The sequence below is a fragment of the Numida meleagris genome, chromosome 6 (assembly GCF_002078875.1).
Source record: "Numida meleagris isolate 19003 breed g44 Domestic line chromosome 6, NumMel1.0, whole genome shotgun sequence".
Lineage (NCBI taxonomy): Eukaryota > Metazoa > Chordata > Aves > Galliformes > Numididae > Numida > Numida meleagris.
In genome coordinates, this window is record NC_034414.1 from 45,843,340 (window position 1) to 46,068,987 (window position 225,648).

A 225,648-nucleotide genomic window follows, 5' to 3' on the forward strand; every position below is an offset into this window, starting at 1 on the left:
TGCGTCCGACTCGCCGGGAGCTGCTTCTACCCCTGTGCTGCACTCGTTGCACTGTGACCCCGTGTCAGGGCTCCGTGGAACGCCCGGACCCGGCTTCCCGAAAAGCTTTTATTTGTTACCATTTTTTCCTTTTTCCTCTATCCAACGTAGCTGAGAACCAAGAGTTAAACAGCTTTTGGCTGAGCGGCTGTTGGACCTCTACCGGCAGGAATAGGCTGTAACCATTACAATAACAAATAGAAGCTGTTGAGTCTCTGGTTCTGCTGCTGCTGCCAGCGTCCAAGTGTATGTCTGACAGATTGCCCTGTGGAGGGCAAATCCGGGCTGGCAGTATGCACAAACAGGAGTGCGTTTTGGGCCCTGCCTACGTACCTCTGCAGCAGAGTCCATTTAAGATTTTATATTGGGTATGCTACATACAATGCCCTCTCTTGAGGGTAGGGAGTCCTTGCAGAGGGATCTTGACAAATTGGAGGACTGGGCAGTCACCAACCGCGTGAATTTTAACGAGCCAATGCCAGACCCTGTGCCTGGGATGGGCCTACTTTGGCATGCTGGGGGATGTGAGACTGGAAAAGTGACCTGGTCATTCTGGTAGATGGAAGCTGAACATGAGCCAGCAGTGTACCTTTGCAGCCATAGGGCCAACTGTACCCTGGGGTGCACCAGGCCCACCACTGCCAGCGGGCGAGGGGAGGGGTTGTCATGTGCCGATCTGTGTTGTGCAGCCTCACCTACAGCACTGGGTGCAGTTCTGGGTGCTACAGTGCAAGAAGGACATAAAAGTATTAGTGTCCAAAGGACGGCTACGAAGATGGGGAAGATATATGAAGAGTGGCTGTGACCCCTTGGTTTTTTCAGCCTGGAGCAGAGCAGGCTGAGGGGAGGCCTCATGGCAGCCTGCATCTCCTCACAAGGAGTGGAGGGGCAGCACTGAGCTCTGCTTTCTGGTGACAGCTGCAGTGTCTGAGAAGGGTCAAATTGGGAGTTCAGAAAAGGTTCTGCACAAGGGGGTTGTAGGCATGGAACAGGCTCCCCAGGGCAATGGCCATGCCCCAAGCTGCCAGAGTTCAAGGACCATTTGAACAGTGCTCTCAGACATTGAGTTTGAATGTTGGGTGGTCCTATATGGAGCCAGGGGTTGGACTTGGTGATCCTTGTGGGTCCCTTCCAACTCAGGATATTCTATGATAAACTTCAAGAATATTGTTCAGACATCCATAACGTGGCTGAAGGCAAGTTGTCTTCAGTTCTTCTTGGTGCGGTGCTGTTGGCTAAGACAGTAAATGGTTTGGAAAGACCCAGCTGTGTGAGAAGGTGAAGTAAAGCACTGCACTCATTGCTGCTGCCACCACAGGGCCCCAGGTGGGCACTCTGGGAAATGCTGTGCCAGGGCCCCTCTAAGGCACATCTGCAGGTGAATTCCTGTGACTTCAAACAACACTGATGTCAGTGAGAGAAACCTCCATGGGACTGTAACATTTGTTCACAATTTACAAATTGTACCCTCTTGTGGGCACCAGATTAAGCACAGACCGTGGTTTGCTGTAGTTATGATTCTTAAGTGGTTTTTTTTTTTAGGTGAATTGAGAACAAGAAGTTTGATCAGATTTCAATTTGCATAGCTTTCTTTGTGAAAATTTTCAGTTTAGCTTCTTTTAATTGTCCTTGTATTATTTTCATATTAGTCTAAATAATACTTTGTCCATCTGTAGTGCCCACTTGTCAGGTTTTAACCAAATTCTCATTGTATTTGGCAAGCAGTTTCATTTTTTTTCAGATGTTTCCACCCCAGTGACTCCAGAAGAAAAGCTGGTCATTCAGTGCATCTTCCCATTCTTGAAGGCAGAGAATGCAAAAGAAAAAGACATGTTGTTTGTTTTTCTTAGGGTCATGATTTAGAAGGCAAAAGCATGCCAGGTTACATCTCAATTCCTTCTCCATTTCCAGAGGTCTGAAGGATTGTGAAATATCTTCGGGGATGGTGAGAGGTCATTAACTGAGTTAAAAGCTCAGGCTCCCTTAGTTCAAGGACCTTGTCCTGACAGAGACTTTGGCTCACCAGGAACTGAGTAATGTACAAGGAAATGGAGGACTGAATACAGTTTTAAACTTACCGTATCTATAGAAAAGTAAATTCACATGGATCAATATACTAAGGAATAAGCCTAAGAGGAGTATTGGAGTGAGGGCTTCTTGTATGTCAGTCAAGTCTAAAGAACACCTTTCAACACCCGCTAGTAATTTTAGCAAGGAAAATTACATTGTTATTATGAGGAACTTCAGACATACAACTTGGAGCTACGCAATAAAGAATTACTAGAGCTCTTAAAAATCATAGCCCATGATTTTCTGACAAAAAGAAAAAAAAAATGTCCTATTGGAGAAATTATCAGCTTCAGACTTTATTTTGGTAAAGATAAGGTAATTACTAGCCTGAAAGAGCTCCCCTGAGCATGTAGATAACATGCACGTGGACACTGGCTATGTCTTACTTCTAAGGCATGTATTTTTGTTTGTTCCCCATAAAGCTGCAGAAAATGAATGACTGAGTGAGAAGAAAAACTAGACAGAAAACAATGTGTCAAAGTAGGGGGAGTAAAAATGAAGTTGAGTGATTTAAGCCAAGATATTGTCATGAAGAGGGGAGATTCAGCAAAATGCATTTCTAGTTTTGTGGGGAAGCAAATGTAGCAGTCTGAAGTGAATATGTACAAGTAGAAAAGACAGCAATCATTATAAGAAAAGTTATAAAGCAGAGAAAAATGGATGAGAACAAGTGTGATTGATAATTTTAGGAATAACTCTAGTTTTCCAAATATTAACAGTATTGTAGGCCAAGATATCTAAATAGATACAGACAACAGTTTTATCCTATCATTGAAAAAATGTATGATGGACTTACAGCATATCAAAATGACTGAGTACCTTCCTCGTCATTATTAGTATGGGCACTGAACAACATTACATAAAGAGAAACATTCTAAAGCATATGAATCCTAAAGAACTTCAATTTGAGAGTGTTAAAAGAGCTTGCATGTGGTCTCCCAGGAAGTATGAATTCATATACATTTTTAACAAAGCTCTAATTATTGTAGAAATTCTGCAAGTCATGAAAACTGACCTGAAAGAGTTACAAATACTGTTGAGGACCGAGTGGTCAGAATCAGACAGGTTTGCCTACTGAATGCAGTCACCACTGCATTTTTAAGGAAAACAGTGACACTTCACCTTAAAACTCAGAGCTGCAGTCAGATTCAAGAGCTGATGGATGAACTATGGTCAGTTAGGGATGTCTTGGATATGCTGTGATGTACACCTTCTAAATAGGACCATTCAGATAGTCTAATATGAGATCACGCCTACAGGTAGACATGCAAAGGCAGCTCTGAAAGAAGCTAGGCTGCACAGTGAAGAAGCAACCCAAAACAAACTTCTTACATCATGCTCTGTGTGTAAAATCTAGTACTCTTCAGGTATATTGTAAGCTTGCAAGCCATGCAAGAATGTAACATCAGGACTAAAAGTAGCTTTAATGCCATGTTCTTTAATTCTGGAGTCCTCACTGTTAAAAGATTTGGAGAAATTGAAAAGGGGCAGAAAGGAGCAGCCTAAGTAACTATTTCTTTGCAGATCCAGGGCTAGCTCACTCCAACATCTCAGATTCCTGCAGCATGCACCATTTTGCAGCATGCCCTATGAATCATGTCTCAGATGCTACTGCTCAGTTTTCACATCCCACCACCGAACCCCTAGAAGCAGTAGCCCTGTTTTTGTGCCTGAACCACAAATCTGAGCCTGGGTATGTCAGCAGTTAAAATTCTGTAACTCTTTCTCCTACATCATGTGTATATGAATCCCCTCAAAAGAAATGTCATCTCTTTTCTTTCAACCCCTACTAACATCTTAATTTTGCACAGTACTGGAAAGGCCCTGGTCTTGCAAGCAGCTTCCTTTTAAGAATTCTCTGCAATTGCATAGTCATGCAAAGACTGTATCTGTTTTGAATTCCTGCATGCCCCTCTGGAAAAATGCTACACTTATCTAAACATGTAGGCCTGATCATCAAAAACTGAAGAATTTCAAAGCACTGCTGAAGCTGTTGGAAGCAGAGGTGTGTTTGGGCCATTTATTTATCTGATAGTGAAAATTCCCCTTTTTCTGAAGGGGAAATGGAGACATCTGAATTATGTTAGCTGTCTCTATGCAGTGCACTGTTTGGTTTTTATGGTTATTATTGTGCCTGTTAGCTGTATTTCTAAACCTCATTAGTAAGATATTATGGCATATTTTTTTTCCTTTTTCTGTGGCAGAATTCTTAGTGCTAACTTTTTCTCCCATGTACACCCCTCCTTATTTTCTTTTCGTACAAGATTTCCACTACTTTATCTGTAACTCAAACTACAACGGTTGGTTAGACTACAACTCTTAGACTTGACAGTTGGTGGTCTTTTGAGAAAATGATGGATAGAGTGGCAGAAGTTGAGATCAGAGAATCACAAAATTACAGAATCGCAGGGGTTGAAAAGGGACCTCTGAAGATCATCTAGTCCAACCCCACTGCGAATGATCTACGTCAGAAAACTTATTCCCAAGAAGCTCTGAAAGACCACCAGAAAAAAAAAAAATCTCTATTTTCTTATTAGGTATCTTCCTAATCACCTAAAAACTAGTAACTAGTGCAATACTTTTTAAAAAATTAAAATAACTTTTTATTAAAATAACATCATCATTCCCATCCTGGAATGGGAGTGGGAACTGTTGAAACTCTTTCCAGTTTATGTGAAGAAGAAATACGTAGGTGGATTTGGAGCAAAAGGAAGAAAGGGGAGGAGAAGGGACATGGTCAGAGCAAGAGCAAGAGCGAGACAGAGGTACATGGAAAGAGGCACATAGACACCTGTGTGTAAACATGCATACAGAGTCTCAGTAGCTTGATACTTTAATTACAGTAGTTCTCTGAGATGACTGGACCAGAACTGTGTAAATTTATGCTCAGTTTCCTGGATAAAAAGCTGGTGGAACTAACAGTACTTCTGCACATAAGTAATAAAATGTCAGAAACCTGAAAAAATGTTCAGGACAAAAAAAAAAAAAAAAAAAAAAAAAGCTTTTTGAAGGAAGCATTTCAGAATCAGCCATTATACTGACAGCAACTCAAATGTTTAAAAAATTATGAGTCACTTCAATGTTCATGACAATAATGGCCTTAAAATGCAAATAATTCCAGACTTGCACAGATCAAGAATGATTGTACAAGCTGCAACTAGGTAATGTAAATAGCAGGCAGATCAGGAGTACATCCTGCTCCGAGAAAGGCTACTTTACTCATCATCCAAGTCTGCATTGGCACTTTCCATTTTGCATATGAAGCTACCGAGCAGAGGCAAGAACCTGGCACCCAGCTCTATAATCTGTGGATGAGCTCTGTTGTAACAGAGGCTGGTATTTAGGGCAGGAAATGCACATTGTCTTCACACTGCATCTCTTCTCTACCAAGAAGTGAAGATAATTAGGCAAAATGCAAAAACAAAGTTTTGCTTTTATTGCCACCTAGAAATAACAACCCAAGTTGTTTTGGCACGCCTCATTAGTAACACTGAAGTTCTCCTGACTATACATTCCCTGCCTATTTCCCTGATTTTTTGTACACATTGGCTCCGTTCTGGCTCATGCCAGGGATAGGGTGTCACAGATGTCCGTAACTTCCTCAAAGGCATGACAAGTGTCAGCAAGCGTCAGTTGTTAAATGCCTTCTCCAGTACATGAACTGAGGAACAATAATTCCAGCTGGTGAGCGGTATGGTCAGAAGAAGCAAAAGGAGGTCTTCATACCTCCTTGAAGGAAGCGATAGAAATCTCTGCTGCAAGGTGAGAGGGATACTGAAGTCAAACATACCAGCCCTATGTGCAAATCTACTATCAGGCTCTTTGCAGAGAGCATGGGTAACTTCAAAGCAGAAGTCAGTCTGAGACCTTCTGTGACTAATGGGCAAAGGCATTACTGGCATGTGGGGATTACCAGCAGATGGACAGGAGGAAGGGGGCTGGGAATGGTGTGCATGCTAGTAAGGTCTGCTTTGGCAGCTTTCATGCCCCACTACATGATGGTAGAAGTGTGGTGTGAATGTAGTTATATGTGCTGCAGGCCCTAAGGCCTCTATGGTGTGGCTGTATAGTGCACACCAATAGGAGTAGGAGCTCAAATGCACACTTGAACATTGCTATCAAAGACAGCGTGGATGTAATTAGAAGTGCATACCATTTCATTAATCATCAATGCAGCTTATCACCATATAGAAACTGCTTAATAATTATTAAATATTTAGGCACAATTGTCTAACCTAATTGACATGCAGAATTTATTTATAAGGTTTTATGGTTTTAATTGGTGATTGAAGCTGAGAAAATAAACATCAGAGAATCTATGAGACTATACCTCAGTCCTATCTCTTTATTACCATGTGTTTAGTACTGACTAGAAGCAGTTAAGGTGAGAATTCTTTACATTTTCTTTTACCGTCTGCATAAAACATCTTGTAAACGTACACTTTCTGGAGACTTCAAAAACAGTTTTGAAGTGGTAACTAAGTTCTAATGGAAAAAATGCATACATTAAAACCTGAGAGGATTATTAATGTGTCGTTAACAAACCAGGAACTAGTTTTAAAATAACATAAAGCATCTTCAAGAGGCTCAATGTACATGCAGGGAAAGAAATTATTTATCTTTTAGGTAACTTCTTGTAATTCATTTGAAAGCACTGCTCCTCCAGGTGGGCAGAAGTAGTAGTTGCAGTATTTGAAATGTATAATGGTGATACTTTGTTGCTCCTCCTGACTTTATATTTCTTTGTTCTATAGGTTTCCACTATAAAGTTGTCTCAGAAGTGCTGCAAAGATGATAGTCCCTATTGTAAAAAATACTAATGATCCAACAGTACTTATAAGTTGTTCCTAAAGGAACGGAGTACCTCCAAAATAAATCTGAAACAGAAAGCATTTGAAATATCTGTTAGTACTGAAATATTATATCAAAGTTTCAAAGCTTTGAATTTGTTATTTCTAATACAAATTTAAATTATTCTCTACACAGAAGTAAAAGACTATGGTCATTTTCTCTTGGAAACAAACAGTCTGGGGACTCAGCAGAAATTTTGTCTTGTTTCTATATTTCAGAACAAAATAGCTGGGTTGCAAGCTAGAAGGTGGATGGTCATCATAGGAAAGTAATTTCAGCTATGGAATTTCAAGAAATATATTTTTATGTAGTATATATCAATTGTGCTATGGCAACATGGTATTTTATAAATAAAAAGCTGAGTTAGAATTATATACATTTCAGGATTTTTTTATCCTATCTTTTCTATTCTCTTTGACTATAGGTATTTTGGGCCACAGAGTGTTTCTATGTCCATTTTTTCAAAAAACAGAATTATAAAGTCCCAAACCACAGTTTGCATCTTTGTGCATTATAGTATCCCAACTGAGAAACAAAACTAATGATAATGACCTTTTTTTAAAGCACTTCATGGCTGTGTTCTGACTATCAGTGAACAACATCTTAAGAAATAGTCCATGCTGATGAAGGTTCTCTGCATGCAAATCTCTGTGGGGTTACAAGGGCTGCAGGCCAGCAACACCTTTTAGTGGAAACACTTGTGCAGGCAGGCATAGGGCTGGAGTGGGAGTTACTGCACAGTGCCTGTGCTGATAGTCTCCTACTAAAGTTACACGCAGGGCCCAGGTGGAACCACGTCAGGAACAGCAATGGGTCCTCAGGAAAAGACCAGAGCTGCAAGACTTCCAGATCTCTGTGTAACTGGCAGGCACAGTCTAGATGGAGTTTGAATTTGACTAAAATGGCTTTGGCTTACCGTGTTTAGAAAGTTATAATGCAATATTCAAGGGAAAATGATTCTGCAAATGACCGAATGTGCAGTCAGGACACTGTTGCACAAAAGAGTTCAAGCTTGACTTGCACAAGTAAAATTTTTGATGCAGACCATTTCTTTGCATATGAAATATGGTAATAATTATTTTTAAATAAAATTCAACTACAGTGAAGCAGTGAGACTATAAATGACACAAATTAAAGTCTATTTCTGGTACCTGAAATTCATTGGATAGTTGACAATGGGAAAGATCAGGAGTTGTTGATACTCTGAAATGGAAGAGCTCTAATCCCTTTGAAAAAAATTGTCATTAATTGATTATTTGTTTTGCAAAAAAAAAAAAAAACAAACGAAAAACAAAGAAACCCCACACAATTAAACAAAATGAAGGCTTTCTTGAGCAGAAGCATTTAACACCATAATCAATCAGTTCCATAAGAATTGCTGAATTTTGAATATAAAAATCAAGAACAAAGTAAGGCTAGAAAGGAACTTACCTGTGCTGCTCTTCAAAGCAATCAAACGGGATTTAAAAAAGGACCTTGATCTGACTAACAGTTTTGTCTAGTTGTGTCTTTTGCATTCTGGTGCTCAAAAAAGGTCTGACAATGGCTATGAAGCAGACCAAAAATTGGGTACCCATTTCCTCTACATATTTTGTTTCTTTTTGATTGATAAGAAAAGTTTCCATTTAAGTCAGATTGAAATAAATGAGTAATTTTCTAGTTTGGGCAGCAGGTCCACGTTCTGTGTCAGAAAATGTAGTCTTCTCATCACAGCCCACGTCTAGAGCACTTGCGTGGGCCTAGACTGCAATTCCAGTAAGACAATGCATGAGGAGAAGCCAGCTTTCCTAAGAGGCTTTTAGGGGGCTCAAAATCAGTTAATATTGTTTGAAATATTCAAATAAGGTATGCTTATTCTTCTAAAATCTAAATGTCAAATACAGTCACCCAGATTAATGAGTGGTATTTTTAAGGCAAAACATTTAATTGACAGCATCTAGAATAAATGGTTGGGCTGAAAAAGACAAGTTTTTTAGCAAGATGTCTGAAACAACTTATTCCAAAAGACTCATATACAAAAGATTTATCAAAAGTTTCCTTCATGGGCTCTGAGACCACTACCTTTAAAGATTACATGATACGCAAAATATAAACTCTCAAATTACCCCATCTGGATATGGGCCCAAAGCATAAATTATGTTATTTTGTATCAAAACTGCCTCAAAGGCAAATGGTGTTTAGATCTGGAAGTGTGGTTTATACCCATTTCTGCTCAGAAGAATTATTTTTAATTTGAAATTATAAAACTTACATATATGTTTAAGAACATTGACTCTGGATTATATACTGTAGTTTGGAGCATTTTTGTTAAATAAAGTCTTATATTTATAATGCTTGATGCTTCATTGATGCCTGTAAAATTATAAACAAAAATCCCTTAAAAATATATTTAACTTCTTCTTTTTCTCAGATGTATTAAGTGCACTTAATATAGCTTTTGATTTTCACAGACAGATAGGGAATTAGTATTTTTTTTTTCCCTGTTTCCTGCAAGGCACTGAGTTTTGTCTTCCACTAGCAGACTTACATTCACCACAGGCAGAGGGATTGTTTGGAATCCTGTCTCTAATACAGTGCTAGAGAATGACCAGAGCATGCTCCTGACTGTAAGAGACTGCCCAAATATATAAAGTGAAATTTCACAAGAAAGAGAATTGAAAAAACACCATGTCATGCATGGTCCATGCTATTCATAAGCTCCAGCTCAATTTGATCTTGCATCATCAGTGCTGGACAGTCTTGAGACCCACTACCAAACAAGCTCATCCCTTGCAGGCAGCTGTAGGTGCTGCCCATACAGGCATTTCAGTAGCCATACAATCATAGAATCATCAAGGTTGGAAAAGACCTCCAAGATCATGCAGTCCAACCGTCCACCTGCCACCAATATTTTGCCACTAAATCACATCCCTTAGTACAACACCTAAACGTTTCTTGTACACGTTCAGGGATGCTGACTCAATCACCCCCCTGCACCCCCCAGCCATGGACATCTCTGGGTCAGTAGCTGCCTCAGAATGCCAAGAAAGTTATGTGGACTCTAGGGAGTCCAGGATTTTAAGGTAAGCTGGATAAACAAGCCACCCCCCCTTCATGTGGTGAATGTAGTATATTAACAGGAGGAGGAGTGTCAGATGCATTCTTCACATATGTGCAGCAGAACATGGAAAATTTGTGAGGCTAATTTTTTCCTCACATTTGGTGCATGTTACACTTTTGGTGTTTTCTGATTTTTATTAGCCTCCATATATGCTTGAGGTTCACTGATTTCAATACATTTTCTAGTATTTCAAATATGTCTTACCACAGCCAGTTTAGTGCCTATACATGAGGCCAAAAGAATTGTCTGCTGCAAACCAGCATTTGTTGGAGGCACTGCCACCCTAGAGAACTGATCACCTAAAGATCTCACAGTGTTTAGCAGATTTATAAGGACTCTAGGGCAACTGAAAACAAAAGAAAGCAAGACTAATTCAATTCAGTAAAGCTGCAGCCTTGATCTCTTCCTGTTTTCCTCTGTTCCTCTCACTTCTCCTAATCCTAATAATGTGGGATGCTTTCCTGTTAACGTTTATATACCACATGAATCAGCACTAAATCCCTTCCCCAATCTTGTCACCTAGGAAACAATCCAAACATAATCATCTCCCTGTTCCACTTATGCAGCTTCCACTTTTCTAACTTTACTGCATTTTTCCTGATTCCCTTCAGCACAAACAAATTAGGTTATATTCTCACCTGTCATTCTGCTTGTACCCACCACTTGTCTGAATTTTCTGCTATACTGTATCCCCTGCTATAGGACTAAAACACACCTGCAAGATCCTACACAACTAGTTTCCCTTCTCAAGCCAATTGCTTTCTCCTTGTTTTTAGTATCCTTCTCTTCTGTGCCTGATACAGCCTTGTAAGCCATTCCTATCAACCAGCATGTATCAGCCTATGGTTTGTCCCCAGAGTTTATGCCCTTTCTTCACACTGCAAACACTGTTTTGAGTTTTCCCAGCAAGTGACTTTTGGAGGGATTCCTGCACACAGTTGTGTCATTTCATCAAGTCTAGCCTCTGTAGGCATGAGGGGGAAGTGGGAAATGATTCCAGCAAAATAACCGTATAAAGAATCCACTACAGCCACAAACCATAGTGAAGGTAGTAAACAGGATCATGCCATTCATGTTGTGCATATTTTCATGAATGTCATGTGTTTCTCTCTGCAGCCTGCCATGTATGTATACATACATACACACACATATACGTACGTAAGCGTATACGTATGTATGTATGTAGGTATACATATATATGATTTTATGCATTTATGTATAATTATATATATATAGTGTTCATGTGTGCACATACATTTATTGAGAATGTATTATGCTAAGCCTTGCAGCTTGCTGGACATGGGGACAGAGACACAGAAGCTTCACATCGTTGCACTGAGCAACTTCTGACAGCTTCTAGCTATTCTATTGAAATATATTCCCTAAACTAAATAATTTGTCTATTGTTTACTAGTTGATTCAGTACACTAATTATTTTAGAAACATTAATTGTCATTATCATATTGTTTTTCATGACATTCCTCTTTTCTAATGTCACTTTTTTTTCTATACTGAGATTACAGCAGCATCTACTGTGAGTAGGAATCTTTGAAGCTTGTACAAAGCAGATGGATATGAGACAATGTCCTCACCATGAGTATCTGCATGATCTTCTAAGATCATCATTCCCAATTTCACTGATATCACAGGGTTTTGCCACGGACTCAGTGGTGTCAGAATTGTTCTATAATATCAAATTTACCTTATCCTGACCTTTGACTTCCCAGCCTGTCCTGTAATCTACTTCAGTAATTGTGACAAAATGAGGAGATGTCAGATTTGTATTAAACTTGAAATACTTAAATGTGAAGTTGATTGGAAATATAATTAGATGCTTCATTCGTGGAACCTGAAATTTAATATATATATTGTTATACGGATACATGTGAAGGAAAAAATGACTTTGTTATTTCAGACATTCATTAAGCCTTTCAAGCCTCGTAAATGGTGGTTTGGAATGTCTCCTTTACAGTCCAATTAAAACACATTTTTCATGTGCAGTTCTTTCTCAAATACTGGTTGGGTATCTGGCTAAGGACCACAATTTAAAAGACAATCATTATGATATTTTGGCTTTATTTCTTACCTTCTCTCTACAGTCTGGGAAGGCTGACAGTGAAGATATTTTCTCAGCCAGGGTACAGCTGCATTCAGCTTGAGATGACTCGTTAGCACATTTTTATAAAGTTTAAGAATCTGTGGAAAGGCCATGATAGCTGATTCTTGCTCAGTTTCCTCACTGAATTCTGAATACAAAACTTTGCAGAAGAAGCTATGAGTAAATTAATGACACTATCCTTACACGGTATAGGGGAATTCAAAATAAAATTTGCTACAAGCCAGATACCAGATCTATACCTAGCATTTTTGTCCCACAGTAAATTACAAGAGTGGGGAATTTTATTTCATTTCTGATATTAAGAAAAAAATAGAAAGATTTTCAGGCTTCTTAAAAAATGCTTTTGTTAAGATTCAAAAATTTGTCAGCATTTTATAATTTCCACTAATATTTCTACAGTCCCCAAATTCTAAACTTTTGAAATTGGAGTAATTTTCTGTAAAAGCATTGACAGCATTCTTTGCTTTGACAAGAAAGCATTATCCAGTGGAAAACTGTTCCACTAGAAAAGAAAAATTAACTGTTCGAAATTTCTAAAAGACTCTTTGGAAACCAAAAAGACCAGCACTGGAGGGACACAACTTCATTGCTCACACTAAGATACCATCACAATCCAAGGAGAAGAAACAAAGGGAATGGGAGAAACAAAGCTTTATTGCCAGCTTCATACATTTCATTTCTGGACAGAATAACTTTGCTTGCATGAGCCTTTCTTTTCAACAGCATGGAAGCAGGAATAAAGGCAGATGCATACTAGGGCCAGGCGCAGAAGCAGGTGAGTCCAGAGCCAAGGGACTACGGGAGCTTTCCGAGGAGGATGATTCTTGGGAAGTGACTCCGCTGCCCCTATGAGTTTCTGGCCTAAGCAACTTCCTTTTGCACTTAGGCCTGAATGACCGAGCTGCTCACCCAAGAATTCCTTTAGTCTGTCCCCGCTGATTTCATAGCCTACGTTCCTAATTCTTTAGACTCAGAATATGGTGAAAAATATTTGAAAATTCTTGATTAAAAAAATCTTTTTTTTTTCCTCCCACATGTTTTGCAATTTCAGAATGATCATGGCTGGCACACTACACCAGTTATTTTAACAACAGTGTTTTGGGAGGGAAAGAGGTAGGTGTAAAGATATCCTCTCTTGCCTTTCTATTTTAACTCATGACATCTTATCAGTACTTCTGGCAGCGGTGATAAGAATAGATTTGAAGTGGAAACTCTGACACTGGTGCTTTCCTCACTAATGACTATGATTTAAATGTTTACACTGAAGTTAGTTGATTTTATATTTTAATTCCTGATCTGTCTCACTGTCCATATCTCCATTAACATAATATTCAGATTTTTACATCAGCCCATCATTCAGAACTTGATATAAAAGTACGTATCTTCTAATGACGTGTAACCAGAAGGTCTTAATTGAAAGAAAGGCTCCAGCAAACACACCAGTGAACAGTTCTGTCTGCACAGTCTGCTTTTCAAAACATTGATTATTAAAGTAAGTTACCGAAAAACAAACAAGTATGAAATAAATGATGCTAATATCATTCATTTTAGAGTATGCTCAGTAACCGAGGAATGATTACAGAAGACTTACTTTTAAATCCTTAGGATAATGTAGTTTGCTGGGATCTGCATTATTAACATTTTCACTGAATTAACTATCTCCTCTCCCCTCAGATGGAGGTCTGTAGTTTACCTGCATACAAATACACCATAAAATAGAGGGATATAGATTAAGTGCACGTTAATTGTGCAGAGAGGACGATAAAGTTATTCTTAGTGTCAGGATAGTACAGCAGAAGAAATACTATGTAGTTAGAAAAAAAACATACAAAGGAAAGCAATTGATTCATCTACATTAAATATTTCAGTTCACATTCCCAGAAAGTCCTTCAGAAAAAAATTAATGATTTTTTTTTTTCATTCTTAGCCACCACTTCAGCAGTGATAACTGAGCTGTGTTTACAACTCTTGTGTTTACAACTTATACGGATTATGTGATTTAATATTTGGCCATCGTTTCTTGACAGAATCTTTTAGTGTCAAGATTTTCTGGCTATCTCTCCCTATATGCCACTGCTCAGAAACCATGATCAGATGACATCAGTAGCTTTCAGTCCACTGTGATGGAAATTTAGAGGTCTTTGACATTCATATTACTTTTACAGGCTCGTGTTAACTTTTAATCAAACAGAGCATATGTCTTACTTAGGTAAAAAACTCAGAAATATGAGTTTAATATTAGATGCAAGTTCTGTTATTCACTGGCATTTTAAACAGAGAACAGATTATGCCATTTTATAATAGTTTAAACTCTAATGAAACAAAAGCTTGTTAGCCAGTGAAATCTGCAGTCCTTTCAAAAGGAGGTGTATACAGAATGGCAATTAAATGATACTTTTGTAACAGTAGGGCAGTGAACTGCTCTTTCATGGAAGAATAACATAGTGATCCTAAGGGAAATATTTTATTTTATTTTATTTGCAAAGCATTGTAATGAGAAAATAAAAGCCCTGGAAGGTCGTAATGTTACATGGAAAGTAGTAGTTAAATTTATTCAATCTAAACAACACAAGTCTTATTTTAACATATGTAAAAAAATATACTCGCTTTATGCACTTTTTCAGTCTAGCATCTGATTTTGTGAGTTGATCTACTTCTGCACTGTGCACTCTCACCACATGAACCAATAGACTGTTGTTGACAACTTCTTCAGCTAAGTAAGTATATCCAAGCTCCTGGTTATCCTGCAAGTATGCATGTACAAGGTACAAAGAGTCTCCCTTTCTGTACCAAATCTTGGCATCACGTAATGGCTGCTTAGCTTTCTTAATGGCAATTGTTTTAGAAGACGAAAATATTATTCATCATTCGCATCTTTTAATATCCAAAGTTCCTCAGTCCTTGGAACTGGAGAAATGTAATGAAATGATTTCCCACATATGCTGCCACTCTTCAGTGTTATAGTAAATGCTGCATTATCACAAATTCATGATGCTTGTGGGATAGTCACAACTATCACAGATTTACCCTACAGGTAAACATTGTGAAAATAAATTAGTTCTTTCAAAGCAAAGACAGCCATAGAAATAAATGCAGTAAGTAAGTTGGCACTGGAAGATGTGTCTGCACTGCAAAGTTTACTCCTCCTGCCTACTAACCTAGTACAAGGAGAAAGAAAGGCTGGTTTTAATTTGTATATTTTGAATTTGCTGATTTCAAAACCATCTTTCTCTCTTTGTAGAGCTTCTACACTAATGACCAGGAGACCATTCAATCGATCTCTCTTTTCATTAGGCATGGACTCAGAAGAGAATGTGAGGCTTATTTGAAGAACTGAGAGTTTTACTTTTAGTCTAATGAAGCCTGACTTTGCTGGTTTTCAGTACTTGTGGCGCTGCCTTACAGTTACCAGAGTACTTGGAGGGAGCAGCTGCAAATTATGAACTGGTAAAATGGATCAACAGAAGTGATGTGTACAACTATGGTACAAGCAGATCACAGCCACACATAATTGGTCCTGATGTTATTTATGGACCGGTGTATTTTTAGCTGCTGGCATGCTTGCCACACTAGAGAGAGGTGGTAGATAAAAATGGAAAGAATACTTTGAAAAGGGTGTTATTTTTACACTGAACTTCTCATATTGCTCAACTGATGTTGTCTCAGCATGATACTGAACACCCTCAAAGAAAAAGTTTCATCAAAAGGCTGTAAGAACTGGTCAGACCAAAGGTCCATCTGTTTCAGCCTTTTGCATGGTGGCCGGTTGTGACTGTTCTGAGAGAGTGTAAGAAACAGGATGATAAAAAGTGATCCTGACAAACAGTTGTGAAAGCATTTTAGGCCACAGACTTCAATGGCAAACGATGGATGTTTTCCCTAAATATTTGTGTAATCTTTTTTAAAATCTCTCTCTACTTTTGGTTTCCTAAGTTCCCTCCAGCAATGAGTTCAGCAATTCAATTAAGCAACATGCAAAAAAAGCGTTTCCTTGGTTTGTTTCAAATTATTATATAGCTTTTGCACTTCTGAGAAACAATGAATCACCATCTTCGTATTACTAATTTTATGCTATGTTCACCTTTAATAGACTCTTTTGAAAGAAGGCGTGTCTTATTCAGTTTCTTTCTTGTATGGAAACTGTTACTTGTTTTTAATCACTATTGTTCACATTTTCTGTGTTTTCACTAATGCTACTGCATTAGTTTTTGAAACAAATGACCACACAAATGTCTATTTGCGATTTAAGCTTCATGAAATAGCATCACCATGTTTTCATAAGGAAATAACTGTAATATTCAATTTGTCTCTTCTTGTTACAGACAATGGAGTTGCCTATACAAATATCATCCAAATCTCTTTTATGATTAGCAACAATTTAATTTAAAGTTCTCTGATTAGTGTTTTCATTTCAGGAAACCTCCAGAGGTTTTATTTTCTAGCTGCTCAGCTCTGGCTAAAACTTTCTTCTTTCCTTTCCCATCTGCTTGTGATTTTGCTGTGTAGATTTTCATCTTTTGTAAGCTTTCCTGCCTCAGTAGTTACTTCCTTTTCACAGGATTTAGATCTCTGTAGATCCAGTGGTACCTCACTTTTTTTTTTTTTAACTTGCAAAAACTGATAAGTTATTTGGATCTCATAATCAGTTGCTAGTCCATGGATGATCTTCCCACCTCCTGACAGTTTAGCTTCTTCAAGAGCTTTCAGTAAGGTGCCTTGCACAAAGCATTTTACAAGTCCAAACATTTTATACTCACACTCACTACGTTTGTCACATAACTTCCACTCTCAAAGTCCATGCTGATTCTTTCCTCCATTTTTTTGATTTATCCAAATGTCTACTAATTCTATTTTATATTAATTTCAATCAGTTTGCCACTTTGGGTTTTGTAGTTCCTCAGATAACCCCTACATTCATTTTTAAAAAAAACTTATGATGTTTATATTATCTTCTGCTGTCCTTTCATTTTTCCTAACTACATCTCATGTGAGATTTATAATAAAATGAAGGCAAACATGAAATCAAATAGGTAAAGGACTCTGAATTCAGAAGGTTCTGAAAGAAACCATCTGTTTAGAGGATGATATAAAGCAACTGCAAAAAGTAGTAATAAATAGAATGAACCAGAAACAGAAGATGAAGGATACTCTTACCTGAATTTTTATATCATACCATAATATGTTTTTGAACAATGTTCATTATGTAAAGGAATACTTGCTTGTCATATATGAATGCTCTATCTAAAGACTGAGAAAAGGTGATTAAGAAACATCAGTAGAATTTTACATAATTATATTTCCCACTATATAAATCAATCATTACTTCTTCAGACTCAGTCTAAACATAATCTTCCTTTCACCAAAACTATTCAGAATAAAAGAATGCTTTACTGTGGAAGCACAGCTATTGCTATGAACAACTTGTCTTTCCTTACTGGATTATAAGTTTTTCTGGAAGCAGAGAATTCCAGTGTGTAACTATCATTTTCATCCCAGCCCTCTGTTGCAACCACTTCCAGAAGTGATGGATTGCCAATAACAAGGCTTATTAATTACCTTTCTAATACTGAATAGGCTATGAAATTGAGGGAAAAAAAAAAAAAAGTGAAGGTATGTATTCAGTACTCCGTTCTTGATAGTTAAAGAAAATTGCAAGGAAAGAAAAAAAAAATTAAATACAAGCTCTAGATCTCACTTCCATTCACATCTGTGCAAATGGAATAGGGAAAAATTATTCACTATAACTCTGTGCATTCCTTCCCAACACTAGGAATTGTTTATTTGCCAGGCTAACTAGTCTGTTACTGTACTGCAGCCAAGGATAATGAAAGTAACAGTAGAAGATCTTTTTTGTCTCTAGCCTTTCCATTTTTAATTACTTCACGCATTTAAAATGTTGATTTAAATTTTTTCTTTTTCCCTTCCACTGTTTTGAACTTTCCAGTACTTGGGTTTAATTCTTTCTTACAAGCCAGCTCCTTCACTTCTCCAGAACTCCATAGTATCATATGTTAACCTAATTGTCAATTTCTGCCCCAGCAATATTCTTACACATAGTAATGTGAATCTGGGAAACTGATTCTTACACATTTACACATTTCCTGTGTCAGTAGTTAGATTTAGAATACAAATTATCTTCTTGTCCTCCAATTAGCTTTCTTTTTTTTCCTTAAACACACACTTTTCTAAGATTAGCCATGTTAATGCATGAAAGAAAATGCATGCAACTGTACATGAAGTTCTCACAGTTGGCTTTCTTTGCTCTGAGCTCAGAGAGGACTTAATTACTTAAAACAAGATTTCAGGATTTATCTGACTTTCAGACAAAGAAAGCTGAGTCTGGATGGACTTCATGTTTCTGTTTGGTCTTCAAATTGCCACTGTTCAGAATCACAGAACAGCTCAGTCAGAAGGGATTTCTAGAAATTCTAAAAATTCTAAAAAAAATCACCTACACAAAGCAGAACCCACCAGAAAGGGCCTCTCTGAATCTTGTACAGGCAGGTTTTGAACATCTTCAGGGATGGAGACTGCACAGCTGGAGTTTTAATACCCCACAGTAGAATAGTTTTTCTTAAGCTTACATGGAATTTGCTTGTTTCCACTTGTGGTCATTGCATTTTGTTATGTTCTTTCAACATTGCTTCTGAGCATTACCAGGCTGCCCTGGTCTAGGCAAGTAACCACCCAGCTCTCACATACATTAACAGGGATCCAAGTCTCCAGTGCCTAACTTCAGTTCAAAAAAAATAGGTACTTTAGTTTTCCAAAATCAGCTGTTACTAGACATGTTGTCCTTTGGCAACAGGGTCTACCAGTTAGAGCACTCACCCATGAAGAACTAGTTCTATTTTCAGCTTCCTCCACAGTCTCAGTCCAAACAGTTTTCTTAAGAGAGCATCCTAACCATTATCTTGTAAAAGCTGAGGAAGAATGTTGCTGTCGCCATCTTTTCCTATTACTGAAATGTGTGCTATGTAGCAAAGTACATGCGGTTCAACAAAGCTAGAAACAGAACATGCATGGGGGAGCATGATGGTTTAATCTGTGAGCTACCACTGAACAAAAAAGAGAGTCCTAAATTCCTGGGTAATGGCTAGGAGTAGTTTTGATTTTTTACTCTCATGACTATAGCAGTCAACATGGATTCACCAAGGGGAAATCATGCTTGATCAGCCTGGTAGCCTTCAATGATGTCACAACTGGCTGGGTAGATGAGGGGAAAGCAGTGAATGTTGTGTATCTTGACTTCAGCAAGGCCCTTGACACTATCTCCCATACCATTCTTGTAGGTAAGCTTAAGAAGTGCTGGATAGATGAGTGGACAGTGATGTGGATTGAGAACTGGCTGTCTGGCAGAGCTCAGAGGTTGTGATCAACAGCGCAGTCTAGTTGAAGGCCTGTCACCTGTGGTGTTCCCAAGGGGTTGATATTGGGTCTGGTCTTGTTCAACATCTTCATCAGTTACCTTACTGAAGAGATAGAATGTACCCTTAGCAAGTTTGCTGATGATATGAAGCTGGGAGGAGTAGCTGACACACTGGAAGGCAGTGCCGCCTTTCAGCAAGACCTGGACAGGCTGGAGAGTTGGATGGAGAAGAATCTGATGAGCTTCAACAAGGACAAGTGTAGTGCCCTACACCCAGGAAGAAATAAATGCACGCATAACTACAGGTTAGGGGCTGACCTGCTGGATAGGAGCTCTGCAGAGCCAAAGACCTGGGTCTCTTGGTGGACAGAAGGATGACCATGAGCCAGTAGTGTGCTCTTGTGGCCCAGAAGGCCAATGACATCCTCGGGTGCATTAAAAAGAGTGCAGCCAGCAGGTTGAGGGAGGTAATCTTCCCCCCCTCCTCTGCCTTGGTGAGGCCACATCTGTAACACCGTGCCCAGTTCTGGGCTGCCCAGTTCAGGACGGACAGGGATCTTCTAGAGAGTCCAGCAGAGGGCAACAAAGATGATTAGGGGCCTGGAGCAAGATCTCTCAAGAGAGGATTTTGTCAATGTTTATTAATGTCTGAAGAGCAGGAGTCAAGTGGATAGGGCCAGGCTCTTTACAGAGGCATCCAGTGACAGGACAAGGGGCAATGGGCACAAACTGGAACATAAGAAGGTTCATGGGAAGATGAAGAAAACTTTTTTACTTTAAGGGTTACAGAACACTGGAACAGGCTGCCCAGAGAGGCTGTGGAGTTTCCTTTGGAAGTGATCAAAACCCACCTGGATACTTCCCTGTGTAAACTCTCTAGGGAACCTGCTTTAGCAGTTGGGTTGGACTAGATGGTTCTCAGAAGTCCCTTCCAACCCCTATGATTCTGTGACTAATAACAATTTTCTTATGTTAAGAGTCTACAGCTCAGCTACCAAGCTGCAAAGTAATTGCACAGTGAGTGAGAACCCAAATTGAAGGGTTTACACACAGAAGATGGACTCATTTGGTAGCAATGGGAAGGAACAATTCAGGCCATGGAAATCAGAGCAAGAGCCCCAGTACATTTGGGATGTATAGAAGCCTAAGTGGCAGCAGCAGAATTTTGTGTTTTCCCTTTAAGAGGAAGAAAAGTCAGATAGTTACCACTGAAACTTACAACTGAACTCAAAACTGATAAATCGCCTGTTAGGATTTTAGCATTCCTAGAGAGCGCGCATACTTTTTCTGTCAAAGAAATTCCTTCTGAAAGTATTCCCAGCACAGTCAGCTATAAATCCTCATAACAGATGGTTGTTTACTCAGCCTAGGATAAAGTACTGCAGTGTCAAGAACAGTGCAAATCCCCTGAATTCCTTCCCACCTCCCCCGATAGGCAAGTGTCGCTCAGGTCATGCCAGAGGCACAGGACAGGACTCTGTCTCCTCTCTACAGCTGAGAGTTGAGATTTTCAGATGTGCCTTGTGGGTTTAGGAGCTTAAATCTCTCTAATTTCCTAAAGGGAACTGCATCATAAATGCTGTAATCCATTGGAAATGTGTATTTGAAGTGTTTTGTCTTATGAATTAAAATGTCAAATTCTTATCTAGAGACTGTTTTTGTTAGAGATTTTAACAGTGCCAGTGACACTACATATGCTTATATTTTCAATGAATGTTTAGCCAAGGTAAACTCCAACTTCAGCTATTCAACATCAGCAATTGCAGAATTATCCTTCTCAACTCTGAGTCATATGTATAATTCAATTAAATAATTTTAAAGTTGCCTACTTCCCAGATTAACTTTGAGACATTGAATCAAAATTGCAGATGAACCTACAAACATTAAATTTATAGCTAGTTTAATGCTTTAAATTAGCACAAAAGCAAAGTGTTTTCATTTTTCAGTAGGAAAAAAAAAAAACCCAAGAGGGAATCTGCTAAGATTCACTTTTCGCCAAATACAAGCAGTTAGAATACATTTTCCATGAAATAGATTCAAAAATAAGGGAGAAATATTTTAGTAGACATATAAGGTTTGCATTTGCTTAGATTACTGAGCTGTGCAATGCCACACAACCTAGTTAATGGCCAATTTAGGTGTCACATACAAAGTATACGCTAAAAAAAAAAGGACTAAACGTCTATTACCTGTATATTGGAAGATTACTCTGAATCTGAAAATGTATGTTCCATTCAGATGCAAGTATATAATACTATTCTTTGGTAAATAAATACAATTTTGCAACAAATATCTGCATTCTGATACTGTCAGGTCACATTTTTTCCCACTTATAGTGCTGAAGTCATGCATGAACCATTGCCTAGATGCAAATGTCCTGTTGAAAAGCACCTTATCAGGCACGGTGGGCTCTGCTATAGCAGTTTCACTTTCCAGATTTCTTGTGATTAGGAAGCTGCTGCTTCCTGGAATCATTAGTGTTTTTTCTATATCAGCGCTTCACAATCCATTTTTACCCAGTGAAAACAAAGAAAATAGTTTAAGTTTGCTTGTTAGTCTTTAGTACTGTGTATTTCTACTAATTCCTTATCCCCACTGTTTGAAAGACCACAAGCCATCATAATTCATCATATAGGTTCAGTTTAAAGTGCTCAAAACACTTGTTTATGAACAAAGTTCCACACTGATTAACAAGTTCATGCCAGTTAGAACAAGCTCACATTAAAGGTAGACTCCATGATCAACACCTCATTTTAACTTGACGATTATAGAATAATTAATTTAAAAGTAGTAGTGAAAATCACTTTCCCTCAGAGCTCTAATCCAATACCATAACTATAGCTGGAGATGGAACAGAAGTAGAAGACCTCTAGCTAACCACAATTTTGTTTTCATATGTCTGTCTTCCTATTAACACACAGGAAAGAAATGAGATAGAAATAGATTTTTGGGTCTGTCCTATGCCTTGCAAAATAACTTCAACCTGTTCTGCGCATTGCAGCAGACTCCAAGTCTGGGCCTCTGAATTTTTGTTCAATTTTCATTTTGACAGCTTTGCTAAAAGCAAATTTAGGTGTAGGATAAAACTAGCTATTAACAGAGGCAAGTAGAATCACCTTACAAACAACTTGCAACAAAATCAAAGATGATTGAAATGTAGGTAATTGACTTGGAACTGTAGTGAGTTTTGCTTCCAGAACATCTAAAAGTGACTTATGAAGGCATCATACAATTTTGGAATGCTAATAAACAGCTGGTAAACTCTAAAATCTTAATATATTATAGTAGCTTCTAAAATGACTACATGACTACGTTCAAAGCATATCAAAACTAATAAGGGCATAATATTTCAGGATGCATTTATATATAGACAGCTTTAACTGTATCTTTACGTAGCGCTTGAAATAAGTGTGAAATGTTAATGAATTTAAATAATTATTGAGCTTAAAAGCCTTGGTTATGAGCTCATTGATTTCTGGGCTGAGCAGGGACTCTGGTGTTTCAGATGTGTAAATGAACCAGTACAGATCTGCAGTGGATAAGAACTCAGATGACAAATTTAAAAAATATTGAGCTTGGGGAAGGAATACTCTCAGTAAAGTAGCAAGTGGAAGAAAAAAAAAAAACCCTTTCAAACAGATTGACAAGTAAATAAAATGGAATGTTTTCTCATAAGATATTACGTCTACAACACTCTGCACTAGTATTTGTTAGTTTTATCTAATAAATTCATTCCTGTTCTACAGGAACGGAGATTTTAGTCTGTTTATCTCTTTACAGGATTGAAAAACCTAGGCCAAAGTCCCACTAATTTTCATAAATCTTTCATACATAATTTACACCTTGCTAAAATATCATGTCACGTTTCCTCTGGTGATGTGTATGCATGTACATTCAACTTGTTAAGTTTCTTTGTGTGTTACTAGAGCAGCGAGCAAACTGGATTTTGATTCTCACAGGACCATCACGAGGCAAAAATAAATGTCACAGTTTCTCCTCCTTCATGGCAAAGCATAGTACAAAAACATTCAACTAAAAGCAGCGGCTCTTAGACTGATGTACTGCTGTTATATCACAAAGAATATGACTCTTAAAAGAGTGCTTTACATAGGCTTTCTTTGCTGTTGTTTAAACCAAATGAGGAGATTAATTAAAAAGGCAGCTAAATTAAAGAACTACTTCCCTGAAATCACACATGAGGCAAATTTATCTTAATATGTTATTCATACCACTCCTCAGCAAATGGAAAAGGAGTAAGGACAGTCTACGTGCTACAAATCAATCTGTACAATGACAATATAGGAGCTATTTGTTTACAGTCATTTGCATTCTGCAGCAGATGAAAAAGGAACATACGGCACATCTGACTAGCTTGCTATGTCCTTTGACAGCCTCTTACCAAGTAAAGAAGCATGATTCCTCATGCTTAGCACAATCACATACCACACTCCCTTTGTTTGACTTCATACACTCCCATCATTGTAACACTGTGCTTGAAGTCAGCTGCTACTCACCAACGAGCATGTGAGTACAAGCTTGATTCTTCATAATATACAACTAATAACAGTATTACTACCTTCTAAAAACCTTGTCTTCCTTTCAACTATACTAACCTGGCAATTCACTAATAATTTATTAACAGAAGTACTAATATTTTTGTTTAACTGTAAAATGGCATTCATGTGGAAGATTTGTTAATGCAGAAACCCTTTCACGTAGCTGTCCTGCCTCACTTCAGTACAAAAGTAGTTTTGAATTCCTTACCTGCCTTAGTGAAGGAAATGCTTCCGGTATCACTTATGAATGTGAGGGAATAACTGTAAACACATGCGTTCATGTTTACAATCTTTTCATCTTCCAGACGGACTAATAAATCAAAAGAGTTGCCTCCATCACTAGGTAACTACACCTATGAAATAAATGTTCATTACTGAGTTACCATCTGTAGAAGCAGAGCCACTACTGAGACTGTTAATTAGTTAAGTATTTTCTGAAAAGAATATTCCATCAAATGTACAAATGACATGTATTCTAATAATGGCATAACTCATTGTGCATGTACCAAACCTAAAGAACACAGAACTTTGTTTATAATGAAACCAAAACGCTTCCAGTTGATTCAGGAGTTCCTCATAATCAAAATGTTTACAGATACCCTAAACAATCTCAACAAAAACAAAATGAAGGATTTACTCACTGAAGGTAAATCTATCTCTGCCAGTGTTACGAATGCTGAATAAGTACATATTAACTTATATTAGAAAGTCTCAATTTGAAGGAGACCACTGACAGAGGTGGTGCAAGTCCTGCAACAGGTTGCATTTTGAGTTTTACTCAACTGAAATCAGCAAGAACTTTGTGGCAAGTTCTAAAAAGAGACTGGGACCATTTGCAACATAGTCTTACTGTTGTCGCTTGCTTGAGCAGAAGGACATCTTCTTCTAATAGCTGAGACGTTGGATGATGCAGGTCAGGAGGAAAACAATTTGCTCAGCCCCTCCAGTAGGCTGTCTCGATAATCTTGATTGTCATCAGGTTTACCGTCATGAGGCACAGTAGTCAGTTCCTCCATTACATCTTCTTGATTACTTTCAATTCTATCCAGTCTTTCAGTTACCTTTACAATGGCTGAAGCATAAACTTGCAGAGGGGTTAAATGTAGCTCAAAGTCAAGGAACCTAGAAATCAGTTCACCTAGAGGGGGTGGTCTTTCCCCTCTGCCATGCATGGCTGCTAAAGTACTGGCATAGTTTTCTGGTGCAGTTCTTGTGAATGTACGCCACATTGTGAATGCGCAGTTCTTGTGGTGTACACCTGACTCTCTCAGGATCATGCTCTTGGTTTGGATCATCAGGAATGAGTGTGGCGTCATGTAACATTTCCACCACAGCGCATTCTCTCAAATATTGGATGCCTTTTTCCATAGTAGTCAATTTCTTTATCTCAGGCATCAGATTGTTTTTGAAGGGATATTTTTCCTTTACGGCTAATGGCATCTGCTTCCAAAGGGTGAAGGACTCATCCTGGCATCTACTAATACCTCTGTCAATGGCTGAGTCTCTGGCAATGCTTCCCAGCTGGCGGGCTTCTGTGCTATCTAACAGTCCACTGTTGGCCCCATTGTCCCAGCATCGAAGTAACCAGGTGACAATGCGTTCATTTGGGAGGCGTGAAAAGTCTTTTCTCAAAACTGGAATTTCAGTCATTTTTAGAGGTCGAGTAGTAAGGGTTACGATGTCTCTCTCACCTACTCTTTCAGTTGTTGTTGCCCTGCTGGGTGTTGGTGACTGGGATCTTGCTGGGGAATCTAAGCCCTCCTTCTGGATGCACTAGTTTTTGGAACCATTCTGCTGGACCTCCATCCTTCCCTTCTCTTACTGTATCTCCTTCCGCTACTTTCTCTTCCTACTCTTTCTCCTGTTCTGAAGGAACTGACATCCATTTCACCTTCTGTCCTCTTACAGGGGCAACTGACATCAATTGTGGTGCCTCCTGTGATTGATCAAGTTGGTCATTTTCCATGCTCTTTCTCTCAAGCTCAGCTTGGACCAGCTTTCCTGTTAGGAGGATGTCACGTTCAGTTCAGATGGTGTGAAAGTTGGGTTGGAGAGTGTCTTGTTCGGATTGGAGACTGTCTAGTTTGGATTGAAGACTGTCTATTTTGGATTGTAAAGTGTCTCGCTCATTTCAGAGGGTGTCCCATTCTGACTGGAGGGTATCTTGCTTGGATTAGAAGGCGTCTTGCTCGGACTGGAGATTCTCTCTCTCAGCTTGGAAACACTCTCTTTCAGTTTGGGAACTCTCCCTTTCAGCTTGGAAACACTCTCTTTCAGTTTGGAAACTCTCTCGCTCAATTTCAAATGCTCTCTCACTCTCTGCGATAGTACTGAATAAAGCTCGATAAGCATAAGCTTATAATTTGTGCCTCCTCAGATTTATCTGAGCTGCCACATCCCTGTCTCAAATATCTGCTTAGGCTCTCAGGATTTTCCAGGTGTTCAGGAGTAAAGTTCCATGACACCAGAGATGCCCATCTCTTTAAAGTCTCTGAAAAAACATTCCATGTGGCAAAAATCTAGTGCTGGGAAAGACGAACACCAGAAATTTTGTTTTCAGATGCAGTTTATGATCTGTTATACCATACACAGTGACTGTTGACCTTTTCTGAAGAGAAATAACACATTAAGCATTAACAGCTATGATAAATGCATAGTCATTATACTATTACTATATAGACTACAAAAAAAAAAAAAGAAGATGAACAGAAAGCACACAAACTGGGAATTAATTTTAAGTCAGAATAAAACAAATAGGACGCATACTGGAAAAAAAAAAGTGGTGAATATTACATATGTGATTTCAAATGTGAACTTCCTTTAACAGATAAAATACAATCATTCCATGGTAACAACATTCAAGAATGGTTATTTTTTTTTCCATATTAGGAAGGTGAAAAGTCTGTTTAGAAGAGGGAAAAAGTTCTGTATCTAAACCTGGAGAAGCAGATTGTGCTTCCAGCTAAATGTAAAAAATTCACAGCATCAAAATAATTGTGTTGATGGAGAGATACTGTAACTTGATTGGTCCTGTGTACAAGGAATAGGAAAGAGCACAGAAGAGAAGAAAGAATAATACATCATTCCTATTTTAAAATTTTTGACAGATATCTCCAAATGTGTGGGAAAAAAAATAGAAACAATAAAACCAAACTCTTAAGAGAAATTCTCCACTAGGCAGAATTACAACAAACAAGAAAATCACTTGCATCCTGTAAATGTCTTGTTAATCTTTTCAGTCTGAATTTCATGCAGTGAACAGAGTTTTCTAAGCTTTTGTAAATCACCCTAACTTACAGACAGAAAGACTGGTGCACAAAGAAACAATAAAATTTGCTTCGATGACAAAGTTGAGAGCAGCACCAAAACCCCCTGGGGCTGAAGTGTCTTGGCGATAGCTCACCATCACCACTTGGCTACCTTTGTTCCAGTGCATTAGATTGACAAGTAATAATGATCAATTTTACTTATAAAAATAATACAGATATTGAAAGCCAGGAATACTGTCCTTGTCACTGTAACAGACCTTAATTGTATAAGTAATTATTCCTGTATTCAGCTCATAATCAATCAGAAACACTATCACTCATACAGAAGTGTAATTTAGTCCTCCAGAAAGGCAACTTGCCCAATTAGAAAATGGTTAATGACTGTAAAAACAGGCTGACACCTGAGAGAAAGAAAATGTGTTTTTAGTAAACTCTGTATGTTGACATTATGAATGTGTTCATTTCAGTGTGTTCTGTTTGTTTGCTCCAGTTACAATCAGATCTTCATCATAAATCAGCTCTGTACCACATACATAAATATACTTTAAATAAAAGTGAAGCATCTGAGTAGAAAATCTTCGTACAAAACTCTTCAACAATACTCGGATTTATTCAAGTTTTGAATTTTACTTGCACAGAAATTAGCATTCATTTTAAACCAGTGTAAACTTTACCATTCATCTGGTATCAGCAGATGGAAAACTTGAGATGTGAAAGTTAAGTAGGCTTTCCTACAACAATTCTTTTTTGAAAAAGAATTTCAAATTGTGGTTCGTGGATCTCCATCTAAGCATACATCACTTGCAACAGTCTGGTGCCTTACTGATCCTTAACAGACCAAAGGTTATCAGTACCAGTATAATTTGAACTAGAGTTATCTGATAAGCAACCTGGAAAGCAATGTTTAAACAATGTCAGTATTTATGGGCTAGGAATATTATAAAACTACCAGGTAGACTTGTACCATACAATATTCTGTTGAAGTCAACGTAAACCTTCTATTTTCTTACCATTCTCTGCATCTTGTCTTTGTTGAATGTGACACTAATGACACCCTCCAGGAAAAATTAAATCTTGGTTAATATAACATCTCTTTAGAAACATTGTAGATCATGTGCTAAGTTATTTTAAAACAGTATCTTTATCAGATTGTATAACTGATTGATTTTATACATGAACAAATATTAACCATACAGTTTCTACATACAAAAGAAAATTTGCTTACTAGTGTGCTTCTGGGCAATTAAGAAGAAACATGAGGACCTCTATGGTATTTCAGTGTACTGGGGGGGAAAAACAAACAAACAAACAGAACAACAAAAAAACCCAACACCTTAAGAAATGAATAGTACCTTTCTGAACATGAGCCATTTAAAGGGAGAAAAGGATCCACCTAGTCTAGTACTAGAATATGGATAGAATGTTCTCTGTAGTCCTTGCTACAGTACTTGAGGGGCTTCTGTAGAAGGTTATCTACAGATGATCTGCATTTATGAAAGGTAGGAATTTGTTGTCTTTGGATTTGCCTAAAGTACTTCCCATTACACGCTTTTAATCTGTTGCCTGGTGAGCTTCCCTTCTTGTTCATTGAGAAATTCCCCAAAGCTTTTCCTGCATTGTTATGAGTTGTGTCTTTTCCTAATTATCTCTTTCATGAGACAAGGAATTGTGGTTTATTCAAAGGCTAATTATGGCATAGGAATAGTTTCCTTCAACGTGCTCTACACTGCATGAACAGAGACACACCAGCCTCTGCACACAGGATCTCTTAGTAGACTTCATTGACACTTTTGGCAATAGTTTGAGTGATATGGATTTCTTGTACATTGTTTCCAATCTCTATATAGCAAAAGTATCTGCTTTGAATCCAAATAACTATGCAAAACAATATTAAGGACCAGGAAACATGCTCCCATGTTTGAACAGCTTCCCTTGCTGTGCAAAACGTGTGCAAAGGATGGGTGGCAAAAATATCTTTTAAAATAACATCATTTCTCATGCACTTTTGTGACAAGCTCGTGTAGACTGATCTCAGTAATGCGAAGTTCCTCAGCAGTCACTTCACGTTATTGATTATAACACTAAATGCTTTTTACTTTCTGTGCACAAGGTGGTGCTCTTATCAACGCACTGCAGGCAAGCGCACAAGAGCAAGAGGCCTTACTGCTTTGCAGCACCTCATTAAGAAGCACAAGATTCTTTCCATCTAGTTTGACATAACACTTAATGAGATTTCATAATCATAGGATTCCATTCCTTTCTCCAGATACAATGAGACGTGGAAGATCTACTAAAAAATTATAAAATTTAAGAGATTAAATAGCTCTAAAATTAAAGAGATACTTGAAATGTTTACATGACCTGGGGAGCTTGGTCCTCAAATCCTATGCAAGTTTACTGGGATATGAATTTCTTCACAATTTTGAGATTGAGAGATGAGCAAAATTCACTTCTTTGTGCTTTGTTATGATTTCTTTTCTCTTCCCCTTCTAAATTTAAAATCTGATATTTTACCTTCATAACCCTCTCTGTTAGCTAGACATTGTTGATGATACCACATACTTGCACTGAAATAACCCTTCTATAAGAAAAAAAAAAAGAAATCAGTAAGATAATTGCAACTCCTTTGACAAAAACTAACAAAACAATGCCAAACACCCTACAAATAACACCAGTTTAATTTCCTTTTGTGAAAGGAACCTGTAGTATGTTAACATAGATTTAAAAGAAAACAATTTATAAAAACAAACAAACAAAAAACCAAACACTTGTGCATCAGGAAATTTTGCCTGTCCCTTCTTCCTTAGTTCCTGAAGAAGCTCTCTGTTCAGCCAACCTGCCTTCTTCCCTACTGGCTCAACTTTTGGCACATTGGAATGTCCAGGTTCTTCAGTTTTAAGATTCTTTCTTGAAGAATATCCAGCCTTCCCAGACTCTTTTGCCTTTCAGAACTTCCTCCCAAGGGACTCTGTCAAAAAGTTCTCTAAAGAAGCCAAAGTCTGCCCTCAGGAAATTCAAGGCAGCAGTTCTGCTAATTGCCCTCCTTAAAACAGAAAAATCTGTTGGCCATCGCCATCATACCACCCATGTGTCCCTCCCTGTTTATATAAAAAATTATATTACTCACCATTTTATTGTAAAGGAAGTTCTAACTCACCTCAAATCTAAGGTGTTCCAAAACACATTGTAAAAGGAAATGCTGGAAGAGGAAGGCTAAATTTAACTACTGTGTCTCAGAATTGATTCTGTACCATCACTTGTCCTACTTAATTAAGAAATTAACTGAACTGAAAACTCAGTAAGATTAACTTACCTGTTTTAATATGTGCAAGTCCTGAAGACAGCAGAAATATCTTTAAAATTGTGCAATTTTGATATCTAAAACCAGTGATCCCATCTGTTTTAACAGATTTTCTAGAGTTAATAATCTGTAACAAGAGACTTTTTACTAGCTTTACTTGAGGGTATTCCACAAAACCTTTCTATTGGAACTGAGGTCTTCTGGATTTCACTTAGACACCTTATTCATAGCATCACAGAATTGTTTGAGTTGGAAGGGACCCTTAAAGGTCATCTAGTCCAAGTCCTCTGCAACGAACAGGGACACGTACAGCCAGATCAGTTTGCTCAGAGCCCCATCCAGCCTGACCTTGAATGTCTCCACTGACTGCCATCAAGTTAATCAGCTGTTTCAACACAGGTATTCCCTACAGAACACCACTTCATGTTGCTACATACAGCAAGACAAGGAGAGAGTGGGAAGCAATCACTGGCAGCAGATGGGAACAGGGATTCCGTTAGTGTTTGACAGACATTGGGCAAAATCAAGCAAGCTACTGGCCATTCATCGCATACTCCACATTCATCCTGGGAAGCATCAGGACAACTTTTATTTAATCTTGATGACAAGGTTTATTTAATCTTGATTCTTGCCTAGACATCAAGGTGCAGAACAAATGTCAAAGTCTGAAGCTCTATCTCCTTTATTGACTCCTCATTTACATATTTATTAACATTTCTCACCCCCTCACTTCAGCTTTGTTCCTGTTATTCTCTGCACTTAAGGCACTACTCCTTTCTAGCACAGCAGTAACACAGGCAGCGGGGACGGATGGTTTCTTTCTCCTGAATGTACCTGGACAGACCTCTCTGCCACCTTGTCCACGCTGGGCTGGCAGCAAGCCATTGGGCTGGGGGCACAGAAGCTTGCCCAAGGTGACCTTTGGCAGTTCCAATCACCCCCACAGTGAGTACAGAAGCAGGGCCAGGACCATGACTGCCATCCTTCCCAGTGCTCCAGGGAAGAAGCTGCCACAAAGCCTCCCAAGAGGTCAAGCTGAGGGCTGTCATCTCCTTTCACCCTTTACCTGCATTATACTTCTGACCCTGCTAAGACCACAAGGAGCAGCTAGTGCCTGCCTCTCAGCAGTTTAAAAAATGTGACAGCCAGTGCTGCCTAGCATGAGCTCTGGCTGCAGGGGATTAGCACCTTTCACTCCATGCAGCCAGTTGCAGGTGAATGGGATAGGGTTAGGAACAGCTAGAACAGCCCATACACATCTGTTTGCGATCAACTGATCATACTGTTAATTAGTATGAACTACATTATTTCATCTGAGCTGTGTACGACAGATTTCTTATAATACAGACCAGGTGTAGCAAAAAGCTACAAGATGCCATTTCTTTCATAAGTACTTATATTCATCTTTCTATAGACAGTGAGTAAAGATCACAACATCAGCCTGGGAAATCATTTTAGGAGGTGATCATACAGCTCAGTGCTTTTCACTTTCTTCCTTCTCTTTGAGAATACTCAGGGACAAGCACGGATACAAGTTGCTGTGCCATAAAGAGCTATGCAGCAACTTACCATTGGCATGACTGTATGCAGTTTTACTAGCTGGCCAAGGGCAAAAACACAGTAAAGGCTTATTCACAGGTGATGGTATCAGGTATCAATATATTTACATTTCTCCTCTGACATAGCCAAGAAAGGACCTTTAATTTCAGAATTTAAATTTCTGAAATCCAACACTGTAATCTATACAAAGATTTCTTTGTATTACAGAAGCTGTTAGGCCAATCTCTTAAAATAAAGCTACGTTGTTAGCATAATAGCATTAAGTTATCAGTATAGGACAGCAATGGCTGCCAAACATTGTGGTGAGGAAACAAAAGTAGGCCAGTGAAATAAGACAATTAAAACAAGCAGTGGAAAATATTACTTAGTAATGACAACAACTGCTTAAAATAATGAAAAATAGTATTTAGAGAGAAAAAAATAGAAATAAAGGAAGCTCTTATATTAGAAAATTCAAATTCAAATGAAAGAAATCACTGGGTATAATATTGTTCTGCTAAGTTCAGTTCTCATCAGAAAGTCAATTATGAAAAACAAAAATCATTGGGAACACTAGAGAAGGTTGTAATAAGTGCACACTGCCAAGTCCATTTCTCTTAATCTCAAGAAAGCTATCAGAGGACTCCAAATAATTACTGTAAATAGTACACTTGCTTCCCACCACAGAATACCTAAAGGTCAGTGGTGTCACTGAATCTAATCTCCATGAGTTTCCACAAACAAGGTTTTGCTTTTCATTTTCCAAATTTATTGATACTTCTAGGTGCTCTCTTTACTGTCCGAGACCTGAGCTCTTTAGCATCAAGGAACTGCAGCACAGGAACAACATATGCTTCTCTGCAAACATAATCTAAAGGACCTGCTGCTGATGGAAAAAAGAACTTATACTGGTTGGTACCTGTGATAAAGCAGTGAGTTCTCATATCACTGTAGGCCTTTAAGAAATGCACATTGATTCACTCTGGAATGGATAACAACTAGAAAATGTATTTCATTTAATCAGATACAAACATATAATTGCTATTTCTCACCATTTTTGTTTGCTTGGGACTGATGGTCTAACAGTTAAAGGTTGATCAGTCATTATCAAACTCGCCAGTTATCTAGCTCCCTACTCTACTTCCTAAGCATGGGAGACATCTGTAATATTTAGGACATCTGTGTTTAAAGACGGCTTTGGCTTTCTCTCAACATAGTTTTTCATCATACTTGACCCTGCAGTAAATCTGTATCAGCAAATCTCATTTTGCAAACATAGAGCACAAGATCACTGTAGACGCCAAACAAAGGTTAAGGAGATACATTTCTATTCAAATACACTTAGTTCCAGAATTAGCAAAGGCAAAACAGAAAGTGCTTAGCTGTGCACTTAGATTTAAAAAGAATTCTTTTCCAAAGTTCATTCTAGTACTAATAGCCTCTCTCAACAAATGGTGGAATGTCAGTTATCAGATGGTGAAGAAAAAACTTTCAGGATGTCCCAGACAAACCACGTTGGCACAGTTGTATTAAAACAGCAGAATTTTTTGCAGTGAAGTTGAAAGCAGCACACTGTGCTGAAATCACCAAACCAACCTGGGAAAACCCATTTCCCTCAGGATGTAAGACTACTTCCTTAATTACTGGACTTGCTTTTGTTGGTCTACAAGTAGCTGCTGTCTCCAGTTTCAACTTTGGAAGCAGCTAAAGCAGCGCCTGTACAATTCAGCACAGCTCCCCATTTAAGAGGCTGGAGCTAATAAGCAAACTGGTATGTATACACAGCCCAGCATTGTTCCAAGATGTCACTGAGATCCCAAGAGTCACATAACTCATAACCCACACCATCTATATGGAAGTGGGTTAAAAAGACCCGCTGTGATGTGCTTTTTGGTAAAACCCGGTCCTCTCCCCTCACAACCATGTTCGCATGCAGACATCAGCACAGCCATGCTGGCTGCACAGAGCACTGTAGATTCCAGCGCAGCTCTCATGCAGTTTTCAAATGAACTTTTACCAGATAATAATGGTAGGTTTTTTTTGTTTGTTTGTTTTTGTTTTTGTTTTGTTTTCCCCTAAAAAGGAAAGAACAGCTGAGGAGCTCGGGAAGAGCCTCGGAGGGCACTCGGGGCACGCTGATGTGCGAGCACGGACCCAGGACGGATGCAGGGCTGAGGAATGGGACAGTGCGGCGCGCTTTGAAGCGACTGAAACTGAGAAGGGAAATAAATAAATAAATCTCCCTCCAGTCTCCCTGTGTAGCACGTCATATGGGTTTCTGGCTGTTCTCCACAGTAGCCACTGTGTGGCAGAACGGATCCAGGCTATGATTTTCGGAGGCGGACAGCGAGGGAAAAAGGCAGCCCTCCGCCACCGAAGTGGGGCGGGCGCCATCTTGTCAGGGAGGGCGGTGTTGGGGGGCCGCGGGCCGAGCACCGCCGTAGGAGTAACAGCCACTGGCCGAGCAGGTGTGCTATGAGTCTGCTGTAGAATTACGGACCAGGAGTTTAAATAAGAAGTGCATTTAAAAAAAAAAAAAAAAGTTAGTTTTGAATTAGCTACTAACACTTTAGAAGTGAATCAGGATTTTCTTCACATAATCTTCATATACTTGCAGAGAAAAGATGGCACCTCCTATGATGCAATATGGGAAATAAGCTATAGTCTCAGAACTTTTGCTTAATTATTGACAAACTAAAAGATGAGGACAAAACAAAAGTATACGAACCTACATCTCAACTGAAGCCAGTGTGTTGAAACACAGTTCAGGTGGTGTCAGACTTTATTTAATAAAGAGAATGGTGTTGAAGATAACCATGAGAAAAACTGATGATGAAATCCAACAGTAATAAAAAAACCCAAAGGCACAAAACACCCATTTTGCTTTGTGAAACTTTCAGATTTTAAGCAAATGTATTTCATGGAAACTAATGTACCTTACTTGCTCAGGTAAGACTTCTGTCTTACCAGCCTGGTACAACAGGTAAGACATTGAAATATAGCAATATTTCAAGGGCCAGAATGTTTATCTTCTGTTTTTCATGGCACAGTCTTACAGTAAAACTGTGATATTAGACCTGAAGGGCAACATGCATATAGTCCTGTTTTCATAAAACATGTGAAATGTAGTTCCAGCATGTGAAAATGTACATTAGTCTCAATGGGACTACTTAACCTGCTAAAAAATGTGCTGAGGATTAGCCTGTTAGGATGACTACTTGCACAAAGACAATAAGTCCTTCACTTTTACAGTCAAAAAAATTGCACAGATTGCAGGTTAAACAGATTAAATAGGTGGCAGCTAAGCAGGAAATAACAACTGTGAGACAGCTTAAACGTTAGTCAGCTAAAGACACTATTACTGCAAGAAATTACTATGACAAGATTGATCCTACTTCCTTGGACATCTGATCTACTGGCTGAACTTCAAGGGATAAGTTTGGGTGTACATAGAATGAGGAGCCAGAATCTAGCTGTCAGTGGCCAAAGGAGTCCTAAACTGGAACAAGCAAAAGATCCTGGAAGTGAAAGAAAAAAAACATGTTCTTTTTCATATAGTACTATTAAGTTGCTGGTACTTTTGAGACTGGTTTTAATTGTGCACTGCAAAGTGAAAAACAGATAAATGCTAATTAAGTCATTAATTAAGCACCAAACTTTTGCTCTGTCAAGATTTTGATGCCCTAGAATCTATAAACTACTGTAAAGTCTACAGGAAAAAAAAAGGAAAAGAAATGCCATTCGTATGATTGCAAAGCAAACCGTGGAAATGTGAATCAACTGTGTCAGCTTCATAAGTCCTTAGCCAGCTGAAAACATTAACATTAGGAGGGTGAACTTGACCTCTGCATCTCAGTGGGTTGTTTACCTTTTCCCTGCAGGTTTCAAAGTCAGTATTCACTGCTGATCTCCACTGTTGGTCATTTTAAGAGATGTGTATTTCAGGAGTTTGCATCACAGGCCAATTTGCTTCCTTTGATGAGGAATTGCTACTGAAGTTGCTTTTCATATGGCAGACAAAGCCTGATTACCTACAGATTTTATTTTGCTGAAGATTAGATTGTTTCCTGGAGCGTATCTTTTCAGTAGCAGCAGGTTTAAAGTTGAACTGTAGCTTTGAGTTGGCATGTTGAACAGAGGCTGTGGGATCAGGTCTACATGCAGAGCAGTTTTTTCCTGGAGACTCAAATAAACATATTCCCCAGTAGACATGTTACAGCCCATTTCCATGCTAGGCTTTCTCACAGTCTTTTTATAGGAATATCATCCAGCTTAAGTGTAATACATAATGTTGTCAGCAACAACATCTGTCCATTCCCTGTGTTGTATTTGAGACACTGAACTTCTGACTGACTGATTAGAGCTATATTTAACTGGGTTGGTAGTTAAATTCGTACTTTGTTGAGAATTGTAGAGTAGTTATCAGGTGCTTCGGGTGAAATTCCGAATCTTGATCATTTCTTTGGTGTATGCCTTCAGGAGATAGAATTAAGATCCCATTTGCCTCTTAAGTACAAAGGATTGTGAGCTTAGCATCTCTGTTAAGTATCTGAACACCAGCATGTACTTATAAAATAAATGAAAACCTAAAATTCCTGGAGGAATGAGTAAGAATCATAATTTCTCTTCCTGTAAGTATTACTCAATGTCAAAATGTATAAATAAAGTTAGTATTCTAGAAAGCCATTAAGCATTCACTAAACACGAGAAATCTTCATCAAACAGATGTACTGTTATGAATATAGCATTTATCAGTCTGCTGATGATAGTTTACTGTAAGTCTGCTCTTTCAAAATGAAACCATATGTTGAATGGGAAAGAGTACAAGAGTGTAAAGGGAGATAAGGCTGTTTATTAATCTATACTGATGGGCATTTTGTGGATGAACTTTCTTTTACAATATTGCTAGGAGCTATATAAATTCTGATTGTTATACACAACAAATTTACAGGCACAAGGTATAAAATGATTTAAGTTAACTGTCAGCTGACAGTTCTGGAAGACAGTGGGTCCTGTGCCAAACGAGGTGCCAAACACCTACTGCATCAAAATTTTCTGTAGTTTCCATGTTCAGATACATGAATAGTAGTAGTTTCTAAGGTGGGAGAGAACTGTCATTCTTTCTTCCATAGCTCTTGGAAATTTAATGTTACAGAAAGTTAATTGAATTTCAGAACACGTAAGGAAGTCACGTTTCCAGCTATTCCCTAAGAATCCCAAAAGTTTAAGTCCGGAAAATGTCATCGTGATGGGTCTTGTGAGCTGTAAGTCATGGTGCAGGTTTGGCTTGTGACTATGTCTGTCAGTCTCCTGTCTTGTTGATTGCCTCCTTTGAGTTACAGTCTTGTTAGATGGAGCAAAACCTAATGCAGCCCAGCTAGGCACTTGAACTACAACTTGCATGGGAATAGGGGAGCATTTCCAAGGTGAAGCTTTTCAGCTTTTGGCTGAAAGAATAGTTCTGAGTATTTAGTTGGTTAATTTAAATGAAAACAAGGTTTTCCCCAGAAAGCAAGCTTTTTGTTTAAAAATGTGCATTTAATAAAAAACTAATTTTCATGTTTCAACCAATGCTGGGAATTATATTCCCTGACAAAACTACTTGAAAATGGATTTCATAATGTATTGTAAAATCCAAACAATTTTTTCCAGATGACTTTAGTGATGTTATTATTCCTAAGCTAAATATGATAAACCTAGGAAACTCAGAATTAAGGTTAATGAAAATTCAGCACATTGAAGATAGAGAAAATACAGTGCTTGAGCATGAAAAAAGACTTTAGCCTCTGCCATCTCGTGCTGTAACTTGAGAGTTGTGAAAAAACTTACATTATTTTGATTTACTCCAGAGCATCTTAAAGCAGCCAGAGCCCACTGAATAACCAAATAGTTTTCAAAAATACTTGGTCTTGCCAGAGTAGCATAAGTGTCCAGCCAAGCTCAGCTCAGCTGCCTGTGTGTCAGCTTCCAGCTACTTTCTGTGCTTCTCTGCTCTTCCCTGTCTCCAGTGACTGAATGTGGTGAGATGTAGCTAACAATTTCTGCCCAACTCTCTCCGCATTATTTTTTTCAGTTCCATCAGTTATATCTTTAAAATTCAGGGGCTTTTGTGGTTTGAATGGGATGTAATATTTTAAACTCCTAAACTTGCAGTTTTGGGTGCAACTCTGGTTCTTCCCCTCAGCAATCCACAAAGAAGCACTTAAAGTAAACCTGTGTGGTAATGATGGTAATGATGGAAAGGCAGAGCTTTTCACATTGTGACATGACCTTGAGGGCTAAGCTTTTTACAAAAAATTAGCAGTGGAGCTGAGTAACACTTTGTTTTCTCTGTTCCCTGAGAAAGGTTGTGAGAGAACTTGACAGTATGTACTCAAATAACTCACAATTCTGTTCCATTTATTGTGCAGTACCTTACATGCAAAAACTTGAAGCACTCATGGCTGCTGACTCTTTAACATATATAAACTCGCATTCCAAGACATCTGAATAATTAAAAAACCTCTAAACAAGATTTACTGCATATTCATTATCATCTGTTAAATCTCCATTTATGGTTTCTATTGTGATTTTTCATTTTTAAAACACAACCTGTGCATTTTAAATCTTTGCATGCTCAGAGGGAAGCCCACACAATGAGCTGAGAAGTGAGTCAGTGTTGTCAGGAGAGCTTAACAGTATGGCACAACAAGTGGAGATAGGAAATCGATAACCACGTTAAACATTTTGTGAAATGAACTAGAAGCTGACTTAAGCAAAATATGATTATCACAGTTGGCCTTTGTCCAGAGCATGCAATTTCTAGTCATTATATATTCAGTAGCCAAAAATTCTTCTTTGTTTGTTCATAAAACAGCACTTTAACAGACGTTAGTGACTGAAGACAGAAAGGACACATAGGGCTTTATGGCAGAATTCTTGCTGAAAGTGATTAAATAAGAGTTTCCATTCTACTCTGTGAGAGTATCCGGGGTTATTCATGAGGCAGGTGCTCAAATGATGTCACAGTTAATGTTTAGCATCATTTTTTTCATAGGCCAGATCCTTTCACACCCTTTATAAACAAAACGTTGGCACTGGACCACACGATACTGTAAAAGAAGTCAAGATTATATGCCATTGACACAATGTCACATTGCCAACAGGAAGCTCAATAAAAGAAAAAAAGTTTCATTGTGTTAATTAAGTATAATAAAATCAGAAAATCAACATGAGACATGGTAGGCCCAGTCCTGTTATACCTGGGCTTGTTTGGGAATCAGCAAAGAGGTGCCAGTGTGTTGAACTGACAAACAGGAGTGGTAACAGATGGGCTTTGAAATTCAAAACATGCTTAATCAGTTTCATCTGGAAATACATACTTTACTGTAAATGTGAATTGCATGGGATTGATCCGTAAACAAATTAATTTAAAAAAAAAACTCCAGTTCCCAACTGGAGGTTACAATAACTTTGGAGAGGATCTAGCAAAAGCTATACTATTAAACTTTACTCCATGGATGTGTCTCATTAATGCAGAATGTTTTTTTTTTTTTAAAGATTACCTTTTGCATTTTAATAAGTTGAAAGTAGCCACCAGTTCACCAATTAAAAGCAAGTACAGCTTTATACAAAAAGGAGAATTCCTTTTGTTGTTGCTGGTGTTTTGTTCTCCATTATTAGCATAGGTCTTCACTCTGACTAAATCCTTGCAGCCTCTCTGGGCAGAAATATCAGATTCCTGCTGTTAAGTCAGAAAGAAAATGATACTACCGTGGGATGAAACTTAAAAGGAAAATAAAAGAACTAAAAGCATTTCCACAGTTTTTCTACTGTCCTGCTTGTTTTCAGGAGAGAGAATGGAATGAATTCCATCCTGGTTGTATACCACCATGATTTTAGTGGGAGGATCTTTATCCTATTTCATTAGACATCACCATTAACAGCTAAATGGATGAAGAAGGGCTTGGACAGTGAAAATCACTGAGGGAACTTCCAAAATGGGATCAAAACAGCACTTAATAAACCTTTTCACTTACTAATCTTACGGTACTTTGTAAGCCCTTATTTCTGGCTGGTGGCCTGAACAGGAACCCTATACAGATTTAACACACCCCTTGAAATAAAGGGTGCCCAAGGGCAGATGGTGACCTCACATGTTCCATGGCTGAGGCCCATGACTGAGGAAGTCAATGAGCCTTTGTTTTAGCTTTCTGCTCACGCTGTATGTAATGGAAAGCTTTTAGAAAGCAAGGCCTATGGAGTAGAATAGACAGTAAGGAATTAATGCATTGAATACAGAATAGAGACACTGTGACAGCTGAAAGCTATGGTAGTACTAACATTGTATTTACCACACAGACCATTACTGTATCAGAAATATATATAAATCCAATGGATGAATTGTATAAAGTTATTTCTTCATCATCAGTGAGGCAACTCGTTCACATTCACTTTGCAGCATGAAGTTCTTGTCAGGTTTAATTCCGAGAAATCCCAAACTTTCTTAAAATGATTTAAAAGCCAAATGAAAAAGAGATTTCTCTAAAAACTTTTCATATGTCACTTTTGGACTGCTTTTAATTATTTTTTCTGTAGGCCAGCAAACTAAGTACGTTAAGAAAACCACCTTTTCACTCATCTTTAACAGCAATCAAACTTTAAGGCACATAGGTTACATCTGAGCACATTCTTGCTTTGCTGTTTTATAGAGATGTTGGCGTGTTGCTAAGCAGTCAAAGAAACAGGAGCAGTATTTCCTAGCTGAAGCTTCTTTGTCAGCTAGGATCAGGTGAGTGAGTAAGCAGCTCATCTCTAGTAGACACAGAGAACAATAATTCCCTGTCCTTTTTCAACAAACTTTTGCATATTAGAATTGTATCTCCTTGTCTTCTCTTTGCCACATTAAACAACTCAGGACTTTCAGTTCATACAGGTCAGGTTTTGTTGTTCATAACCTTGTTTCTTCCTCTGTGGTTTGTCTTGAAAGAAGATGACCACAGCTGGACACCATCCTCCAACTGAGGCTTTCCCAGCACCAAGTGCAGCAATTTGTATGTGTGTCTTCTGCACAGAACTCTTAACTATGGTCTCAGTGTGGCACTTCCCTTCTCTGTAACAGTACTGTATTGCCAGTGCCTATTCGAATATCTTTGTTCCTAAGCACAAAGTATCAGTTTTGTATTGAATACCTGCAGTGTGTCTGCTGCTGCCTTCAGTATGAACATTCAAAATTACTATGCTGTAGTTTTGCCTTTACTACCTCCTTCCCGTACGTTGTAGCAGCATACTAATTTATTACAGGCACTGGGATACATGTCATTATTTTTAAAGTAAATAGAATTTGAGAGGCTTGCAATCAGCTTGGATAAACAGCAATTAAGTAATTTACTTCAGCACCCTAGAATATTGTTCCTGACATGACCACGTACTCAAAAGTCAAAGGAATAACAAAATAAATAAATCAATTTTGTCATTCTCTGGTGGCTGGGATGGTGGTACCAAGACCTGCTTTCTTTCTGTCTGGTAACTGGAACGCTCTATGGTGTGGCAGTAACTGACATTACAAACATGGTACTAAGCTATATCCTCTTTTCAGTTCATGTTATTTTGCCCCTTATTTCTGCATTTACAGCCAATATAACAAAAAGATTTGCTGCTGAAGAAGCTTTCTATGAAAGTAGTCAGTATGTGCTTGTAGGGACTATGTACTTCACAATGAATGACAGCCACCTTGATACCTATAAAGATGCCAGATTCACAGAGGGAGATGATAAGAATTCTGGCTCTCTGAGCAACATGTGCTGTTTAGCTGCCTGGGATTTGAAGAAAGTTTCAGCTTCTTTTTTGGTTGGCTAATTTCTGCTCACAATAAGAAGCTCACTCAGCAACAGGACCACCTCTTATGATGCCAAGACCATTTATTTCCAGTATATATTTCTAGATATATGTATATGCAAGTACGTGACAGTCCTGGAATTCGACTGTATCAGGCTTTTTCTTCATTGCCATATCTGGTTCTGACATCCAGACTATTGGATACCAGTTTTCAATGTTAACACCACTTAGTTTCTACTCCTTCACTCTGTTGACACAGTTTAATAGTGGTCAGTAGCCATTCTGCTTTCATGAGACCTGTGTACTTTGTTCCTCACACTAGACAGACAACATGGTCCCAGTCCTTTCCTAGCAAAGAATGTCTGTGTGGTAGCAATGAGCTGTCATCATCTGTGCTCAGGTTGCCAGCGTTAGGAAACTCCTGGGAGGCTATAGAATTTATTGCTGTTTTTGCATCTTCATCAAAACGCTGAGCATTGTCTTAGCTTTTGCCATTTGCTGCAGGATGGGGAGCCACTTTTTTTTTCCCCTATGGCCTCTGATTAATACTGCATGCCTTTGTTCTTCAACCTTCCTTTTTTCTTGTATCTTGGAATGCAAAAGTTGTTACATTCTGCCATAGCCTTAGCCATTCTGCAGAAGCTGCTGTGAACTGGATGACTGCCATTGCTTTGCAAAGTCAAAAAGAGTTTTACCAAGAATTAATTGTAGAGTTTGCAGTGGCACGGTTTCTTATTTTAGTTTCCAGTCTTGATTTGTGTCTTCTTGAGGTCTCAATGTGCTTCTCTAAATTGCAGTATACTGCAGTATACTTTACGTTCTCTTTCTAAAATTGTGAATTCAGTAATTTTCACTTTTGACACGCAGTCCTTGTATTTCTGTAATACTGCTTCATAGTCAGCCCAAATTAATCTCCTCTAAATAGAAGGTACTTGCCCTTTAGGAGGCAGTAAAAGCCTCAAGCCCCACACTGCCAGGAGTGCCCTCAGGAGGCTGTGGGCTTCCAGGATTTCCAGACTCCTGCTTCCCCAGGCACGATGTGAAATTACTGCAATCTGTATATGTTGCAGATTCAGAGCCTTTCAGAGTGTGGGTAGATAAATATTTTTTAAAGTTCCAAATTTTCAGAATTCCAGTCTCGGAAATAACATGTGCTACACAGCTGTACTTGGCTGGTACTTGTGGTACCTGCAAGGCCATGAGTTGAGAACTCCTTACATCCCAGCAGGTTGCTGGGTTGAGGGTTCAACAGATGATTTTCCAAGCATGCACTGTTGGCTCCCCTGTAAAAATACTGAGGATCATAGAAACTAGAAATCTACAACACAAAAACAGTTTGTCAGATTAATTTGCAAGCATACTATTAGATATTATATATTATGATTTAAATTCCATGTCCTGCAACAGACCCAGCAAGCAAAGTCCTATGATTTGGCACAACATTCGTGCATCGGGGTAGCAGCCGTTCACCATCTGATGCTTCACTGCTGTGTCTCAAGCCTGTCCCAAAAAGCCCATGGTTGAGGAGTTAGCTCATTTGTATGGCTAGTTTCTTTCTTGTTCTTCCCACTGTTTAATTTAACAGGTGAGAGAAGACACCCTTGGATATAAAGCATTGCGTTGTTTTGCGAAGATTGTTGAACAACCTCAAGCACTACTTTCAGGAATATACAAGGGTTATATTTGAACTTGTTAGAACTACAACTTGGTAATCAGTTCTGCACGTTTGAAGCCCTACCCTTCCTATAAATGTTTTTCACCTTTGATTCTGATAACTCATATAATTTTCATTTGCCATACCATAGATAAACAGGCACTGAAATACTGAAATGAATCAAAAATTTAGATGTTAGATCAAATTTGGTTAACAAAAATGTTATTAAACATCCTCTGCAGTGAAATAGTTATTGAACAAATATTGCATTAAGGAAATCCAATCTCACTCAAAGTAAACATGGGCAATCTATTTGCCCTTATCTAGTAAATAGAGGTATTACCCAAAGTCAGAAATAAGTCAGAAATGCAGGAGCTCAAATGAGGAAAAAACAAATGTCTGAAAAAAATCATTGCTGTTTTGTATGTCTGGAGGCATTTAGTAACACAGATGAGGTCGTATAAGCAATTCAGTACCTTAACTTTTCCTGTCAGAGCTAGCTTCTTACTTGCATCTTTCAGAGAAACATGAAAGCAGCTTACTGGAGTGTTGACAAAGAACAGTTAACAGTGAATATTCTTTACCTCTACCTTGCCCTTCACTGTCACATGGAGAAATCCTATCTGGCAAGACAGATGATAATTGATATGGCTTGTTAGCTGATCACGAAGCCATATTTTCATCAGGAAGAATTAAAATGGAGAAAGCACCTCATGGATCCCCAGGAGTATGAAAGACTATGCAGAATAACTCTGCATCAGTCCATTTCCCATTTTCCCATGAGCTGCTAAAATTGTATTTCCAGCCGTAAACACTTGTTTCTGAGACCCTGGTGCAGCCTACTGAAGTCTTCCAAGGGATGAACAGCAACAGTCACAATCTTCTCACTTTGGAGTGGAAGAGTGTAGTTTCTGCGTCTCCAGACAGAGGCGAGCTGGCACGGGTCTACCAACACACAGCCCAGTTTGCATTGCACCAGCTTAGGACCTGTGCCAGGACCTTGGACTCATGGCTTGCTCTGACAAAACTCCAGCTGCAGTTGGCATGGCTGTTACTCTCATTGCTTTTGGGCACCAAGCTAATCCTTTGATCTCTTTATATGGATGGACATTTGCAAACAGATTTGACAAACATTTCTAAAGCACAGGAGAAAGTTGTCATTCTGATGATCTTCCAGTGGCTGATGAAAGGAAGTAAAACAGCTGGATGTGTTTGACTGTGCTTTGTCTCTTAGGCAACTAAAAGAGGTGCAGGCAGGGAGAGGGAATGAAGTGCTGATGAAATAAAGTAGCTGAGAACAAGTGAATGCCATAAATACCCCTCAGCTGGACAAGAATAGCAGTACCTGCTGTCTTTTGGAAAAAGGGTATTTACATATGCATTTTTTCACTCTCAAGACAAGACACAATGTTTCTAGACAGAGAATATGGAATACACACTGATAACTCATTTGGTCCTCCGTGAATTTTGGCGTTACATGCAGACTTAATACCAGAAACCCCATTGTGATATACCTTTGAGTCCATCACACTTAAAGCTGTAATTTGTACACACAGTACAATTTGTCCACAGTGAAGAATGGTAGTCAGCAGGGTTGCATTTGGTCTACAAAACGTTTAGGATGGAGAGACAGCCAAGCCTCACAAATCATAGCAAAGAACTGGATTCTCAGAGAACCTCTTCTGTTCCCAGATCTGCTTCACCTTAGCACAGGAGCTTCGGTGAAGTGCCCTAGCATCACCAAGGCTCTACTTCCTGGCTTTTGAAACTCCTCACTTCTCTTTCATGGGCATTCTAACCCACTCCTTTCCACACAGGTATATCAGCTTGGTCTTGAAAGCCATTCATGTTAGTCACAAACTCAGATTTGATCATCAGCTTCATTCAGAATTCCAGGACTTACTTGTCCTAATCTTGAAAAAAAAAATAAAAAAAGAAAACCCTAAACTTTTGATATTCAAGTAATTAAATTTCAAGAGGAACTGAAACCATCTAATCACCCAGTTCGTGCAGTAAATCTAGATTCACAAGCTCAAATTCTTAATATGACGTGCTCCAAAAGCAAGGCAGAGTTCCTGGTTGAAAATCCCAGCTCCTCCTGCCAAGGCTCATCACCATGGGAGTCAGTGCTCTGCCGGTGGAACATAGGGGTTTCCAGCCTCAGTGCTATGCTGAACGTAGAAAGGCTAGGGTGTTAAAAAAATACATTATCATTGCTAAGAACTTTAATGGATTCCTAATTAGATGCACATGCTGACAAACAGAGGAGGATCTGATGTCTGCTGCTACTGGTTGTTTTATTACCTCAAAATGAAGCTTTAAGAGCATTTCTTCATACTAAACTTAATTTCTGCTTCTGCTTTTATTAAATGGTGATTTCAAGGTAAATCAAAATTCTCTTCACCCAGGAGATCTTTAAAACAGCATTGCTGTGAAAACGTAGCAAGTGACAAGCTTCAGAGCATACTGCTCCAAAATACTTAAAAAAAATGCATCTTCAGATAAACTGCTTAAGCTGCCTTGAGAACTAGTACTAGTGAAATTGTGATCAGCAATGATAATGATGTGAAAATCTCCCTGATCTGGGAGAGCTGAGCCCCAGAATCCAGAAGCAGCACAGCTTGTTTTTGCTTATTCTATCCAAGGCTCGCAATAATTTTTTGACACATTTGTCATCTCAGTCTCAGTCAATCTGACTGATAGTAGAGATGTCACTTCTGTTTCCAAGGGTTTCAAGCAATAAATAAATAAATAAATAACCCATCCAACATTCAGGTAGAGAAGGGAAAGTCACCTCTCAGTTTCCCAGCTGACAGAAGAGCTGTCATGAGCTCACTGTTTATTAGAAATCAGAGAATCTGTCTGGGAGAGAGGCTTTGTTACCACCTGAAGTGCAGGAAAAAGATTCAATATGTTCTACCCCTATTTGACACCGAAGTCAATCAGCCATGAGAAACTATCCATAAGCAATCAGGCATAATTAGGTTGAGAGCTCAAAGGTCAATAAGCTCACCAGAATGAAGCATTATTTAATTACATTGAAGATGAATTCAGTCTTATACCAGGGAAGTACTGACAGAACATAAGCAAATATCTACCTGCGTAATCAGCTATGTAAGTCACGTCAAATGAATGCTTTGTCAATAGTTACAGACACGTTACACTGTTTTTCAAAACAAAACTGCTTTTATTTCACCTCCCTCACTACCTCCCTTTAACAATCACTTAGCCAATCTGTCCTTGCAGCGTTAAAAGCAACAGATAAGCACAAAAAATATTTGAAAGACTAATGGGTGCTAATGCAGGGGAGACCCAGCCCTGTTTTGGGTGTAACGTGCCGTTTTCTTCTGCTGCTCTGTATCACAAGCTATCACAAAGGTTGGCTAGACTTAGCACTAATATTCCTACAACTCTTTTTTTTTTTTTTTTCCAAAGGCTCCTAAGGTATCTCAGTGCTCTGCTTCATAGAAATGTGTCAGCTGTAGGAATTCCTGCTACAGAAAATTTCCCTATCTAGCTGCTCCATAGCTCCATAGCATTTCTCAAGGGAAAGGTAGAAATTACAGCATGACTGCCTCTCCCATTGGCATTTGGCATTCCAGTCCCCAGGCTAACAGGTGTTTCCTAGGTCATATACACAGGAGGCACAGGCCTCTCTCCACCTGGAGCTACAGATCTCATCACACTTCCTCCTTGCGTAACAGCACACTTAAAGGCAGTCGACCAAACTGATTGTCATCTAAGGTCAGAAGCACAAACAGCTTGCTCCTCCTCTTCTCACCATTCAAAACGATTTCCTAAGGTAATTTCTGGAGGAAGAAAGATGTGTCTGGCAGAGACACACAAGAGGTTACAGCTGATTTATCCCATTGTTGTATTCAGTGGCAGCAGCCAACACAGAACTCAGGGAGCTTCAAAAGAACCATACCATCCGAGTCACAGGCAAATGTAGCTCAGGAACGCTGAGCATCAGACGTGATCCAAGTCCTAGGATTGAAAGCCTTGTGCTTTTAGCTAGTTCTTCAAACTTCTAAAGAAGGGCAGAAGTGCTGCTGGTCCCAGTACCAGCTAAAGAAGGGAGATATTACTAGATATTAGAATGTTAGTTGCAGAAGCAGACATCCTTTGAAGACTTATTCATGCATAGAGAGCAAGAAGAGCATTGCAGCAAGAAGTGGTACGGTTAGACAAATAGCAGAGTAATCAATACAGAGGGTTTGTTCGAAAGCCACTGAAATCTATGGAAAGAATTGCATTACATGTAAGAGATGCAAATCCGTTTTCAGTGACGCTACATTTCTAGAGAAACACCATCACGGACAGATTTTTAGCTATTTTTAATATGTTAAAAAAAATATGCTGTCTGTGACTTTTTGGAAGATAAATCATACCATCACAATGCTGAAATAACCAAATCAACCTTGAAGACCAGTTGCCTCTGCTGAATACAATGGGAGTTTTGCCATAGACTGCGAGAGATCATGGACTGTCCCTCGGCATATGCTGGAGAGAAGAATATAAATCTGCTGGAACAATGTTTGTGGAACATGGTGCTGATTTTAGTGATGGCTTTTTCCATACACCAAGCATGAGATCATGTACAGAGCTCTATTTACATGGTGATGTAATTTTACAGCAGAAGCTGGAAAAACAAGGAGGGTATATCACGTCCAGCATGATTTATGCCAAGCTTTCCACAACTATGCAGCCTCCCTCCCATGTCATACATATTTTGGCAGGATGAAAGTAAGAAATGGAACAGCCCTGCCCCCAGTTTCTAGACAACCTTACGCTTTGGCTGCAAAAGTAACTCATAACTCAAAAGCAATCTCCATTGGGCAGACAGTCTTTAAGTCAAACAGCACATGTGCTTAGCTGAATGACAAAATTACCTTTTGTTTTATACAAATGTCCTTCCAACAAAAGGACAATCCAGAGGTGTCTAATGGATTTAGCAGGATGGCACTATCTGCATTGTGATCACAAATGATAGATTCAGCTACAGTTAATTTCCAGCTAACGTTTTATGGCATTGTGGTTTACAAACTGTTACACCCACTCATCTTTTGAGGTAGAAGCTTGCATTTTTTTTCCTTAAAAGGAATGCCATGTCATGCCATTGAGATGTTAAGACTTGAAAAATAAATTTATTGGTCTTGTTCACATACAGAATGCTCTTAATCATAAACAAATTTTAAACACAATTGTTTAATTTACTAGTGCAATTATATACATACATTCTGAAAAATCTGATTAAGTTTAGTCTAGGGGTGGTTTCTAAGGAGGCACAGATCTCTCTATGAATAACATATAACACAAGATCTGTTGTTCCAATTAACGTACACTCGTTTTGTGTGGATTTAAATAAAATCAATGCAGCTTCTGAACCTCTACTGTTTTTGAGCTGAGTGAGTCACTAACTAGAAGCAACAGCAAATCTAACTATAAACCATGAGTACTTCATATATACAAATTAAGTGACAGTTTTCACAATAGTATTTTTCAATGTCAGTAAACCTGGATATAACCTATAATCAAAAGAGTAGCTGAACATGCATTCAAGGGACAACATAGAACTGTCACTCTTAGAAGAGTGCTCTGAGACATCGTTTATGCTACTTTTGCAAGTATCCTTGATTGCATAAACATCTTTGCTAATTTATGTTTTCAAGTGATGCATTATTTTTCTCTTCCAGAAGACTAAGGTGATCTCTAGCCAGGAAGACTTCCTCCTAAATCTTCACTGGCAGTGTTGGAAATGTATCTGTAGAGAGGTAAGAGAAGAAAGATGCAACTTTTTTTCTGAAGAAGATGGAATTTCACACTAGTTGAGTAACTCCAGATCTGATGAGCAGTGGAACAAACATTTTTCTTTTCCCAACTATTAAGAATTCATGAAATTATTACTTGAATATACAGCAATACAGAAAACCCCAACAGCTGGGAATGAGCACAGGATGAAGCAGGCCTCAGAGTACATTGTTCACAGTGCTATAGGACCTGTGCGGACCTGAGACCATATATATACATGAGGTGTTGGCTATCAACACCCACACACAGTACTACATCAAAAATTTTTCCATTCTCAGCATTTTATCAGAGAAAAAAGGTAGGATTTGAACTTCAATTTGTTATGCTGGTGAACACTGGTATACACAATTAAAAAAAAAAAAGAGATGGATTATTTTGTGTTTATAAGTTTTATTATAAATACATAGATTAAATATTAACATAGGAAAAATGAGACATTACTAGTTAGGCCTCCAAAAGGCTCAGCGTCTTAAAACAGCCAACTAAGTCCATTTTATACAATATCCACTGAGTTGGCAATCACTGCAGAGCCACTTTTGTGGTAATTGAAGCCTCCAAAACACTGGAATATTCCCTGTCCTCTCTTTCAAACAGAACAGCATTCTGCATAAGGAAACAGTTAGTTTGCACTTTTGTTTACTGCAGTACAGCCACAATGAATAGAAAGATCCCTGTATTCAAGCAGAGCCACTCCAAGAACATCAGCTTAGTCCAATTCCTTTTTTCATTTTACCCAACTGGCCAGGCTCATCCCAAGTACGGTAACTGGATGGACACTGACATCTCAAGTCCAGATCCACTGGGCCAAATGGGAGCTTTGCAAGGAGCATCTGTCAAAGCAAAAACCAACATCTGTTCTCCAAGTAACATGCAAAAACTATTTCAGTTCATATATAAAAATGGGTCCAAAAGCAGAACACGTAAGACCCAGGGAAAACACTTTTGTTTGCCCATTTTAAAAATCATTTCCAAAAAATCTAGGTGGCAGAAGTTTTAAAAGTTTTAATTAACAACTGATTAAAAAAAAAAATCAAAGAGATTCCATTTCTTTGCTTGGCCCTTATTTGAAGTCAAAAAGGCTGAAATAAAGAAGCTTTGAGCTCTCTGCTTAAAAACAACATGCCTTCCTGTTTCAGTGCTTTCTCTGCCCCCCACTGTTCCTTTGCCTTCAAGCAGTGAGTACTCTCACCACCACTCCAATTCTTGTGTCAGATGTTTGAATGGATTCCAAGTTATAAAAAAGACACTGTTATTCAATGTCTATACAAACACATATTTGAGCAGCTCAGACAGCCAACATTAGATGTGTAAGTGATGTATATCATGGAATATATTTTTTGTTCAATCAGTAGTTAATGTAGTGCAAAGACGTCTTTGCTTTTAGATGCATCTATTACATAATCAGCGTTTTTCCCCCCTTAAAAATAACTATGAACAGACCCCTGAAAACATGGGGACTAGTAGAAAAATAATCTTAGGATTTTGTAGGAAAAATATCATTTGCAATAAAAGTATGGTATTCTTACTTGTTTGTAAGAAATATACACTTCATCAGTAAATATTTGCTTACTCCTTAAGAACATTAGTCTGGCTTTTAGTAAAGTAAGCAAATGGTAAAACATTGTTGATTAGATAGGAAGTCATTTACATGTAAGAATTATACATAATAAACTAATTTATATTAAAAATCTGGCTCTGGTCCTAGGCAGAGCCGGTATCTCTATACAGTATTCCCCTTATTCCTTCCAGCATTCACAAACCAGTGAGGCTGGAGGGCCCCACTTAAGATTCCACATAGTCAGAGAAACTTTTATCTTCCAGTTCCTCTGTTTAGAATAGAGAGAAGGATGGATGAAAACCCAAGATATTGGCATGTCGGTGCACTGAACAACTCTTCGCCAGAGGCAGAGATTAGAAAAGCGTTTGGGTGCTGCATTATTGCATAGTTCCCTTTAGGCCTCCTGCTACAGCCACAGCTTTCCCACCTGCTGAGGCACACATTATTCTGGTCAAATGTTGTCAATACAGGTGCAGCCTCAGAGGCTCAAAAGTATCTAGGATCAAGCCACTGACCAGACTGATTCCCATGAGTTGTGAAGTGTGCCAAAGACATGATTGCAGATGTGAAGATGAAGTCTGTAACTAGTGAAGATGATGTTGATTCACACACTCTCTCTCCAAGATTAGATTTCTATACTCTTACAGAGCCTGAAAGGGGAAAAAGAGGTGGGCTTTTTAAAACCAAATGAGTGCTCTTCCCATTGCTTAAGTCTTCCTCTTAATAATATTTAGGCAGTATTTCTCTTCAGGAAATTGAGTTTTTCCAGTTAACATGGAGGCATGATACAGTGGAGTCCTTTTGAACAGCTTGTGTAGACAGTATTTTTCTTTTTATTTATATTCGTATTTAAACAGTATAAGAATATATTTGTGGAGAAAAAGTCCTGAGTTTCATCTCCAGTCTTCAAGATGGCCCAAGGCTGTACCACTTAACAACAACTTTTTCAGGGTTAGCGATTGTATCTTCCCACTGCTCTACTGCTTCACTGTTATTGCTGTCAGAACTGATCCAGATCTGCAAGAAGAAGAAAGAAACAAAATGAAGTTCACCTGATGTAACACAGAAGTCCAGCCTATGTTAGTTCCAAATAAATTCCATGTAAGTGTAGAATGAGATGCAACATGTAGACTGCAAACAAAGTATTAGAGACAAATAGTGTTAAGACTAACATAACTTGGCTTCCAATTGGGAACAGAGGGAGTCTGGGTTTATATTTAGTCTCTAAACAAATAGGAGTTTAGAGAGCTCACTATACACTAATGTTTTGCTAGTTAACAAAATGTTTTAAGTCAAGCATTCCTTGCTTCATTCAAATTCATGTGCTGGGGTCAAGGGCCCATGAGGGCAGCAATGACTCTCTGGACCATGCAGTCAAACTCCAGTTGGCTGCAAGCCACCTGGCACCCACATTTAGCTGTCCAGCCTTTTCATGAGCATTTAAAATCACACACTCCAACAGACAAGGCCAAACCTGCATTCCACAGAGGTTACTAACGTGCCTGTAGCACACATAGTCACGCAGAAAGAGCCCATCTCTTCTCAATACTAAACTAATGGATAGAAGCCATTAAACAAGGAAATGAAGTACAAGAAGGAAGTTTCCCCCTAAAAAATTATCACCAGCTTCAACTGCCAAAAGAATTCTATGTAAGTAGGTATCATCATTTATGGGACCCCATTTCCACTGCTCTTCCAAGAATAAGTCCTTTTAATACTTCTCAGAAACCTTCACCATGAAGAACATTTAGCCCACACTGTTGAGGCATGATTCCTCAAGTGAGAATAATGTCTTCCAGAATACCACAGACAGCTGATGTTTCATCCACAGAGATTCAAGATACATCTTGCTCATGATTGAAGACATGCTCATAAATGCAACCTAATCAAAGTGTTGTCTACTTTAGAACAGCATCCAATTAATCATCATTCTCTGAAGAACGAAGTTAACAGATCTAGCTATATTCATCTTTTTCCAGCTACCCAGCCAATTGCTCAAAGTACGTTTTTCCCTGAGCCGTATTTTATGTCTTCATGTGTTATGTGGCAACATCTGCCTGCATGAGCTGAAACAACCTTTTCCAAATAACTTAAGAGCAGAAGTAGTTCATTTGCTCCCTGTAAAAATAAGATCCATGATTAAATGCAACTCATCAGATTGAGATGACCTCACATACTGCTAACTGACTGCAAAATCATGCCCAATTAGTTTTGCCCCAAGGTATTACAACGAAAAAGAACAATTTCTTTTTTCTTTCCCCATTCCAAGTCTAGTTCTACTAATATGAAACACAGAAAGATGGAATATGTGGGACATGATACTCGATAAAATGGAGGAAGATCATGTAACTCTTGCTGGCACATCATTTCTATAGCAGATCAGCATCTCCTAAAGTGCATGTGCCCAGCATGCACAAAATACATTGCCAGAATGGGAAACTACCATTTTCTGTACCCACGGACAGTATAGTCCATCCTTCAGTTAGCAAATGGCTTTAACAGTTGGAGTCTCAAAATCACTCCACATTATTAATTTCTGTATATATTAAAATTATATTAGTAGATCTATCTGGATCAGGGAATGCACTGAGCATTAAGAACAGCTGGAATGCACTGAGCATTAAGAACAGCTATGAAAGAAAAGCAGAGAAAGAAGAGGCAGGATGATGGTAAGTTAGAGCAACTAGAAGATGACAACAGAGACAATAAAAAGAAACCAGACAACCAACTTTTATAAAGTATGGTGATTAAATAAATACGATCACATAAATGCTTTCATAGAGATACTACAGAGGTTCCAGCTGTTAAAATAAAACAAAAACAACCATTCAGCTAAAAAATCATTTTGTGTTTGTTCATGTTATAACTTGATCATATACATTCAGAATACTGTGCTGACTACAGCACTGTTTAGCTCAGAAGGGCAATCTGCTGTCGTTGCTGTTGTATTTCCTGCTACACACACCTGCTTGTGAGTGTACTAGTACACACCCTCTTTCTGTAGAGTACACTGTAGGTCACTGAGCTGTTGTGAATGCTGTGTTTGTTTTCTTTAGAAAGCCTAGAGGAAAGGACAACATCATACACCTGTTCATAAGAAGGAATCTTTCATGTAATAACTTTCCACACAAAAATGACATAAGGACTTCCTTTTTAAAGAAAAATCAAATGTCAACTCCTATTATGATGCTTGTGATGTTCAAGAGCCCAGAGTTTATATCCAGAAGTTTGTTCAAATTCACTATTTCTTTATACACTGCCTTTTTTGGAAGAGTTTTAAAATACTTTAAATAAAAACAACAACAAAAAAAACCAACAACCCTGTAACTGGATTTAAGTAAAAAATATCAAGAATATCACATTAGCAGAAACCAACCTGTCCTAGAAAGTGTTTTCTTCTCACTGAGCTTCTGCTGTAGAGTTTGATGAGAAAACTGATTCCTTGTTCAGCTTGGCTAACTGGAAAAATCATCATTTCTCTCCACTTCACTTGGCCATTAGTTGACTTCACAAGACGAGTCTTCTTCTTATAGATCAGCCCTTCTGTACTAAACATTCCAACTTTCACAAAGAAACCTAGCACAAAGTAAAAAGAGAAAGAGGGAAGAAGAAAGGCATAACACACAAAAGGTTACTCACAAATACACCCAAAAAGAGGAGCTGACAAGATCCATATGCATGTTTCAAATTGCAACAATTTCTCAAAAGCCTGGCCAAAAGAATTGTACGATAGCTTTCCTGAGCAGTCACACAAACCGAGTATGTTCACTGATGTAGAACTGATTAACACATATCCAAACAGCAAGTGCAAGCTAATGCTATTGTATGTCAAGATTAATATTGGGATAAATATCTTCCAGAATACATAATGTGCAGCTTCAAACCAAACAGAATGTAATCAAATAAGACATCTATGGAAACAAGCCTTGGCAATGGAAGCCCACTTCACAATATGTTAGTCTGAGGTTTGTAAGAAATGCTATAAATTGCCAACCCATTTGAGCAGCATTTTACCCACTACAAATGGTTTTAGACAGCTGATGTAACTTACTTAAAGACAGCGGTGTCGATGAAATTGGAAGATTTTGTGCTTCAAGAATCTGTAACTGAATCCTCCTGTTTATTGCTTGAAAACAAGTTCCTATTTGAAGTTCTGTGCGGCACACCTACAAGCAGAAGAATGTTGCCATAACATCTGGATTAAGTTGCTTATAAACTCAGGAAATGCAGGAATTCTGTTATATGTTGGGCTCCCTCGTTCCTATCTGGGATTTCCTGGACAGAAATATAAGTATGTGTTGTATATACAACCTGCAGATGCACAGTAAGTAATGCATCTTGCACTTGCCACAGCTGCTGTACATGTGCTCCACTGATGCACTGCTTATGTGCAGTGCACGTATGGCCCTAATGGGCTGCAGCCAAAGATAATGGAAAAATAATTGAGTCCTCAAGTTTCACCTGGGAAAGATTCCTCAGTGGTAGGAGTGGACACAGAGAGGAAAAACCAGACATGCAGTAGTAGCTCTACTAAATCTGGGTGTGAAAGTGAGAGAACGGGCATGCTTTACTAACAGAAAAAACTTTGGAATTTTCCTTCTTCTCTTTTACATTTTGCAATATGGAGATACAAGCAACAATATACAAAGATACAGATTTGGTTCACTTCAGTTCACTTAAGAGATCCAAATTCTCTTGACAGCTCAGCCACACACTTTCTGTGTGAACCTGAGAGGGAGCCACTGACTCAGCTCTGTTGGGAATTAAGAGAAAATTGTTGCTTTACAGGGTAGTTCATGGCCTGCAGTGTCTGAAGAGCTCTTGGATACAACAGTGAGGAAAACCAACATGGACAGAGAACAATGGGATGATTCAGGAATTTATGCTAGGATGAAGTGGCGTCTAAAGCAGCATTCTCTTTTACTTACTTTCTTTATAGAAAGTTACTGCTTTTGAAGCAATAGTTGTTAGAAGTACAGATATAAAGTGTAATATGTTAGAAATCAAGAGTGTCACTCATATTGCTTAGACATATTTAGATAAAATTTGCTTTTGAATTGACAATTCAAGTTTAATTTGTTAAAAATACAAATGTCTAGACACAATCTGTAGAAGAAACAAACAAAGTGGGAGTAGGGGGAAAGGAATCCCACTGTGAAAATGGCACTTGATAACCACCTGTTTTTTATTACTCTAATGGAAATGAACTGTCTGAATTATTACTTCACAGCACGTAATCTGAACATTAAACACAATAATATGCATGTATATATGTGCAGTTTAAAGCCACTGAAGGTCTTAGTGTTTTCTTCCATAATAAAATCAAATTCCATTTGCTGTGAGCTCTTGCTGTGAGTCCTATGGATTTTCTGATGTTCTTCTGGTAGGAAAAGGCAATTACTCCGTGCCCTGGAAGGTCTTCCCAGAATGTCCCTCCCTCCAGCCACAGGCTATGTTGTTGAAAAGCTAGTTCTAGTTTTTTTTTTTTTTCCCAGAAACAGCTGTAGTTTATGACCATAGCAGGGATGTACACAGTTCAGAAGTGCCTTTTTTTTTCTTCCATCTAATGTCCCCCATCCAAGAAAGCGGGAAAAAGAAACAACCTCTTTGGTGTTACTATGGAATTATTTTACTTTCATTTCCAACAGCATTTCCTAGGTCATACAATGATATGCATTTATGGTATTGGCACTTACTGGTGCTTTGGAAGGAGGAGATATATCCAGCCAATGATTTGACTCCTCTGAGCTGAGCTCCCGCAATGACAAAGAGCACTCTCCAATTGTTCTTTTCCTAGGAGTCTGTGTCTGGATTTTAAACACCAATCTGACAGTTTGAACACTTTGCAGCTTAATGGCAAATACAAAAGTTTCCATAAATTCAATGTCCTAAAAAAAAAAAAAGACACAGGTAACATGACTTTGGTAAGAGAGTCTCATTAGATCCCAAACTTAGAAACAAAGGCTCCAGGGTCCTGTGGCCACTGCTCATGGATACCATTTTAAGTAGTCATGAAGAGGTGTAATTTTACAGTGGGCAAGCTCATGCAGACTTTCCATCTCACTGTCACACCCCAGCAAGGGACAAGGCTCTGGAATCTTGTTCACTACCAGGACAAGCTGCCATCTCTTCTGCAGCTTTACAACAGCATACACACATTGCCATAGAAAGTTGTCCTGAGGCCTTTTGTTTCAGTCTCTCTGCTCATTTTACATTCTTTCACCTCTGACTCATATTATGGGTTGTTTATATTGCTTCCCCTCTCTCCTCCAGGCCCCAACCCCTTTATCTTCCTATACTGCCACCATCAGGAATCCTGTGCTCCATGACCAATTCTTAGTAATTTTAGCAGGGACAAAGCATGACTTTGCCTCTTGCCCTAGTGAAGGGGTGGAAGCAGTAATTCATCATTTACCTTCCCCAGGTGAATCTGCATCTACAGGTATGTTTAGATTTCTTCCACTCCCCCACCATTCAACTGCCAAGACCAGAATGATTCATGATACTCTGTAAGTGTATCCCACAACTGTCCTGCAGACTTGGGAGAAAAGGGAGGATACAATGGAGGGTAAAGGGGGGAGGAACTGGAACAAGCCTTGTAAAAGGATTCTGATACTTTGGAAATGGGGAGAAAAAAAGAGAGGAAAAGGGAAATAGTAACCTGTTACCACAGCAAACATGGCACAGAATTGGGTGTTGGTCCACTGTAAAAATCCATTATTTGGCCCATTATTTTGGGGGGAAAAAGAAAAATTTATTGGTGTTTTTTCCGGCTTCTACTTACATTGCAGCCTTCCTTGGCAGAGGATTTGAACTGCACAGGCTTGGGCAGCGTGAGAATTCCCTTGACATAGATACAAGGATTTTCCCCACAACTGGAAGGCCAGCTCAGCCCTTTGCACTACAACATTGAAAACAGAGTCAGATGAGATAATGCAAGCCACTAGCTTTCAGACAACTTAGAAACATAAGGTCTTCTACACTGCTTGAGAATTATACATAATTCCTGTAATACTGAATGCAAATCAGAGCCAGGGTAATGACTATGTCACTTCAGAACATTTAATAATTCACCTCCACAGCAGAGGGTAAAAAGTTTTTCAGCAGATTTTAATTATTTCACTATGTGGAAGTTCAACAGCAGATAAATTACAAAATTCCTTACGTAATCTTGCAAATTTATCATTTGGTATAGTTACAAGGTTTCTGAGTAATAAAAGTTCCATTGCCTAAAAATTATTCACAATTCCTGGAAATGTATAAAGCAGCCAGGGTCACAGCATCACATCAGTTAACAAAAAACCCACAAGAACTATACATCCTCAATGTTCTGCCCTGAGAGAACTATTAGATTTGGTCAGTTAAATGGTGCCTCTAAACTGGCTTCAAATTGCTGTCTCCAAATTTCCAGTGGAAATTTCTACAGCAGCATCAGTCTATGACCTGCTCAGCTTCTTTATCCATGTCCAACAGTTTGTCAGCCCCAAAAAGGAATGTTTGACTGAATTGTCCTTATATTAATACTTGAAAGTATTATTATTAATTTTTTTTCTCTTCAGAGTATTCCTTCATTCTCATTATTCTTGTTAAATCTGATTCTCGGGTACTTTAACAAAAAGCATATTAAAATAGCCATTTATTTATGTAAATAAAAATCAGGTTATTAATATTTACTTATTTATATTTACTGACATGTAAAACTGTGATCCAGATCTGCTCCACAGAAGGAACATAACACAACTTTACATTCAGTCTTCCAAAGTCTCGTTCATCACCTGATAAAGTAATGGTATCTGTGGGGAAAAAAGGGCGAATTAGTGTTTTCAGAAGCAATGCAGTATCATAAAAATTAATTCCAAGAATAAAGGTACCTATTAGTAGGTGGACTGCCTATCTTTGAAAGCTTCTCAGAACATACGTTTGAAATATCCTAACACAGAAACTTTAAGGATAAAATATCCATGAAGTCCTGTTGACTGACCTGCATTTTAATTCCGCAGTTTACCTCAGTTATCTCTATTGAAGTCAATAACTTGTGTTGCACTCAAATATCTTTTAGAAAGAAAAAGGGCATATTCCTAAGACACCCAAAACACATCCAAAAAAATCTATTGCTTCCCTTAGATTAATCACTTCCAGTGTTAAGTTTATAAGCTGGCCTGCCATTTATCTTTCTCAACCAGCCTAAGAAACATTTCACTTTTGGCCTTTTCTCTGAGAGTCACTTAATATCCAGAGTTTCTTTGTTGTGTTGAGGAGACTGGATGAAATTCTGACTTTTACTAGGGAGACTCTTATGGGAACTCGATTTTTAAGGTTTATTTTGCATCACCTCCACTTCTTCAGCATTTCTCTCTAACTAAAGATACTGGGTTTGCATGCAATTTTCTTGCATAATTCTCAATGTATTGGGTATTGGATCCAAAATACCTCCCACAGAAAAATACTAATAAATGAAAAATGGACAAGAGCTGTGGCCAAGGTGCCACTTTCTATTCTAACTGAAAATCTGTAATTTCTTCATTCCCTTGGGGTGGTAAATCCAGGGATTAATCTTTCAAAAGCATGAAAACTTGCATTCTTCAAAGGCCCATCTGGCTCAATTTTCTGACAAAAGGAAGGCACAAGTCCAAAACTCTTAATTTCAAATTGCAAAGTAATCCCCATTGACTTGCTAATCAGATTCATCTCAAAAATAAACAGATACATAAAATAAAAATCATTGTTAGAGACAGCTCAGTATTGCAAGTGCAAAGGAGATATTGCATTACAAGTTAAACAAAACATCACCCAGACTCCTGTTACTGCCATGTGAATCTTTCCTGGAAGAGGTGCTGCTAGGTACACTGGAGACTGAATCATATCTCTGCAGAGGGGAAAAAAAACAACAAAACATGCCCCTTCTGTCAGAGCAACAGATGCAGAAAGTCATAGAAATTCTACCATCAGACAAGATGTGATGAAAACAAAACAAGACATTTCAACTCTTTGATCCGTTCCCTACTAATCTCTTGGTCCAGCATGGAGTTACTATTGTGATGCAAAGAACAAATACGGGACACATTAGACCAACAGATTTTTTCACTCACTGATATGTATGCAAGTTCACGTCATGTAACAGATGATTATTTGGGAATAAATAAATAAATGAAATGGAGCATTGTTTTTTGCATAAATGTAAACTTCTAGCGTTCGTCTTTTCAAGTGATGGGAAAAATCACATACTCTTATCCTATCCTAACTAAAAGCCTACTCACATTTCCCAGCAGCTTTGTTGGACCTGAATAGCAGTAGCCAGAGGAGACATCAGCAAAATAAACACTTAAAGTTAGTGAAGACATTGAACTTTTCCCTTTAGCCCTTCCAGTGCACAGGACAACGTCCTTCAGTGGTTCCTCAGAAACAGTGTGACTGAAACATACACTGAATGTACTGAGTTTTCACTATAACCTGAGTTACAACTAAGGCATGAGAAATACTCACCTTCATGAATCGATGAGGGGGACTTCTGAGATCAAACATTGAATGACTTAAATCAAGTGATCCAGGCAGAGCACTAGTTCTTAAATCGCTAACTAAGAAGACAAAAAAAAAAAAAAAAGAAAGAAAGAAAACAGTACAAACTGTGTCATTGCTAGGAACAAAGAACTAAGAGGACTTTTTAAAATTTAAGTAGATCCATGGCAGAAATAAAACCTAACTAGATGATAACTAAGAAAGGGTTTCACCACCTTTCCTCACCTCCCATTCTCAAAATGCTCTCCTAAAATGACAGAACAGTGAGAAGAAGCCAGTACAGCATTCCATCTTTGAAACAGTCAAACCTGTTCTCATTGGCAGCACTGGTAGAATGAACAGCCTGCCTCAAAATTACTTCTATGACAGAAATCATGCTTTCAGTAGATGACTGAGCCTTTGTCTTTAATCAAGTCTGCACTCTAGACACACTTAAGTGACCTTTCTCCTGTTTGAGCTTACTAAGACAAACTAGTGAAGTGTTTACTTAGATTAAAAAAAAAATAATGGAGAAATAGATGATGAACTGAAGGGAAGATGTTTAAGACAATTTTATAAAACCCACTGGGCTCCCACCACAGTTGCTTGCAAAAGTCCAGCAAAACCGTATGTGTTCAAAGCTACTTAAATTATACGTGTTTTGTTCTCTTAGAAAAATATATGGTCTTTCCATTTAGTTTCTATGATGATTCAAAATTATTTTTAAAATCGAGCACTGATTGAAACACTTTTCCCCAGCTGTAAAAGAAGCATGCAATACCTTTCTGACAAACATATCTTTAAAAATGCATGCTGTTGCCAGCTTCCAACTTGATGAAGAGATGCACACATTTCTACAAGTGTATGAGTTTTCTGAATTTCTGGGTTTGCTTAGCAAACTTAGAGCAAGCAACACAGTCATCTACTTTACTGTAAACAGCATGCATTATACAAGATACACATATCAGCGAAGGGTACAGAAGTTTTGCCTAGGCAGCCAAACACTTTGTATCTGAACTTCTATTGATACTGTGTCACAGCCCTCCCCTGTAATTAAACATAATTATGCAGTGAGAAGTGGAGACATTTTTGCAACTTAAATAGCAAACCACGTAAAAGCTGGCACATGGCACAGCTTCCGGTTTTTTACTTGTTCTTATAATCTGCTCCTGAATGTTTTTAGTACTTGTTTCAGCCTCCATACATATGTTCCCCAGGCATTCCTTCAATCAACAAACCACCCTACTTCCTTGTTCATTCTCCCTCAAATAGTAGGTAGCTAGAATCTCCAGTACTGCATCCTGTTTTGAATCAGAGGGAGCTACCCTAGCTTGCTTTGCCATTATATCTACTGTCACGTGATGCATGCTAGCCTTGTTAAGCTCCTAAAAGATATAAAGTACCAGTACAGGTGGATATCAGGCAAAGCCAGCTCCCTGATCAGTTTGAGAACTGCTATAATCAAATGACTTCTGTACAGTAATAGCTTTATCTCTTACCTATAGACTTTGGAAAATGCAGAAAGACAAAGAGTGCAGTTCTTCTCACCTGATCCATATAATTTCCTATTATCTGATTTGGCTTGGAAGCGTCTAATCTGATCTGGTGAAACATGATGCTCCAAATAGAACGGGTTGTATACATCATAGCGAGGCCACTGGTACACACCACACAGTTCTGCTTTCCGGTCACCAAAAGAAGCTCTGGCAGATTCTGTGAAGCACAAGTAAACATCATATGCAAGAGCTCCAGACAGACATAACACATGCTGCCTGGCTTCATAAGGCAGGCTGAGTGCCTTCAGGGGAAAGGACAAAATATTTCATTATTATCTGCTTCAATGAAAGAAAAAAAAAAAGAAAACAGACATATATTATGTTAGATTTCAAGAGCATGCTAGGAAGTACTGGAATGAAATTGGCCATAAAAATATATGCATGCCCTGTCTTGGTGTTCCATAATAAATGCCCAACAGTTAAAATACAGATGGTTCTAAAGACAAAGGCCAAGATAGAAATTCATTAGAAAGCTTGGGTCATGCATAAAGAAAATCTCTCACTTATTTGGCTAAGTGATCCCAGGACACTCCCACTTGACTAATGAGCCCCCAGACCTTCAAGAGAGTCTTATATGGAAAGATAATGCAACTTGTGACTGTAATCGCGTCATCCAGTCTTCATACGAATTCTGTCAGTGGTGAAGTCACTGATCCAAAATGACTTAAATCGTTGGCCGAGACGCAAGGAGACAGACTTGAGAAAGCTTGAATCCCAGCCATTTGCTCAGTCCATTATGGCACAGCTGCCCTACTTTTATTTCCTTTATAATTTTTTTCAGAGAATACACACACATCCTGGTCAGCAGAACAGTAAAGAACACTGCTGTAGTCATTCATTTTATCTGGAGCAGAAAGAAGCCTTGTGTCCAGAAGAAGTCCAGTAGAGAAAGGAGATGGGGTGACCTGGACTCTGCCAGCCTCTGACATCTGCTTCCCTCACTTCACCTCCCCAGACTTCAGGCTACCTATGAAATAGCTCTTTACCCCATTATAACGTCCCTTCAATTCTGCATATGTTGTGCTATGAGAGGCAAAATATTATTGTATTATTGTGTATATTTAGCCAAAATAACCACCTTTCTTCCAGGTGGTAGTAAAGTTAAAAAGAACTAAAACAGTGAGATGGAACATGAGAGTTGATAAGTGAAGAATTCAAGTATAACGGGCTTGAGCAGAACCTAAGTTAGAGTGAATGTTAAAAGTGAAGCTGTAAAGAACTGCTACATGATAGGTGACAGTAAAATCAGTGCTCCGGCCCAGGAGCTAACTTCTGCTAATTTACTTTTGTGAGCATGAGATATACTGCAGTGAATATTGAAGTCCTGCCAGAACTTAATTGCTTTCAGAAAGGATGCCAAGAGCTAACACTGAGCATGTCCTGTTTCAATAAAGGAAAATGGTCAGACATGCAAAGAAAATGGAGTGAAACTGAGAATAGAACCTGGGCTTCTATGGATATTTAACAATGATCTAAGAAACAAATACTCTAAATGTATTTTTTTAACAAGCTGGTGATTTGGCAAATGTAAAGAAGGAATGACAACACACTTCCCTGTATTTAGAAAATCTCCCTAAAAAGTAAACTTTGCATTTTTAAACATAGCTTTAGCGAGGCTTAAAGAGTTGTATTTCCAAACATAAAAAATGGAAGCTGCCTACTTGACATAAGATCCACTTTTCAAATATTTATGCAAGAATTTAAAATACTTGCTCAAGAGAAGCAATTACAAACAGCCTATCCATCCTGCCAGAACATATTCTGACTTTATAGCTTTAGGGCCACTCTGTTCACTATGTCCTTCAGAAACGATTACTTCACATATCTCCCAGTGAAGACAAGTCACTGGTTTATAAGACCCTGGAGAACAGCACAGACAGAGAAAACATTTATATAAAGGTTGTTAAACACACCTTCCCTCTTCCTTCTCACTGGAAAACTCTGGTGCCTCAGAGTCCTTCATGTACAGTATCCTAAGGATGAAGTAGGACGAAGACAGAGTCTGAATGCAAACTCTGTGAGAGAAGGGATTTACCAGCAACATATCTTGCATTCCCATACCTTGTTCAAGTACTCTTTACAAGAACTAGCTACTGAAGAATGTATATGTAGGTTGCTCCAAAAGTAATGCCTCCTACTTATTTCCATGGAAACTGCAACAGATACAAACAGCACAATAACACTATTTGATAAAGCAAATTCTCAGCTACAAAATATGATTTTTCAGCATAATCACCACCATTAACTCTGCATTTTCACCAGCAATGAACAAGAGTCTGTATGACTTCCTGCAAAAATCTGCATGGCCGCCCAGAATATGGCTTCTTTCACATTGCTGTTGACACTGCTGAAATGCACTACCCACTGCCTCACTTTGCTCACGTCCACTGCTTGGTCTCCATAAACGTTCAGCAACTGTTGATGAATGTCAGTAGGTATCATTTTTTCTACATGGAAGAATTCCGTGACACACTTTTGCTTCATACTCACTTCCATGTCAGACAACATTTTGTCAGACTGCCCCTCCGCTGCCATCTGTCACATGGCAAAAACATGTAACAGAATACTGGTGGGAAGGTTCTACCTCTACTGCTATACCAGCAGCATCTACCTCGGATGTTGTGGGCCAACATAATAAAATAGGAGGCATTAACTCTCAGAGCAGCCATTGTATATAACAAGCAATCCCTCCGTGCAGCAGCCCAGCTCTGCTAGGTGGGAGGCAGAGAGTAGCATGCTTCTGCCGGCTACCTGCAGGGAAACCTAAAGGGGATTAGGCTCAGATGAGGAAGGTCTTAAAACCTTCCTACAAATAGTAGGACATGCTTCCTATTGGTGAGATTTGAAAAGGAAGATGTGTAAATATGCTAAAAGTATCGTTACAATAAACACAAAAGCCAGATCACTCTTCTTTAGTGATCTGGATGCTGGTGATACATTAGGTCTTCCCTTGACTCCAATAAACTCTTTACTAGAGCTTTGTTTTTTTCAATGTCTTCCATTACTTTAAGCATAAGCATTAGTGTGCAATCCCCGCTTTCAATTTCATTCATGCAGGATCACAGAGATTCATACTGGAGTGATACCCTTCCCAAAAAGCTCTCTGGATATCCAGAGAGAAAAGTAACAAGACCAAGCTTCTAGAGAAGTTCTACTTAAAATATGTATCTGTAAGAGTACTTGACAACTTTCAAGGAATAGCAGATGCTAAACAACTATTTCTGAGTCAACTGACAGACTAGATTAAAAAGAAAAAATACACACCCCTGGGGCCCTCCTCTAGATTTCTAAAAGCCACATAGTAAATACAGTTAATATGTAAGAAGGGGGAGAAGGGCAGGGAGAGATCTTTTTGTTATAATATGCAAAGTAAGAAATTTCTCTCACTAAAATAAAGTTTCTTCAGTTTTGGTTAGAAAGTGACACTGGTTAACATACCTAATGAAGTACCACAGTCTTTGGTCAGGTTTTCCCAACAGAAACACATACTATTTCAGCAACACTGTTTGTATTTTACCTTGAATTCCTCCAGCATGTGAGGTACTAGGAAGGCTTTTTGGCTGTACGTAAGCCAGTTTGAATGGTGGGACCACAAATGGTACCTCCTGCCCATCCAGGGGCAGTTTAGAAAGCAGATAATCCTCTGAACAGCCAACTTGCCGCTTCACTGACACAGAAGACAATGGAGGTTGCTCTACAATAGCTGGTTTGCTTGTGGGTACAGCTTCAGATTCCTGCACCATGGAAACTGCTAAAAATAAAGAGCAAGAAAATCAGACAGTCTACATGTGCATTAAGTTGGGAACAATACTCTGAACAGATCTCTTTTATTTAATAGAATCTGTGCTTGATACATTACTGCTGCTAGCATTCAGTTTTACTAGCATTCAAGACAAGTACCTGGAAAAAATATTTTTCCTCATATCTGTACTAATACCAATTCTTCTGCCTGAGGCTGTATATTTATAGCTATCTTGCCCTTAAGTCAATTTTACAAGAGGTATTCTATACACTTGTATTATAGAACAATTGTGCAAACAACTAAAACACCAAATAAAATCCTGGGGAAAAAAAAAAAAAGGTGTTCACGTTTAGACTGTTTGCAAGATACAGGACCTTTACATGACCTTAGGTAAAATAGCTGGCTTTTTTGGATTTTTGGACAGGATTCCAGGCAAGGACTAGACTTCAGACAAGTTATTTTTCAGTTCCAATTCCAATTTATAACACTAACAAGCATGTGTCCAATCTCCAAGTGGAGGCACGGGAAGAATTTTGGATATGTAAAAGAATTCAAGTTTATCAAGGGTGACAAAGTCATTTTATTAATGGGAAATCTCATAAGTAATGAGGCCAGAATAGCAAAACCTTTAGTCAATGTGATTATGTCGAAACTCACAATTGCTTTTTTCTTTTTCCACATAAAAACACCATTTACAGCAGTTTTTAATATATTCATTCGCCATTGTTTTCGGTGCTGCAACTCAGAGGAAATCACAATCAGTGATCCACTGTAGCTATCACACCTGAAAAACAGAGTAAAGGAAAGCATATTAGATGGGAACAATTGAAATTAAAATGCAGTATTTAATATGTGATTCTTAGTTGGACTCAGTCCCTGGGTCAATGGCAATTATATCAGTCGTAAAAGCATCAGAGCATTCAGGAACACTAAAACTCTCCTCACATTTGTGTTGGCCACTGGGCTTTGCAATTCACTCAGCTCTATATCTGTTTTGATATGCTTTGGCAACTTATTTGTAAGATGTGATTTTTAGTTTGTTTCCCTTAATCATGTTTCTCTGTCACTCATGTAGGATCATACATACACACACATCTTTGACCCTGCACACTCTGTTTTGTACATTTGAAAGCACTCTTTATGAATGATACCAAGATTGTCTTCTTTGACAATTCTTTGAGGAACTACTGGTTTCTCATAATTGTATACACATGAAACCAAAGACCTGTTTTATTATATAATTGTCTGCCTTGTGTACAGAAATAGAGAAAAACGGCTTCCAGCAAAACGAGACATGCACTCTACTGAAGAATGAGATCAGGTCCATAACAGCTGGTTAACATTAAAATATCTTTATGACAATAGAAACTGGCCTCACTTAAGTGTCTTTATTCACATGCTTATGTTCTGTTTTCAGAGGGACACAGACAGCTGTGTTGTCTCCTGTCCAAAACTTTGGCTATGTCTAGTTGTTTTATATGTACCTAAAGTACACGAGGTTCTTTGTAGAACATATCCAAGATATGATTCCAGCTCCATGGAGGTTAGAAGAAGACACCAAACAGAACATGAATGTAAGCTGCAGAGATGGGGGAAAAAATAGCAAGAAAGAGAAAGGGGGATGGCAAAGAGAGAAGATGACAGCTACACAAAAATGGACAGGTTTGCTTGGTTATCTCGTTCACAGGAAATTACTGAAAGTTTCCATGTTCCAACATGAAAGCTATTTCCATCTGCAGCTTGAACAGAGCAATCATTTTGTTTGTATGCATATTAAAAGACAGCTAGGAAACCACAAAAACACTGATAAACAGAAATGAGATTCATGTCCAAAGTATCAATAATTTTCTTCAACATCTTCTTTCATTAAAAGTCATTTTCTCCCCCCTAGATTCATATGGATGCCAAATGGAGGTATCAATCTATAGAGCCTTCATCTACCTTAGAAAACATGCTTTCCTATCTTAACATCACTTATCCCCAAAGATAGGTGCAACTCAATGTTATTGACAGATGTGTTAGTTTGCAAATAATGACCAAACATAGCAAACACCTACTGACCATTCTTTGACACTCTACCAGTATGACTCAGAATTGCTATGTGTATTTTAAGTTATGGGTTTTGAAAGGTGTCATGGTTTTATGATTTTTGATTATTGGTATTCCACATCATAACATCATGTAGTGTATTGGGAGTTAAAGAGTTAATGCTCCAGTTCCGTGGATCATGGATAGTTCCAGGTACCTGGTCCTGAGAAGAACTACTACATTTCCCAGAGGACTTTGCTGCTCTGTTACCGTTTTCTGTTCAGAGGGAAAGATAAAACTGTTTGCAGATCACGAGACGCTCTCTTCTCTTCCCGTCTCTCATCCCGGCAGCATCACATTCCCAGCCGTCTCACCATCGGCACTAGAGTAAGGCCTACCTAAATTTTGGACACTCTCTCTCATTCTATTGGATTTATTAGTTTAATTTGTGATTATATTGTATTATATTCTGTTATTTTGCATTCTGATATCTTATTTAGTAAATTAGTTTATTTCTCCTCAGATCGTTGCTGCTGTTTTGTTTTTAGGCCCATCTCCCTACCCTTTTTCCCTTTTCCCTCTCCCGGGACATGGGTCCATGGGTCCCCTGCCCCAATAGTCATGGAACCGGGCTGAACCTGTCTGTAAACCGTTAACAAAAGGTCACTGAGAGCGTGCGGCTTCATATGTAAGGCCTGAATTAACTTGTTATCTTTAAAACACGAGTTTGAAATATAATGAAGTTTTGTTATTATAACTACCTAACTGTTCCAGAATTATTCTTAATTACTTCCTTTAATTGTATTCTGCTCTTTGTGCTCAATAGACCAAAATGAACAAGATGCAAGTGACCTGAACAGAAAAACCTGAGAAGTAGCCTGAAGAATACTGGTACGTGTTATCTGGGAAAATAAAAGTATTAGAACTGCAAATCCGCAGAGGTGATACCACCAACCACAGAGCCTGCTGCACCTTTACACAAAAAGAGGCACAAGAACCTCTCATAACATTCTCCATATTTCTAAAGACCACTGCTCCTCCCACTGAAGCGTACTCACAATAGTTACCTATGCTAGAATTCAAGGTTTGCTTTCAGGTTCCCATGCAGTGATTTCCCTTCCCAGCTGTTATCATTACACAGCTGGAGTTAATATGCTTTACTCTTGTTCATCATGTTTAAACTAGGCTAAAACAGCTGCTTCGTTTGCGCTCAGCTTTGCAACAATAGTATCTAAGCTTTCGTCGCAGTTTGCTCAGGCAAAACAATCTTTTATCTCAAAATACCCAGACTACTGGTAGTGAAAGAAGCAACTGTCAGTAACCACCCAACTCTCCAGCTACATAAAGTGGAAAATTTAGTTGTTTACATCAGAGAAAATTCATGTCATTGTAGAACTTTCTCCAGAATTACTTAGCTGTAGCCATTAATGTAAGCCAGCAAATAAGCACAAATCATCATTCTCAAACAGCTGCTTTTCCATCGCTGAGTGAATGCCTCACTTACAAAGAAAGTTGATAACATTGTTGATCTAAGAGTTATATTGTAATTCTGTATCTTTTGCACTAAGTACATTAAAAAAACCCCTGAGATTCTTAGACCATAATATTCCCCCACCCCCACTAAAAAGCAAGGAAACATTCATATTTCTCTTTCTATCTGTAGGCAAACATAAAAGCAATTCACCACTACCTCTTGTTCAGAAGAGTACACTGTAATATTGCTATTTCCAGATTACTGCTTTGTAGGTGGGTAATATTAGTAACCAACAGTAAGGTGTACAGACACAGAGTTTAGAGTTTCCAGTTCCCTTTGAGCTTAAATACAGTATTTTGAAAAGAAAGTTCTGACTGAAACAGTGTCTAGACTTTTTTGTGCTTAAAAATGTAATGGTCTGAAAGAGAGTCACAAAATGTGCACTTGTATTCCTACCCTTACACCACAGCCACGTTACAAAAAAAAAAAAAAAAAAAAAAAAACAACCAAAAAGACAGCCTTTGCTGAGGAACCAAACATTTGAGTCTCAGTCTCCCTCATGCTGCTTAGAGCACTTTGTTCATGAAATCACAAAGCAAATGTTCTAAATTGCTTTTAAAAATTTTATCCACTTAATTAAGCTACCAGGAGAAATGTATTTGTGTACTTTTGTTGTTTATTTTGTTGTGTTTCAGTAGAGCAGTTCATTTATGATATCATATCTGTATTTTTCAAGTTGCCAGTGACTTAGCAAAAATTTTTGCTGCACGTTAAAGTTTTGTCTTAAACACGTGGGACAGAAATTTAACAGATCCTCTTTTTATTAACTGACAATAAACAGAAGTCTTGTAGAAGATTAAACCAATATCTACTGACCTTGACAGAAACTACTACTCCTATCAAAGGTTAGACGCCTCCCATATGCCACAACCTTTTGCTAATGTCAGCTACCCAAAAATCTTCTGTATAACACTTAAGAGTTGTTAAAAAGTTGTACTAATGTACATCCGTGTGGGAATAAATTTACCTAATAAACCAGAACTGTAGAGATGTGTATGAGGTATGTCAGTGAATTCCAGAGAAGTACCAACCTCCCAACAATGCTATCCTTGTTAGCAAGGAGTTGGGACTCTGTGATCCTATCTTGCCTTGGGGTCAGTTTTTGTTAGTCAACACATTTACCTTAAATATATTGTTCATTCTGGAGATACTAGACTGAGAGAAGGAAAAGAGGAAAAGGAGAATTATCCCTGATTTTCAGGAGAAAAAAAAAAAAAAAAAAAAGAGGTAGAGAAATGAAATCGCAGCAGAAGGCACTGTGCCCAGATCTCATTATTGTCTCAGATTCTCTCTCTTTGTGTTCTTTACTCTGATTTCAGTAAGCTTTTTCATTTTTCTCTTCCCAGCGTGAAGCCAAAATAAGATGATCAAATTTAACTCAGCAATCATCCTTCCACACTAATGTAGAAAGCCATTATTATTGAAACATACTGGCAGCAAAGTTTAAAAGCAAACCACACACATACACAGAGTCCAGAGAATTACAGTCAGTATTATTTTGATGGGTTTAGATGGAGAACATAAATTATCTTAATGATTTCCAGATTCCTCTGATAGAAGTTTTGAATGAGCTAAATCAGAAAAACAGTATTGAAAATTTCAGTTCCAGATGCCACCAGAATGACTACAAGACAGAGATGTTTGGAGATGAAAGCAAATATTTTCAACAACTCATTAAATAAAAAGAACATGATAGAAAATGGATCATTGCAATATTAAATATTAAAAGCTGAAAGCATGCTCAAAAGAGAAGGGGTGATGAAGGAGTATGTTTTGCAGCAAGTTTGCAGGCTGCATTTAGTCAGAGCTCTGCTGATCAGGTAACACATTTAGAACTATGCAACAGAAACAAAGGTGAAATATCTGATCCCAAACTGGGAAAGCTGGCTAAACCAGAGATTTCAATCATTATGAGATTTATTGCCAGCCATAAACATATAAAACATACTCTCAGATCTGTGTTCCAGAAACACGTCACAGCAGTATTTCTAGTAGCTTTAAGTCCACACAAAGCAAGAGGTGTAAAAGAAAATGTCCGGAAATAGGATGATCGGTTGTTATTACTCATTTGGGACAGATCCTTGAATGATGTAAGTGTCTGCAGCTCCAGTAGTCCCAGAGGAACAACAGGTGAGGAACTTCTCCATGGAGAAAGCAAGCTCAGGCTTGCAGTTTCACAACCCAGCCAAACACCACCGTTTATGCTGCCTCTTTGCCTGTCTGTGTTTCAGACCCACAAGATGCAGTCAATCCCAATTGCAAAATTCCTTCAAAGCGCATAACAACACCACTGCAGGTCTCCAGATGATTAAAGAAACAGAGCACAGCAACAGCTGCTTCTGCTGCAGGTCATATGGAATCTGATGGCTTAGATTCTACAAATGGTTTAACTTCCAGGGCCAGTTGCTTAGTAGTGCTGTTGCTGGAGTATAAAGTCTGGAGCTGTACACTGGTCTGAGCAGGGCTCTTCATTTGAAGAGGGGTTAGGATCAATGTGTCTAGAAACAGGTGAACACTGGTAAAACATTGTAAAACTGCTATAATGGTTCTCAGAAATTTGCCCTCAGGTACTTTGCTACTGTGTGAGCAAGGATGGTGCACACACACACACACACACACACACACACACACCCTCCCACCCACCCACACATCAACACGGATGTGTGGCACAGACATAGGCCTGCCAAAGTTTAAAGAATATTCCTTTTTTGGAGGGGGTGATTATAGGCAGGTCTGAGCTGTCATGTCCACAAAGGACACAGAGGCACTTCAAGAAGGTTTGAAAGCGTAAGAAGCCAGAACACACATTTTTGTTGTTATTCATCATAAACCTTGGCAGCAGTATGCTGTCTGGGAAAAGAGAAAAAAAATAGATAATGTCATGCCAACACACACCTACAAGGTGCATGATAAGAAGCTCCTATCTACACCTGTTTTAGGAAAAGCCTCTAACAGTGATATCTGCAGTAACTAGTGAGTGTGTGAACACACCTACAGGGCTTCCTCCTCCTCCACTTGTAACTGTAACTCGTGGAAAAGCATGAAAACTCTGGGAATTTGCAGACTGATTATTTGAGATCTTCCACCTTCCAGGAAAATGAAGAAAATGTGACAGGCTTTCTTTTGTGCCTGGAAATAAAAAAGGATTTCATTCTGAAAGCAGTGGATCACAAAGGAGATGCTGAAATAACACAACAGAGAAAGAGAAATTATGAAAAGGGTTTAGAAAAACAACCAGAAGACTTGTTTGTGAGAGATAATTTGCAAGTAATCTGACAGACAGAAATATAACAGAGATGAAAACATTTCAAATGCAAGCAAATAAATGAAGAAAAAGTGTAACTACAAATTTGAAGCTGAAATAATATTATTTTGAAAAAAATACTGTGCATGATTAGTATGGTCTAGATAATTTTGATTTTGTGATGGACTGTTACATAGCTTTCCTGGGGCAAAGAGCCTCACAGCATTTTTACATACTTACACTATTAAGTGTGGTAACAGAAGAAAGACAGGAAAAAGTTGCTGGGAAAAGTGTTGTGCTCCATGATACAAACAAACCACCAGCTGCCCAGGCAGAGGAAGTGCTTTCATTCTTGTTTAAGTTATGGCACAACAGCCATCTGGGGGAAAGCTTTACACTCTCTAGCTGATCCCAGGAACAGAAAACAGAACTAAACAGGCCAGCACATCTCTTCCTGCAGATTCCTCTCATTTACTTATAGCTTGATCAGAATCTCATTTTTTGAGACCAAAAGCACAATTATGTTCCCTTGTTCCAGCCTTCTGAATTACTGACACCAATTGATTTCCCTTGCACTACATTGAGCAACTTCAGCAGGAGGACACTTGGTTTTTATTTCACAGAACATTAGATAGTATTGCTAATATTTAAGCCAGTTTAATTTTTCCAGTATTTTTCTTTCCATTTTATTTATTTATGTGGTCTTTATGTCTGGAAAGACACTTAATTATCAGTAGTATAACCTTTTTTTCATTTAGGCTTTAAAATATTGGAATCTAACCTTCTCTGAACCTTTCTCTTTAGTAAGCTAAGTAGACCAGGGCTAATCATGCACACAAATTTAAGGCTGCCTGTTTTACACCATTCAAATTTGCTATTTCTTCTCAATACATTATCCCATTTCTCTAACCTCCTTTTTCCAGGCTGATACTACAGCTGAACTGTACAGATCAGTTTCAATAATATCACAAGATAATCTTAGGTGAGAATATATTTCATTAAGTAATACTTGCAAGGAGAAGATTGCTCTCATTCCTGTAGCACTGTACTGAGAACCCAAGCTGCGACTGGTCTCCTGGTCCGCACACTCCTAATTGGATTCTGACCGAGTGGAGGAATGGGGGGGAGACTACAGAGAGCATGCCCTGTACCCTCTGATGCATGCCACAGTGTTCAGGTAGGAAACTGTCTGCTGGGCTCTCCTAGAGATAATAATTGCACGTACAGCTTAAAACCCTTGCCATCAGCAGGAGTCCTCAGCACTTCACCGCTAGCAGTCAGGTAGTGACAACTATACAATAACGTTAATTATTCACTTGGAACAGGCTTCTCCCAAGGCAAAGAACACCACCGCAGAAGTCAATTCTTAGCTAAACTTTTGTCACAACCAAAGAAGAAGAGCTTACTGCAATCTCACTGGCTTTGTACGTTCTCATGCTGAAAAGGTCCGTAAGTGAACCAGGGCAGAAGCTTCACATGGAACAGCCACGTCTTCCTATGTGCAGTTGTGAAAGACTGTGACTTGTTCCACTGTGACTCTCCCTTTTCCCTTCAGCTTTTCTGCCCTGATGGAGATGATCTTATACTTGCCTCCCTTCACGCAGGCCCTGAGCTGAACTCTGCAGAAAGAGCACTTGTGCAACCTCGCTGTGGTCCCCTTGAGCTCAGCAGCTGCATCTTCCAAGGCCTCCAGACTGGAGGAAGCCAAAAAGCCTTCAGAGCATCCACAGCCCCAGCTCAGACCACCAAACTGAGAATAAGTCATGAAGCGGAAATAATTGCTATCGCCCACTTCCCTGAAGAAAAATAAAGCTGAGCAGGTGTGTGTCTGAGCTATTGCACTACAGGAACAATTGCCTCCACTCTTTAGACACCCCTTGGAGAAGGGGAACAAGTGCTGGCAGTAGCACACGATCAGAAGTCGTTCCTCTCACATGGTCCCCAGGGACACACTGATTCCCAGCATTATAGCCTTGCACCTGCAGCTCTTAAATGCAGACTCAATCCAAGTCTGCCCCAGTATGCAGGAGATTAATAATAGCACTTACGAGGGCCAAAAGCACAATTTTCATAAATCTGAGCCAATTTTTCTCATGAGAGATTCATGTTTGAGTTAAGAAGAGAATGTTATAAATCTATCCCATGATAAAGCTTAAAACTTGGAATTCTAATATGCTGAATCCCCTACACATTGGGCTGTAAAAGTTGATAGAGATAGTATTTCTTCCTAATGCTGCATTAGGCAAGCAACCAGTTCATCCAATTACTGTACTGACAACACTGTTCCTGTGAACCGCAGATAAATTCACTGACTTGGACAACGATGTACAATATGGTATGTATTGGGGCAGTAAACATGAAGGAATAAATCCATTATGTTGGACTGCAGATCATTTGGACTCAGATGGAAAACAGCAAAACAAGAGTTGAAATCAGGACACAAGAAAAGAAAATGTAGAGACTGAAATCTCTGTAAAAAAAGAACTTGGCTTTTGACAAGAACATGGAAAGAATTCAATTCAAGATAAGTTCTTTGTTCTAAGCAGATTAGGAAAAAATCATGACAATCACTGATGGTTACTTTATAATCTAACTTAATGTTCAAGACTTTATGTATTCTATGTCAGTTTTTAATCCAATATTTTCTCCTTCTGCAGTAATGCCAGCAAGCAATAAAAATAGAGCTGTCAGCAGTCCCTCTCTATAGCCCTAATACCAAAGAGAACTGGAAACATCTGGATGCATTTTTTTTTTCCTCAACAGGACAGCCAAGAAGAAGGTATTTAGGCAAGAGCATCTGTCTGTGCACTGGGGTTCCCTAGCATGGCTAAGTGTGTCTAGCACTGAAATGATGGCCTTCAGATACCAGATTAATGTAACACTGAATGGCATCCAGAAAGTCTCAGCCATCTGCCATGACCACAGAGCCACATGGAAAAAACATGAACAGACATATAGTATCCAGACAACTAATGAAAAGTAGCTCCTACTGTATCTATGAAAAAAATGAAGAGAACCCAAACAATCTTGCATGGAAAAATACTGTTTCATTACCACTAACACTATTTTAGGGGAACTCTGTTGACCTACAAGAATCAAGATGGAATATTTCTTTATATATAACTGCTCACACACATCCAGTACTTTGCTTTAGGTGAAACAGTTTCTCATTTGTTATTTTACATTAGTTATGTAATAGTTACACATAACAGTTATCCTTTTTCATGATGAAAACCAAAACTTCACATTACGGAGCTTCACATGATGGAAATTCCCTGTTCAGTACTGCTGCTCCTCATTGTCACAGCCTTTAACCAGTTACAACAATGTGGTGAGAGGAAAGAAATACGTAAACGGTATAAATAAAGATTAAAATGTTATGGCTGGAATTAAGAAAGGAAACAGAGGACTCGAGTACATATCATATACGAAAACAGGTTAAATGGATGATGGGAGAAGAGGAAATGGCAACGAATCTTAATTCAAATCCAAACCAGACTGGGGAATGGCTCTACAGGGCACATGCACTGAGCTCACGCTGCCTAACCATGCTTAAAAATAAAAGTTCAGGAGGATCTTGTCTTTATAAAGCTTATTTGTTTTTCTTTGCTTTAAAGACACCCACACCAGCGGCTCACAACCACTTTTAACAGCCCCAGCAGTGCCTCTCAAGAGATGTGAACAGGCTGGAGTAGCTGGCAGCTGCCCAGGAAGATGAGTAGTAAGCAGACACTGCATAAAGGAGGTGTTTTAGAATAACTTCACATAGACATTGGAAGAAGCCAGTAGAAATCAGAGCTGTTGCAATTTTATGGGAGTATCTAGCATCCCAATTATTATTGACCAAATGATGCTACAACGATGTGGCAAAGCACTGGGGCTCCACTCTGTTCCATGGGGACAGAGGTCCTGAGAGCATGAGCTGGCAACATTCCCTTTCCCTCTCTTAAGATGAAGTGCACAGTGGCTACACCATGAATGTACATTTTTTTACGCTCTTGAGTTTAAATCAACACCCTTCACAAGAGATTCAAACCTATCATTTCACACATTGGTGAAACTAGATCTGGAAGTAAACACACCACTGAGCTGAACAAAAGCCAGGATGATTCACAGGGAGATGTTCCGGGTTTGGTCAAGGTTTACAGAAGGAAGATTTTTAGCTATTCCAGTCACTGCCGAGCAGACAGTGAACTTCAGCCGAAGATTAAAGAGCCAACAATCCCATTTTTCAAAAATAAATTAGAAAAAAAGCTAAAAACATCTGAATTTTCCTCTACTGGGAACTGAACATGGTCTTGAAAATGTTTTGTTGTCACCTAGCAGCTCGATACTAAATACAGTGCTCTTCCTAAATGTAGTAATCTTTCAGAAACAGGAAGAAACATTTGTTTTTGTATCAGTTCATCACAAACCACTGATAGGTAGAGCTACCTTTAAAACCTCCTTCCCTTGTAGGGAAGGCTGGCACTTCCCTCAACAGAATATGTATACACAAAATAGATTTGCTGTCTGAATTTGGCAGAGAGCCTGTCTCAGTCCCCTTTCATCCTCCCCTGCCAAGCTCCAGTTGAGAGTTTGGCCATCTTCTGGCTGTATGAAACATCCCGCCATGTATGTGGGCCCAGCTTCAACGAACAGCAGTCAGAAAGTCACCTCTACCCCCTTGGTCTGGAGGTACAGAGGCTCCATGGGAGTGAGGGGCTGAACTTCTGGGAAGAAGTCCTCAGTGCTCTGGTGACCATGTCACAAAGGCAAGCAGCCTTCTTCCTCTCTATGCTTCAGATGAAAATGTGGAGCTATTTGTGCGCACCAATGTACCCAGAGTACACCAGGCCTATGAGGCCACTGGGGTCAGGCCTCCCTCCACCTTGCAGTGCCAAACAGGGAGCAAGGCACTTGCTCCCCCAGGCTCCAACACACCATACAAGCCCATGTCTAAGTTTCAGACTCCCAAGCTGAGGTGCCAAAACAGTTCAAGTGCCTAACAGGTTTTGAGGCACTTGGATACAAGTCTTTTTGGATTGCTTTCTTAGACTTTGAAGCTGTTCTAATTGTCTAGTTCCTGCTGTCAGGCCCAGATCCAAAGCTCTCTGCCATGACCACAAGAACTCCCCATACACCAGAGAGGTTAGTTTAGGGCCTAATGGTATGTCCCTTCCAGTTTAAGTGTGGCTATTAGGTAACTGAGAAACAAAGCTTAGAAGCAGAATCACCAGGGTACAATTTACAGGAAAGATAAGCATCAGATTTCTGACATAGTTTTTTTTTTTTGGCTCTGAATTAATGTAAACTTCAGCTGTGATGACAGGCAAGCAAACATTCACTCACACTAAGCTTCAGAGAAGTGTCCTTGCTAATTCTGCATGGCTTGATGTATTAATGTGATTAAGGGATATGATGCAATACAGATGAGTTGAAATCAAATCCAAGATTTGAACCTCTTCCCAGATGCGGCTCTTCAGTTTGGGTCTGAAGAATTCTCCCTTCTGCCGAAAGAGATCAATAGAATATTTTCTCCACGCAAAGAATTTTTCAGAAGGCCAAATTGTATCTCTAACCAGAATGACAACACAGCTTAGCCTAAACTCAGCTTTTCCTACCTAAAGTCAAAGCTCACTTTGTCTTTCACTTTAAAGAGATGAGCTCTTAAGCTTTTGTCTGACAGAGATCGGGTGTTGTCCTACTTAGACTAGAGAGAGAATATTTACTAGATTTAAAGTATCTCAGGAGATGCGAATTCAGAGTAAACAAAGTAGTTATTTTACAAAATTAAAGAAGTCTGAACAAGGGAACACTGGGTTTGGATATGCACCACACAAAATGCACTACCGCACATGGGGAGAGCAAAGGGACTGCTGGCTGCTACTGAGAGGGACAGTTCTGCTCTCCTGTGCCAACAACCGTTCACACTGGATCCAGTAAATACACAGCTGCCTGAAGAGTTGGCCCAGTTAACTGATTAGATGGAAACATAAATCACCAGAATAAACAAATATGCTGAAAAATATATATTTAAAAAGTTTTCCAATAGTCAATTGCACAAGAGTGGAGTGAGAAAGCACCACTGGGAAAACAGGCAGCCAGAGCAGGACAGCCCTCTCCAGAGCCAACCCACTACTCAGGGATAAAGTAAATCTGAAACTTAAACACCTATGAGTAAGACGAACTCAGGCTGAGTGAAAATGAAAATCAGCTGGTAGGAAACAGAAGTGCTGGAACAAACAAGTGAGGTGACTGAACCACATGAGTAGGAGAAAGAAAAGGAGACCAGAGTCAGAGCTTTTTCCTCAACATAATTAATTAATAGCTTATGCATACATGACTGACTGAACAATTCCATCAACATTCACTCTTTCCATTGCATAAGAAGACAGAGGATTAATCACCTGCAGATCCATCACCTAAATTAAGTGCAGGAAAAGACAGTGGAACTGATGGGACTTCTTTGGGGTCCAAGATACCTTTTGGGCATAGTGTTTTTAGATGTGACTTTTACATATATTTAGAAGAATCAAGGGACACTTTAATAAAAAATATTTTTTCTTGAAATTTAATATTGCTCAACCACATGTATTCCACAAAAATTTTTAATATTCAACATACAGATGGAAAAGGGACTAGAAATCAAACTTCCCAATCTTGGATTCATGCCCTAACCACAGAATTGTAGGATCACAGCTCACCTAATTCTGCATTGAAAACAAGGCAAAACTGTTTCATAAGTAAGGAGTCAGAGACCACCAGCCCAGAGCAAGACACAAGTTTATGGTCAAGCACTCTTGAGAAATGAAAGATGCAAATTCAGAACTTGGCTCTTCATGTCCAGGTAACAGTTCTAGACAAAACCTAAGGAATAAGAAGCAAGGAGGGGAAAAAAAAAGGCACGGTGGTAAACTCCCCTGCAGGTATTTTAAGTGGCTCCCGATCATCTACGTGTTATCTGAAAATACTTGATCTCTATGAGAACAACCTGTCAAGGAATGCTTCACTCACTTGTGGATGCCAGAACAGCTTAGGCACCTAACTAATCAACACTAACAAAACTGAAGCCACAGCAAGAAGCAGACCTCAACGCATTCAGCAAATGTTACTGAGAAAAACCTGAGCCTACACAGATCAGAGAGCGAGGGTTAGAACTGCACACATCTAGCCCTACAGAGCAGTTGCCCACAGGATCATTAGATGCCCAGGTGCTACACAGGTTTGTCCCACTGTACTGCTGTTGAGATCTTGTTCCCTTTCTGCCTAATCAGAGCTGCACGGACTGGAAGTGTGAACTGAAGAATGACCATGATATATACCTTTCCATTCTTATCTAGAAAAATGCATCACATGTAACACTGGGCACGCTTCCACACTGAAGGAAAGTTACAAGACCAGTTTGCTGCAAAATGATTTCCATTTAAGCTTTGGCTAACCTGTAACTGCGATTCTTTGAAGCATACCTGCAGAAGGCGATCTAGGCAGTTTAGTTATTTCTTGCCTTACGTGTTAATTCACAAAGAACATTTTGACTGCACAAGGGTATTTACTTATAGCAATACCAGTCTGAGACTGTTTTAAGTATAATTTAATCTTGGACCTAATTTATATGAAGATTTAATTCTGTAATAGTTGAAAATAGTTGTTTTTCTACCTACTGCCATTCTCAAGGTCTGCCACTTGTTAGAATATATAGTCTGAAGCTTAATCTTGGAAGTAGGCTGCCAAGTAAGTGCTCATAAAGTCTTAAATAGGCCAATCCCAGACACTGGAAGGTCCTCACTTCCAAGCCCCCACTGGCAGAACGGGGAGATGGCAAGACACTCCAGGTGTGCAGCATCACCTGTATACAAACTGCCCTGTAGCACTGTCCTTGACAACTCAGATTCTGCAAGCACGAATGTTGAAAGAACACATAGAGGTTGGCAGCCCTGCCTGTGGCAGGGGGGTTGGAGCTTGATGATCCTTGAGGTCCCTTCCAACCCAAGCCATTCTATGATTCTATAATCAGAATTATTTAAGGATCAGAGCATAATGATTTTAAAAACACACTCTCCCATTCAGTGTAACTATTGTTACGCATTAGGTTTACAAAAACTATCATTAGAGTGGTTTTGCGTCCCAGGAGTTACATGCATAGTGAGAAAATCATAATTTACAAATTGCAAAATCATCACCATATATTCACACTGAAGCATTCTAAGCAACGATACACAGCAGTTACATTATATGCAACCACACGAGTTTGGGTCACCCCAGCAGGACAGCCTGACCGACACCAAGTTTGCTCCCGTTCATCCTTACACACAGCTTGAGGTGTGCCACGAATTGCAGAGGATGCCCACAGTACAACGTTTCTCCTGGAAGCCTAACGCCCGACCTCACATTTCAGACGAGCAAAGAAGTCACACCACCACCTCACCGACCCGTCCCGACCGGGCAGGGGCTCCCCGCGCTCCCGCCGCCGCCGCCTCGCCGGGGGCCTCCAGGGCTTCCCACGGTCGCAGCCGCCCCGCTCCGCCGCCCGCGCTCACCTCCCAGCCCCGCCGCCAAGCTCCGCTCCGTCGCCCGCCCGCACCTGCTGCCGCCGTGCGCCGCCCCACTGCAGCCCGGCCCGCAGGGGCGGCCCCGCTGCTCGGTACCTGCGAGGAGGGCGCCGGCTGCGTCCCTGCGCGGCCTCCCAGGTGAGCGGCACGGCGCTTAGTCACCGATCCCTATCGCGGTGAGGGGATTTCCCTGCTGGCTGCTTCCCCGCCTCGGCGAAACCACGCGCAGGGACAGTTATCCTCAAGCAGCTGCCCAGAGGCTTTTCTTTGTCGCTCGCTGGACTGTTACGCTGGCAAAGTCAGTGCTAAAGCTGTCCCTTGCTTGACCGGGCCTGTCTCTTAGAGAGAAAAGCAAAGCTTTAATTTGTATGCCGTTCTAGTAAATAGCATTTCCAGTGAGATGCTGGTCCCTGCCAGGTGAGACCATGCACAGGCACGCGAGAGAAAGCCCCTGCCACAGCCTGCACTATTTGTAGGTTCATTTAGCAAACGTACGTGGTGGATTGGTTCAGAAATCTGCCGGAAGCAAAAGCTCTGGGAGGCTCCAGGTGTCTGTGTGCAGCCTCTGTGCTCTGATTGAGGCAGATGTGAGTGGGAAGTGGGGCTGCCTTCGTGGGAAAAAGGAGGAGCGTTTTCTCCAGGAAGTTGTGTCTACTTTCTGGGTGCTTTCCAACTTCAGGTACATCAGCGAGGTTTTGCATGGCCATGCTGACTGCTCTTGAGCTGCAGCCTTTCAGAGATTCCTCATCCACTGAGAGTGCAGTTTTCTTATGTTTCTTTTTTTTTTTTTACTTTAATAGCAGTATGGACCTGATGCTAACTATGAGTTTTGTGCCTGTCATCTTGCACGATAACATAGCTACTTCAAACTCCAGAGCTGTGAGGAGAAAGCCTTTGCCAAAAGCACACACAGAGTATCTGAACCAACAAAGAGCCTCTGTGAGTCCCTGCACAGAGCCTGGGATATCACAGAGTGAAGTGGTTCTGATTCCTGCTAAGGAATGTGATGAGATTATGCGTGGTCACTCCTTTAAAGCAATGCAAGTAACTGGTAAGCCTCCAAAATTATCTGACTTCCTCTGAGGTATTCATTAAGCACACATCTCAAGGCATCTCACTTATGTGAATGAGTTATGTGAACAGCTATCTTTCACTGTTCATAAAAGCACGCTGTTTAACTACTGATACGGTCCCTGTGTGCACTTGCCTCTATCAGGTTACCATTTTAAAGCTGAAGGGCTATTCAGGCTCTGCAGTGATTTGCAGCCCTGCCTGAGTGGCTCTCCATCTGCTGGAGCCAGCAGCCGCCAGGAATGAAGCTCGCTTTCCTCGCTGGTGGAGGAAGGGACATGAAAACCACATTTCTAATGAGGAAGTTACAGGGGAAAAATACAGTTTGCCAGATGATCTTCCTTCTTCCTCAAGGCACAGGAAGGGCCATCCCCTGCAACTGGAGGGGCCTCTGCTCACATTCCTGGGGCTTCTTGGATGGCTGAGGACACACCTTGCATTCTCCTTTCAGCTGCCTGAAAATTGGACAGTTTGTTTCAATAAACACAAAGTTCAGCTGCACATGGCAAGGGACGTGGCTGACCTGATTTCTCATGGAGAAAAAGAACATTTGCAGGGAGGCAGAGAACATAATTGTGCTATATATTTTTTAGCTGCAATAGTAGATGAACCTTTCCCCTCCCTTAAAGATTTTTGTCCCAATCAAATCAAGCATGAAGATAAGCAATGAAACCAATTTACCTCTGTTTTTTGCTGCCTAAGCCTCTCTGCCAGCTGCAGATATATTCCTCCCTTCTGCCTGCCTCCTGCCAGCATACAGTGCCCTATGTGCTGCTTGAGTGGCTGCTAATCTTTCTGTAAGTAAACCTCACTTCAGAGACCTGGTGCTGTTCCCATGCCTTAAGCTTTCAGCCCCTCTCTCCCCACGTCTGTCCCAGAACCATTAGTGCAGCCACCCAACCCACCTACCTCCCTGGGCTGCACAGCCGCTCTGCCCTTCTTGCTGCCTCACCCAGGGCACCCTGGTGCTGCAAATGAACAAATAAACCGGGCTAGTTAGGGCCAAACCACAGCTCCACAAGTGCTGAGACACTTGAGCAGCACCGTGCAGAGCCAGAAGAGGAGAATTTATTAGTCTGGGCTACACTTTGCCTCACACATCCCCCAGCGAGGTCTGTCCCATCTGTTTTCAACCTCTGCACAGCACACTGCTCATTTGTTGCTGAATCTGTTTATGCTATTGAATTACAACTTCCCAGTGTTTTTCTCGGTGAAAAAGGAATAGCCAGAGGAGAGGACTGCAGAAAGGAACTACAAGCAGGAGAGAGCTTTATCCTCTTTGGCCTCAATCATTTAGGAAGTAGGCGTGAAACAGTAAAAAGCCCTTGTGTAAATACTGACACAAGTGCTCTTGAGTACTTCTTCATGTCTGTAAAAGCTTTCAAGCAGACTCTGACCCTCTTTCTTCACTTTGCGCAAATATGCCAGTGAATGAGTTTGTGAGCAGGAATGCTCACAGATGTTTCAAGCCTGAACTCTCCCCAGCGATCTTTTGCGTCAGAAATCCAACCCCACCGCTTGTGCACAGTTCATGAATCATGCCAACTTTGATTTGAAATATCAAGCAATTCAGAAGCTGAATCATGTTTGCACAGAGCACACCAAAACCTTTCAAGCAAAAAAGTGCATGTCTGTGGAAAACATAATTATTTAATAATTCTTGCCTTGTTTGAAACAGATCAATTGCAATTAAGCAGCTGAGGAGAGTCCTTTAGATCCAGTAAGCATCTAATGCCATCGTGTCTGAAACATTTTGATTTCAGAAATTGATGTGATGTATACTGCAATAGCCAGGCAATGAGCTCAACTGTCCGGACATAAAAGCAGGGTGTTATCAGGACAAGGCCAGCATACAGCATATGGTGTCTCACAGCCAAAGTCCCAGTGCAACTAACCGCTAAATAAAATTTTTGTATGCAGAGGCTTTTTGTGAGAAAAAAGGTTTCTGCAACTGAAATTTCAGTAAAATGTCAGAGTTCTTTTCAGCTGAAGTCTATAAGCTGTTAACACACCTTTGTTATAAACAACTTCTGCAGCCAGAGGCTTTTACTACCATGGAAGTTTTTGCAGCAGTAATCTTTATCCCCTGAGGTTTTGCTGGGAGAAACATTAAACTGTATTGCTCATCCTCCCTGTCCTACTTTTTTTATTCCTCTTACAACCTTTGAGTTTAACAGACACCTTCCTTCCTCTACAATAGATGCTGGGTGGGGTCTACACACTTTGTTGTAGAAAGCTGCTATCATTTAATTCAGTGTCTATTATGATTTTTTTTCTTCTTTTTTTTTTCCTAACGTCCCTTTAACGTCATGCTTTCCTGACATAACCCACTGGAATTCTGTGTACCATCTGAGACTGCAGCCAGTTGTCTCCTCCCACAGTGCTGTAGAACAAATTTATTGCACTGCGTCTAGCATCTTTTGAGAGTGTTGCTAGGATGTCTAGAGGAAAAATTACATGAAAATACTTCGTTGACCAAATTAAACTCTCTCTCGTTTAGATCGGATGTACTGTGAATTTGAAAAGAGATTTGCTGGCCTGTTGTGTCTTGTCTTGTGCTATAAGGCAGCTTTTCCTTGTGCACAAACACATCATTAATACATTGTGAGAATAAGTCCAAGGTGGACTCATCCTTCATGCACCAGAACACTTTGGATCTGCCTCTCCACAGACAGTGAGACACAGGGGGGTTTAGCTGTGACATCTGTGTAGGCTGCAACAATTGTTTCTCAGCTACTTGTCAATCCCCAATGTTGTAAATGGCTGCCAGCCCCAGACTAGCACAAGGCAAGGTGAGGATCCCAGCTGGCTAACCAGTGAGGAAAGGGGTGCTGTCCTAGCCCTAAACTGGAGTTTTCCTGCCATCAGTTTCAGCCCGCGGTGACAAGCAGGACTGCATTTATGTAGGAGGGAAATGTTCAGCTTCCTCCTCAGGAGACATTTCCTGCTGTTGCTACTATCTAGGAATCTGAGATGGTGAATCCAACAACTTCAGAGACATTATAAAATGTAATGTACAGCTGACAATAGGATGAAGCAGAGCCAAGGCTCTTGATTTTCAACTGCATCCTTTTCATGCCCTGGATTCATTATGAGCCAGCTCCAGTCCAGGCACTGGTCCCACACATTTGTGAGAACATTGTCACACCTGCTGAAAAACATAATGGAAATACATTATCAACATATTAACCTTTAGATAACTTTCAGAGCACTTGTACCTGAAGGTTGTGGGTGGATGGTACTACCTTGGCTTTAAATGAGCATGTTATGTGCAAATAACCCTAAGCATTTCAAAACTGCCATTTGTTGAATCCAAGAAATTCCAGTAGTTCCCTAGTTGATTTGGTGATTTAAGCTGATATATTTAGAATTTGTTTAGACCTATACAGCCTGCTGTACGAAATTTGAATTTTTAGGGTAAAGGATCAAAGAAAAAGGAAGAACTTTATCAGCAGCCAATTTCAGGAAAGGTTTGAAATCTGAGATATCTCTGTCTTCCTGTCTACCTCTCAGCAGTTGGACTTGGCTCAATTACAGAATTTCAAATTGTTCCCCGAACCTCATTGTTAGGAGACAAAAAACAAAACAGGAAAGACCTGTTTCAGGAAGGGCTGTTGTATCTCTGAAAAAGGCCCTGTGGGGCACCTGCCTCTGAAACACGCTTATTTATTATAAATAATTTCCATGGCGTCACATTAACAAACAGAAAAGGTCATGAACTCCTGTATGTGAAGCAAATGTGTTTGACATCTGGGTTCTGGCAGAGGTTTCTCCTGTGGGATAGATTGTTTGTGCAGAGCTTTATTGAAGAATAATATTAAGAATGAATTACGAAATATTAGTGTAACCTAGTAAGAAGTTGTATTTTACAAGCCAGAGACATAATAGATCTCACATAACTATTTTTGTTCCTTGGATTCAAAGGCATGTCAAGGAGCGATAGCTGCGACCAGCTAGAAGAAAAAACCTGTGGTTTTTCAGCACTGCATTTGGAAATGAGTTGGAAGGAAAGGTCCAGATGCAGGCAAGAGCCTAACTGCACGTACATATTTTTTGCTACATGCCTGCTCTGAGAGGAGGCAGAGGGAGCTGGCAGGGAGTACTGCATCTGGGCAGCCAGGACCTGAGCGGAGCCAGGCCACCCCAGGCTGTTCCAGCACCTCTGTAGGGACAAGACAGCACAATGCTGTGGGCAGCTGGAGGCTGTCACTCCTACTGTCTACCCCCCTCACTCGTCTCTGGCCTAAGTCAGTGAAACCTCACAAGAGCAGCCATTTCCAGTACAAATACTGATGGAGAGCTGTTTGTGTGCCCTTCACCCCAGGATAGGTGATGCCACCTCGTGGCATTTGGGATGCCTCCCCAGACTCCATTCCAGTCCTACTTGCTTATCACACTGCCCCAAACTTGCTATTTCAAAATGGAAAAGGGAACCAGATGCAGCTCTCTAGGTCTTCCTGGTCTCCTCAAGGCCTAGCTACTGGCCAGCCAAGCAAATGGCAGAACAGGGGCAGGAGATGGCCAAGTGCTGCCAGCTACTTGCCTCTTCTCAATCTTCGGGGACCTCAGGGCCAGGTACCACTGTCCTACCCTGTGTTTTTCCTGCCATCATCTCTCTGGCTTCTGCTCAGAGCTTCAGAGCTGACCTCTCTCCCAAAAAAACAGAGGTCTGCCTGACGCCAAGCAGATGTTCCTCTCCCTGGGATGCAGGGGTCAGCCACGTGTCACCTGCATGCTGGAGCATGGGCAGATCGCAGAAGGTCCTTCCTGAAAGACACCATGAAACAAGTTGTAAAATGTGTTTTTTTTCCCCTCCTATTTTCAGGTGAAAACAAGCTTCATTTGCCTCTTTTAAAGAGGCTGGCTGCAAAAAGCCATCCAGGAAATCACACTGCTTTAAAGCCTGCCAGCACCATGGGAATGGGGGAGCCTGAGGGGATGTTGATGTAGGCCAGAAACAGGTCACCAGTGGAAACTGGAAGGCTGCTCCTCCAGTGTGTGGGAGCACACACTGACCTTCTAGCTAGAACTTCAGGCACATCTCTCAGGGTGAGGCAAGGACAGAAAAACAGGACAGTCTGGCTTAAAACTGCTTCGGCACTAACGCAAGCAGAACCAGAGGTTACCAGTGCATTTTACTCTAGTTTTAACACTTTAACCCAGCTGCAGGGAGTTTGGCCATGTTCCCAGACAGGCACACCAATATGCAGTATCCTTAAGATACACGAAAAAGGCAAAGTCAACTACTGCCTGTCTTTCTGGCTGTCACCTTCCAAGCCTTTGCGGAGCGTGACTCCCCAGTCAGCAACCTCCAAGTCATGGAGAAGAAAACATGCTGTAGTCAAAACCCTCACCCATATCACCACAGACTTCAGAGCAAGAATAAAAATACACTCTCACTTTGATGAAGAAGGTTCTGCATATTTAATTTGTTTGGTTTTATGCATAAATGTCCAATAAGAACATGCAATTCCTTCACTGACTGCTGCACTGAGCAAACTGAGATGGGTTGTATCTTCTTGGTAGAACTTGTTCTTACATCTGAGTTGAATGCCACAGGTGTCATGAACCTTTGTTCTAGCTCAAAGTTAAAGAGCTGCAAACCTGCAGTACGTCAGTTCTTCACAGTATTTTCCTGACAGATTATTTTTGAGAATCTTGAGTCAGCAGTAATAACAGTAGGGGCAGGTATTTCTTTGCAGGATGCAGTAGCTGTGCCATGTTATTTACCTTTGCGCCCCAAGCCAAAAAAAAAAAAACCAACACATTCATGTACAACTAAAGTCTTCCATGGTGAAGAAATATCCACTTGTCTGATGTTTTTCTAGTTGTCACTATTGCTTTAACTTTTAGCTCCATAAGAAATAGATCATATGATAGTGAGGAATTCAAGGGTGAAAGGTTAATCATTTCTCTGCAGTTCAGGGATTAACTTCCCATTAAAAACACGTGCATTTGTATCCAACTGACATAATGAAAAATGTGGTGGGACATGAAAGGCGCACTCATCTAAGCTAGCAGGGATTTATTGAGCTAGTCCCTCAAGATCTTAGAAAGGCTAACCAAACACTTCTCAGCCAGTGCACAGGTTGCACCAAATTGCTTGCCCTCAGCTACACTCACCCAGTGATCCCATGCCTTACAAAGGTTTTTAATCAGCAGGTAGATGTAGGCTGTCTTTCAGACTGGATTTAATAGAATGATCATCAAGGTCCATAATGGTATTATCAAGAGCCCAGGAAAATAAAAACAACATATACTAGAGGAAGAAGAAAGGACATTCAATGGCAAAGAAGTGCTGTTAAAGATCAGTCTATCAGTCTGCATTTGAGACACTCCTTATGAAGAGTGGTACAGACTATGGTAGTGCTGTGGTTTACAGATGCTGTCCTAATGAATTACTAGTGCAAGAAAATGCCCACCAGTGTGAGAAGCAGACCTACCAATTCTGGTTCACTGGCATAGCCACAAAGGATTTGTTTTACTATCACCAGTGTGGCTGTGTTCTGGCTGACATGGAGAACTATTTAAAAGCATTCATCAATACCTGCAGGCCAAAGGAGTAACCAGTATCACCAGAAATAGCGAAGAAGGAAGTAGGAGTTCCAGTGCACAGAAAAGAGCCTGTGGGTCTGCTCAAGGAAATATGGTTCATACCCTACTGGAAGGGCAGGAGGAGTTTAAATTCCTACAGGATATCAACTGTATAGTCCAGCCAAACTCCATTTCTCTGGTGATCTTTACCAGCTGGCTGAACAGCACTGACAAGGCAAAGTGCAGCCTCCTTCCCCTGTCCACACTTGCAAGTCATCTCTAATGATTCCATTTGCCTTTACACACTGATCTCTCATTTGCACCATAGTAGGAGCTTTTGCTGAATGGAGGCATCCTTAGCTTTGAGAATAGTGTAGGAGCAGACTATTTTTGTATTGTGAAAACATCTAAGTAAAAGGATTAACTCCATTCCATATGGAACCCCACCTTAGTCAAAGGTGACAGTGTATATATAATAAGAGCAACCTGGAAAACAAACTTTAAACAGATGGAGAGAGAAGGATACAGAAGCTCAAATCTGGAGAACTCAAATGAAATCACTAGAGCTGAATGCCAACAGCTGAATCTGAATAACTCAGTTTTGTAGTGTTGCTTTTCTATTAAAGTGAGTGGAAGGCCTATCAGTTCAGTGGTGTGACCAGTCAGCCCACTTCTACCAAGGCACCCCAAAGGGGACTGAAGGTCCAAAAGTGTTTGGTCATGGATCACAGACATGCTTTCTCATTTTCCTTGAGAAATTCTAGAGTCTTTGTTGCTCCTTGGTTGAAATTCTTCAGCCCAGAGTTCCTGCACCCAGCTACTCCTCTTTTGCTTTGCATGTAAGCCTCCTTCTTTTCAATGTAATTTTTACTGAGTGTGTGATTCAGAATTAATACATTTGCACTACAGTTTGGGGAACTGAAGTGTCCTTGTGTAACTGTAAGTGAGCCTCGCTGTTCATTTGAGTTCAAAATAGCTAAACAGATCTTTATCAGCTTTCTGAGTGGCTTGTAAATCATCCCAAGCTCCGTGAATGTCATGTTACCTACCTCATCTCTGCAGTGAGCTGCGTGATGGAAATGAGAGAGCAACTGTGTGACGTAAATTCCTTCAATTCCCACATAGCAAACCTGGTTCAGGCTCAGCTGCCCTTGCAATTTGCTGCAACAGAACATTTGATCAAAATACCAACCAACAAACACCAAATGTCCATTATGCATGGATCATTGAGTATTGTGTGGGTGGAAAAAATTTTCTTGTTCTAAAAATCACAAGCTATGTACTGCAGGTGGGAATGAGAATTAGCAACTTGTTAATAATTTATGGATAAGGAAACTAGCTCAGTCCAAATTACATTACACTAATGCTGCTTGTTAAGGAGACCAGCTTATTCTGCAGAGCTCAGTCAAATTCTACCTAAAGGCAGATCCTTGCCTTCACTCACCTGGGTTGTGCCTCCAAAACCCAAGGCAAACAAGAAGAGAGGTTGGCATTGCATTGGGCTGGAAGAAGAGCTCATCTCCTGGGATCCTCCAGGAATGTCTCCAGGGCTGCAGCACACAGCCTCAACACACCCTCTAAACGTGTGCTAGGTGAGGCATGGCTGGTGCCTGAGGAGCCTGGCAAGGGAGCCCCCTGCTCTAATCTGCAGTTCCAGGAGAAGGAAATGCCTAGGATACATCAAGCTCCACATACAGATAAAGTAGACTTAAAGTCGAATCTAACTTACATTAAGCCTTATTATGAATAAATCCAGTGGGAAATGAAGGTTAAAATACATGCACATGCCTCCAGGTATGGGCAAGATTACAATGTGAATTATTTGAAAGAAAATTAACGTTGTAAGAATTAATTGTATTTTGCACTGAAGTTTTCCCTGCAACTACACACATGCTATAGCATTTATGACCAATAGATTTAATAGTACCACTGAGCCTCATTCAACTTGCTTCGCAAAAGGGTACATGATCCTGGCAAGAATGATTACAGTGATGATAAACAATTACCTTCAAACCAGAAAATGAACAAAAGAAACTAGAACTCAATTATGATTTGTTAGCAATTTAATTATTAAAAAAAAGCATCATTACAATCCTTGCTGGTATATTCAATAGAAGTTGTGAACAAGATGTAAAACAGTACAAGATTTAAAGTTCATTTTCCGCTGCACATGAAGCAATGGCTGTTGTTTAAAGAGGCAAGACAGGGGACAAAGAAATCATTCATTTTAAGTTACAGCATTCCTCTTTTGAAAAGAACTGACTACGAAATATAACATTTATTGGTCTGAATAGCCTGCAAATAGGGATGAGGGAAATGACTGTTTAAGCAGGAGTTCTGTGAAGCATTCATCAAGATGGGCAGTGAATCCTTCTTCCTACACCTGTACTTGTTGTGGGAGAAACTGGTAGTATAAAGCAATGCTTTATGTTCTATACCTTATACTGCACTTACAGGCTTCCTATGTCTAGTGCATCTCATTGGGTTGCAGGCTGGCCACAGCAGCACAGCTTTTTGAGAACTGGTGCTGCACTCAAACAGATGAATGCTACCTTCCTTTTCTAACTGAAGTGAATGCAAACAATCTTTATCTTTCAAAGGCCCAAGTAAAGCTAAAATGCTTCACATACAGGAGAAGAGAGACTTGTCTCAGAGACCCTGAATGCTGAGACCATTCCTTGCTACTTCTACATGGTCTTGATTTATCCTTCCCTTGCCTCTAGCCATGACTGCCTCTTCCTTAGCCCATCCATCAGCCAGTCATTTAGTCTGTACACTGGTGAGGCTGATCTGTACTTAATCCTGCTGGTAAGACAAGGATTCTAGATATCAAGGAGTTAATTCTTCCTTTATCAGACTTTACATAGGATATCTTCATTTTAGAACTGTTTATGGACTACTTCAGCCCTTATATTTCTAAGGAGATACCCAAAATACTAAAAAGGAGACTATCTGGTTGATTATTTTTGTCCACAGCAGTGACATTATAACAAAAACAGTGAGGGATAATTAAAGATCAAGCTTTTTTTAATTGACTTTCTAGTTGAGTCATAATTCTATCCCTCAGTAATTTTTTTTTTTAAAGTCTATGGGAATAAGTGCTGTCACAACTGTCTCACTATGGTAACACACCAAGTAGGAGTGGGCAGTTCCAAGGGAGACCACTCATAAGGAATGGCAGGGGGATACACTAGAGCCTGCTGCAAGTAGAATGCATACTGTAGGCAAGAGCTTGGAAATATCATTTAAAATTCTCCATACACGTATAAACACAATGAGAAATTGTATATGCATTTGTAATGCAATGGAAAGCATGGCAACGACAGCAGAGCAGTAAGGTTCTAGGCTACAGCAAGTAAAGATTTGCTCAAATGCAACATTCAGAGGCACAGAACTAAAGGAAACAATCTTCTTACCTTCAGAAAGCCTCAAGTATACAGGAATCTCCACCAAGATACTCTTACCTCCACTGCCAACCCTTAAATGAGGTCTGGGAAGGGGTGGATCCTGGCTCCACCCCTTACGGTCACTCAGGTGCATTGAGTTGGCCCTGGGTTGGCCCTGCCTTCCCACCGGGTGCTCAGTCACTGGTTCAAGCCATGACATAGCATTTCCACTACAGCATTATTAGTAAATCTCTATTTGGCATCATTAAAAAGTCAGTGAAGATATCTCTCCTCTAGCTGAGACCAGTCTCTATGAATTTTGTGTCTCATTCACTGACCTGGGTGCAGACTAGGGCTGGCAAGTCTTTCGGGTTGCTGCAGGGGTCCCAGGATCTCTGCAGAGCAGCTGGCTTTCTTTAGGAAGCAGCCAGGGTTCCTGTCCCTGCTTCCCTACCTGGATGACATCAGATGTCGAAGTACAAAGGAATGTTTTTAAATGATGAACTAGATTCAAGTTGTCTTGGGGATATTGATTCAAATAACAAATCAGTGTAGTCTTGGCAGGCCTTCCATCTCCCTGTTTGCATTTCGCATTATCTACAAAATGAGTTTATTGGCTGAAATAATTATTAGGAACAATGATTTCTGACGCATACTGGAGAACTCTGGAGCTGGATTTTTGAATTGTGTTTGTATTATAGGCAGACAGGAAAAACACCCACCACCATGTGTTTTGAGGATTTTGTCAAAACTAACCTTTGTAGCTATGTTTTCACATGTCAAATACAGAACATTTGTGGCAAGTTGAGATGAACAATCTCCAGACCAATGTCTCAGTCTTGAAAAACACATGTGCATGCACTATGAATGCTGCAGAGTCTCAAGGAAGTCAGCATGAACCCTCACAGATTACAGAGATAACTGTAGGAACAATTTCCATGAAGAAAGTGAGAGCTTGTGCAAGCCAAGGCTAGCATGGAACTTGATAGTTCAAAAATGTGTCAAGCACCTGAGTTGGCCTTTGAACACTAGGGGTGAGGAATCATTCATGGAAACACATCAGTGAATGGCCTGAAATACCAGAGAAAATCCTGAAGTGCCAAGGGTTGTCTTGGAAGACACTGAAGTACCGAAAGATAGTTCCCACAGAGAAAGAGATAGTGCAGTCATACTACTGTTTATTTACTGGAAACAATCTTTCAAGTCTACTGTCAAAATAATACATATCTGTTTACATATATACCACTGACACTGAGATTTAAGACTTAAAATAAAGCTGGCTTAAATCCAGACCTGATGTTAGGGTAGAAATCACTGACTTCAGCGTAGTCATGATCACATTGCACTCTTCCTGGCTGGGACAATTAGTGTTTGGAAACTGAGAAAATCCCATCTGAAGTGTGAAGTGTCTAAGGATGTATTCCACAAGCATGTTCTTACAGGGCTTCTTAAAAGCTTTGTGACTGTCACGACAGCATGATACAGACCCAATTTCAGGAAAAGTGACTCATCAGAACTTAAGAGAGCTTCTGATACCTTCAAAGTTGTGGAGTGGGTATTTTTTCTCAAATCCTTTTTGTGAAACCAGGCTCCAACAGCAGGCTGGGCAGTTCTTTCAACTATCCACTTTGTTGTAAGGGTGCCTAATGACACTGCAGAGAGAAGGGTGTAAAAGCAGCAGGTGGGCCAGCATTGTGTCTGCATTTCCGGCAAAGCATGAAGAACTTGCTCTTATGGTGAGAGCAGAGCAACCTGGCAGGGAAATAAAGAGTCTGTCTTGGCTGTGAGAAAAGCAACAGAGGTCAGTTAGAACATAAAAGAGACACAAAGCCTACAACTCATTTCCAGAAAGCAGAATGAAATATGTTGGGTAATGCTAGAGAAAAGGTGGAGCTCCCTCAGCATGCATTTGCAGTGCATGACCATAATGAGATCACTTGTCCAAATCAAATGCACAAAGGAGAATGGAGGACTAGTAGGGAGTTGAAAGAGATTGAATATTTGGGGAGATTTTGGTTGCTGAAGTGCTTTCTAAGGATTTCTTTGCTACCCAGCATCATTATTCGCTTACCAGTATAAAAGTGTATCTCCCTGTTATCCAGTCTCTCCCTTGTGTGATTTCACTGGTATTACTTGAGTTACACAGGGATCGGTTTGGCTAATGGAAACCACTACAGGGATCTCAGAGGTCTGAACGAATAAAATCGGCAGTTGGTGAGATTTCTACCTCTGATATGCATACTTAGAAACATCAGATGCACCCTGCAGTGAAACCGTGAGGAAAAGGACACCTGCAGGATCTGAGACAGCCCCATACAAATACTTCTGGGCAATTACACTCCCTATCACACAGACTCTTCAGCACAGGTTTTTTCTGGGCAGACTTTCTGAAGAAAGTCTCATTATAACTATCAGCCTCAATTATCATGCATAGCACCTGCTTTTGGGTTGAGCTAGTCAGAAATGGTTCGAAGACATAAAGAAACAGATGTGGTGAGTTTAAGTCACTTGTAAATGCTTGTGTCAGAGGAGGATACACAATTTGCTTGTATCATGTCATCTTACAACTCTTTAGCTTCCAAATGCAAAGCCACATTACCATTGGTTTTAGTTTCCATAAATTCTCCTTTGTATACAAACACATTGCAATGCTTTATACACACACAGGGAAGATCCTCGGTATACTTTTTATCTTTCCATTGAAGAGCAGCAGTCATGCAAATTAACACCAGCTGAGGGTTTTTCCATCCAGATTTATTTCAACAATGGTGCCTTTCAGGCATAAATAATGTTAGGGCATACTTTTATTTCTTCTTTATTTTTGAAACACCTTTGCACTATGAGATTTTCATTAGGTTATAAGACAGCTACATGCTACAAAAAAAAATCCAGTAGCAAACTCTGTGAATGAGCCAGACTGGATCAGCTGAGTGACCACAAAATGTATTGATTCTTTTGCTCTGCTTGTTCTAGACAGAGAGAAGTGAATACATGTGTTGTGCTAATGTAAAGACCACATTTCTGAGACAATGAAAGCTGACTCTTGTAAGGGCTGAGACAAGGAAAAGAAAATATGGTATAGGCTCCCCACTTGAAAAAGAGGAAGTTGTTGGTTTTGCATGAACAGCAACGGATGCTACCTTGGTGATGGTAGGTGTGCAGGCTCAAAGCTCAGCTATTTCCACCAAAGCTATTGTTGTCAGAGAAGCACAAGTTGAAAAGTGATTCTGTGGGATCCAGCAAACTCCTAAGTGAAATAACATTTTGTTGTCTGGGTTAAAAAAAGCCGGTCCTCTAAAAGTATTTCAAAGATAAATACGTCAGGTAAGACCCATCCAGCTCTATAGCACTGGATCCTGTAAAACCCTGACGTGCATATTCCTTTCTTTTTATTTGGCACAAATTGCTGTAATACCCGAGCCCGTAACAATCAACTGGAAACAGATCTTTGAATAGGAAATGCGGAGTTTAGATGTTACAAACTGTAAGTTATTATTTTGAGATTGGCATACATTTTGGCAAAGTTAAAGTTGGCTGGAATGATAGTGAGTGATGAAAGATGTTATGGCGATTGAGAAGTGGCTGAATTCCTTTGTTTCCAGACTTTTCACTTTTTTTTTTTTAAGGCACAAAATGTTTATATAGAAAGTGTAATATTGTTTTATGAATATTTGCTGCTAAAACCAGGCATTCGAGCCTTACCCTTTTAAGAAAGTGTTTAGTAATGGAATTCCTCTGTTATTTTTTTAATATTTCTAAATTAGGGTTAAACCAGGTTGGTATGCAGGGACCATGGGAGAACAGCCCAAAAGTGAGGAACTGTCTGATAACTAACAGAGTGCACTTCCTCTCCAGGAGGTGATGTGACAGCAGGAGGAGAAAGGACTCCACTGAGCATGAAGAAGTGATAACACGGAGGCACAAAGGGGGTGAAGAAAGGCTTTTATGTTCTGGAAAAACTCAGCACAGAGTTTAACATCTTTAGTTTAAGATACTGCCTGCCCCATGTCTGCATCCTGGGTTACCAGAGCCTCATTTCCTGTGTCTGCCTCCCATAACCTGGGACCCAAGAGTTATAAACTAGCATTCCTCCTTCTTGATCATTTCTGTTTTCCCCTTCAATGCTGGTAGCTGGTGAGCGTCAATACACTCAGAAAGCATGTTCCTGATATTTCTCTGTCCCTGCATGTTTCCTCTACATTTGTACCCTCCAAGCTGGCTACTCACAAAACTCACTGGCTTCCCGCCCTCTGCTTAGCCCCCTAAGGCGTAAAGTCAATTTGAAGCTGGTCTGTTTTTGTAGTAAAAGACAGCCTGTGTGCAGAGCTCTGAGCCACGGGAGCCTAGCATGTTGCAGCAGCAAGGAGAAAACTTTATTAAGAAGTGGAAACTGCTAAAGCACACTCAACTCAGCTTTTAGCTGTTGTAGGCCATTGCATCAGGACTTCCTCAAGCTAAGTACCAGCAAAAAGAGCAGTCACTTCTATACCCAGAGAAAAAACAACCCCAGACTAACTTGTAGAGCTTATTGAGAGCAAGAGTCAGCTGACACAAAAGTCTCATGCAGCCTGAGTTGTGATAACTTTTCTGATTCTGTGTTCTCCCATTTAATACTTGACTTTAATGAAGACCCCTGTGTAAGTATGAAGACCTACTCTGCTTCAGTCTATTCATGCTATAATCATCATAAACTCCCTTTCCCAAGTAGCATCAAGCAATTCCAGTCCTCCGAAAGACTCAGCAAAGGTTATCTCTTTTGTGCTAACAAGGCTCAACAGCAAACAACACAATAAGGAAAAAGTGAGGGGAAAAAAGCAAGTACTTGCTTCAGAGAAATTTAGAACAAAGCATATGAAGCCTTGTCCTTAGTAAATAAAACACTGAACTGCCAGTGATTTTAACAACATGAGGACAATACCCCAAACTATAATTTTATTTTCAAACATATATATATATATTTAGTAACATATATATATATATTTAGTCTAGAACTGTGAGGCCTCAGCTGGAATACTTTTCACAGTTTTGGGCACTGCACTTTGAGAAAGATGTGAACCAACTGGAGAGAATCCAGATAAGAGCAACAAGAATGATCAAAGGTCCAGAAAATGTGATGTATGAGGAAAGACCAAAAGAATTGAGTTTGTTTAGACTAGAGAGGAACAGTCTGAGGGGAGACGTGACAACAGTCTTCAGACATGTTAAAGACTGTTTCAAAGGGGAAGATAAACTGTTCTCTATTTCTACTGGAAGTACACTAAAAAGCAATAGATTTAAATTACAACAGGGGAGACTCAGATTAGACTTTAGGAAAAACTTTCTATTGGTTACAGCAGTTATACCTGAGAAGACATTACCTATGGAAACTGTGGGATCCCATCATTTGAGGTCTGGGTATTGGCATAGCTGGGCCTGCTTTGTGGCAGAGGCATGAACAATACGACTATTCCAAGTCCTTTTCAGTTCGTTTTCCTTAATTTTAAGAAGGTAGGAGAGAGACTCTGTGCAAACAGAATAATTATTATTTCTTTCCCTGAAGGAATTTGGACACATCTGAACTGAGAGGTCTTTGAACAAGAGGTTAGTTGCAGCCTTAACTACGAAGTTAGTATTGTTACCTTACAACCATTACAAACTGTTTGCAACTATTACACTGAAAAAAAAGTGAAAAGTTCTGATTCACATCTGCTCTGAAGTCCCTGGACACAATTCTGGCAGTGGAGACCTGTGTCAAAGAGCCTGGCTGTAACTAAGCATAACACCCTAATCAGAGTAAAACATGCCATCCAGTGATGGATTTCTATGAGCTCTGTTATACAGAACGATTTAATACAGGAAGGAACCCAAAGATGTGACATGTTTGTAGAAAGTAGAAGATTACATAGTACAACAAGTATTTTGGAATGAATTTACAATGAATTTTAAGTATAAAATAGAATCAAAGAAAAGCAGGAGAAAGTAAGACAAATGCAGAGTGAATTGAAACAAAGTGCTTGACTGTTAATTTCAAAGTTAATTGGAAATGTAAATTAGCACTTCTGAGATCCCTTGTTTCAATAGGTGGCTTTTTTTTCCGGTTTTCACTTGTTTGTCAGCTTTCCATTTATAATGAAAAAAATATGCAAGATTGCAAAAGCCAGCTTTTTCTGCAGTTTCTTGGTGCTTTTTGCTAAGCAGCCTTGGAGCTACAAATGTTCACAGTCTTTGAAACACAGACTCATACCCTAGAAATGTTTACAGTGGAAAAAAAGAGTCCTTAAAATATATGACCACGTAGAAAATCAGATGAGATCTGCTGCCGATACATCGTCAGAGGTCTGCATCCTGGTGGGGTGTGCATGAAGAAGCCTCCCTCCTCAGACAGGCATAGGTCACTGGGTCTGTGGAAATACTGACTTGGTTTTGAGCTGCTATATGTACTGGCTTCTGAGGAGAGAGTTCTGCAGAGGAGGAACCATGTCTTTGGTTTTAATGTTTACTGGGCACCAACTCAAGGTTTAGAATGAGTACTGTGATACAAATATCCTCAGCCGGATGACAGAGCTTCCTCTGAAGTTGATGACAGTGTTAACAGTGATCATTTCCAAGTCCAACTGAACAGTGCGGGGCCCTTTCACGGGGCGGGTCATCACCAGCGTAGCACTGATCGGTCCTGTTTGCTGTGCACAGAACAAGAGGATGCAGGTGAGGTTTTCAAAAACAGTTCTTGAAAACTGTCATCTCAGGTGAGACCACATGACATGTACGGTCTTTCATTTCATTTCAGCATTTGGCTCCATCTCACTGTTTTGTATAAACCATCACCTTCTACAGTTTTTAAAGCCTTTGGGAGCCCTGCACATAAAGGGAGCTACTGTGCAAAGAAATTTGCTATCATCTGAATGGGAAAAGATGAAAACATGGATTTAGAGCGTGCACAAACAATGTCACTTGTTTCTCAAGGAGGTCATCTATTATTTAGTTTGATGTAAAAACCACTATTACTTTGAAGCAGCAAACTCCAGAGAGGGGTTACGTTACTAGAGCTTTGAGAATAGATGTTCCTATGTGAGTGGAACCAGGGCTTGCTGTATAATTGCATATGTTAACATTACAAAACCTCACCTTCTGAAGAGAGCTTTAAATATGTGAAGGCACGTTAGAAAATTTGTCTTTTAGTAAGTGGAAGCAGAGCTTTGAAATGTCTGTCTGGAACACTGAATTATCAGCATTTAAAAACCAGTTTCTGAGGTTAAAACTAAGTGCAGCTTGTTTTCCAGCAATAGCTGATGTACATAAAGTGGGACCTGTTTTGCTATGAAAAGGAGCTTCTCTGATAAGAGAAGCCCAAGAAGTGGTGAGGAGGAGCTGCCTGGAGACCCAGCAGCATCCCGGGCTGTGCACCCCATGCCCTCAGCTCTCCCTGCTCCCGCTAGGTGCAGAGCAAGGAACAGGCACCACCTGCTGGCTACACACCCGTACGGGAATGTGCTGCCAGGGAAGGAAAAGGACCGCTTGTGCCAGCAGAGTACTTCAGGTGACAAATGAATGGCTATGTGATAAATGAATACAAGAAGAAAGCAGACTTGAGCAATGGTGCTCATCGATGCACAGCCTTAGCAACTGCAACACTGACCCAGACAAGAGGAAAAGGTCAGTGGGATCAGTAATGACTTTACAACAGGAAAGAGCTCATGGGATATCCATGATCACTCTTGGACCAGTTGTCATATCAGAATTTTGGAAAATTTTCTTTTTTTAATGCTATTTAACACCAAAGCTGTCAAGAAGAACTTGTTTTGGGGATCTACTAAAATCTGTCATGCTACCATTTTCTGTGAGGCATTGGAGCCACTGGTAGCCACTGAACATCACTTAATGTGAATATCAAAGCCAGGTTTTGCCTAGGGTTAAAAATCAACATAGTGAACACCACCATCCTTGGTGGTTGTGCCTCATTCTGTGCAGGTGCTTCCCATTTCCCCGGTGTTACAGGTGGTGAAGATGACAGGAGAACAAGGATGACTTCTGAGGATAATTTGGACTAAAATAAGCATTTCTGTTTTCCCCAACAATGTCTACAGAAAATGTGTGTTTTCACTGCAAACAAACAAACAAACAAACAAGAACACAACACAAAACACCACCACCAACAAGCAAGCACATAAATGAAAACAAAGAACCTAGAATGTTCTTATCTAAGGATAAAGGGGGGTTTTTACTGACTTTCTTTTTAGTTTTCAATTTTTTTTCAATTACCAATGGAGAGTATGAGAAAAACAAATAAGCAGTATTGACTCTTTAATTAACAAGTACTGGTAGTCTACCAAATTTTAAGATGTTTTGGCACAACACTTTATCCTGAACACGAAACACAGCTACTCTTTGACATGTGTACAACCATGGACCTTTGTGAACTTGATGTCTCATAAAATGAGTGCATTTGCTTTGGGTAAGTTACCTTCCTGAAAAAAACAAAACACTGTAGCTCCCACAGACCAAGCAGAGTTCTGCTGTCAGGAAGAAATTCAGCTACCAAGAAGATACTCTAGGTTTTTTTCCCAGCCAGTGCCAGACTTACCCGCATGTAGAATTCCCTGCCCTCGTTCCCTGATTTGATTTGGAAGATGTAATAGGCTCCAGGGTAGCGAGTTGTTGCTTGCATCTGAAAGATGTCAGAAGGCACTGACCGCCCAGACAGAACGTCCATGACTCTGTACAGGATGGTGAATGGCTGATCTCTGCAGCCAGGGTTTTCAGCTGGACACATGCAGCGGCTAACAGAGAGATAGGATTGTCATCAGTGGTTACAAATCCCTCTAACACTCTGATCCTTTGCATGCTAATACAGCTCCAAAAAAGCAATCAATCATTCAATCAATCAACCTATCAGTCAAGTTGCCAACCAGCTAAAAGAATCAATTTCACTTGTAATGAATTTTCTCTCAGATAGTATTCTCTCCAGTTTGCCTTCATCTCTGACTTCTTTTTCTTGTCTTCCAGGCTTTGCCAAAATATCTTGGCATCCAGTGTGTCCTTAGATCACTTAGAAATCAACACTTTCTTTAAGGCAGCTCTGCAGGTGTAGAATGCCTTGTACACGTTTGTTCTGGTAGTAATTTAAACTGAACTGTCCCCAGAATTGTTAATTATTGGATCACTTCAACAACAGCACGACATAAATACTATATTAGTGGTTTAATGAAAACAGTGAGACTTCCTGGATTGAAACCAAAGCTTACAGATCACAAAGCTCTAAAGAAGAGCAGAATAGCAAGTCAAGCGTATGACATCTCTACCAACAGCCTCCAATCATCTGCAACCTCAGGAAACTCTCGAAACAAAGATGTCTTGTGTAAATTTGCCTTCCTGCAATGTATTTCTTATCCATCAATGTGTTCAACTTCCCCTTACACCTCCATGACACCTTGCAGACGGAAGCTCCACAGCCCCTCCCTGCATGCCTACCTCCCCCCTGCACAGCCCCTTGCTGGCTTTGATCCTCTCAGCTCTTGGGAGCAGACTGTCAATCTCTGCTCATCCTCCACCTGCAGCTTGTAGCATCGTATTTGACTTTCTTCATGGCTGGAGAGTCCTAACCTTGATGCTTCTCACAGGGAAGCTGTTCCCTACTTTTGATGGACCTTGTCGCTCTTCATGAACCTTTGTCCTGTTATATCATGCTGCTCTTGCGAGAAGATGATAAAACTGGTGATAATCTTGAAGATATAGGTACACAGTTGCACATGCTCTAAGGACATTCTACACTTCAATTTCAGATTCTTCTTCTGATCTCTACTTAGTACTACAAATCACGGAATCAACTGTAACAATCCTTAAACCTCACTTTGGAGGGATTATGATCAGATCATTGCTTTTTATTGTATTTAATTTGTGAAATTGGGATTGTTTTTATACTTTACATTCATCTACACTGAATATGAATTTGGCACAATCATTGAGGCTCTTTCTGCAATTCTTTTCTTATCTTTCAACCTCTTATTCATGTGTGCCAGGGATTTCTTACTTATGGCTGCTTAATTTCCATAGAAGCCTGAAGTAGGGTTCTTTTCAGAAACCTTTGGAAACCCAAGTAGACCACATCAACCCATGTCCCTTAGCCACAAGCTGCTAATTTCTTCAGAGAACTCCAATAAAATGCAGAATATCCCTTTATAAAAGTCATGTTGGGGAATTTACTGGATGGAAAATAGGGCTTCTTGGTCTATTTTTTTCCTATAACCTCCATCACTGACACCAGCTTCAGACAGTTCCTCTGGCAAATTCTCCATAAAAAGGTTCCTGGCATTATGAACACTCCATTCCTTCCACAGAGAACACAGACACAATGAATTTGCTTGGCTTTTATGCTGACCACTTCTAGACATATGCCACAAATCAAATGCAGTCACATCTAGATATGAGCCAAAGCCACCAAATACAAAGATTGGAGATCAAGAGCTTTGGTGCAAGCTGATTTGTAAGTACTCCACAGCTGGGCTCTGAGGAATTTAGATACAGAGGCTTTAGACATTTCAAATTCTAGTTTAAGATTTCACCACCTCTGAAGTTACATAGCCCCAGAACAGGCAGAACAGAACCTGTCCACTCCTCAGCTGCCCTAGTTCAGAAAGCAATGTAAAGACACAAATGCATTGTCATGGGAAGCAGTGTATTCTTCATCTCTTGCTTTTCTATAAAATACATTAGGCTACCAAGTAATCCCAAGAAACTGGATTTAGTGCAAACATGGATGAAATTCTATGGCTTGCAGTACATAGAGATCTAGCTGAGGTTGAAACATTTTAAGCTCCAGGCAAGTACATAAAAAAAACATAAAAGAACTGGGCAATACTTAGAAATGTGGGTTCCACCACCCTCTCCCCTCCCCCACAAGATACGTTTGCCCAGATGATCCTGAGTTTAGACGCTAACAGCACAAGTAGTCCCATTCGGACATTCCCAATTTTCAGACAGCGCAAATCAGTCTGTGGACTGCTGTTTTTCCACACATCTAACCTTTAAGCTTTAGGAAACTACCTGTATTGTGCTGTAACTAGCATCTAATGTTTTTAAAGTGCTTCCTGGACATGAGCTAGTTAATATTTACAGGAAATAACGTTAACAAACAGGCTGCATTTAAGAATATATGAAGTCAGTAAGATACTTAGAGGTGTCTTACTACATTCCAAACTTGCTGTTTCCTCTACTCACTGGTAAGTGTTTTTCCAGTCTAACTTCCCACACATCTGAGTATCATATCATATCATATCATATCATATCATATCATATCATATCATATCATATCATATCATATCATATCATATCATATCCCATCCCACCCCACCTGGTAAGGAATTGAAATTTATTATTTGTATAAAGCTTACAAAAGCAAACTCTCTAGAACATTTCATGGCTGTGTTGCAAAAAGCAGCTTATTTGGTTCACTGAATATGCTTCACACAGTTAGAAATTGCTTTTGTGGTTGTGGGTATTACTCACTTCTCATTTATCTGGATATAAGGTTCCTCGCATCTTACTGGGTCTAAACATTTATATTCTCCTGGGATATTGAAACACGTTTGCTGTAGAGTGCAGGTGAAGTTTCTAATTTCACATTCATTGATATCTAAAACACAAGAAACAAGAGAAAAGCTAAAATAGGGGTGTATGCTTAAGACACAGCTCTTACAGTCCAATGTCCATTGTAAGGAACTGATCAAAAATTCAGTCTTGCACCATGAGAAGTGGCTTTTGATAACTGGTCCCCTTTTAAGATCAGTTTTTACTCCATTCATTTCTCCCTATTGGAGTGCTCCCCTATGCAAAATGCTGCAGAAATAAAAAAGAAATTGGCTGTTCAAGTGCTCTGACCTTAGAGAAAGTGAAAACTAAAGAGAGACCTGCATCAGAGGGGAGAGCATCTGAGGGCTTTACTCTGTAGCTGTTTCTTACTCAGTAAAGCCTTCCTTAGACCCACCAATTGACTTCAGTAGGACTGTTCATGTGATGACGTTCTCACCAGAATCACATAATTGGCCCCTACGAGTATGTCACTCTGCAATGCCAAGACTAAGAGACCGAGTCCTTGAAAACCTCTTTCCAGACACAGGACTTTTTTTCTAGTCTCTCTGGGTTTTAATCAGTGCTGGAATGCTCTTACCTTGGCAGCTCCTGCTATCATCAAGCAGGTTATAGCCCGAAGGACAGACACAGTAGTAAGAACCAGGCGCATTCACACATTCGTGCTGGCAGAGGAACTCTGAGAAGCTGCATTCATCCATGTCTGTGGTGGTAAAACAAAGTTTAGAATCTTTGGCTTCACAGTTAAAGGCATAGTTCCACAAGCAGGTGGCCATCCAGATGTGCCTATTGCGCCAGTTGGAGGTTGGCAACCTCCAACTCCCTAGAGCTCTGAGGCAGTCTGGCAAAATGCTGTTAAAAAAGATCTTGGCTAAACATTTTTTTTTTCTTAGAGAAACCAAAGCTGCTGCTTAACAAAATGCATGGCTCCTATTTATTTTTCTTTTTGAATACCTGTCACCAGTTGGCCATATTTTCAGTTCTGTTTTACGTTAGAGGTAGAGGTACTCCAACTACAAAGCTGCAACTGTAATTTGTAAGGAGACTTGATGGTATTTTTCTTTTCCTTTTTTTTTTTTTTTTTAATTCTGGAGAGCAAACTTCCCTTTCCCAGGGCCGTATCGGTCCCAGTAGAAATCCTGTAGCCAGCCCTGGCTGTTCTATGTTTCTTAGCCTCTAGCCAGTTACTTGTAATGCATTCTAGCAGGACTTCAGAGCTCATCCCAGCTTGGGTCAGACCTACTGGAAGGCCCAGTGATCTCCCAAATACCAAGGAAAATAAGAAGTCTGTCCAATCTCTGATTAAAAGCAGTGTATGATCTCTTTTCCCCTTTTACTCATGAATTGACCAGAAATCATATTCTGTGGAACTGTGTTCAAATGAGAAAGATGAACTTCAGAGCTGCAATGGAGGCATGGCTGACTGAGAGAAAAACACATGCAAAGGCGCTAGAATGAGGGAGGCTGCTGTTAATCATTTCCTTCTTTTTCTGTGCAGGGGAAGAAAGAAACAAAGGCCAGAGTCCCAGCCAGGAACTCCCAAGTTCGTATTCCCAGCTCTGACATTGACTCTCCCAAGCGAATCACTTTTACTCTTCAGACTGAATTTCCCTTTCTTTTAAATTGGACTCAGTCCATTTATCCACTTCTGGTGTTTTGTACAGATGTACTGGAAAGTGTTTGAAGTCCAAATATGCTAAAATAGCTTTATGTCCACAATCACATAATCAAAAGAGATTAAAGGAACTCTACACCTACACAACCCTGTTGTTGTGTCACTTTCTCAGCAAGTTCTCTGAAAAAATCACCTTTCTGACAAAACATGGACCAGGGGCTGCCTCCATACAGAGACTGAGATATTGTCCAACCCTCTAGGCCTCGTAGCCCAGCCTTCCAGCACCATCAGATTCATAGAACCTGTGCTCAGCTGTGATAGATAAAGGCCCAAGGGCCATATGTTTCAGCTTCTGAATGACACAGGGCAGATACCCTCACTATTTCTGAACCCTTCTGCAGTGCTGCCAACTACACTCACCGAGACCATTTCCTTACTGAGCCTCGGTGATGTCTAGCAATTGCTTGTGAGGTGAAGGAAGCTCATCCAGAGGAATCCAACCTGCTTGTGACAAGTGTTTGCTGGCACAGAAGGGTCAAAGGAAGGTTTTCTGCTCTGAGTGGTGGAAAATCCTTTTTGCTGGCTTAACTTTCAGCCATGAATGAAGTTCAAGTGCACTTTACTGCTGCTATTTTGTTCTGGCAATGTTTTTGTGGCACTAGGTAAGGGTTAGGGTTAGACTCCCCAGCTAGCTTAGGTGCGTGGACGGGGGCACGAGAGTCTAACTTAGAAGAAGAAATTTCACTAGAAAGCAGAAATCGTAAATTAGGTGCTTCAGTTCTAAATATTATGACCCTTTAGAGACTTAGTTCTTTGTACCTTCCCTCAGAATAAGGAGATTTGCATGAAAGAATAGCTTTGGAAACTCTAATCTACACATATATTGCATATCATGTCTTCTCTCTCAGAAACAGCATGTTACATCTGTTTACTGTAAATTAAAAAACAAGTATTTTCCAGTGCTTTTTCTTCCAAGAAATATTGGCTGAATTCTCTAATTTTATCAAGCTGTGGGAATATTAAGCACACAAATACCTTTCATCTTCAATTAAAATAAAGCAATAAAATAAAAACAAAAACAAGAGAGGAAAAAGTAGAGTGACATAAGCAGTTTCATCTGCTATGAGCTGAACAGATCAGCAATAACTCTGCTAAGAAACCGTACATTATTTCTGAAGTGCAGACAGAGCCATGCAGGGGAAAACAGGGAAGGTTTAGGCAGAAGTGTGTAATTGTAAGAGCAAGAAGAACACATGCATTCAACAGACAAACAGAAAAGTGCTTTATGCAAGAGTATTTCTTTAATTGTGGAAAAATGTTCTAGGACTGTCCCTGGTTTACTTGCTTTAGTAAGATTCCCATTCAGCGTTGGAAACCATTTTCTTATGTTCTGCTGCTATCTTGGAGCTTTTTAATATTTAGCTTAGTCCTTTACAACCTTTTGCAGCCCTCCTCCACTGTGCTTTTCTTGGTATTTTCTGTGTACTGTAACTGGAAGGAAGATCACATTAGTCGCAGCTATCCTGCTGTTAATCATAGACCAAAGCAGAAGACTTCTAAAAAAGCATGTACAAAACAATACCCTGGAAAAAGAAAACGTAATAGAATTAAAGAAACCAAAACAATAAATAACTGAAGACAGTTACCACTGCAGTTAACTCCATCAGCTTCCAGTTCATAGCCAGGTTCACAGCGGCAGAGAAAAGAGCCGTAGGTATTGACACAAGTCTGAGAGCAAGGGTTTTCTCCTGTACATTCATTCACATCTACAGGAAGACAATACCCTATATCAGTAACTTCTCTCCAAGCAATATTTTCAAGTTATTGCTGTAAAGCATTTCAAAGAGATTACCTTTATAGTAAAAATAATTTGGTCTGAAAAATATAACAAAGTCAGTATTATTTATTGAGATACCAGATGATGCCTGGAAAGAACATATTGGAAACAACATGCATGGAAATAAAACATTTTGGCAATGTCTTCAAAAAAATAACCTGAAAGATAGGGTGAAATATTTATTATAAACACTTCTCTCTTTATCTTGTAACATTAAAATCATGGAAAAGATTTTGCCATAACCAACCTGATACAAAATGCAGTAGGATACACCTTAGGAGGATAACATCACAAGGAATGATCCACAGGGAAACTATGGCTATGACAAAATCATTGTTTTTATTGTTATAGGACATTAACAACTTCTGGACAGTTGTTTTATCATTGTCATGGACTATCTAATGGAGAGGTTGTGCTGACTTTTATTCAGGTAGCACATCAGAGCAAAAGCTAGTCTGATGCTCAGGACCTTCATCTGGAGCCTGGGGGACTTGGATCTAATGTGCTCACCTGGCAGAGGTTTCCTGTCTTAGGTTGAAGTGCTTCAGTGCCCAGTTCTTGGTAATTTCAGTATGAATCTAGGGGAGTTGGGTCTCTTTGCATATTTCTACGCATACACTGCTCTGTACCTCTCCTGTGTACTGTGGTGGCAAACATATGTTCACATGGCAGCTACAGAAGTATCTCAGAGAAACCCATCAACATTTTCAAAGCAGTGCTGGGACAATTAGTTGTATGCTAAGAACTAAGCACATTTTAACAGTGTTGCTGGTTGGGACCAAAGATTTCAGTCATGGTTTAGCATGCACAGTACCTTGGCATGATCTTCCATCATCATTAAGGGTAAAGCCTGGGTTGCATGTACAAGAGTAGGAGCCAGGCACGTTGGCACACAGCTGCTGGCAGTAGCCGTAACGGCACTCATCTATATCTATGAATGGGAAAGACAAAAAGCAGAGTGGTCGGCATTTCCACACACAAATACAAGCTTGAAACACACTGAATCAATGGCACCAATAACAGAGACGTAACACAGTGTGGTGGTTACAGATCTAACAGCCAAACTTTCAGGTGTTCAAACTGAATTACAGTTAAAATGTATTTTTGCTCGAAAGAATGCAGCAATGCATTTTTCTCCATGTCTGAAATCTGACAGCAGATCCAGTGAAATGCCTGTCACTGCCGTAATGTTCAGCTCAACACTAAATCATCAGAAAGCCAAGAGTGAGCCCCTTTCAGCTTTACCTCGAAGTCTACCTGGCCAAGAGTCAGGCCTCAACACAAGCACAGACAGCCCTGCAGCAAAGTTTTGTCAGAATCAAGGGAGAAGAACGTTTTATTTCCAAGTACACCAAAGCTACTCACAAAAAAGCAAGCATTTGTTACTAAAAGTTTCTTTTTTTTATTCCAGACAGGATGTTCTCAGAAGATAAGTTGGAAAAGTGACAATCCTGCCATCTGAAAGACTCACCCAAGAAGAAGCAATTTTGAATGTCCATTCCTAAGACTCTCAAGTGAGTAGGAAGTAAGAGCATTCAATCAGTGAGATGCTAAACTAGGAAGGTAAAGTTCAGATAAAGGCTTCCTCCAAGGGTCCTATTCCAAGGGAAGGATGCCTGCGCTGATTCTCATTGATGCTGAGGATCTACAGCTTCTATTGAGTTAACTGGAAATTGTGTGCACTCCAGACAGAAAGCCAGCTTATACAGCTTTGAGCAATCTCAGAAAGTTGTCATATCTGAATTAGATCTTCAGCAGTCTTCATAGCTTTCCAGCAGACCTGTTGGGTCTAGTTCCACTTTCCATTAAACCGGTTTCGTATGAGTTTAGTCTGAAGCAGTTCTACAGCTGTGAAGGCTGTGCAGCAGGAAACCAATATCTGTGTAATATCTGCAGCCAGTTTGCTGTAAATAAAGTTTTGTGAGGAAAGGCACAGGTTTTGGTAGAGCGACCCCCATCATGCATTCCATTGCACAAGAAAATAAAAATGACAGTATTTTCCCTATGGTTCAAATGCATACAGTTCTATCTGCATGAATTCCAGCAGTTCATTATTTGTTAGCTAAATGCTTCCTGTTTTGGTGTTATATATTAAGACTGTTTTGGGAAAATGAATTCTTGAATGACTTGAACTTTTACATGATGTGGTAATACCATAAAAACAACAACATTTTGAATCTGATGTATAAGTAGCTACATCCTGTAATTCATCTTTATGTTGTTGCCCTCAATGGCACAGTTTTGCCTTAGAGAGTCTCATGAAGGCATGCTGAAAATATCAAAGCTTTGGAAATTCTCTCACTGTAAAATAACAAGGACATTGACACTAAGTTTTACCCTCACTAGCTTTTATTTCCCCCTGCATTTCAAATAGCAAGATAACCCAAAGGCCAGGGTCAGCTATGGTATGTACACCCGCACTAGGCTTGGCCCAAACTCTGCAAAAAGTAGCATGGGTTTCAAGTAAATTAGTATCTCATTTCACTGACACATTGCATTACTTTAAATATAAGCATTTTCTTTTGTAGGACTGTTATCTCAAGAGCGTTACATTTTGGGAGGAAGGACTTTTACAGGGGTTCTTTTTGTGGGTGGTTTTTGTGGACTTCACTGTACTGACTCCTGTTGTGTAAACATTACTGGGATAATTACAATAGACAGAATCATAGAATCATAGAATTGCTCAGGTTGGAAAAGACCTTAAAGACCATCGAGTCCAACCGCAACCTAACCATACTACCCTGACTCTAACAACCCACCACTAAAGCAGCGTGGCTTTTTGTAACTGTGGTATACTAAGAGTATTTCCTAAAAGCCTGTCTCTAAAAACTCAAGCCAGTCCTCCAATTGCTTTAAATGGTCTTTTACTGCCTTATGCCAGCAAAAATCACTTCTTTCAGTGGAAAGTATGGTAAACAGGCTTATTAAAAAAAAAAAAAAAAAAAAGAAGCAAAAATTGCTTCTAGCTCTTTGTACTGCCTTGAAGTAATCCTCCCCATGCATACATAAAGTGGGCAACAGTGGGATGCTATTGCTTATTTTAAATGGCATAAGCAGATTCTCAAATCAGCTCAGCAAAGCAGTCACTTCAGCTCTCTGGTATATCCATCAAGCAGCAAAGTGCTTTAGATCCATGTCCAAGTCCTGAATGCTGCACACAGTCCTTAAGTTTGGGCTGTAACTTGGAGAAGTAAATGAGTAACACAACAGACAATGTAGAGCAAAATCCCCCTCCCTGCCCTCTCTCACCCCTTCCCCACCATATATACCTGTGCAATCCCCAGCACAAGCTTAACTCCATGCATCCATATATTCAGGCTGTTCCTCACCTCCAGTTTCCTTCTGTATGCAAGAGAATACAGAGGCTCTCTGTATGGGCTGGTTGTAGTTTCCTCTAAGCTGGCAGAATGGCTCCTTTCTGACATTCTGGTCAGCCTGCTTTATTTAATACTGCATGTTAGCATGCACTCTATGATTCTATTATTTTCTACTTCTTTTTTTTTTTTCCTCAACAGGAATTACCAGAGACTAAAGGGCAGGAGGCTTGGAGACTTCCTTTGGCTTCATTACATGACACTGATTCCCTGACATGGCTGCAGCAGACCCCCATTTAGATGAGGATCAGCTCTGTCCCCATCAGCCTCCCCTTGCCTTCCAGGTGAGTTAAGAAGCAGCAGTTTGCATTAGTTAGAAAAGCAACTGCATGACAGTCCTGCACTAGAACTGGTACGTGGGAGAAGTTCGGAAAACAGCTGGAGAAGCTCCAGGACTGAATGGGCAGGGAAACCCCATTCTTCTTCCAGCTGAGGTGTTGTGACAGAATGGTCCAGCTCGGGAGGGCTGGCAGGCAAACAGCCCATGCCCAGGGGAAAAAGATATAGAGCAAACGTTAAAAAAGCTGTTGTGTCCTATCTCGCTTGGAGAGCTGTACCCAACATCAGCATCACCTTCATCAATCCATGGGCATGGCAGACAAGGGGAATGGGCCTGGGGAGAGAGGAGCTGGAAAGCTTTCCTGTGCTGTCTGTTGAGGGATGTTTTTTCGGCAAGGTTGAGCTAAAAGGATGAACAGGACATTGCTGCAAGGAAAATAATAAAATCAAAATAAAACTGCTTGGAAGCTGCAGAAACTGCACCCATTTCAGAGTTATTTTATTTCCCCCCCAGAAAAGGTTGGTTGAATATAGGGATTTATGAGCTTGTTTCTTCATATTGAATAGTTGTAGTTATCCCTTCTGGTCTGGTCTGTAACTGTGTGAAAAGGTCATGTCTGTTTGGGAAGAAGTCTTTTTGTACACATCCCAGTGACTGTTACAAAAGGGAATATAAAATTCCTATGTGTAACACAGATGCTGTCATATGGCACTTACATCTACATTTTGTTCCATCAAGGAATCCCTCTGCCACATGTACTGTTGACACTTGCAAAGATAAAAGACATTAGTTTCTGCACAGCCACAGCCTTAACTCTGTACTTAACAAAGACACAGTGAAATTTGTTCAGCCATTCACAGGTACAGATATACATACACAGATACGCAAACCTCATCAGGCAAGAGGTCTTTACCTAAACACTGGCCTTCTAGCAGCCAGTAGCCTTCAGTGCAGGAACAGGTATATCCCCCCTCAGTATTGATGCAGATCTGGGTGGGGTTACACTGGTGAGAATCGGAAGCACATTCATCAATATCTGCAACACAGAAATACAGCAATTAATTTTAGAAATAAGAACAAAAGATTTTTCAAATTGTGGAGGGAGTTGTACTTGTAATGTGTACACCAGGTCTGTGTGAGGAGACAACGGGCAGTGAACCAGAGAGAATGACTGTAACCTGAAGGAAATTCATAAAAATAAATGTCTGAGGGAAGCGAGAATGAAGTATGCCCATGAAATCTCTCCCTTCTGCAGATGACCCCGTGTGTCACAGAGCGCCTCAGGAAGGGCATGCTTTTCATTACTTCCACATTTGTTTTGTCACTGCACTGGGATTTCCATGCTCTGGGATAGTGTTCAGCTCTGGGCAATGGTTGCTGCAAGGGCTATGTAACCCAAAAGCAGAGCAAGAGCTGAGCAGAGGCTCGAGAGACACACAAACACAACCATCAAGAGGCTTGAACGTATAAAAGTATTACTTCCTACCTCCACCAACACATAATATCTCACTGCAAATTTTCAGACTGAAGGTTCAACTAATATCAACCTTTACCTGAGAAAAAAATGTATACTTCTCAAGAATCAATTTCCTGAAAATGAAACTTTTTTTTTTTTTTACCATCCCTATTGTTTTTAATGTATTTGGCTTTTTATTACAATCCCTTAGGGTGCTTTGTTGTGGGCCTTTTTTTTTTTTTTTTTTTTTTTTTTGGTGAGGAGGTGAATAACATTCCTACATTTATATAAGCCAGGACACTGGAACCTAACTGATTAAAAATGCCTTTCAGAGTCGTAAGTTCAATCTGAATTCTTCCTTGCTCAGTCTTTTCCCTGATGTTTCTGGCATTAGGTTTGTCTCTAGATGTCAGAAATGGAAATATCAGAAGATAAATTCTGTCATTTTTGCAGCCAACTCAGATTTCTATGTTTTATTTATTGATATCTAAACTATTTTTTATTCCAGCATACTGTGCACTGGCCTTTGCTGAAGTCCTATCTCATCTGAGCAATGTTACTCCGTTAATCACTCCCTGACTCTCATTAACCCAGACTTTTGTTGCATCATGACTGAGAATATCTCACAAATGCATTGGGCTGGAGCAGGAGGAAGAGGGCAGGAATTTTAACTCAATGAGCTGTAAAATCCTAGTGAACAAGAAATAACTGATCCAGTCTACCACAGCAGCATATCTAACATGTTCTGATATACAAATAAATACCTACATACTACACAAATGCAGAGAGTCTGGAGTTCTTATCTTGCAAAAATCTGTATCAGCAATTTATGGTGAGTTAAAGCTGTTAAGATAACAAGAGTGGCACAGTTTGAGTTAATTAACTATGTCAGAAATCTGTTCCCACGTCTTTATTGGCTAAAGGAAAGGCTGGCAAAATGGTGGGGGAAGTGGGAAAGCAGTAAGATAAGAAGTCTAGACTATAAGGATACATAAATATGTTATGCAGTTCATCTATTGCTTCTATGATTGGGCTAAAATTCTGGATCCTCCCTTCAAACAGCATATCACACATAATTGGTACTATCTGAACACAGATATTATCTAACCATAAATTTCGTAAGCATCACATTAATGTTTTCTAAATGAAAAAACTTTCTATTTGTCATGCTTACTTATTGTTTAAAGAGTGGGCCCTTGGGATCTAGCCAAGCCTGCTGTTTCTAGGCTCTCCTGAACTTAAATATAAGAAGGGATTTTAATTTTCCATGTTCACTGCTTCCAGTGTTATTAATAGGTGAAACCCAGTGGAGACAAAATGAGGCTCGCAGTCTTACCACCATGTATGGTGGCAATGCTGTTTGAAGACTGCAGATCCTCCACTTGGCTGTGGTGCATTTTGCTTACAGAGAAAGCAATGGCTGGCTGTGCAATCAGTTTTGTTCCTAAAGCCATCTTTGTAGTGGTTGCATGAGCAATAGTCACTCAGGAGAAGTAAGGCAACACTCCTCTTTTCTTTGCTATCAGACAGATTTCTCCCTCCTCAGAAATATTCAGAAGACATCAGGACATGTTTCTGTGCAAGAGGCTCTAGGTGGCCATGTTTGAGCATGCTAGACCAGACGACCTCCGTAGGTCCCTTCCAACCTTCAACTAGCTTCTGTCTCTGTGATTTGATTCCTTGCTTAGTCCCATTCTTCACCTTCCACAATGGTAGTGGAGATTCATTTCCATTTGAAAGCAACATTTTTACAACAGAGGATACCTGTGGAGTTTCTGCTGCCTTGGGAAAGCCTGATCAGCCTGAAGTTTTCCTTTCAAAATGCCTTGTTTCCCCTCATTTTACACTGAGTAATACTTCACTGACTTTGTTAATGAACTTTTATGCAACAGATATAAACAGCATTACTGGTACCTTACTGAAATCTTTTTGCCTTGTCCTGAATGCATACAGTGGTTCTGTATTACGTGTCTCTGCCTTTCTCTAAGATTGCTCCTTATAGTGACGTGCCATTAAACTCTGACAGGCCCAGCCAACACAATCAGGTCAATAATTATGGGAGCTATTTACATTACATGGGCTAACTAAGTGAAAGCTGATGTCTGCACAGTGAGAAAAATGTTAGTGCAACAATTTGCTAACCATTAGGCATCCTCCTGGAGAATGCTCAAGCTGGGACTCAGTGTCCTGCTCAGGCCATTTACAACGTGAAATACGATGAGAATTTGTGTGCTTAATAAAATCAAAATTAGGCATTCAACAGGGATGGAAAAAGAAGTTATATCAACTGGAGAGAAAACTAGCCATGCTTGTCCAACTCTGGGCCTGACTTCCCTCTTGGTTATGCTATTATATGCTATCGAATTAGCAGTCAACTATATGCTCTCATCTGACCTTCTAGTTGTTGTGTTGGTATCACTGCTCCCACAGCTAGTCACAGGGCAGAAGTCCAGACTGAAATTAAAATTCGACCTGAAGTGGGAACAATTTCATTGTTACTTCCCAACTGAATACTGAGAGCAACCACACAGCCCATCCAGACCACTCATCTCTTCCTCTACGAAATACCATTTAAAACAAACACTGAGCACCACAGCTCAAACCCATGAGTTTTAAAGATCTTTGGTTCACTGACTGAATGGGAGTATAGGTAGGAGAAATCTCCACACACACTTGTCAAAAGGCTCTTGCTGCAAGAGCCTGAGCCCGAATATTCCATAATTCACCAGCATCACTCTCTCTTAGATCAGAATGTCCGTCTGAAGAATTTTTGGTGGTGGTGGTTTGGTCTAGCAACCCTGGCATGTGATGTTTTGTTTACTTGACATTTGGACAGAGGTGAGATGGCTGGGGCATTGGGGTTTCCTTTTAGGGATTAGAAGGGCGGAGAGTGTTTTTTTCACATTTCTGGTTGACTGGCTGTTTCTCGTGAGATTTAATATGTTGATGCTTTGTTTTTATTGGTACAGATTATATTTTTAATGGATTGCAAGATGCCTAATGACTGGACAGATATCATTTACAATGTCAAAATAAATAACTGAACTAATTGTGTTTAGGATGCAAATTACTAGCTTTGTGTTTTATAATCTGTAAAAGCTAGCAGTAATCTTCACAGATTCTTTTGAATTGAGCCATATCATAGAACAATGAAAGAAATCTTTAACTCATTGTCTGGAAATAAATAACTATAAAAATAAGTTTAAAGCCATGCATATAAAAAACAAGGCAGTTGGAAAGAAAACCTAGATATCAAACGGCAAGATACTACCACATATCACCAGGGAGGCTAACACAACACTGTGATCTTTTGTACTGACTCAATAACAATACAAGAAATCACAGCATAAGTAAAACAATACATCAGCCTACTGAATTAAAACCAGACATGTTCAATGCTGGCCATATGAAAGAGGATAAAACTAGAAGACTAGAAAACTCAAGAGAGAATCATAAATGTAGAATCATAATGTGAGTGTCTACAAGATATTGAGGATCTGGTTTTGGTCCAGTTTTTTCCACATTTAGGATAAAATGAAGAGGATCACAAATTGGTGTAGTTAAGAACTAAAAAAGGGAACAGAACTCTTATGGTAAAGATAATTTCAAGATACGGTGCGTACATCTGAAAGTTCATTTCAAGGCAGACAAATGCAAGGTCATATATCAAGAATAAAAAATATCAGTCATGGAAATAACTCCAGAGTCATTAAAGATTATCATTTGAACATGAACTTTTCCTGACATGGTGCTGCAAATACAAACATAAACATGAGAATGTTGAGTAGACACAGGAAATTGTTCTTACCACTGTATATTAGTAAAATAATTACTGAAATACATTTCTGGTGTCAGCACTTCAAATAGAGATACTGCAAAGTGATCAGGAAATCTCCAGAGTACTTTCAAGTCACAAAAGCCTGTCTCACAGCAAGATAACACTCCATTTGTTAATCTATTTTAAAAAAAGGTTCATGGTGTATTTGACAGTGATCTGTAAAAATCTGCATGGAAGCAAAGTTTTAGATGGTCACTAAAGCTAGCAAAAGGTAACGAGATGAAAAGCTTACACATTTAGAAGACAAATTCAAAATAAACATAAGGCACAAACTTTAGCATTACTACTGATTAACCATTTGGAAAACAGCAGAAAACAAGGTAGACGTTCCATTACTTTAGGGCCTTATACCTCCACAGTACTACTTTTCTGAAATGTGCAGTAGAAAAAAATCATGCACTTGAAACACCAATTTTTGTCTAAGGTTGTATGGTCACAATGAATGAAAAAGAGAGTAGGAATTTGTAAAGTTCTTCCAAGTTATTTTTACTTTGCAAAGGAGAATAATAACTTCATTATTTCTCACTTTTAAAATTACCCATGTTCAACTTTTCATTAAAATTTTCATTTGCAATTTCATTAATAAATGTAATTTTTAGTGAGAGGTCCTATACGTCTAGTGTTTGTAGGAACTGTCGAAAAAAAATACTGAAAACTCGGAAACTGTTGATAACTTTCTTATGTCAGAAGACGTTAAGTCATCGGCCTCCAGACGCTGAGCACGCCAATCACCTTCCTTTCAGGACACACAGAATGATTACATCATTATAAAGCATGAAGCAAGAGCAAGAGAAAGAATGCAAGTTATCACCCCAGGTAATTTCTTGAATCAAAGAGCCCACAAATGGCTAAACTGCAGCTTAGTGGAACTGGACATACAGGAACTAGAAGATTGTTTGGCAAGCTGAGTAGGTTTAAGAGCTGGAAAGCCAGGGGAGAAAGCTAGGAGGAAAGAAAAGGAGCAGAGGTGCTTAGGACATATTGCTCTCTGGAAAATGAGGTTCAAAAACTGTAGGCAAAGACACTGTTTGCCTTTCTTGCGCTCAGAAAAACAGAACTTTAAGCATTAAAGAATACAGCAAACAACAAAGTCCTAAAGATACATTTCCAGACAAAACAACATTCTAAAAATTAGCTAATCAGTTCAGACACAACAATGCCAGAGTCACTGGTATGAGAAGACTTTACTGACAAATCAATACTTGTAAAAGAAAAAAAAGTAAGGTATGTCGATGAATTTTATTTTGGAATTTTTGAGCATGTGGTTATATCTTACATGACAGAGAAAACAGACCTGGAAAGCTCACAGCTTACTGAAAAAGCTCCATCCCAAGAATCATAGGATCATTAAGGTTGGAAAAGAGCACTAAGATGATCTAGTCCAATCATCAACCTATCCTCATCATGCCCACGAAACCACGTCACTCAGTGCCACATCTACCCTTTTTGTAGAATCATAGAATGGCCTGGGTTGAAAAGAACCTCAAAGATCATTGAGTTTCAACTCCCCTGCTGTGTGCGGGGTTGCCAACCACTAGACCAGGCTCCCCGGAGCCACATCCAGCCTAGCCTTGAATGCCTCCAGGATGGGGCATCCACAACCTCCCTAGGCAACCTGTTCCAGTGCATCACCACACTCTGTGTGAAAAACTTCCTCCTAATATCTAGCATAAATCTCCCCTGTCTCAGTTTAAAACCAATCCCCCTTGTCCTATCGCTATCCACTCTTGTAAACAATCGTTCCCCCCTCCTGTTTATACGCTCCCTTCAAGTATTGGAAGGCCACAATGAGGTCTCCCCGGAGCCTTCTCTTCTCTTCTCTTGAACACCTTCAGGCATAGTGAGTCCACCACCTCCCTGGGCAGCCTGTTCCAGAAAGTGATTTGAACCTCCCACTACAGGAACCAGGAAGACCTAATCCATCCACTTGTGCTGAAAGTGGTGGGCAATAAGTACACTCATCTCTCCACAGATGAGATCCATGCTCAGGGTGCTGTAACTGATGCACTCCCTTTGTGACTGTTCTTTTCCGTGCTGGCTGGCAAGGTGCTAATGCCCCTAGCAGAGAGCTATTACAGAAGGACATGGACTTACCATTGAGCTAGAACTACATTACTGGAGACTTTAGCGATTAGAATAGAAACTTTGCTTGGACACTCTATTCAAGAGGCGAGCCAGTGTGGACAGAAGATTTCCAAGATAACATGCTTTTGGCAATGTGCACTGTTTCGCAGATGGACTGTTACATTTTGTTCTATTTGGAACATATTTAGCATGCATGACTTCCTTTCTTAAGTAATGAATTCTGATAATAATGCCACAAATTTCTGTGGGTCACAGTAGTAGCTATGGCTGTGTTTCATCCTTTTGACCAACCACTGACAAAAGCGGACAAGTTTTTATCATCACAATTATTTGAGAGCAATTAGCACCAAAGGGTTCAATGCAGTACGGCTGAACAATTGTAAGAGCACAGGTCGTGCCAAGAATTTTCTGATGGAAGTTTTTTTCACCTTCTACTAAAAGGTATTGAGGAGGTATTGTTGTTTTGGGGACCATACTTCTTTATTTTATTCCATCTGTATTTTAGTCCTGCCAGTGTAGCAACATCAACACAACCCCAGAGTTCACACTACTCTTGAGATGCGAATTTCTTGCAGAGAGACTCAAGTCTGTGAGCTCATTCCAGAATCTCTGTCTGCTGAAACACTGAAGCTCATTCAGTCATTTATAACCCTCAGGGCTCCTTGTTAAAATAATACAAAGATTGGATGTCTATTTTTTGTAGGAGTAATTACAGGGCAGGACTAAACATCCGAGCTCAGTAACATGGGTATCAGTTCCAAAATTACTTGGAACAGAGAACTTTCCCCAAACTTCTCTCCCACTCCTTATTTGGACACTAAGAAATAATTTCCTCAGTAGTAGATTTTTACATGGTGAAATCACATGTTTTCTCAAAAGTTTTTTTTTCTCAAGATAATTATATTTGATAAGAAAAGGGAAGAAATAACAATGCCACATTCCTAAAGTGCAGACCAAAGCCAAATTCAAACTGCTGCTGTGTGGGGTCAGTGGCTTTTTCCAAGGACAACTGACCCTGCTGAGTTTGGACATGATCCAAGATCAACTCCCTAAACACCTGTTTAATTGCATATTTCAGTGTCTGAGGACTGGCCGTTGATCCTTGAATTAATTTTCTATTTGCATCCCACATGCATTAATGTTATTGTTTGACTTCTAAACAAGGATTAAAGTGCTTTTTTCACATAGACGGTCAGTCTGGAAGGGGATACTAACGCAAGCTGCGAATGTGCACTCCTGCCTGGTATGAAAATTGCTCAACATGTGTCACAGGTTCTAGATCTCCTGCCAGCTATTGGAGCATTTCTGTAGCCAGCACGCTTTTAATGTTGCTCAAAGATAACAAACATCAGCTTAACTGTGAAAGGACTTCGCTCTCTGAGCACAGTTCCAGTCCTGCCTTTGTGATTGAAGTTTGTAGGACAGCAATGCACATAAGTAAATAGCAAGGGGACACAGGGGCAGCAGCCTCTTTCTCTTTTGCTCAGAAAAGTGCTGTGCATGATTCAGTCTCGGCATCACCTTGCACGATCAGAGCTCCTCACTCCCAGCAATTTCTAAGATCACAGCTGGTTGCATGGATTGTTCCCATGAAAACCTCTGCACAAATGCACAGTCTGCATGTTAATTTTGGAATTGGAAATAAACAAAACTAGTACTTTCAGTTAAGAGCTTTGCTTAAACATGCAAAGCCCGTGGATTGGAGTATAACTGTATTCTCCGTACCCACGATTTCCCAATCAACATTCTGCCCAACTAACAAAATCCATGGTCAACGCATGTCATTTGGGATTCTGAGTTATTTCCATGTTGCACTTAATGCTATTACAAGTCGCTGCGGTACAGCAGAACCAGAGTGACCTGAGTATCCTTCAGGAGCAGGGTCAAGAATTGCTAGCATTCCAATTCCAACAGCTATGCTGAACCTGCTGAATTAGGAGGTACCAAGCGGCTGCCACTCACATCACTGGTTTCATCTTCATTGGCAGCAAACATATTTTTCAGCTGTATAAATGGAATGTTACTGTTGTATTATCCGTTTCTCAAAATGACCTATTTCTTATGATCATCTGTTACACTGAAATCTGCTCTATGGTGGTGAGAGCATTTGCTGAGAATATTCCCAGCTGCTGGGAAGTTATGTAAGTGACACTGTATTGCAATGGAAGAGAAAAAGGCGAGCAGTCAGAGCCAGCAAATACACAGTCGATTGAGACATGAAGACATACTTCTAGCAGAAGAACTCTGCAGTCATCCTTTTGCTGCATTGCTTGAAATAGTCTCATACAAGAACCTCTAGAGAAGGCTTACAAAATTTCACGGAAGTCAAACCATTAACATTGAAGAAGTGATTTTTTTTCTATGGCTAAATTGTATATTTTTTCTGCAGTTCTTTCAGATAGTTTTAAAAGTCCCTGACAGAAGGAATATATTAAAAGTACAGGAGTTTAAAACACTATTTATAAAGCTTTTAAACATATCTGTAAAATCCTATCGGCTTCTTCTCCAACAACTTCTTTCAAAGACTTTTCTGTTAGGAAATAGAGCATGAGAGAACTAAAAGAAAAGAACTGCTATTCCTGCTTTCACTCCCCAGGGAGCTTTGAGAAATCACTAGCACAAATAGTCCAGCCAGCTGGTTTAGCCAATTGGTGGTCAGTTTACATTTCCTCTAATAAGTGAACTTCTTGAACGTACATTTTAACTGAGTCATTAAGAGCTCCTTTTCCAAATGTTTTGGCAGGCTGAAGAGATCTGAGACTGTGAGTATACCACAATAACCAGTAAAGAGGAGAACAGCCCTACTAATAATACAGCAGAAAAAATAGATCCAAACGGAGTCAGAAATTAAAGTCACAATGAAAACAAAGAGATGCAAATGTCCACCTGTGGGGTAAGCAAAAACTTTTACTGAAAGGGTTGCTTTTTCCATTTAAATGCAGCTTCTTCTGACATTCAACATGACAGAAGCTTTAACCATCACTCAAGCATGTTGTGCAGGCAGCTGTGTAAGTATTGCAGACCTGAAAATGCAAGGGATCTCCATTATGGGGAACATGAATAGTGATAAGAGATTGATCACTAACTGATCTCACACAAATCTTCAGCAATTGTCACCATCATCTCCTTTGGGAATGGACTAGATTCAAAGCAGTTTGGCTTGGGAACACAAGGAGACTCCTGCTGGAAGTGACATGGCTGTAGATTGTCTAATGTCACTTAATCTATGTGAGTTAAAAGCATACACAACAAAGACTGTGTTTTGTCTTCCTTGAGAAATCAAAGATCTTGCCCCCAGAACCTAGCTGACCAAACCATGGAAAATAACCTGGCCATATAACCAGTGCCAACAGAATGTACCCATGGACAGCAGAGAGGTTTCATCGCGGCTATAGGAGCTCTGCAGAGCTGATCAGTTACACCTGACTGAAGTCACATCACTGTCTACCCAGACTCAGAAATGAGCCGTGCAGGCAGTTAGAAGATGTGCACTCCTTGAGATGGGAGAGCTTCACATCTCAGCACATGGCAGCCACCCTTGTCAGCTGCTCTAGGAGACGGCGTGATTGACTACAAAGAAAGGGTTGTGCTTGGCACTAAGGAAGTTGAGCAGCTTATCAGGGGAGAAATTTGTTTTTCATATTTCATCTGAGTTTCAAATCTGTCCATGTGACATCATGATTTATAACAATCTCAAAAGTACCGCAAAGCCGAGGTAATTCTTGTATAAATGTTAGGGCCTTTTGGGCTCTTTTGTAAGCAAAGCCTGGGTAGTGGACAAAAGCCAGTGGAGAATAAATATCATTGAGAATTATCCTTTGCAAATACTGGCTTCCAAGCTCAGACAGCTGTGTTCTCATTACTGTTAATAGCAAAGAGCTATGCATGTTGGGCAACATTCCCTTTGAGTGTATACATAGCAAGTAATCTATTTATTTATTTCTGTAGTGGTGATCATTGGAAAATGCCTATAATCCCTGCTCAAGTAACTGGCCTTAACTCAGATTTGGCTGTTTTATAATGATTGAGCCACATTTGCTTGGAATTCTTCCTTGCAATGTTGCAAATTTGCTGCTGTCCAACTGGGATGCAATCCTTCCCAGATAAGTGAAAACTGTGCGGATATGAGAGGTTTGGTTTGCTCCAATTAGTGTCTGATGTGGATGTCTACTGGCAATTCTCCTGCCTTCCTTACTCTCTGTTCACATCTCCCTAGAAAAAGATGTGAAAGAGCTTCTTCCCTTCCTCTTCCTGTCCTTGTTTTTAATCTCATTCAATTACCTTCAAAACATAAACTAGTACAGAAACTTTCAACATGTATGAAATCCCAAGAAAAGAGCTCAAAGCAGATGTGCCCAGCCATTAGGGACAGAGAGCTGTGTTTTGTTTAGTTCCAAGAACTGCAAGGTTTGAGCAGGAATATGACAGGTTCTGGATAGCTGTGAAGCTCCCAGGCAGGTCAAGATGTGGGGCTGAAACATCTAAAAACTACCTCACACTTGCAGGAGTCCCAACCCCTTCCGTCAGTCAATAAATCAAAGAAGATATGGGCAGATATTCTTCCTCTCTATTGATCTTGCCACAAATCCGATGTGTTGATCTGGATGGCCTTGACTGAATTTGGAGTCAGCGAAATGAAGCATTCACTTTGCTGAGAATAAAGCCCTTCCGTTCTGATTATTCCTTGTACTTCAGTCTACCACCTTCCATTCAAAGATCTTACAGCACTTTAAAATCAGTGCTAAAGCTCAAAGTCTCTTCTAAATCAGTGCTAAAATTCAAAGGGAGTTTGAGGCATAGATAAACTAAAGGCTACATCCAATATCAGACACAGGCTCCTGCACTTTAGGCACTGCAGTGATAGAACAATTGCACAAGGCATATCGGGGTGACCTAAAGAAGCCATCTGGTCCAAGGCTCCTCTTAATTCAGGAGCAATTCAATCAGGTTGCTCAGGGCCTTCTCCAGCTGAGTTTTTAATTTCTCCAAGGATACAGCTTTTAGCCACAAGCTTTATGAGCCTCTCTTCCAGTGACTGACCATCTTCACAGTGATAAATGTTTCCCCTTACATATAAAAAGAATTTCCTGTATTGTAAATTTTGCCCATTCATGACCATGTGCCCTTTTGAAATTAATCTGGCTTCCTCCACACCTCACAGTAGACAGTTGAAGATAGCAAGAAATAATGTCCCCTTGCCAGCCTTATTTTCTCAAGGCAAACCCACCCCAGAATCCTGAGAAGACTCATGGCTTCAGACAAGCATCTTCATTTAACCAGGACACAGTGCTACATTCTTTTTTGTTTTTACCACAATAAAAGCTTTATCTCTAAAAATCCAAATTCTACTATCGACTGAAGTAAAAGTTCATTTTCCACAAGTTTTTGCTTGCAGCAAATTCAAGAGAATTTCTGATTTGATCTTAATATAAACATATTTAACTTTGATGTCAGAATGCTTGTACTCAGATTAGTCGTAAACCTTGTTATCAGTGTGGTTCACTTTGGCAATATTTTGTGAATCTCTGCTTACATTACTGGAAACTGTTAAGGTGGTCTCCCAGCAAATGAACAATTTCATTGGATGTATTGCCCTACTCACACATACAGATCTGAATGCCTTTGTCTCCAGAGCTCCAGGGTCATTCTGACCTCTTTGCCCAGAATTCATTAACTTCCAACTAGCACTAAGGGCTGAACACGTGGCTGGTCATATTACAGATGTCACAGGAAGTCCCATCAGCTCTCACAGGCCCCATGAAAGCTCAGAAAGATGTGTGTTCACACTGAACTTTCTCAAGCCATAATGGTTCAATTCCAAGTGGCCTGGCCTGAAAAAACATGTTCTTTTCATAAATTTTTAAAAAAAATTAAGTAAATAAATAAACAAAAAAGTCAATGTTCTCAACTAGCTGGAACATTTAAAGTCTGTGGCTACTCCTGGAGCAAATTTCTCCTTGTACTCTGAATTTCCCATCATATGGGCCTGCTCCAGCAAAAAGCTAAATCGTATTTTTTTCCTTTATTGTAATACTTTCCTTTATTAGCCACTTACTACCAAAAGGCACATTTTAGAAGGCACAGTCTACAGCACAGACCATGTCTAGCAAGTTGTTAGCATGATTAGAGTTTTACCATTTGCAGTATTCTTATCACCTCCAATCGCATACTGAGCAGACAGTGCTCAATTCAGCATTTCAAGGCCCTCCCTGGGTTAGAGGGAACAAGCTATCAATGGATCGTGCATTTCTGAAACAGTTTTATGTACCAAGATTCTTGAGGTGAGCTTGAGATTTTAGTGGAGTAGTGTGTGATGATATTTTCTATCTTGTGATGATAGACATCCTCATCAGCTTCAGACAATACTTATTTCACTTAGAATTTTGCCCCAGTATGCAGCTTACTGGCTGAGTAATATAAAACAGCTTTGTTCTACAGTTTCAAATACAACTGTCTTCATGGGAAAGAATACCTTCTTCCTAAAGCTGGCATGCTACAGCCTGTAGAGAAGACTGCATGAAACCAACACTGCTGTCAGTATGGGCTATTCCATCAAAGTCAGCTCTGATTTTGATTAAAATAATTTCAATTTGCTTCTGGACTAAACTCCAGATGCAATACTTAGTGATTTGCTGGCAACAAGGATACTATATGTTGCTGCGCTCTGCCTTTGAAATAAATGAGAGATCCAAGGCTGCTCCAGCCTATGCCTGGTTTGGGATTCCCCAAAGGGGTTGCAAAAGCAGGAAACCAGCAGCATGTTTCAGCTTTTGGACCACACCTCCTCTCCCTGGCTTGGTTCCTGCTCTGGGAGTAAGGAGTGGCAGTCTGGCAAACTGACCTTGCACTGCTCCAAGATCCCTCCTTCTGAAAGAGAGCCCTAAGCTGCTCATCTAAGCCATCTCAGTTTTGCATTCTTTCACTACAGAGACAGTAACCGTTATTTAATGGGTGGAGGCTATTTCCCATGCTAATGAACTTTACAGTGTTAGACAAAGCTAAAAGTTTTCTTCGGCGCCTTCATACACACTGAAAGCTGGAAATATGTCAAAAATACTCAAAAATACAACTTAAATTTACCCATTAATACCTGTCCCACCCTCAAATGTTCAAGACTCTTATTAACTTCTTTTTCAGGCAGTATTTAAATCTTTCTGCTGATACATTTAGTACTAGTCTACCACTGTAACATACAAACTGTATGTCTGTATAACCAGACACACCATGGTGTCCTAAGGGATTTTACAATGTTCAGTCTAAAAGTAATTTTCCCTCACTTTAGCAAATTGTACCTTGCTCAGTGCTTTTATATCACCCATCATAAACAACTGATTCTCCGACATTTGCAGGTCCAACTGCTGCCACCTCACCCTCAGCTTTACAATACACTTAACAGTCCTAATCAAAATCACTCCCTTTTGTGCTCCCCAATTTACTACTGCTCTATACTAAGATTTCCATTAACTTATCTACATTTATCTGGTAGCAAAGCATATACACTTAATGTCAGTAGTTAGGATGGTTCTCAGCACAAACATTTCAAAGAACTATTCCCTCTGTGTTCTGAGATGGCAAGTCTTAGTAACACTGAGAAACTGCTCAATGCTAACTGCTCTCGATATTACTGTCTTCTACTGATCCTCTTCCACCAGAGAGTAATGAGTTAGATTATCTTTTCACCTACTGCTGGGATTCCAGTCCCTTAATTCCCTAACCACAACTGTAGCTTTTCTGAGCTTTTGTGTACTTAGTCTTCCTGTTCTATTGTCACTTACAGGTATGTTGGGCGTGTACCACAAAACCATTTAATGCCTTTGATCCAACCAGCAATTTACCGGCCGACCAGCTAAGGTTTCATTTATGCAGTAGAGTATGGGTTCCTTTTGACTCTGCAAATTTGTGAGCCTCCCCTCTCCCCCTCCTCCTAGGCTCTCTCTGTTTAGCTGAAGAATCTCTTGCACTTCCATCATCTGAACACCTCATGAAGATAACTGGATTTATTCTCACTGAAGGGGCATGTTAGTGATGTAGAGATCAGCTATAGAAAACTAAGGAGATTTTCCAGAATGCATTGTGCTTTTGTACATATACACTGCTGGGTGACCAAATGAAGACATCATATGCACCCTCAGTTTTAGAAAGTACTGAGTACTTCTGCCTGAAGACCTAGATCCCACAGAGTTTCCAGCTGGATGCTCAGATACTGAAATTCCTCAGACAAATGGTTAATACTGAAAACAATATTGAGCAAAAAGGCTAGAGGTTGTACTAGCAGCCAGTGGCAAAGGGCTGCAGGACAGACCAAAGGACATTTACACGTTAAACTTCTACAAGGGATGGAGGTCAGTGAGAGCAAGGGGCCTAACAAAGCCTCGAGAACCTGGGTCTTCATTTCAGCTGTCCCATGACCTATACTACCAACCTGTCAACTGGACCATCTTTGTCCTCATAACTGCAGCACAGCCTTATACCACTGGGCACCTGTAAACATAACTCATGGCTGAGATGAACTAAAAGCGGAGAGGGTTTTGCTGGTGTTAGAACTGAAGATGGACTTCAGTGCATTTCGTCATTCTCAATGGGCGGCATGCTGCAGGCAAGAGGCAGAGCACTGAAACTACTCCCCTGAACTGGACCAGTGATGTGTAACTCCCATTCACCTTCTGGTAGCTTTATTTTCTTTGTGAAATTCTCTTATTTCATTGAAGTACTTAAATGGGAAACCAGTCAATTGGCGAATGAAGTGGTCAGAACATGCTGAACTCCACACACAGTCCAGCAACTCTTACATTTCTGCATGGCACCTCTGCCATGGGTCAAGTATCCAAAGGACAAGACAAGGGAGCAATGCCAGCACATTACCTCTGCCTATAGAATCTGGCAAAACATACTGCCCATGTGGCTGATTTATTCTGGTAAAGGAGCCAATTCATATTTTCTATATATTTTGGCTTAACATCTTGATTGTGACATACAACTGTGGCCAACTTCAGGGCTGGAACCAAGCAAAAAGAAACAAAGCTCACCCAAGAAATATAAGTGAGAGGCCAAGACAAATGGTGACTTTTAAGTCATTGAGAACGCTGCCATCTCTAGGAACTGTGGGTGCTGCAAATACACACAGAGATTAACATGGGACCGAGCAGAGTGCTGGTGCTATTAACAGCACTGAAAATAAATAAGCCTTCCTGTTTAGGAAAGTCACTCCATTCTATCATTCTGCACTGAATACTGCACATCGTGCCCCAGGGATGTAGAGAAGGAAGCACTCGCACAACCTTAAGGCTCCTAGCAGAATGCTAGGCATGGACCGTTACCCACAGCCAAAACAGACACCACAGGAAAGCAAGAGGAGTGCAAGCCACAAAGCCAGCAGACTGAGGAAGGGTACTTGTGAAGTCTGTCAATCTTCCAGCATCATTAAGTGACTTATTTTCTTTTAAGTCCTATAACTGTGGGCCAGCCTGGCATGACAGCTCTCCCACAAAGGAAAGCTCTCACTCAATCTGCTCCGAAGCAGACAGAGCTAATCGGTAAATTGTGGCTGTAACTGATCTGGCACTGCTGGAATCCCTGGAAGTAAGACATAATAATGGCAAAGCAGCCAGAAGGCCCCACATATCAACCATCTTTCAGCACTGAGTCTAAGGAATCACACAGGGTTGGAGCTCCATGCTGGCCAGCACATGCCTGAGGACATGGCAGCTGGGCACAAGTACTGCTCCTCTGAAATGAATCACATGCAACATCCTGCCAGCGAGCTCTTGCTGACAGCTGAAGTCTGTGTATTATCTGGCTCAGAGCCCAGTTGACCAATAACTTCCCAGTTCAGAGACTGAGCTTAACCAAGGCCATTAAACCAGCCTCAACCCAGTGAATAGGTTAAACCTCTTTCAGTTGGATTCTCTTTCCCTCTGCAGTCCTCCAAGTGCAAGTGAGATTAAATTCCTGCATTCTTGCTGCCTCATCACCAAAGATATCATGCAACTCCAAGGAAAATAGAAAGCTGAAACACATCATGAAATAGAGCGGACACAGACAACAGAGATGCCAGCCTTCCAGAACCTGGGCTCCTGACTATCAAGTAATTTAACCAGTATGACTGCAGTTCAGTCAAGTTCAGTTGTGGCTATAATGTTATCATGTTTATTTTATTTTCCCTTCTCACACCACTGCACACTAATACAGCCCGTCAGTGATGCATGAAAGGCACTGACACGCAGAGTGATGGACTTACACCTACTACTATTACGCTTCTCCATACACAGAAGCATCCTATTTTTCACAAAGAAATGCCAGTTTTCTTAATAACATGCCAGCTTACTTGGCTTATATATTTATTGGTTCAATTTTACTCAATTCTCTGTGAGTACTAGAAGCTTCACAAATAAACAAGCCATTTGCCTGTGCTTTAACCACCAGATCATGCTCTTTCCACAGTGCACTTAGCCAGGAATGAAAGAAATAATCCAAGCCACAGAAGGTTCAGTTTAACCTACAGACACATACAGCAACCTTCTCTATCAAGCAAACCCCTCCACCACAAATGGTCAGACTTCAGTGAAAAGCAGCATTTGCGCGCTTCTTCCCCTTTTAAATTCTGCTGGGGTAGGATATGCTTATTGGTGTTCAAGTTTCTGTAGGAATGACCCTCCTGATGAACACTACTGTAAGAACTAGCTGACTCTTGCCTTTCCTCAGCCCCAGCACATCCTCTGCACTGGTGCAATTGTTTCTTAAGGGAGGAAGGAGCTCTGAGTGTTTTCATATGTACCTTTCCCTCCATTAGTATTTTATGGAAATCCCGACCATAGAGATATTCAAGGTCAGGCTGGATCATGCTCTGAGCAACCTGACTAAGCTGCAGGTGTCTCTGTCCATTGCAGGGGGGTTGAACTAGATAACCCAGAAGGGTCCCTTCCAACTCAAAAGATTATATGATTCTATGGGCAACTCACCTTCAGGAGGACTGTTGGTCTTGTGAACAGATCAGACCATCGTATCAGAAGCACTGAGACTGGACCCAGAAGAATAACTGTTTGTCTGGAGCTGCGTGTTGTGGGTATATCCACAAGAAGTATAACTCTACTTCAGTGTTAATGATCCTTTTTCCATCAGTCTCCTGGCATATGATCCCACCTTAAAGTACATAGTTTGGATTTTCAACATCTTTATTTTACCTGTCTTGTCTCATCATTATGTTAGATAATCAAAGGACACCCATCTTGAGTTTTGTTAGAGCATGAAATGAGCACAGTATAAGTAGATGGTGGCTGCAGAACAACAGGACTAAATTGCCACAGCAGACTTTAGTAGCATAGATATTCCTGAAGTAAATGGGAGGTAGTGAAAAACTCTGGCACTTCACCCCTCCTCTGATCTATGCAGAAACACTGACAAAAATGCCCATTGGTAGCCAACCAGTATAATGTACTGGAGAAGGAAGTTCCACATGCCTCACTTTGAGTTTCACTGTTGCAGGATTATTAAACAGGCCCTTTTTTCTCTTGTTTATGTTTGTTTGTTTTTTAAAGGTAGTTGTCAGGAACCTACCTCAGCAGCTACCATCCACTTGTGAAATTATTCACAACCCTGAAAAAGAATTATTTCAGTTTAAACAGAATGACCCAGAGCCCCAACATACACAGCGTGTTTGTTAGGAACCAAATGACAAATCCTCCAGCCCAGGTCTTAGCCATCAGCTACACCTTATTGAGATTTTTAGAGGCAACTTTTCTATTGCAGTGGTAGTACGAAGTCCATATTTGCATTCCTCTATAAAATAGCTGTCAGAAAAAAACACCTTAGGAATAAAGGCTACACATCATGGCCTTTAATTTAATCAGGAAATGTCATCAATTATGAAACTTTTCACGAGGCTTCCGTGAACCTCTTGCAGAATGCAATCTTTCTGTTTCTAGTTAATTTGGACATGATGGCAGTGCTGCCTAACATGCCTAATGCACAGCCTTCAGGAACTGGCCTCTGAAATAACAAGACTAATTAGCTGGACTAATTAGGGTTAAAGAAGACAATAGCAGGAGTTGATTCCATTTGTTTTTCCTTTACACAACTCCTTCCAGGGCACAATCTTCCTGCTGCATTTCCCTCCTTTTCTTCCTATTTCTATCATCAAAGAGGTTGCTGTAGAAATGTTACTATTCAAAGATAGCCTGGCTTAGTGGCTAAGGCATTGGATAAGGAATTCTGGGCTCTAGCCCCAGCACAGCCATGGTCCTGCTGCAAGACCTGGGCACCTCACTTCACTTTCCTATATCTTCATTTTCCTCCTCTTTCCCAGATACATACATCTGGTTCCGTGATTTTGCTTGAAAACTCATCTAGGCATAGGCTGTTCTTGATGAGGTTGTGCACAGGTCAGGTCAGTATGATTGCAGGCTTGGATGTGGGTTTTAGGTATGCTCGCAACAATATAAATGATAATGATGTAAAACCCATCTGTGCAAAGGCAATTTTTTGAAGGAAGTAGTTTCACTTCATGAATGTAGGACCAGGGATCTGTAGGTGGGGAATGTAGGAGGTCCTGGCAGTCTGAGAAATGAGGAAAGGTGAAACAATGACTACTGCACAGAGGGGCCTTGAAGAACAATTCTCACTTATGCTTGGAAATAACATCTTTCAATTTCCCTGTTTTTTTTTGTGCTGCTTCTTTTTAGTGTTTGTTTCAAAAATGAAGATGATGTCTTTTTTCCCCCCCCTTTTTATTTTTTTAATTACCTCCTCCACTGTCTTCCTCTCTTTATTCCATCTCTAGGTCATACTCATCTTGCCTTACTCTTACATCTTTCCGAACACGTACTTCCCTGTTTTTGCAGTCTGCTTGCTCTAATTCCTGCATTCAACCATCTTAAGATACCTTCCCACCTACAACATCTCCTCACATTGTCTATGTTATTGATGGGAGTAAATCCAAAACCCAGAGTCCACCCATTACAGTTCTTTCCACAATGCCCAGAAGGATCTGTGCTTGAGGCATGTTTTAAAGATTATTGTAAATCAGGAAACAGCAAGGTGGAGTAAGGGAAATTGGAAAGAATTCTGGGCTTACCAATGCATAAGGCACAAACATGGGCCCTCACTCCAGTGTAATCTTGCCAACAGTTACGCGATCAAGTGCCATGAACAAAAAGTCATTATTAAGAATAAACATTCAGCATTTATAGAAAAGTAGCATTAGAAGACAAATAGTTCAAGCAGTGCTCTTTCATTAGATGTTCATTGCTTTTTCCTGTACGTGGTCTTTTATTCCAGCTTTACTTACGGCTGTAAATCATTCCTGACCTCCTTTGGAATAAATTTACACGTACTTCATGCACTTGAAAACACAGTACACTTGTACATACAAGGCATAAGGCCTTCAGCAACACCAGGAGTAAAAGTATCAAGCCCTCAGAAGATTTTAAACGAAATTATCATCAAAATATTTCTCTGCCAGTTGCCAGAAATGGCTACAGCTGATTCTGCACTGTGCAGAGAATGGGGTGGGCAAAGCAGGACTGACAGGTGTCACTAAGAGGCACTTGTGCCAGGAAAGACGTGGAAACAAGTGAAAAGATTCTTGGTAAGAGTGACCAGCAAACAGGATGGCAAAGGAACGAGGAAACCCAGCCCCTGTCTGCAACCATACAGCTCAGAAAAGATGAGGCCAAAAGAGATGGAAAGGGAGAAAAAATGTTTGTATTTCTTTTTTGCTGTGTTGGAATATATCAGCTCCCATGAGGGGGAATGTTATTTGAACCACCTGTGGTGCACATTCTTCAAAGAGCCAGGGATGTGGGGCCTTGGCAGGCAGGCCAGGTGCCAGGCAGGGACAGAGCGACCTTCTCAAAAAAAAAAAAAATAAAATAAAAAGGCCTTGGTAAGTCTTACATAGCTTTTAGATCAAATTTTTATCCTATTTCACTTTGGAAGCCTCTTGAACAAGCTCAGTGTTTCAAAGCTGAAGCTGCAAGTCTCCCAGGGAAGGTGCCTGTGTTTAATAAACTGTTTTGACTGAAATTCAAAGAGAAAGTAAAGATTTCTGTTGGCCTCGTGATAGAAAATGTGGCCCAGACCTGTAACCCCATATCTGACCAGACAAAAATGTGTGCTCTGTTAAAAACTGGATATTTCTCAGAAACATTGGCGTTAGAATAGCTTTGCTTCCCCTGAAGCCAACAGCAAAAAGCCTCATCATCTTTAATGGAAATACCTGTGACTAATTTTTTATTTGGAAAGAAGGTCCTGGAAGGAGATGCCAGAACAACAGCATAACAAACCTGTAAGTTATATAGTGGTTCAGCTACTGGGTAGAATATCTTCCAGTCTACTCTGTTCAACCATTCCAACACAAAGTTAACCCTTGAAGTGCTTCATATCCTAACAGCATGCTGAATGCTGACAAGCAGGGAAGTATCGAGCAACCGAAATACCATTAGCATAAGCAATGCTTATAATTTGCTTATTATAAGACATAGCCATGACTCAGTGATTAAGTCTTTCTTGAATGACTTGGGTGAAGTTTCAGTGCTGATCAGGGACCCTCTCAATCCTGCAAAAATGGATTTCCACCACCTCTGCATTGAGACATGCAGTACTTCATACCTTTCTCCTGATGACTACACTTTCCATTCAAGGGCAAACAGGTACAAAAATAAATACTGCGTTAAGACAGTGAACGTCTCCACAAGATTTCTCTAAATGAAAAATGAAAACACAGTTCAGCAGAGGCACTTTCAATCTGACAGGTCTAATTTTCTTTAAGTTTCATTTTCCTTCCTCTAACACAAATATGATCTATCATCTGCCCAAATTCAAACCTGATGTACACTTTCAAAAATTTCTTCCAGCTAACTGTGATCCTCAAATGGCAGTCTGTCTTTTCCAATCTATACTTACTAATGTCTCTATTCATCAAACTTTCCCTCACAATTACATTGCCATATTTCAAAATTAAAGCGACAGAAGTGAACAGACCTGATTGAAGGAGGAATTAGCCTTCACATTTCTGCTAGCATAGGAAGACGCGTAACCTTTATAGGCAGGAAGTTACATTATAAAAGTTTCCAAAATCCACCTGTTTTGATTTGTATGGCTTTGCGTGCAGCAAGCCAGCCAGAGTGAAATACAGAGGTTTCATTTCCCCTTTGATTTCAGCACTTCTTTTCTATTAACTGTCCCATTTCCTGACTCATCTACATCAAAGTTACCAAAATGAAAACCCTCCTGGAAGCCTACAAATCAATAGACAAAATAACTTGGGATGATCAATTTGCTAAGATCATAAGGACTAGTTGCAATTTTTAAAGGACTGGATAGTATGTGTGCTTTTTTTTTATAGCAAACACACCAGTTATCCCAAGATTTTAAAACTCTTTGTGCAAAAACAAAACAAAACAAAACCACAAAGCTTTTTCCAAGTGTAGGAAAATAGGCCTAAAAGAATCTGTATTTGAGTCTACACTCAGACATCTCCCATGGTGCACCATGGTCTCCTCACTAGGGAAGCAAAAGAGGAACATCATCTGAAACCAAGTCCCGACAGAAATCCCGGAGAATAGGGCAGAGCCTGCCCAAGAGACAAGTCAGTTTTAGCTGTGTTGTTACAAGTTAGCTACAACAAGTTAACTACATACAAAAACAAATAAAAAAACCACACCTTATCATTAGGACAACTGAGAAACAGAAATAAGCCAGGAACTACATCTCCAGCATTAACCCTGAGTAGTCACCAGAGATTGGTTTGATCCCGATCTCTTGTAGCCAAGATTGTCATCACATTTTAGCTAGTGGAATTTCCTTTGATTTAGTCCTGAAAATTTCCTCTCCATTCCTCCATAACACATCATCATAAGAAGCAAAGAAATCAAAGGGATATATTTTAAATCTTCCTTAATTTTGAGTAACACAAGTATAGCTTAGATATGTTAAATTTGGTATAAAATGGAGTAAGTAGAATCAGAATCTAGCCAAAATATGCAAAACAAGAAAAACTACCAACATATGAAAATTTTCACAGAGTTTTTGTTCATTTGTTTTGTTTTGAAATTAGAGATTGTTTTAAGACCTTGGTATTCCGCAGTATCAAAGCTCTGCTGGGGTAGTGATTCTATAATCACCAACAGTTGCGTACAACCCTCTAGAAGAGATGTGCTTCAAAGGGCCCACAATCCAAGTGAAGAATGCAAAACATGGGAGGAAACAACACTTATTTATACCACCTACAAGTGGAAGGCCTAGTCCAGAAATCTGGACAAGGTCACATACTACCAAGAGCTGAATCAAAGTTTCGTCAGTCCCAATCTAATGCTTCAAACGCAAACTATATTCTCTCTCAAAGACAGAATCATAAGCATAAAAGGTGTGCTTTCGATGCACTGACTAATCACCTGCCATTAGATGGTTGTTTACATCACAAAATGATTAATTATCTCATAGAGGTGGGTTACCTGATTAAATAATCAGACTAAAATATTGCTTTGTATAACAACTATATGAAAGGTACAGCCTGCATCGTTTAAAATAAGGTAGCTGAACTTCAGTACATCAGACTCGAGTGCTACAAGACTAACTAAAAGACAATTACAGGACAATTGTTTCTGCATTGTCAGACAGGCTTTAAAGTAAATAAAAATACAAAATAAAGATTACTACTACTTACCTGCACACTGATTGTTTTCATCCAACTGGTAACCAAATCGACAAATCAGAGGTCTTGTGACAGTAGGGTAGTTAGGAACAGGGCCTGGTGCTGGGGGTGGTGGATAAATATTTGAATAAGGATTCAGATATGGTGATCGATACACTGGATTTGTCCGTGGTACACATAAGTAGCCACCATTTTGGTTGACACACACCATGTCTCCTCTACAGGCCTCAGGAATAGTCCGACATTCATCAATATCTGGAAAGAAAATTGTAAATGTTAAATGAGTGATTGCTTCTTAATGTGACCTATCCAAAAAATAGTTAACACATTTTTCTCAAGACTTTGCTAAAAATTTGATAGTCTGAACAGAAAAGCCAATCTTTCCTTGCAGAGTCTCGCTTTGAAGTTAGATCATACTAAAACTGGAAACATCCCATATAATCAACATATCCTGTGTTCTACTTTTTTAAATTAAATATTAGAGGGAAGAGGGGGAGAGGAAAGCCTGCTTTGTTATCTTATAAATGTTCGGTTTAAACACTGATTTACACATGGCTACAGCATGCTACCACCTGTTCCTGCTAGTGGGTCTCTCCAAACCACAACATGCAGATCAGAATTTCAAACACTGGTGGTTTGGTTTGCCCAGCTGTGAAACTTGGATCCTGATTTGGAACTCCTGGGCTCCCTCCCATAGAAGTTAGGGATGTTCGATCTGGAGATGTGAGTTAGGCCTCTTCCCTATTCCAGTTGAAATTGTTGTTGAATCAAATTTAGAAAGTTACAATTGATTTACCCTAACCAAACATTTGTTTGGTTCTTGGAGCACAGATGCATTAGGCTGCCGTGACAGAGCAACCATATGTTGCTGTTATTCCCCCTGATTGTTTGGGTGACTTTAATTCATGAAGAAAATGCTGCCCTGTAGACTGGAAGCCTCCATTCACATTCATTGATGAAAATATGCTATAGGGCAAAGTGGGTGTTTCCCTACAATTGCCTCAATGACTGACCTAAACAAGGAGCAGTGGTAGACTTCATCTGTGACCTCCAGGTGGAGGCTGCCAACAAAATTAATGAACACAGAGTTTAGAGAAGAAAGAGAAGGAATGTATACTACCCTTGCCCTTTGGCAGCTGGACTGAGCTCCCCAACTCATCTCAGTGCATTACAGGTATTCGACAAGCCCTGAGCCAATTAGTGTCTTGGAGTTGTCAAAGTTAGATATATACTTGGGCTACATAAACATACACACATACACATGCTTATCACACAGTGAGAACTTTTCAGCTAAAACACACCAAGAGCAGTACAATGTTAATTTGATAAAGTCAGCATTTCTGAACCCCAATTTAATTTCATTTATTTAATTTAAGTCCTACCTAAGCATTGCCCAGAGGCACGGTCCAGGTCAAACCCATTAGTGCATTGTTGCTAAAATGAGAAAGAAAAAGGACACTCAGTGATTGTGAAATGAGAGGGTTTCAGAGTCAAATCCTCATCTGGATTATTATGCTTAGTACAGTTGTCCAGCACTACACCACAAAGTTCTGTAAATGAAAATAAAGAAAGGACAAACAGCAAGGCATAAACCTGAGACCTCCAGCACATGTGACAGCCCCTTAACTCAGGTGGTAATTCCCACAGGTGTTGACTATTTAGGTCGTTACTCTGCTAGGATAACCAACACGTGATGTGCTACACACTCCATACCAGCAGTTAATAAAGAAGTTGCATTCTTCAATTTTGGTGTCTGGTTTTTGCTAGAACAAAGGAGCTCAGTTTAAAGATACTAGCTACCTTCCCAAACACACTCTAGAACTCCACATGTGGACAGTTCAGTACTTACTTCTCAATAAGTTAGCCATCTGGCCTTAAAGGAAGCCATAGATAAAACATAACAAGCTTTAAAAAAAGGCTTTTCGTTTACACGAAACCTTTAAGTATTCAGAGGATAATTCTTTACGCAGCACATGTTCTATGCATGCAAGGTTACTGCAAACCTTGTTCCTTCCCATGCAATGCTATTGGTTGACATCAGGGCTGAAACTTAAGAGTCTTTAGCACCTAATCAGCGTCCCTCAGCATTTCTAAAATAATGACAGTAATGGTGACTTTTGTCAAAAACCCATTAAAATGATTCCCTGCTCTCCCTAGTTTTTGACTGGGCCTCCCACAATTTAGCAGTGGGCCACACAGATAACACAAGTGGATCCTTCCAGTAAAATAGATTGTGCTGAGGAAGGTGAGCAAGAGGCATCCAGAGAACAGGAAGCACTGATGTAACCAGAAGGCACAGAGATGGAGTCTATTCAAGATTCCTCTTTTTTTCCCCACAAAAATATCAGTAAAGATGCCCCATGCAGAAAATTTTTCATGTAACAGAAGAAAGCACACAACTACATTTCAAAGACTTTTGGCAAAGAAACACAGCTCTGGACATTGAACATATCTGGATTATCAACTAGGAATCCAAGCATAACATGCCTTTGGGAACTGTTTTTTCCTAATTTAAAGTCCACTTGGAGCCCAAGAACACAAAGAACTACAAAGAACTAATGTTTCTGCTGTTTCAAGAACTGGACTGCTCTACTTCCACCCACCCTCGAAAACTCTGTCTCTTGAACAAAATGGCTTTGGGCAGAAATTAAAGTGAAGACCTAGGATGCAGTCATTCAGGCTCATAGTCCAAAAATAAAGTCTTAAGACAAGAGTCTGCCAGACTGCTATGCACAGAACATGCCTGTTTACATGAATAAGTTTTCCAAACATGGGTGTTCCCCACCACAGAACCGAGCTATCCTTGCTCTCTTGGGATGGCTTTTATTTTGTTTTTCAAAAGTGTTCAGTTCAGAAGCAGAATCAGGTTTTCAGTGAGGTCCAGGTTTCTGCAGGGATATTTTGCTGAGCTGGCAAGGATGAGTCAAAAAGTTCAGTCCATGTTCAACTCCAGAATCCCGTTGGCTCCCAGTCCTCCCCTCTAAACCCTTAGACCACACAGCTTCCTTTTCATGTAAACCCCAGACCACAGAGCTTCCTATTCACCTGCTAGCCAGTTAAGTCTCATGCCATATAGTGCTTCAGTATATTACAGTACATAGATCTCTCTGTACACCTCTCACCTGTGCTTTTCCAGGGCTCGAAAGGCAGATGGTCAGTGTGAAAGCAGTCAGTATCCTGTAATGTGCACAGAAAATAGGCTGAAAACCTTCTTATAACCAGGCTCATTATACAGAATTAAATACACACAGACGAACTAATCTCTAGTGACACTTCAGTACATTCCAGAGTTTTTTGCTAATATAAATCTGGCTTCTGGAGAGGGAGTAATGCAACTGTGGACCACATTCAGATCTCAGTCAGTAATTTTACTACGGTTTTATAAAATTGTGACTAAAATCAGACTGTACATGTCAACTAATTAACAAGTTTTTTATGACATTCCATGGAGAAGCTGTTTGATGAGGAAGTGCATAATATTCAATAAAGCATAGTTGCCCCCTCTGTGGCACCTTTCTTTTGACAACATGAAAGCTTTTTGTGCACATTATTTGCATTTTACAGATAGGTAAACCAGAGCACAGGCCATGCCTAAGCTCATCGTGCAACTCACTGGCAGGGCTGCAGAGATGACATGCAGGAGGTTCTGAATCCAAGCCAGTTGCACTAACCGCTAAGCCACACTTCATCCTCGGGAGACTATATCTGAGATTAATCCATTTTCTTAGGTTCAGATTCTGTCCTTTTCCCCAGCCTTCAGTAATATGTTGCTCTGCAAGTAGATATGCTGTGCTAGGTCATCAGATACTGGAAGCTGCTATCCTCAGTGGAGACATCCCCAGTTATATCACCTTAGCACCTATTGGAGCAAGCTGGGTCTCTTTGCTGCAATTGACAGAAGAGGGTCCCTCAGTAACAGAGCTCTGTGGCTATATACAGGACTCTTCACCTGGAGCATAAAAATTCTCCGGTCAGCTAACCTCCACCCCCAAGTATTCACTGACAGAAAACCAGGAAAGGACAGCAAGAATTGATTTTTCTCTATGCACTGTGGGTTTCAGTGTTTTGCCTCTGCCTTATATAAAATTTCTTTTCAATATAATTAAACTTAAATCTTGCTTAGCTTGGATTTTAGTTCTGAATGGCAATTGTATACGTTTCCCACAAACCAGCACAGGAATCACAAGATATTTTAGGTAGTCTTAGTTCTGCTACTCGAGTGAGCTGCCAACTTTCAGAGCTGTCTCTGATTTCCAGTGCAAAGTGAGCTGCTGAACAAGACCCACAAATGCATCAGGCAAAACCACACACAAACAGAGACCGACACCTTTGAACACACTTGCTTTGAATGTGGAGACAGATACAAGCTCTGAAAAGTAAACACAAACTCTAAAATGGTTGTTCGTAGTGCTGTGGAGATATGTCGTGCTTGTTGGCAGCTTCTGAGTGACAAGGAAAAGCAAACTCTACACAGACTTTTCCTGAAGAGTCAAATGCAAAGCATTCAAATGACAATATTATCTGTTTAGACTTGTACTTCACTTTTGATGCCTTAAATCTTTTTGAAGTAATTTTAAAGTGTGCACGGGATACACAGACTGTGCCCTCACTATGCATATAGCAAGAACAGCACTAGAAGGAAGTACAACAGGTTACAGCTGAATGCTAACACACCTAGCTGCCTCGCATACCTAGGGCTGCACTTCACATTACAGCAGAGCAGTGCACACTAACAAAATCCACTGTAAAATCAGTCAGACAAAATTCATATTTTTCTAGACAGTCTTTCCGTTGTTACAAGATAATATGTGCTTCCCTCTTGGGGTGGAGGGTGACCTTATTGCCTCATACGCATTCCGTCTGCAGCCACCATCACAATTTGCCCATTACTGAGCTCTCAAATCCCCTCAAGAATTATTAACAGGCTTGTTACTCTATCAGTGCTACATTCAGCTGGTCACAATAGCTTGTCCGGCAGGCATAGTATTTTAAAGCAGTAATTAACTTCTACATTAGTAACTAATTAGCTTCAAATTTGTCACTGCAGCCAGGGGACTCGTTTGCTGTTGCAATTCAGCACTCCCAGAGATGGCTGGGATTCTTAAAGTGCAGCATATAAGCACAGATCAAGAAGAAAACTGTCAGAAACAGCGCAGCTTTAGTAACAGATATTGTCTTTCCCCACCTCTGACCACTGAGACCCTGTCTCCATGCAAATGGCTTTAGCAAGTGGATTGGCATACTGAATCTTCACCACAGATATTTTCCACACGTAGGTTTCCCTTCAGTAAGTATAGGAGTTTCATGCATATCACTTACCTTTTTAATCCTTGCATGTCCAAAACAGTTGGGGAAAGGTGGAAAAAAAACAGAGCTTGTGCTGATGAATAACTAGAAAGTGTTTCCAAACATTACCCTCTGCTAGCCCTTCAGTTCCTCAGTCATTTATAGTCCAAAGAATGAAAGAGCAAGTAACGGAGAAGATCGGGAGCGGTCCGTACCTCCTCAGACACTGGAGAGAATACAGAGAAAGCACCTGGTTTTGCTTAGTTCTCTTCTGTAATTCAGCATTAAACCAATTGGAGGAGGAATGTTAAAAATGAACACTTCATTTTCTAAGTATGTTAAACAATGCAAATGGGGGCCTCAGCCTGGGACAGCTGGTTTAGATTACAAAGCTCACCAACTGGCTAGACTCCTCACAACAATCTCGAGGAGCCTGCCAGGATAAAACACTAACAGCTTGAAGGAAAGCCTCTCCCGCTGCAGACTTCTCAGCTAAATGTGCCTCAGAGCAGAGAGCACCGTTATTGGACAGAAACTCTTATCAGGGGACTGGAGAAGGGAAGGGATTGTTTTCCTTGTTCTGAGAACAAAAAAGTCAGACTTTTTTGAGGCCCTCTAGCTGGTGTCTCGGACGATGAATATGCAACACCCGCTGCTTCATGCCAATGGCATAGCAATGAAAGTTCTGACCCTCTGGGAGGTGAATAACTTGAATTCGTGACAATCACAGCTACAGGAACTATATTGCTTGGGGATTATTTGAAAACAGGAATAAACAAATTAAACCTTCAAAGGAAAGCAAATGGTTTGTCTACAAACACTGGTCCTTTTTAGGCTGACCCTGTGCTTAAGGGAGCAGTTTTGAAATGAAATTTCTCAGGAAAGATATATCTTGCAGATCTCCAGTTATGACTGAAGAGGAAGGAAATAAAGTCCTTTTTCAGGTGTTTTGCAACTTTGCCCGAGGCACAACTTTGGTAGGTCAAGCAGAAGATTTACGAGATGGAAGAGGTAAGCAATCAGATGCTGCAGTGATTATCCTAGACCCAAAGATGAACACAGAAATTAAATGCAGACATAAACAAAATGAATACTTTGAACTTCTGTAGAGCTTCCATCTGTGAAAACCCTTCATTCCCAAGGAACTGAAAGGTCTGACAAAATAAAATCTCTCTCACATCTCTCCATTACTTATGGAGAAACAGTTAGAACAGATGTTTCTAAAACTGGCCTTAAGGTGTGGATACACAGCTTAAGGAACAAAGGTTCAGCTGCTTCAGGGCTGCTGAGCACCCGGAGATCACATTGGTGCTGAGGGGACAAGAGATCTGTATCTCACCAGCTGATTGTAATTGTCCAAACGATTAACAAAAAAAATTACAGCACCAGAAGCTCTCTCTCTCACTGACTTGCTTATATCACTTGCATTGCATGGAAATGTAAACTCTCCCGTAGGATGTCAATATGTTTGCAGACCAACAAGAACCAATTAATTTATTTTAAATAAACTTCTCCAGTGCTTAACAAAAACACACACAAGAATTCTGGCAAAGCTGGTCATGTTTTTTCATGGATGAGAAAACCAGCAAAAACTGGGTGTTTTCATTTAGGCAAAAGTTAACGGTCAGTAGTGTCGTCATTCCATCATAGGACCACTGTTGCTCAATGATCTTGAGAGCTAGCAAGCCTACAAGTCATCATGCTTGGTATATTTTAGGTGCATGAAGATCTACTCAAGATATTAGAAATATCTCTACAGCAAAGCAGATGCTCTGAAGATCCATACTTGTGGATGAACTTGTTTTGTATACTTCTTAATACTTCATTTGCTGATCCATGGAAGTTTTCTCACTTTCCATGGCAAAATCATTAATGGATGCATTAATCTCGGCATGGGTGCAGCACAAGTCTGTTCCTGGCTCAGACTGAAGAGTTCTGATTCATCAGCCATCTGGGAGAGGTGCTCCAGCACTGAAGACAGGAGATGGATCCAGATTCGATCAGCTAAGTGGCTCCCTTAAGAAGGGATACTGTACAAATGTTTGGATTTTTCCTGTCTCCATCAGGCAGCTGGAGTGGATAAAATCCAGAGTATAAAGAGTACCAAACCACATCTTGGGTTAGTTCATAATGTGGTGATTTTTTTTTCCTAAATAAAAGAATTTGTTATGGCTAAGTTAAATTTTTGCAGTACCTTTTGGTAACTATGACCTGCCACAAAATGATGAGTTGTAGCCACACCCAAATCACATCTTTCTTTGATAAGAAGAGTTGCATAAAGAAAAGCATTTGTGGTACACAAAAACTCTTCTGTTCACCCTGTAAAAGCGAGTAATATTCAGTGTATCTTTCAACACCACCTACTGACATCCTTACCATTTATGCATAGGATGGTGGTGAGACTTCAGCTGGAGCAACCCTTTTACTTCAGTGGTCAGCTGTTTCCTCATGTTCTAAAATCCGCCAGTTTAGATTACCTTGACTTTGTCTTCATGAGGAGGTGTAGAACAGTCCACAGTACAGAATGAGGTTGTGTTATGTAACTGAATATGGTCTTAAAAATTTGCTTTGCACATAGCTAGGGTTGAAATCATAGCTCTAATTATGTTTAAGACATACATTTTGAAAATTGTGTAATATGTTAACATAAGGGGCACACAAGCTATGTAGCATACCCTTAACTCTACCCTCTTTGGATGAGATAGTGGAATGTATGGATTGTGCCATGTTCCTGTAGGTAATGCTGAACACTGTGGTAACAGTGATCCTTGGCACCAGAGAATGTGACCTAACAGCTTCTGAATGCAAAGACAAAAGCTGTATTTAGGTCATAGTACCCAGGGAGAGTTAATTACACTCAGTGTTCCTGAACAAAAAGTCTGCTTCACAAATGCAAGTCATATTCTACTTTTACTACATTTCATCTCCTTTTAAAGTTCTGCTATTATATTTACTTCTCTAGAACTATATCAGCCAAAAATGTTTCTTAGCTCTTGTAAATATTTTTTTTAAAGTTCACCCTCTCTGAACATTCCCAAGGACATTGTCAAACTGTGAGAGCATTCAAATTGTACAGATATGTGTGGAGATAGGTGTGCAAGCCCAAATGTACTGAAAATGACAAGTCGTAGACATCTTTTATAGTCCTGAAGACCTGAATTCAGTAAAGGACTTTGCCAATAACTGACACTTCAAGGGCCTATGTCCAAACACTAGATGGTTAAAACATCCATTTTTTCTCTAAAAAACCTTTCGGGACCAAATTTCCTACCAGAAAAACTGGTAAAACACTTAAAGCACAACTGCTTGGCATTTGCAGAAACAATTGCATTTAGACATCAGCCAAGCACCAATGAGATTCACAGGCTGGGTTCAATCTGACTTTGGAGGTTGATTAAAGTGTTCCTGGAGATAGCTAAATAAGAAAGTTTCTGATGTTGTCATGTATCAATATAACATGTGACAGGGAGCCATTTGAAATACACTCATCACCCCCTAATGCCACCTGAATAGCACTGAGCACATGGGAAACTTGGTCTCAAGCCCTAACTCTGCATAAAAGGCATTGGGCTTGTTTCTTCCACCTCTCAGCACAGAATTCCAATTGCAAACTCTTGGTGTTTGGGGAGTTTTCCCTCTCCTTTTCAAAGATGGATTATGTTATGCTATCAGCTGAGGTCAGCTTCGCCCCGTGTCTGAAATACAAGTATAAATGCTGTCTCATAACATGAATAACATAATAACCTGTTCCAGATGGCTCAGAGCAGAAGCTCAGAAGCATATTTCCTTACATATTTTCCTTTCCTAGCCAAACACAACACAAACTATAATTAGCAGTGAAAATTAACATAATACGTAACTTTAAAAACATGACTGGTGCTAACTAGAACGTACTGGAAATGCAGAGTTTCCGAGATGTCCTATCATGTTGTACTGATCTGCAGGTTGCACTCCTGTCATTAGGAAGGAGAAGATGTAACAGTTCCTGCTGTACTCCCATCTCTGTGGGTGCAGTTGTCTCTATACAGTAAAGTTACCACCTGTGTGAGATATCCATAGAAAAAAGAGCCAATGCAGCACCCCTTCCTTCCCTCCTCTGTGGGAATGTAATTTGTCTGAAGCATGCTTTCTCTTGGGCTGACAACACTGTATGATGCAGGACTGCTGCTGCTGTCACTGCTCCCCAGAAACAATGTGTGATGCCATTTTAATGTTTGCAGCAAATGTTCTCTGAGCAAGTATTCTCTCATCAGACCACGTAATCTAAAGTTTCTGTTTCAACTTATCTAACTTCTTGTATATCTGCTGGTCTGTGGTTGCTCTGATGCTTGTTTCTAACAGCACTTTAAATAAAATAGCAATCAATGGAAAACTCAGGCACCACCGGCTCCATTCCGAAATGTGGACTAAATGTGGACTCAGATTGAACTTTATTACTCTATAAACATATTAATCACCCCACGAAATGAGGAATAGTAGGATCTAGCAGGTATGTACCAAAACCCAAACGGCTTAAACCAATGCCCAATTAAGTACATCAGCTGAAAGATAAAACTATTTCAGGTATATTACCTTTAGTGAGACCAAGTTTGATGTTCACTCGCTTAGTTATGGTCTTTTCTTTCTTCTTGTAAGAATGCTTACCTTTTGTTCCTTTTTTTCCGCTCAGCTAAGAGCAAAGCAAACAAGCAAACAAAGAGCTTTTGATAACTTTCCCAGGAAAAATACAGGCTCTTCCCCAGAAATTTTGGTGCACGAGACAACGCCCAGCAGGTCCCTCAGTGTTACTATTCTTTTCTATCAGCACACAACATTCATTCCTTTTCTTCTTCATTTTTTTGATCTTTAAATGACCTACATTTACACTTTAAAAACTATATTACTGTTAAAAGCATATAGAGCATCATCCTGTATGCAAGGACAAAATATCTCCTTCAGAACTGACAGCTTCCTCGTGAGCTGCATCTGAGGTTATGACGCTCAGGCCTCTGTCCTGGTATCAGGATATGCCCATTTTTTTTTCTTTAGAATCTCATGTTTGAATATAGCTCTGGAAACTGCAGTTCACATTTTGCCTGAAACTAGACAGACATTTCCGTTTGTTATTTATTTTATAAGATTGGCATGTAGATTATCTAGGCTGTAGTCTTTTCTTCACTGCATTTTTGTCAAATGCTCTGGACAGTGTGGCTGAAAACAATGCTTTTTAATCTTGTAATGAGATGTTTACCAGCCCCCTTTACAAGCAAGCAAATTCTTCATGACCAATTTCAGCTGAGAATGACCTCCCATAAATAAAGACATAAAACTGCTAATACGTCTGCACCAGGACTAAAGTCTGTTTTGCTATTTGAGGAAGCCAACAGCCGGTCTTTGCAAGTGCCTGTGATACATAAGCCATTGGTCTCCAATTATGACCAGAGAGTTAGAAATATGTACTATGTCTCCCTTAGAAATATTAAGGACCAATTTATTTTATGTTTAAATGCTTCAAGACTGCACCGTTTTTTTGCAGTTTCTCAAGTTCTTTATTATCTTACACCCAGTGTGTTTGCTGTGGTCCACACGTGTTCCCAACAGCATCAGGCTTCACATCAGAACAACCAACTTGAGACAGTAGCTCACCATTCCACACCATCCTGGAAGCATTCCCTGCCTGCTGGGGCATGTATGCTGGTAAAGCATCAGCTTTACTTGTGCTCCCTCCTCTCCTCAGTACATTATTTCCATCACATGAAAGCAACATTTTGGTATTTTTTCCCCAGATTTAGCTGAGCATCCTTCCTCCTTTTTCTTCGATATTCTTTAAGTTTGCTTAGCAATTCATTTTAATCCAGAGCAAGACATTGTCCTCTATGGCATCAGGCACTTACTGCATTTTCCATTAAAACACTTCAGATTCAGAGCAAACCCAAACAAGTCTTGGAAATGCCATCTCCCAAAGGTGGGTGTTTGAGTGTTCTCAAGTATGTGCACTATTTTTGTAAGGGCACCTGCCAGAACCCTGCTGATGAACCCAGAGCAGAAAAATACTTGACATCATTCTTCTCTTCCAGAGCTTGTCTCTTTCCAGGTAGTGGAAAACATTCCCATTTTAAACATGTTTCATTCTTACAGATGTACGTATAAGCAAAGACTTCTGTTTTATTCCAGTAAAACAATCAACAAGGGTGCCTACACTTTTTGGATCTTTTCCTTATCTAATGGTTTAATGCATTAGATAACTGTCAATCACTGTTTTACACAAACACAGGACTGGCAGAGCATTTCCATGTGAGGAAAGGGCTAATTTTGACTTACTTTTATACTTACTCAATTGCTTTCCTAACCATTTAAAACTTTCTTTGATAATTTTGAATTTTGTTTTGGAGTAAGTAGTCTTCTAGGAGAGATGTATAATAAGAGTTTGGTTTTTTTAAAGTCATTTTCTACTTCATTATTAGAAATTGTGTATTTTTTGTCTTTAAATTTACTTATTTCCTTAGCAGGGATTACACTATTTCGTAGTTTACCTGCTAATTTGGGGTTTCATGAGTTAAGTAAACCATTTGGAAACAAATTGGCTATGAAACTGGACAATAAGAATAGTGTCACCTAATTGTATTCAAGGTCATTATTTGCCACTGTGCAGCAATGAGGGCTCCTAAACTGAAGAAATTCAGAGTGCTGTGGGTGCCATTTCTGCAAGGAATCACAGTGAGCAGGGGATGCTCCTACTCTTTGCTAGCTCAGCTGTGCATGTGCTGCAACACTCACCAAGTCTTGCAAAAGGATGCAACTTACTGCACAGATTGCTTCTTTTCTTTTGCCACTGTCCTTTGCTTTGACTTGTGCTGGTTATCACAGCACAATTTACTCAGCAGGACTGGTGTTTCCCCCTGCAGAAGCAATGCAGCTGTTTTGAGTAGCTCCACTCCATCCTGGTGCTGCTGACGCCCAGAACCTCAAGTACCCATGCAAAAAACTGGTGGAACTGGACCATTCTCTTTACTGAGGTGCATGCATGGCTAGCAGACCCCACTGCTGGAACCTGATAAAGCAATCAGTCCCCATTTTGTACACTGTTTCAGAGCAAAAATCAAGAAGCTGGATTGGTGCCACTTGAAAATAGAAAGGAACAAAAACACTGACAGGTTGAGCGTAAAAAGCATGGAAAAGCAGGCTAATAAAGTTTGAGAAACAAGTTGTAAGAGACGTAAAAGCTAATAATAAATTATTCTTCAGACACACCAAGAGCAGGAAAACTGCCAAACAGTCTGCAAAACCAGCAGATAAACAAGGTATAAAAATAGTGCTTAGGACAGATAAAATCACAGTAGAAAATTAATCAGTTTTTCTTCATCTGTGTTTGCTAGAGAAATCTCATTGTGGAATGAAAAAAAAAGAGAGAGAGAGAAAGAAAAAGAGATGATACTTTGGAGAACCTGCATAAATTGAAGTGCCAGTAGAAGAGACTGTAGAACAAATCAACAAAATGAAGACTAACAATTCATCAGTGCTCACTTGACATCAGAAATTAAGTGTTATAACAGATCTGTATGCACGTAACTGCTGAGTTGCCTACTATAAATGTAACAATCCCAAAAGCTCCCCCATACTACAAGAACAAAAGATACCAAGTAAAATACTGTATTCAACAGGTTTCCATTAAGTGCTTAATAAAATACAGAACAGTAAATCCACTACATCAGGCATATTAGTACTAAATTATAATTAAAAATAGAAATATTGAACACAAGCCCATGTAAGCTGAGGAAAAGTCATTGTGGCGATCGTAATAGGAAGCCACATTTCACAAATCCTCTGGACCTTTCTGAAACAGCTGATGAGTAAGCAGGCAAGAGACTGAGGCAATATAATTTACTGAGATTTCCAAAGGACATTCAAAAATACCTTCTCAGATGATGCTAAAGAAACCACATTGCAGTTTAATTAGGAGGTATCATATAATCACATGATGAGTCTATAATAACAACCTTGGAACTGTTAGTGCTTCTGATTCCATTAGAACAAAAAGATTTCAGTAGAATAGGCTTGATCTCTAAGCTGCTGCACATTAACAAGAACATGCCAAAGAGGCTGCTCACCAGAGCTATATACCTGGCCCTGGATGGCCCACTCATGGTTTCTGGTGAGACAGCTCTGCCTGGAGATTTTCCTTTACAGCTGGAATCATAGAATATGAGTTGAAAGGAACCCAAGAGGAGCACTGAGTCCCATTCCTGGCTCCACATAAGACCACTCAAAATTCAGACTCTGTGGTCTGAGATCATTTTTAGACAAGTGGAACTTCTCAGTACCAAATCCATCTTCTCTTTGGCACTCTTCTTTTAGTAGTAGTCAAATACATTGATATTATGGGCAAGTAGAGCTCTAAGTGCCAAGCACAAAGACGACATCAGTATGACAGACCACAAGGAAGCCTTTTCCTTGGAGTTACAGGCTTAATTCAGTCATAGTTCAGCCAGAGTGGTGCAGGCTTCAGGATACCTGCAAAGCATCTGGTTGGAGCCACTGATGGAGTTTGGAAGAACATCGCGGCCAGAGTGCCAGGGGCTTCTTGATTCCCCAGTTCAGGAAAGCAGATTTGGGGCTTAATAATTAATAATATAATAGCCATATTATAAATTAATAACCAAATCATAACCAAATTAATAACGACATCATCATAATTATTGCTCTGTCACAGTCCATTAAAGACAGAGGTACCATCTACAAGATCTTTGCCTACGAGTGGCACTCTGTAGGTCCTTGGTCCTAAGTACTGTGCAGACAGCGTACTATTCAGAGTCTACGTTTGGGTTCAGACAGATCTGGCAAGCCTAGCTATGACTCATTCATCTTATTTAGAATCCTGTGCTCAATTTTTTTTAGTTTCATAATAAGCCTTCCCTAAGTTAACTGAAAACTGCTAAACACATCTATTCCTGCTTCTGTTGTCAAAAATAAGGCAATCTTCTGTTTGCCTACATTTTTATTGGCACAAATTACTTCACCATACAGAGTGAAGTAGAGTATAAATATTTTCCAATTGTATTTCCAGAAAAAGCTTCAGTTTTGATATTTTTCAGTGCTGCAATCTACCACTCAAGCCGCTTTCTTTACTATATTTTTACTGCTAGTACACTTCAGTGTTAGTTCTGTGGTATGGCACATAAACTGAAACATACGGATGAATCAGAAACAACTCATTGATTTGCTTGTGATTCTGGAAGCACTCTCTCATTACAAACAGAAGCTTGACTCAAGAAAAAGCATTTTAATACCTTATAAAATTAAAGAACATTGCTATAGGAGACAGTCAAATATTTCTACATAGAAGTCAGTTTTACAACCAACATTTCACGTGATTCACTCCCCCCATGATCAAGTGAAGGCTCAATCCTTCATTTCCCTTCCTATAAGCACCAGAAAATGTTCAGGATCACTCTAATGGCCATTACTAACTCTCTTGAGAAATAATGTCTACAAATCTCATCTTTTCTAGCTATTCCCATTTAAGAACTATCATTCTTATCCCACCGGACTTATTTGCTCAAAACGTCTATTTTCTCTTGCTGTTGTACTAGTTAGACCCAGTTGCCACTTCGTTGCTCAAGCTAAAAGTAATTTCAGCTGGTAATACTGTTCAGGAGCCACGTGAATTCAGGGTACCTAAGCTGTATACATCAGGTTACTTTTATTTAGTTGTATTAATCCAGTTGCATCTAGCAAGCTTAACATTGGCTTCTGCAGCATTGCTCCCCAAACTCTCTCTCTGGGCAACATATACAAAGGTCAAGTTCTCAAAACCTTACGGAGCACAAAGCTAAGTGCATGCTAATTTACAAAAGCTTAGATTTGAAGCATTATTTCTCTCAGCTTCCTATTCTCAGAAGGTTATGTTTAACAGTGTTTCCCATTCTAGGGAGTCAGAAACTGTTACTAGTACACTTTTATTAGGCCAGTATCAACCACATGACTTTGTTCACTCAATAGAACAGCCTCCAGAAGAAGCTGCTGAACAAAATACACACCATTTTGATCCTATTATGTGCAGCTTTTCCCTGACTCCTTGAACTGCTAAATATTCCATCAACAAACATTAGATATGAAATGGCTGTTCAAGAGTGGTGGATAACAACATGAAAGAAATATTATCTATCTGCCTCAGATCCATAAAACCTCTTTGGTTTATGCACCAAACCAGGCTACGATGCCATCATGAAATACGATGTAGTGAAATACAATACCTATGTTACAAATAGAAAACTTAGAGTTAACCACATCGAAGTACTGTGAGGATTTTCCTTACCTTGATGGTTTGGGTTGATATTTGAAGCGTATCCAGACAGCTCTCAGAAAATCTAGGTTTCCTTTGCACTGAGGGAGACAGAGTAGCATTCTTGGTTGTTGGTAGGGTACATTCCAGATTTACTTCATTAACACGTGCAACAATTTGCCTAAGCTGCTTGTTTCCCAGATACAGGGCTGCTTCAAAAGTAATGCCTCCTATTTTATTATGGTGGCTCACAACATCAGAGGTGGATGTTGGTGGTATGGCTGTAGAGGCTGAACCTTCCTAACGATATTCTGTTCCATTTTGTTGCCATGTGACAGATGGAGGCAGAGGGGAAGTCTAACAAATTGGAAGTGCAGATGAAGGAATGGTGTGTCACTGAATGCCTCTGTGTGGAAAAAATGGCACCCACTGACATCCTTTGATGCTCACTTAACATTTCTGGAGACCGAGCAGTGGATGTGAGCGCAGTGAGCGGTGCTTTTCTGCCATGGTGACAGCGACAGTGGGTCACCTCCACTGGTGCAGATAGTTAGGAGTGCAGCACGCAGGCTCTTGTTCATCACTGGTGAAAATGCATAGCTCATGGTGGTGACTGTGTTGAAAAATAGTGTATTGTAGCTGAGAATTTGCTCTGTCAAACAGTGTTATTGTGCTCTTTGTATCTGTTGTAGTTTCCATAGGAATAAATAGGAGACATTGCTTCCAGAGTGACCTATGTACAACTGATTAGCTCAGCAATCTGTTGTGTGTCAGTGCTTGTTGAACTGCCACAAGCAACATGGCTTTTAAATTCTGTTCCGTCAATCATTGACAAAAACCGCTAATGATAGTTAACCATAACCCAAGTATTGTAATCTTTTACATTCATCAGACTAATGCTTTTTCAGCGGCTCTCTCATTAATATAAATGGTTAACTGCAAGCATCAAAATTCAGACTGAGCGGTGGGGAAATTTAACTTCCGGTCTATTCTCTTTCAGACACTTCTGCAGGTATAGAAATGCATACAACTTCTTTCACTGCAATCCCCACCTGATACATATGCAATCACCTCTGCTGCTGCCAGGATCTGCAGGCACCTGAAGCACTAAGATTGAACTGAACACTGCTTTCTCAGTACGAAATAATGATCTAAAAGCCCAAGAAATGTTGTTGGACAGTTAAAAAGCAAGTATTTGTTCTCTATCTATGTTTCTCTGCAGATGAACAGCCCACCAGCCCACCTCACACATTTCAGCTATAGCAAACGCACTGACCAAACGTATGCAAATATTTCTGTTTGAGTACAACCGGATGCTTGCTGAATGACAGCGTGCAGATGTGCCTTTGAAGAACCTAGGAACAGATGGGACAGAGAGTAAAGCCCTTCCATGATTTCCTAATAATCCAGACAAAGATTTCACCTTCACTATTTTAGAAATAGCCTTCTAGAGACATTTCAGGGTCTGTCTCAGATGACTTAACCTTTCCACATTGAAAAACAGTTTGTCGCCTGTGAAGCTGAGGTTTCGATGCAAAATACACGCGCAAGAAATCCTGGTTTTGGATATCCATTTTTCTTACTAAGATGACAACATTCACACTGCATACACTGGACGCTGGGTGATATTAGTAATTTCTGTTTTTGTGAGGATGGCGAGGTAAACCCAGAAAGACATTTTCTATTTTTGGTGGTGAACAAAATGCTTTTCTTAGGAAACAATTCACATTTGAATTTTCTGTCGCAAGACACACATTTTAGCTGAACTTCAATAAAGGAGCCCCACACAACCAGTGCATCTGCATTTCACTATTGCGCACTTACAGCATCTTCAATCAGGCAACCTGTTCTTCTGCTCGCTTGTCAGTTTAAGTTGCTTTCACACTTTTGTGAAATATGTTAACTCCTCATCAGCAACTCTGAGTGTGTACTTGCCAGCTACAGTAAAAATACTTAAGAGAATATTCCTCTTATGTTCCTACAGGGCAGGAGGCTTCAGTCCTGACATAGGTGGGTCTGACCAAAGCAAAACTAGACTTCATTAAAATATGCTACACTAGAAATAGATGATTAAAGACTCCTATGTGCATGACAAGCTATGTGTGATCTGATCCAAAGCTTGCCTGTCACTTAAGAAAATGGCAAGTTGCCTTTCCTAATGTAAATCAAATCACAAGGATCCAAGAGACCCCTCCTTTATGATCACAGATTGGGAAAAAAGCTCAGGCCATACTGAGTAAGAAACTACAACCACCTCTTCCTTTCTGTGTCAATTTTGGGGAAAATCCCCCATGGCAAACCAGAACACCACTACAGAACCTTGCGCAGCTCTTGCCACCGGTGATCAGAAACCAGGTCTAGATGGCATGATCTTAGCTATAAAGTTCCCTCATTTGTGTATTCAGCCATGTTCCTTCAAGCTCCAGATGCCAATTTTCACTTAAAAAAAAAAATATGTTGAAAGGCCTTGATCCCTCAGTAACAGACACTGTATCTTTAAAATAGGAATCGTTCTTGCATCTTATTATGAGCATAATGAACAGTTTTGAATTTGCCAAGGTAACTAAAGTGAAATTTGATCAACATGCAAGTTTATTAAATTTATCAGATTAATTTACTTTCACTTTATCACAAACAAGCATTCTGGGACCATGTTACTACCTTCACTGTGTTTTTCTTGACTGCTGCCATATTTTTCTTGTCCCACTAATAAATGACAACAGAAATGCAGCAAAAAGAGTAATCTATGATGACCCATTTCCCTCCTTTTTTCCCCTTGAGCTCCTGACTTGGTGTGAATTTGCATCTCTCCAGCTTCTAGCTATTTCAGGTGTCACTCCATCCTCAGCCCCAAACTGCACATCTACATGCAAGCATCTGAGAGACAATTAGGTGATCTGGAAACATTCACACTCGGTTCTGCAACCACAAGAGTCACACCAACCACAGAACAGGAATATTTCTAAGAATTTACAGCTACAGGAAGAACTTTAAATAGTGTAAATTCTCATTGATAGGAATAGGAACGGAACAGAACTGGCAGAAATGGGATTTCAAAAGAGGCATTTTCAAGTGTAATATTCTGTATACCTGGGAGCTATGAGCAGCAAGGTAGCTACATCACATTTCCCCAGAGGAGGAAACATTTGTGTAAGGTTCCCAATGAGAAGAAGCAAAACAAACAAACAAACAAATAGTGTAGATCTCAAAACAAAATGGCTATAAACAGAGAAAAATGGTGTTCTCAGCTTCCTTGTTGAGGAGGCCTGGGAAGTGGTGTTTTATTATTTTTTTGTGTGTGTTAGTGTGAACATCCATGCTAATAGTTATTAGCTGACCATCACGGACCCAGAGACAGTAACCTTTCCAAAGGCAGTTTGGCGCAGGCTGCCAGAAACTTGAGTGCAAGTGATATCAATTTTAAAATCTGTGAGAAGATGTCTAATGGGAATCTTAACACAAGGGTGGAGAAAAGATTAATTTACTGCCAGAGATCAAGGATGAGGCACAACATCTGTGAACACTTAAAGAAATCAGATTTAACCGGCAATAACACAAGCTCAGTAAGAAGGGACAGAGTGACCTCCAATTACTTAGTATGGGCACTTAGCAAATGATAAATGCCCTTTTTTAGGTAAGAAACGATTATCTCCTCATTACTATTTCCGACAAGGAAAATAAGCCTTTAATTACATGATACAATGTTCTTCTACTTGGCAAGATGTCTGAGACTTTTAGCAGCATGGCTGAACTCATGTCGTGGAACAAATTCATCTAAATTAGCCCTGCAACAGATCTAATACAACCAGCAACCAGACATTTCTTGCACACTTAACACTGATAATGTCCTTTAAGCATTACTTGCTATAAAATGTATTTCAAGAGTTAGATACGCGATGTTTTCAGACTGCATTTTACAACACCATACTGCTCTATAAGCTTGAGACAAATGTAACAGCTTAAGACTCAGCGTTGCTACTGCTGTAAACAACATGTCATATACAAATTATTTGTTCCTACTTAAATAAGAAGCCAGCAGTTGCCTGTTCCCTTATTTTTATTGCAGACTGGCTTCCATATTTAAGCTCCACAGGGCTGCAAGTAGATTCAGCAGGATATATTGGCACAAACCAAAATAAGAAAAATAGGCTGCAAATCCTTACATGTTATTTCTGAGAGTGCTTATTAGAAGCTTTCCACCTGAAAGTCACACGCATATATGGAAACAAACTATCAGTTTTACTGGAAGGGGGAAACAGAGTAGAAGTAAAACAAATGTATACAATATTTTTAATTCCTTAAGCTTTACTGCTAGCACTGCCATTTGTATGGCACATATATTTTAGACGTTTATCTTTTTAAACATTGATGCAGATACATTGACACAATGACCACTTTAGTTTTAATGTATAGCTATCTCAAAGATCTCTGTCTGAAAGAATGCAGGAAGCTGTTATCCCTGTTACTTCCACAGTATACTAATGTTTCTCCACATTAAGCTAATGGTTGTTTTTTCCTCAAGTAAATGGCAAATTAAGAGTGTAATTTTATTCCAGTTACAACTGCTCCCAGATTATAATCCAATTTACAATTATGTCAGACTAAGCTAGTTGAAAAATTATTCTTGAGCTTCTACAATCAAGTCATCAAAACTGTCAGTAACAGGACATCGAAGCTTAACATTGTGAAGCTTTCATGAGGCACGTGACAATGTGAAATACTCACAAGGCAAGTATCTTCCATTCAGTCTCTTCGGCTTTGTCACTTAATCATATCCACATTTTCCAAGTAGCCTGCCTTATGAGTAACTATTAATGCAAAGTGTGTCAAGAATACGAATAAGAAGGAATAAGAAAATATAGGCTGGGAATTGATGCTTGATAAAATACAAAATATATTCGTTTTATATTTCTCATTATAACGTCACAAATTGAGTGTCATATTACTGTGACTAACTGGTTTAATGCAAGAAATCTTAATTTAAAACAAACAAAATGCATTATTCTATAGTAATAATTACAAAGACCAACCAGCTACATATTTCTCTTTGCATGCGTTACCATGGATGATAATGACCAGGATGACCTGCATTCATGATAAAGAAACTAGAGAAGAACCCTTATTTTTTCCCTTACACCAAGTTTGCAATATCCATTCCCCACTACATTTCTGTTACTTTACCACTAGATGAGCAACAGCCTGTTAGACCAAATATAGAAGGACCTCTCTCCTTTTTCACTGCAAAAACAAGATGAAAGCAATACAGGGAAGGAAAATTTTCAGCTACTGCAGCTTCTCAAATTCTAAAGGGACTTCTCCCCCACCCCTTCTGCCGTGTGAAAGACCCACACAATTAACAGGATAGACTACATGAGTCACATAGTTAAATGCAGGAAACTGGTAAAGTGAATATATACAGAACAGTTATCAAGCACAAAGTAAACTCAGAAGAAAAAAATCAGAGGAAAAAATATTTTCATAAATCTTTCAATAAAAACAAATATTGAAAGTTACTTATAGCAGTGGGTGAGACCGTTTAAGAAATAGAATCAAGGCGATGTATTTGTTCTCCATTTTTCAGTGGGAAAGCACTGTCTGGAACACAGAACACATTTTATCTCTAATAAAGAACAAAACCCACTAATGTAATTTTAGAATAAGCCCTAGAACAGAAACCTCTAAGCCAAGGAAGATTTTCTCTACAGTTCAACAGACCTCCTAGTATTTAAGGACTGAAGCCTCTTATATCCCCCCAAAGGGGATCTTCTCCTTCTCTCCAAAGGAGCTTAATGAATAACTCTGAAGTTCTTCAATACTTTTGCTTGGTTTTAGATTTCCCTCCTCAAAATCTTTTAAATTACTGTATAAATGAAGCTGATTTACAGCATCCTGAAACAAATGGTCTCACCATGCTTTGTTTATTGGCATTTATAAAGCCTCCTGGAAGAGAAACACATACATATTAAGCTCTCTAAAATTGAAGAAAAAAATTACAGCGAAGTTAAGATCTGCTTAGTTAGTATATTCCATTTGTAATATGTTACATACATGATTTTCAAAACATTTATTTGTGCTTTAGCTCACCCGAAGGCAATTTTATTCTGAAGCAGTTGCACATCTTCAAATAAACATGATTACAAGAACAAGAAAGACTGCATAGAAGACATCCGATTTCAGTTTTCTTTATATTTGCTATAGAAAAAAAAATACCTATTCCAGTCCAGTAGTTTAAATAAAGACGTACATTTGAGGTACCAAACTGAAATGTTTCCAGAAGAGGTAATTTTAAATTCTCATTTCATTTATTACATAATGCAGAATTTACTTTGGTACACTATGTGTGGCTGCCATTCTGACAGAAGTCAGACTGCCAATAGACCTTGTCTATTAAGGGAGTAAAAAATTTTAAAAAAAAATCCAATATGATCATTTACAAATTTTCGTAAGTCTTCCACGAAACACTGACATACTAGAGAAAAGGGATTCCAGTTCTCAAGGTAAGTACAGTAATTAAAATAAACTTTGCTAGATTTCAAGGCAACAAAAGAAATTCACTACTTGACCTCTACATAAATAAATGCAAAGATTTCTTGCATTATTTTGGTTGATTCTGTACAAGTTTCTGTGATTAATTTTATTTAAATATAACACAACAACTTAATCCAGGATCTTAATGAGAAGCAAAGGTTGAAAGTTCTAATATAGAACCTGCACAACAGTTATCTTTCAACACTGACTAAACAAACAATGGCATATAAAAAGGTTTAGAAATTACACACTTTGAAATGAAGATGTTTTATCTTGATTAACTGTTGTTACAAGATGAATTTTTCCCTTTAGTGTGCAACATCATTCTTTACTTGCCAACAATGTGTACAAATTATCGCAGCAAAATTTACAGAAAAATTGACTTTGGCCTTGGTCTTACAAAGACCTATTTACATATTTGGGATAAGCAAGAGTGTTCTTCCCTTTAAATTCTATACATATCTTAAAGCTTCAAGCCTATATTTGTATCTACAAAATACAGCAAGATAAAAAGTCTGTCAAATATACATCTTAGACCATTACAATAGCGTGTCTTTACATATATGAACTTATCTATTGCTAAATTACCCACCCTTCATCACATGCGTATCTCTAAAAAATAAAGCACTCCCACAGTTAACTCCTTGGTGCTGATGGGTTTGACTACTGAAAGCAGTTACTAGATGGGGGAAAAGGAATTAAATCCTTGTGCAAAAGAGATTAATGCACCCCAAACTGCCCCCCAAAATGAATAATCCTGTAAATAAGAGATACATGTTTTAATACAACTAAGCGTAATGAATTCTCTGTGGGGAAAAGTGCAGCTACTCAATAATCACACTCCCATTTACTCAATTTTTCACTCTTTGGAGTTTATATCATTAATTCAACACCTCAAATAAGTCCAATTTTGGCTAGGTGTTTCTATTAATTTGTTTTAAATTCTGGTTCTTGAAGTTCTGTTGCCAACGGCAGATCATTTTCATGGAAAAAAGGACCTCAACACCAAAGAATTAATGCTGTATCTGCATAACTGAAAGGACTCAAGAGTAAAACTAGTGTTTAAAAATCTTTCAAACTGTCTCGTGACAATCTAGCAACAGAATCTAACCTACGTCCCAAATGAATACTTGCTACAAAGAAGGCAACTCTGCATGCAATCATTCAAATTTACATTAGTTTGTAATTAAAAGAAAAACAAGATTCAATTGCAAACAAGTATACGACTTTATACAGAAGGCCTCACTGTGGTAAATTATATATAGCATAGTGTTCTCATTTTCCTTAAAGTGCTATCAACATCATATCGCTTCAAGGTCATTTATTGTTTTAGGAGGTCTTTTAGTACAGCACCAGCACTGGCATCAGGGGACACTGGCAGTGGCGTAAAAGTAGGCAAAGCATCTGAAATAGGTTTCATAAGTAGATGCCCAGAACTAGGAGCAGGTGTTATGAGAGGCACTGCTGCAGATCGAGGTGCTAGAAATGGATTCGTATCTGGTCTTCTGCTGATTCCTGAGACTCCAGAATCTGAAACGTAAAACAAACAAAACGCTCAACTTTGTCGGAAAGTTTTCTTAAGTCTATCCAATTTTAGAGCATTTGCCATGCAACAAATTTTACAACTGCATATTACTTTTGCAATACGAAAATGCTTGCCATGGACTGCAGATACTCTCATAGACTTATTTCTATCCTCTCTCATCTTGATTCTTATCTGCCCTGTTGCTTCTTTTGTTCAACAGTTCCTGTGTCTACACTTCAAGTCACCAGTTAAAAATTGTGGCATTTCCAGGACATGCCCAACCATATTGTGCTTGTTGGCATGAAATTCAGAAGAAACTAAGGATATCCAATAAAATCTATACATTTTTGTGTGACATGGAACACAGACACCCTATGCAAAGGTTCACTTCACCTATGCAACATCAAACACAAAGTATCTCTGTCACACTGACTCCAGGCACTATGCAAAGACCTAAGGGTCCATGCACTACCATGCAGCACCCAGGTAATGCTTCCTACCCCATACTGTATTGGGCAGCTGCCCCAGGGTCAATTCTAAGAAAACCCATGTAAATAAAGATCACGGGCAATGAGTCACAACTGAACCTTGAGTCTTTATGTTCGCACATTGGTCAGATTATAAAAAAATGTATTTGTAGTGAATAAATTTGTTTCTAAATGATTTTAATCTAACAATCAACTTGCTCCTTCCTACCTTCCCCTAAAAAATCCTAATCTTCCAGATTTAAACCGTTCTCAATGGCAAAATGGAAAAAAAATACCAAGTTCATAGTTTACACATGAGGAATCACAATCATTTAAATCCCTTTGAAAATTCTACTTTTAGCTATTTATGTTCTCAGCATAGTTTCAAGTTTTCTTGAAATTCTCAATTGTTACCTGGTATTTGACTGCTGGTTGGAGTACTGCTAGTTTTAGCAGCTCCTGCTGCTCCTAAAGGTTTCATATCATGAACGGAAAGCTTGGGTGGAGGAAGGCTTGGGCAAGATTCTGTTTCAAGGAATTTCACAAACAGTTCTGAAAAAGACTACAAAAAGCTACTAATTATTAAATTTTACATGCTTTTCAAAAGAGCATCAGTAAGTTAAAAATAAATACGTTTTCAAAAAAAAGCAGCTGTCAGCGAGCTCTGAAGAACTCTGTACCAGTAGGTAAATGTTCTGCTTAATGAGTAACAATGTAATTTATTTCGAAAACAAGTTTTTGTTGTCTCAGTGAGCAGCATTTATGGGAAAATGACCAACTCTAAAGACAACACATACACTTCCGCCACAATCCCATTACTGATTTTAGCCAATAGTTTCAAGAAACCTGTGCTGCTACTGACATCACAAGTACTGGCTGCCTGCATTATTTTCTGTGGACAATAAATAAATAAATAAAAATCCCTACAGTTTAAGATAATGTAAAGGAGTTATTTCTCAACAAAGTTCTCTAGCTCAATGAACAAAAAAATACCCGAAGTTAATCCAATCTGCTCAATTTCTCAGTGCTTAATCCTTGAGTGCATTATTTAGTGGTCTGCAAAACGGAAAGTTCCACAGATTAACAGCTCCCATGGACCATACCATGAAAACTGTTGCTTTACAGTATTTGGAAGCTTAAACTATCAACTTTATATGCTGTACATAAGAGACACTAACTGCAGCAGCAGAGAAAGCTTTACAAGTAAAATTTAAAGGACAAATGGGAAATGCTGTCATGAAAATATGGTATTATGGTCTCTTCTGTTGTTGAATATTGCAGGCTCCCAGACTCCCACATGTATTTAACCTCTGACACTGTCGGTATGCAGCATCAAGTCCATACTGGAAGAAGACAATGGTCCCAGGAGCCAGTGGAACAGTAAGTAGTTTTGTATTAGCCCAACACTTAGAATTATGCAATTGTCTTCAATACCTATATATTTATTTAGTCAGAAGGGAACAACACACCCCAAAAACAAAGCATGCCAGAGCAGCTACACAGAACAAATAAATAATGTAAGATACAGCAGAATTGAAAAATTGAGCTCAATATACTCATGAACCAAACATAAGCACTACCATGCAACCACTCCAGTTCTTCCACTCAAACAGAGAATACACAATTAAGTCTTACACTATTAAAACCAGTTTGATGAGTTGGTCGTAAAGGTGTGCTCGGGACACTCTTTGATCCTGTTCCTCCACCAAGCCAACCAGTCACCCATCTCGTAACTCCTCTCTGGTCTTCACAGAGTAACTAGAAGGTTTAAAAAAAAAAAGTTAGGAAACAAAATAAAGCAGCAGATGAAAAACCTGCAGCACTGTGCTCATTGTATTACTCTAGGGAATTCCACAGAATCCTATAGGTAACTTTAATTGCTACCAAAACCTTATTCTTTCCCTCCTGAAAACTGGCAGTCTAAAACCCTACCTCTTTGTTTAATGTAAAGTCACATTCTTCACAATACCTAGTGGTACATATAAAGTTAAATGATTTTTCTTTCACTGACATATTAGAGCTATTATATACAACAGTACAAACAGTACAAAGTTAAATCCGTTACTTTCTGCATTAGCAATCCTCAGCAAGATGAAATCTAGTGTACCAAGTAAAGTTAACATAAGATTTCATTAACATCAGCATGTTCCACATAAAAAAATGAATTCAGGTAAGAACAAAAAGCACAGATTTCCCCCGCTCCCCAGCTAGAATTGCCAGGACAATCACATTTAGTTTAGCAGCAAGTCATTCTATTTTCAAGTAAGGATACTGCAAATGAATTAGAATCATAGAATTACCTGATCAAGTTCCTCTTTTTTCATACCCAAGATACTTCCCATTAACCTTAGCACTTCATGACGTTTATTTTTTGGAGTATGAAAATGTCCAATGAAGAGATTCCTCATCAGAAGCCTGCAGAATAAAGACTGTTGTACTGTCTGCTCCTAGGTAACAGGTGATAGGGAAATTCTAATGCATTTAGTCCTTATACTTTTGCCTTATTTACAAAAACCCAAACAAACAATCCAGGAAAGGAACTAAAAGGGAATCTCACCAATTACCTTCCCCTCCAAGTTAAAACACTTCTTAAACAACGAGCTGCAAGTTGGACAGTATTATAAGTATTGTATGCAGTAACACAACACTAAATTGTACATTACTGACTTCTGATGCAAGTGACACAATGCAGGAAAATATTATTCCCAGATTGTGACTCAGAAGAACCTTTAAACTGTCCCAAACCAAGACCTGTGGAGTGAGCACAGGAACTCATTTGCCTATCCTGGTCTCAGCTCTAACACAGGGAGGGAGAAGATGATGACGACTAAGGCAGAAATCAAATCCGCACAGCACCCAGGTGATGCCATTCAAACCTCAGATGCGTTATAACAAATGATCACTAAGAACTTTTCTCTCAATTTTCAGGACTCGTGCTAGTGAAGTGTAATTCTACTTAAACATATAATCCAAATTTTTATACACATTGGTTTTAATAATCAAGATTAATATTTATAACCACCAATTGAGAAACATCAAAATAATCAAAGTATAATTTCAAGATTACATAGAGAAGCTCAGTTCTGCACTACTCTTGCAACTGCTAGTTACACATCTGAACACTGCAAAGAATAAACAACAAAAATGTATACCAATACAATGACTTACTTGTCCACTTTTCCTTCTGTGCTGTTGATGAGATTCATTAGTTTATTTTGTACATCTTCTAACATTTCTCTTCTGATCTCACCTATAAAATGTTACGTCAAAGCAAATAAAAATCCCAGACTTTGTTTCAATGTGTTATTAATAATACATATCTTTTAAAATAAAGACAAGCTAGTACGTGCATTTATTTAGAACAGTATCGGCACAATTTCCTCTAAAAGGTGTCAACTTAGTGATTAATACTTGAATTCATAAGCTAGAATTTTCAGAACAATACTTAAAACTAAAGTACAGAAACACACAGGATGTCAGTCAACTGCAGAAGGTCTGATGAACCGCTCAGTTCCATCTAGATCGTATAGAACTGGAAAGAAGTTATCATGTTGTCATCAGGTCTTTGGATCTCAGTACTTAAATATATTTGCTCTCATCCAATAATTCCATAGCATAGATTTTGCTATGAATCTAAAATTTCAGAAATGCAAATTATTTGTTAGCTTAAATTTAGAATACACCTGATTACCCCAAATTGTGCCAGTAACTCTGGCTTACTCTGACCTCTCGCAAACTAAAGCTCACCATACAGAAAAAGAATTTCCAGAATTTTACATCAGCCTGACTTTAAGGGTACAAGACTCAAAGTTTTATCTTCATAAAACTCAGCTATGTTAAAAATTGGATAAAAATATCTTATGTTCAGGTCTACACAAGTTTATGCAAAAAGCATAAAGTAAAAACTAATAGAAAACCTCACATCCTCAAACACATGACTTAAGAACACTAACAAACAGTTTTCTGAGAAGAAAACAAACAGCTACAAGGTACAAAGAATTCATTGAAGATAAGCTTAAAAACACCAAAAACAGAATTTTTCACCAAACTTTGGTTCTGCAAGATACTATCTTTGAAATTATTTTTTTCCTAATAAAAGCACAAGTTTTAACAGCACACACAAGCTGAACATAAAACAGAACCTCAACATAAAGACAACTGCTATCCTGAAGTTACATAAGAAGAGATAAGTTTTTTCTCCCCTCTCTCTGTAATGCTGAATTATTCAAATGTTTTCAATCTCCATAGAAAAACTCTCAACCAACATACATTTCCTCTTCTTTAATATTTCCTGGGCTCATGTTGATTGATTACAAATAAATGCTTCTTTAAAAAAAAAAAGGCAAATATTTGTAGGAATGACTGGATATCTTTAAATTCTTTTAAATAATCACATTTTTCTTGAGAGAAGATGGAAACAAAGGAAGAAGAAAAGTGATGTGTAGGAAGTTTTATAATTTTCAGATCATTTGAGATGCATGAAAATATTCCGCTCTGGTTTCCACACGACTTTCAATCTTTAATAAATGCATATCATTACATGGCTCTCTACTAACAGTAGTAACACCCTGAGAACCTGTAGAGAGTTTTGATGTATCTAGGCGAAGAGCTAGGCTGTGAAATGCGTCCTGATCAAATACTCCACCACTTTCCATAAACACTTCACAAATATGAATTTTGGAAAGTAAAGAGTAGAACAAACTAATTAGTGTTATGATGGGAACATTACTTAAAATTATGCAACTTTGCAAGCGTGGTTAAACAGGAAACCCAAATTTGAATGAAACTGCAGAAGCATCATGGAAGCTGAGCGATTATTTAGGTCTCCATAGAATAAAAGAGAATTTTTAAAAAGTTAAACTACTGATTATGATTTAAAAAAAAAAAAGAGAAACAACATACAAAAATTAGGTTTAAGTAAATTGTTTCAAGACATTGTTTTTGTTCTACATAGCAAGATAATAGCAATTTTCCTTCTTAATGTTTAAAACAAATTGATTGATGGCTTTGAAGTGAAATGTTATTTCTATGCTGTATTTTTTAGAGAATGTTTTTTATACCAGAAGACCAAGTTTTAAAGACAGCTACATGGCTACATTCATCCACAGTGATTACACAGCTCTGCCCTTGGACATATTTTTAAATGGAATATTTCCTTCTAAAATGGGACCTTAAACATGTACTTTGTGTGTACAAAAAGACTGAATAACAGAAAAGACCTGAGCCAAAATTCAGCATGGACTGCTGTAAACCAGACATTTACAGCAGTCTCCAATAATCTGTTAACCATTTATGGCAATCCTGAAAACTGCATCTGGTACGTCTTATACTTTTCCATTAAAATCACTTCTCCTGCCAAAAAAAATCCATAAAGAAATCCGTCAAAGGATTTGGCCAACAAAACTGTGTCTGGGAATGTATTTGGCTAATTTTCAATAAGACATTATATGTTTTCTTGTATAAATAGAGCAAATGGAATGGTCTCTTTTTCAATAAAAATTATAATTTATCCTACAACAACATTGAAGTGCTGCTTCCTTTATAAAACAATTTCTTTTCAATTTTTAACAAGTAAATTGCTTGCCACTACAACATAGTTTGATAAAACACTGAGACCCAGTTTTCTCTCAAGGTTCAAATCCATTAACACATTATCCCTTCTGTTTTCAGGAAGCTTAGCTATCAAAATTAACCCGTACCATAAGAGCTCTCCAAATAATAGTGCCAAATTTGCCTACGTCAAAGTTATTTTCAACCCAGGGTCTTTGAACATTTCCACTGTAATGTCTCTAGTAAGAGAGAGACATAAAGAAGATTATATTAAAAAAAAATCTACAGAATTAGTAGTAGATTGATGTAGCAATGTGAAATTTCATTCAGGTTGTAAAATTCACACGTGAACTGAGAACAATGCTATGATGCCCACTGATGTCATACTGCACTTATAGATAAAATACATTTAAAAAATGCATAGTTATGAAAAGGTTGCAGCTTTTTTGAGGAGTTCTTTCTGAAATTGCAAGGGCTTTAAAAGCCCTTTAAAAAGCCCATTCACATTAATTATAAGATCACAAGCAAGTCTGCTTTAAGAAAATATTATATAATAAGATTACATATTATATATTTCAAGCGGAAAACAAATCACAATTTAAAAATGAATAGCAATTATTAGCTGAATGTGGTCAGAGCTAAAGGAGTTACCACTGCATCCAGCAGAGACGATTTTGCAGGCACCTTCCTACAGCAAGCCTTAACTAAAAGTCTTCACCCCCAAGATTTCCCACAGTGGGGGAAAAAAATCAGAAAGCACGAGACTGCAGAGCGTGAGCAAGAGTCTGCCCTTCAAACTTTCCTTTGAGAGCCCCCTTCGGTGAGCAATCACAAAGTCTCCTCTTGCTTCAGATTTATCCCACATACACAACTGGAAGTTGGACTTTAATAAAGGATGATGCAGTAACAGCAAAATATGGCGACCCACAGAAAAAGAAGAAAAGGCAGAACTCAGCGGGAAAATGGAGGAGGAAAAGACAAATAACACGTATTACAATGATTAAAAAACAAGTTAATGCTCCCTCAACAGTTGGTACTGCTAATCACTCATGTGAGGACTGTCACACAGATAGACAGACCACTTCCCCTTGCAGCTCAAGGAAACGCTGAAGATAAAATTACACGTCAGGGTTGAGATTCAAGGACAGAAATCCAACAAAATTACTATTAGTTCTAAGTTCTACTCTACCTAATGGTACAACTCTTTTCTCATGAAAGCTAATATTAATGAAGGAAAAAACACCACAGCAATCTTATGTTATCCATATAACTATTGCATCATCTCCAATCGAGTCTGAGCTTGTAAAATCTTACTGATGTTTGGCATTCCAATACATTATACAGAAACCACTTAGTCTTTTCTATTTGATTAAAATAAAGTTCGAGACCACAAAACAGAAATTCATAAAAATGGTATCAGTTTTTAGTACAAGGTATTCTGCCTGTTTAGGCTTTCCTATACAGCTTTAATGCTAGAAGTGTTTACAAAAGACAAGGCTATGTATCCATCACAGATTTTACATTTCAGCAATGTTGCTGAGAGGAAAATACCCATCTCCAAAACATTCACAGACACAGAATCATTTACATTGGAAGGGACTTCCTTAGGTTACCTACTCCAACCCCCTCAATTCAAGAAGAGTCAGCTAGAGCAGGCTGGACTGTGCGCATGTAGGTTTTTGAGTGTCTCCATGGATGGACATACCTCTCTGAGCAAACTATTCTTCTGACCACCCTTGCTGTAAATATTCTTCCTTTTCAAAACTGGTTCTCCAGGCAAACCCTTCTTACCATTTAGCCAAGTTTTGTCTTCAAATCCAAATTAATGAAGTTTGTAAAATGCCAGAGTATTTAATCAGAGAACAGTATGAACAGCATCTCTCTAAATACGAGCAATCCGGAAGCTCATTTGAGATGAGATCTAAAAATACAAACTAAAGACGTGTATAAGGCCTTCCACATAATCTCTTCAGTCAGTCTTATACTTGTGCAAGAGCTGCTCCCTCTACATCTCTTACCAACAGAATATCCTTTATCTCTACCTCACAGTAACTTTGTCTATGTGAAAAATGGTAGTTAATTTGAAAAAATGTGACAGCATTGATATTTCACAAACCTTTAGAAGACATACAGAACTAAAGCTAATTCAAGGGCTTTGGTATCTAAACAGAAAAAAAAAAGAATAACTTTAAGGTGTTTCTAAAGAAAGACACCTAGTAGAAGGTACACGAACTTTAGAAATGTTTAATCAGAGAAAAATCTGTTACCTTCTTTTTTAAGCTCTTCAATCTGCTCCTCTTTAACATCAAGTTGTTCAGTAAGCCTTGATGCTGCATCCAGTGCAGCATTCGCCTCTTCTAAATTTTCCTGAAGAGAGGGCAGGAAAAGGACAAAAAGGGAAGCACAGGAGTTCACTCTTACAATTATGCTCATACAACACAGATCAAACACAGCAGACATTTGTACTTTATAATAAGCTGGTTGGAAACATTCCCAGAAGAACACATGCTATCTTACTGGCCTTTTGGTCCCAGCCTGACTCCATCTCTAATCCAAAGAAGAAAGAATTATTATCTAACTTAATCTAGAATCACAGAATCCTTGGAAGGGACTGATCTAGAATCATAGAATCCTTGGAAGGGACTTATGAAGGCCATCTAGTCCCACTCCCCTACAATGAACAGGGACTCCTCAGCTTGATCAGGCTGCCCAGAGCCTGATCCAGCCTCAGCTTGAAAGTCTCCAGGGATGAGGCATCGATCACATAACTGGGCAATCTGTTCCAGTGCTTCACCACCCTCACTGTAAAAGATATTTTCCTTATATCTAACCTAAATCTACTCTTTAAGAGCTTGAAACCATTTCCCCTTGTTCTATCACCAGAGACCCTGCCAAAGAGTCAGTCCCCTTCTTTCCTGTAGCTCCCCTTTAGATACTGACAGGCCACTATCAGGTCACCTCAAAGCCTTCTCTTCTCCAGGCTGAAGAGCCCCAGGTCTCCCAGCCTGTCCTCGTTCAGGCTACTCTTACACAGTAATAGACAATTAACACTTCACACAGCAGTTTAAAAAAAAAAAAAATTATATCATGAATTAGTATGCAATTTCATTGGGTTCAACTTCATTATTTAACCTACCTGTAGCGATGCAACTTTTTCTTCTAAGTTTTCAGCTTTTTTTTTCCATTCTGCAGTCTCTTTTTGGTGCTTTTCCAGCTCTGCTGAATACATGGCTTTTTCTTCTAATGAGTTAAAAATACACAAAGAAAAAAAAATCTCTATTCGTAATCCTTTTTCAAGATACACAATTGCAAAGTCTCAGCATTATCACATCTGGTGTTCATGAGGTAGAATTCTAATTTCATAAATAGTATAAAGACCAGCAGTTTTCACATTTTTTAGAAGATGATTTTAAAATTCAAGCTATCAAAATGAAAATCAAGTAACTACGCATTTCAAAAGCACGAAAATACAGTAACTATCTCATTTGAATAACACTTGTTGTGATCTTTGATATTTCTTGACAAAACTTACCCTGTTGGAATTGCTCTAGTACCATCTGCAGGTTGGCCAGTGACAATGCATACTGTTTCACTTGGTCCTGAGAGACTGCAAGCTGTAGCACTGTTTCATCTCTCTGCTTGGAAACCAGGTTTAATTGCTCTTGCAAAGATTCAACCTGCAGATTAGCCTGATGACTTAAATGAGCATGACATAAATTATTTAACACAGTGACAAAAATCATCACAGAGAGAATTAAACAACAAAAAAATGAAGGCATTCCCTCCCCAACCCCGAATTCCTCTTAAAAACAAACAAAAAAAATCTGCTAACAACACATTTTAAAGAAGCCTGCTAACAAAATTTTTGCAATCCAAGAACAAACTTATGTCTGAAGCGCCTTGCTTCAATTACTAAATGATGCAATAAGTCTTTCTGCCAACTTCTACTGTTAAAGCCAGTCACCAATAACTCAGCATAGCCTGCTCCATACTGACCACTGAATACCTATTTAATTTTCCATTACACAGAAATATTATGAACCTGATAACCTATGAACCTAGGTTAGTCTTTTTAACAGTGCCTATCAGGTAAAAAATAGGCTGTATTTCTTGAAAGACATTTGACAAGTTCCTACAAAGAATTAAAAAATATTCCGCCAGTTTTTACAGAGCCTTCTCTCAACTCTTCACATTTCTGCACCGTTTTCCACAACAAATTCTGGTCAACTCAGAAATTTCTTTGCTGAGAATGTTAAGAGCAAAGTTCATCTTTAGCACTTAAAGGAGCACGGAAGACTGTAGCTACATATATCTGGATTCATCTGGACAACTGTAATGAAACAAAAGAAATCTTCTGCTTGAAGTAACCAACATGCCTACATTAAAGACAAGCCTTGAGTAATTTTAATACTCTGATTTCATTGTTCTGAATGAAAAAATGTAACTACAATAAAATATATACATAAATGCTTACAGCACTGTACACCTTTCTATGCTAAAGCATGAAGTAAGATGTATACTTATCTTGAAAGCAATATGAAAGTATCACAAACACCCCTGTTTTGAACTGCACTCTCTCCAAGTGAATGAAACCTTGATTTTAAAGGCAGTTAAGATAATCTTTCATCCTTCGACACGCAATTAAATTGATGGGTTGAGGAATTTTTGTTGTTTCTAGTTCTAAGTAGTCAAAGATCTGAGATTTCTATAGCTGCTACAAAAAGGTACAAAAAGCTACAGTTGTCAAGGTTATTTCAAATTGCCTCTCTGATTCAAGGTAACAGTAATTCATATATTTTTTGTTTTCTCAAGTACCTGCGCACTTTAAAATGCTAATTCAATAAAATGAAGTCATAAGTATTCTCCAGCTAACTGTAATATTCACAGACAATGGCACTGCTGGATAAATGAAAAGACTACCTGGCATTCTCCACTGCAGTAGATGAAGACACAAGTTTTTCTTCCAAAATAGAAACTTTTTTTCTTAGCTTGGTCTCTCTGTCTTCTGCAGCTAAGGCTTCCCGTGTATAGGAGTCCTCCATTTCTATCAGGTGGTTACGTAACCTCTCCAGTTCCTGATTTAGGCGCTGCTCTTTCTCATGTAAATGCTGTATCTGTGTAGAACACACCTTAAGTTGCTTGTATTATCAGCTTTCATAGAGAAAGTAAGCAAAGAAAATGTACTTTGAAGCATATTGCCCGTGTATGATTTCAAGTGCTTTTCACAAGTTATTACTAACAAAAACTATGCAGAATATATTACAGATGCAATTTCTTATTCTTTTTTATTTCTTGCAACTGTAAGTTATGTGGTAGCATACCTCACTCTGTAGGGCACTGCTCTCCATTTGCTTCTGTTTGAGTGCTACCATGACTTGGTCTCTCTCTTGCTGAAAAGTAACAGCCTTTTCCTGCATTGATTTAACCTCATTTAGCAGTTGATTCAATTCCCCCGTTTTGCCCTGTGGAAGACATAAAAAAGCATCTCAAACACAGCAGTTTTACCAAAGGAGATGTAATCTTGGTAAACGTAAAGACAATACTAACGTAACAAGGAAACGGGCAAGACACACATGGCCCTTCAGCACAGGAACACGTTCAGGGAAAACATTATTCTCAAGTTTTTTTCACTCATCACTAAAAGACGAAGTACAAGTTATTCCTAACGGACACTACACAGTTGTGGTTTTAATTAACTGCTGTGAGTAGATACCTCTTTAAAGAAACTTTTTGTTTCTTTAAAAAAGATTCTCAATCAAATTACTTCCACAGTAACTAATAAACTACTGCAACCTTTCTCTGAACACATACTGAAAAAAGTATCTACATTTCCATATGTCAAATTGTAAGGAGAAACCACTACTTTTATTTTTTTTTTCCCCGTGAAGCTTCTTCAGCTATAGAAAGATGTGTGAACCCATTTATCTCCTAGGGACGTCGTGAAGCAACCACATTGGAATGACTGACACATGAGGAAAGAACACTGAGAAATTAGTTCTCCTTGCCACCTCTGCAAATTTTATAAAATAAAAATAATACAGCGCAGTTAATGCAGAACAGGCAAAAGCAAAATACTGAGCAGCTCAGTAAATGAGTATTTTCCAACTGAATGAAAAATGTTGTTTATGGATACAAAATTAACAGATAAAATTGTAAGCCACTGACCCGCTGATTTTTCATTTTTTATGCTGTAATGTGATTACAGTAAGCAGTCACCAATTTCAGGCACACACATGATGTGTACGTATACATGAAAACACATTACCATGCAACTTATTTCAAAAGATAATAAATATGAACACACATACCTGTTCTTTCTCTTTCAGTAGTTTCTCGAAAGCGAGAGCTTTTTCCTTCATTGAGTGGGACTCAAACTCTTTCTCTTTCAGCATCATTGAAAATTGCATATTAGTTTCCTGAAGTGCTCGGAATTCTGTTTCTTTTTCCCTACACCGTGCAACTATTTTTTCATTTTCTTCTTTCAGTTTTCGAATATCCATTTCTAAAATTAAATTCCTTTCTTTGAGATTAGTCACAGCTTGTTTTAAAAGCTCATTTTCATTTTCTTTGTTACTAAGATTTTCACTCACAGAAAGTAACTGATCACTTTTAGATTTAATCAGTATGTCTTTTTCTCTAAGAGATTTCTGTAAAACGTCATGTTTTTCTCTGATCTGCCTCATCTCTGAATCTGTCTCCTCTTGACTCCTTCTTTCGAACTCTGATGCTGTAGCCACAGAATCAGATAATCGTTGATTGTTTTCCTGAAGAGTCCTAATAGTTGAATCTTTTTCTTGCAACTTTTTTTTCAGTTGTTCCAATTCCTTTTGAAGGAGTTTAGATTCATCACTGAGTACTTCAGGAGCACTGTTTTGCATGACTGAAGGTTGTGAAATGATGGAAGCCATCGTCACAGATGGTGTTACCAAATCAAGTTTACCCAGCAGAAGATCTTTGGTGTTATGAAGCTGTCCTATGGTGTGCTGAACTTGTGCTAATTCTTGACTAAAACTTTTTAGTTTTTTCTCATTTTGTTCATAACTCTGAATCAAGCCATTATAATCTACCTGCAATTTTGAATTACTATCACTTTCAACTGAAATCTGTGCTTGAAGCTTTTGTAGCTCTTCTTGGAGATGAGCTGACTCATGCTGCATGTTCTGAACTGTGGTTATGACCTGCTGTTTCCACTCTTCCATCTTCTTTACTTGCTGTTTTAATTTATCACGTTCTTGTAGAAGTTCTTCAAACTGGTTACTGTTAACACCTCCTGAGCCATTATCAGTACCCGTACTGGATGCCTGCAAGACAGTCAGTAAGGTTTGGCATTTTTGACTGAGAGCATCTATTTCAATATCTTTTTCTCGAATGATACGGGATAAATTTTGAATAGTTTCTCGGAACATGTCTTGACTGCTATTTTCAAATCTATTAGATAATTTTTGATTTTCTTCTTGCAACCTTACCAAAGCTGCTTCTTTAGCGGCCACCATATCCATGATCTTATGATACTCAGTTTTTAACTGACTGTTCTCCCTCGTCTTTTCACTTAGAACTGCTAGTACTTGTTCTCTTTCCATGACATAAGCTTGCAGCTGCTGCTGAAGAACAAGAACATCCTGCCGATAGGAAGCTGAGGAAACTCTAGCACTGAGAGCTTGTATTTCTAAGTCTTTCTCTTGAATGATTCGAGTAAGTTTGCCAACTTCATCTTTAGACAGCTGATCAATTTGTTGACTTAGAGAAACATTCTTTTCATTTAGAAGCTTAATCTCCATCTCCCTTTCTTTGATACCTTTTACTAGTCTTTCAATTTCAGCTTTAGATAAGTCATGTTTTTCATTTCCATTTTCTCCATTAAGTGTCTGAACTTTTGTTTCCTGAAAAAGATCAGTGGAATCAGTTTGAATAACCTGTCTCTCTTTGTGCAACTGAGTTTTAATTTGCTCAATTGTTTTCTGTAAATTTTTAATTTCCTCATCTTTCTCTAAAGAGAGTCTTTCATGTATGACATTCATTTGTTCACACTGAAATTTGGACTCATCTATTTCCTTTCTTTGCTCCTGCAAGGACTGTTGAAGTTGCACTGTTTTTTGATTCTGGTCTTCTATTGTTTTTTTGTGAGCTTCTATTTCTTCTTCAAGATTATTCTTTATCACTTTTAACTGTGTCACCTCACTTTCAAGTTCAATAATAATATCTAGAGTTTTAGGCTCAACCACAGGTGTAGCTCGACTTTGCTGATCCTTAAGACGTTCAATTTCTTCTTTCAAATGATTATTTTCTTCCTTCATGATAGCAAGACTTTTGTCTCTCTCCTCTAAATTTTGTTTTAAGATATCCTGCTTTTTTGAAACTTCCATATATTCCTCAAGTTCCTTCTTCACCTGTGAGGCTTGATTTTTAAGTTTTTCAATAAATTCCTCTTTTTCATTTATGAGTTCTGTCAACTGCTTTTGTCCTCCTAAGCTAGTAGTCAACATCTCTTTTGTTTCTTGATGGTCAACTTCCATCTGTTCCATGTTCCTTTTGAGTTCTGCCATCTTAAAGTCTTTCTCTTGATTGAGTTTAACTAAGCGTTCATGTTCAAGCTGCAAGGCAGTGGTATCCATACTACGTGCATTTGATAATTCCTCAATAGTTTTCTCATACTTCTGTGCTTGTTCAAAAAGTTGTTTTTCAGTCTGGTTTAATTCTGTTTCTAAATGCCTTTTTTCCAATTTCAAAGCTTCCACAATTGTGTCTTTTTCTAAGTAAACTTTATTCTTCTCAGAAATTGCATCATTTAACTCCTGTTTTAGTTCTTCAAAGGCTGCTATTAGCTTTCCATTTTCTGTTTTGAGATCAGACAGAGATTTCTCTAAGTCTTCATTTAGTTGTTTATTTTCCAGTTGTTTATTCTGTAGTTTTGCAATTTCTACTTCTCTTTCTTTCAGAATCAGATCTTGACTACTGTGGTTAGATTCCTGTTTAGTATTTTCTGTTAATTTGCTCAAGGACAGAGAAAGTTCCTCTTCTCTTTCTTTTAGTCTTTGCTGCAATTCTCTAATCTCTTTTTTATTATGCAAGTTACAGTCCTGGGCCTTCTTCAGTTGCTCCTGAAGGTTTCTAACATTATCTTGAAGTTGCTGCTTACTTATATGCAAATCATTAAGTGCATATGAACACTGGCTTAGTTTTTCTTTCTGACTATCTAACTCCTTAACAGTTTCCATTTTCTCCATTTCTAATTTTGCTACTTTCTTTCTTTCAACATCTATGTCAAATTTCAGCTGTTTGGTGATGCTATCGGTTTCTATGTGTTGTCTTGACAGCTTCTCTTTCAGAGTAATCATATGCTGAAATGAACACAAACAAGAATTTATTAGGAAAGAAGGAGAATCAGCAGACCTATGTATTTCATTTTTATCCTCTGAACAATTAAAAATTTGCCTGGAAACAAAAAATGCTTCCTACTTAAGAAAATGAGTTGACAAATAGCATCAAGCAGTCAATGCTAAATGATTAATTGCTAGTTAGATGGGAGAAGAAGCCAACCCCCACCTCGCTACAACCTCACTTCAGGTAGCTATGGAGAGCAATAAGGTCTCCCCTGAGCCTGCTCTTCCCCTGACTAAATAATTCTCGTTTCCTCAGCCACTTTTCATAAGACTTGGGCTCCAGACCTCTTCACAGTTTCATTGCCCTTCTCTTGACACACTCCAAGGGCCTTGATGCATTTCTTGTAGAGAGGGGCCTAAAACTCAACACAGTACTCAAGGTGCAGCCACTCAAATGATGACTGGCCTTAATGGTCTATATAACAGAACAGAGACAGAAAGGTATCGTTTTATTTTCATTATATAAAACATGACCTTCTTTGCTCCACAAATATCCATATTATGAAGAAGCTGTGATGCAGGAGATAACTATTTAATAAAATTAAAAATAACGAAAGGAAAAGAGGAAAAATTTTTAAGAATCATTAATTTTAATCATACTGTCATAAGAAAGAGTTAAAGTATTAATAGGATAAAAACCTCTGAATTACATATAAACAAAAATTATGTGGTATTTATCTGGACTTTAGAAAGTAATATGCATTATGGGCAGCTAACATGCCGTATTCCTTTGTCTGTAACAAGCGAGTTTCTTACACTTAAGAATTTCACATCAAGATGGTGAAACACTGGCCCTGGTATCTCTATTTGCCACAGAGATGATGTATCCATGTGCAAAGATCAACTTAAAAGACAAAAACATACAAATATAAACATGTATTTTTGAAATTCAACGATTGGAATGTTTATTACCTGAGTAGCTTCTTGATTCTGCTTGTCTAGTTCTTCCAATTCTGCTACTAATGTTTCCCTTTCAGCAATACTTTCGTTTAATTCACGTTCTTTCCTTTCCAAATCTTGCTTTAACTGACTTAATTCTGAATTCTGATCCTCATTATATGCAGAAATAATATTATCATCTTTTTGTTGTGCATTTAGCAGCTCCTTCTCAACTTCCTCCTTAAGTCAAAAAAACAAATCTACATATTAGCTTTTCTCTTTACAAAGTTTGTAATGTCTAGATATGAAACGCTTTCTTATTTCTCAAAAATAAAAACAGAGCATGCATTTTTACATTAACATCTCTGAGTCTATATGAATATTATCCCCGTTAGAAATTCTTTATTATGAAGTATTCATCTTTAACATTCATATATACACAATTTTTTTCATTATTACTTCTTTCATGATGCTCATTAGTGCACTTTACAAACTTCTTCACAAAAAGCCACGGCCTGACAAGCATAGTTATATCCACCACGGAGGTACGGATCCATAGCTGGGATCAACTATTACATCTTCTAGTGACACTTTAAACATACAGTATGCACAGTGAGAAAGGAGTCAAAGGCACTGAAAAACATCCTTATGAAAACTGTTATGGGAAGTCTTTAATTGACACAATATACAAAAAATCCCACTTGAAAAAGACTACTGGATGCAAAATATACTAAGTCATATCTCAAGCCTAAATTTATAAAATCCTTGCTGGAATGTTGCAAAAAAAAAAACATTTTTTTTAAAGATATGTTAACTTCATCAGTAAGATAAAATGTAATATTAAAGCCCTACATGGAAGAAAAAGCTATTTCAGAACAACGTTGTCAAAACTATACTGAATATACCAATACTTAACCGATGTATAAAAAATATGCAAACAACACAGTTCAGAAATCTAACATACATCCTTTTCTTTCCTAAGTTTAAGATTTTCTTCTTTAAGAACTTGGAGATCTAGTGTAAATTGCTGAATATCTTTTGCCATACGAATGGGATTGTCAGCCTACAAAAACAGTATTTAAATAGTGAAATACTTAAGGTAAGGATCCAGAGCATTTAAAAAGCATCACATGTAATAACTCTTGACCAATAAATGTCAGTGAAGGAACATGGAAGAATAAACACCTGATATGAATACAGTTTTACACTGTCTAAAGTTCTGTCTTTCTAGTAATTTAAAGGGAAGTTTACGGACTATTAATACTTTAAAAATATATGTTACAGCAGCCTAAGTAAGAGTGGGATAAGTGGAACTCTACTAGTTTTCTTCAACAGAGTATACTGCGGAGTTTCACAAACCAAAACACACTGTTTCCTTGACTGTCATATGTAATTATAAAACCGATCTAAAACTACTTCCATGATTACAAGGTTATTTATCAGCGCGAATGCTCCAAAAACGTATACTACCAAGAACATGCATTTTGCTCAAGTTAGTGTTGTTATTTGTTAGCTTAATTCAGAAATTGCCTTACCTGATATAAACTTGAAAGCCTCACTATTTCTCTTTCTGCTTCTATAATGGAAAACAAAACATAGTTTTACTACTTTCAAAACAACAACAAAAAAACAACCCAAATCATCCTCCCACCTTGCCCAGCAGAACTCTGCTGCTCAAAAGAAAATAGTTTCATAGCACTGTAATGAGATCACTTTTTTTAAGGAATCGGTGCTGTAAAAGATTCAAAGGCACACACTACAAAGTAGAGGCTCACTTTTACAACTGAATCCACAGCAGGCCACGTTGGGTGCCACACTGTATCACAGAAAAAGTGTACTTTCACAATTTAAATAAAGCTTGTATTCAGGCTTACTTTAAAAGAAAGAAAAATCCTACCGAACAGTTGACAAACACGCTAACTACTGGAATCAGAAACCTCTACACTTATAATTCCAGGCCTAACTACATTCTCTTGCCCTTATCTCAGTAGACAACCCTTATTTAACACAGCAGCTTTTAAAGGTACATAGCTGAAAATTCAGTTCCAAATTCTTAAAATATAGTGGCCTTCCAGAGCCTAAAGAAGGCCTATGTGAAAGCTGGAGAGAGATTCCTCATCAGAAAACAAAGTGATAGGACAAGGGGGAATCATTTTATAACTAAAAGAGGGGAGATTTAGATTAGATGTTAGAAGGGAATTTTTTAATACGGCAGTGGTGAGGCAGTGGCACAGGCTGCCCAGAGAAGCTGTGGGTGCCCATCCCTGGATGTGTTCAAGGCCAGGTTGGATGGGGCCCCTTGGCAGCCTGGTCTGGTGGGAGGCGTCCACACCCATGACAGGAGGTTGGAACTAAATGACCTTTAATGTCCCTTCCAACATAAACCACTCCATCATTCTATAAAAGCAAATTCTGAGCATTAAAGTTGAAAATATGTGACAACACATTACTAAAAATCAAAAACAGTAAAATAAACCCACATCATCTTTGTACCTAACAGTGCTTGTTGCAGACTGACAACATCTTCTGGTAGCGGTGTCCTGGACTGAGACTTCTCCTGTTCTTTCAAGAGAGCATCTTGCTCTGCAACAGAACTTTGAAGTGTACTGAAGTCAGATTTTAGACTTTCGTATTCCTGGGTTATTTGGATTTTTTCTACCTTTAACAATTCTTGCTCTTTCAGAAGAATTTTGTTTTCTTCTTTGGCAGAAGATAATTTCTGATTTAATTTTCTTATTTCATCCTCTAGGTCCTTTATAATGTGCAAGTCTTCTGCTTTCTCTCCTTCTAGATTCTGAGCACTCTTTTTCTGTTCACTAATTTTAGAGTCAACCATGGCATCAGTGCTTACACCATCTAAAAAGCAAAACAGATCAAGTTTGCAATACTAACCAAAGCCAGCACTGTAGATCTTTTGTTTAAAAGTCTCTTTCATCCCTCCTCCTGACAGAGGGATAATCTAAAACAAAAACATGATTATCAACAGAAAACTAACTTCAACAGAATTAATGTTTTAAGCAATGTCATGCATATGATTGATTTGACAGTTTTTCAAACACTTGGATCTCCTTGGCTCTACTGAGTTTTAAAGGGTGTCACGAGACACACATTGTTGAAGATTTCGTTACCATATTCTTGACGGGTGGGAAAGATGAAAGAAGCCAATTTATCAGGACACATAATCTGTCCGTTTTCTAAGATTAATTTATCAAAACCCATCCAATTCAGTCTGATGCAAAACCAGTGTTTATAATTTAATGTCAAAGAGTTGCTGAATGGCTGGCACGGAGTACAATACTTCATATATGCAACACATTTTTGCTAGTAAATCTTAATGACAGAATTGCAGTTTCTGTCAGTTTTTAAGTGGCTGCAAAAACTTTAGATTATTTGATAAACCACGTTTGCCAAATGGTACACCAAGTTTTTCACCTAAAGACCTCATTTTGCACATGTGTTTTCACAGACCCACCACATTATATCATAACATAGTTCTGCACAATCCTAATAATGCAATTTCCAGTAAGTTATAGAGTGTAAAAAAGCAGGATAAAAAACGTACAGGAGAAAAATGAGAACACACTGAGAATTCAAGTGTAAGCTCAGACAGCTTTGCCCTCCCCCCAGTCCTTATTACATTCTCAAACAGAACCAACAAAATAGCAGATACACTCTAAAATTATTTGAAAGCTGTGAGCAACACTTATTTTACAGATAACTTGTAAAGAAAAGATGTGATTCCTGCCTCTAACTTTATTAAATGGGCCCTACTGGTATGTGTATGTGCAGTGTACATAAAAGAGAGATTACATTTTAAGAGGCATCTGATTTTAAGAAATAAATTACCTGTACTGCCTTAAAAGTTACGCGCCTGCAAAAATATTTTCTCTCTTTCTCTTTATTGATCTCTCTTACCGAAAGCAGAATATACAATCTTCAGAAGCCAGAGTTTTAACAGGTTATAAAACAAAGGCTTAGAGGCAGATCTTATGTACTTGTGCAAAGAAGCTTCTAGAGGATATCCTAAGTGCCATGACTTCCTATGGAATATGAATTACCTTCAAGATATAATGAAGGCTCCTTCTGATAACTACTGAGCTTCTTCTACAATCTATTCATGCCACAGACATACATGTGGTTCTTATGGCAACCTCAAACTTTTAATCTAGTAACCCAAATGGCACACGGTACTTCTCACTATTTTTGCGCTGAGGTTTTCTGATGTTGCTATCATAATTCAGATGTTCAACTCAACCACAGTGAATAAAGGATACTAGGACTTGTGCCTCCCTTAAATGTGAAACTGAATTAAAGTTGAAATTCAAATTCCTAAATGTGATCTACCTCATATTTATTACACTGTTCATAAAGTAACATTTACGCTTTAACCACAATTCACTGCATATTAAATCAGAAAGGAACCTCAACAATAAGCATGCAGTAAAGACCTTGCTGTAACTGATTTTCAAGTTCTTCAATTCGCTCTTCATATTCACTCAGCTCTTCTCGATGTCGACGACTTATCTCTACTAGCTTTTGTCTGTGTGCATCCTGCAACACTGAAAGTTCATGCTGATGTTCATCTATTTCCCGACTCAAGTTCTGTTTGAGCTCCTAAAAACATTGTTAGAGAAACAGAACAGTAAAGCACAGTACAGAAGCTTAAGAAAGAACACAAAAGAAACAAAAAAGTTTTCCTTAGTAAAATCCAAGGATTTATTAAAGGATTTCTCATAGAAAAGGTCAAGGTTTTTTTAAGCATTTAAAAAACCATTCCTTTAAATATATATTTACACAAACAGTATACTATACAAATAATAAAATATAAAATATTTATATTTAATATTAGACTGAATAAAGATTACAACTGTTTTCAAACAAAGTGGATATATTAGGACATTTCTAATAACTTTCAGGAATTACATTCAAATTTGTATTGTGCACCTTCAGTGAAAAAAAAGGCAAGATGAGAAGGGAGAAAAAACTTATGTTGTGTATCTAAATTCATTCTCAGGACTAAAACAGCTTCTGGAAATGATTTGACCTCATAAATGCTGGTGGCATTCTTTTAAGCTTAGGTACTAAGTTTATCAAATTACATAAGTACCCTAACACTTTCTCAGAATACTAGGCTGTTTTGAAATTTAGCACCATAACATTTCATTCAATAGTACATACAATTACATTATATATCCACATGCACTTTTAACAGAGAAAACGTGCTAGTGTTATAAATATATTTAATTTTATTCGTATCATGTGTCAGTACACAAAACCATCAATAATAAAGCATAAGCTAGGACAAGTTTGTCAAAGTTGTCATCTTACCTTAATGGTATTTTGCAGTTTGCATATTTCACTTTGTTCAGCATCATTTGTTCCTTGCACTTTGGAAGACTGAGAAAAGAAATATCACACCTCCAAGTGAAATTGTGATAAATACATATATTTTTCAAATATGCTTTCTTTTTTGGAAATCAAAGGCAGATGGCAAAGGTAACATGAAGCTTCTAATCTTTAAATTTGGAGTAATTTCCCCTGGAAGAGGGGCATTTTAATTAAAAAAAAACTTTTTAATTTTCCATTGAGTTTTTTTTTCGTTATGTGCAAGTGTGTAACAGTTGGGAGGGGTGACAGTATTGCACCTCATAAAGTAACAGGGTTGCTTAATTTTACTTCAGTATTTCCATATAAAGTAGTATCTCTGAATCAGGCTTTAGTTTGAGAAATTTGTGATTCACATCACCAACAGCCTAAAAGAGTATATTCTTCCTTGTCTCAGCAGATCATAAATTACAACTGACATATCAATTACTGACAGAAAAGTAGGTAAAGACAGTATGCAATATCCAGCTATCACTTCTGATAATATTTTGTTGTCAGTAAGTAGTCAATCGCACAGCTGGGCAGAAGAGTTTTTTAAAGGCTGAATAAAAATGAAACCCTTAATTGGTATGAATATTCTACATGAACGTACATAACACCCTCTTCCTAACTTGACAGAACATGGATAAAAGCATCATGAAAAGGCACTGGGAAAATAATTATTGAATTTGTCTCTGGTCATGTATTGAAAAAAAAAAAAAAAAAAGACTAAAACAACATTAAGCTTCAGCTTCCATCACATCATGTTATTTCTACAAATTTTACAACATAAATGTTAAAGACCAACTCCAAAAATACCCAATGTGACGCAAATAGTATTTTGGAGGGGAGACAGAAGGCAAATCACTCACCTGTGCAATCTGCTTCCAGTGGTCAACCTCAGATTCAAGTCTAGAAACTTCATTGGATAATCTGTTTATTTCTTGTTGAGACCAGATTATATCCCCAAAATCCATGTCATCGCCTTCAAAACCTGAGGAATGTCTAACCACGGGAACAAAGGAGGCTGATGTAGTGGCTGGTTGTGAAACACCGCCTCCTAACTGTGCTGACTGAGCAGCGGTCTGAAGTTTCTGCAACTGTTCCTGTAATGCATTCTGTCGAGCTTTTAGATGGCTGATTTCCACCTGAACATACAGAATATAAGGCATTGGTTCAGTAAGACTATCAAATTATGCTCTATTTGTACTCTTATGAAAGAACAATGAAATACAACTCCCTCCCAGCATAAAACAATGGTCACTTCCACTAAAAAGTGAAGGATAAAAATCCTAAACGCTTTTCTGAATGAGAAAAGCAATCCTAGCTGACAAGTTACAAAGTATCTCATACAAGACACATATTAAAAGTGTTAACACTCTTCTGGTTAAGCATTTTTACACATACTTTGGCAGACTTTTCAGTATTGAGATACCTAATAGGTGTACTGTATCAAGATTCAGACTAATAGGTTGTATAAAAAAAAAAAAAATATTTCAAGAGGTAATTCAGATATGAAAATTAAACAACGTATGATGCTCAAGTTACTGATTTGGGATAACGTGGTAAAATTAATTTTATGCTGAGCATTCCAGTGTATTGCAAATGTGCTTATTTACAACAAACTAAAATTAATTCAGTGTAATATTTACGTAAGAATTCTATTATTTTATTTAATGAGCAGGATATCATACATTTCAAAATTCTGTTTCCTCTTGTTCACTCACGCATTTACAAATAAAGCTGAAATAGAATTCATTTTGTGTAATATTCTGGGCATACTCATACCTTTCTTCATTTACAAGGCTATGAAAGCTCACATTACACAGTGGGTGATAAAATTGGTATGTTTACACCAAAGGGACATTTTCTCAAATTACAAAAGGTAGCTCTGTTTCCTTTAATTTTACACTTTAAGATAAACAACTGCAATATCCACAGACTATTTAGCTGAGAGTTTGCTGCTATTGCACCTCCAGAAGATAACTGAACTAGAAATACAGAGCAGTTAGTGTATCATTTCTCAGTGATTACAGAAATTCTGATATACACGACATTCCCAGAGAGTTCTCTCTTTTCTCTCCTAGTTGCTGGCAGCTCTGCTTATATTATGTGACTCAACTAAATTCTTGTTTTTGTCTCAGTTTCTATATTCATGAACAATCCAACCATAACGCTACATCCAGAACTGAGACCAATAGTTCACCTGAAAGGGCACAGATACTGTAACTAAACAGCAACAAAAGCAATACAATACATAGCAGTTGTACTTACATACTTTACTCTGTATCATACCTCTTTCTGTTGCAGCTGATTTCGGTACTCTACAGACAACTGTTTTATTTGAAGCTCTGCTGCTTCATGCTTTTCTTCTAAATCACTACAAACTTTTTTCAGTCTCTCGTTCTAGGAAAAAAGAGAAATGGATATTAGCAAATTCTGAACAGTTCTTATGGAACTAGAAATGCATAAGCTTGACGAAGAACTAAAAAACCAACCCAAAACCACAATCATTTAAACAGTTCAGATTTCTCGCATTATTTCACTCAAAACACACAGTAACTACAACTTTCAAGTGTGGCCCCAAAATCAGGCTCACACCCGATCTTTCCATTTTTATATAGTGTGGTAGTTTGTGGCGACCAGAAGTAAATGCCAAGAACAAAAAATTCAAGGCTGAGTTATACGTGGAACCTGAAAATAGCCACACAGCATAAACTGGGGCTAATATCCCTAACAGCCCAGTATTTTAACACTGGTCAACAACAGACACCAACCGTCAAGAAAAAGAAGCAGGAATTGTTACTTCCCCAAAACACTATCTAGCTTTTCAATGCTCTCGAGTGCAGATGACATACATGAAACCGGTTGGTTTACAGAAATAAAGTCACAAGACCAATAAGTCCTTTGTAAAAATACACAAGGCCACTTTCTGCAAGGGCATATGGGATTTGTAAGAAATGCTGGAACAGCACAAGCATCTGCAGCTATGTCAAAAGGAGCGTGAAGTGGAGCAACAGAAGGAGAACTGCATCAATTCAGACAGACACCCACCCAACTTCAATGCCTGTAGCAAAAGACATGCTGTCATGCGTGGCTGGACACTGTGGATTTACAGTCACATATATGAAACACTAAAAGCCAATTAAGTCTTTACCAGTCAAAATTTACCAAAGCTTAACAAGAACTTGGCATTTGCAAGCTCTTTACAACCAGTCTACTGCTGTAGTGCAAGTCCCCACAACCAGTAGGAACAGTTGCACGAAACACCAGTTAGCACAAGATGAAAACATGCACCATATCCATATTCTGGTAAATAAATTTGCTTCCTAACCATGATGGCAGTCATTCATCAAAGGAAAGAGGCACATTCTAATACTAATACTAATTGTTTCTAGATTTACACAAGGCTGAACAACTCTGGTGCAAAATTTCACCTTTACCAGAAACAATTTTTATTTATTTTTTTAATCACAGTAATTTTCTGAAATTTCTTACTTCTGACTTCTGTGCTGCATTAATACTTTCTATTTCTCTGAGTCTGGAATTGGACACGTGTAGCTCTGTTGCTGTATCTGAAAAAAAAGTAAAAAATTTCAGTTTTATTAACTTTTAGAATGCTGAGTAGACATTAGCTAAGACCACAGTTATTACTAAGTATATTTTCTTTAGACTGCTTTAACATTTGTCTGTACATAAATATGAAAAGTTGCCTTCATCAGAAGGCTGGTGTAATTGTTTTTCAGGCCAGAATCTTTCTGGACTTAATTCAGTTCTCTCATATCAAGTCTTTAAGTCAAATCACAAAACTAATGGAAAAGTCTGAAATTAAGCTTTAAAATAAGTGTAACGGTGGTTTTCACTGGGCTGTTACGTGTCACTGAGTCAGTTTTTCACTTAGGACTTTGTCCCTAACATAACTGTTGCAGCAGATTATTTCTCCATAATTTCATGTGAACGTTCAGAACAAGGATTACTTCCCTAAAATACAGACAAAGATGACTGACTAAATTTAGTCAAGAAAACAAACAAGTGAAAACCAACAACTAAAAAATCCACACAACAGAACACCAATCCTGTCCCTTATGTGATGGGGCACAAACCCTTTAAGACTTGTTGTCATTTACAAATGCAACACAGTTTGATCACACCAGTTTATCTAACACAAAAAACTGCATCTTGGATCTTCTTCCTTTAAAGATCAACTTTCCTCAAATAATCCATGTTTACCTCTCCCTCCTCCCAGTTTTAATGAGTATAAATAGAATACTTCATTTTATTAATGAGGAATCACAATTAAGTGACTAGAAGGCTGACTTAATATTTTTTTGAAACTTGAAATAAACACAAACACTATTTTATAGTTTCCTAAACTCTGCTTAAAACTGATGTTGCTCAAGTGCTGCAGAGGCTGCAGTATGCCCATTAAACTGAAGATGTTAGCGTCTGTAATCCACCAACACCATAATTAGTTAGGCAAGCAGTCAAAACAATGAATAACATTAAAAGTTAGGGTAAGAAAACCATAGAATCATTAAAGTTGGAAAGACCACTAAGATCCTCCAGTCCAACCACCCCCCCGTGCCTGTGAATGCTCTAGACCACGTCACTCAGTGCGGCATCTACACTTTTCTTGAACACCTCCAGGGATGGTGAGTCCTCCGCCTCCCCAGGCAGCCTGTACCAGCGTCTCACTGGTAGGGAAGGAACTACCTGAAAAGTGTTCTTAAGGCCACGTGGTACATGAAGGCCTTTAAGGATCAGAACAAGACTTAGGTGATGCTGGATTTTTACACCCCAGGTCAGTAAGCCTAGGACCCCATACAAACGCACTGCTCCAAAACTGGTAGAAAATGGAAGCTGCTTCCAGCAGTGCTAGCAGTCAGCTACAACTGGAAACAACTGCTGATCATCAGCTCTCTCTAGCACAAACCAAAACACAAATCTGTGAAGCAGAATCAATATTTATACTCTACTAGCCAACAAACCCACCAGATGACCGCACAGCTCAGCAGCACAAGGCAAGTTTCCAAATGAGGCCAAAATAGAATTTAGGATATAAAACAATTCAGAGCACATCATTCAGAAAAGTAAGGAAAAGATTCCTTCTCAGAATAAAGATGTCTCTTCTGAGCATTTTACCCACATACCAAGTGCCCCATCAGCATCAGGCCTCCAGCAGCAGCTTGCTAACGCTATTTATGCAATGCATTCAACAGTGCTTCACAGCTGCAAACAAGGTATGGTAGTTGAAATCCACACTCTAAGGTGAAATCCGTAAGTAGCTCTGCATGGCTGCTATTCTTTATGCTCACTGCAGAATACTCTCAGCCCTGCTGAAAGATCCACAACAAAACCAAAACACGGGACCTTCATCTGAGTGACACGTCAGAGCTGATAACACCGATGTGTACACTGCTGCTCTGCAGTTGTATGAGGTCACTGCAAAAGCAGCTCATCAGACCGGGTCTGAGATAAACGAAGCACACGCAATGAAAAAAGAACGTCATGTACTTTCACGATGGACAACCCAACACTTCACACAATTCAGAAACTACAGAATAACCAGCAGAGTGCTGGCTGGCCTCTCCTACAGCAGCCTGGGAATGCAGTCGTTTTATTCCCCCGGTCCCGAGGTCAGAGGTGCAGAACAAAACCCAGACCAAACAAAACCCAGACCAAAGCGGCCAAGGGCGGTAGTTGCGGAGATGGCCCGGCACCGATCTCCCTCCCCGGCAGCCGGACAGGCCCGCGCCGCAGCCCCTCTTACCGCCCACTTCCTCCGCGCCCTCCAACAGGATGTCCTTGGTGAAGCTGGAGATCTGGCCGGTGAGCGAGGACAAGCTGCCCCCCACCTGCCCCAGGGACTGCCCGAGCCCCGAGCCCAGCCCGCCCAGCCACGACGCCATGGCTCGGCCGGCTGCGGGCCTCCGCGCTCAACAGCTCCTGGCTCCGCGCCGGGCGGCACCGGCTCCGAGAAGGGGGCGGCCGCTTCCTCTCTTCTCCTCGCCGGGGAGGTCGAAGCTCCGACACGGGCTCAGCAGTGCGCTCCCGGCGAGCCCTCCGCCGGAGCCGTGCGCATCCCCTCGCTCAGCGGCTCCGCCCGGCAGCGCCGGCCGCTGCCACCTCGACGGCCGCCATGACACCCCCCCCCCCCGGCTAGAGCGCCCCCACGGCGGCTGGCGGGCAGCGGAGGATGCCGGGATCGTGGCGGAGCCACTGGGGGCGGCCCGGCGGAGCTGAGACCGGCAGCGCCGATTGCGACTCCGCCACCTCCTCGGGCAGCCTGGTCCAAGGCCTCTACGGCTCTTTCTGTGAAGAATCTTTTACAACCGTATATATTTGTGCCTATTTAGACACCATTGTGAAAATATCAAACAGCGCTGCCATTCTCCATTCAAAGCAATGACAAAGCTTTTTTTTTTTTTAATCTTTTCAGTATTATATACTTCATATACACAAAATAGAGACAAAAACGGTGGAGGAATCTAATGACAAAGATCTGATACTGAAAGTAGAGATGAAAACATAATCCTGAAAATGATTTCTAAAATATGCAACTATTAGACAAAAGGAAAAAATATATTCCCATAGGAAGTCCAATTTCCACACTGTTGTCTACACATGAGATTTCATGTAGCATGAGATAAAATGTCATAAAAGCTTGCATATTTTAAAGGCAATCAAAGCTTTCCTGCTTTCTTGCACAGTACCATTTCAGTATTACACCCCTTTCTATTCAAACCCTTTTACGCTTCCCCTCCTGAATTTACACAGTGGTGGTACTAGATAAAAAACAAGCCATGCATGTAGTAACAATTATGTATTTTTCTTAAAATAAATAATGTAAAAGCATTTTGATTTTGTGAAAGTAGGTGGAAAGGTGCATACATTTAAACGTTTCCCGAAGAATGAGAACCAAGGAAAGAGGAACAGGTTGAATACAGAAAGATTTCTTTAATGCCAGAAATGCAAACAAGGCAAAAAATATGTATGCAAGTTAATTTTTTTTTATTTTGTGAAACAGCTCACGCTTTCACAACAGCATGAATACAATACAGGAATGCTACCCATTCAAAAGTAAATAATAAAATATTTGGGCCGCTTATGAAGTATTGGTCTTAACTTGAACAACTGATTTTGTATGCGCATGTGGTGAGTGTATTAGACTTTTCTTTTTAAATGAATTATGAGTAACTGAAGATTTCCCAGGAATTTGGCTTGTTTAATGTAAGATAGTAGCAGCTTAGAAAATTAACAAATTAATTTTATAACTATGTCCTTAAAAATGTTTCCAGTTAATTTTTTTCTTTTCTTGGATTTTTAAAAATGTTTTATTTCTTTAAAGTCAACTTTTAACATTGGTAATAAGAATCATACAATTATATTTCTTGTCAATATGAGTTCTGGTGCTCCCAAATCTAATTGTCCATAATACTTATCAGTAAATGACCCCCATTTGTCCTCTTTCATCTCTACGTTTGAAAGTTACTAAATTCTAGAAAAAGCCTGTCTTTCTGGAATAACTGTAACACTTCGTTTTTCATTTTTTAAAAGCCAAATTATCAGTTTTATAATAAAATGAAGCAGCTTGCAAACAACAGTATTTGTCCAAGACAGGGAAATAGAACCGCTTACTTGTGCGGATAGCACTTTAAGCACAGTTCTTTTCTCTACTGCCCACCATATTACAGATTCATAATAGTTGCAATAGTCCAATATTAGAACCCACTGGAGATTTAACATTGTAATGGTATTTAGTACTCCAGTTGAGAAATGTATAGGCACCTTATAGTGTGATGTCCACACAGCAATCACGTATGAGAAATAATGAAAGTAAACACTAGCTGAAAATTGCACTTAAACCCACAGTTTATGTTTTCTTGAAGTTCAAATAGTGCTAAGAGCCCAAAGGCAGGAGGAATAAGCCAGTATTTTATCAGATGAGCTCCAAGGCCAGAAGATGTTGACAATTTAAATTCGTATCTATATGAATTGGACTGGATGATCTCATAGGTCTTTTCCAACCTAGCTAATTCTATGATTTTAAGTATTACTCATTCCCCTACCTCTTTGATTTCTACAAGCAGAAGAACACAAATTGTGTCAGATGGATTGTGAGGAAAATAGTAAACATCTCTCCCAGGGATGAAGTCTAAATTTCCCTTAAGTATCTTACTGTAATTAAATAAAATGTATGCCCTTTACAATAGACTCTGGCCTACAGCGACAACATGGAAAAAAACAAAAAACATTTCAGTTTTTCCAATTCAATAGGCTTTGAATTAGTAAACATCACATTTATCAGCACAGTTCAACCACACTGAGAAGTGTTTACCACTAAAAGAATGCACACAGAAAAAACAAGATCAGCTTTTTATTGACAGCTTAGAAGGTCCACACATTCTGAACTTTAGAACTGGCTCAAAAAATACGTTCTATCAAGAATTAGTCTTTTCTGTTGGTGCAGTTAGCACACTTAGCTTTGTTACCTCTGAATTGCTTGGCTAGGCAGTTAAGCATACTTCAGCAAACCTGACATTCCTCTGAATGTCAAGCTGGTATTTGTACAGTGATGCTGTTTCAACATAGAAAGAAACATAGTTAGCCCTATAATCTGACTCACACATTTGTGCTTTTCAGGCACTGTTACTTTTTAAGCCATACATGTCAAAACACTTGGGTAAAGCAACTTACAAAACAACATGAAAATTCGAATGCAAACCTCCACAATTCAGTGATTATAAAAAACCATGTACCAGAGGTCAGTACTGAGGCCCATCCTATTTAATATCTTTACTGATAATTTGGATGAAGGAACTGAGAGCGCCATCAGTAAGTTCGCAGACAACATCAAGTTAAGGGTAGGAGTTGAACTGCTTGAGAGAGTAGGAAGGCCCTACAAAGGGCTGGGCTGAGGCCAATGGGATGATGTCAAACAAGACCAAGTGCTGGGTCTTGCACTTTGGTCACAACTACCCCATGCAACGCTATAGGCTGGAAAGCTGCATGGAGGAAAAGAATCTGGAGGTGTTGGTTTACACTCAGCTGAGCATGAGCCAGCAGTGTGCCCAGGTAGCCAGAAAAGCCAAGAGCATCCTGTTTTGCATCAGAAACAATGCAGTCAGCAGGAGCAAGGAGTTGATCATCCCCTGTGCTAAACTCTGGCAAGGTCACACCTCAAGTACTGTACTCAGTCTTGGGCCGCTCACTACAAGACAGACACTGAGGCCCTAAAGTATGTCCAGAGAAGCAGGTGAGGAGTCTGGAACACGTGTCTCAGAAGGAACAGCTGGGGGAACTGGGACTGTTTAGTCTGGAGGAGGCTCAGGGGACACCTCATTGCTCTCTACAACTGCCTGAGATTGCGGCAAGGTTGGGGTCAGCCTCTTCCCCCCGGTAACAGCAATAGGATAAGAGGAATGGCCTCAAGTTGCACCAGGGGAGGGTCAGATTAGACAGCAGGAAGAATTTATTCTCAGAAAGAGTGGTGAGACATTCAAACAGGTTACTCAGGGAAGTGGTGGAGTCACTGTCCCTTGAGGTGTTAAGAGAAAGGGCAGATGTAGTACTTAGGGACATGGTTTAGCACGCAGTATTGGTGGTAGGTGGATGGACTAGATGATCTTAGAGGTCTTTTCCAAGCTTTATGATGTAATTGTCACAGGTTAGTTAATGCAATTCAAGGGGATTTTTTAAATTTTTTAAATATAGGACCAATACACTATATAGCTACAGAAATGATATTTTTATGGTATTCTTGTAACAAAAGATAAAAGGTCCAAGTTCAAGTACTAGTATCAAGTAAGACTTAACAAGCTCTGCCAGCCTACACCTATTTATTAAAAGGAGAGATTATTTCAGGGTCAATTTATGGCACAACAAAGGAAGGGAAGTAAAAGTTGTAGACAATTTGCAAACAAGCGAAGAAATAACTCAGTGCTTTACATACTCCTCTTCTGTCTTCAGTTGCATATAAATTTCAATCAGAAATCTACATCCTGAAAAATATAGCATTTCAAAGTGGCATTTGCACACATGTGACTTCTCAATGCCATGTTTGGCTGTATAACTTCTGCACATTACAGAGATTACATGTGCACAATAGGATTATTTACAAAACAAAATCTTAATTTTTAAAAAGTAGTGCTGTCATGTCAAAATTCACATCATCCTAACACATACCAGCAATGGAAATTCAGGAAAACAGAATTCAGTCTATATATGTATAATATAATACTCTAACCTACCAAGAAGTCATTGCTGTAAACAAATATTTACTGAGAGGTAAGAGCCCTTTCAAGTGAGTACTACTTGATGCTGAATATATACTTCCATTTAACTACCATTCAGTTCATACTAATTTTAAATGTCACTATTACGCAATGATACTACATTAGGATATTTCGATACAGGAATTTGGGTTTATTTTCAAAAGATTATTCTTAGAATGCCTGTGCTGTTAACACATTGAATACGGCTTACATACTGTATCTACAACATATTTCCATATAATTTATATGTAAACAGAATTTGTATTTCAAGCACCATTTAGTAAAATGAAACATCAATTTCTGCACTAAGTTGAAAGTCAAGTTTGGTCACCCTATCACACACTCATCCTGGGTATCAAAACAAATGTGTTACAACCAGTAGCATAAGCCATCTCCCATCCTTTGCTCCCTGTTTTTTTTTTTCCCCCTCAGCATCAGAAACAGCATGATAAAAAATTTTAAGGTGCATGAATAAAGGCCATTCCTGAAAAAGCTACAACATTCTGACAGACAGTCAAAAAGCATTTCAGAAGGAGCACCCACACAGACATAAATATTCATTCTTCGAAGAGCTACTTGCACAGAGGTCATTTCAGACTGCAGGAATGCAACTTACATACGTGGCACTCATTTTATGGCACCCAGATCGTCCCCATTCTCCTTTCTCCTAGACTCCGTTACAGCTCTTTGATACTGAAAGGGCAGAATGAAGGGTTGAGCTTGAAGAGGAAAAGATATTGCAGTAGAAATATAAAAGAAAACCTGTTTAACCCATTGTGATACTTTTAGGATAAAAACAGCGGCATAATCAGAAAGAGTATAAAACAAACCTAACATTAAAAAAAATAAAAAAGTTATTTATTTATCAAAAGACAAAATGGCAAAGCAAAAACCCTACCTCAAACATGAACTTGGAAACTACAAGTAAAACTAAAAGTAAAACCAGAAAGTGTTAGAAGGTCAGAATTACTCTGGAATCTTTCAGTGAATGTCAATCTACAGTACACTGGAGATTTTCTCTTTAATTGCTAAGCAATACATTTACAGATTTAGGTTTCTCCTGCAGAATGGGTCATTTCAAAAGTGGGCAGCAGGACCAGAAAGTTGACATCAAGTCACTCAACTTGTATTATGATTCATTCTTTAACTAAGATAAACAGAATTTAGTTTTTCCTCCCCAGCTGATCTCCTTTTTTTTTTTTTTGTATCTAGCAACTTATGAATACAACTTATTACTTTTTTCTATTTTTGTATTAGTACTGAAAAACTGGTTGATACTAGTTTTTGGCACCTTTTGTGCTCTCTATAGAATTTTTCAAAACAATTTTTTTTAAAATGCGAGTTACAGCTGCTACATGTGTATGTTTGACCGCATGAGTAATCTAAGTAATTTCAATACTGTTAATCTTGTAGTAGGAGTGCTATGATTTTTTACATTAGTGCCAACTTTTTGATATTTGCAGATTCCCTCTAAACTCTGAGCTCCAGCCAACCTTTCATCCCTGCTTCCAAAACTCCGAAATGAACCCTGCTTGCGCAACATCCACAGAATAAAATTGTAACGGAGACGTAGTGTTTTTACAGTAGAGGGGAAAAAATTACGATGTCATTTCTTCTCTTCTGTACTCAAGTGGTTTCTAGCAGATTCCAGAGACATATTCATAGCTGCTTGAAGCATGTCTTCTTCGCTCATATCACCTCCTAAAGAAAACAGATGTATATAAATTGTAATAAATGCACAGATTTAGTTTTCAACTGTAGTTAAATGCTTTCTTTGTTCCTTTTGTCCATACCTACCCTGTGCCAGCCAAACTAAACAACAAAAAGCAATGCCAGAACTCAAATGGTCTAATAGTTCACCCTGGAACAGCGTATTGCCATTCACAACAAAACAAACTTTTCAAGAAAGTGATCCTTTCCTTCAATGCCAAAAAGAGTAATGGCTGTGAAGCACAGTCTAAATTGCTGCTGGGGTGAGAAATAAGGCAGGGAAGGAAAGTTAGGAAGGAGGGTCCAACACATAGGTAAATAAATAATATATTCCAGTGTTGGAAAAAAGTTTGAAAAACAGTACCTGGATCAGCTTCCAGAGTGCTTGAGCTTATAATTGGTTTACCATGAAGGTTCAGGGTCAGATCTTGCTGCTGTAGCTGTTGTTGCTGTCTGAAATAATTAAAGATGTATAGAAGAGTAGAATTAACATCAGCATGTCTCCTGTATCAAGTCTATTTCATTGTTAAGGTGTATAAGCTGCTGTTTGAAAGATTAACCTGTCCATACCACCTAAAACCTCCTCAGCAGTTTCCTCTGCAAAGCTTCAGATATCCCAACATGATATTCCAAATTACACTCCTGTTTTCCTAGAATTCAGGCATTCTGTATTACTATCCTCATGCAAAACCTATCTCCTGTCTGCAGCATTTCTCCCTTATTTAAGTTTCCTCCATTACTGAGAAATAAAGACAAGTAAAGACTACAATAAGACCACAAATACGTGGCAAGGCAGCAGTCCAGAAAAGAAGAGTGAAGTATCATCTAGAAAATTTACATGATGTTCACTAGAGACAACGTTACCAGAAGTCTTAGAGGAAGAGTATTGTTCTTCAGGAAAATAATTATGGAAATTTACAGTAGTAGAATACTCTAACATTTATTTACTTTCCTTCCTAAGACTGATGGTACACTAATAACAGATCCCCTCTTCTTCACCGGTTTCATTTCTTAAGAAATGCATGGGAATAGCAAAATTCTAGTACTGCTATGAAAACAGGTTAATAGTTAAATTAAGCTGGACCTCAGAGGGAAACCCACCCACAGCCCAAAAGCACTGAACAATAAGACATTTACTTCCAAATGCAGTTTTAGTTTTCTATCAGCTACTTTACTTTTCAAAATATGCTTGTCTTCTCCTGCGCAGATCTTCTGAAGAAAGAGAGTCTGTCTGACTGGTGTGTGGCGGCTGAGAAACATTCTGTGGTAACAAGTTTGAGAACTCACTTTGACGACTACCTGAAATTAGAACAAGCCATATCCTACTAATTACAGAAAAATTACTTTTTCTTAATATAAAAACAAACAAAAAAACCCCAAACACATCACTCTTCAAACTTGATGGAAAGAGACTTGTTAATTAAAGCTAACCTAGGCTAACTTCACTGCCACTCTCTCTCCCTAGAATTGGTTCCTTTCCCTCCTGCGACCTTTTGCCTACTTGTTCTTGCCTCCTAATGATCAGTGTTAACATGGAAGTTGTAACTTTTCAAACAGTGAGAAGGAGATAGTTACAACAAAGTTGGGATTATCCTTCTATGCCTCAAAGCCAGTCTTTTCAGAGCTTGAAGCATGCTGAAAGCAGCTGACAGAAGCTGGTTTCAGTAGCTGCTAAAGCATGAGCAACATGAACACTGCAAGTAAAATTTAAATAAGCATTGTACCTTGCATGCTGAGTTGAATGGCTCTACGAAGATCAGCTTCTTCATCTTCCATATCAATTTCCTGCCTACTTAGAGCCAGAGCTCTTTGAAAATTCTCTTCATCTTCATCTAACATGCTTGTTCCATCAAAAGGATGGCTAACTTCTATAGCTTGGTCCACATCACTTCTGGGTAGCCTGTGAAGTCAATACACTTATGACATTCAAACGATAATCACGCTTACTTCTACTGTGAGATTTAAAGTAAGTAGTTTGTGCTGATTTACCTCTACTTATTTTTTGAACTTTGGCAAAAAGCGATCGTGATAATCAGATAAATATTTTCTTACTTCTATGCAAAAAAAGCATGAAAGAATTGCAAGTATAGTTCTCAGCTGTAAAAATGTAAATACTGAAACCTTGAACACATGCTTGTACATCGATGAGAACCTACTTCTCAGGAGAAACTTCAAAAGCAAGAGTGCTATTAACAAATACTCATTTTATTTGAACCTATTTCAAGAAAGATAGTTGCACTCTCAGATTAAAGTGCATGTGGTCTTTTCCTCAGGAATCTTTGATAACACTACAGCAAAAGATCCTCTGTAAACTATATATAGTTTCATATCACTGTCAAGTAGTTTACTGTTTTAATTACATCTGTTTACAACACCACCGTTTACTTTATGAAGTGAAGAAATAATAATGAATTCATTTTTCTAAATCAATTCCTCTGAAATCTTCTGTCCTATCATATGAAAAATTCCTTTGGCCAGTTTGGGTCAGCTATCCTGGTTGTGTTCCCTCCCAGCTCCTTGTGCCTCCCCACCCTAGCCCCTCACTGGCAGGACAGTATGAGAAGCTGAAATATCCTTGGCTCTGTGCAGCACTGCTCAGCAACAACTAAAACATTATCAACATCGTTCTTCTCCCAAAGCCAAAACATAACAGCATACCTTACACTATGAAGAAAATAAACTCTGTTCCAGCTGAAACCAGGTCATCTACTAATTTGGTTTTATAGCGTGCAACAGAACACATTGAACTTGAGGTACTTGTAATTACATCTTAAAGGTGTTGTCTCCGTGTAGGCATTAATCATGGAAACAATCCTTACTGAACGTTATTAAAAGGAAATCTGTTTACCTTACCTCTGGTCTCTTGACTGTGCAGTCTCTTCTCCAATTAGTTTTGGTCGCTGCACCTGCTGTACTCGAATCATCTGCAACAGCTGATCAGCCTCACAGTCTGGCAGGTCACCTTTTACTACAAATATGGAATAACCTGAAAAATAGAAATCGTAAGTCTACAGCATTAAGCTACATGCATATATTATCTGCAAAGCACACATATGGAATACAATGATGTGCAATTTATTAAAATATAAGACTCAAAACTCTCATTACAAGAACTTGGGTTATTTCACTATTTCAATAACAAAACTAAGGCTAGTTAACTAAATACATAAGTTCTAATAAATAATGATTACCTGCTTTCAATTAAAGAGATTTAACATCTGCAAGTTACTATTACCTTCCTGTTGTAATTGCGCCAAGAAAAGTGCAAGATATGTATCTGATATTAGTTCTGGACCCATCAAGAGAGAGTTCAAGTTAAACCACTGCAATTAAGAAAAAAGTTTGACAGAACAAATTAGCATAAAGATTACGCAGTAATCCATTCGTGTACAGTGTGGTCATTTTCTAAATATATTAAAATTATCAAGTAAAACAAATCATCAAATTAAAAGTCCATTGACGCACAATACCTATACTGCTCAAAGTTTCCCTTCAAAAACTCTTCAGCTAACAGGAAATCTGAAGCATGGAAATGACTGCATGCTCTCTACCATTTCTGAACACCGGTAGCAGGCAAACAGACTAAAACACAAATCTAAAGCTGGTAGAAGAATCACTTCAGGCATAGTTCCAAGATACTGCTTAATCTTCCTTTTAAAACTGTCCAGAGAGTCATGAAGAAAGAAGCCCTTCAAAAGTTAACGCTATCTTAATATATTAGTAGATACAGGAAACAGAAATTGAATTTACTCCATTAAATTAAACACGCTGTCTTTAATAGATGATGATACTGAAAACTGTTTTTACATATCTGGGAGGTAACTGTTGAATTCAAAAATTAAGAAAAATGAACTTTAAATTTAATATGCTGGTTATACAGTATCACATTACAATATCAGTCACTTGAGATAAATACATATACAGATTATTTCCAGATGCCTGAAGACAATTCATTTATATATAATACTTCCACTAGGGAGAAAATATACTCAATATGTAAGGCAAAATGGTCTACCTGTTGTTTTCCATTTATACAGCAATGAGTTTGAAGAATATTTTTTATATTCCATACCCTTCCAACATTACCCAATTTGAACTAGAATGCACCATTTCAAACAGAAGAGTTCTATCTCCACGATCACAAAAATGCATTTGTCTGCCCAAACTACCATATATGCACTTTCAAAACCTGCAGTCAGGGCCATTCTGTAATTCACCTGGCGAATTCAGAGTTTACTATCTACCATTCTTAAACTGTCTGTCAAAAGCCCCTTTTCCACTGAGATAAGGTAAAGAAAACAAACTGCATAGGAGTGGGAAAAGAATTAAAAGGTTATGTAAACATATGTGACAGAAAGATTACAGACAAACTTTTAGGAGTATGGGGGACAAAGATCTGGTGAACTAATTGTGCCTTAACTGTCACAGAAACGAAGCAGGTGAAAGCACTAAGTCAATCCATTTTGTCTCTCCCTTTTCACTACTCTCTAGATAGCAGAACCTTGTGTTTTCTTTGTTTGGCTACAAACTATGTGAGAAAACAAAATGCATTCCACCTCCAGTTAAATGTGTTTTAGGCTAGAATGGTATCACAAACAAGTTCCAGCTGACATGGCTATAATTCTAACAGGGAGCTTATTCAGCCCCTTAAAAGGCCATTCAGCCTTGTCAATTTCCAATACACCAAAAGAATGCCTGTAAACAAAATTCAGCCAAACTCTGAAACTGCACCAGAACTGTGGAGTTTAGTTTGCTTATTCACAGGCAAAATTCTATTTCCTTTAAACCAGATGACAACATAAGTAGCCACCACTTGGAAAATCAAATGAGTAAGAAGATTCCTGCCTGCTCTTTTAGAATTTAAAAGCTTATTTTATGGGACACTTTCTATGACAAAAACCTGACAACAACAAAAAACCGAACAACAACAACAAAAATCAACCCCAAAACACCACACCAGCTAATTTATGTTGCATAAGAGCTTATGCAGTATGATGCAGAACAATGATTGGCTACTGAAAGAAAGACTGCCCTGGCATTACAAGAGATCTGTGTCACTTGTGTTATTATTTAGGTACCATGCATTCATATGGCCATCCTTTACCTTTCATAGTTATTTCCTGCTTATAATACAGCTGCTTCACATAGGTTTCTACAGTAGCGAAAAGTTTGGATTCTACCTTCCCCAGCCTTATCCCTTGGATACCCTTAAATACCTGCAATTATTAATATTCACTAGTACAACAGAACTTTGAAATCACTTTTTTTTTTCCCTGTTATTTCTCACACAGAAAGAACAAGAGAACATAAGAGGTCACAAGGACTGCCTCGGCTACAACTTCCTACAGGACAGGTTCACTAGGGAACTGATCCTAGGATGTTTCCCCAAGCTAGAATTCAGGGGAAGCTGCCGGGCATTTCTGTGATATAACAAACATTTACTCATTTATTTATATTTACTATTAAACCACATTGCAGAAAAAGCCTGCAAAAGGCCAACACATGGTCTACTTGAAACCGCTTCTTCCACCCCCATTCTGAAGTCAATTTTTAAGTAAAAAAAGACAGTGTCACCTGTTTTCCTAACTTTCGAACTGTAAACCAGTGTTCCTTATAATTACAAATAAATGATTTTTCATTTCTGTAAAAAGAAAAACAAAAGGTATAGATAAAATTAAATAATATTGGAGTGCATATTAATGTTTTAAGTTCTTTGCCACCACTAGTTTAAACTTACAAAGCAAACTTTCAGTTATACAACTGTTGATTTGACGCTATAAAGTACTCATACTGCTTTTATAACTTAATTTCATAAATATTATGTCTTTTTCATTACATCAACATTACTGAAATCTCATATCTGTGATGCCACAGGTACTGAGATGTCACAAAGGCGCAGAGGAGAGGTGCTCACATACACTTTCAAATACAGAAAAATATCAAAGTATCAGGGTGTAAGAAAATAAAAATTAGAATGCAACAGAGCTGAAATACTGATTTTAAAGAAACAAATAACTGATTTTCAGTATTTTTCCTAAAATTAAAAGAAATCGTGCTAAAAAAAACCCCTAGTAATAACGATAACAAAGTCTTACATAGGGTCGATCCCAAGCCTCTGATACTCTGGGCTGTTGAAGAGGATTAGCTCTAAACCCCAAACTTTCAAGGCATTGCTTATAACCTGTCAAAACAAGCAAACAAAAAACCAACAGCACTTTTTGAGTCAAACCTAGCCAATCTAACTTGAGCAAGAGCAACCATTTTAGCCGCTACAAACACTTCCACTGTTCTCATAAATTTTTGATCTCAAAATCTTGCAGGTAAGATTAGGAATCACATTATTCAAAATGCCACTGTCATCAATCTACATGCAAATATAACATGCCTACCATATCTAAGGGGAAGTAACAAAGCTGTGGTTTAACTAAGACATGTTAATGAACTTACCGCTCCAGTCAAAGCTGTAATTTCACCTCCCACAAATACTGCCCATGTTGTCATCTCTCTGTTCTCCATTTACTGCTCTGTCTGCCCTCTCCTTGTAAGGCAATGTCATCTACCCCACAGTAACTACTTTGGATTTGCACCACTGGAATGTCACAGCATCTAGTCGGGTTCATTAGTACTGGCTTACTGCCAGCATTTTTAGGTTGACTACTCCAGTTTATTTTAAAGAGTTGTCCATCAAGGCTTGCTGATCAATCTAAAGTCTTTAAATTTGTTTATACAGTACTGCAAACAAATAGCAGTATAACAAAATCCTGGAAGTCATTATGTCTTAAGACTTCTAAATAATAATTCCCTCAACTTTTTTGAATATTCTAAGTGACTTCGATAGACAGTCAGCAAATCTGAAATTAAAAGGTAACTAACAAACTCTTGTTCAATAACTCTTTAAGCTACTTGCAATAATGCTGTAGGAAATTTTAAATCAACGATTCATCCTCCATTCAGTCAGCCAACTACATAGCAAGCAAGCTAAGCAGTGACAGCATATAAGGAAGCACTCCTTTCAGCTTCAGTTTTGCAGCAACACAATCAAAAATACATAAATGGCAAACTTTTAACTGCAGAAATACAGTCCTGTCCTACCACAAATGATAAGGAAGAGAAAGGCTGCCTTTCAAGGGATTTTGCAACACTGAGAAGCACCTGTGAAAGACAGAGACCACCAAAGGTGCAAAGTTTTGCTAACAGCTCCAGTCTAGACGCAAGCCCCAGTTTGGTGTTCAATACCACATTTTTGTTTTTGTTCTGGTTAAAGTTTTTCCTATTAGTTATTTTCCCATTATGTTCCTTTAAAAGCAAAACAAAGGAAAAAACTCCACAATTCTACAGTGCCTTGAGAGAATTGTAAAAACTGGATCGCAGATACTGCATCTTCTCCCATTCTGCAAATCACAGCAATAACCCTGTAACCTCTGCCAAAGACTTTACAGTCTATAATTTGAGAAGACAATCTCAAGTCTTTTTTCACCTGTAGCCCATAAAAAAAACAATCTGGAAAACAAGCTTACTGCTAGCAGGTGTGATTTCACAAGTGAGGGAGTCTATGCTTCTACTCTTTATTTAAAAACCCATAAACTGAACAAACACAAGTCACCACCACTCTTAATGTAGTATACTCTTAAGATTTAGAAGTCCAGCCCTTAATGCCATTACGCCTATGAAACAGAAACTAGATAAGAGTTCACTGCCATTTAAATTATATGACAGCACATACATTCCATAAAGAAAACAAAAATCTGCCAGTATAGAGCAATGCTTACTTGAATAGAGAAGAATCCACTGTCATCCATATTTACAGAAGGCTGCTGCTCAGTGTGAGGTTGGGGGAAGGAAAGTGAAAAGTTGTGTGAGCATAAAGGTTCAGAAAGAATTTCACTTAAAAAAAAATATAAGACTGCACATACATAAACCAACGACTAAATATGTTCTACTCTGTATGCTGATCACAACACCTAGATTTGCATTTTCATTAATAACTCAAACCTTTAAACTGCAAATACTTATTGCTTAAAGGACAGACAGGTACAGGAAATTGTTCCCATCTCTACCCTGGCTTACTGAAACAAATGGTAAATCTTACTCTCCTCCTTGCCATGCCTGACCTTCCCACCCTTAACATGAGGATAACGTAGCCTTTTCTAGAAGTACTGTAAAGCTGTACAAGTAACATTTAAAAATCTCAAACCTGAAATGCTTGAATGGAAATATCAACAAACTTCCACAACATCAGCACTAGGAAATGAACCTTCTGTAACTATGGAAAGCATACCAGGCCTTTGCCACACAGTATTAAATTTTAGGCAAACATCAAGCAACATCAAGTTAAGATTTTACCTGTAGAAATGTTCTATATTCTTCACTAGACACTCCTCCCTCTGCCATTCTCATTCTTTCTTCCTCATCCAACTGCTGTGCAATGGAGGATAACTCAACAGGACTAAAGTACTCTCCTTGTAGCAAATTATTCAGACAGTGCTGAGCACATAGTGAGCCTTCTTGCTAATATTGGAAAAAAAACAAAACAATGTCAAAAGTAATAACAAATAGATGTAAATGATGCGCGCTGCAAAAGCATTTGATGATTTTATTCTGGCAAACTTTTCCTCCAGTCCCCACTTCCCAGAATACTGTGTTTGTTGTTTTTTTTTTTCCAGATTTATTATAGCGTGAGCTCTAGAATACATTCCTCTGCTCTATAAATTCAATGGTGAAATAGAAAACAAACCTTATATTTCCAAGAAGAAAATAAATTCTAAGTGAAAATGTTTCGGAAAACAGCGTAAACATTGCCTGTGGCTCAATGAAGTCACACAAGTACTTTGCAACCATCAGGAGAATGGATTCTGTCCGCTTCAAATCATCACCATATGAAATGGGAAACTCACTGTTTTTTTTTTGTTGTTGTTGTTGTGTTTTTAAATCTCTAATTCCCAGTAACAAACATTCTCCATATGAGATGCTCTTGATCTTGGTTAAGCTTGTGTTCCCTGACAGGTGTGGCTATCAAAAATCTGCTTTCCACATGTGGCTAAAGAAAAGCAGAGCACTGAGTCTTTGAAAAACAGAACTTTACAGAAAGGGAGATTATAGTTTCCCATGAGAAGCAATCTTTCTCTAAAAAGTAACTAATGTACAAGTGCAAGACAAGCCTAACATCAGTTATAAAAAACAGCTTCTCTCTTTGTTTTAATCAATACTCGTTTACACTTACATTAAGAATGTGCATTAGAGCAAATGCATTGGAAACAAAACAAAATCCTTAAAGAATCAAAACCAGCCCCTCACCTCTGCCAAAACCCACAGAAAATAAGAATACAAGAGCATGCTTTGTAGGAATATTATTTAAACGTCCACACTTCCATCATACAGGCGAGGTGCACAAACCTCCTGCGGTCTCCCTTACAACAGGAGCCCTGAAACTTCAGATTACAATATCTTCTAAGGACATCACCACTCAACTGAGCACTGAGTTAAAGCTGGACCAGCTGTACAGCCATGGAACAACAGAATTTAGAAGCCTCATCCTCAACAGCTCCTCCAGCTCATGTTCAACCCATAACAAGAAATTCCAGACTAAACAGCAACCCTGTCCTGTTGGGAACACATTCCTGCTGCTGGTTGTGCGATACAACTAAAACAAGGGGACCTGCTCAAGAGTCACAGATTTTTTTCCACCAGAAGCATATGAAACAATTAGAAACAAATCAATCCTAGGATACCTTTGAAAAAAGGAGTCATATTATAGGCTTCAGCCCTAATTTATCTGAAAGGGCCTTTCTGTACTTGTACAGAAAAAAAATTCATCTTAAAACTAAAATAACAATCTGTACATGCTGCGAATGCATAAAACTGATCTCACGCTTCGTAATAAATGCTAACTGCAGTATTTTTGCGCAGAGAATACTGTATCTTCCCTAAATTTGAAATCCCCCCATTGAAACCCATCCTGATATCGACAGCTGTCCCACTTTAAGTGGTTTCAATCGCTCAGATCCTTTAAGAGAAAAGGCTTTTTTTTTTTTTTTTTTTTTTTTTTTTTACAGCAGAGGTTCAAATCTACAGTAGTCCTACTTTTTGCAACTGTCAATCCTTCCATTACAAATGCAACACTGCTTAGGGTCGTCATTTAGTTGAAGGTATACCAGTTCTTTGAATGTAGTACGCTTGATCATTTCAATTTCAGCAGTTTACTTTATCCCAAAACTACAAAGCAATTTACTGATAAACCTTTGTTTCCATTACCATGTTGGTACGTGCAAGGCTAGGCAAGACAAAAGGAAGATGCGCACTCTTGGTTAGAACTCATTTTCTAGTCCCAATTGGCAGGTGAGGTCACTGCAGCGTGGGTTATAATGGCTGAAATCCAACGCTTATCCTCTGAACAGCATCTGCTTGGCACAATAATGCTTGCCAAGTTTTGCTACCCAAATCCAGCTTGGAAGAACACTCTCCAGGTTCTACTGATATCGAAATAATAAAAATTGTACAGCTAACCCTCCTTATTTGCTAAATAAACCAACTACTATGCCTAAGAACAATGCATAAGAACTGATAGCGCCTATAACGCAATACAGGTGCAGAGACATTGGCAAAGTACGTGAAAAAGAAAACTATACTGTAATAACACAGGTACCCGTAGCTCGTACGTGTGAGCCCTGACAAAGCACAGCAGTTTCCAGAAGCGTTTGTTCTCCCAAACAGGAAGCGCCGCTCAGCGCGCAATAGCTCGGCTGTCCTAACAGCGTGCCGTTCCCGACGGGCGGCACACCCACACCGAGCAGCTTCGGAAATGAGCGGTGTCTGAGCGCACGGAACCCGCCCCACGTGCCGCTGCTCGCCTTCGTGCTCGGCCACAGCCGAGAAGCAGCAGCAGCTTTAAACCGTACCCGATCGTACCCAACAACGGCTACGGAAGACCCAACACTAGAAGTCACTGCATAAGGGGAAGCGCTGAGGCCCGGCCCTGCTCTGAATTCCCGAGTTCCGTTCCCCACAGAACCGGCCCGGAAGAGCAGGATCAGGACGAGAAGATCGCGCTGCTGCTGCTGCTGCTGCTGCCGCCGCTTCCCCCCACCAGAGGGGAGATGGGGCAGGGGCACGACGCGCCCCCGGGGGACCGGGGCTGCCCGGGGGCCAGTCGCATGGACGGGAGATACGAACACGGCCTCCACTAGAAGACATCCCCGGCCCCACCCCACCAGACGACCGAAGGCGCTGCATCTGCGGGACGCCTCACCGAAACGCCGGAGCCTCCCCCGACCACTCACTCACCCGCTCGTGGAAGATCGACTCCATGTTTATTGTCAACGGCACGGCCTCCGCCTCACATGACCCGCGCAGCCAATCGCAGCTGGCCTCAGCGCGGCCCCGCTGAGACAGGCCGCAGTAGCGCCCCCTAGCGGCCGGGAGGCCCCGCCAGCTCGGCGACACCCCGCGCCTGGCCGCGTTACTGGAGCAGCCGGAAACTCAGGTCCCTGCGGCACGCCTGTCTCCGCATGACGCTGAGTTAAAGCGTACTGCGTTAAGTACTCCCTTGAAGGCTAGTTCATAAATTAGCTGTAAACGCGTTAATTCCACACCATACAGATTAACAACAACGGAAATTATTTTTGCATAGTTTTTTCTTTATTACTTTAAGTCTTTTCTCCCCCATCTCCAGAGTGGTACTTCTGGGGGCAGACATTTCTCAACATTTGTGGGCTTCCCAGGTACAAATTAGCTATGTAACTAAATCACCTTCCAAAAAGTAATATTGGAAATTAAAGTAGCAGTGACAAATAGCAGGTGTTCTTCTCTGAAGCTTGATACAGTCTCAAAATAAAAAAAAAACATAATCGTATTCTTTCAATGCATGAGATTAACTGAGCAAAAACATTCCCCGTTCATCAACAGCCTTTATTTCCACGTTGTTTCTTCACCGGGCCTCAGCTCTCTGCGTGGAAAGATAAAAAAAAAAGGGGCTAAAATTAACAGAAATGTTGTGCAATAATTAACATATTTAAAATTATTCTAGAATAGTTTGATTTGCAAAGTTATCCTAACCTTCTTTTTTGCAATCCTTGTCAGTTTAAAACCTTTTTACACTGGTAAGCTTTTTCTTTTCAACCCAAAGCTTCAATGGATTGAGTCCTTAACTACCATTAATTTTAAATAAACCCCTAGTGAGTTAATGGATTTTTTTTTACACCATAGGACTCTAAGGGGAAAAATCTAACTCCTTCCAATACAAAAATCCATCGCTTTAGTGGAAAGGCAAACAGAGGTGAAAGCGGAAAAGGTTTTTGCAGTGATGCTGAAATAGCCTAAAGTCACCAGCAACTGCAGTAAGATAAGTGCTCACGTAACAGCAGCATGAATTTTGTCATAAGCTTACTTTCTTACCAAGAACTAATCTAGGCAACTGCAGCTCCCAACGTGAACATTTAAAGATGCTGTATTAATTTAAAAAACTTCATAGTTTTTAATGACAAATTTATACAAGTATTTACTAAGTGCTATGATAATTTTAAAGAAGCTTACTATCATCTAAAAGCTAAAAATGAAAATTCAACACTGTTTCTCACCAAAGTTTCAAAGACAAAATAATGGTTTCCACATTTCATGACTTAAGAACTTGACAGCAAATTATTAAGTTTTATTTAAGATGACTTTTTTCTAGCAACACGCTTTCTTATTCACCTGCACATTAATGTGTTTTCTTTATATTTTCATTTCAGGTAGAGCATCCTTTTATTCAATTTATTTAGATACAAATAAGCCTTCACATTACTAAAGTCTGCATTTATGCATCTTCCACAGATTTCTTAAAATAAATATTTCTGATTCACTAGTATGATTAATCATTTCAAACCAATTATTTTGGCTAAAAGAACAAACACAGAGAACTACACATACTTTCTTTCATGGCTAAGAGCACAAGGATGGGTTCTAAATCCCAGATATTCAGAGGGCGTCAGGGACCTTAAATCCTTCACAAATACTTGCTGAAATTTTGGTCATTTTTTCCCTTTAATATTTTGATAGGATTCTTTTTCATACGTATGATTATAACAACAAACAGAGAAGCACTTTTTAAAATCTATTTGGGAAAATAACATATATATATTTAAAAGGCACGACAAAGCAGACCTCTTGTACAATAAGCTCTTGTTTCGGAAGGCTGACAACTTCTCATCATTCCATCTGTCCAGATAGCATCCAACCACAAATCCCAAGGGAACAAGGATGTGAATCCAGTGGTCACGCACAGCTTGGGCAAAATTCACCATGGCTGCTAGAAAGAAAAAGTATAACAGTAAGAGTTGGTAATGAATCTGTACGTGGAAGCTGGTGCATGCCTGGAACATTTAATCACACTCACTAGAACCCTACCCCGGGATAATACATATGCAGGCCATTAAACACTTCCAACTAGGCACAGATTTCATAGAATCATGAAGGCTGGAAGAGACCACGAGAGATCATCTACTCCGACCGCCCTGCAAAAGTAGGTTCCCTACGGTAGGTTGCGCAGGAAAGTCTTCAGATGGGTTCTGAGTATCTCCAGAGAAGGAGACTCCACAACCTCTCAGGGCAGCCTGTTCCAGTGCTCTGTCACCCTCACAATAATGAAGTTGTTTTGCATATTTCTAGGGATCTTCCTGTGTTCCAGTTAGTGCCCATTGCCCTCTGTGTCCTATTGCTGAGCACCACTGAAAAGTGCCTGGTCCCATCCATTTGACTCCCATACTTCAGACATTTATAAACATTGACAGAACCCTCTCTCAGTCTTCTCCTCTGCAGGCTGAGCAGAACCAACTCTCTCAGCCTGTTCTCAAACACATATACAAGTTTCTCAGAAAGAGCCCTAAACAACTCTCATGCCCTAGAAACGGGATTTTATCCTAAAATGGGAGAGGAACATATCTTTTAAGGCATTAGTGGTGAAATTTACATTTAAAGCAATCCAGATCGATGTACTCATTAAAATAACTCTAATTACACAAAAGCTTGCTGCTCTACAAAACATGAGAAATACGTTCATAACACACAACCTTACAGATGTAGGTGTTATTATCACAGATTAGACATAAGCTGAAGTCGGCTGGGATCTGACAGACAAGGAGGAAAGGCGCTTATAAAACCCACCCAGCCTTCCCCAGCCCCCGAGCAAAGCCCCAGAGCGGTGTCCTGCAGGAAGGTCTGGCAGACACCGTCGAGCGGCTGTGAGCTCGGATGGCAGAGAACAGACACAAGCCGCGTTCCTTCCCCTTCCTTCCCCCTGCCCCGCCCAAGCCGAGTTCCCAGGGCGCCCTCTGGGCCTACACTCACTGTACCGACCCTAGCAAAAGGCGGCTGCCAGCGGACCGGGCACAGGAAACACGGCCCGGGGACCTACCGGGACACACAACCGCTCCTCGGCGCACCAGGCCCCGCACAGCGGCCAGCCCAAGGGCAACGGGCGGCGCGAGCGGCTCGGGAGAGCCCACCGGGCGCGGGGGAGCGGGGGGAGCCGCCTTCCCCCCCGGGAATGGTGCCGCCCGTTCGCCTCTCACCTTCCTCCTCCTTCTCCCTGCCCTGCGCAAGATGGCGGCGAGCGGCGCCAGGGGAGGCGGCGGTTGGCGCGCGCCGCGGTGCGCGTTGTGAGGCCGTGCGGGCGGCCCGAGGCAGGTAGCGGCGGGGAGGGAGCACCGCTGTGGAGCGGCCCCTCCGCGGGAGCCGAGGAATGAAGGGCTCGAGCGGTGCTCGCTGCGTTCATCCTTCTCTTCCTGCTCTTGGTGCTGCCGGCGGCGCGGCTCGTTCTCTCAGGGCCGGGGCCGAGCGGCGGGCCCTGTCCGGGCGCTGGAGCCGCCATGCGGGGCCGGGCTGTCCCTCGGACGGCCGCAGGGCCTGGAGGGCCGCAGCTGTCGCAGGGCCGCAGCTATCGCGGCGCGGTGCCCGTCGGGCGAGAGCTGCGCGTGCTGCACCGCCGCCAGTGTCTTGTTAACGTCCATGTCTAATTGTAATAAATTCCGCATCCCTTTCTAATAACGAAAGGCCCCCAAGGATCGAGTGTAACTGTCTGAAATTTATCGATAGGTATCCAGCTGCTGTATTCAACAGTACTTACCGCTGTTGTCACGTGTGTCCTCAAAAATGCTAGCGAAGATAGCTTTATCTCTAATTGCTTGCTTTTCTAAATAAATAGGCTTTCGCTTTGGATTACTCAGTGACACATTGTCTTCCCCCGCTCAGATTATTTCTTTAGGAAATCAAACGTTTGGGCCGAAGGATGACGTCCATTATCAAGCTGACCACACTCTCAGGAGTGCAGGAGGAGTCTGCCCTGTGCTACCTATTGCAAGTGGATGAGTTTCGGTTTCTGTTGGACTGTGGCTGGGATGAGAACTTTTCTATGGATATTATTGATTCCCTAAAGAAGTAAGTACTTTGTGGACTTTAAATAAGCCTTGCGTTTCCTGAAAGCTTTCAAAATAACTTTCAGATGTATGTATATATGTTGATGTTACACCCAAAGTTGATCTCGGTTTGAAAAATATTTTATGTGAAGGGGATTATACTGCTCAAATATTTTCAATGTTTATTATTATGTTTTTACATTTTATGTGTTGCATCTATTAACTACTTCTCAAGCTATTTTGAGCTTTGGTTGATTGGTTTGTGTTGGTTGGTTGGTTTGCTTGTTTTGTTTTTAAATAAATTTGATGCAGGGCAGTGTGTGGGAGGCTGACCTTGGCTCTAAAATAATTTAGCAAGTTTTAAATTAAGGAGGCTGTATTAAGTATGGACTGAATAAAGATAAAGTGGTTGAACTCTTGCCTTGTGTTTCAAGTTCAGTAGACTTGATTTGAAAAGAGGCTTCTGCCAGTATCCCAGCCCTGTCAAGAAATAAACTTTTCTAGAGCTTAGTACTTAGCTTTCATGTTTACATTTATGAGCTTTCCTGGCACAGTGGTTTTTTACAGGTAAATGACTGAAACATACAAGTTCTGGAAAGACACTAAGCTTTATGATACTGTTTTTGTACTTTCACTTTTTGTAGCATTAATGCTCTTGTAGCATTTGAAGTTGTTTAACTGAGGATTATTGTGTACTAGCTTCTAAGATGTTTCAGTTGACTTACCTGAGAAGCAGTTAAGTACAATCTGCTTTTTAATAAGAGCAATCAAGAAGAGTATGTGTGCTCCAGTTACTATGTAAGGGACCAAAAAGCTTTGAGTCCTTCAGCCCAACTTGTATTTTCACTTGTTGCATTTGTTTTAGGCTCTGAAGTTTTTCAGTTATGATAGCTAGTCTTTGGCCTGAGTTCTTATATTTGTACCACAGTTTTCAAGAAAAGACAAGTTGTGTTTTTATCTGTATAAATTAATTTTAAAAATGAAGCCAAAATTCACATTTCTCTTTAACTCAAACGTATTTTGATTTGATTGGCTTTTGAATCCTATTACTTGGACTTTCTCATGTGAAGAAAAGTTGTGATATGTTTTAGGTTTTTAGATACATAAGCAGTAACGTGTCTGCACTGAAGATACCTTTGGTTCTAAAGTTAATGAACTTTCTGGTATCCAAATATATGCTGATGCCTTTCTAACCAAGAACATAGTGCTGAACTTTTGGCAGTTCTGGCAGTCACCCAGTCCTTGAACTTATGTTCTCAGATCTCAGATATTTAAGTTTTTATTTTACTTGAGATTGTTTGAAAATAACCATAACTTTTAACTATGTTTTTAAAAACTTTGTTCTAAACCTGGAAGGACTTGAGTTCTCTTGTTTGGTGTTCATTTTGTGCAGCTGATCTCAAAACAGTCATGGTAGGAAGTGTGTCATACCATATAGAACTCTTCACCATCTTCTGCTGTCCTTCTTTTGTAGACATGTACACCAAGTTGATGCTGTTCTCCTTTCTCATCCTGACCCTCTACACCTTGGTGCTCTTCCATATGCAGTTGGAAAAATGGGATTGAATTGTGCCATTTATGCAACTATTCCTGTGTATAAAATGGGACAGATGTTTATGTATGATCTCTATCAGGTATCTTTAGGTTCACAACTTAATACTCAACCTCTTTGACAAGGTAGAAGGCTCAAGTTTTTGAACGTTCTCTGCTTCTTATTTGTTTTAGTCCCGCCATAATACTGAAGATTTCACACTCTTTACATTGGATGATGTGGATGCAGCATTTGATAAGATACAACAGCTGAAGTTTTCTCAGATTGTCAATTTGAAAGGTAAAGTTCTGATCTCTAGAAGGCATTTATTTGTACTTCAGAACTACTAACGCAAAGGAAGATGCACAGATATTAAGTTTTAACATGTGGATGATTTAATGAGGAATTTGCTGACTCTGGATGGTATTTAACATACCTTATTGCTTGGAACATTGAGATACAGAGAATCTGCATCTTTACACTCTTGCTGAGTTCACAGATCAGAGTGAAATGGAAGCCTGTTCTTGCACAGATACACACGTGAGCTGATCACCATCAGTTTGTCTCAGAGATGTAGTATATCCAAGTTCCTGAATGCTGCTTGCTGAAATTCTTGCCCTGTAATTTGGAAAAGAAAAATAGAGATGGGATGCCATTCTTGAAAGGCTACTGACCCTTTTCCCAAGTATTTGTAGCAAGGCTATGTCTGTGCTGCCAACTTTTGTCTGATAAGCAATTTAGGGAACAACTGTTTTAAAACACTTTTTCGTGTTTAGTAGAAGTGGCTTAGCTTTGTTTGATTCATCTAGGATGGTATTTTATGTTCTAATCATTATTAAAACTGTGTAGTTCTGTTCAGGCTGGTGCAATGCAGCAGAAACAGTGAATAATGGTTTTGGGTGCTAGATCTAGGCTAACACTGATGAGCAGTGGTACATTTAAAAGTCGTAAGGGAAACAGCATCAAGTGCTGAAAATCAGTCACCTTGACTGTAGCGCATAGGCACCTTTCTTTCAATTTCTCTGACTTACATATTTGTTATTCTGGCAAAATTCAGGTTTGTGTAATTTGCGTGTTTTTGTAAGTACCCAGACAGTGAATGACACTGAAAACGTTTTGTGTTGCACCAGGAAGGAGTTTGCTTTTCACCAGCATACTTGCCTTTATGTGATGTATTTGTTTTGTTACGTAACTTGCTGCTGTTTAGATATGTAGCTACAGCAGCTTGGCAGTGCCTCTGAGTACTGGTGGGAGGTGACGTTCACTTGGCTTTCTTTTTCTGGAAGCAGAGTGGAAATGAATTGGAAAAAAAAAAGTGGTGTAACATTATGAAGTTACTGGTTAGATAGGAAGGAGAGAGGTGTTACTGATTTTCATACCTTATTTGACTTTTTTCCAAGTAATAGCTTTGGAGTTTAGCTACTTAGTTACCTATTGTATCAGTGTAATAGATTTTCATATATGTGATCTACCTAAAATATTGAGAGATTTTTAGGAGGCCGTTCTTTTTTGTAGGCAAAGGACACGGTCTGTCAATCACGCCATTGCCGGCAGGTCACATGATAGGAGGCACAATTTGGAAGATTGTCAAAGATGGAGAGGAAGAAATTGTTTATGCAGTTGATTTCAACCACAAGAGGGAGATGTAAGTTCAGTGTAACTATATTTCTCTGGTGTGTTAGGTGTGCATAATTGATGTGATAAATAAGTATGAAAGTAGCAGTGCCTTTCCAGATATAAGAAGACCACTAATCTTACTTGCATTTTTATCAATGAACTTGAAATGAGCATTAGCCCTGGGTTTCTTCATTCTGTTCAGGTTTATTTTAGTGTGAAGTGGGAAACATTCAGAAAGCATTTGTATCATGCAATTTCAAAAAGCTTTTCTTGTAATTTTAAGAAGGAAAATAACACCCAGCTTCTCTTTGTCATGTAGAAGACAGTTATTACAAACTCTGTTTTCTGTTTGTCAGGGTCTTACTTCTCTTAGAAGGAAGAGGAACTCTTAAAACAATGTGCTCAAATTCAACCTATCAAGATGGAATTTGCAGTGTAACCATACAGTGTAATTGTTTTTAGGGTTGGGATGCACTGTTTACTTTCTGAAAAAAGTCCTGGGAGCTATAGAGCAAGTAGATGAGTGTTGACTCTTAAAATTACTGCATGACTACTGGATAGTTAAGATTTAAGAAAGTATGGTTTTGAAATTCCTGGAAAACACTGAAGAAAAATGTGTGTTTTCTTCTACCTTAAATAGAAAGCTGAGAGGATATTTCTCATGTCCCATCTTCTTCCCTTAAAATGCTTATTTAGGAGAGAAAAAAAGGCAAGAAAATAAATATTGAAATAAGTTTTACGCGTTAGTGTTTGTTACTATGGTTTGTAACATGCATCTTATCAATTTCTGCATAGAAGCAGAATCATAGAATATCCAGAGTTGAAAGGGATCCACAGGGATCGTTAAATCCAACCGCTGGCTCCACACTGGACCACCCAGCATTCAAGCCCTGTGTCTGAGAGCGTTGTCCAAACGCTCCTTGAACCCTGGCAGGCCTGGTGCTGTAACCACGGCCTTGGGGAGCCTGTTCCTGGCTTAACTGAAGTTACACTAAAGAGACTTTCAGGGAGTGAGAAAAGAGGAAGGGAGAAAAACTCAATTGAAACGGTTTTTGCTAGTAATTGTAAATATTTATTATCAGTTGTAAGTATTTATACTATGTTAACCTGCTCGGAATTACTTATTTAATCAGATTTTGACTCTTGGACATCTTATTCTTGGCCTGAAGTAATTTCTTTAAGCTGCTCTTTGATTTGCTTATATGCGATATCCCGTTTTTCCACTATTGAGATGTACATGCAAAACTGTGGATGCTCATTGTCTTATTTTTTTCTTTTAAAATAAAAATGCAGACAGTGAGTTCTGGCCTTTTTTCCACAGCCATCTGAACGGATGTTCATTGGAAATGTTGAGCAGGCCTTCATTGCTTATTACAGATTCGTTTAATGCTACTTATGTACAACCCAGGAGGAAGCAAAGGGACGAACAGCTCCTGAGTACGTATTCTGTTTGGGGCTCAAGATAGCAATAATGTGACTTATTAGCCACTGTACATTGTTCTTTTGTAAGAAGCTTACTAACATCTAAATGAAGAATCTTTATTCAAATTTAACAAATGTTGAATTGCTTTTTCCTGATGGTACTAACCCTGTGGGGAAAATGCTTTCATAAAAACAATGAATTGCACTCTGTATAAAAGCGTATGTAAAAATGGTGTATTTTACCCAGTAATTTTGACTTAAGGGATTTTTAAATGACGTCCCTTAGCACATTCTTCTGTTAATCTTCATTTTACTGATTTATTTTTTTTAATTTTATTTATTTTAAAAATTAGTAGTCAAGGTGGTGGGATCTTCAGAGCTCTAGTTGTGGTTCAAAGTGTAAGTAGTTCTTTTTGTTTTAACTCTTCATAGCTAATGTTTTGGAGACATTACGAGGTGATGGAAATGTGTTGATAGCTGTGGATACAGCTGGCAGAGTTCTGGAACTTGCTCAACTTCTTGATCAGATCTGGAGAACAAAAGATGCGGGATTAGGAGTCTACTCTCTAGCACTTTTGAATAACGTCAGCTACAATGTGGTGGAGTTCTCTAAATCACAGGTTTGTTTTCATTTTGAAATGCGGTTGTGAGGGGGTAACAGGATATGTATTCAAGAGCTCTTTTTTTTTTTCTTTTTTAACAGTAAGAAATGGCTGAAAACTGGGTGTTGTCCTTATTCTAGAGTGGGTGTTTTCCTCAAGCGATATTTTTTTCAGTCAAGTCACACAGAGTCCAGTCATGGCTACTGCTATGCTTCTTGATACTCATTTCTATTTTCTTTTTTGTCACAAAACTTGTTAAAATAGTTTATAGCTATTAAAAAGGTGGATTTCAGTTTCTCATTTCTGTGTTGTTTACACTCTGCATTATTTCTACATGTACTGAGAAACTTTGTAAATATGCATATTTCATTCCTCTGCTTAATGTCAGGTCATACATTTTTATATTGTTTGTATTCCTATAGATAACTTTGTTTTAATATTATATTTTAGGTGGAATGGATGAGTGATAAATTGATGAGGTGCTTTGAAGACAAAAGAAACAATCCTTTCCAGTTCCGCCATCTCTCCTTATGTCATAGTCTGTCTGATTTGGCTCGAGTGCCTAGTCCAAAAGTTGTCCTTGCCAGCCAACCTGATCTAGAATGTGGGTTTTCAAGAGATCTTTTCATTCAGTGGTGCCAGGATTCCAAGAACTCTATAATTTTAACTTACCGTACCACACCTGGAACATTAGCACGATTCCTGATTGATAATCCTTCTGAGAAAGTTATAGATATTGAGGTAAAAATTGATTGTGTATCTTAAAGTTTTTGTGGTGGGCTATATGGGGAAATATAAGTAAAATTGAATTTAGTTCTCTTTTTTACCTGCTGAAAATGCTTCTAGTGGCAGAAGGAGATCTGAAATGAGTATATTGCACATATAAAGTGTTAGGGATAAATTTATATAAAACAGGCCTTAGTTGGCAGTACAAAATATTTTTTATTGCTGTGGTTGAATTAGTATCTAATGAAGTGAGCGTGAAGTTGCTTTTAAATATTTATCTTTAGACAATGCTTTTTATGTTGTATTGTTATGTTAGAAAAATTGGGTGGATTATTCTTCCAGGAAACTACTTTGGTTTTGGATTAGGGGAGAATCAAGTCAAATAAGTGTAGTGTATCCTACCAGAGTTAGATAAGTGAATTTTATCAATTAAAAGAACACAATTAGTTGTTAGTTATGCTATCAAATTATATTCAAATAGTATACCTGTGCCTACTTCACTCTGGTAAATGCTGGTAATATCTGGGAGTCCTTTGTGATCCCAGTAATCATTTCAGTCCTGATGATGCAACGTGCTTTCAGTTTTAGGTTGGATCGGTTTACTATTACTGGACTTGAACATTATGCACTGTGACTGACCTATAGTCTAATTTGTTCTGCAAAAAAAAACCAAGAAGCAAGGCCTGACATTGCTTTGCCTGCTAATGTGTGATTTTGTCAGGTTTTTCTTTTCGCATTAGTGACACAAAGGTCAAAAAATAACTGCTTACCTTAGACTATTTGGATTTATTTATTGAAGGGAGATGTTTTCACAAGATATTTTAAGGAGCTGTTGTAAAATGAATTTGTTTTAATAGTTTTGAAGTAATTTTATGTTCTCATGTGGTCTGTACTAATTGATAACATCACGATGTTGGCATGCTAAGGTGCCACATGTTTACGTAACTTGTTACATAAATGACAATATTGTATTTGTCCTTGGTACTTGAATATAAATATTATCTTACCAGCTGTGTGTAGGAGAAGTATTTAAAACAAGTCAGCTACTCATAGAAATTCTAATTTTTACTTTGTAAGTTGAGAAGACGTGTCAAGTTGGAAGGAAAAGAACTTGAAGAATACCTTGAAAAGGAGAAACTAAAGAAAGAAGCAGCTAAGAAGTTAGAGCAGTCTAAAGAGTAAGTATATTAGCTGTTGCATTCTGCTGTTGTCACAGTTGAGATGCGTGTCCAGCTTGATGTTTCAACCCTTTACAAGGATAAGTGAAAATCATAGTTTGGGTAGGTTTGTCTGAGCGCATCGAGGAGTCAGGAATGGTTGTCTTCAATCTGTTGTTAGCGTAGACCTGTTTCATCGGAACTTTGTGAGCAATTTCTCAGATACATCAACTGTCCTTGTCCTTAGTCTTAACTGTTACTGTCCAGACAGTGTGTTTTTTGTAATACTAAACCTGAATAATAGCCTTTTCTTTTTTCTTCTCGGAATACCATTTCAGGGCAGATATTGATTCCAGCGATGAGAGTGATGCTGAAGAAGATATAGATCAGCCAACTGTGCATAAGACCAAACATGATTTGATGATGAAAGGTGAAGGTAGCCGGAAAGGAAGCTTCTTCAAACAGGCGAAGAAATCTTACCCAATGTTTCCAGCCCCTGAAGAAAGAATTAAATGGGATGAATATGGCGAGATTATCAAGTATGTGGGGAGAGCAGTGGTAATGCTTAGTAACATGTAAAAGCCATGAAATAGTTCAAAAATAGAAGTAATAAAAATAAAAATCAGTATTGTCTCTCTTTTGCTATGCTGTTGAATGCTCTTCCAAACACATTAAGTTTTAAGTGGCTTCTGAAAGATGATTCCAGCTAAGTTTCACAGGAAGCTTGTGGTGGGATTGAAACTGCAAGGGACTGATCTTGGGCCTGAATTCACATTTCTTAGGAAGCATTTCCAGTCCAGGTTTTTGTTTTGATTTTTGTTGTTAGTATTTAGTATTGTTAATACTAAAAATTATAAAATAACTCAGTAACTATGTCAGCACTGCTTGTTTCTATACGATGCAGTGCTTTGGATTTACTGTAACACTTTTAAAAGCAAAGTGCCTTTCCCCCTTTAGACCTGAAGACTTTCTAGTTCCAGAACTTCAGGCAACAGAAGAAGAAAAAAGCAAATTAGAATCTGGTTTGACCAATGGAGAGGAGCCAATGGACCAGGATTTATCAGATGTTCCTACTAAATGTATTTCAGCAACAGAATCCATGGAAATTAAGTGAGTGGCTTTGTTCTTGTTTCTAGTATTTTCAGAGCCAAGAGAAGAAAAGAAGAAATAGATATTTTATTTTTTTAACATTGTGAGACTAGATAGTGGCTTCCTATATTTTTCATGCAACACAAGTGTCTTCTGCAGAAGGATTAATAAGAAATCTATGCCAGTGTAGTATCGGTCTATTAATAAGGCACATATTTCACATTCTGTTTTGCTCTTGTTCTGCTTGTTACCTGTGTGATATAAAAGGGGTTATGGGTGAATTCCAGTACTGCGCATCTCCTGAATCCTTCCTCCAAAGTCTCAGCTGTTAGAGGATGATTCGGAGCTACTTTGTATGTGCCGATACTGTTGCTTGTAGGGAAAGGCTGTATATTGTAGGGAGCTCTGCAAAATTCTTAGAGAAGTGTTGTGTACTGTTGTGAATTGCTTGCAGCTGTGCATGTACCCAGTGACTCCAGAGTTTTAGGAGCCTTTGTGCCTTCTGTTAGAATGGTGGCATGAGTACTGTGCAAACTGGGCAAAAGGCTAGCTTGGAGTTAAGAAAGTGGGAATGGTCCCACTCTTCTCTAGGTTAATAGCAATTGGTTTTTTACTAGTCTTTCTGGGAGTATGCTACAGAATCTTATGACACCTGCTCTTAAGAAAGCGGCAGATTGTTCCCTGTGTGAGGACAAGTGGGGAAGGGAAAAGTAAATGATGCAATAATACGGATACTCCAGTATGTTCTGTTTGAAAAGACTGTGCTTACTCAAATACTCTTAAGCATGTTTTGATAGCTATGTAAGTAAATTTGGGGAATTTACAGTGTGAAATGTGTGTACGTGCTGATATTTGACAAATCTGTATTTTACTAATCCATAATGTACCTTTTGCTGACAATTTATTTTGATGTAGAATAATTTTTGCAATGCTTTCCATTTTTAAATTAAATCTCAAAGATATTTTATCTTTAAAATAAGTGTTTTTGTTCTTTTGCATTTTTGTTTGCATTTTTTGTTCAAACTAGAGCCAGAGTTACATATATTGACTATGAAGGACGCTCAGATGGAGACTCAATTAAAAAAATCATTAACCAAATGAAACCAAGGCAACTAATCATTGTTCATGGACCACCTGAAGCCAGCCAGGACCTTGCAGAATGTTGCAGAGCTTTTGGTGGAAAAGATATCAAAGTTTACATGCCAAAACTACATGAAACTGTAGATGCAACCAGTGAGACTCATATTTACCAAGTAAGATGCTGGAATTTGTTACTTGTATATAAAAGTGCTGAGAACTGTAGTAGAGCTATACTAGCAGACTTTCTTATTTAGCCCTCAATTTTTGGTAGAGGAGAAGCAAAATTGTTCACGTGTGTACTTGGTTTTGACATTAAGAGCTTCTTTTTCCTTTTCTATTCATAAGCATTCTCCTATGCTCAGATGAGTATTTCTCATAAGAAGTGTTTAAAACAAAACTTGAATGTGAGGTCAGCGTTCTTTAACCTGTAGTGCAGAAGGCCATGTTTATGTCCGTGGGAGCATCAGTTTGCTCTACTCAGTCTTAATAGCTTTATTGTGTGTATATTTAAAGTACTGCTGCATGCGACTTGAAATATGAGATTCTTTTTGGAATTTCAAGGGGAGCCTTAGCAAAGAAAAAAAAAATCCATATACTGTACTCCTAGTACTCAGTTTAGAGGAAAGCATTTTGCATGTAGTTTAGGCATCAGTCCTTTATTCCTTGTATCCTTTTAAAATTAATCTAAAAGCATCATCAGAATTGTTGAAAGAGGTATTTTTGGTGCTTTCCAGAGAAAAATCTGTTAGCCTTGGAAGTAGAAAGTTCCAGTTATCAAAATTACCTTGTTCCGACGTTCTTAAGACAGCAGAATTTTGTGGGTTTTTTTTAGTTATGCTAGCATATAAGAAATGACAGATTTCCTATTTTTCACAAAGTATTTATCTGAATAAAACTGCAGTAGCTCTATATTTCATTTCAATTGTTATTCATAAAGGAGAAATTCAATCTTCATAGATCGAGAGATTTTTAATATATTTTTTTCTTTCTTGTTGGAAGCTGTCTGAACAGATGGAGTGCACTGGAGACATTGAATTAGAAGATAATAGATGAGAGCTGGATATCAGAATCCTGATGTCTTTTGGTTGGATTGTGCTGCAGATAGTTAATTGCAATTTCATTTGTACACTTGCAGCCTTGATTCCTCTATTGCGATAGTGCAACATCTCATGTGGATAGCAGTCTTTCAGGGTAGGGCTTATTTAATTAGTTCATGTCTTGGAATGTGCCAGAGGAATCAAAGTGAAGTAATATTTTGATGACTTAAAGCCTGATATTGACAACACCCCTTTTTGCAATAAAATGTTATATATTTTTAAGAAGGTTGAAATTTGAAGCAGCTGTTTGGTAACCTGAATGTAAATTTACACAGGCCAACTGAGGAACCCCTTGGCCACAAAAAAAAGTTGTTTTAAAAGGCAATTATTGTTCCTCCTGTGAGTTTGCCTTGTTTTGCACGTATCGTTCTCTTCTACTGTTTAAGTTAACGACTAATATGAGAATATACAAATTATATTTCCTAAGTGTAGGGTGTCTTGCCTCAGAGATTTCTTTCTTTCCTTCCACAAAAGACTACGAACTAAACCTGTGCAGAGAGTGAGAGAAAAACTGCTAATTTTGAAAGCATGAAGTAAGAATCTGTGTTTTTCCATCAAACCAATACTATTTTTATTTTTGTGCAATGTAGGTCAGATTAAAAGACTCTCTTGTCAGCTCACTTCAGTTCTGTAAAGCCAAGGATGCTGAGTTGGCCTGGATAGATGGTGTCCTGGACATGAGGGTTTCAAAAGTGGATACTGGAGTTATTTTGGAAGAGGGAGAGCTGAGGGAAGATGAAGACTTAGAGATGCAAGTGGATATGCCTTCTTCAGACTCCAGTGTCATTGCACAACAGAAGGCCATGAAAAGTCTCTTTGGTGACGACGATAAGGAGATGTGTGAGGAGAGTGAAATCATTCCTACTTTGGAACCTCTGCCACCTCATGAGGTACAGAAACTTTCCTGGTTTAGGCATTTCTGGAGGGATTCTGTATTCTAGTACTGCTATTATTGTTTCAGATTTTAAGCTTTTCAGTAAGCACTATCTATTGCATCCAGTAATGGTGCCTAGCATACAGTTACCATCTATTTGTGAATATAAAGTCTTAATGTTCCATATTTGTAGTTAATACTTGCGGATTTTTAAATCAGTTGATATTTAGTCCGTTTTGGGTTCTGCTATGTTTTACTAATGCTATGGGAAATACACCGTGTACTTAAGTAGACATACATGTCTTTGAAATTCATACATCTCTGCTTCTATGAGTGATCCGAGAGCTTGTTAATTTTTTCATGATATTACTCTTAAATGAAAATACTTGCATGTGTGAATAGAGAATTTCATTTATTCAGTTAATGAATGAAGTACTTCCTAATCCTAGAATTACTTAAGATACTGTTGCAGGGTCTTGAATGTAGTCTATTCTAGGAGCTAGATAAATGTGAGACAACTCTGAAGTCTCTTCAGGTTCATGACAACCATCACAGAAGTACGTACTGGTCAGTAGCATAGCTTACTATAGCTCTGTCCCTGACATAACTTGGCTCGAAAGAGTCTTCAGTATGTGAGTGCAGAAAGAAGTCTTTTGCTTGACAGAACTTCTAAGGCTTCCCATCCTGGAATTGTCTTGCTGCGAGTGGACAGAAATAGAACCAGTTTTCTCCTTTGTAGTCCTGTAGCCTATCCATAGGCCATGCTGTTGCCAGCACAACGAAGAGAAGATCTTTGGAAAAATGAAAGGCAATAGGTAGCAGAAGTTTTGAAACTGTGTATGTTGTTTAAAGGTTCCTGGACATCAGTCTGTGTTTATGAATGAGCCAAGACTATCTGACTTCAAGCAAGTTCTCTTGCGAGAAGGAATTCAAGCTGAGTTTGTAGGAGGAGTGCTTGTGTGCAACAACATGGTGGCCGTTCGCAGGGTAGGTGATCTGTGTCTTAAAATTCTTTGCTAAATAATATTCTAAATGAAATTTAATCTTCTTGTTAGTGTAAAGATATTAAATTGAAACTTGTCTTTTTGTTTCAGACGGAAACAGGGCGCATTGGATTGGAAGGCTGCCTGTGTCAGGACTTCTATAGGATAAGAGAACTTTTATATAAGCAATATGCTATTGTCTGAAGGAAGCACTACAAAGGTGTTTTCGCTTGAACTTCTGAATACGCGGAGGATTTCTCTCTGGACTTTTTGTAATTTTCTAATTTATACAGGGGAAAAGTAATTCATAAAGAGCAGTTAATTATCCTGAACGTGTAAATAACGGCCATTGTTGCTCTGTATAGATCTGTTGGTACGTTCCATGTTCTTGACTTTCACACCATTATGACTAGTCTCCCATGTAACGTGTTACAAATGAGTTTATGACCACGAACTGTTTCTCAGGAAGGGTTCACCTTGATGGAGCATGTTTTGATTTGTTAGATTCCCTGCCAAAGACTACAAAATAGATAAAAGTCATTCTTCTGTTCTCAAATAAGATTACTTAGGGAATTGTGGTTTCTTTGTTTCCTCTTTTTTTGTTCATTTTTTGTTGTTTCAACAAGTTTGATTTATAGAAGAGTCTTTGAGTTGTCTGTGGGTTTTTTTTGCTGTTTCTTTTTTTTCTTTTTTTAAATGGGGTTTAGTTAAAATATTCTTTTAGCAGCCCACTTAAAGTTGTCTGCCTGTATGTTCCCCCAGCGTTAATCTGGCTGCATCTTAATGTTGTTGCTTGTCTCCTCTTACTGACTTGTTCCAGTACAGCATTTCATATTCTATATGAAGTATTAACCTGCAGGATCAAAAAATTACTTTGAAAAGGTAAGTTAAAAAGACGGGGGAAGATAGGCAGCTTAAATTCTAGCAATTATGTGCTTCAGGGTAACTTCTGTACAAACTTATTTAATTTGTACCTTCTAGCTTTTGCGGAGCTGTGCCAACTATAAAATATCTCAAGTTCTGATTTTTAATACCTTTGAAGACTAAAGCCTTTATGGACACACTGCTGTTTGTTCTGAGTGCCATGAATCAAGTTCAGGACCCTTTATCTTGAAATCTGAGTTCATGTGATACATCTCATGCTTTTGTGCCGTATTTCATACTAGTTGCATGTTTTGACAGTGGTATTTATTCTAGCTAATGATGCTAGAAATTGAACTTATTTTTAGGTGAAGATGAGCAGTTTTGTCTGATCTAGTTTCTCAGAAATTAATTTATGCATACAAATAGCCTCTTGAGAGTTTATTTAATCCTATTTTCCCCATCCACATATGAACCACTAGTTTTGGTAGTGGAAGGTTGCCTGCTTGTTTTTACATACAATGGCAATGTAATATGTGCTCTCTGTCTAATGTTTAAATAAAATATTACGGCAAAGTGGCAGAAACAAACAAACAAAAAAACCCACCAGCCCTGTGGGCTATCAGCGAAAAGATAATTTTCCTTGTAATTCATTATTTGGCTAATAGTTGTTTTTTTTTATCTGATCTACAGAATATTTATTCTGTTTAAAATAGTAACTTGAAATTAAAGTCTGCATTTCAAAAAGAAAAAAAGGAAACTACAGAATACCCAAGCTGCTAGAACTAGATACTAAAACTAAAAATGTAAAACACTTGAAAATGTTAAGTGAGAATGTATTTTGTTACACAAAACTTCTTGTCTGGAGTTGACTGTAAGCTCAATGCTTCTTTGGCAACTATAGAAAAATATTTTCAATTATATTGACAGCCAGAACTACTTAGAAATGCTTTGGGTTTTTTTTAGCTGTTTTGTAGCAATGCTATGTAAATCTACATGATTTGGGATGCTTACTGGTTAATACTGTTGTATTACTATTGTTGATACTAACGAACTTTTATAAAGTGCATTACTTTGTACATAATCATACTGGCCTTAGAACTTTTAACCTGGGGTCTTGGGGTGGGCAGAGGTCACATAAGACTGAAGGAAATACCAAAATAAATAATATAAAAAATCAAACTTAAGAAATGGAAATCAAACTAAGAATAGTGCTGTTCTTAAGAAAGAAAAGGCAGCATGATCATAAATCTACTGGTTCTAGTTCAACTAAGTTTAACAGAAGCTTAGTGTGCTCTGTTACTGAGCCTCCTGCTAAAGAAGAGAACCCCAAGTTAGTGTCATCACTAAGAAAAAGGCTCAAGTATGAGCAAAACGGTTAAGAGTCTATTCAGCACAAGTGTGCTGAAATGAGACTGTGGAAGCTGATATGTAGGGCGATAGTCATCTGAGATCTGGGATGAGGGGACTCTGGATTTGTGAGCAGTTCTGATGGGAGGGAGGAAGATGAGGATGGAACATCTGCGGTCACTTCACAGGCTACAGCTGCACTCTTGAACAGATGTGTGCTCCTTGGCTATGCATTCATTATTTGTAAGCAGCATGAAACTGAAACAAATTCCTGTGAATGCTGTCTACTCTGCTATCCATTCTCTGATATATTATTAATTTATTATTTAAATTGTGTTTGTTTTAAACAAGAATTGGACTTCTCCGTCTAATTTTCAGAGTTTCGGTTGGAAGAGACCTTTGAGATCATCTAGTTCCAATCCCCCTGCTCCAGGCATTGACACCTCCCACTGGACCATGTCGCTCAAAGTCCCATCCAGCCTGGCCTTGAATGCTTCTAGGGAGAGGGCATCCACAACCTCACTGGGCAACTTGTTTCAGTGTCTCACCACCCTCACAGTAAAGAATTTCTTCCTGGTATCTAGTCTAAATCTACCCTCTTCCAGTTTAAAGCCATTTCCCCTCGTCCTGTTGCTACATGTCCTTATTAAAAAGTCCCTTCCCAGCTTTCCTGTAGGTCCCCTTCAGGTACTGGAAGGCTGCTGTAAGGTCCCCCCCGGAGCCTTCTCTTCTCCAGGCTGAAGATCCACAGCTCTCTCAGCCTGTCCTTGTAGGGGAGGTGCTCCAATCCTCCCATCATCTTTCTGGCCCTCTTCTGGACTTGCTCCAACAGCTCCATGTCCTTGTGCTGGGGACCCTAGAATCGGATGCAGTACTCCAGGTGGGGGGGGGTCTCATGAGAGCAGAGTAGAGGGGCAGAATCACCTCCCTTGATCCGCTGGTCATGCTTCTCTTAATGCAGCCCAGGATACGATTGGCCTTCTGGGCTGCAGGTACACATTACCAGCTCATGTTGAGCCTTTCATCAACTGACACCTCCAATTCCTTCTCCTCAAGGCTTCTCTCAAGCCATTCTCTGCCCAACCTGTATTTGTGCTTGGGATTGTCCTGATCCAGGTGCAGGACCTTGCGCTTGGTGTTGTATGACTTCATGAGGTTGGCATGGGCCCGTCTCTCAAGCCTGTCCAGGTCCCTTAGGATAGCATCCCTTCCCTCTAGTGTGTCACCTGCCTGACACAGCTTGGTGTCATTTGCAAAATTGTTGAGTGTACACTCAATCCCACTGTCTGTGTTGCCTACAAAGATGTTAAATAACACTGGTCCCAGCACCGGTCCCTGAGGAAAGCTGCATTGAGCTGCTGACCACAACTCTGAGCATGACCATCTAGCCAATAGCCATCTAAAAGGTGGAGGGTTGGAAGATAATCACACAGTCAAATCTGATAAAGAAAGATACTCAGTAAATAGAATGTTAGGTCTTAGATATCTAGAAACTGTGTAAGAAACTGATGGTATTTAAAACTGGATTCATTTTGTAGATGTGACTCACTGTTGTGTATGCCTTGTTTCCTGTAAATACAGAAATACAGAACAGGAAAGTTAGTTATATCAATGTGAGCTGTATTAGTCTTCAAAAAAAAAAAAAATTCTCTCTATTACAATATGAGTTTACTTACAAAATCACCTTCCAAGAAGTTTGCTGGTAGGGTAGATTTCTTATTGAATGTTTTGTTTAGTCTAAAATTTCGCCCTCCCTGTGCTTTAAATAGCGTATGTTGTGAACTCTTGGTGTATGTCATGCTGCTTGACCAGTATTAACATAAGCACGAGAGAGTCTGTTGTTTTGGATCTATCTAAATTACCAAAAACATTTTACTGATTTAATTAATTCCTTGTCCTAAAGGACGTGCAGATGTGTTTCGGGCAGAGAAATTCTGCTGCGGAGTGGTTGCACTTCAGTGGTAGGTGAATCAGTATTTTCAGCTCTGTAATGCTCGCTGCGGAAGAGAAATTTAAAAGTAATATTTAAATATTAATGACTTAATAAATTTGTTTTCTTACACATAGAGTGTAAAAGTTTGATAAATACGGGAGGTATAAAGATACGGGAGAACTATATTGTTTCACGCAGTGCACTATGAATTATATTCTCCTTGATAGGTTATAAAATTACCACTGTGATACAAAGTAAAATAAATTGCAGCATTTCTGAGTAGAACTTCCAATAAGCCCTGTATCAGTTTTCCCTGAATGAAGGATCACTAGAAGCTCAAAATGTTATGAAGAAGCAAGTTTGGCATATGAGCTTTAGCAGTAATAACCTGCCTGTTGTTGTATAATCCTCTTAGGTGGTGCAGGCTGGATCTGTGGTTCAGCAGCTGAATGATAATGAGCTAAGCATCTGCCAAAAAGTATAGTCTGCAACTGCAATTGGTGTTTGCAAATTTTGCTAATGAGCAAATAATTGATTTCGGTAGTACAGAATTTTCTTACATGGTACTCATTTTCAGTGCATGTTTTCCAAGGTGCTGCAAACTTCTCTAAAAGGTATTTCTGACAAACAGATCTAAAGAAATTTGGAAAGGTGCTAGTTGAGCAGCCAAACACTTTCTGTCCAACTCTGCATGAGATTGATAGCAGTTTCTTAATGCTGGCTTTGGAAATCAAGGGAAGCTTTCACCATTTGGTAGTGGCTATGGTACCTTGCTGGTGTGGAAGACATAGTGAGTAAAACCTTTGTCAAATAATAATGTCATAACGCAGCAAAGTAACTATTCCGTGTGCAATGTAGGAAGAATTTTTTTTAAGATACAATCAAGATTACTTTTTTTCATCTATGGCCAAGTAAGTACAGGGATCATTTATATGTTAATTACAAATTGACAAAGATTGAGCTTCAAAACACAGATATTAGGTGACAACACTTGGAGCGATCGGCTTCTCGAGTTGGTTGCTTCATCGGTGCCTTCTTAGAGTTAACTCAGTCGCCCTTCCTGCAGTGAGCCTGGTTTAGCTCTAAACCATAAAATTGTGACACAAGACAGTGGTTTTCTTGTCTGCTTTAGAGCTGTGTAAATCCGAACAAGAACCCTAGTGTGAGCCAGTTTAAATCACTGGAAAATGTGTTCCTCCTAATAAAAAATGATTAATAGCTTAAAAGTTGAAAGCCAATTTCTTATTAAGGTTTGTTTAAAGTTGCGCTTTTATATAATGCTATTGCAGTTAATCTAATCTGGCGAAGTTACTGTTTCCTCTCCTGATCTTTCTAGTTCAGTAGAAAGAACAATTGGCTTCAGAAGTTCCTAGCAAAATATCAGAGATAATACCTCAAAATATATTTTATAGTCATTGCTTCCAAGTTGACCTGCTTTTTTTTTTTCTTTTAAATCCATCTGGATAAGCTGTAGAGTGTGCTTGCCTCAGCTGTGACTTGCCCCGCAGTGTTTCTCAGAAATAATTATGAAGAGGGGTAGGTAATCTCTTATTATCAGTAGTAATACTCAAATAGTGGAGAAAAATTGTATGAAGGATTTTGAAAGACTTTTAGAAAGAAATGTAATGTAGATGGACATCACTGGAATTCAGTAAATAATCACCTGTTTCATTTTTCTGTCAGTAGTGTGCACTGGTAGAAACAGGCTTTTAAAGGTATGCTTTCTGATGACATAGAATCATAGAATGGCTTGGGTTGAAAAGGACCTCAAAGATCATCGAGTCTCAACCCCCCTGCCAAGTGCAGGGACGCCAACCACTAGACCAGGCTGCCCAGAGCCACGTCCAG

The 225,648-nt window shown here is 39.1% G+C and overlaps 6 protein-coding genes and 1 long non-coding RNA gene across 17 annotated transcripts; 2 read left to right on the top strand and 5 right to left on the bottom strand.

Annotated features, from left to right (window-relative positions):
* On the bottom strand, window positions 49,865–81,416 carry TC2N (tandem C2 domains, nuclear). Its single transcript, XM_021400933.1, has 12 exons — window positions 81,279–81,416; window positions 66,503–66,629; window positions 65,621–65,851; window positions 62,096–62,260; window positions 60,536–60,627; window positions 59,843–59,918; window positions 58,745–58,845; window positions 57,837–57,953; window positions 56,749–56,940; window positions 55,104–55,218; window positions 54,429–54,628; window positions 49,865–52,069 (listed from the first exon to the last, which is right to left on the bottom strand). Exons 2-12 carry the CDS (start codon window positions 66,567–66,569, stop codon window positions 51,959–51,961), a joined length of 1,467 nt encoding a protein of 488 aa, XP_021256608.1. The 5' UTR covers window positions 66,570–66,629; window positions 81,279–81,416; the 3' UTR covers window positions 49,865–51,958.
* Window positions 81,453–140,751, bottom strand: FBLN5 (fibulin 5). The gene is made up of 15 exons (XM_021400934.1): window positions 140,188–140,751; window positions 137,991–138,045; window positions 136,251–136,302; window positions 134,881–135,123; window positions 111,755–111,877; window positions 108,002–108,118; window positions 106,997–107,116; window positions 104,316–104,438; window positions 103,655–103,781; window positions 100,734–100,929; window positions 92,204–98,832; window positions 89,837–89,948; window positions 83,163–87,020; window positions 81,678–82,708; window positions 81,453–81,520 (listed from the first exon to the last, which is right to left on the bottom strand). Exons 1-11 carry the CDS (start codon window positions 140,202–140,204, stop codon window positions 98,671–98,673), a joined length of 1,335 nt encoding a protein of 444 aa, XP_021256609.1. The 5' UTR covers window positions 140,205–140,751; the 3' UTR covers window positions 81,453–81,520; window positions 81,678–82,708; window positions 83,163–87,020; window positions 89,837–89,948; window positions 92,204–98,670.
* Window positions 150,764–152,192, top strand: LOC110401999. Its single transcript, XR_002440742.1, has 3 exons — window positions 150,764–150,803; window positions 151,416–151,551; window positions 151,638–152,192. It is a non-coding gene; the product is annotated as an uncharacterized LOC110401999 (long non-coding RNA).
* Window positions 156,317–186,259, bottom strand: TRIP11 (thyroid hormone receptor interactor 11). The gene is made up of 20 exons (XM_021403725.1): window positions 185,879–186,259; window positions 183,607–183,683; window positions 182,404–182,514; window positions 180,981–181,256; window positions 180,073–180,141; window positions 179,193–179,358; window positions 177,238–177,600; window positions 176,280–176,320; window positions 174,778–174,984; window positions 170,794–173,823; window positions 169,807–169,947; window positions 169,406–169,599; window positions 168,018–168,181; window positions 167,622–167,725; window positions 166,753–166,852; window positions 162,104–162,185; window positions 161,236–161,350; window positions 160,571–160,693; window positions 159,350–159,497; window positions 156,317–158,473 (listed from the first exon to the last, which is right to left on the bottom strand). Exons 1-20 carry the CDS (start codon window positions 186,015–186,017, stop codon window positions 158,265–158,267), a joined length of 5,859 nt encoding a protein of 1,952 aa, XP_021259400.1. The 5' UTR covers window positions 186,018–186,259; the 3' UTR covers window positions 156,317–158,264.
* Window positions 190,511–203,571, bottom strand: ATXN3 (ataxin 3). Of its 3 annotated transcripts, none has more exons than XM_021403729.1 (11): window positions 203,373–203,503; window positions 200,436–200,600; window positions 199,862–199,906; window positions 198,188–198,273; window positions 197,667–197,733; window positions 195,328–195,415; window positions 194,946–195,078; window positions 193,817–193,992; window positions 193,268–193,391; window positions 192,457–192,545; window positions 190,511–192,083 (listed from the first exon to the last, which is right to left on the bottom strand). In XM_021403729.1, the coding sequence occupies exons 1-11, from the start codon at window positions 203,394–203,396 to the stop codon at window positions 191,989–191,991; spliced, it is 1,092 nt and encodes a 363-aa protein (XP_021259404.1). In that variant the 5' UTR covers window positions 203,397–203,503; the 3' UTR covers window positions 190,511–191,988. The 3 variants fall into 3 exon arrangements, 2 of the variants coding, with proteins under 2 accessions (XP_021259404.1, XP_021259405.1); XM_021403730.1 differs by having other exon boundaries at window positions 203,338–203,374; XR_002440878.1 differs by having other exon boundaries at window positions 192,031–192,083; window positions 193,230–193,391; window positions 203,373–203,571.
* NDUFB1 (NADH:ubiquinone oxidoreductase subunit B1) lies at window positions 203,705–206,714 on the bottom strand. Of its 7 annotated transcripts, none has more exons than XM_021403736.1 (3): window positions 206,636–206,714; window positions 205,230–205,374; window positions 203,705–204,033 (listed from the first exon to the last, which is right to left on the bottom strand). In XM_021403736.1, exons 2-3 carry the CDS (start codon window positions 205,367–205,369, stop codon window positions 203,997–203,999), a joined length of 177 nt encoding a protein of 58 aa, XP_021259411.1. In that variant the 5' UTR covers window positions 205,370–205,374; window positions 206,636–206,714; the 3' UTR covers window positions 203,705–203,996. The 7 variants fall into 7 exon arrangements, with proteins under 7 accessions (XP_021259411.1, XP_021259413.1, XP_021259407.1 ...); XM_021403738.1 differs by having other exon boundaries at window positions 205,230–205,371; window positions 206,636–206,712; XM_021403732.1 differs by lacking the exon at window positions 206,636–206,714 and adding an exon at window positions 206,479–206,616 and having other exon boundaries at window positions 205,230–205,371.
* On the top strand, window positions 206,651–221,601 carry CPSF2 (cleavage and polyadenylation specific factor 2). Of its 3 annotated transcripts, none has more exons than XM_021403726.1 (15): window positions 206,651–206,746; window positions 207,315–207,500; window positions 208,953–209,112; window positions 209,204–209,309; window positions 210,525–210,654; window positions 211,948–212,063; window positions 212,481–212,668; window positions 213,101–213,391; window positions 214,454–214,554; window positions 214,872–215,072; window positions 215,491–215,643; window positions 216,650–216,875; window positions 218,390–218,689; window positions 219,526–219,660; window positions 219,768–221,601. In XM_021403726.1, the coding sequence occupies exons 2-15, from the start codon at window positions 207,352–207,354 to the stop codon at window positions 219,858–219,860; spliced, it is 2,349 nt and encodes a 782-aa protein (XP_021259401.1). In that variant the 5' UTR covers window positions 206,651–206,746; window positions 207,315–207,351; the 3' UTR covers window positions 219,861–221,601. The 3 variants fall into 3 exon arrangements, with proteins under 3 accessions (XP_021259401.1, XP_021259402.1, XP_021259403.1); XM_021403727.1 differs by having other exon boundaries at window positions 206,659–206,750; XM_021403728.1 differs by lacking the exon at window positions 206,651–206,746 and having other exon boundaries at window positions 206,924–207,500.

What these genes read in the sequence shown, in the direction of transcription:
- NDUFB1 (XM_021403736.1), bottom strand. Translation starts at nt 205,369, where the DNA reads ATGGTGAATTTTGCCCAAGCTGTGCGTGACCACTGGATTCACATCCTT. An exon ending in AAGAGCTTATTGTACAAGAG is followed by an intron (nt 204,034 to 205,229) that starts GTCTGCTTTGTC and finishes CTTTCCACGCAG; the next exon opens with AGAGCTGAGGCCCGGTGAAG.
- CPSF2 (XM_021403726.1), top strand. Translation starts at nt 207,352, where the DNA reads ATGACGTCCATTATCAAGCTGACCACACTCTCAGGAGTGCAGGAGGAG. An exon ending in AGAAAGTTATAGATATTGAG is followed by an intron (nt 213,392 to 214,453) that starts GTAAAAATTGAT and finishes TTACTTTGTAAG; the next exon opens with TTGAGAAGACGTGTCAAGTT. An exon ending in ACATGGTGGCCGTTCGCAGG is followed by an intron (nt 219,661 to 219,767) that starts GTAGGTGATCTG and finishes TTTTTGTTTCAG; the next exon opens with ACGGAAACAGGGCGCATTGG.
- ATXN3 (XM_021403729.1), bottom strand. Translation starts at nt 203,396, where the DNA reads ATGGAGTCGATCTTCCACGAGCGG. An exon ending in GCACAGTCAAGAGACCAGAG is followed by an intron (nt 193,993 to 194,945) that starts GTAAGGTAAACA and finishes TTGACTTCACAG; the next exon opens with GCTACCCAGAAGTGATGTGG. An exon ending in CATTCAACTCAGCATGCAAG is followed by an intron (nt 193,392 to 193,816) that starts GTACAATGCTTA and finishes TTCTAATTTCAG; the next exon opens with GTAGTCGTCAAAGTGAGTTC.
- FBLN5 (XM_021400934.1), bottom strand. An exon ending in TGAAAACAATCAGTGTGCAG is followed by an intron (nt 111,878 to 134,880) that starts GTAAGTAGTAGT and finishes TCTGTGTTGCAG; the next exon opens with ATATTGATGAATGTGCTTCC. An exon ending in TGATGGAAGATCATGCCAAG is followed by an intron (nt 107,117 to 108,001) that starts GTACTGTGCATG and finishes GTCTTCCTGTAG; the next exon opens with ATGTGAATGAATGTACAGGA.
- TRIP11 (XM_021403725.1), bottom strand. Translation starts at nt 186,017, where the DNA reads ATGGCGTCGTGGCTGGGCGGGCTGGGCTCGGGGCTCGGGCAGTCCCTG. An exon ending in TACTGAAAGAGAAAGAACAG is followed by an intron (nt 169,948 to 170,793) that starts GTATGTGTGTTC and finishes TGTCTTCCACAG; the next exon opens with GGCAAAACGGGGGAATTGAA. An exon ending in ACTAGAGCAATTCCAACAGG is followed by an intron (nt 167,726 to 168,017) that starts GTAAGTTTTGTC and finishes TTAACTCATTAG; the next exon opens with AAGAAAAAGCCATGTATTCA.
- TC2N (XM_021400933.1), bottom strand. Translation starts at nt 66,569, where the DNA reads ATGGCGAATGAATATATTAAAAACTGCTGTAAATGGTGTTTTTATGTG. An exon ending in GGAAAAAGAAAAAAGCAATT is followed by an intron (nt 65,852 to 66,502) that starts GTGAGTTTCGAC and finishes TATTTTTAGCAG; the next exon opens with TTTCCATGGTGCAGGAATCT. An exon ending in CCCCTCATCGATTCATGAAG is followed by an intron (nt 59,919 to 60,535) that starts GTGAGTATTTCT and finishes TCCCCTCTGCAG; the next exon opens with AGATATGATTCAGTCTCCAG.